This window comes from Blennius ocellaris (assembly GCF_963422515.1).
Source record: "Blennius ocellaris genome assembly, chromosome: 3".
NCBI lineage: Eukaryota > Metazoa > Chordata > Actinopteri > Blenniiformes > Blenniidae > Blennius > Blennius ocellaris.
This window is the reverse complement of record NC_137652.1, coordinates 24,186,360-24,474,717: the sequence shown is the minus strand read 5'-3', so window position 1 is coordinate 24,474,717 and position 288,358 is coordinate 24,186,360.

Here is a 288,358-nt window from a genome sequence, read left to right as displayed (position 1 = left end):
CGTTGCATAAAAGAAAACTAAATAGTTGGATTTAACCACTTCCTTGATGTGACTGCCATGCTTAATGTCCGTATCAAATTACTTGATGTACTGAGACAGAGGACCAAGATCTACAGGGGTAGCAGTTTGATTAGTCTTAACTACAACAAGCCCCCTTTACACAACAACGCTCTAAATGACAATGCCTTATTTGTTTCAGAAATGTTCCGCGTTGTTGGCTTTCATAATGAATGCACATATACTTGGACATTATTGGTTCAAACATCTCAAAGCAGATAAATCAAGTCAGCATGTATTTTTTTTTTTTTTTTTTACATATTTTAGTAGATGCTTTGCCCATGCTCAAAGTGGGGTCATCAATCCATTCTGCTTGCCTTGACAACGCAAAGCTAGTCTGAATGAGTCGAAGTTACAAATGAAAATTCGTAGTCGTGTAGTGTACGTTCAGTTATGGAGTTGACTGACTACACCCCCCCAGTACAAGCTCTAAAACACATGAAGAAGGCATGAAATATGTAAGTAAGATATCTACTCTGCTTAATGTAAATAGTAAAAGATGTTCTGCTCTGTTAGACACTACTACATAATGATATATGTTTGCTTTCATAGCTTAATTTTTTTTTTTTTTTATCAAAGTACTGATGATATATTCATAGTATCAATCATTTTGAAGCCGAGAGAGCATTATCTCGCTAAGTTTACTTTGCTGTTGCTGAATAAATGCATCGATGAGCTAAAAGGAAAATTAACATTTATTTTCCCTCAGTTTAAAATGCCACGACTGCAGGATTTGATTCAGGAATCTTATCTCAAGCCAACATAGGCGGCTATTTCCAGCAAAAGAAACCTATTTAGATGTGAAGATCAAAACCAAAGCTTAAAAACAAGAGTGAATAATAGGATTGTGATGTTGACACAAGCACGTCTCAAAATGAATACTGATGTTGCTCGACTTTGGTAAACAAACAAGTGCTCGCTATTAAGTTTTCAATATCAGCTAAAATGGTGACGATAGGTCAGTGTTATTTCCTCGTCTTCTTTTTACTGACCCCACTTGGCTGAAAAAAACTTTACTGCCCCACTTGTCTCACCAAACTCCATTGCACTCCTTTTGCAAATATCATGCATCTTGTTGCATTAAAAAAACAAAAAGATCAACTATCAGACTTTTTCTATTAGATGTTACATGGCTGCAGTTTCTTATTAAAGTGAGTAGACTCGTTTAACAGGACTAAAGAAAAATGTTACCTTGTAGTGTTTATTAGCTGTCGGACTAATGACCGATTCACTCATTAAATTCAGCTTATTTTTGAGTGATTGAGTGATCCTCTAAAACAGGGGGGAGGTGAAAAAGTGATCAGTTCTTAGCTGCGAGTTGCGCTACATTACTGTATTGCCACACACTTTCTTTGTCTCACAGTGTTTTTATGGTGGAGTTGTGTGCAAATATGTATGCGGTTTAGTGCCTGCATTGTGACAGTATGCTTTTATTAACAGAGGGGCAAGGCTCCCTGGTTCCTTCTAAACAAGATCATATCCTGTTTGGCGATGAATAAATAAATATAGACATAAACAAAGGAGGAAACAAAGGATGAAGCCTGTTCATCCTTCCTCTCTTTCGCACTCATGCCAGCACACATGCATGAATGCATAACACAAACCCAGTCGAGATCTAACTCTGTGCCGTTTCTTCTCGCTGTATCTGATAAATCCGAGTTGCGGTTTTTGTGCGTCTGCTTTTGCATGCGGCGCCCACGGCAACTGTCAATCACGGGTGTCGTTTTTGAATGAGCGTCACTGGGAGATGAGGGCCTATTTGATATAATCGCTGAGGGGGAGCATACGGCCTGGATCACCGTATCACACACTCAAGGGGGGAAAGCGAAAGTTGCTATTCCTGCAAAACGTCAGATCTCCCTGAATGCACATACGCGCACACTCACACGCACGCATGCACGGACGCACGCACGCACACACCTACAAAGACACAGGCAGACACAAAGAGAGACACATGTGCAGGAACATCGGGAATGTTACTGGATGCGTTCGACTGCAGGAACACAACAGCACTTTAACCGCTTTCCCTGAGAGGACCCAGCACCTGGAGGGGCGGAGGGATGGAAGGAGAAGAAAAGCTGAGCATGTGAGCAGGAAAGAGAAGGAGGGGAAATAAGGGAGCAACTGTGCTATAAAGGCAAGAGCGACAGCGACTGTGTGTCTGTGTGTGTGTGTGTGTGTGTGTGTGTGTGTGTGTGTGTGTGTGTGTGTGTGTGTGTGTGTGTGTGTGTGTGTGTGTGTGTGTGTGTGTGTGTGTGTGTGTGTGTGTGTGTGTGTGTCAGAGGGCTGCAGGGTTGTCTCTCACTGGAGAGAAAGTGCAGAGTGTGGACTAGCTTGCCCTGCTAACCTTGGAGTGCCAGTAATTGGCACTTAGCATTAAACAGGCCCTCTGTCTCTAGGATGAGAGAAAAAGAAAGTGCTGGAGGCTCCGAGAGGCTGAACACACTTCATCGCACATGCAAACATCGAAAAAACAAACTGTTGACATTATAGAAGTAGAGGAATCTTATTTTTCTAGAAGTGCTGCATGTGATTCGTAATATATTTTGTAGTTACTTACAGGGTGTGAACTATTTGTTTTCAGTTTTGTCATGATCAAATGTAGAATTAGGCCCATTTTAATTAATTTTTTATTTGAGCATGAGGGTGAATCTTCACTCTTTCACTTTAATAAAGTTGCCGGCCTGCATGCAATTCTTATCCTTACCAATGAAGTGTGGGGTTGCTAGTCTTAAATGTCACTTTAAATCATACAGCTGCTCAATTTCAAACAGGGAAACCTCGTAAATTTTGGATTTCCTAAGAAAAATGATCTGAGGGACTCTGAGGAGCAGCAACAGGAAGCTGTTCCAGGTCTGTGGAGGCTTCTATCTGAAGGTAATGTCGATAAACTGTATTATTAATATTCAGCACTGTGTTGTATATGATGGCGCTGAGGACCGGATCTTTTGTAGTCTGGATATTTTTTTTTTCTAATTCTGCTGGTCATGATTGTTGAGATTAACCAGTTATTGGTTTGTTGGTGTGTGTTGACATAGTTCAGATTATTTCAGATTATTTTCTGCATGTTTATGTGGATTTGATTCCTGGTAGAGCTCACTCAGAACGCTATGGAAGTTATTTTTCACTTGAAAACATCATGTAAACAGGCCCTGGGTCATCTGTATTCTATAGCGTGAGGCAAATATGTATCCGCTCAAGACAAGCGCTGTTACGATTTCTGTCATGTGTTGTTGATTGAGGAAATAGACTCTTATTAACAGTGAATTCAGTCCATGTGATGGCAACATGAATCTTTCTCTTGCTACTTAATAATATGATATATTAAAGCAACATTTCATAATATTTGTTTTGCAGGCTTATTATTTGTATTGATATTTCATCTATCAACTTGTAAGAAAAGCAGCCAGCTCATTAATGTGAGGCTTTTATTCAACGCCGTAGCGAGCAGACTGAAAAAAGCAAATGAACACAAAAATGATTAAAAAGACTAATTTATAAATTAATAAACAAAATATAAAATATTCAAATTGTATTAAAAAAATCCCAAACACTTGCCTTATTCCCTCCTTTTAAACACCATCAGCCGCTAAGACTTGAGGAAAATACCTGAATCTTAAGCAGCAGCTACACTGTGTTCACAGGCGCGTTGCCAGGTTCGTCCTTCTGTTGTAGATTTATCAGCAGGGTGTAATTTACTGAGGGGGATGCATGCACCCCCTCTTCTGTTGGATCGGGGAGATAAAATCTACCCCGCTCTCATTGTGATTAACCAACAGATCAGAAAATACACACCAAATGTATGGTATGAGGGAGGAAGAGGCCCTCTTAAACAGAGAGTGAGAGTTTTGTATTTGAAAGGTGGGATATAATTCTTTGCCATCGAAAGTGCTTTTTTAATAGAATAAATATTAGTTTTAGACTTCATATGTTCTTACTCTAATCATGATCCTTTACCCCTTCATTTAAATTTTTCTGTTTTTTTTTTTGACAATGTCAAATAAGAATAGCAGCAAATTGAACTACAGAGAAAGATAAAGAACCAAACATTAATTCAGAAATGTTAAAATATGGGAAAAAGTAGTGCATTTTATATTTAAAACCAGCTAATTAACACTGACTCATTAAGAAAACTAAATCAAATATCATATTACACCTCATTTGGGGTGAGACTTTAAGGGTTTGCATTTATTTGCACAGCTTATTTTTGTTGTGTTGTGAAATATGTGAAAGAGAATTCACCTTTTTTCAAAACATAATTCAATAGATTTTCTCACCTTTTTTTCTCGGTTCATTTGCAGTATTTTAAACTCACTGAAACACAACATTAACGGGTTTTAAAACAGAGATTAAGAAAACACTGAACGAAATGCCCATGACTGTATTTTAAACATCTGTCTAAAAATTCTTGAAAATGTGGAAATGTCACAATATCTAAGTGTTTTTAATAAATGACACTGAACATATAAATGAAACTTTGAAATATGAACGGATGCATTCGCAAAGAAAATACAGCACAGCAATTTCAAAGCACAGATTAAACCAACAAACTGGTCTTTGATTTACAATGACAAGTCAATGTCCTCCATGGTGACTGGTTCAGGCGGGAACTCTTTTGGTGTGGACTTTTAATGTACTCCGGGTATTCCAGACTTCTCCCACAGTCTATGAATATCAAGGGTAATTGCCTACTCTAATAAACTTCCATGTGAATCTGAGGGAACAAAACTAAACTACTCCTCAAACAGCTGGAAGAGTTGGTCTTGTGGCGGCTGTGTGGCCTGAAAGTAGCATCAGAGTTTCAGCGAAGAAGGCTCCAGTAGTCCAACGGGAAGTAGCAAGAACTAGTATTCAGTAAACAAAACATTGAGGGAGGCTTTAATCGCTCCATAGAACCCCATGTAAAGGTAAAACATGTCTGGTCTGTAACCATGTGATACTCAATGTGTCGTTATATCTTGTGTTCAGAGAAACTCTGGCATACTCTCTCTGTGTGAAAGTGCTACATTTTGTAGTTGTCTTTGTGCATTGGCTTTACCAACAGCTATAGGAAAGGTTTTTTTGATGTTGTTTTTTTTGGCATTCCACTGCATTTTGTGCCAGGAGGTTTCATTAAAATGTGCTTGATCTCTATTGGGAATACTGAGTGTGATGGCCAGAAAAGCAAGAACAAGAAAATGTCTTAAATCAAGACAGCCCTGCTATTGGAGAATGGCAAATATCACCTCCGAAATCTTTGTATTGGAGAGGCCTTCTCATTTCTCTCTAAAGCTTCAAAAAGCAAATTTTGGCAAAATATTGTAGAACTGGAAAATGGAATTTTTTTCCAAAACATCTTTTGTTTAACTTTTTTTTGCTGTTGTATGTCCTACTTTTATTGCTCATCTTTTGTAATAGCTTTATTTGTCAAGTATGCATAATACAACCCACCTCATGTTTTCTTTCTCATATAGTGTGAAGCACTTAGTGTTCTGTGGTTCATGTTCTGCCTTTGCTTTATTCAGTTTATTCTATTAAAAAAAAGAGAATGATCACTTCTAATGTGTGTTTCTTTAGATGAAAATTCTGAATTTGTTGTTCAGTGGTTCCAAATAAAAACAAAAAAAAGAATAAAAAGAAAAGAAAAGACATACAATTGGTGATATGCTGAGATGGGAGTTATCTTCATATTTGGTTTTGCCTAAAAAGAGACATTTTCTGTGCATCAAATCAAAGAAAAACTATAAAGTTTACATTTAAAAGTTATTATGGCACACGCTCTTTGTCTCCAGAGAGCAGTTCCTGCATCCTGTGATCGGATGATTTGGTTTCAAAGATGGATCAGTAAATGAAAGACATGCATGGAGATATAATACACCAAAAAGCTATCAGGTATTTATGCATCAGAAGCTTTGCTCCTCTCATCAAGGCAAACATGTATTTGAGATAAAGCATGTGAAAGTTTAAGGCAAATGTTTTTTCCTTTGTCTTTGTTGCCTTTTATCTGATAATAAAGATGACTTTATTCATCATTGCGAAATCACAATGAAGCTATTGTTGCCAAAGTATGACTATTTCATTGACTTTGTTCAATACTTCCCATATTTTTTTTATCACTGGCAGGAGCGACCACTTGTTTGTTCAGCAGTGAAGAACAATCTGCCGTTTTCTTTCCCTTTTTTCTCTTCTCATGTATTTCTTGATTACTAACCCTATTTCTTGATGACTAACCCTGTGTCATTGCTATTTTAAGTTTATTACAACATCCTTTGAACTATAAATGCTTTCATATCCAGTCAGTTGTTGCATCTTTTTTTTCTATTTAATCAAAATTATTTTGGGGGAAAGAAGCAGCGCTTGCTAAGTGGATCCATCTTCAGGGAGCGTGATTAAGATGTTGTGCCTCAGCAGTGGTGAAATTGTCATCGAGCAGCTCTCAGCAGATTAACCGGAATGTATCTTCATGTCTCTCCTGTTTTCTGACGCCATTCTTCTCATTAAACAGTTATTAAACAGTTATTATTGTTGTGACCTTTCTAGGCCACTGTACAACAGAGCATGGGAGCCCCACTTTCAGATTTCCCCTTTCATACAAAAAAACTGTTCGCAGCTATTTTAGCAGCAAACATTGACAATTGTTGAATACAGTGTATATATGTGTGTGTGTGTGTGTGTGTGTGTGTGTGTGTGTGTGTGTGTGTGTGTGTGTGTGTGTAGATCTCTTTAGGTAGGCACAAACAACCCAAAGCTCTTTTTTCCTCCGTTCATTCATTAAGTTTTGTTTAGAATGTAATTTATTTTTTCTGCCAAATGCGCAGCTTTTAGCATCCACAGCAAAACAATTGTCACATCATGAAGGCGTATTGTTCATAAAACTGTGTGTGTGTGTGTGTGTGTGTGTGTGTGTGTGTGTGTGTGTAACCCGGCTGTATAATCAAGCCCACAGATCATTACCATGTGTGCCACATTACATTTCTGCCAAACCCAATTAAGGTAGGATTACCTATGCATGGCCAGTTTCATCCTCACTTTGGAAGTGTGCAGCATATCCATAAGCAGCTCACAGTTAATTCGGGGCTGGGATCTGACGTGTATCTGTACTGCCGGATTCATATTTACAGCTAAAAAACATTTGTGGAAACTTTCTGTTAGTGAGACAGCAATTAACCTAAAACTTTCTTCTTTTTCCCTCATTACAGTCTCACTCTGGGTGCCACATTGATTCCCATTAATTGCAGGTGCCGCTGCACATAAAATTATCCTTGCACACATACATGCACACGTGTCCCTATCAGGAAAACGTCTCTCTCTGATAGACAGTGTGGGCCGAATTAGGATTTTGAAAAAGATGAAGAGCTCTGCGCGAGAAAACTCATTAAAAATAGTTAACAACTGACATTGCTTTATTAAACATGTGCTTACGGCTGGCACACACACACACACACACACACACACACACACACACACACACACACACACACACACACACACACACACACACACACACACACACACACACACACACGCACACTCTGAGACACACACATGCCCAGCACTACTCTGGGGACTTAATTATTGCCACATATGAGCAGAAGGAAGCTTCCTTATATTATTAACATAGTTTCATTTTTCTTTTAATATTCAAGAAAAATCTTATTAAAGGAGAGATCTCTCCTCTGCTTAAAACAGAGAGGAGATCTTGATTAAATAAAAAATATCTTTGTTCCTCTCCTGCCAGAGTGAGAGTTGGAGAGATGTGGTGTTATGATGAGGCTAGCAGGTGGAGCCTTTGAAGAAAAGGGGTATATCAATATTAACAAGCCTCACCTCACCCACCGCGCTGACCTCCTATTCAACACCTTCCGCATTCAAAGTCCTCCTTTCACACTTTAGCTTTTCTGTATTTCTTCTCTTTCCCGGGTCATTGGATCATAACTCCCTCCCTTTTCCTCATGAGAGAAGTACACTTCTTTTGAGTATTTTGCCCGTACCCTATTTGTCATGATTCTGAGGACGTTTGAATGAAAATAATCTGGTGAGTTTTCTGATAGGGGCCCAGCACCAGCGGGCTCACTCAAAGCACCTTTCATTGGGCTGTGTTGTCACTACTCCCTGTGAACTTCCACCACCCACACCATTTAGTTGGGTGAGGCTGGTTGACTCCTGCAGACCTCGGACACTCGGGTAAAGGCTGATCTTTTATTCTGTTGCAGCAAAACAGAGATTTCTGAGAAGATCCATTAAACTTCCTGAGTAAACCACCCCGACAGGCCGGGAGACAGCAGAGATGGATGCTTTTTTGTGACGTTAAGGCAACTGAATACATAATGAAATCAGATCCATCTTGATGTATATCTGATATCTTGTGATTTCATATTCTGCATGTTATTTCACTCCATTTCATTCAACGTTTCACTTTTAAGGAACATGAAACAACTACACTGTCTAGTGCATGAAACCCCACAGGAAACAATGTCCTATACATTATTTATAATGTGAATTGTTCATGAAATGACATCTATTTTTATGTAAGGCTTGTTACTCACATCATAAAGCATACCAAATCAGGGCCTTTGTACTCGCAACGCTAATTCCTCGTGATTTCTTTTTCATGACATTTCTACATTAAATATACAGCTGAAATGTATTGTACTATTTATTGTGTACGCACACAAAGAAACACCTCACTGTGTTTTCTGGAAGAAAAAAAAGTTTCTTTACAGGAGGTTCAGGAGGTCAACACATCCAGCGCACTGAAGGCAATGCAGTTCAGCACTTTGAAATGACATAATCAGGCCAACGAAAATCACTCTGTACATCAAATAAAGAGATAAAAGAAAATACTTTATGCAGAAACCAATCCTGCTCCACTTTAAATAACATGAATACATTAAAACATAGTGGTTGTAGTTTAGCGTGGTTGTAGTAGACTCAACCCTAAAACACATTTTTAAATGAAAACAGAAAACTTTCTTGGTGTTTTGGGTGTCTGTCTAAATGACAACGGTGCTCGGAGTCACTGGAAAGAAAAATGCTCCAAATCTATCTTTGTGCAGATTGCAAATGTTCTGAAATGCTGCGACCGCACATGTGCATCACAACCTTAGGAAATAGCTTCTTCTAGTGATGTTTGGGTTTGAACAAATTGTTCAAAACTCATGAGCCACGAGTCATCACGTTCATTAACTCATTCACTGAGTGCTGAGTCTGGTTCACAGAAGCCTCAAAAACAACACAAATAACATAGACGAAAGAGACCAGTGCCACTAAAAATGTGTGTGTGTGTGTACTTATTGTTTATTTCCCTCAGAAGTGCTTCAGCATCTTCCTATTGATACATGATGCTCCCTGTGCATCGTGACTCAGTTCAGCTGAGCGTCCAAGTCCTGGAGAAAATCCTCAGAAATAACTCAGAAAATCCGGTTCATTTAGATCAGGGGTGCCAAACTCATTTCAGTTGAGGGGCCACATCCACCCTAATCTGACCTCTGTAGGGCCGGACAAGTCAAACATAACATATTAAACTGCAGATCTGGACAAATGTCAAAGTCTTTCATCCTTTTGATCCTTTTGTAACTGCAAGAATTTGCCAGTCTATTCTGAAATATATATATTAAAGGAAATCAGATATTATTATATTTGGAAAAAAAAAAGAACCCACAGTATCTGTATCTGGATATCATATTTTTATTCAGGATTAAAACAATTTGTCATCATCTGGACATTTTTTAGTGTAGAGTTTACGTGTCTCAAGTATCACTTCACATAAATTGGACTCATTGTTTATTGTGAAAGGTGTTGCGTTATGTGACCTCCACAGATGCATTAATAAATTCTGACCAAGGACGGTTTTGAATGTTGTTTTTGCCAATCTAGTGTTTTTAGATCAGCCCCTGTCAGTTTTCATATTTATACTTTTCAAAAAAATCACATGGCGGGCCGGATTGGATCCTCTGGCGGGCCGGTTCTGGCCCCCGGGCCGCATGTTTGACACCCCTGACATAGATGAACGACTCTCGAGTCCGTTTCAAGAGTCGGGTTTCCTATCAATAGTTCCTTCTGCACATGCACAGTACATGGACAATAACAAGGATGTTTGCTTCCAGAGTGTCATGACTCCCAGTCCATATCCTTCTAGTACTTTTATAGTTAGGCATCTCACCAACAACACCCACTAATGGCCCAACATAAAAACTGCAGTGTTTTCAGTATCACTGCCATTACTCTGTAAATGGACACAGTTTTCAAAATTTTGCCATGTCAATGTAAAACTTCTCTGCAATGAAAACGCAAATATTATGCATTTTAGGCCTCAATTAAACATTGTTCAAATGGGTCCTCGTATGAGCCTGAACTATTGTCCACAGTAGTGAGTCATTAGAATTTCTTTAAAAGACGTAAAATCCAGCACCATCATAAGACATGTTGTTAGATTCCCTTTCCAAGACCTGTTGTGAGCTTTTTGTTGCAGGCCTGAGAGACCTAATTAAACTTATTTAAACTTACTAGCTGGAATAGCATTCCGACTAACTAATTTATATAAATAACTCCAGAACATTTTGACTGTAACCAGGTACTCATTTCTATTAACTTGCACAACACTGTCTACACCCTATTTGCATGGAAATAACACATTAACTGATAATGTGAAAATTATATTTAATGAAATATGGGGGTCTCACAGGGGCAAACCTACAGAGAATCACCAGCAAAATCTGATTTTCAGCTCCACGTCATGGAGCTTACAGGGATTCTTTGATCATTGTTTCGCTTTCAGTTCCCTCACTGCATCATTTTCGTTTTCTTTTTTTTTTAGTATTACACAAAGAAAGTAAAAAAAATAAAACAGAGGACCATACCTTCCCAGCTCAGCAGACAGACACAGTGGAAACAAGAAAGTGGAGCGTTTAGCAGCCAAAAAGCCAGATATTTGCCTCAGGACGTAGCAAAAACTGCAGTCAAGACCAAGTGGAGACAGACCACTCCATGCGTCTTTTGGGATAGCTATCTGATCTCAGAAAACCTACAAATAAATACATCCAAGAGGCTTTCAAGGCTCAGATACTGAAGAAAATGGATTCTGTCCAGATGTTGAAAAGGCACGCAACATATGAGAAACTTCAAAACCTACGCAGATACAATTCAGAGAACTGGAGGTAAAGTCACACTTACATCACACTGACTTAAGATATTGTATTATTAATCAGCTTCTATATGATCAAAGGCAATGGTACATGGAGCCTTGTGGAAATGAAACGCAGAGAACCGAAGCAACAATAACGGGTTCACCACAGATCAGCCACAGTAATTGGAAAGTCAGTTATATTTGAGAAAAGTTACTGAATTGTACAAGTGAATGTGTAGTCCAAAGCATAATGAAATACATCAAATGTAAAATTTACAAAAACGTAATTTATAGATCCAAAGAAACATGCCCCATGTTTCTTCATCAACATATCTATATTCATCTGTACAAAATAATTGATCATCAAAGTAGATTCACACCAAATAGTCACTTCTATGCAAGTAACATGTTGTCAAATGTCTGGAAATATATATTTGTTTGATTTGGGATATGTGTTTAGAATTTGAGGAAGTGTAGAACTAGATGTGGCCAAGCATTTTGTAACTGTCTTGTGTTATTTGTGAGTCCTTTTTCCACCTGAAGTAAGCCCCGTCTTTTATGTTGAGCCACAAGTAGGTGATGCTATTGGTTTGCTCAGAGAACAATATACTATAAACATTAAGAATGGCGAGTAAACAAACATTATTGTGGACAAACCACCAAGTTGTTGTTCTTATTCTCAATCTACTGAGCTTGTGCAGAACTATTTACTGTGGTTGTGGTGTGCATTTCCAGTAGCGGGGTTCCAGTAAAGTTTTATGTGACCCCTGCTTCCATGAAGACGGAGTTGGAGGCTTTTCAAAAATATGTTTTCCCCAGTTTCTACTGAGACAGAGTAGAAGCATTTACAAATAGTTCCACCTTGGGAAACGCTTTCAAAAAGTTGCATGTTCAGGATTGTAGGATAACTCATCCACAGAAAACTCGAAACTGCATCCCCAGACAGCTCGCCCATGATCTAGATTTCAGAATTAAAAAAAAAAAAAAAATCTTGTACAATGAAGTTTTACATATTATTGCTAATTGATATATTAGATATGTTTCATACATCTAGTACATGGCCACACACACACACACACACACACACACACACACACACACACACACACACACACACACACACACACACACACACACACACACACACACACACACACACACACACACACATACACACACACACAAACACACACGCATTGGCACTGCTGTATGCGGTGCAGCACATTCCAGCTCTCTAATGACTGTATCAGTCATATTTTAATCATGTTTATCATGCAGCATCTCTACTGTATCAGCCCCGCAACTCGTTAACATCTCGGAAGGCGCACTTACGTGATGCAATGAATGCATCATTCAAAGCTGTCAGCTACAAGGCAGCATTATCCCGTTCCAACAGTACAGTGTCTTTACACTGTTAATACCACTGTATGTGCACCTGAACGCATCACTTAAAGCCGTCATCTATGAAGCGGCATTTTAACTTCACGGCTTATTTGTTTTCAGAAATACATTTTTGAAAACCGCATTTCTGAAGACTGCATCTGAGCCGGTGCACGATGCGCCCCTGTTGAGTTTGGCTCTGGGCCGCTGCCAATGTTTATGTTTTTGTGTCAAATACACATAATGATCCTTCCAAATGTGCCAAACATACTTTGGAATCTAATCCTTTAAAGGACCCATATTTCGCTATATTTCATGTTTCACAGTCCATCCTATGCTCATGTGGGATAATAATTTGGGTGATACAGTATACAACACTCAAAACTTGTGAAATTATAGCTATTTCCTGTATTGAGCCGACGTCACCTCTCATGAAACGGGTGGTTCTCAGCTCCTCTGCCTCCCCCGCCCGCACAGAGACTGCAGCCCAGCTCACAGCCCGCCTCCTCCCACCCCCTCGGTGACGTAGCCGGCAGCTCACGCTCGCTTGGGAGTAATGTACTTACAGATCCCGGGGCCTCGTTAGCGTCTTTTATTGTGGGAATAGCACCAGGTTTCAAGATGAGCTTCTGAGTAAGTCCAGTTTCAAAGTACCCGTAGTTCTGGAAGCAGTCTTTGGTGAAGTGTTGCTCGCAGACAAACTATTTTCTTTGCGGAAAAGGAAAAAAAAGTCCAGCCACATTCGCCGCTGTGGACACATACTTGCACCCGAAAACACATTTTCTCCAAGTGGACATGATGGCGAAAACAGTTATCGACAGGAACAAAAACAGCAGCGTTCAATGTGAAGCGAGCATAGACTGAGATAGCGCGCAGAGAAGAGGCTGCGCGTGCTCCTTGGCACATTCGTGGCCGTGTCTTGTTTTGGTTTCTCCACATGTTAATCTTCCTGGAGGCGGGGCTTCTCCAGCTTTGTGCCGCGTCAGCAAGGTGGTGCCGCGTCATCAAATTGAATCAAAGTGTTGAGCTCCCCCACCAGTTAGAACAGAGAAAGATCACTGTGAACTCAAGCTTGAGGGAATCAATGAAAAAAAAAACACTTTGGGGATGTATATGAATCCCAAATAGCACTTTGATGATGTTTAAAGCAGAGAAAAATCAATTTAGTATAATATGGGACCTTTAAATCAATAATGCCGAAAAAAAAATTGTTGTGGACCCGTTGTCCGGAATCGCGTGGACCAGTTGTTCGGGTTTGCAGTTTTGTGAACAAGTTGTCTGTTCACCCATTTTCAGTGGCTCCAATCACAGTTGTCATATAAACAAACCCCCACAATGAAGCAAACGGTTTTCATTGAAAACGTTGTGTAAATGGGGCCTTCGAATAAACACATTTTTCGTCCATTGAATTGGTGATTGTGTGAGATAATTACAAATTCATAATAACCATCAATAAGAAACATTTGATTTGGATTCAGATCCCTACTTATTACACAGCAATTGCAGTTTTTAAGAAGCTACATAAAATAACAATATAGCCTGTCACAAAATCAGAACATTTCTTAGGTACTCTTGAGCGCATGCAGTACGACTCGGGCCACATCTATTCTGTGCAGGGTGTTGAATTGCACACTGTCATTGTGAATTTTCAGGCTTTTCTAAATTGGCATTTCTCACCAATTCACCAGCTCCTGGTGGGCGGTGGGTGCTTATTTAGCAGCGTGCTTACACCAAATTACAGTTGGTACTTGTCCAGTGGCATCTGTACATGTAAATTGCTCGGTGGTGGCGCGGTGCCGTGTCTATCATGCAGCTGTACGCAAGTTCAGATAAAGTTCAGGGAGCCGATGATAGCACAGCCACTCTTTTTACATGCAAATGAAAGAAGGGGCGTCATACATAACATGCAAATTACCTTGGAGTGGTTAAAAAAAAAAACACATCAGGCTGTACTGGTTGCAGGGCAACAGAGACTGGGGCAAAGACAAGTTGTGTGATGTGCACAGCAGGTCTGCACATTATTTGAGCCAGATTGCTTCAGTATGTTTGTTTTGTATTGCGGCTGCTCCTTTCTTGTGTCCCGAAAGCGACCACACATATATTCTAATTCACTGCATGGAGATTGTTTGTTTTTTTGTGAAATAGTGTCATTTTCTTTTTTTGAATTTATGATATGATGTGTACTATATTGTAATGGAAAACGACCACGGCTGACCCGAGTAGAGGTGAGGCGAGTGGAGTCAAGTCGAGTGCGGCTGACTAGGAACTAGTGTAAAAGCACAATTAGAGTCCAAATCAAAATTGGTGAATTCCAGGGGCTAAACTTTGAGACTCAGACATGAGAGGTAACGTTGTAAATGAGAAGAGTGGTATGGAAGAGAAAGATAGTGAGACTGTGAAAGACAAAGAAAAAAAAACAAGAGACAGAAAATGAGCAAAAAAAGACAGGTGAGAGATAAAGATGAGGAATCCGGGACCAGATGACGCTCTCCAAAGAAAGAAAAATCAACAGTGAAAATAAAACATTTAATCCGGAATGGACAGAGTAATTTCTGTGCATACTACCCACTGGCAGCACGAAACCTGTGAGTGACATTTGCTCAGAAACCATTGCGCGTATTAAAAGTCCCAATGTAAAATGGTATTCTGAGACTAAATCAGAAGTGAGATCACAGAAAATCAATATAGTCTCTAGCCCAATATTTACAGTCCACCAGTATCCTAGGACACACATTCACATTCATTCAGATGTGTCTTCTTTTGTTGACTTCATCTATAAGCTGATTGTCAACATCAACACCCATTTTCATTTCATTTAATTTATTTTCCACAATTTCACACATACAACCAGGGATTTTGACTTGTGCATGAATTATGTGAATATCACAAAAAGTGCTTCAGCTTTGGACTCCAGCTCTTCACGTTCATTCAAATAAATGTCCAATCATAGATGTCAGGGAGTTCTCAAGGCGAAACAGACTTTACATGGGGAAATGATGGACCTCCCCTGGTGCAAATGGATGATGTCCAAGCAGATGTCTCCTGAAAGAGCAGTTTCTATGAACTGACCCTTCCACTTGTCCTGAGACACTTTCCCACATCTGAGGAAAGTAGGTATGTACATCTTGACCAGGACAAACAATAGCTGAGTTTCCTTAGAGGAAAGTGGGGGAAGAAAGAAAGCCCCTTTCCAGAAGTTAACATTTGTTTAGATTTATTATCTGTATAATGTATTTTATTGTTCTGAAGTCAAGCACTGTATTTAAACATGGACAATTTTCACATTTGATTTATTTTCTCTCATTTTGAAAATGAGCCCGATTTTTATCTAGCAAATGAGAGAATGGTGGTGGTTAGCACAGCCCGAGGTCTTGCATGTTCTCTCTGTGCAAGTTTTTTTGAAATAATTCAGGCTTGAAGTTAAGTCTTAATATTTCCAATATGTGTGAATGTCAGTATGTTTCTGTCTCTCTGTTGGGACTAGAGATGAGCAGGGTGTGACCCGCCTTCACCCCCATCAAGACCATAAACTGGATGAAGATGCATGGCTGCATCCAGCATCTAATTCTGAAGCTGGTGAACTTTGTCACGCAGCGGAGCTGTGTTCACTGGACGGCTGGACACTATAACAAAGTTATATTTACCTTAAAAAGTCTTTGACAGGCTTTTATAATCGGCAGCCTCTAAAAAATGATTTGTGGATACTCACTGGGGAGTTCGATATCTTGGGATGTTTGCAGAGTTTCTTTCCACCTTGAGGATCTGTCCACTTGAGTGAAGGAAATCCGGAGTCGAGGTGTAGTGGAGGAAAAAGCCAGAAAGAGAGAGGGAGAGATATGACATAATCCAAACTGAGATTGGTTGCTGTGTGATATCTTGTTTCTCAGCTCCACAGACTCAATCAATAGCTGCCAGAGATGGAGAAGGAAGCTCTCTCTGCTGCTCGCGCACACATACCTGTCAGTGAGGACTCGTGTTGAAGCTAATGAGAGAAGATTTAACACTTCTTTGTAGCCATTCTGTTTCTGGGCCTGCTGATTGACTCGTCTACTTTTTACTCCAATGTACAGGGCAGCAAAACAACCAACTGGGTGGGTGTGTGTGTGTGTGTGTGTGTGTGTGTGTGTGTGTGTGTGTGTGTGTGTGTGTGTGTGTGTGTGTGTGTGTGTGTGTGTGTGTATATACATATATATATATATATATATATATATACACACACACACACACACCACAGCTCTAATCCTGTTTTATCACCAGGCTGCAAGAAATTGAAAACACATTAAGTTTCTTTGATTGTGCTGCAAAATTCTGCCGTGAAGAGAAAAGCTCGAGCCAAAAGACAAAAAGACGCAATCAGATTTTGGCATTACGTATTTGCTAACTTGTTGGAGAACATCTTTGTCGCAGCACAATGGAAACACTTTTTAGCGAAAGGCATTTTTCTTTTGGGTTGAAATAAAATCAAAAGTAATCTTGTGGCTCTGAATGGGTGAGCTAATTGAGCGTGCAGCCATCTGGGAATTGAGAAGGCTTGGGTATCAAGATGAGAGTTGTTCATATAACAACAGAAAGTCAGTGTGGTCACCGTCTCAAGAATCTGCAGGGAAGTTACAGGAAAAAATCTAATCCAGGGATGAAAAACAGAGTTTTTCGACAATACATTTCCACATATGGTGTCCACCAGTCCATGTCTCAAAGATGCTGTTTTTACTGGACGAATAGCTTGAATGGAAAACATCGCCGCTGTGGTAAAGCAGCGGTTTGAACCAGCTTCAGGACCCAGCGTCACTCCTCAACAACAAGCTGTGACCCAAACCAAGAAAAATATCCAGTTTGTGAAGCCGTTTCATCGAATTTCAATAGAGTGCAGATTGAACCTGCAATAGTGCATTATTACAGGTCGCCAACTCAATTACCTGCATTTTAATTAAAAACAACCCTCCTCACTTGAGTAAGTTCAGCCTTTTTCCACAGATATAGCTCTATTCTCAAATATGAAATAATATTGATCTCTACTGAGACACTTCACTCTTGATTTCTTCAATTAACACCTCGCTGTAAACAGAACATGTTTGTCCTCCAGTTGTGATTAAATGCCATATGTGAACAAACTGACTTAATAATCTTACCATAGTTAACCAGTCTGGCTGAAAAACTTTATCAAAACATTTATATGTTAGGAAAAAGGGTTATGACCCAAGAAGAAAACAGGCCAGTGACCCTCTGTTTGGACACAACAGAATGACAGTATTGGTCCTGTCAACGCAACATTTTCAAGGGGAAAATGGAAAGGTTTCGCTGTGTTCTTGGTTTACACAACATTGGTGGTCGGGAGCCACGAACAATGCAACTTCTTGAAAACAGCTCCCGGCTTTTCAATAAGGCTTCTAACTCTGTCGCCACGGTAACTGGGGAAAATGCAACTTTTCTGAAATGTTGCTACTGCACATTCGTACCATGGCTGTAATAAATAGTTGTTCTGCACATGCTCAGTAGATGGACAATAACAACCTTTGCCTCCAGAGTGTCATCACTCCCAGTTCATATTCTCCTGGGACTTGGTGGTTTTATAGTTGACAGTCCCCGTAGTAACGATCTAACCTGGTTGTCTGTCCATACAAATGTCTGTGTACTTGTTTGTTAGCATTTAAAGCGTATTGTTTTCTGCGTGCCTGTGTGGCATGGTATGCTCACTACACACTTTTCAGCATTTCTGTTGCTTCTCATTAAAAGGACACCATCTTCACAACATTGCCATATAAACGCAAACGTTTTCCTCAAACAAAAATGCCAAAATTATGTGTTTTCACTTGAAACTTTGTAAACGTGGCCCAAGACAGAGATTCATTTGTTTTAAGTAGGCAAACAAATACGGGATGCTATTCAAATCTATTAGTAGACAGTGAAATAACTTCATGTTGTGGGGGGTAAAATAAACTAGAAAAAAGATTTGTCTATCTCACTATTTTTTAGGAGGTTCACCAATGGTGCTCTTCGAAAGTGTATTTGTTCTAGATCGTTTATAATAATAACTAATATAATAACCACTTTGGGTTGGACCAGAATGGTCACATGATTTAAATATACATACTATTAATGTCTATATTGACAAAAGTGTTGGTTATAAAGACTTCATTATACGATCAGGGGCTGATTGTGGGGTTTGAGCCTTTCTGTGTTGGGTTTGAGGTATTTTTCTATCCCCCCACAAAATATACACTTGATGTTCATTTGGTGTGTGAACAGGGTGTAAATGCGAAAGTGAGACTGAGTGTGATGGCTTCTACGGTGCGTTTCCTGCCTTCTTCTACAGTCGGGATTAATAAGAAGCTGGGCCTCTTTTTATAGTCATTGCCTCCACACAGGAAATTAAACCGCAAAGCAATAAAAGGAAGATAATTCAGTGTAGTTACATGTGTTAATGGGTTTTCATATTTTAATCAAGGACATCTGACTAACTTATTCCATGCCATTTTAAATCTCTGTTCCTTTTTAAGATCACAATATTATATCTTCATCTAATGTTTTGTCTCAACTGTTTTAATTAATTAATTTTTGTGATTGCACTTGAGCTGTTTGATGTCAATCATGTTGTGTCTTAGTTTTAAAGTGTTATACAAGTAAAACATATTCTCTTGAAAAGTAGAAACAAATCCGAAAAGTTCAGGAAGTGTCTTTGTTTGGTATAGAGGTTCAAACTCAAGCCACACATTTCATTACAAAAATAACAATAGCACCAACTCATGACCCAACATGAAACCATCGTTTTCAAACTTTTCTGAAAAGAAAACACAAAGGCAATGCATTTTCACTTATAATGTTGACTAAACGGGATAAAATGTTTGTTTGCAAGTTTAACTGATCATCATAAAGTTAGCGGCTTATTCCAAGTCAATTAAAGTCAACAGTTTGTAAAGAAAACCAATTAATTATATGACCCCCCCGATGCGCAGCACATTTTCACAGATTCTGCAGGCTCAACACCTTTTGCACACTCGCACATCCGCAGACCAACGCCGACAGCTGCCATGCAAAGTGTCCAAGTCCACTTCCACACACGGACTGAGAAAGATGGGGCTTGAACCATGAACCCTGTGATTACCAACTGAGTCCCAGCTGCCTCACTATGAGCAATCTATTAAAAATCAACAGCAGTGATGTGTTGCAGGATTACACAATTAGCAGAGATTTCCCTGCTGGTATTCGGATTGTAGCAGAAAATATGAAAAGTTAATGACACAACTTTTATGGACCCAGGTGAAATTTATGATTTGCTCCCTTGTTATCATTTTGGAAGGCTGAGGACAATCAGTCGACGTAAAAAGGCTCAATGTAAGCCAAGTGAAGTCCATGCCATGTATGTAGCTTCAGCATCACCACAGCGTGAGCTTTCAACTCAATATTTGATTTAGTGCATGACCTCCAAAATATTACAAACTGATATTTTCTACAAGTTGGACAGATTTGAGCGAATACAGCTCCCACGAGAGTGACTACAAACAGACTGGTGATGTAAAAGAAGGCATGCTTGTGCTTGGCATGATAATGTAACATTCCCAATAGACTGAAGTCAGTTAGCCACTTTTTCAGAAAATCACTTGCGCAGTATTAACTGGGAACAGGAAAATATACCGAGCCTGAAGAGTCCACTCAGCAGTTCTGACAATTGCAGAACAACAGGATCTTATTTCCAGGTGTAAACTGATTCTTACAGCTCTCTGAACTTGACAGAAAAAGTTTGTTTTTTTGTTTGTTTGGATCACAAGCTGCTGAAATGGAGCATACAAAGAAGGTAATGTGTGATTTCCCAGGCACCACTGTTTCACAGAGAAACAAAAACCAAGGCCTCAGGCCAGGACACATTTAAATGACAAGCTGACAGATGGCTGTCGCAAATTTGTATGCGCGTGCTATAGAATATAGGCACCTGGAGAGAGGAAGCAGCTCGCGGACGGTGGACCGTGTCGTAGTCCAGGGAATGTTCTGCCAGAGCATGACGACACCAGCAGGGAGCCGCGCGCCAGCTTCATTGCAGAAGTAATTAATAGACATTAACGCTGATGACCCAATTACCTGCAGCTGTGAGAGCCACGCCATGCCAGACACAGCGACATGCCAATGTGGATAGATGCATCACACACGGACCCCAGATGCATCACAGTCGTGGGCGTGGGGCAAAATGACGGGTCACTGTTTTAAAGAATAAAAAAACTCTGACGTTATACTGTAGACTTCAGAGTAAAACTCCTTCAATCCATATTTTCCGGACAAAATGTAAAACGTCTTATCACGTCGTCCTCTGAAGGTCTCACGATAGTTCCATTAGATTTCCTACCTGTGGATCAGTGGAGGTGTGTCAAAGTGAAGGGAGCTGATACAAAGAAACCCTTCTTAAACAGAAGACACACAGTCAGACACTTTACATCAACTTTTTATTATTATTGTTATTATTATTATAAGGATACAACAAAATAGCACTTGCAACCAAAGTGCATCATGTTACTTTTATCACGTCGAATGATCTGTGTGAAGTTTTGTATACGTTCAAATATCAGAAGTGAATTTAAAGAACGAGCTACTTTGTCCCCATGTTAAAATGAAACAAAACAAAGGAAAATAAAAGCATATTGGGTAATGGATAAATGAAACAATTCCTTCATGAACTGAGGTTTTGCTCAGAGACTCCCAATCTCCCGACGCACACACACAGGGAGAACATGCAAACTCCAAGCATTTGAACCCACAACCTGCCCACTGTGAGGCGAGAGAGTTAACTACTGCTCCAACGTGCAGCTTCAAGATGTTTTGAATACAAAGTACTATCCGTGGCAGTACTAATAATTCGTAGATTTGTTTGCAGCGAGTGGATGTATGTCTGTTTGCCTGTTACTTTCTCACCGTCTATCCCTTAACCCCAACAGGAGCAACAGTAAGTCTCCACTGTGAGCATGGTTCTGTAGGTTAGATCCTATATAAAGGGATTTTTTCCTTTCCACCATCGCTTATCTTGCTCTTGTGGAATTGTTGGGGATTTCATCTGTAAGTGTCTTGAAATGAGTGTGTTGTATCATAAATCGAGAATCCTTCGGGATTATCAAGGTTTAAGTCACAATTCAGCTTACAGGAAGTTTCAAAAGTATTGATTATTATTGAGATATTTGAAAATTGACTTGTGCTCGGATAAAAGAGTCCTTTTTTAAATATATATGTGTGTATTACTTTTTTTTTTTTTCCTTTTGTTTTCTTTTTTTTTCTCACTTCCTGCACAGACAAAAGGCAGGTGTTGGTGACAGTTCTAGCTTCGCCACTTAAACAAGGTAAACACTTCAGGAAGTTGAAGGAATATTTCTAGCAAAGACAAAACCAAAAGGACACAAAACAAAGAACAAAACAAACAAACAAACAAAAACCAAAAAAACAACAACATGATTTTGATAATTGACAGAACAATAGCAGATAATAAGAAAAATCAGCAGTAAATCTCATCAATGAGGAGTGGAAGTGTGTGTGTGTGTGTGTGGTTTGTCCTCTGGATGTGAATGGAACTGTTGTGGGGGGGCCCTGCAGTACCACCCCGGGGGCCGAGGCCACCAGGGCCGGACGCCGCCACTCCGGTACCCAGCAGCCCACCGGACCCGGGTAGGCCCCCGACAAACCCCCCCGGAGAGCCACGCCCCAAACCAGAAGGCACCAGACGGAGCGCGCAGAGAGGACCCCCCCCCAGGCCAGAGGAGCCCACAGGAGAAGGACAAAGGGCGCAGAGCCCCGGGCCCCGACCCGTGCCGCCAAGCCGGGACCGGCCAGTGCAGCGCCCCCAGGCCACGCGGGCAGGGAGCCCCCCCGACCCCGGCAGTGGAGCCCGCCGCACCCCCGGGGGCCATCCCCCCACCACCTCCCCAAGCCCAGCGGGACAGAGAGGGCCCCAGCCGCCGAGCCCCAGACCGGCCCCTCCCCCCCAGACCAGGAGGAGAGAAGGCCCAGCCAGGCCCGGCTGGAGGACAGCCACCCTCCAACCCCCAGGAGCCCCAATGCCCCCCCCCCCTCCCCATCCCCATCACCTAATCCCAACCCACACACACACCCACACCAAAGCATACGCATACAAACACAGACACACACACACACACACACACACAGACACACACACACCAAGCATACGCATACACATACAGACACACATATACACAGACACACGCACAGACATTTATTTGGTTGGGAGGGGGGGGGTGCCCCCCACTCCCCAGGCCGCCAGCCAGGCCCCCACCAGGCCACTGCAGGATCTCATTCCCCACCAATCCAACGGTGAATAGGGAGGGAGAACCACTACCCAGCCCCCCCCGGAGGCGCCACGCCCGAGCTAGCGTGCCCCCCGTACTCCAGCCGCACTCACCCCGGAACACGGCGGGACCACAGCGGGAGGTGCTGGGGGGAGCCCCCCCCACCTCCACCCTGTGGGGTGTTGGATGCATGTAGAGGTGTGTATTTGAGTTTTGAAGAGGTGGGTGCAATGTGTGTGTCTAGGGTGCAGTTTAAAATTGAGGGGTAGCGGGGGCCCGGGCGTTCTACCGCTGCCCAGCGGCAGAACCCAGAAAGCCAGCTGATCCCCTCAAGACCCTGCATGACTATGTGTGTATAACTTGTTGTAAAGTTTTTACATGCATGTTCATTTAAGCCGGCTGTACGATATTCAGCCAAATCAAGTGCTTACCAAGCAACTTAAAAAAACTCCGGCTTGATTATCAAGTAAAATGCATAATTTTTGTATTTAAAAAAAAGGTTTTGCATTCACACGGCAGCGTTTTGAACATGATGTCTGTTTACACAAAAATGACAAATGCAAAAGAAAAAAAAATAGACACTTATCTGTTTGTTTTTGTAGTAAAATCAAAAATAGAAATATCTAAATCTCTGCAGAAGTTCACTTGAAGTTAAAATGCAGTTGCATTTTTCTTTTCAGAGTAATATCTTGATCACACAGAGAGGGAAAAAAAAAAAAAACAACTAAACAAAAAACCATAGTCTTATTACCAGCACTGCCTTGATTTGGCACGTCAGACAGAACACAGACATATTTTGGATTTACGGCCCACAACTCCACTGTTTTGGTTCACTTTCATCGCCCACATGAACATCATTTTCAGGCACAGCATTCTGGGAAAAAAAAGCTCTCTGTGAAGACTCTAAAGATGCAATTTCCCAGTGTGAAGTAAGAAACTGTGAACATCAGCAAGTCACTGGCAGAAACATTTTTTTTTCTCCCAAGTGTTGGTGTTGTTAAAAAAATACAAAAAATAAAACAACTGTAAAAGTTGCATTTTAATGGACATTATTGGGGATACAAATGTGTCATCTATTTAGCTCGTGACTGTCGGGAAAAACACATTGTTTAACGACCATGACAAAGTCTTCACCTTGGTTTTTATCGATTGCAAATAAAGTTTTGTCAAGTCAAGACCTTTATTTATCACACACAACAATTATACATAATATTTTACAGTGAATTGCTTTGCGTACATGTTCTGCACTGAAACAACAGTTTTTAACCACAGTGCTTGAAGCCTCTGAAAATGCGACTTTCTGAAAACGCCTACCAAGGCAGAGCTTTTCTAAACTGCGTTGATTTAGTCTCCGTCGCTCTGCAAAAATTCAACTGCGTACTGCACATGCACACCACAGCCTAAGAAACTAGTTCTTCTGCGAATACCTGAGTAGATGGACAATAACCAGCTTTCTCTTTTGCTTCCAGTTCAAATATCTTTTCACCTTTCTTTAAACGTAACATAGCACAGTGAGAGTAGGGATGTGGTTTTGCTGTCAATGATAATAATAAAAAAAGACATGAATAAATATGAGAAGTGTAAAAACAATACCACAACTTTTATCACCTCCTTTCACTGACTTCATGCTGCACCTACACACTTGGAGACGCTCATCCATGCACTGTCACCTTGAAGTTTAATAGTTTAGCATTTACAGCTGTATTCCAACCACATTTGCCATCTCCTTCAATCAAATTCTCTTCTCGCAACAATGTTAAGTGCAGCCTTTCTCCGCACAGACTTCACATATGAACTTTGCATGAGTCATGACTCGTATGTGTCGGCGAGTGAAAGCATCGACTCTGATTGGGGAGCCAAATGTCATGGTTTCCACTTTCAGTCTGATTATTCCAGCTTTCATTAATTCAGCCCAGTTATATTGCTCGTACAGAATGAAACTATGAAAAACTTCTTGAATGACTTTTAGAAAACCAAAGTCAGGCCATCTTCAAACTACTGAAGGGGATTTCTTCCTGCCATGCTTCTGTAGGGAGGCAAGAAAAAAACAGAGGTTTGTTTAAAAAAACAAAAAACAAAAAAACAAAACAAACACACATCTTCAAGAAACACAACTACAAGGGAATAATGCGCTCCCTCCAAGTAAATCTTCTTACTCTGATAACCACAACCTGACCGTGGTATATATATATTCTATTCATTAAATGATCATCATATCCCAAAGATGGAAAAAATTGCTGCTATTAAGCGAAGAGCCATGTCTTGGGATTGAGAAACGAAGCCAAACTTTCTTAACAAACTTACACAGAGACAATGCGAACCACCACGGTACCGTGTAAAACCTCAAAGCAAATCCTCGTGTTTTTGTAAAGAGCTCACAAAAAACATGACAAGACATGGTGTTAAACTGCCATTTAGCTCATTTAGGCCCCATTTACATTAAGTTTCAGGTGAAAATGCATCCATTTTGCATTTTTGTTTCAGAAAAGTTTTGCATTTTCAAAACAATATTCGTTTACACAGAATCTGCAAAATGCTGAAAACAATGTATTGTTGCAAATTTGCAACAATCGGCATCAAGGGGTTAAAATAACGTATGGACGCAGCTTTCATCCAACTTATACTAAATATTGATTTGACCAGTGTCAGGGCCGCAACAATAAAGAAACTGTTTTCCGCGTTGTCGATATTAAAAAAAGAAATAAATGAAGCAGGACCAACGCGGGATGTGTTTACTTATTATTTCCCTGCTTTGGTCGGGACTACAGGAGCCATAGTACACATGTAAACACAATCTGAATGAATCCTGTGGCAGCAGATTACATGGCCCCTCGCCTTGAGTACAGATGACACTTTTTTTTTTTCTATTTCATATTTTCAAAGACAGTTTGTGGTCATTTACTACATAAACTGCTGGTTTCTTCCACCCCCTGCTTTCTCTCCCTTCATGTCAACTTGTTATTACTGTTGCTTTCCTTTAAAACACAATTTCTCTCACCCATGTTGCTCTCGATCTCTCTGAACCCACCCCCCCCCCCCCCCCCCCCCCATACACACACACACACACACACACACACACACAGTTTTGTTTCGTTGGATCGCTGCTGCTGTGCTTTTGAAACATTTTCCACATCCAAAACCTCTGTCTTATTATCACGGTTGGCCACTCAGTACAAACAGTTCCGCCCCGGCTTTGCCTGTGTGTGAATGAACACGACTTGCGCTGTTTAATAGGAGGGAATGACTCTGAATCTGCAGGCTTTCCTTCAAATAAATCTTGTTTGCTTGATTGCAAACTTGTCATCCATTTCAGCTCGAGTGGTTACTCTACATGAAACAACAAATTAGTAGTGTACGATACGATGCTAATATAGCCATTCCTTCCTTGTATTTTCTTTTTCTGACAGCATAGTTGTAAAGCTGAGCAGGGAGTGTTACTTTGAGAGCAAATCAGCCCCCCCCCCCCCCCCCCCCCCCCCCCCACCCCCCCTCAGTTTCTTTATACTCAAGAGTTTTCTCTTATTTTTGAGCCACCTCTCCTCGTGCTCGGCAGCCATCGACTGGCTTTTAAAAGCTCTTGTTACTCCACTCTGATCCTCTGCTCTCCACTTCTTTACATTTCTCTTATCTCAAAGTAAGAGTCCCTGAACTTCATGAAATAGCAACAGCTGTTGAAGAAAAGAAAAGAAAAGAAAAAGAACGGAAGAAGGAAAAAGAAATCCTTCATTCTGCACACCGAGTACAAAGGAGGCATCTTTTTGTTTCTGAGTAGTTCGCCTCTTTCTACTCTCGGCCAAAACATGCTTCTTTTTTTTTTTCTCATTCCCACATCTTTTTCGTTTTCACTTTTATCTTTGAGGCTATAACCACAAGAGTTTGCTCGCACTGCTTGTTCAACTTTTAAAAACAAACTTTTTTTCATGTTTGGGTTTAATGAATATTTAAAAAAAGATCATTTTGACCAAACGTGCAGCAGCAGGGCCTCAAACACTTTCACCTCATGGAGAGAATGTCCTTGTTTGAGCCCAGGTTGGGCTTACATGGTCTCCCTATACATGTAAGGGCTATCTCCAGGTACTTCCATCAAAAACAAAAAACATGCTTTTGAAGCCAATGTGTTTGTGTTTGTCTCTGTGATGGACCAGTGACAGTTTGTGTACCACGACATTGCCCAGAGCCAGCGGGATTGATTCCAGCGCCTGGCGAGGAGCTCAGTTATGCTAAATACACAGAGGATACATCTTCTGCGTTTGATATGTGCGTTATTTGGTGCGTTTCCTGGGAGCTTAGGGGGATGCTTATCAAACACAGTAACATCATCGATGACCTGTCTTGGCAATGTTGAGCATGACGTTGATCTTCGTGATTGTTGATCAAGCCTGTTTTTAGTCATACTGGTCAGACTCTTTGATACTGTTTGCATGTTTCACTCCATTTAAAATGTGTTTTACATTGACGTGTGGCTGATCTTTTTATACTGAAATATAAGTAAAAATCTAACACAGATCACTGTGTTAGATGATCTGTGTTAGATCTTATGGGGACCACACACAGTTTCAGCAAAATATTTTAAATGACCGAATTTACTGAACCTTTAAAAGTTGAAGAAAAAGCGATAAGTGCTCTGTCAATTATAGTAAGTCCTGTTATGTCCAGCATGGTATTGAAAGGTCTGTCTACCACGGGACTGAGATCTTCTATCTGAATTTGGAACACACTTCCTCAGGACATTCCAACAGTAAAATATATACATGCCTTCAAATCAAATCTTAAAACATCCCGGTTCAGATTGTCCTTCCCATCTTAACAAGCTTTGATTTTACCCTGTTACCCTGACTGTTTTCATTGTATTTATTTTCTTGTATAAATCCTGTTATGTACTGTTAAACTGTTTAATGTAAGGTAACCTTGAGAGCCTTGAAATGCACCTATAAATACAATTTAATATTACTATTATTATCATTACAGAAGTGGAGATGGACAAAAGTGCACACGGAGGTGGCGTGCCAATCATTGCATGAAGGTCAATAGTTGGATGGACAAACACATACATATATAACATGCATGTGTACACATATAAAAAAAATAAACAAGTATACCGTTAAAATCTACTATGTTAGGAAAAAAAAAACCACTCCAAAAGCTAAGATACATTATAGAAAGTGGATTTCTATGACAACAGATCGTCCATATTTGCCCTCACAGACGTGCGACAAAAGCAAGCAAATACTGCTTTTTTTCTACATACACACCCATGACAATGCAAATAAAAATTGTTGTTGCTGGCGCTGCCATTGTTGTTGTTGTGCTATTGGTATCTTGAATGGTTTCGCACAGTTTGAATTGTGATGTTTGGTGCTTTCAAAGGTTTGATTCAGAAAAGGTTACTGCCATTCCACATACGTCAAACAAACATGCAATTTTTCACTCCGCCACATCCGTGTGGGAGTGGAACGTGTGTGTGTGTGTGTGTGTGTTTCCTTCCTAAAACATGCACCGTCTGTCCCTGAGCAGGACTGTCGGTCCACACCAGAACACCACCAGAACACTGCCTTGTGGCTGCTCCCGATGGATCATTCGGTCAAAATTACCCCAAGGAATTAAAACAATTGTTAAATTGAAATTGGAATAAATAAATAAATAAATAAATACATACATGTTTATATAGCCATATAATGCAATGGATGTTAAATGTATTGGCTCAAATAAATGTATTCTACCTCACTCTTTAATTATGAGATATTACAACATCGTAGAATGACAAAATATACATTTGAACTATATCCAGAATACCGGTTGGTCATGTGATATATGGTAGGGTATATGCATTTTGTACTTTCAATACACATGGCCCTGTGTTCACTTTGAATATGTACAGCAGAAGGATGCAAAGAGAGAATAAGATATAAAGAAAAACATCTGGTGCATCACATGTGCCCCAGGCCTGCTCACTATGGGAAATCATTAGAAAAATTGTCCGTGCACACACACACACCCCCACACACGTGCACGCACACCCCCCCCCCCCCCCCCACACACACACACACACACACACACCAATATCACGCCAGCTTGCTTTGCTGAGAGTGATGTCTTGCACATTTTAATGCAGCCACGAGCTACGATCACTATCAACCCAGCCGGCTTTGATGTAAAAGCTCTCATCCCCTCCGACTCTCCCTCCGCTTTGTCTCACAATAATGTAGATGACTTCCATTCCAGAGACTAATACAAAATGGTTGTGTGCATGCAGTGTTTTCCATTGGGCCGTGTGCGTGTGTGTGTGTGTGTGTGTGTGTGTGTGTGTGTGTGAGTGTTTCTGTGAAGCTGTTTGTACTCTGAGTGGAGATAGTGGCTCGTTTGTGGTGTCGCTCGCTGATTGCACAGTGAAGCCGGAGTTTGGCGACATCAAAGGCTTCAGACAAAGCCTGGTGGCTGGAAGAGTCTTTTCATCAGCGCTAATCATTGTTTTACATAACTGCTTCATCATGGTGTGGTTGATGAATGTTTAGCTTGTTATATGAGTTGAGACCAATATATTTCCCCTGCAACATGTTTCTTTGCATCTCTGTATCACATGAAGCACTACTGGGATACATGTTTACTGATGGTGGCCCGTTTTTTTTTTTTTGTGTGTGTGCAGATGATTACAAACGAGTCAGACTTCGATAGTCTATCTAGTCCTGCTTTAAATTCGCTCACAGCAATTATACAGCGGCGGAGAGATTAAACAGCGTAATAACCAAGGCCACAACAATAACACACAAACACATTAGGCAGTTTTAGCTCAATTAACCTATGATGTATGCATCATTGTAGAGATAATTCAAGTTGTACACCTTGTGACACACACGCACACACAGAATGAGGCACTTTTGAAACTCAAAGACAATAATTAAATATCTGAGCGATAGCAGGTCCACCTTATCTCACCAGAAGTGCCGATACAAAGTTTTTGGACGAGGTTGATTTCGTTTTAAACACCAACAGAAGTGTTTCTGTCTCAATGTTGGACTAGTGACCAGGTCCTGGATGAAGACAGCTGGGATCAGTTCTAGCCCCCCAATGACCGTAGATGGGGTGTAGTCAATGGCCCTGGAATCCAAGTCCCTCTTTTTTGGCAAGTACCAGGGATCAGGTGTTGTCTGATGCTTTTCTGCCTACAAAGTTATCAGAACTTACATTTACACGACATCAAAACACAAGAAAAGATAGATTTTGGATCATTATTACTTCAATAAAAGCAGAATTTATGGGAAAACTGTTGTACTAAATTGAATAAAGATGACAAATACCCAATAAAGTGGTTGACTGACGAGTGTCAATTTCACTAGACTATCTAAATGTCTTGCATCGGCGCCAACTACAGTTAGATACATTTCAAACGACTCACAGCAAAACGTTTTGTACGAAATTGTGTATTTTTGTGTTTGCACCCACATCACCCACATTATATTTCAGAAAGCATTGATCCAACAATGTTTTTATAAATGTCCGTTCCCATGGCAACCAAATACACATTTAAAATAATATAGTTACCATGCCATAAGTGGGTGCTGTTGGTTGTTTTTATAATGAAACTATGTACACGTTATCAGACAACAATTAGTTACAAACATTAACAATGGGTGTACGCAGATATTCGTATGGACAGACGTCCCAGCTAGAATATTGACTGGAAGTCATAACACTCTGGAGGCAAACATTATCGTGTATGCACGAGGCGCGCATGCTATGTCGCAGCATTTCAGAAATGTAGCATTTACATGGAGTTTGAACACTTTTCGCAAAGTTCCACCCTGAGAGACGATTTCAAAAGTTTGCGTCTTCAGTGGCTTGGCGCACCGTTGTCGTGTAAACAGGCGGCCCCCCCAAAATGATTAAAAGGTCTGCAGTTTTCACATGTAAACAGGGCCTTGTTTTGATGCTTCTGCCGTTGTATGTTCTTTAGAGTGGACGCTGGCCACTGTTGTTGAGATTCACTGCTATTTTTCAGCAAAGCAGAGAGGAGAAAAGTCTTTTTCTGGGTCATCCATTAACTTATTGGTGGGTTTAAATAGCCTGTTGGAGTGAGTGTGTCTGAATGTCTTGTCTTGAACTGCTGACCTGTTCAGGTTGAATCCTACTATAATTCTTTTCAGCTGTATCAGCCTATGAAAATACAACAGAACACAGGAAAAGAAGGATTGATTTGGTACATGATGGAGGATGATTTGAAGTTTGCCAGGTTTTTGCTTTCGCACGGTCACAATAAGAGTGACTAAGTCAAGGTTTTTATTTTTTTTAAGAGTACAAGTATCTCTACCAAAGAGAGGTCGGGTTTTTTTCTGTGTTGATAGATGTCTTCCATGAATGTCTCACTAGTGACCACTGATGCTATTCTGTCATCTTGAAATAACACTGGAGTGGCACTCTGCCCCCACCTCCTGTGGCACTGATGTCTCTATTGTGCGCTACAATCTATTTTTTTCGGTCATCACTTTCTGACGGAGCCATTTTTCGTTCACCTTTTCCACTGTTACGGTTGTGGGAAAGAGCCTTTGCAGCATTTGTCACCTGCTGTGGATATTTTTGTTTGCTTGGACAAGACGAGCGAGTGAGAAAAAGACAAATAAATATATTTTCATTATGGATTGTGTTGAGCAGTACTGGTACTTTTCTGTTCCCAAGAAATTGTCAGTAATTTCTCACTTTCAATTCCTTATTAAATCATTTAATTTTCACTGCAGTGAACACTGTGATGTTTTTGTTGTTGTTGTTGTTTTTGTTTAACATTTCTACAAAATACATGTCACATTTATAATTTGTAGTTTTTATTTTTTGCAAAATTTGTAGAGATATACAAGCATAAACATGTGAGTTCTGTTTGTTTATGGGCTCTGGAAGTTCAACTGGCAGTATTTTTAGCCACTTTAGCAGCAGGAGACATCAACCCAGCGGGTAGAAAACTGTGGCCTGTGGTGGTTACGTTTGTGCCAGCAAAGAAACAGACTCCTGAAATCCACATTTCAATTGTCAGCTTGCACACTTTGTGCTATTAGTTGATTTTATATCTCATCTTTGAGTTCTCTATATAAGTAATCGCTAAACATGTTGATGAATGAAGATGTGTAAATATGTTTGGCTCAGAATAACAAGACACGTCCTTTACCGTAGATTCAGAGATATTAAATAGATTGTTGCTTAAGCTCTTAATGTTGATTTAAGCTTTTGTATATTTTTTTAAAGGAGTATATTTATACATTATTGCACTGTGCACACAAAATGATGTGAATACATGCTCCTACCTCTACTTCCATGTCAAACTGGTGACACTTAATCTCAATATGTCTATCAATAGGTAAATTGGAACATCGATTAATGATATCTCCAAACATGATATTGGTTGCTCAGTTTGTGAATGATTGTGAAATCTGCTGGAAATTGGGAATCAGAACTCGAAACGGCCTCATTTTGTGTGTCTTATCAATCTGGCAATTTGGAAGTTTCTCAACAGAAATGATTGAAATCCCATTTGGAGCATGAATGAGCATATAACTACAAGGATTTTTTTTTTTTCCTCAGTTACTCTGAGAACCTATTAGGCAGAATAGAACAGAAATATTTGATCAATCTCAGCAGAAATGCTAATAATATACTAAGTTCTTCATGGTCACTTTGATCACAACATATTATCCCCGTATAAAGCCTCTCGACCTCACAGACCCATTCAGCCTCAGCACACCATTTGTACCACAAGTGAGTCCAATCCGATCAAATAATTAGAAACGGCCATTAAAACCGTCAATATCACTTTATCCATGATCTGTATGGAGAGCAGATCACAGCTAACAATTGGTAAATCAGCATGAAACACACGGACAGATCACCAGTTAACCAACAGGCAAACAAAAGACAAATACACAAATATTCTAAATCACAGCCCTGTAGTAAGAAACAACAGTACCGGACCTCATTTATCCCACACACCGTAAAACTCACAGCTCACCTCTGTGAGATGGATCGGACTGCTCTGTCTCTTGAGTGGGAATCAATTCCTTCCTCTAAACCTTGGTTTCAGTTCACAGTTGAAATAACCCTCTAAACATTCTCCATTTGTCCATAATTTGGCTTTTTTTTGGGGTGATTTCACCGTGATGTTCGACAGAACCTTGTGAGGAAACCAGACACTAAAGAAAACTGTTACCATTTACAGCTGTTTATCGGTTTGATGAGCATTTGTTTTCCACTCCGACTTTTGATGGAGGCAGCAGACTGATGACTTCCGGTGGAAAATACATCACGCTGTTGCACCTCATAAACTCTCCTTTCATGACCGCGTGTCAATCAATCAATCCGACTTCATTTCAGGCAGGTTAGCGCAATTTCAAAGGCTGACCAAGTGATTGATGATACATGAAAATGAGAGTGACAAGACAAGTATGGAAAGGCATTAAAAAGGTTTATTGAGAGTAATTAGTTGGATAAAACTGGATTTAAAATAACTTTATGGAGAAAAATATTAAAATGAGAAAGGCGAGCCAACTCTCATGCTGACAAGCAAATAAAGTTTAATGAAGCAGAATCAAATATCATAAATATATGAATGCTGCAGAGATGAATGAGACATTGAAAATGCTGAAAACATTAAAATGGCTACAACACTGAATTGCTTGTCAACTTTACTCTGGAGGTATACCTGAAACTGCTGCACGTCTGCATGGGACATTTCACCCAATCAATGTATGTGTATACGGAAAAACATGTAATAAAAACATGAAGTCAAAACTGTGTGTATGATTTTGAGGCCTCTTTCACAGAAAATGGGCACAGGTGATGTTTTTATGCCTATATGATTGCCTGAAGCTACAAGTTGGGATTATTATTGATCGCAACCGAGCCAACTGGATCTCACTGATCAGATTTGCTCTTGTTCAAACAATCTTGGGTTTTTTTGTTTGTTTTTTTTTCTTGTCAGAATGGGCACCATAGGTTCCTTTACATTCGTAGAGTGACAAATAATCAAACAATTGTTTTTTTTGTCTACACAAGTTTCATGCCCACTCTGTTCTCTCACACACTTGTGAGGTAAGGAAGACAATTTTTTCCCCGCTTGTTTGCTCGTTTTACAATTTGATGGCCACTGTAGGTTCTCTCTCACACTTTTAAGATAAAGATCTATTTACAAATATTTGATCAAAAAATAACTAGGAATTTACACAAGTTTCACGGGCATTGCTGGTTTTCTCACACACACAAAGTTGAGGAATAAAATAATGGCCTTTGATTGCATTTCCACAAGTTTAAATAGCAACCACAGAATATTACCAATCACATACTGGTTTGTCTTGCATTTACACAAGTTGTGTGGCCACCGTAGTTTCTCACACACAAAATTTTAAATTGTATTTAATTTATTTTTTGTATGTTTTTCTCCACACATGTCAGGGTTTGTGAACTCAATTGCACGGCAGACAAGAAGCTCAGTTCGAAAGCGTTTTAATTTTCAAAAACCCAGCAGAAGCAAAGTCAGGCAGTCCAAGATCAAAACCAGAGCAGGCAATGGAGGAGGAAATCCAGGAGGCGAGGTCGGGCAGGCTGACGGTCAAAACCAGTGCAGGTGATTGAGGAGAAAATCCAGGAGGCAAAGTCGGGCGGGCGGGCAGGCAGGCAGAAGGTCAAAAACACACGAAGGCAACACGAAGGGAAAAAGGCGGGTACGAATGGTGTAAGAACTCAGACGAACTGGCAACAGAAGCTGGAAGAGAGGGAACTAAATACACACTAATGACAACGACAGACAGCTGTGATCAGGGAGGTGGAAGCAGGAGTGCACAGGGGCGGAGCAAAGGGGAACACAGGAGGGGAGGAGATCATGACACATGTAGAGTGACGAGGAATATCAAATGTTTCCTTTTTGTATTGACATGGCCACCATATGTTCTCTCGCACATATTTTGCTCTTTTTTCATTTGCTTACAGGCTGCTGCATCACTACTTGTCACTGCATCTTTACAGCAACCTCAAAGCGTCTGCAACCTCTCTGTATGAGGAAGCGGCTGGTGAACAGACACTTGAAGCCTTTTTGTTTTTATTTTACCAACTGTAATGAATTCTCAGGAATAAAATCAATTAAAGGAAATTCAATAATCAGCAGAAATCCAAGACCCAGCTGGTAATGTAACTACTTTTGATAATATAAAAAAAAACAAACAAAAAAACAAAGTTTGAATAAATTAATTGTATCTGCTCTCTCTTGAAGCATGTGCCATCTTTTTTTTTTTTTCAGACAGAGCATTTTTCTTTTTGGAATAAAACTCAGTAGGATTTGCACCATGTGTCTCCCAATGGGGGGATGCTACAGGCTTTTTTTTTTTTCAGGATTCAGTCTTCAAAATACAATTTTATTAAGATCAATACACCAACTGCTGTTGCTGGGGTACCTGTTTATCGCTGAAGTGTCAATCATGTCTAATTTATCTCCATTAATAGCATCCTTGAAACAGATAAGGGGGTGTTGCCCAGTGCAATTATGATGAGAGTACAACACATCCCGCTTGATGGTTATTTCATAGAAAAGTGTAATGGCGTCCTATTTGAGCATTCTCTAATGTAAACTATAACCCTGCAGGAAAATAAACAGAGATTGCACTTCAAACAGACAGCAGCAGAAGGAAGTGTCTGTGTATTCTCATATTCCTTTAGAAACAATAAACGCCGTCTTTTAACTTTCAAACTCTCCACGGTGGCATGGCAGCCACTCACTCGACTTGGGCGAGGCAAGGATCTTTGAAGGAGAGCGAGAGGAACCGAAAGAGACAGCTTCTGAAAATAAACATTCCTCCTGAGATATCCAGTGTTTTTGTGTCTATGTATCATTTTGATGACAACAATTCCTTTGACTGTGGGGGTGTGTGTGTTCTTGCTTTCCTTTGTTTGTGGGGCTTGAAATCAAGAGGACCACCACAATAGTGGGGACCAAAATCTAAGAGCTCACAATGTTTTACAGTCATTTGAAGATTAAAATTATTCTTTGAGTCGAGTCAAGGTTGTGATTCGGTCGAGGAAGTTTGCTTTCATGGTCAATGTCAGGGTGGTCGGAAATGCATTGTCTCAAACAGTGAGGCTTTATGTTTGTATGTGGTTGTATGTGTGTCTGGCTGTGTTTTATCCGCAATTTGGGATTATTAATCTCTCAACACACATTATGGGGACTTGTATGGAATATGTGGCGCTTAATTTATTCTAATGTTAGTAACTAAATGAGATTAAGCCATTAGATTAACTGTAGTTATTTTCTGATTATGCAAGTCCCTCAAGACTCAAATGTATGTGTATGATTTAAGAACTGTTGTGGGGCCTTGAACTTGCTTACACGCTCACATTAAACAATCATGTTTAGAAAATATGTTTAAAATCAGACAATGACAATATGTTAGAGTTAATGGGCAAGTTGACAAATGGGCAAGTTGACATATTCAGAAACACCCAGATGTCTTCCTGTAACCTTAGGAACTAAAAATAATAAACAAATTAAACTGAGAAAGCTGCAACTTGTGCAAGATCTCTCCTACACAAAACATATGACACGAGAAGAAGAAAAAAACTAAAAAAATAACACAGGCTGGGAGTCATGACACTTTGGAGGCAAATATTATTGTTATTGTACATCCTGAGCATGTGCCGAACTAATTACTATGGCTGTGGTGTGCATGTGCAGTAGCAAGGTTTTTGTCGCCTACATGTGAGTAGTCATCGTGTAAATGGACACCCAAAATGCATTTGAATTTATTTTTTTTTGAGGAAACAGGGCTTAAGTTGTATAATTTCTTTCTTTCTCTCTTTTTTTTTTAACTTGAAAAAGCTTCTAAAGTTACAAAACATTTTTAAAATCACACCAAATGAATTCAATTGTCCAATTTCCAAGTATTTATATGAGTACACCATAAAAAGTTAAGGGCAGGAGAGTAAAACTTGTTAGATTGGAGTAAATAAATGCAATGTGATGAGAATGTGTCTATGTTTTGTAATTTTTAACTGTCGTGAGGACATCTTTTGACAAATTGTCAATTGTCAGGTTTGATGAGTTCCACTTTCTCCCAAGCTAACTTGGATAAAGCTGTTAGAGAAGATGGATGGACAGAGTTATTGCTGAGTTTTGAATTGGTATGCAAAAACTGATTATAAATCAATGCAATGCCACGAAACATCAAGGTGTGTGCATATTTGAGACATATTGTGGAATTAAATATGTGTAATTGCATTATGAGGATTTTAGTTTGGATACATGTTGCGGCTGAACTAAAAGGGGTTAAGCTTGTGATGAAGGTTAGATTAGGAAAGTACTAATTATGTATAGAATAAAATCAAGACGGCTGGAGATTGATCTAAGTCAGTGCAATGGCGCCTTGAGTGATATAAACAAAGCTGAATATTGCACACTGCAGTGCAATATTCAGTGGCTATGTGATCAAATTGTACATCTCTATTAATAAATCCTTTTTGAAGTACACATCTCGATTTGTACTTTATGTAGAGAAACCAATTCTCTTCAACTTGAATTAATCTATACTGTTATTGGTGCATTATTAAACTTTAATGGTTTGCTTGGAAAAAAAAGAAAAAAGGCTGAGTTCCCTTTGTCTCAGCGGTGTGAATAGTTAGCACGGCTCTTCAAGGACGAGCCGGGTGTATAAAACTTGCCCCTGGGCTCTTTTTCATTCAAAATGGTGCGCACACTCATTGGTGCGCCATCATTCAATCACGCCATGGCACACGCTATGTAAACACGCTATGTAAACAACTCCTTCAAGTATTGCAGGCGATTGCATTGAAGCAGGCTCAACACTTGCCGTTATCAGTTTTAAGTGTACATCAACATTCAAGAGATTTTTTTCCAAAGCAGTTCATGATAGATGTTCTCAGTTGCAGTAACATCTGCTTCAATAGTGTGAATAATTCAAGACCTCATCGACTGAGAGCAAGTGAGTAAGGCAATTACTTTTTTGACAGATGTCACCTGATACAAACAGAAAAGCACTTAAAAACTGACATTAAGTGCTGACAGCTTTTAAGGGTGAATAGCGGAATGGACATTTTAAGTTATTCTGATGGACTGCTTCATATTTCAAATAACTTTTGTGTGTGTGTGTGTGGGGTGGGGGGGGGGATTCAGACAACGACAAACACCATGTGCACTGTAGCAGAAATTATGATCTTGGACGCTTTGCTGAGAAAAATAGGGGATCTTTCAAAGACGACGAATATGGATTTAGTCATTTCCACTCCCACCTGTTTAATATCACGTTCTTATGAAATACTCTTCATGATTATCTTGTTACGCTTTTTTTTTTTTTTTCGGAGATTGACTCATTCATTCATTGGTTTTGCTGCCCATCCAATAATCTTTCCCCTACTGACTGCTTGGCCTTTAAATCATGTCCATGAAGATCACAGGATCGTAACGAGGGACCTCGGTGATGGAGGCCAATACCAACTGGAAACATGCTTTTTTTCCTGCCAAGAACATGGACAGAGCTCCCACTATCACCAAATAACAAAGTCCCAATGCTTTGTCCTAGCCATGACACATATGCAGACGAGCTGGGCGAAATCCCAGTGCCTCCCGAGTGACCCTGCAAAGATGTAAAGCCTTGTCCACCAATAAAAAATTGACAAGAAGGAATATAGAGCTGTGTTTCTGGATCTGAGGAGGCTTCCGGGATGCTGGCAAAAGCTTTCCAAGCATTTTGATATTCTAATAACTGGTGCAAGCCCTCTGGCCCCACTTTATTGAGAATGGGAGCCAATGCCTCTTTACAGACGCGGCTCCTAACCTCCGTGCATGATTGAAGAGGTGCGTTATTTCAGACGCTTTAACAATGTGGAGGAAACTTTAGCATTGCACGGAAAATCTCATGCACATTAGGTGCCGCGCCACTGAGGAGCCACTCACTAAACGACTGTCAGAGATAACGCTGAGGCTTCAAATCCCTGACTCCTACACTGACGACATGTTGATTTGGCTCAAAGTGCTCGAACCAAAAACTCAAAATCCCGATCAGCACTTCTTGTCCCCCGCTGAACACAGGCACTGCTTTCCCCTCCTGACAGATCTGACAGTTTGTAAGAACTTCCTCCTGGCAAAATCAGAAATCTGTGTCCACGGTCTTCCTAGAACCCCATTAAAACACCTGTGTTTCTGCAACTGTGACCACCAAACCTATAGCCCTTTTAGCGTAACTATATCTGTCCATTGCTTCACTGCTGAAGCCCAACAGCCAGTTGTTAGGATGCGTCTACAACTCGTGCATCAGACAATTTTTATAAGCCTAAAGACTCCACAACTTTGAAAGCCACAAAGGATCGTGTAGTGGCCACCTATGATCTGGACTAAATTTGGCAAAATCTATTAGCTAGGAAAGAAGCTCCAAATATAATGGTCATTTCTGTTAACTAAAGGAACTGAGAAAGCTAAATTTAATCCATTTTTACCTCAAGCTAAGTACTGATGAATGAATATCCACACCTCCTGCCTCTCAGGCCAAAATAATATGAAATACAGAACATAGTGCTGATTTGCTAAAATAAACGTCTTTTAGCAGCATGCTACAAGTTCACCATCACTGCATGTTGTCGGATTGTACAGTCAATCTGAAGTATATGAAAGTTGATCATTATTACTTTGCTCAAGGTTTTCCTGTGTCAGCTGCACTTATGAAACAGTATTGTGTTCTTTACAATGGCAAGAGGAGAAGTGGCAGTGAAGATGAAAACTCTTATGAATATGAATCTGCCAAAAGTAGATTGCTAAGAGATTAATTAGTTGAGAAAATACATTGGGAAAAAAAGAAATTGAAAAAAATTGGAAAAAAAAAAAAAAAGTCCCCCATAGCACCATGTAACACATTAAGAAATACTTAATACATAGGTGGTGGACGGCGCTAATGTTTAGGATTGACAATAAAGCTTCAGAAATGAGAATAGAATAAAAATTGCCACGCTTAATAATGATTCTAATAACAATAGACTGGTTTTTATTCTTTACTGCCACAGGGTGTGATTAGTAAGAAAATGGTAGCTAACAAAATGCCATATCACGGGGGAGGGGGGGGGGGGGGGTGGATCCTTTACACCGAAAATGCCAAGGACGCCAAAGCATCAATTTGCCTCGTCTAATAAACCAACATCCCACCATTTAACAATACAATACATTGCTTCACATCAGAGCTGAGATCTGCATGGCATTCATTAAAAAGAACCTTGAAGGATTTGGAAGATATCTACTTGCATTGAGGAGCGAGACAGAGGATGGTGGAGGGTTAGAGTAGCAGAAAGTTTCCTGATCTCGGATGAGTGGCTCACCCTACTATACTTTGAAAATCCCTGCCTAAGAAAAGAACTGAAGTTGGTTAAAAAAAAAAAAAATAAAAAAAAAAGTGAGTTGTACTTGCAGAAAGGTCTTGACTGTCTCCATCAACATTACTGCCACTTCCCAAACTCCACATGGCTTTGATGTGCAAGGTCCGCCAAACATTTTGAAGTCTGTGTGACACAGCATCAAAGCATGTTTTGTGTCTGAGCCAAGCTGCCAATGGCTGTGTTGTGTTCACCTGTCCTTGACAGCATGCAGGTGTCAAAACAGGGGGAGAGGCTCACTTAAAGATAAGCCCGAGCATCATACGGAAATGTTGGCTCGAATGGAAGCGAGAGAGAGAGAGAAATGAAGACAAACAGAGGGAGATAGATTCAGTCGAGATGAAACGAGGATAACATGCAGGTGACAGCGACGCCAGAAGCTACTGCTGAGGTCTGCTGCAGAGCTGAATGACAGGAAGAGGGAGTAACTCAGGATGACCACCTTTTTAAAGAGACTCAACATAACAGATGATGTTCCCGAAAATTTCAGGATATTTTACGAGGTCACAGTAAATGGAAAGTTATTCCAGGATTTATTTATCTAGTTTCTCTGAGTAAAAAAAATTGTGATGTTTGTATCCAATTCTCTTTATATATGACTGTCTTAGTATATACAAAGGAGTATTATTGTTGTTTGGTGTAATTGTAGACTGAGCTTATCTGTTTGGCACTGTTTACACTTTATCAAGTGCAATTGTGCAACTTTGCATTTTGGATGTACATTTAGGCAACTTGCATGCACACCACACAGTATATAGTTCATCAGCATGTGCATGAGTAGATGGACAATAACAATGTTTCCCTCAAGAATGTCATGACTCCCAATCCATATTCTCCTGGTACTTGTTAGTTTTATAGTCCTCGAATAGCAATCCAACACTGTTGTCTGTCCATACGAATGTATGTGTTCTAATAATGTTAATGTTCATAGAGTATTGCTCTGTACATATGTGTATGTGATTTCATCACAAAAACAAACACTCAGTGTTCAAGTCATCACCACAGTCCATCACATAAAGAGAAACCACCACCACACACACTCCTATTCAGACCTAAGGACAATATCCTATTTAACATTGGAGGAGGAAACCAAAGCAGTCATGTTGAAACAAACACATGCACAGGGAGAACATGCAGACACTCACCTAAGGCCACACTTTCACTGGGTTATTCTCTATGAGGAGAGAGTACAAACAGCACCACTTCGGTACATCAGTAATGTTGCTCTCTGATGTGGCATAACGTTCTAACATGATATTCTCATATCAGGATGACGCAAATCTTTCAACATAAATACATTTTTAATGGACCTCACTGGTGTTTAACCTGCACTGGTGTCTAACCTGCCCCTCAGTGACACGCTGCACCTCCGTTTCCCCCACAACCTCATGCACCTTGGGTTTGCTTTTCATCATCTCCTCAAGCAGAGCTGTGTGCGTGTCATATGAAAAGGTGAAAAGGGGGGGGACGGACTGAATGCATGCTGGTTGAGAGGAAATTTATTTCTCAGTATACTACCTATCTGATAGTCCCTGTAACCATAGCAACAGGTGGCAGACTAAGAACTCTCCTTTTGTAACAGGTTGCACTGGCTCGGTTGAGGATATGTCAGAATACTTTTCCGTATAGTGTGATGCTGAAGGGTTTATGCTGCAAGACTTCGTAAGCACCAAACCCTCTCAAAGTAATACATCACATTCTTGAGAGTGGAAGTTATTTATATACTATCAATTGAGCTGTAAGTAAGTTCTTGGTTCCTTCCAAATAAGAAAAAAAAAAAATTTCAACTTATTTTTCATTCATATTCATTTCATCACATTATATTTTCATTTACTCCACAGAAAGTCCATTGATAGGCTGAACTATTTTTTATCGGAGGTTTGATTATAAATTACATGGTTCTTGTAATGAAATGGAAATAATAATGAAACATGTCCCTATAATCACATCTAACTCACGAAGATTCCCAGGCACCAACTTGCTAATAAAGTTTGTGTTTAGGGCTTATTATCAAATGTCTGCTTTCTAACACAGTAAACAAAGATGGAAAACATTTATGCAGACAATATATCTGATTGACAACAGGTTACTTTGAGTATCTGTTTATGATGAAGACAGAAGCGGTTTTGAAGTAGTGGGTCCGAACAGTTTTACCCACAGATGGCTTCTGAGGCAACATTTACATGACAATATTTCAAGTGAAACTGCATCATCTTTGCATTTTTGTTTCAGAAAATGGCAGAAATGCTGCAGATGATGTAGTTTTCGTATTAGACCACCAACTCGTTTCTAAATTCTGCTTCAAGTTTCTCTGAGCAAATCTACTTTTAATAACTGCTGGGCTGTCCCGAGCCCCATATTGAGAACTACTTCTTTCAATCATTTAAGAGCAAAGCATTTCCACAAACCTCCTAAAAAGTCACTTTCACCTCAGAATTCCAGATGAGAACATCGATAAAATGGAAAAAGTGTGATTGTAACATCATTATGATAAAAATTGAAATTAACCTACAACAGAGGTATGACCTCTTATGAGAACATGCTTTTCTCGATAGCTTGCTTCTGTCCATCCTGAATCCAAATCTTTTAAAACATGTGTTGCATTCCAGATACAAATCCGACCATCACAGTCAAAAATGCTTTTTAAAGTGTTGGTGGACAATTTGTTCTTTTTCTACAATTTCAAAAGAAACAATTAGTATACTCCATGCCACAATACAATATTGGTTTTCAGAAAGAAATCAGCTAAATATAATGTACGGGACACTCAGTAATTGCTGCTTTGGACATCATGGATGATTGGGTACCACTCAAGCTGGACTCTTTGGATTTGTCATGTCACATAATAACCATGTTCAGCAGATTTCAGAGGACCTTCTAACCATTCTAATTGTGTCTTCCACTGAAATTGCACTTGATTAAAAATCAAATATGACTTGTTTGAAGCTACTAAAGGAACATACTTTTATCTTATCATGTGTGTCTCTCTATAGTCTTAAAATTATTATTTGTTTTCCCTGATGAAGTAGACGTTCAATAAATATTCTAGATCTGGACCAGGAGTGGTGTGACAGCCGGCTTGACATAAGTCAACCAGAAATCCCAACTATCAAGAAGTACACTAAAATGTAGGGACGTTCAAGTAGTTGTCTGGAGCCTGTTTGGGATTCAGTGTGTTGCTCAAAGATATTTTGATTTATTGGGGATCGAACCTTCAATCTCCCTCTTCATTTACAACAACATTTTCTCATTTGTACATTATAGATGATTCTAATACAGGAAGAATGTTAATTATAATCAATTATTTATTTTTTTTTACCCTAAATTCAATGGCATTAACTGTCCACATGCTTCGATTTCATCATTGGCTGATATTGGTTGACCCTTTCCTTACTTTTCCTTTCTACAAACAACTTCCATACAACATTTTACAAACATTTTCAAATGCAGCTTTTCCAAAATGTGGCCTACTGCACATGGGCGCTGCGATTGCAGTCAATAGTAATTTTTTTCTCTACATGTGTGAGTGTTTCTACAATCAAAATTGGTTCCAGTATGTTTGTGCAGAATATAACAAGACCTTTGAACAAAAAAAGTGTAAATTGACTGTACCATGTACTGGATCACGTACAGAGATCTCTTTTTTCCCTTTTTCTTGTGTACACCAGATACTGAGTGGGTCTATATTATTAAGAAAAGCTGTTTAAAGGAGCTTGGATGTTTGAATGCACATTTCCATCGATTCTGGCATTTACGTCGTTATCAAAACTTTGCCATTTCAAGTCGATCGTCGTTGTGTAAACAGATCCTCAGAGTTTAAGCATCAAAAAGTTAAAAGAAAGACCGAGGCGCTCTTGGTTTAGGATTCAACACCGGGTTCACCCCACTTCCCCTTTTCTGCTCAGAAATGTCTGGTACAAATCTATATGTAAGGTCTGACCTTCATTTGACATTTAAAAACTAACTTCAAGCGTTTTGAGAATATTACACACCTCTGTTCCACTCTTTCTGATGTAAAGAACCAGGCCTGTGCTTTTATCTTTTTTGAGGCTGGATCTCTAAAGTGGCCCATTCTGTCTGATGCTAACAGGCGTCTTATGATAAAAAAAAAAAAAAAAAATACAGCTTCTTCAATTCACACTACTGAAGAAGAGTTTCAAGCAGTTATTTCTCCAGAGCAAAAATTAAAAAGTGAACCAAAAATACTGCGTCACAAATGTAAAATATGATTACAAATGGTAAATTGAGGTTATTCAATGTTCCTGAAAAATAAGTCATAAATCAAAGCAAAAAAATAAAAAGTTTAAAGCTGAAACAATGCCAGTATTGATCAGACAAAGAGAAAGTTTTGTCTGAGAGTATGTTCTGATTGTTACAAAGTGGACGATGCAGTGGTCCGCAGCGGGATCCATAAACACGAGCGAGCGAATACTCAGCAGGCAGATATACACTGAGTACACACACACACACACACACACACACACACACACACACACACACACACACACACACACACACACACACACACACACACACACACACACACACACACACACGCAGGCACTCTGAGATCTGTCCGCAGCACATGAAAAGGGGTCCTTTCTGCTGAGTAACAGGGGAGGTGGTGGCCACCCCACTGCCTCATTGATTTATCCAACAGCCTGCTCCTGTTTAAAGCCCAGCTGTCTCTATCAACACACACAGACACCCGTAGAATGTGGCCATGCTCACGCACACACACACACACACACACACACACACACACACACACACACACACACACACACACACACACACACACACACACACACACACACACACACACACACACACACACACACTAATGTTCTGCCATACACATGCTGTCACTCGTTGATATCCTGCCAACTGCTACTTCTGCCACTCTACCCGATCGCTACCGAGTCTGGCCATGCGCCAGAGGTGCGTGTGTTGGTGGGGACGGGGAGAGGGAATCTGGAGCCCATTTGCTGTTAATATCTGCCGGGCATTATCTGGACTTCCCGCTGACTCTGTTTATTATGGTTCCACAAACACACATGGGCGCTGCTGACCCATCACTGCTGCCGACGGTCAATCTGATGGCTGAAATCTGAGGCGACTCTGACTCGTTTCATGTGCACGCTGCCGATATTAAATTCCGGCGAGGTTTTTTTTTCCTTTTCCTTTTATCCCTCGCTCATGTTTTAAGATTCTTTATTTTTCAAGTAGACATGGCTTCATTTTCATACTTAAAGATGTTTATTGAGGCCTGAGCTGTGGCAGAAACACCCTGCTTGCATCCACCCACAGGGAATAAGCAATCAACAAATATTATGAAATATTATCATGTTAAATATGAAGCCCTGTGGCAATGGTAACCTACAGGAACATATTCCTTTTCCATATTTAGATGCCAGGTTAGCGCTAATCGTGTTATGAGGATGCAAGATCGCCAAGGTTGCTCAATTATACATTCTCCCCTGCCTTTCATTCGTTCTGCCACCTCTTTCTCTCTTTCTTCACCTCTACCCCGTCACACAGATTATGCTCTCTCCGTCTATCCTCGGTGGAGAGGCAGAAATCACACGCTAAGCTTTGAACATGAAAGGCGAAGCAGAAAAACAACAACAAGGACAACAGATCTCTGCATGCGTCTAAGTGAGTTTGTGTATTTCTGCGGTGCATGTAGGCTTTTTACTCACCGTGGAGTCTCCCTAGTCTAACATGTACGCATATGTAAGATGTCGTTTGGATGTGTGTGTGTGTGTGTGTGTGTGTTTGGGGGGGGGGGGGGGGGTTAGCTTTCATGCTTTGCATTTACCTGTGGGTTTCTCCATGTCTCATGCAGATACGAGAGCTTTCATGTGTGTTTCTGTAGGAAAACATTTTTAGACATTTTCACAGACAAACTATCATCTGTCTTTTAAGGCGCGTTAAGTGTTGCTGTCAAGTCATTAAAACTTTGGTTCTGCTCAGCACGAGTCTCAATCCCCATCACAATAAAACTTTTTTTAGAATGGCACCCCAGTCGCGTCCCTTAAAAGTTCACATTTGCAAGTTCAAAGTGAGCCCAAAGAGTGTGAGTCGCTCTCTGTGTACAGTGAAAACATGCAGCTCTGTCTTTGAACCCATTTTTAGGCTTGAAATATTGACTCCTTTATATGTGTAAATAAATACTTTTAACCCTGAGGTGTTTTTGAACTTAATTTTATAGTTAAAGTCACTTTGAAGGTCTTAATAAGGACATACATGAAGCCTTCTGTCAAATTTTTTTTTTTCGTTTGGGTCTCTGGGAAGCTTACAAATGGAGAGAAATGGCGCAGAACCACTAGCAGCCATTAGGGATGCACCGATCAACATGTTTTCACTTCCGATCTGATCCCGATACCTGAATTTGGATATCTGCCGATACTGATACTATTCCAATACCAGTACAAACTATTTTTGTTCAGTTTGAACAATGTGGGGGTCTGTATCAGGTCATCATCTCTTAATAAACTTGTTCGATCTTTAAAACCTCATAATCACATTATTACCGTAATCCCAAGTGACATTCTTTAGCAATGCAGCACAAACAGCAATTTGTCCAGCTATAATGTAGCGCAAACAATTGGAACTATTTTCACTGAGCTTTGCGTGTGGTAGGGGGAGGCTGCACATAGGTGTGAATCACCTGCAATAGTGTGGAGGAGCTGTTTTTCATTGTTTTGATGCCGCGGTCAGTGATGTTCTCCTCTGAGCCATTTTTAAAATGGCGATGTCTGGCAGCAGAGAGGCCGCCTTGCTTTACCTCATTGATGTGTTACTTTGTGGTGTTTTGAGCGAAAAATACATCCAAACAGTGACATGTTGAATGTTCATGAAAAGTTGGATAGCCAGGCTGCTCTGTTCACTCGCTGCAAACTGTGGAATGGATTTCCTGACTCATTACTCGGCGTCTCATTGAAACCCGCCTCCGTTCAGGAAATCCATCCCACATTTTGCAGCCAGCGAGCAGAGCAGACGGCAGAGTAAACTTGTGGAGTCATTGCAGCAGACCATAAAGCACAGACATGGCTCATGGATTGGAAATTTCCACAGGTTGGATTGGGAATTTCCAATCCGTGAATTACGTTGGTATGGAACCCGATACAGATACTGGATCGGATTGGCCCCATCCCTAGAAGCCATCATGTCAGGATTGGTGGAGGGCAGGATTCAAACGCCAACGAGGTCGGGATGTAAAGTTGGAAATGAAGTTTATTTAAGTCTCCCCAACGGATCGGCAATCCGGAGCGAGGGGTCGTAGGAGCAGAGACGGGCGTCACGGAGACGGGATCTTCCGAGCAGGACGGAGCGGTGCACACCGGGACTGCAGGGGGGAACAAACGAAGGTCAGAACACTTGGAAGCTTCCAAACACGAAGCGATCAGACTCATAACAAAGGTACGAGGGGCAGAGTCAAGGTACCGCAGAGTAAACGTACCGATCTTGCGATGAGAGCCTGGGATCCCAGTCCTTAAATACTGGCTTCCCTCATTCGCTTCAGGTGTGCATCCTACTCCGTCTGCTCCGCATACACTCACACACGCCCACACACACACAAAAACCAAAACACAGCCGGAGACATCTGCGAACTGTGACACATCAGGGGCAGTGTTGAGAATTGAAGTCACAATTCTTTCTCAGTATCAACATAAAGTGACCTCCTGCAGTGATTTTCCACAACATTTATATCTGGTTTTGTGCATATATGAGCCTTTTACACCATTTAAATACCTATTATACATTAAAATCAAGCAAAGACTGACCAAAAACACAATTTTTGGGGGATAGGAGACACTATAATATACATCTATTCTTTTTCACTTTCCACTTCATTGTTTGGAAGAAAAACAAAGCTAAAGCCAATTATGGTCACTTGTCCGATAAAGTTAATATATTCTGCTTCTGGACCATGGATACTCAAGCCGATCTCACCAAAGATAGAGCACCGTCTGAATGAGATTTGATGACATGCTGAATGTAAAAAGCTCACAATGTAATTTTGACAGTAACAGTGGAGAAAATCATAACCCAGCTAAATGTTGGACAGAATAACACTTGCCATCAAATGACACTCAGTGGGCTGTCAGTTAAAATGAGCCACAAGATGAAGGACCGAGGCAGATAAAGAGCACTGTGCACACAGCCAGAGCAGGTGAAACTGTGTTCTTTTCTTCTACTGACACAATCAGATTGGAAAAAAGCCACAAGACTTCAGTGTGAAGTCCAAGTCTGTATTTAGACGCAAGAATAGGTCATGAAGTTGCATGGCCCCAGCTGACATACAATCGGCTCCGTTTGAAATTACATACCTGAGCTCACTCCATTTCAGCTTTCCCAAGTAAGACTGGAATAGTATTATCTGCTGGGTAGCCGAGTTTGAGCCATGGCTGTTAAAATAAAATGGCAGTACTGTCTATGTGTTTTTTCCTGCCTATGTACTGACCCCTCTTCAGAAGGAACTGACGCTGTATTCCCTTTGTAAATTACACTGACAGCTGAAGTAAAAAATCAACAGCAACCATGACTTTCAATGGGCCGGCGTTGGTGATATATCATCAGCTCTTTCACAGTCTCTCTCCTTTCCTTTTATTTTTCGACTATGATTTTCCTTCTTCGCTTTTTCTTCTCAGAATTTGCTCTCTTCCTCAGTAAAGCAGGATAAAAGCTACTCTTGTGTGACTTGGCCGAGGCACCGCAGCAGGAAGAAAAGAGAGCAAATGAACAGAGTACAAGGGAAAATATGGATTTATTGGTATTGGGGCGCGTCCCGCTGTCATCTCTGGACACGTCAGTGTCGTCAAGTTTAATTTATTATACTGTTCAAGTGGGGCCAGTTTTGGTTTTACATCTAGTATCAATCATTTGCGAGGTGGTTGTCATTTGGGGTTCATGCGGGCACTCCCACATGTACACATGTCATAAACACATACCTTTACACACAAAGGCTGCTTTGAGAGTGAAAGTCTGGGCTGCGAACAACCATCCATCAAACCTGTAAAATAGCAATAGAAGCAACACTGAACTGATATGTACAACATCTTGCAATATCTGCAATCCCTCAGAGTATACAGACAATCAGCAGTCACTGGCAACAAAGTAGCCTCTCCAAATGCAACGGGGCTGCCTGGAAAGCCTCTCCCGCTGTTGAATCGAGCTGATTCGTCCCACACTAGCAGTCAAAGGCAAATTTAGAAGAAACGTTACTTACATTTTGGCATTTGGCACTGAAAGAAATCAAATGATCTATTTGGTGACGTTGATGAAGCCGTTGGTTTCTGGATTAAATACGTTACGTTTTGTATTATATTTAGGAGGGAAAAAAATGCACAAAAAGATAGGGATGGGAATATCAAGAAGAGGCAAAATGTATTACGTAAAACACCAGCAACTTAATCAGTCCAGGTATTTGAACCAGCAGAGTTAGCCCAATGGTGCTCTATAGTTTATCTGCTCACTGGGTCCAGGAGGAGTTTACTCCGAGCCGTGTTACATGCCAAGGAGTTTTGGGGCTCACACACCAGCGATACTACATGCTAAACATGATTCAAGTATGACTGATACTCATTAGCAGTGAGCTGGAACATGTGGTGGCACTGAGCGAGCTCGGCCCCCAGGTCTACAGTCTGAAGTATGCATAGGGCACTGCATAGATAAACACTGCACACGGCACTATCTGTACTGTAGACACAGTAGTACATTAACACAGCGGCTGTGCTGAGGTGATTTGAGGGAAAGCAAAGCCTTTGTGTATTGCGTGGGTATGGAGTATACATTAGGCTTATTGGCATTTAATAAGTACTCATATCTATCATAGCTCATAGCTATGAATGAGTACTCGTTCTTTAAAAAACTGGTATCTGTGCCTCCCGACAAAAAAAAAAAAAAAAGTATTTTAACTTATCAACCACTGCAAACCTGAGGATGGCCTGGTGGAAAGCTCGTCTCCGTTCAGTCCGTTCAGGCTCACTTGGGAGAAAAACTGCTGCAAGATTTGATCAAATACATGGACAATATCAAACTGCCCAAGAAGAGAGGAACCTTCACTGAGTGTTGTATTGGGATGTTGAATGTCTCTCTGCTTACTGGAGGAAAGGAAATGGTCCTACCAACTGGATCAGAAGGAGAAGATCTGTCAAGATTTTGGTCATGTGGGCAGATCGCCAACATGCTTTCTTCATTGTTATTTAGAATTTTATGAGAACTCACAGATAAATGAAGGATCGATTGAAGGATAAAAACATTTTTTTTCAATTAAAACATATTTATTGAACTTGATACAATTCACAGTGTTAAGTTTAATTAGTATGCGGAAAGTTTGACATCTCGCAAGCTACATGTAAAAAACATTCATATTAAATGAACAGTGTCTATTGAGCACATTTGGACAAAATATCCCAAAACACGTGTGTCTACTCTTCAAATATTTTAATAAATCCAGCATCCAATGTAAAATTACTATTTGTGCATTAAAAAGCAGTGAATTCTCCTAGCGGCACTGTCTTTACTGTCAGGAAATATCTTTTACATATCCATAGGTAAGGATTAATTTCCTTTTTGACTGGTAGTAAGCTGTATCTGGTTATACTATTCACATTCTACAAAGCTGAGATCAACAGACAACACCACAATTGCAATGTCCAATCTGTCAGTCAGTCTGCCCCCTGCCAGTCACTGGTACGTCTGACTGCTGCCAGCTCTGTAAATCATATATGTATATTTATCAGAGCTGCCCAAACGTCAAGCTGCTCTAGGACATGGTGTTTGATATCGCCTAACAGGGACATGTGGATTAAACACTTTGGAGATGTACAGTGGTTTATATTGTAGTAATAATGCATGTCATGATGAAATCTTCAAAATGAAAATCAGAAATTGGTAAAGGGGAAAATTGTACAGATGAATTTGTCCACACAACAGTTGGACATCAGGGGAGAAAAAATATGAAGACACAAAGGAGCCCAATATGCAAAAGACAGGTAAAGGTACTATAAATTCCACAGTGAGACGGCCATTAACACTTGATAAGTGATAACACAGGAGATGTGTGAATTATGACTGATATTTCTTTTGTTATTATGACGATCTGGTTAAGAAGAGAACAATCAAAAACATGCCAAAGGAACTGTTGCCAGCTGTGCTTTGGATAAGTGGTGATGGGATGAAGGACAGCAACATAAGCTGACCCCAGTATAAAGGCATTGTTTTACTTTGGGTGGTTTTTTTTAAACACATTAACCCCCCAGACTGCTCCCGAGAAGCTGCCAGATTTGAAGCTGTGCACAATGTTCCCTCTCCAGTAGCTCTTGGATGAAACCCATGCAGCCTGACAGTGTCAAGACTCCCCTTTCTAAGGCTGAGTATCAATTTTGTCACGTTGGCATCCGGGCCTTGAGTCATGCCATATGCTTACAGTGGAGCTTGTTTTGACATTTGAGGTGTCACAGCATGAAGGATAAGCCGTGCCGCATGAAAGCTTGTGATAAGCGTCATTTGTCTTGGTCTTTTAAGCCCAACGACTAAGAGGCGGAAGTTTCTAATTAACTCACGGCAACAGGTAGCGATGTAACCGCGCCGCTTCTTTATATAACTGGAGTAACACGCTCGACGCACAGATGGTGCTAACAATATCAGCGTCCCAGCTGGTTGACATCTGTTGGGCTGCTGTGGAAGTGAAGTGATGGAGCAAACTACTCTTATGGCCTGCCAACACAGTTACTGCACCCATCAAAAGTACAGTGCCACCAGACAACACATCTACTGACAACAGAACTGCTATATCGTTGCCATTGTGGTCCTTTAGATTTACTTCATATTCTACATCTGTCCTAGTCCTTCTAAGAAGATGTTAGTTATTAATGAACCTGACAAGCTAGTATTTAGCTTGTGGGAAGAAGCAGAACATACAAACAATACACAGAAAATCTTATAGAAATATTAACCTATCTTTTAAGAAGAGTGCGCCATTTGTCCACAATACAAACATTTGGCTATAACCTTTAACCTTCCCAATTTCTTTGCATTCCTTCCGACAACACATGGATAAATAATTGCACCACACGATGTGTGTGTTGCTTGAGTTCATGCGTTTTTTTAAACAGTGCAACAAAGCATGCCACTTCTGCTTAGAATGTGTTGTTTTGCAGATAACACATGATTGTGTAGGAATGTAGTGGTCGGTAATTGAATACTTCAGATAAATCAAGAAATTATTGAATTGTGAAATATGTGATTTTGATTCATTTTGAATATTTTAACTGAATTTATTAAATATGAAATAAATGAAACTGTGTTTTGTTTTACTAATTAAAAAATAGAGAAAAATGTACTGAAAATATATCAAACCCACCCTATTGTTAAAGGTTTCCACTTGATTAAATATGTGTCTTCCAACTGTTATATTCTTAATTTAATCAATAGAAAATCATAAAGGCAAGTAGTCAGGCTGAATAGGGGATTTGTTGAAACTTACTGTGATATTTTTTTAAATGTTTAAATGTATCGCAACAATAAATACATGCAGTACACTAGAATCCGAGAAGTTCAGTTTTTCATTCAGCTGGGCACAATGCGTGGCTGCACAAGCAATGACAATAAAATTCCATGAGGGTCACAGAGTGATTTTACAAGAGGACAAAAAAACAACAACCTTGGAACAGGCGAGTTAAAAGTTAAAAGCAACTGCAAAAAAGCAAAAAAGCAAAATAAAAAAAAAAAATCAGAGGAAAAAGGTCCCACTTTGTTTGGATTCCACTTGTGAGACAAGGGAAATCACAACCCTCCATCCTCCGCGGTGGCGTTCATTGTCAAAGAGTAAAAAAGCTCCAGAAAATAAAAACACTGTGCAAGGCAAACAGGCACATGCAGAAAAGACGTCAGCTTGAGGAGGAACAATGCAGATCTGCCCTGGCCGTGAAACAACGGACCAGCTTGTCACCCTTCCACAGATGATTGAGGGGATATGAGGGTTTGACAGCGCTCTACAGGAGTTTGAGCATTTGGAGAAAGCTTACGCCCCCGTGTTTCCTAGGAGACAATATGGGTTTATGGGGTACCAGAGACAAACTCAGTATATCAAGAACTACGGGCGAGCGCATGCATTCGGGACGTTCCGTTCGACGGTCACCACAATGGCTCCTTGTGAGACCTGTTTGATTTTGCCCAAGTTTTACACCATATATGCCCTTTTTTGGCTCGACCTGAGCAAGTATGGCTTCGGGACCTCACTCAGTGGTGGTCCACGTGTGATGAGATTCAAACCAGCAAGCGAGACGTGATCAAATATAGCATTTCCTACAGATTTCCACACAACCATGTGCAATATTAAACAAAAAAAACAAAAAAAATCATGACTGGAGGGCAATGGCATAAGTATAAGAGTAGATAAGAAATACAAATAATATGAAATGGGGAATAAAAACATTGTATATTGAAATATACATCAATTAGTTAAAAGCTATAAGATCTTGTTTAAAATGAGATAAATGTTTCAGGGTGTGGCTCAGTTAGTGGTCGTCTCTCAATAGATTTGATGTGTCCTTGAGCAAGACATTGAACTTCTATTTGCTCCAAATGGATGGATTGAACATCTTGCATGAAAGCTGCCTCCATTAATGCATGAATGAATAAGTGTGATTAACTTTATTAAGCACTTTTTTAGGACTGTTAAATCAGTGGAAAATTGCAATATATGTGCAATCTGGCCAGCAATTATTTGGTCGATGTCGTCTTGATGTTGTGCTATGCCGGCATATTCCAAATTAAATCGACTTGTTCAGTACAAGGTGGATGTAGGACACCGCCAAGTGAATTTCTCCACTTATGTTGATGATTTTGTGTCAAGATGCCACCTTGGTCAGGGGTGTACCTCTTGGGGAAATGTTTGTCTTTTTAATTGCTTTTGTCGCAGAGTTTTCTTTTGGGCTCAGCAGTGACTTCAAGCGTGGGGGGAAAAGGATTCAAATACCAGTAGTAAGTGTGTCCAGTGTAAAAACTGTCAAAGTATAAAGTGCAAGTTTACATGACGATCAAACAACCTCTAATCATCACTGCATGAAGTCATTAAGACATATTGATGTGAAAAGGTCTCAGATGCAGAATTATTTGAAATTCTCTTTTATAATAGAAAAGTACAAGTCTTTTATTTTAGAAACTCATTCTTCACCAGAAGCCAAATGAGTGACACGGTCCTTACGTCAGTGTGAGGATGACTGACAGTTAGTAGCCCAGCTGTAGCCCAATTACTCCACAGTGTACATAGACTGCTTCATCATCACTCCAGGGAGCCAGGAAACAGCCGGAATGTGAAGTCCAGCTCTGTCTGCGGTGATTCACAAGCTCCATACAGGCAGGGTTTGACTCTCAGCAAATGGGGATAAGTCTATTTTCTGTGGGTCAAGTTGTGATGAAAGTGAAATGAAAGAAAAACAAATGCTTAACGAGAAGAAAAAACTGATAAATGTGTTGAGAGGTATGTCAATAGGCAGAAATCCCCAAAATTGGTAACACTTTTTTAGCTGCTCCGTTCCAGACCACAGCAGATCATGTGATTGCATATTTTATGATCTGAAAATGAAATTTAAACACACACAAACACAATTGTAGAGGAAAAGTACAGTCTAGGGAAAATACAAAAGACAGAAAATAGTAACCACCAATAATGTGATAAACACAAACAATCCAATACCTCCCAATAACTAGCCAAGCCTGTACGAAGACATTCCATCTATTATTGTAATGGTATTTTGTCAGTAATGTAATACGTTATTACATGAGTGAAGTGGCATTAAAAAAAATCACAAACTGTAATGTAACTGTACAAAATGTAACTGCAGCTAGTAATGCAATAGTACATTAAGAGGACTGGATTTCTTTGCATGTTTTGTGCTAAAAACAGAAACGGCTAGTTAGCCGCTATATTCAACACACTCTTTCTCCATCATGCGTTTCGGGCTTTTATTACATCGAGAATGGTGAAAAGCATTCCATTATTGGCTGTGACATACAACTACATGGTAAAGAAGAAATATGTATGATAATTATAAAGTGATTAATTATAACAGTTGTAGTATATTTGTATTGGTTACAGATCTTTATTTGAGACATGGGATTTGAAGCTGACAATTCCTGGTTAGAAGTTGCCTCCGAACCACAGGAAGGCACAGGCTTTCATTTCCCCCCAGGAATAACTATATAATCTGACTTTTTAGTATTTGCTATCATACAAAGTTCTTCATATACATGAATATATTTTCCCCCTTTCCTTCACAATGATTTGGTCCATTGTCTTAAGGCATGTCAAAGCAGAAGATTATGCACAAGTTATTTTACTTTTCTAAACACAATAACCCAGGAGTGTCACATTCACTTCAGTTCAGGGGCCACATACAACCCACATTCATCTTGAGAGGCCCTGCCCAGTAAAAGAGTGCCATAATAACTTTTAGATTTAAACTTTATATGTTCTTGAGATAGAATTGAATAATCTTAATTTTAAATAGTCCTATAAAAGTACATTTCAGTGAGCCAATTAATTTTTGAGAGTCACTCTGTAATAAATAGCATCATGAAATAGAATTTCATTAATTTGATAAACTGGGAGAAATAATTGAGAGCTCTTTTGACTTATCAAACACCTGCAACTTCACAAGCACAGGCAATTATTTTTTCATAGTTGTATTAAAAAGTCTAGCCAAGTATTCCAAAACAGCTGTCTTTCACTTCCATGCTGGCTGCAGTACAAGATCTTAATGGAAATGTGCCTGGATTTTATTTATCTATTTATTGTAACACATAAATAAATATGCTTTCCAGTGTCATGTAATTTATATCGAGCTATGTTTTCAACAGCAGACAACAGGCAGAGGAGGTGAAAACTACTCTTCCACTTATTAAGAAATGGAAGTAGACAAAAATAAAGAGCTGATTAAAAAAAAAGACAGAAGGCTGAGGCACACTTCACTTGTCAAAATGTTTGCTTCTTGAAAGCTTTTTCTTATTCATTGTTTGGTCTCAATGTCAGTCCCCCCCATTTTCTGGTGAGAAATTTATTTTAATTTATTTTAATGTATACTTTATTGTTTAACACATTTACTGTTGTTTATTATTATTATTATTATTATTATTATTATTATTATTATTATTATCATTATTATTATTATCATTTCATCAGATAACTCCAGTTCTGTGTGTTTAAATGTTCTGCACAACTTTTTTCCAAATAAAGCATAGTTTATTATATTTGAACAGATAAGATAATTGGCTTTGGATGGCATATAGGCATAAAGCAGATAAAACTTTACAAAACATGGATGGACTTCACTCAGTTTACACTGATTCAGCTCACTCAAAGTACTTTGCAATGTGATTTTGGCCGCCGCAAACAGAAGATGATCAATCATGATGATATCTGTTGACATCAGGCCCGTTTACACAATGCTTTCAAGTGAAAACGGACAACTTCCGTAGTCACACAAGTCAACTGGTGGCCTGGTAGGCTACCTGCATGGTTTTCATATTCTCTGCCGTTTCAGCGTAAACAGACATAATCTTCAAAATGTTGGCGTGTGAATGTGAATCTTTTCTGAAACGAAAATGATACGTTTTCACTTAGAAAGTTGCCACGTAAGCGGTGCCTAAAAATATGTTCCTTTGTCACAGACAGTCTGCAATCGAGTCCTAACAGTTGCAAAAAAAAAGTTCCACAACAAGCTACAGCCTCTCACTGAATGAGAACGTCGTTCAACAAGACTCTGGTGGCACCAAACTAACATATTGTAGTGGAGGTGAAACACAAAATAAACAGTTTGTCAGATTTGGGGGGGAAAGGCGACCTTGTAGAGGTGAGCCAGCAGGAGCTAATCAATTTAAACGGTGCATTTCATGTTTAAAAGTGAGGACAAACTTGGTATTTGCACACACTCATGAGGAGGCTGATTGGTTACCAAAGCTTTCAGGAATGTGGAATAATGAGTGTGTGTCCGTCCTGTGATTTACTGTATTTGGGAATTTTTGTGACTTTATGATCTTTTAATGCATTTAATGCAACTTGGCCTTCAGCAAACATGCCGCTGTTATTGCACAATTAATTATCCCCGTGCATATAATATAGCACATTTATACAGGATCTAAGGAAATAAGAATGGATGTATTATTCACCTCCTTTGCAGTGTGCTTTGTCATTCTCAGCCAAAATCGCCTCAAGAGCATGGACATGGCCTTGGATTCAGTGCAAAATGCGGAAATGTAATTTTTTATTATTTTCATTAATTTAATCCACATCTCTGTCTCTACTAAAAGAGATAATACGTACAGCACATTGAAACTAAATATAATAGCACGTAGATAAGATTTGTCTTTCTTTTATTTTTTTTCACATGGGCCACCGACACTGTCGTGAGTTATCTTTTTACACCTGAACCAACACAACAGGGACTCTCCAAGAAGAAGAAAAAAAGCATACCCGATGATAAATTCTTATAATTTCACACATACCGTTTGTCTAAGAAAAAAAGCTGAATGGTTATTATTTTGCTATTATTTGGAGGATTTTAGCGTGAGATGTGAAACCTGTTTAAAATTACTTCAGCTGCTGGGTTTTTTTTGTTTTTTTTTTTACAATTCAGGCTGTATTCGCTAAATGTGTCCTGGTGAAATGTTAACATATAACTTAGATTTCTTTACTGCATTATTTTAATATTTTTTGGAGGGTTTAAGGCTGTCATCAGGCCAGGGGAAAAATGAAATGCGTGTTTAAAATGACTACAGCTGCTGTCTTTTTACAATTCAGGCTGTATTCACATTGGGATGATCTGCTGTAAATGATATTGCTGCAATTGGAATATTGCAATTGGAACCAGGGAAGTGCTTGGTGTCTGTGAGGGGAGGAGCAGCCACAAAATGAGAGCATTACATTGCAGAAAATGGCCTTTCAGATCCATAAAATGTTGTGTGTGGTTAATACAAAACTGATATAGCCGTGGGATGGACTGTTGGGGAATATTTACATACCATTAAAAATCAACTGTCATAAATGGAACAAGCAACTCTAACAAGATCGATGCAATTTATTCCTCATTAAAAACAAAACTGTACCCGACTTTGTCTTTAAATGTCTTGTAGCCTGTGTTTGGATGCAGTCTGAATATGCTGCTGCTCAAACATATCTTGGAAATGTTAATGTGGATGTTTCATATATAAAACATGTTTTCTGACCCACTGATTAGAATAATTCATAATGATTGAAAAGAAATGGTGAATAATTGGAATATATAGGCCACATTGGTTATGGTGTCAGCCTAAAATTGACCTTTAACATATGGCTGTTTAAATATTTGATACACTGCAGCCCCCCCCCCCCCCCCCCCCCCCCCCCCCCACACACACACACACACACACACACACACACACACACATACACACATTTTCTTTTAACTCTTTTTCCAGTGTGATGTATTTTAAACAAGTGACTCAAAGCAGCGTTTTAAAATGATGAGCCACCATAATGAATGACTGGAAAAAAAAAGTCTGTAAAACATGCTCGTAAAATCCAAGGTGAGTTGGGAAATATTTTGTGTAACAATCTCTTTGACCTTGTTTTTATTGTTTCTGCTGCTCTTATCTCACATCACATCTGTGTATCATAGTAAGAACTATAGAGGAGGTGCAAGAAAATTCACTGTGGTGCTACTTCCCTTTTTCATTTCTATAATTTTTGATTTAGGTTTTCTTCTCACTGAAAAAGAAAAGCATCAACAGTAAGTCAGACATGTTTGACATCTAGAGATGATTTCTCATGCAAAGTTCTGGGTCACTTAAAATCCTGAACAATGTGTTGGTTTACAAATAGATATTGCCGGTGGTTTGATTTTTGTCCAATAACGGAATCAAATCAAGTAATCTGCAGACCATTTTCTTCTTTTTTAAGAAAACATTTCACTGCCTTTGTAAATTCACTGTCTTCTGTGTAGGTTCTGAAATTTAATGTCTAGATGCCGATTTAGTTTTTGTCATCAGATATCGGGACCCTTCAATCCATAACTGGGTCTCTTGTTTTGGTTTGACCTTTGTTGACAAACCCATTTATTTAACCCATTGATTTAAAGATTATACTTTATATAGCCTGCAACAGTTAGACCATTTGCATCTGGACCCTGTATTGTTACTGAGCTTGTTAGGGATGACATTGTCTTCATTCACTGATCAAAAACTGAAAATTGTGGGCTGTGGCCTCCTGGTTAAAAATCATAAGACTTCAAGGGGGGATCTTCGAAGATAAACACCTCGAATTACATTGATGTTCACCATTAGCAAGTTGTGGTTTCAATTATTTCACTCAACCATGTGTTGCACTTATTCTTGTAAGTTCAATCTTTATTTATTTGCTGCACCATTAACCTTTTAAACGGACTCTTTGTTGTGATGTTGCACTGACATACCTTTTGTCCCCATTGATCCATCTGCCGTCATCCAGCTCAGAGTTGAACTGAAGCCGATCCCAGTAGAAGCTCATGCACACTCACGGAGAACATGCACATTGCTGATGACTAAAACACCATGTTCTATCACCATACACATAAAGTCTCACAGATTTTAAGCCACTGTGACAAACACATATTGAATATCCGTGTTATGTCTGAAAGACTTCTTTTTTGCATCGCATCTTATTCACTACTTCGATTCACCCAGCGGAGCCAAAAGACTCTTTATGTGCGCATGAAGCATCTTTAGCTTAGACTAAAGGACCACATTTGACCCCTTAACAATGTAACCAGGCTGTTTTGATAGTGGATACATTTTTTTTTTTTTATTGGATAATGCAGTTTATTGTGTCGGTCTAATCTGACTGGTACATTTTTCAATGGTTTCAACCTTTGAATGGTTTGAACCTGTATTAAACATAATCGAGAATACATTCAATGAGATAGGCATTGGGCGCAGGTCATTGTGAAAAACAAAAGATATTTTCTGAGACGTTTGGGAGCAGTGACTTGATTGGAACAAGGACACGAGATCCATTTTTCTGATCAAACCTGGACAAAAATGGACTTCCATCTCTGCTGCAGGCTTTTTTTTTTTTTTAATGATCTGAGATATGTATGAAATAAATATTTCTTGAATTTTCTTTAACTCGTCAACCAGTGTGGAAAAAATGGTCATTGTACTTAAGTGTTAGTGTTAAACATATTGGATATTTCTTTTAAGATTTTTGTTTTAACCATATCTATTTCTTGCTTTCATCAACTTTGTAATGGCGTTTATAAACTGTAAGCTGTGATAATTGCACATAAGATCTTAAAAAAAAAAAAAAAAAAAGACTTGTGGGTTAAAGTTATAGGCCTTCTCACAATTCTGAAAGCCGTTGTTGGAAAGCTCAGCTCATCGATGACTGGACCAAACTTCAACAAAAGCACAACACAACCACTACATCGCGACACTAAAAATGCTCTCTGCAATCACCAAAGATCTATGATAAAGCAATCCTGGTGGACCTGGTGACCACATGGAATGGAACTTTGGTTTTTCAAAGGATGAACGGCGCTCAGAACGGGAAACAACGGAGAGTCAATGAGCAAGTCCCTCAGAAGCAGCGCACGGGAACGGTGGTTGATCGCTGCTCCTTATATATCCTTCTATCGAGAATATTACAGAGTGAGCAGCCTCAGCATGCTTTACATAAACAGTCACATTCGTTCACACAGTCATTCACACACCGCCGGTGACAGCTGCCGCGCACGACACGACACTATTGACTTGGTGCTGACATTGAAAACTGGAGAGACGACGCATTCCTCAAACTCAGACGCAGCTGCTTCTCAGGGAAGCAATAAAGGTGTGGCAATTTGAGGTTAGAGGAACCCGTTTGTGATTGAAAGGTCACAAGTTCAAATCCCTGGACCGGGAATGCGACAGTCTCCTTGAGCAACGAGCCTTCAACTTCTGTCAAGACGCTGCTTGGTGGCAGTACACTGCCAACAGAGAGTACAGCTGAAGTGAAATATAAAATGGATGAGCCAGATGTAGAGCAATAATCTCCCCGCTTGGTGGGCTGGATTGGAGTCTCTTGCGGGCCGGTTTTGGCACCCCTGATCAATAATCCAGATGTTTTACAAAGAAACACACCTATGATCTAATGATGAGAAGAAGCAGCACGAGAACAGACGGGAAAAACTACAAACAAACAAACAACTGTGCCAGTGCATGCACAGGCTAATACCAATATTACTCACAACGAGATGGGAGGACAAATATCCCTTCCTCCTTAAATAGGAGTTCAGCATGGAAGAAAAAAAAAAAAAAAGGTGGTCAAGCAAATATTGTCCATGTTGTTTCCATCTATTTCTGACATTTTAGTATCACTTTCTGTAGTGAGAGCTGAACGAGATACAGAGGTCCATCGCTTCAGCTTTTTAACTCGGAGGAAGTGACTGACAGCAGCAGCAATCACAGCGTCACTACAGGTTGAAGCTCACTGCCTGGGATGACCATCTGTCGGTGGCCATTAGTGTAAAACACAGTCTGTCTCTGGAGTGTTTGGGACAATGGTGGTGAAAAAAAAAAAGTGAGAGAAAGGTTTAATTTAATGGCGGCTTGATCTGTATTTTAAGCGATCTAATCAATTATCGGGTGTCACACGCTGCCCTTTTAGTTCACCTGAAAAAGGTGTAAGATGTCGTGGAGGTGGACTGTTTATTGGCAATTTCCTCTTCTGGCATTAGTCCTAGAACTAATTGGGCTAAATAAATACACTGTGGACTAATTCGATTCAATTGTGTTCTGTGTCTGTCAATATGTCCGCCCTTCAGTTGCTTCCCTGGCTAAATTCATCTTGTTAGCTCGGTGTGTGTGTGTGTGTGTGTGTGTGTGTGTGTGTGTGTGTGTGTCTCCCCTTAGGTTAGCCACCTGATGAAGACAGGCTGAGAGGGAGTTTGTAAAATGCAGTAAAATGAGCTGGAATCAGGCATTTCTCGCACACGGCGGCTGAAACGGAATCATATTCCGCCTCCCTTTTCTCTCGTTCTGTCTTACAAACACGCCAGTAGTTTTGTGCGCACACCTCAGTACACGTAGACACACAGTGCGGCTCTCTTGCAGAAATTGACTCCAATTAGCCGGCCACTGGTCTCTCTCCTTCGCTCATCAGTGCAGGAGTGAGAGCCTCATCATTAAGAGAGCACGCTTAATGACGGCAGCCCTAACCCTTTATGGAGCCACTCTTTGATATTCTGGAGGTAGTCCTGCACGCCTTCACCGTGCCGGCCCCTTTATCTCGCTTTCCCATCATACTGGTTTTGGAATGCATGTTGGCTTCACTTATCACGTGATAAATAATGTTGATGTTCTTTCCTTTGTTGCACTTTTAAATTTGTTCTCGGAGCGGCGAGTGGATCACTTTGAAGTTCTTCCAAGGGATTACCACAGACAGAAGACAGACCACAACTCGACTGAAGAGTGATGGACCATGACTTGAAGGAATCCGGTTCACACTTTTTACCACTGAAGAAATCATTTTAAATTCATAGTGTAATCAACATCAAAGGTGTCCAAGTTTTCAGAGACATTTACATAAGATTTCCAGGGAAGATTAATCGTTTTTTTGCGTTTTTTGTTTGAAAATGTTTCTAACTTTTTAAAGGAACAGTTTACTGCAATTAAGTATGAATTTACTTTGCACAATACTGCTAAAAGGTTTTAGATTGACCTTCCTTCAAATTAACATCAGCTGTGACTGCATTATGTATCTCTATCTCTTTCGAATAACGTGCAATTGTTGATGCTCTGTATTTCTATTTTAGGTTTGCTTTTTTACTATTCTTGTATGCTTAAAATCCTGTCTTGTTGAATTTTCGTGAATTTATCTGAGGATATAGGAGGAGTTGATTCTCTGTGGTAAAATATAGGGAAAAAAATGAAGGATTTCTGTATTATTCCCCCCTGAACCATGTAAATAATTGGACCAAAAAAAGTGCATCGGTTCTTTCTTAATGCAATTCAGTTGAAAACGAGCAAAAGCTGAGTTGTGTAAAATCACACGCTTGAGCAAAAGGAATCAATATCCAATCTATACTGTTTGGTAGGGCTTGTATTCAGGTATTAGATTGATTCCTTCCACTTATGGAACAACTAAAATAATTCAATTCCAAACAAATAAGGATCAGTCCCATCTGTGACTTGCTGCATTAAAAAAAAAGATTACGTTACCTCTGACGTGCGCACATTGAACACATGCACGTATCCAATAGATGCTGGTTCTACTTGACCTCTTATTGTGCTATTTTCTAGTCTTTGTAATGACTGTTCAATTGAACACTCCTCTGCAATTTCCTCTTTTTATACATCATATAATTAGGTCCAATTATTGTTAATAACTTTGGACAGAATGCCTTTGTTACCAAGGTCAGTATGGTCTGACAAAGCTTTAAAGCCGCCCTGCCCTCCTCTTTCTCTCAGCAGTATTCAGTTAATTATGTCCAACATGTGCAGATACACAGCTCTCCCACTCCCTCCCTCCCATTGTCTCTTTGTCTCTCTGCCTCTCCCGTCCCTTTCTCTCTCTCTCACACACACACACACACACACACACACACACACACACACACACACACACACACACACACACACACACACACACACACACACACACACACACACACACACACACACACACACACACACACACACACACACACACAGACACAACTGGGCATTTTAAAGGTCCCTTTCCTACACACTCGTGTGGCTGATAAGTTTGAAAGAAAAAAGCTTTTTGGTCCCTGGAAGCATGGTAATGAATTATCAACAGGAGAAGTGCTCTCTCCGTGTGCTTAAAGGAGGTCACACTGAGGGTGGACAAAAAAAAAAAAAAAAAGAAGAAGAAAAAAGAAGCTCAAAACACGCGAGCGTGGCGGTTTTTACATTTCAAATCTTCATTTTAGACTCACTTCTAGTAAAATCCTCTCCCCCCCCCCCCCCCCCCCCATTGATGTCCCTGATGAATGTGCTGTGAAATTGACTTTCTCCCATGTTTCACTCAGGTCATTCTTCAAACACAGTCCCCAAAAATGTGTTTACCAGCTGTGAAGTTGAAAACTTAAGAACTCACGATAATGGAAATGTTTTCTTTTCTATACCACAGACCTAAATATTAAGATAAGAAATCAAGGCTCCTCCTTTCTCCGGGCGGCGATTAAAACAGATGAGATGACTTGCTCGTCGAGCCAAAAGCTACATTAACGCCGCCTTATCTGCTCTGTGAAGTTTGGTGCAGCAGATAACTGCTATTTCTAAAGGAAACTTGAAAAAATGTTTGCATTGTTCTATCTAGTCGTGTTTAAAAAAAATACACAAGTTTGAAACAGTTCTACTCACTCTTCCCAAGGTCTCAAATTGTTGTTTTTTTTTGTTCTTCGATAATTCATGAATTCATTTCTTTTTTTGTTTTTTTAACCATTGTTAAAGACTTAAAGTTACCATATATATCTTAAAAAAGATACATATGGTAACTGCAGATAGATGGTACATACAAGCTTTAAATGTGTCTGTATAACATGTCAAGGATGTACAATGGTGTGATGTAACAAAGTTTACATGTTGTCCTTGTGCATGTTTTCGCCAACATCTTTACTGACTCAGTTTAAAAATATGCATATGAAGTTAAACTGATGTCTCCAAAATTGCTCATGGGTTTAAGTTTGAGAGCATGCAAGCGTGATATGGGAAAATAGTGGCCTCTGTATCCTTTTTGTTTCCTTAAAGACACCCATGATGATCACTGATTCTCTGAGATCTCAGCAAGAAATGTAAAACTGAGGTGTCTTAAAAAAAAGAAAAGAAAATGGTGGCCTCTGTCATCGCATTCAGTTTAAAAAAAACAAACAAATTACTGGATTCACAGATGATAGCAGCAGAATACAAAAATAGATTTTGCATTTATGCAGCAATTCAATAAAAACAATTTTTTTTTAAATATATATATATATACAAGCACCAAATACAACACAGTGCTTATTACAGAGAAACACCCAACAGAGCCACGTGGACTGCAGAAAGGAAAAACTCCAGGAAGAAACCTTTGCAGAAACCAGACTCAGGTGGCGGCTTTCTGCTTGCCGGTTGGGGTGAGAGGATAGAGGAGAGAAAAGGATAAGATAGACAGACAGATTGGGGGAGAGACTGAAAACACTGGTTCAGCTGCGTTGGGATAAAGATTCAAATCCTGGTTCGGGTAAGGATGCAGAGGGGATCTCAACTCCGCAGGACGTTTCAGATCACCAACGTCCAACTCCAACGTCAGAAATTCCACAAGGAGGGGTAAGAGAGCAATATGCCATTAAAAGTTAAGTTTTTAGTTGAAATTCAGTTGCAGAACTTTTTTTTTTTTCCTTCAATTTAATAAAATATTAAAAGCATGTGTTAAGAATTTTCCAAGTTCTACGGTGTTGTGACTTCCTACTTTTATTCTGAAGCAAGTGCTTTTATTGTTAAGGGCCAACTCGGCACGTCTTTCCTCCTATGCACATTCTGAAGCTAACATGTTTACAGTGGTGAAGCAGTCACTCTCCTACCATTTGTAGTAGTGTTGTTGAGTTCTTGGAGTGATTTGTATTCTCTAAAATTTTTGTTTTGAGCAATTATCATTAGGCTAACCAGGTTGGCTTTATGGCAGTTTGTGTTAATGCTTTGTAACATGAAGTTAAACAATGTTTATAGACCTTATGTGTTTGGATGATGATTGGATGGTACAGTGAATGTTTATTTACTGCATTTGATTTACAGTCTACATAATGGTAATTTAGTTCTCCAATTATTGTATATTTTCAGAAACTGCTAAACCAAGGTAAACTCAACATGCTAAACTTTTCGTGTCTGTCTTCATTTAACTTGTGCTTCGTTATCTGCATTGTATGCAGAACCGCTGTTCATAGGATTTCCTCACTAAAGGACTGAAATTCAACTGATGTCTTGTGTGCTCTCTGACCAGAGCCCTGTAGTGGTCAGTTAGGCAACATAATCAGCAAAATAGGTTATATTCCTCAACAGCATGCATCTTGCTTTGCCATTTTCATAATGATCAAAGTTGCCCATCCTTGGTCTGGGTGTAACCTGCATTGTATCGATGCACATCATCACATTTATTACAAAACCTTTTAATCAAAAGTTCAAAATCTTGTGGAGAAAATCAATGGTATTTTCAAAAATATTTTTAATCTTATTTTCTTTCCCTAATATCTGAAAAAAATTTTTTTAATGAAATAAAAATCAATCCAACTGATGTTTTCATCACCCTGTCCATACCCCAAGCTGAGTTTTTATGCCAATTCTGGTGGTTGTGTTATTTTTTGAGTTTTTCACTTATCAGCAGCCAAGGCCGGAGTTCAAAGTGTGCTGCAGCGCCCCCTGTCAGATGGTGAAGGGCTTCAATCTCTAAAACACGTCTAAAAATATGTCTTCATCACTGAGTAACCTGCTTTTCTAACAAACAAAGGAATGTTAAATATATTACCTCGCCTGCAGCATGAGTTTGCTGAAGTTTGTAAATTAGCTAGAGTTTATTCCCAGTAACTTTTCTGCAGTGGTTTCATCATCACACCTGTTTCTAGAGACTGGATCTAGTATATCCACAGCTTAATGAACAACTGCCTTCCAGCTTTGTCTTAGCTTTAATCCTTGGTCTTATCTCTTCCCTCTCTTAATGTAAATGTAAAAAGTGAAGCTCCCGCGGCTGGAATATTAATTTTAACCTATAAACTAATTTTCAGTGGGATTAGTGAAGTAATGACCTGCCCCTCTGAAATCAGGGGGCCCTGTTTCAGACTGTGACCAATGATTCAGCTGAGCTGCTTAAGAATGGCCGGGACGCCTTCTTTAAGAATTGTGGATGTCGGCGGCGTTCAACAGAGGGCCACTAAAACCTTGAGAGTGAGTGACAGTGAGGATGATTAACACAGCTATGGGGATGGTGAAGGAGACTTACACATGAGTACACACAGGCTTCCCGCCATGGATCAGCACCGGATATGCTCAAATGTTCTTAAGGGATTTACATCACATAATTGTAACTGCAGCAGTGAGTTAGCAGTGTACACGAGAGTTATGTACCTTTTGTTACCCAGAGGGTGACAAATAGTGAAGAAAGACCGTCCCCACTCTGTTTAAACTTCTTGGTATTATCAAGTAAATCCTCAACGACAGTGAATTTGTAACGTAAGCTGTGTTGTTTAAAATTTTTTACAAAAGACATTAAACACCATAATGTCACATAGTGGCTAACTACTACTTCATTTAAATGAAAACACACCCAGTGCAGTTCAGTTTTAATTAAAACACTGTAAGGAATTCATTACAGCCTCTCAGTCCATTATGATAAATAATGGTAGTGGCCATATGTGCTGCTTTATGGATGATAATGGAGATGTCAGGCGCAGAGGCTTTAGCCACATTAGCCTTTAACTACTGAGATTATGTTTGTTAGTGAGGCTTTCAAACATTACAAAAACTGAAGCACTCGCCTAAAGCTTGTCTCCCTCATAAAGAAGCATGGCAAAGCTAATCCGAGCGCCCTGACAGAAGCATGTGTGTGGGAGTGCGAGGGCTCGCCACTGACAATAGCTCTCAGGGAAGACGGTTAATCCAACAATAGCACCATCAATTCTGAACTTTCAAGCTCGTTATTCTCTCGATGGTCTGCACGGTCAATGTAGTTTGAAGTGCTTGATAAACTTGTGTTCACACTAGCAGGGATTATTGCTGGGGGCTTTTCTGAGCTGTAACGTTTCCAAACTGTTGGCTATATACTATCACTTCTCAGTCCACTCACGACAAAAAGGGTTAAGGTCTTAAACACAAATAACACATAACACATACCTTAAATATAATCTAAACAGGTGTATGTTATATTCATTCAGATAATCTAAATGCATCCATCAGAATTAAAAAATGAATGCAGATGACAGATATCAGCTTTTTTAGGTGTGTTTTCAGACTTGTTTGATTTCTGCTTTTACTCTAATCATTAATGCTTAGACTCTTGTCACCGATTGCTATGTTGACTTAATTATATTTTTATGCAGATCAAACGTTTCTCTTGAACTTCTTCAAGCCTGTAGTAAAGTGGAAACGTATCTTGTGAGGTCATTGTCATGACGAGTTGGGTTTTTTATCTTAACCAATGTTGGCTTACAGTGTCTCTGGGTAAATGATATCACACTGCACCACATGCATTACAGTTAATTGGCTCCACAAAACGACAATTGATTCATTCATGATTAGTCACATGTTTAATCAATCAGTGTATTTTTCACCACACCTGCCATTTCTGAGCCTGTTGGCTGATTATCGGTTACTGCAGATATTTATGCACATTTATTGCTCATTAGATGAAGCTTTTGTTGACCAGACAAGAATTAACTGAGGTTTGAAACATTGCAAATAAATACTGTTATTGTCCGTCTACTCCAGCATGTGCAGAAGAACTATTTACTACAGCTGCGGTGTGCATGCACAGCGGTGGCATTTCAGGATACTTGTCTCTCCCGTTTCCATGGAGATGGCGCATTTTCCAAAAGTTTCACCTTGGGAGCCACTTTAAAAATGTTGCATTTTCAATAGCCCCAAATACCATTGTTGTGTAAATAGACACCCTGAATGCAACAAAAGTTTTCAGTTTTCACTTGAAGACGTTGCTGTGTAAACAAGGTCAGAGACACAATACAAGATGAGGATCAAATTGCCAGCCTCCAGATTAGAAGACACCCAACTTTGCTGAGCTGAATGGAACCCCAGGAAGAAGAATTTTTTACACTAATGTTGCTGCAGGAGACAGTACAGATGTTGGTGTTGTCATTGTGTGTTTAGACAAATGTTTGCCGTCGTGGGGACTGAAATCTGTTCAAAGATTTACATCATGGAGCCTTTTCATCCTTGTGTGGATCAAAATGAGGTCAGTATTAATTCAGAGGAGTTATGGTTAGGTGATAATCATGGCTGCGTTTAGAGTAGGTGTAAGAAAGTTAAGGTATGAAAATGTGTATTTGATTTTGTTCTTGTATACAGGTAGGTATGTCAACCTTGACACTTAAGTACAAAAACTGGAATGAATTTACTTGGAGGTGAAGAAATCGAGGCAAGACGATACAAACTGTTATGGTGAGGATTAAGGGTGATGACTTTTGAGTAAGTCTGTAATAAAAGGAAATGCTTGAAAAAAAAAAAAGTAAGCGTGTTTCGTTCTGTTGGCGCAGTACATCTTGATATAAATCGAAAAGTGACAGGGAGAGCAGAAGTGCTGCTTCTCTTGACAACAGGTGTGACACTGCACTGGCAGTAGCTGGGCTATGGAGCGGGCACGAGTGCTTTTCAATTGACATGATTGTTGTTTGATCCTTACCCTATGCTTGAGTGGTATTTTTTTTACTTTTTAAAAAAATATAATTTTATTTTTTTTTACTTCTGTCTTGAATAACTGACTGTGACCTTTAAAAAGTCTTATAAATGTATTCACCGCTACATGCTGTGTGACGTGGGTTCCAGTCAATTGGGTACGACAGTAAGTTTAACTGTCTCCACTGACTCTGAGGTGACAACTACTGTGTAAGTACTTCAGTGGAAAAGGACAAAGTAATCTTGCGTGTTGCATATTTCTTATGTATAGCTGTCTTTACTAGTCTATGATTCTAAAGCTTTGCTCAGCATGACACATGTTGTACGTTGTGTCCTTTTCAGGGACCAAAGTCTCACTTTTTACGGTTCTGAGGAGCTGGTCATGGTACAAACAAGTAGAAATGACTGTGCTGTATTTGGTATAACACAAAAACAACTGAATTAAATTAGTATCCTTTCCAGTTGGTATTTGAATGAAAAATACGTAATGTGTTATCAGCACTGCAACCACTTATGCTCTGCACAAGTGACAGTGTCAAACACTTTCAGACTGTCAAAAGCAGTGAAAATCAATATAACCAAATCCATTTCTCATTGAAAAATGTTTGACGTTTTGTGGTAAACTGGTGTTTGTCCATTCGATGATCTGGCATTATTGAAATCTTAAAGATCATTAAAAATGAAACAAAAAGATATAAGTACTGGTATGACTTTGCCACAGGATGGATGTTTGTGACACATACAGTATGTAGGTCAGATGGTAAACAAACTGTTTTCTTTCAATAACACAACTATGTTGATCTTTGCTGCTCCCATTATGTTCATAATCGTCCTTATTAAAGCTTCCATCCCTGAGTTGCTCAATGAAGGACAAGGAGCGAGAGGAGTGAAAAGGTGAATTCACACCTGTACTTTGAGACTTCTGAGGTCAAAGTGTGCCTTATCGATGCAGTCAGGTGTCATATGCACACAGCTTGTGGCTATCTCCTAACTTCTGCATGTTTTTACCCCAAAGACTACAAGCCTCAAGGACCCTGGAGATGGAAATCACAGATCGGAAAAATGGGGATATGGAAGTCCCCATTTTACGGAGAAACATAACATTCTCCTATTCAATATCCTATATATATAATGCCATACACATATTGGAAAATTAAACACAATGATACTCTGTAAAGCTATTAAACTATTCCAATCAAGTACAATGATGATGGATCAAATCTCCAGCCATTCCAACAATGGCAGTCGATTTCCATTCTTGTGTCCATGCAATCACGGTCTCCCACACTGGAGTAAACGTGACAATGATCAAGAATGTCAGGGACAACAAACAGCAAGCGATGTTCCTCCTGCAACACTTGCCGACTAACCTGAACAAAAGCCAAACAGAGCCTCTTATACAATTCGCAACAGCTTTGCAATGTTTCGTATGTTTCGTGATTTGTATGCACAACCCAATGCCAGTACTTGTGAGTGTGTGTTTTTCTTTCTGAAGTTGAGGCCTTCCCAAATGTTGATGTTAATAGTTGTTTTCAGAGGCTGAATGTCCCCCTCGGTGAATGTTATCTGTTTCTCTGGCTCGTTCTCTCTCCACTGGCGCAGTGCAGATTAGTTAGCTTCTACCAGTTGGTACAGTCTGGGGCTCCAAACGTTCACTTAATGAATTGGCAGTCATCTGCGGGTGCGTCTCTGCGTGTGTGTGTGTGTGTGTGTGTGTGTGTGTGTGTGTGTGTGTGTGTGTGTGTGTGTGTGTGTGTGTGTGTGTGTATGTGTGTGTGTGCGTGTGTGTGTCTGTGCAAGAGGGAGCAGGAGCGAGGGAGGCCAGTGAGATGCTAAATTAATAGCAGTCATCTTTACATGCTTCCCTCTGCTAGCTAAGCCTGCTAATGAACAGACTTGGATGCCTGTGGTTAGTATCACACACACACACACACACACACACACACACACACACACACACACACACACACACACACACACACACACACACACACACACACACACACACACACACACACACAGAGTAATAAAACAAATATATAGAAAGGTTTCAGAACGAACGCCTGTGGTTTTCATGAGAATGGCAAACAGACAAGAACACACGAGCCGGGATACAAATATACATTTTTGACACGTGCCTGTATTTTTTGGCATGGAGGGCAGTATTGTGGTCAACACACACGACACGCCTGCAAGCCTGCAGACACATACGAAAGCTTGTCTTCACAAAACACAGTGCAAACATGACAGGTAGCGCGGTGGTGATTGAGAGGGGGGACAACATCGCACATCCCCATCCTGACGCAAATTAGGCAGAAAACACTCAGTGCATCACACACACACACACACACACACACACACACACACACACACACACACACACACACACACACACACACACACACACACACACACACACACACACACACACGCGCGCGCGCACGCGTACAGTGTTAAGACGGGGTGAGGGGATGCCTCTGGGGTGCTACAGTTTCTGTCGAGGAGCGAAGGGACCCCCCCAGCTGCTGCTTGCCATTTCCTCGCTGTCATCCCAATGGGGCCGAGCGTGTGTGTCTGCGAGTGTCTGTCAGTGTGTAGAAGCAAGATTGCAGAGCTTTCACCGCGGCGTGAAGCGAGCCAAGTTTGTGTGCCTGCATGTGTGTGTCGTCCCATTGGGTGAGGCTGAAGCCAACTCCAGGAAATGGATTGGCATGGAGGACCTCGCCGGGGATTCTGGGGTGAAGATGAAAGAGTTCCTTCACACACTCACAAACTCTCTCTCTCTCTCCATCTTCCCCCTCATTCTGCTTCTGGATACATTCTTTATCTCCGCCACTTGGGTGCCACCAGCACTGGTTCACATGTAAACACAAACCTGCACAAACTGCTCAAAACATTCACGCAGATGAACACAAGTTAAACAGTCATAATCTCCAGTAATCGGGACTGAAAAGTTTTTCTTCTTAGGTATTTCCACAGTACATTTAGCAAAGTGTGAGCACAGGAAATGGCTTTAATTCTGTGAGCCGTCTTCACACTATCACTCAGTTTTCAGTCATTTTGGTTTGTTCAAAGCTCTTGTTGGATTGAAGTAAATTAACAATGTTTTTGTTATACCAATGCATTGAGTTCCGTTTGCTTGTATAATACAAACATCCTGAAAATGTTGAATATAATGGACGGATGGACAGATGTCATTGCAGTGACTAACCTTCAGTAGTGGTAAATAAAATAAATTGTAGGCTTTTCTTCAATGTGTTTTGCCATTTTTGTCAAAATTAACTCAAATGTACTTATGTTTCTTTTATTTTATTTATGTTTTCACAGGGCATATTCATATTTTTCTCTATGGAACACATTTTTATATGGCTTCATTCTCATCCTATCTTCCCCATCATCAAAAATACACCCGGTTCTGCTTTTTTTTTTTTTCCCACTATCATACCCTGGAGAAAAAAAAGAAAAAAATCCAAAGATATTTGTTTGTTGAACATACTTTTGAATAATACAACCAACATCTAAATAAATACTTGTTGCACTATATACTGTATTGTGAAATGAAAAAAGACAAACTTAATATATAAAATTACCCAAAAAAAAACAATAATATCAGTGAATAAAGGGAATGTCATAATTTTCTGTGAATTTTGTAAGCATATCATCCATGACTGACGAAATCTCAATTTCTTAACCAAATGTGTTGCCATTGAACATTTTCATAAAGATGCTCATTGTACTATTTTTCTTTTATGGACAATTTACATTAACCTCTTGTGTGCAACAATAAATAAAAAGCATTTGGCAGGGAAAAAAAACTTTTTGTATTTTGATGTATTCATGTTTTTGTTTGAGTCCAGGAAGTCCTTACTAATCATTTGCTATATGGAGACAACAACAATGCTTTGTTTTTTCATCTGAAGGTAAAAACTCCACACTGTAATAATCCATACGTGACCATGTTGCTGTTCAGCATTTTACTGCTAATAAATATGTTTTCTATTAATTTACCAGCTCGGTGTAACAGCATCACACCTTATTACAGAGTAATTGTTATCAACAACTTCAATTTGACACATACGTTTGAAGCAACAATCAAGTATTTCCCATCATAAAACTAACAAATGAGTTATGTATCTCATGTGAATTCTCTGAAAATATATATTTTTTTCAATTACAATCACACCGTGGTTTACAAATGGAGCGTATAAAGTCGACATTATAGTATCTGAGAGGACATAGGGAAAAAAATAGACATGAATGCATTTTTCAAACATCACATAAAATCAAGAGAAAGACACTGCATATCTATCTATCTATCTATCTATCTATCTATCTATCTATCTATCTATCTATCTATCTATCTATATATACACACACACACACACACAATAATAAATACATACAAATACTATATAATTGAATTCTGTTGTAATTCTCTAGACATGTGACATACTGTGTACTTCATTTTAGTTCAGGGGCCTTATACAGTCCAATTTCATCTCGAGTGACCCTGACCTCCATTGGTGTATGAAGGGGTAAATATGATTCGCAGTGTAAAGCGCTTTGGGGGCTACTCACATAGTGGAACTGCATTATGTCACTGAAATCCACTTACCATAAAACCAACCAAAACACAAACCATTATCCATCTATTGTTGTCAAAATATAGACAATATTCCTCTTATTTTACAGAAGAAAATACACTATTGGTATGTTAGGGGACACAACATGCTATCCCAACGTTACCAAAAACACAAGATTTGGATGATTTAATTCAGGGATTATTTTTCTCCAAATGGGTTAAGGAGCCTTCAGCCAATATAATGCAATGTGACTTGACCAACAAAAGGAGAAATGTATCATCCTTATTGTTTAGCATATTGAATGTATGCTATGCTCGCCACACCATTGAGTGAATAACTCACCATCTTTAGCTAAAGTCAGGATAAATTACCTGGAGCATTTGTGCCGCCATTTGGCATTGAACACGTCACTGGCAACTAGTGGAGCAGTGACCATGTGGTGGACAAATGATGTCAATGTCCTGCTCCTGGTACCAACTGGCAAACTTTGGATGATTGGAAAATTACAGGAAATTACATTACCAGTGCAAAATGCCAGCTCCCAATACTTTCATCATGTCTGTTTTTCCATGTGTAGTTTAAGGTTCTCAAGGGGAGACACTTACGATTTCAATAGGTTGTTAAAAGGAGGAATACTGAATCCAAAGATGAGTACCTATCTCTTGTGCATTGGAGCCCAAACAGCATGAGCACAGCGAGAGAAAGACGTCCACTGTTACACAGCTGCTGCTGGTACAATTATTGCTTAGGGGGGAAAAAAAATGCATTTTTGGCTAGCGGGCCTCACTTGATGAACACACGACTTCAATTAACCAGTTCGGTTGCTATGACAAAATCCCTTCACAGGCCAGCGCCTGTTTTCAGCCTACAGAGAGGAAATAATACAAACACTTTTCAGAGTGTAATACACCGCACGGTACTTTAAAATAGAAGAAATACAATATGTTGCCCGAACCTGACAAAAATGTGTTTTAATGTTATAATATTGTATAATAGTAAAAATAAAAAGATGTATTTTTATAATTACTGAAAAACACAAGGTTACCAGCTTTCTTCTAATAGTCTTCAATCTAAATCCAGTATGTCCTCACTCCGACTCCGAGACTGAAAAACAACAACAACAACAACAACAACAACAACAACAACAACAACAACAACAACAAAAAACATGACTTCACAGCTCAGCATCTTTTCAGGCCCCGTTTACACGACGTTGTCAAGTGAAAATGCAAAATCTCTGTTGGGGGGGGGCGCTTTTGGTGCCCATTTACACAACAACAGTACTCGGACCCACTGAAAACTTAACTTTTTATATACCTTATTGGAAATGAAGAATCACAAAACTGTATGAAAATGCTTGGCTCCATTTCATTGTAGACAGCGGAACAGCTGCTATTGGACATGAGCAATATTGCCATACTACATAGTTCTTCTGTACATCCGCTAGTAGATGGACCTTAACAACATTTGCCTCCAGAGTGCCATGACTCCCTGTCCATATTCTCCAAGGACTTGGTAGTTTTATAGTTGATAAATTGGATTACCATTACGGGTTTGAAGTTGTGTTTTTCCTGTTCATACCGAGAGGCATTGGGAGAATTTTCAAAAAGTCTTCATCTTGGAGCTGTTTTCAAAAAGACGACTCAGTCATTTGCATAGACTGTGATCTGTTTAACTGTTTGTCAACAAACAGGTCTGCGGCTTGTTCAGAGATGCCAATCTTAGTTGGCGCTTTCACCAGGAGACATTGATCCACAGTTTCAAAATCCTATGACAAATCAATAAAAAAAAGGTGCAATACAATATTAGCATTCAGTGCATAAATCAAACCATTTAAAACTTTCAAGGTGGCCGCAACCATGCTATACCAGTTTCTAAAACCAGACAGTAAATTATTCAGAACACAATTCCTTTCTAAAAACAACTCGATTTGGTCACTGACCAGTTTCTCAGACATTTTAGCCAGAATGAACAAGTAAGATGTAGGTCTGTCATTGTTTACTTCACTGAAGAAGTGGAAGTACAAAGGCCATTTTTCCAGACTTTGACAATTTGGTCACGATAAAGATTTAAGTTAGAAATGTGCAATAAAGGTCCAGCAATAAAATCAGCAGCAAGCTTCAAAAACAAAGGATCTAACTTGTCTGGACCAGCTGCTTTCCTTTCGTTATACAGATTGTTGAGCGCTCTGAATCTCAAGAACTGTAATTGGGCTCAAATTAAATTCAGGCATAAATGTCTCGAAGTTTCAAGGAAATCAGGAGTTTTATCTGCTAAAGTGTGATTGTTCATTTCAAAAAAGAGAACTTGCTGAAATGCTAGTTAAAGTAAGTCAATATAGATGCTTTATCTGTGACATAATTTCCATCTCTGGTTAAAAGGTTTGGAAGTTGACATGTCATCTTGGTCATTTCAGAACGATAGAAGATTTGACGAGAACCATTGATTGTTTTACCTCTTTACCCTATAAGACACACTGGTGCATGTTTGTTTATGAGCCTAAAGAACTCATCGTAAAAGTACTGCGACGCTAATTCAACATTGTCAAAAACTCTGGACTCTGAATCAATCAAAATCATGGATAAATTTATGATTGTCCAGATTTTATAAAATATCTTCGCACCAGGCAAAACCACAAAGAAAGACATTGCCATAGAAACATGGGGTCAAATGAGTGCAAGCATGTTGCCTAGTATAATAATAACTCAACAAATATCCACAAGTTGGCAAGTTGTAATTGCTTGTGTGCAGTTGACTTTTTTTTTTTTAGATGAAGAATCATTTAACAGAGAATCCGTTTCATGCCCAAGTCAGAACCTTAAGAACATATCTTTATAAATTGTTTCTGAAAATGCATATATATATATATATATATATATATATATATAGTGAGAGAATATGAAAAAGTAAATTCATGCAGAGTAGAAACTTTTTAATACAGACATCACAGTTGGTAACGACATCTGTTTGATTCTTGTACCACACCAGAAACTGCAATTACGTAAATTTAGCTGCAATAGAACATGAAATTATAATTTCTGCATGGAACTGGTGCAGTCTTTCTGGAGGGGGGCTCTTCTAAATGACATGTTTTGATATAACTCGACACTGGGACACATGCTGGGAACGACGCTCAGTCATGAGATTTCTGTGAGGTGTGTAGTTATGTGCCTGTTTGTGTGTTTATGTGTGTGTGTAGATGCCAATGTGTTTGTGTTTTCTCCATGATTGACATGTAAAAAGACACTGATTATCTTTTAGATAATTACTGCTGTGGAGTGGGAAATGTTCAGTTCTTTGATTGGGCGACAGCAATGAAGAAGCACTGAACTGTAGTGTGCTTCTGTTTCTCTTCATTTTGCCTCATTCATTTACATTTACAGTTCATTTGGAGGAGCATGATTATCCTCAATGCCTGATGATAATCTTCTGCAAGTTTCATCTCTATCAGTAAATGCTCTTCATGCAATTTAAAGCAATTGCAATACATAAACCTTCACTTTTTAAGTATAAAAACTTGATTTAATGTTAGATTTCATTTGAAAAACAAATGCACTGGTGAACGTTATATAGTATATGGAGTACGATGACTTTTCAAGTTTTGCAAGAATTGTGCTTTTGAAAACCTATTTGCTGTTAGGAATGGAGCTTGGTCAAGCACTCACACACTTCAGTCAAGATTTAAACATTTGTCAAGGACATTATTTTGGGCTTTTGGAAAATTTCAGGATTTAATCATGTGAGTATCCTAAATCTCATCATGTATACTTGATTGATTGATTCTTCATCTACAGACAGTCAAGTTGTCAATTGTTTTTTGTTTTGTTTTTTACCACACGTATTAAAAAGTTAAAGCATAAATCTATGTTCCGAATTTGTCACAGAAATGTAGCTTATATATATATATATATATATATATATATATATATGGATGACATCAAGCTGTACGCCAAGAGCGACCGGGACATAGACTCCCTGATCCACACCACCAGGATCTACAGCAATGACATTGGGATGTCATTCGGGCTCGAGAAATGTAGTAGGATGGTGAGAAAGCGAGGCAAGGTAGTCCACACTGAAGGGGTCTCACTCCCAGAAGGAACAATAGCAGACATTGAGGACAGTTACAAGTACCTGGGAATACCACAGGCAAATGGCAACCTTGAACAGGCAACAAGGAAAGCGGCAACGGCCAAATACCTCCAGCAAGTGAGGCAAGTCCTAAGAAGCCAGCTCAATGGCAAGAATAAGTCCAGGGCAATAAACAGCTATGCCCTGCCAGTGATCAGGTACCCTGCGGGTATAATAAGGTGGCCAAAGGAAGAGATACAGACCACATATGTTAAAACACGAAAGCTCCTCACCATGCATGGTGGGTTCCATCCCAAATCCAGCGCCTTGAGACTGTATGCTAGCCGTAAGGAAGGAGGCCGAGGACTAGTGAGCGTGAGAGCCACTATCCAGGATGAAACATCCAAGCTCCATACATACATCAAGGACAGGGCTCCAACGGATGACATACTCAACGAAAGTCTCAGACACTGGCAAGATGAGGAGGTGCTGGAAGAGGGACCATCATGGGAGGACAAGCCCCTACATGGGATGTACCACCGGAACTTAACTGAAGTGGCTGATCTCAAGAAGTCCTACCAATAGCTAGAGAGGGCTGGCCTACAGGACAGCACAGAGGCCCTCATCCTGACGGCACAGGAGCAGGCTCTGAGCACCAGAGCCATAGAAGCCCAGATCTACCACACCAGACAAGACCCAAGGTGTAGACTGTGCTAAGAGGCACCTGAGACAATCCAGCACATAACTGCAGGGTGCAAGATGCTGGCTGGGAAAGCATACATGGAACGCCATAACCAAGTGGCTGGCATAGTGTACCGAAACATCTGTGCAGAGTATGGTCTGGAAACCCCAAGGTCACAGTGGGAGACACCCCCAAAGGTGGTGGAGAATGACCGAGCGAAGATCCTGTGGGACTTCCAGATACAGACAGACAGGATGGTAATGGCGAACCAACCAGACATTGTGGTGGTTGATAAAGGGCAGAGGAAAGCCGTGGTGGTGGATGTAGCAATACCAAGTGATGGTAACATCAGAAAGAAGGAACATGAGAAACTTGAGAAATACCAAGGGCTCAGAGAGGAGCTGGAGAGGGCTTGGAAGGTGAAGGTGACAGTAGTGCCCGTGGTAATCGGAGCACTCGGGGCAGTAACCCCCAAACTGGAGGAGTGGCTACAGCAGATCCCTGGAACAACCTCGGACATCTCAGTCCAGAAAAGTGCAGTACTTGGAACAGCAAAGATACTGCGCAGGACCCTCAAGCTCCCAGGCCTCTGGTAGAGGACCCGAGCTTGGAATAGAAAAACAGGTGCGAGAGGGGAATTAAATTATATATACATATATATATATATATATATGTATGCATGTATACACACACACACACACACACACACACACACACACACACACACACACACACACACACACACACACACACACACACACACACACACACACACACTATTCATTAGATTATTCATCTCAAAGCAGTTTTCCTGGTTAATAAAGACTAAAAACAAAAGACAATCACATCACAGCTAACCAATGTCCATCTCCACCTCCACCATGTCACCAGCCTTTCTGATGAGTTCTTTAAGCCTGTAGGTGTTGGGTACCCTCAGCCTGCCACCCCAGCACACAACAGCATGGAGGATAGTGCTCGCCAGGATGGACTCAAACAACACCTTCAGCATTGTGAGACAAATGTTGGCGATAGAACTGGGAGAAAGCTAAAACGTGAAGGACACTGACCCTTGAGGCCCGGAATTGAGGACCCCTGGTCTAGAACATATACACTTTGTCCAGATGGTCCCTGCAGGCTGTTCTGATAATTTCAGAATCTGCTGATCTTTTCATGCAAAAGCATTTCCAGAATATATAAAGAATGTTACAATGGATAGAACCAGTGAGCAGCAGCTCTCTGGGCCAAAATGCCTTGTTGAGGGCACAAGTCATATGAAATGGTAACAGTAACTGTAATAAATATGAGCTACAACCGATGTGTAGAGAAGACATGTTCAAGCTTTGACAATTCTGACCTCATTCACTGGCACAATTTTAGTACCTTAGTATTGATTGAACATAATTCAATCACTAAAACTGACCGATGTGTTGTTTCTTTGTCCACTGTCGATCATCTTCTGACTGATACCTCCAGTTTAACCCTTCTCCAGAAAAAAAAATCCAATCAGCTCAACCTTGAACATGGCAACGTGTACTTCACTAGCTTCCACAGTGACCAGATCTCAATGCAATAGAGAACCTTTGAGACACGATGGAACAGGAATTTCACATCACTAATGTGCAGGAAATATGAAGAAACATATGTAACCCCAGTGTGTCAAGGTGTAACTGTGCTGACCTGAAGTCTGTTTCGAGGATTGGCCTTGGCCCACATGGTGGAGAAGTGGTTAGCACTCTCACCTCATACCATTTGACTCTCTGATCTTCACAGACCTCAGAGAGATTCAGACTTATTTTTACTAAGACATCAATTTGTAAGAATCACTAATATGTTTGGAGTTTTATTTTTAAATCAATTTATCAATATTAGTTGGGATTGAGCCTCACTATACTCTTGATTTTAATTTATTTGAAGATAGAGTGTGTTCACCATAGCAATTTGTTTCTAATTGAAAACAAACACTCCAATGTATCATATAATTCCAAGATGTTCTTCCACAAAATTGAAACCCTATAAAGACTGTAATTTCCTGCACTGATATAAACACTGTGTCAATATTAGGCCTCTAGGTTTATAACAAGCTCCTCAAAACATGAATAATGACAATTTAGAGATGTTGGCAGGTTTGATTTTGTAACTGAATGAGAAATAAATATAGAGGGTGCTGGTTCCACAATAATCATAACACAGAGGTGTATTTCTCTGATACAAGTGTAGCAAAAATTAAGTTTGAACTGTTCTGGAGGGTGTTTATTTGTTATTTCTTTGATGAAAGTCAACATTTCTTCAGTGTGACAACATGAGGCTTGTCAAAACACCAAATTGAGTTGTTGTTGCAATCAGAAAGGGGAAAGAGTAGACATGATGGTCAAATGGTAGGTGATATACTGTATCATAGTGTTCATAATAACATTACAATTTACAAGGTTACAAATCTGCGGCCTTGGTGTCTGAGGCAGATTGTATACAAGTAGTGCATTTACAGCTCAGACTGAACATTCTGGTATGGCAGGTGCGTTGGGAATTCAACATGCTACCATTATGATATTGGTTGAGTATTTGCTTGCAGAAAATACTATGCACACACACACACACACACACACCACACACACACACACACACACACACACACACACACACACACACACACACACACACACACACACACACACACACACACACACACACACACACACACACACACACACACACGTGGTAGATGATCTACTAATAGGACTCACAAAAGATGGACAAAATAATTCTAAACTTTTGGTTTAGCAGGTTTAACTTAAGGGATGTGGAATATGGGGTGTGTATCCCAGGCCATACAGAAAACTTTGTGATGGAAAGTTTGGTGGAAAGGTGCAGTGAGTTGTCTCAAGTCCAGAAATCACCAGAGGCCTGTACTACAATGCTGGGTTTTCTCTTATCGCGATAACTTCAAGGATTAACCCTGGGTTGTCCGTACTACAACGCTCACTCACTTCTCACTGGGATAAACCACCCGGGCAACTTATGCTAAATATCTAACCTGCTCTGCACCCTGGTTACGATCTCAATAAGTGGTCAAAGCTCCGCCCCCTGACCAATCGGATCTCTTTGAAAATGACATGCCCATTCTTAAATGATTGTGATTCTGGTGCACTGTTTCAATTATATTTAACACACACACACACACACACACACACACACACACACACACACACACACACACACACACACACACACACACACACACACACACACACACACACACACACACACATTAAATACATTCTTGTCACTGAGGCTATAAAAGATGTTCTTGTTCTTGTTCCAAGTCTGTTTTGCTCCACGAGGGTTGATCTGTAATAATGAACTTAATTATAATGGTCACGCTGACAGTACTTCAGAAACATGAATTTATGGAATGCAGAACTCCTCATGCCATTGCGGTGATTAAACAATATTCCAACACAAAACACACTCGCCAAAGAGAAAGTGAGTCTCAAATCAACTGAATGTAAAATGTAAACTAAAAGTAGAGCAGTGGAGAAGTTCTGTTTCATACATTTCCGCTGTAATAAAGGGAAATTGAGTGATCACAGTGCGGTCCGTTTACACCGCCGATTAATTCATATCGTATAATCGCACAAGGTCACACATTAACAAGTCAGGATTGGTCTGGCTTTGAACGTGGCGACAGTGTTGCTTGTAGCCTGGTGGATGTGTTTAAATTATTCACATTCTCAGAGAATAATTGATCCTTCCGTATTCTGTAAATTGCGCAAGAGAGTTTCTTCGTGTGCGTGACTTCCCAGATGCTGCAAGGTCTGCCCCTTTCATGTGAGCGCACACACATAGTTCTGGGTTGATATAGTCATTTGATTACTTCATAGTTACTTGCTTCACGGTTATCAGGATTGCACGTGTCTGGATCAATCAACCGAGGAAATAGAGATAGAGATCCTGGATCTGTTGATCATGGTTTTGTAAGGTTTTAGTCTGCAGTTTCCCCCACTTGAAAGTACAGCTTGCTTCTGAAGACACTGACTGAAATTCACTCTATGACCACTTTGTTTATTTTGTTTTATTTATTTTATTATTTTTTTAAGTTGTCCTGGATAAAAAGGTGAAAAACCTTTAAATACAAACAAATACGGCGTTCAATGTAACTCAATAATCAAATACTTAATTTTTTAGACTAATAAAAATGTACCTTTAAATTATTTGGAAATGGGTAATAAGTAGACATTTTTCATACATAAAATACCCCAAATATATGAAATACATATTAAATCACTGCTCAATATTGATTTTAACTTTCAGCAGATTTTAACTCCTATAAACCCATGTTAAAGTACTATTAACTTTCCTCTTTAAAGATAGACATTTGTTTAAATGTCCTTCCCACCAACATGTTAACAGATAGCATTTTAATGGCCGAGCTGGGCTATCATGGCTTCATGCTACACTACCCCCTATATGTTTGGCATGCTCATAGCAGCACTGAACCAGCTGTATATGTGGGTCAGTGTAAATGAAGATTACTTTTCTTTAAAAATGTGGGAAGCCGTGATGATTATTTACCATCTTTTTGGCACGTTTCATTAGCTTCGCCTTCACTACCTAATGACAACTTTTAGTCAGCAAAATGTCAAATGATTAACAAAAGATAATGGGTAAATCTACAAGATAAGGTAAAACATATCAGTAATTCATTTGTGTTCAACTAAACGCAGGACTGAGCTTGACTCTTGGTCTCTGATTGTCCGTCGGTGAGAGAAGAGGTGCACTCGTTTTATACTCCAGCCGCTCCTGTCATCAACACCACCACAATGCACTATTTACCCAATCACACCACCCCCATAATGCTGTAACTCCCAGCTCGTGCTCCTCTGAGGGAAAACTAATTACCTAATGACAAGAACTTTATTTCACCGGCCCGGTGGCCCCTCCCCTCCCTTCACCACTGTGGGTACAGTGCAGTGCATTTAGAGCTCTTGGATTTTTCCAACTTTATGCAAATGAAGCCTGGTGCGCTGTGTTACCATATTGTTTTAAGCTATTATGCGAGCCACCAATTAAAGCTTGGCGAGCCGCATGTGGCTCACGAGCCACGCAATAAGTGTCTCGGATATAGAGCAACCGACTTACCTTCGAGAAATTGATGGTTACATTCCTTGATTTTTCTTGGCTCGGTCAATGCTTAGCATCAGTGGAAGAGGTAGCGCTTAGTTAGTATACAACAAAAAGGGATTTCCTACCTCTGAAAAAGCGTATGCTATTAATCATTTCATCTGTTATTACCACATTTGAAAATGTGTTGTGTTTTCAGCAGATATGCTGCTGTTATTTTGGCATTTCCTCAGCATTTCCAGCTCATTGTTGGGTACACAAGGTTTAAAAGCACACAAAACCCTCATTTGAATGCTCCTGTTTGTGTGTAATGTCACTCACAATATGATGACACCGGGTGCAAAACACTCCCGCAAATTGGAAAAGCAATTTATTTGGTTGAGCGTGCAATTTAGCACGTTCTATGCAGGTTCTTAGTGAATCAGGCCCTTAGTGCCTAAACAGTATGACCTTGTGGGTTGCACGAGCAGCTGGTAGTTCTAAAAGCAACTCAGTCGCACTAAATTAGCCAAATTCCTCCATTCGAAGATTTTTTTGAGTATTTTTTTTTTTTTTGTCGTTTGGTGAATGTGACTTGTTTACAGCAGCAGAAAACATTTAAAAGGTTATCAAGGACACATCAGAGAGACGCAAATCAGAAGTTTAAGCAATTTTTGGGAAATGTTCAAAGACATGACTGACTTACAGTGGGTGCAGCCAGCCCTCACCCACAGTCAGTCAGTCGGGATTCCCTCCAGTGCCCCCCCCACGCCAAGTTTGATGAAGAAACACTCCTAATATAAGGAGCACTCATACGTCTTAAATTGCTTTGTAACAGAAAAAGAAAAGACTACAACTTTCCAAGTATGCTTCATTTTGTACGGGAAAAAAAATCCAACAACAATTAGGGAATACATTAATTGCTAACTTTGACAGTAGAGCTTAACCTAACAAACTCCTCGATATCAATCCAAGTTTTCTCATCAAATTTCTAAATTTGATCGCCTGAACTAAACAGAAGGCACTGTTTCCAATAAGAGAAATAACAACAGATGAAACATGGACTAAATATGTCCAAATCACAATGCAACATGCTGGAACCCATCTGCCTCCATTCCTGAATCAACACATAACTGTCTTCATAACATTGTTCATTTAAAATGGGAAATTGTAATGTGTCACTGACACCTTGTGGGGCTTTTTTCACTTTCAGTGACAACCAACAACAGATTACCTAATGACCTTCCACAAATGCAGGTGAGGCTAAAGTGAGAATTATGTTTATGTACACAGATTGTGTGTGGAGGCCATTCTACGACCATGTCAGTCGGGAAGATCCAAACCAAAAAAAGAGTGGTGCTGTAGCTCTGCCACAGAAATACACCAGGACCAGAGAAAAATACCTCCATGTAGCTCTCGCTCTCAAAACACAAGATCTCTGAGCAAGAGGTGTAGGATCTTCACATTTTACTAATCATTACTTATATATTAATATTGCTTACTTGGATGCTTTTTTTTTTTGCTTGTTTCTTTCTTCTGTTTTTTTTTTTTTTTACTTTGAAATGAAAATTATTTAATTTATTCAATCATTCATTCAATTTAATCCCATTACTTATATTGATGGCAAAGGAGAAAATGGTTTAGCTTTAACAAGCTCTGTAGCTTCTATAGCATCTCTGTAATTTGCCCATTGCCGTGTTGACGATCGGCAGGGTTATGAAAGGTTGGTTAAAGTTATATGACGCTAGCGTCATATAACTGAGCTGAGCTGGTTCACAGAAGTCACGGAAAACCTCCTTCTTTGTGGAGGCAGAATGCTTATCTGATGGGGGGAAAAAACAACTTGAGTGCAGCTCAACCCATCTCTAAAGCAGTCTCTATAACTGCATGAACTCATACCAAAGACGTTTTGGTTATCAAACATCTTCCGGGATGTATTATGACACGACAAAGTATGGTTCAACTCATTCAGTCATTCATCCAGTAAGAAGACAGAAGAGTTATGTAGATTATCACTGGTTGAATTGGTTTTTTTTTCAAACTGACTCAATAGAAGGTTTCACTCATTGTGATTATGAGATAAAACTCATGACCTTCAAGAAATGAATAACACATTCAGAGAATTTTATAAAAAAAAAAAAAAAATCTGTTCTCTTCACAGATAAACCCATCAAGATCTGAAGTACAGACATTTCTGAGTACGGTTGACCTCCTAAAATTAAAAGATGAAGAGATCGAGGCCTTATAAGCATCCATCTTAATAGAAGAATTACATGGATCTGTCAACGCCTGATGACAAAAACCCGATAAATTTTACAAAGAGTCCTGGACTTTACTGTCGCCAACATTTTTTGGGATGATTGAAAAGATTAAGGAGTTTTCTACTCCCAAAAAAAAGAGAAAGAAAAGAAATGAAAAGACAAAGTGTGACATGTCAACATCAATGCATCAACAATCGTGGCCAGCAATACTCAGCCATAGAGTCTGATAAACTACAAGCACTTCAAACCGCAGCACATAAAATAGACAATTTGCTTTTTCTTGTTTTTTTTTTCCTTTTGAAAAATCCCAGCAATTGTATTCTGTGTACTTTGTACACTTTGACGACCTTCAACACTGCTAATCAAGTCAATCCCACACCTGGATTGTGATAACAGACAATGAGGTGACGTGAAAAATACTGACCGCTAACTTTAGCCTTGCGAAAAAGCACACTTAAGCAAAAGTTATGCTATGAAATGAAGCGAGAATATAAATGAAGTGAAGGAAATGGGAGCGAAAACCTTTGATTTAGAATCATTTGCAGTCTCTCATGGAAAAGCCCGACGGACCCTTTCAAGTCATGTCTAAAAAATGTGATTTTCCTCTTTCTTCTTCGTCGGGCTTCTATTACTTTGCTCTAATAACAATGAGTTGTTGCCAATCGAAGCCCAGGCAGCTATTTATTCCTGCATGCCGTTTCTTTTGCTGTTTGTTCACAAACTTTCTCACGAGGGCCTCTCCGGGCCATGATCTCTGACCTGTGAGCGCATGTTGGAAGGATGGAGTGCGAGCACGGAGTACAAAGCAGTGATTGACAGCCCGTCGAAGCGGCTGCTTCTGTTGCAGAAGGAAAGGACAAGTCTTATCAAATGGCAAGAGAAACAGGGAAGAGAGCCAAAGGAGCCTGGTTATTATTGTCTCTGTTAAATACACTGAAGAAGACAGGATGGCAATTTAATCAGATGCAACATAAAGAGATTCTTATCTGACTTTCCAACTGAATCTCTCCCAACTGAGTCTGTCCAGCAAATTTTGAGATTTGATTTGGAATACAGGACAATTTTCTTGTAGGACATGAAAGCAAAGGAGGCAATTTTTTTAATAGCTGAGGCACCAACAGAAGTGAGGGCTGAATAATATTAGCGAAACGAGGGATGATGTTGAGCACTGCGATGACGATATGCTTTTGATGCAAACAATTAAATCGAGGATATTTACGTCTTTGTGCTTGAAGGTTTGTTCTTTTGAATAACTTTTCTTTTTCTTGCTCAGAATTCACACCAGCTGTGTTTGTCTTTCTTTTTCACCCCCTTTTTTTCCATCATATGTGCATCTACAGTTCTCATTAGGCCTTAAAAAAAAAGCCATTTTTAAAAAGGTTTACTGATTCTTATTTGATTTTCACACTTCTGCCCCGTAGCCACCAGCTGTGTAATGATTAGGACTGGCAATCAATTAATTATTATTATTTACACAATTCCAGTGTATCAATGGTGTTCAATTGCAGTTTCACATTCACAATTCTGTGATTTAGAATTTGCAGAGCATGGACGTTCAGCAAAGTGTTAAATTAGGTTCATGAAAACCTATTTAACACATTTCAGCCACCCCGTTGTGGCAAATGCATGTCAGGCGTGTTAACAATAAATGTATAATGTGCAGAACAGACAGCGAACCAACGACATTCCAATAATTGATATGAATACCCACAGAGATAGCACGTGCAACAGAAATATGACGACAGTGACAAGAAGAATAGAAATCTAAAAAGCGATCTCAATTTGACAGTAGTATACAGTGTGAAAACAACAAATACGTACATAATTAATTTACAAGTATTCTAGGTATCTGTATGTGAAGAACGCAGTTGGTCGCTTGGGGCACAGACCCCCTTCGTTCACAGCGTGGCCCTCAAACAGTTAACATCAGCCCATTTTGACATGACATGAACATATTTTACATAAAGGAAATTCACATTATTTTCTGAACATTATGGTGGAAATTATATTAGAAGAAAGGGGGTGGGTCTGAACTGAGTGATGACAGAAACAATGTGGCTCAGCAGGACTTTTCATGTCATAAAAGAAAGCCGACGTTATGTAAAAATGATGTTCCTAATGTTACTGAGAGCAAAACTTGTCGACTCCTCCCAGGAACTTGGCTGGATGGATGGCTGGATGGATGGATGGATGGATGGATGGATGGATGGATGGATGGATGGATGGATGGATGGATGGATGGATGGATGGATGGATGGCTGGCTGGATGGATGGCTGGATGGGTGGATGGATGGACAGACGGAATTGGAAAGATTGAAAAGCAAACCATTGGTACTAAAAACGTGTTGCAGCAATTCTCCTTCTCTTTTCCCACCGATATCTGGTTCCGTTATATTTACAACCCGTGGCCGACTAAATTCCCATTCCAGGTTTCAGCAAACATGCTAACAGAGTGTCGGATCAGGAGACAGTGCTTAATCGTCCAAGATCTTGAGGTCTAACTTCATCCTTTTGCCAATATTTTTAATTATTGTGATTAGAGTAGAGCTAAGTAGTCAACATCATTTCCTGCAGTGTGATGAATAAAGAATACAGACTTATTACTGCACATCAGAGTGTTTTATTTTCCCAGGCTCAACATATTTTTGGGGGGTTTCTGCCGTCAGCACTTTCAAACAAATTGTGAACAAACTCTGTGAAAAACAATGTCCTCAAACTCAGATAATGGTAGATTTCTCCGAGTTTCAGAGCGGTGAAAACCATGGTTTTCCAGCAGATGGTGTGTTTACATGTACCATGTGCCAAGGACAGTCTCAAACTCACCGATCACCAATCTATCCACAAAGTCATAGCAATGAGCTAGTAGTTTAACCCAAATGGTGATTTGATTGTACATTAGTGACCAATTGGATAAATAACAGTTGGGGTTTTGTTGTTGGTTTTTTGTTTGTAAATGGCAATGCTAAAACAGGATGTTCAGCAACACATTTGCATTGGTTGGCCACAAAGCTGTGGTGAACCAGTATTTCTACCAAATGTGGCTGTACTGCTCAGTTCAGTCTCAATGGGAAACTTTGAGAATTTGCGCACAGGAGATAGAGCAAGTGCTCACATGAAAGGCTTTGTACATCCAGTCATTTTAATAATAATAAAAAAAAATGGAAAGAAAAACTTGGCAATGGATGTGAATTTCACTTCATCCATTAAACATTATAGCGAATCTGATGGCAACAGGCCAGAAATCAGAGGCAGAAAAGCACCATTTGACAGTGTGGTCATAGTTCATTACATGGAAACAAATATTTTATTAACTACCTTTATTAAATACTCAGTTAGGTATCAGTAAGTCCCTGTAAATGTCTGTTTTCCACAAAACTTTTTTTTTTGAACACTATTGGTACAGCTTTAGACAAAAACACTGTAATAGAAAACTATGTGTTTACATTTTTATCTTTTTCTAAGTACATCCTTCTTATCACCCTCTTACCCAGCCAAGCATCCTCACTACTCCCTGTCCTAGAACAGCCACAATACACTTTAATCTATCCCTCCCCAGATTATTTCCTTAAATCACTGTGGCACCTGGCAACCTCTGGTCCCTGTTACACTGCCTCACAAAGAACAAAAATATTCACGCACGAACCCGCGCACGCACATACACACGGTCCATCTCATGGGGCAAAGCTGGCAGAGGCAGAAACGAGTGCAGATGGCTTGTTTGGGGCCTGTGGCATAAAGTGGTGAGAGATGCAACTGTTAGCAAGCAAGCCAAGGGCGTGCCTGTGTGTGTGCATGTGTCTGTGAGAGAGAGAGAGGGGGAGAGAGAGGGAGAGAGAGAGAGAGAGAGAGAGAGAGAGAGAGAGAGAGAGAGAGAGCAAGCGAACAATAGAAGATGTACAACAGTGAAATGTTTACACCAGATGCATGTCAAATGAAGATATGAAGGAATACAGTGTAAACACAGTTTTCCAGATGATTTGTGTAATTTTATCATGAAGTAACTATATTAACGCATGATATTAATGAGGATTATCCATGAAAAGCAATCTCACTGTATGTCATAAGACTTTTTTTTTATGTAGTTCAACGCGAGTACTGTGTGCTTCTTGTGTCCAACATCTTATTAATGAACTGCTTATGTGTTAGAACAACACAGCTTCACAGAGTATTCCTGGTTTGATTCTGGATTTAGGTGCCTTTCTTTGCAGAGTTTGTAAGTTCTGCCTGGTAATACTGTATGTTTCTCATGTCTCCTCCACTTCCCAGATATTTCAACAAATTCCAAAACTTTGATGATAGGGCACCATGTTGGGATCTGCAGGACCACAGAAAGTTTGTTCATTTCTGGGGAGAGACAATATTCATTTGTCATGAGACGCAGTCATGACATGAATTCTGACCCAGGAATGTGATGGCCTTTCACACCTAGAGTGGGGAAGGGGGGACATTCTCCAGGACCTTCCTCCCCCCCCTTTCTGCTCAAGACTCTTCCCCCATGCATTCAGCCAGTCAGTGATTGGTTGAAGCTCTCAGGCTTTGACACCTCTCAATCCACACGTGGAACAAAGAGCCTGCGAAGCCAGGCTTCTCTCTCTCTTGCACAACTACACTCTGAGTAGGTGAGTTGCTAGAGGAGCAGCTCATCCAGTGTTTGCACACAGCTAACACCAGAGGCCGGCAACCAGAGGCCTCCACTCCTCAACTCATCTGCTGACCCGACCACGAGGGAAAGCCATCACAGACCTGAGTGACCAGCTCCTCACTCTGAACAAAGGGACAACCAGGCGCTGCAAAGAAGGACAGCTCCTGAAACACCAACTCCATCTTCTCCTCCTCAGCCTGCAGAACCAGCAACCACAGTTAGCAGGAGGTGCTAACTACAGGAGAAGACACCAGCTTCCCTCCAGCACGACAACTGAACTCTTCCAAGGAAGTGGTAACAACTGGGCATTACTTGAGATTAGTTAAACTTGATGCTATGATAGAACTGTTTAACTTTCATGAAGATGTGTTGATTCTGTTACCGTGATCGCGTTCTTTTGATTATGATATTAGGAGCCGTTATCAACTTGTAAACCACTGTTAGCTCTGCCACAGACACAGGGTCTGCATGCTAATCTTTGCTTTACTAACTTGTTAACTCACAATCCTACACATATCACATCAAAGACAACATTACACCGTAACTGAACACCATCTGACGACTCCTGACGTTTTACAATACAAATCGCATTCACATAAACTCATTCTAGAAATGGTCCTTTAGCAGAGACACACCGGAAGCAGATGCTGCGGCTAGCTTCTATTGTTCCATTGCTATCAGCACATGGTGGAGACCCAGGACAGTCCTCCTGTTCTCTGACAACTTCCATTTGGAATGTAGTTTCTTGTGATCCGCCATCTTGTTTTGTAGTTCCATCACACGTCACACACACACACTCCCTCCAACTCTCTCTCTCTCTTTCTCTCTCCACACACACACACACACACACACCTACACACACCCAGCTGTATATAGGTAGTTAGAATCTGTGTTGTATTTGTTTTCATTGTTAATAAATATAATTTTTGGAATCATACTTGCTGTTTTATTAATGTGCACAGAGGTGAATGAAATGTCGACCTCTTCTGTGTTAAGAACTCCAAAATCCTTCAACCTTGACTGTTAATTCTGGTAATTGTAATTAATTTAACTATTAATTCAAATTCCTGATTAACTGTTTAGTATATCTTATGAGACTGATATAACTGAATTGGCTATCATTTCCTGTTACGACAGGTGGTGCTCCGAGGTATCTGATACAGATCAGATTTAATTTCAACAACATTATTAATAACTATCTTTGATAATTATTAATCATTATCGATAGCCAACCAAAACATAAATAGTGATCCATATGAGGACATAATGGTCCCAACAACCACATACAACACAGTCATTTCCAGGTGATGTTAACAGAGAAACCCAACAAGTCCACATGAGCAAGCATAACTGATGGTGGAAAGGTAACACTCCTTTTAACAGGAAGAAACCTAGCACAGACATACAACATTGGGGGAAGGATTCAGACCCCGGTTTGGGTAAGGGGCACAGACATATGGCTGTGACATATGAAATTGAAAGTTCAACGAAATCCATCAACATGGAGATGGGCAGCGAACATTTCCAGAAAGTCCCCTGTTGACAAGGTGACGGAGTCAGGGCTTTTCTGAACACAACAACAAATGAAAACAAAAATGGTGCTTTCAATGGCTCTGAGTACTGTTGCCGTATAAAAGGACACCCAAAACACAACAAAAGTTCTGTGTTTTCACTTGAAGTCGTTGCCATGCAAACAGGCCCTGAAGCAGCTGAATAGACAACAGTCGTTATCTTTAATGACTTGTGTTCATTTTGTGGGTCTATGTTTGAAAATTCCCATACAAACAGTAGACAATGTGAAGTGTGTATTAAAGTAAACCTCTTGATAACATGTGATGACTTAAAAGGAAAACAACAACATTGTGCGTGAGTGTGGTGCTAAGCGATGAAGTGCCTCTCGAACAAATTTAGTGCACCTCTGCTTGAGTCTACCTCCCTCGGAATCTTTGCTGGAAGGACACCGATTTTCCCTGAAAATATCAATTTCATGATTTGACCCTGTTTTACTGATTCCCACAGATGTGAATGCAGCAGTCATCTGATTGAAACATGAGCCAGATGAGCAGTCCATGATATGGAAGCCCCTGCCATCTGCACCCCAACAATGAAGCCTCTTTCAAAGTCACTTTAATCTTTTCCCCCAGCCGAATAAACCCGGGCTGCTCGGGGTTTTCAGACATGCCACAGACCATGACTGAGCTCAGCCCAACCATGCAGAGCACCTGATTTCATCCCTGTTTTTGTCCCCTGCCTGTCCACATGGTTTATCAACATATATATGCAAGCAGAAGCTTAAACATTTTAAAAGAGGGGAAGAGGTGACATAGAAAATAACTTGGCTAATGAGGTCGGTATTGATTGAAAAAGTACATTCATGTCGTGGATACGCATGCATAACATTTATGTGTGCTTGAAACTGTTTAACTGTCACTGCAGGTTTCTCTATGTTCTGTTTATCTAACCCCATTACTTTTAATATACTTAATACGTTTGATGCTAATGGGACAAGCCTATAGTTAATTATACCTCAATTAAGCAGGAATCTTAGACGTAATAAAATGTTACATTCACAGGTTTACAGTGACTGCACCAATGGTGGAGCACAAACCTCTTGAAATAGATTTTTTGCACATGAAGAACACGTAAACCCAAAACAGAAAGGGCTGGACCTATGCTTTTGTGTGTTCTGTTGTCTGCGACTGTAGTTTGCTGCTTGTGCCAATAGTGGCAGTTACAGTATAATCTGACTTCAAAACCACTTTTCACACCGTCAGACTTGGACCCATGTCTTCTTGGTAAGAGCACTAATTTCTCCACGTTACAATAGGAAGAGTGAACTGGTTGCAGTTGGACAGAAATACAAATCCAGTTTTAATGAGAGCCTTTTGTCTCCTGCATCTAGTGTGTTCCACAGTCTACAGGCGTGAAACACAGCTCTTCTGACCAAACTGGTGATTTGCTGACTGCCACTGTGATTCCTGGTTGTACTAATAGTCCTCGGGGTGTGTGCCATTAAAACGGCTCTCTGCTACCGACACCCATGAGAGTGTTCTCTGCTGCTGACACTCATATTTTTGCCTGCTTGACCTTGTTCAGCAACATCAACAATGAGTTTTATGATTACAGCAGTCTTGCGTCTTGTTCAATAGCTGAGGAAGACTCTTTATGACCCACTACAGGGAGAAAGTACGGCAGAGTGCGGAGTGCATCAACGAGCTCGGTCCTTGTAGAAAAATTACAGCACTCCTCCCAGCAACTTTAATGGGAGTTGGTAGGAAACTGCGTATCTCAGATCAACAATGTCAGAACCTATTGCTGTGATAAACCTAAGGCCTTTTGTTTTGGCTTTATTCACTGGAATACAACTGTAGGTTCTGTATAGGAAAAAAGCCTCAGGTATTATTTTGTCCAAACAATGCCTTTTGGAGGAAAAGGAAACAGTAATCTGCTTAAAACCAATGTTTGTGTAGGCAGAATATTTTGCATAAATCCAACATGCACTTGTCAGGCCGTATGGTAATTACACTAATATTAATGAATATTAATGATGAACATTTTAGAGGAGGCTTCACTAAAGCTGCCTTTAAATCTGTTCCCGCTTCCTGTGGTTCTGCATGGGTGTGTTGGAAAACAGATGGCCACAAGACAAAAACTGCAGACAGATGTGGGTGGTGGTCCAGACATGCACTGGAGTGACAGCTCTATCATCTGCTGTATCGTAAACCCACATTAAGTAAGTTACCCACAATAATGTGAGAATAATACATCTTTATACACATCTTCATTGCCTTACAGTGAACGTATTGACATTATCTGATGCACAACACATTTCTGAGCTGCTGTTTGCATTTGGTAAGATCTTAATTAATGTGACAGAGGTGGATCCGGGCTCCTCTGGGTTGTTAATGTAGACAACCTGCAGGGTGACGACAAAAAGATTGGCTCACACTGTTGGCTAGAAGAGGTTTACCATCCACCACGCTGGTTGCCATGTATACTGGAAACAATACAAGCAAGGATTTAAATTCTATGCCCATTGTTGATGAAAAGCATTAAGTGTGATGAATTATATGTATATCTGTGTGTGTGTGTGTGTGTGTGTGTGTGTGTGTGTGTGTGTGTGTGTGTGTGTGTGTGTGTGTGTGTGTGTGTGTGTGTGTGTGTGTGTGTGCGTGTGTGTGCGCAAATATGTACTTTTTCCTCTTTTGAAACATTCCCAGTGTGTCATTTACATGTCTGCTTGATAATGTATTTTGTAAATACTGATGTATGGTTTTGCAAGTTCTATTATAGTCTATATTATTTTCAAATATTCCTAATGTTTTAACATGTATCATCCCTTAAAAATCATATTTTCATGTCTTATGTGCTATGTAGCGCTGCAGTGATAAACAGATTTCCCTTTGTGGGAAACTCTCAAGCACGCACACACAGTTAAACTTAAACACAAGCACATGGAAAAGGCTTACAGCACATATTATACCCAACACAATATCATCTCATAATGTGATAAATATTAGAAAGTTGAGCATTCCACCAGAAATGATTTGAATGTATTGTCATTATATTGATGATGTACAGCAGCAAAGCAGAAACACTCCCATCAAGGCCTATCATAATACAAACACAATGAAGTGCAGAGTGGAACAGACAATGAATGAAAAAGGCTAGGTATGAGACAAACGCTTCTCTGATATATTTGACTTATGTTGAAATAACAGCATTCTGAATTATGCTGACCTGCTGACGACTGGTTCTAGCCAGCGACGTTATATTATCAGTCGCCCAATGCTTTTTAAAATAGGCAACTCCTCACAAAAGATCACCATGCTGACAGATTACCACCTTCTTCAATCTTACAACGTTCAGCTCATAGGTCAATCCTGTCAAGACCGCCTTCAGCTCATTCAAAGCTGAACTCTTTATGACAACATACCACGGTCACTTTATCGCTTCGTTTTTTTCCATAATCACTTCTCTTTTCACACGTCTTCTCCTATCAGAGATGAATGGCTCTTTTCTGTTTCTATGAATCACGTTCACGTTCGTATAACCTGTGGTGGGATCGTTTTAACAGAATTCCCATACATTCTGCTCAATAGTCCAACCAACAAAAACAAAATGTGACCTAAGTTCATATGAAATATTTCAACCCTTTTTTATGACACTTGGATTGTGTTAATTTTGTCGTTCTGGCGACAGATAAATGCAGGGAAAACGTTTTTACTTTGCCAACATATTTCGGCTGCAACTGTAGCCTTCCTCAGAGCGTCAGCTGATGTGTGATGACGTGGTTGTCTTCATCAGGTGACCACGCCCCCCGCCGTCCACTGGTTTCCGTCGTCAGGACAGTCTATGAATGGGCCGCCATCAAAACTGATGACATAGACAAAAAAGAGGACAAACACATCAAGTACACACTCACACAATGTCAATACCCCAAATGGGTCATAAACAAAGGAAAACATAAAGTCTATAATAAAGAAAAACAAAGGAAAGAAAGGAAAACAAAACACGGCAGAACAAGAAAATGTGAAATCAGCCATCACGGACCACTGCAGAAGGCATCACACGTCAGATGATGCTCTGAGGAAGGCAGAAACATGTCAGCAAGGCAAAAACGTTATTCCCTGCATTTATCTGTTGTTTAAAAAAAGAATTCAAACTATACCTTTTTTCTGACACCTACTGACCAGTGTCTTTCTCACTGGCATGATGTGTCAAGCAGAGAAAATGCACCAAAGAAAGGAGACGTGTAATTGGTAAATGGACTTCACTTATGTGGCACAATTTTCCTGCTTCAGCGCTCTCATAGCACTTCACACCATCTGTCACATTCACCCGTTCACACCCCACTTGCCTCGGAGCTGCAGTACATGGTGCTCCCTCACCACTGGGGGATCTCTGGGGTTCAATGGCTTGCTCTGGGACATTTTGGCAGGTGTAGATTGAGCTACCAACCTTCGGATTGAAAGACACCCACTTGACCACCCAAATCTGAATCTGCTGCTTTATATCCTTACATACAGAAAATATCGAGTAAAATGGTGCTACAGGCTTGCATGCATATATATATATATATATATTAAAAAAAATTCCCCTCTCGCCCTCCGCGGGCGGTCACCTGTTTTTCTATTCCAAGCTCGGGTCCTCTACCAGAGGCCTGGGAGCTTGAGGGTCCTGCGCAGTATCTTTGCTGTTCCAAGTACTGCACTTTTCTGGACTGAGATGTCCGAGGTTGTTCCAGGGATCTGCTGTAGCCACTCCTCCAGTTTGGGGGTTACTGCCCCGAGTGCTCCGATTACCACGGGCACTACTGTCACCTTCACCTTCCAAGCCCTCTCCAGCTCCTCTCTGAGCCCTTGGTATTTCTCAAGTTTCTCATGTTCCTTCTTTCTGATGTTACCATCACTTGGTATTGCTACATCCACCACGATTGCTTTCCTCTGCCCTTTATCAACCACCACGATGTCTGGTTGGTTCGCCATTACCATCCTGTCTGTCTGTATCTGGAAGTCCCACAGGATCTTCGCTCGGTCATTCTCCACCACCTTTGGGGGTGTCTCCCACTGTGACCTTGGGGTTTCCAGACCATACTCCGCACAGATGTTTCGGTACACTATGCCAGCCACTTGGTTATGGCGTTCCATGTAAGCTTTCCCAGCCAGCATCTTGCACCCTGCAGTTATGTGCTGGATTGTCTCAGGTGCCTCTTTGCACAGTCTACACCTTGGGTCTTGTCTGGTGTGGTAGATCTGGGCTTCTATGGCTCTGGTGCTCAGAGCCTGCTCCTGTGCAGCCAGGATGAGGGCCTCTGTGCTGTCCTGTAGGCCAGCCCTCTCTAGCCATTGGTAGGACTTCTTTAGGTCAGCCACTTCAGTTATGTTCCGGTGGTACATCCCATGTAGGGGCTTGTCCTCCCATGATGGTCCCTCTTCCAGCACCTCTTCATCTCGCCATTGTCTGAGACTGTCTGATATATATATATATATATATATATATATATATATATATATATATATATATATATATATATATATATATATTTAGTTGCATAACCACGGTTTCTGATAACTGCTTCACATCTGTGGTACATGGAGTCGACCAGCTTCTGGCACCGGTCAACAGGTATTGCAGCCCAGGACAATTGTACTATATTCCACAATTCCTCTGCATTTCTTGGTTTGGCCTCATGAACAGCATTATTTTATGTCAGCCTACTAGTTTTCTATGGGATTAAGGTCCGGGGATTGCGCTGGCCACTCCATGACTTGAATTCTGTTTGTCTGGAACCACAATTTTGCTCGCTTGTTGGTGTGTTTGGGGTCATTGTCTTGTTGAAACACCCCTTTCCTCTTCAGCATACGGCAACATGACTTCTTCCAGTATCCTGATGTATTCAAACTGATCCATGATCCCTGGTATGCGATGAATAGGACCAACACCATAGTACGAGGAACATCCCCATATCATGATGCTTGCACCACCATGCTTCACCGTCTTCACTGTGTACTGTGGCTTGAATTCAGTGTTTGGAGGACGTCTGACAAACTGTCTGCAGCCCTTAGATCCCAAAAAAACAATCTTGCTCTCATCAGTCCACAAAATATTACGCCATTTCTTTTTAGGCCAGTCAATGTGTTCTTTTGCAAATTGTAGCCGCTTCAGCACATGTGCTTTTTTTAACAATGGGACTTTGCTTCTTGCTGGTAGCTTGGCTTCACATAGACGTCGTCTGATTGTTACAGTACTCACAGTACTCTTAGATCGTCTTTGATCCACCTGGAGCTGATCATTGGCTGAGCCTTTGCCATTTTGGTTATTCTCTGATCCATTCGAATAGTCGTTTTTCTTTTTCTTCCTCCCCTTTCTGGTTTTGGCTGCCATTTTAAAGCGTTTGATATAATTTTAGCTGAACAGCCTATCATTGTCTGCACTTCTTTATAGGTTTTCCCCTCTTTTATTAATTTCTTAATCAAAGAACGCTCTTCTTCTGAACAGTGTCTTGAACGACCCATTTTACTCAAGGACAAATACACAGCCAGCATATGTAGTGTCAGTTGCCTTGATCTTAAATAAGGGCCACCTGTTTAACACTTTTTCCCCCCCACATAATCAGTGACCACACTAATTGAACTCGGCACTACTATTTTTTTGAACACACCCCTTTCAGGAAATGATTCAGTTTCACAGAATCAGCAGCATGCATGTCATGCCTGTTGGGTTTATTGGTTTTCTATACCTTAACTAAACCTTATAGAAACTTCCTTGCAGTGTAAAACTTGAAATTAAAAAAATACAGTGATTTATCTTGGTAGTGATGTGGGACTGCTATTATATTGAACACAACTATATCTATCTATCTATCTATCTATCTATCTATCTATCTATCTATCTATATCTATATATATATATATATATATATATATATATATATATATATATATATATATATATATATAGAGAGAGAGAGAGAGAGAGAGAGAGAATATAATGGAATGAAGAGAACACTGTTTTAATTTTGAAGCGAGCTTGTGGCTGGTTGGTCGGGGTCCGGCTCCCACTGAAGATTGCTTCAGGAAGAGCATCTGGCCAAGTGTTTGTGCCAAGTCAAAACATGGGGCTCAAGACAATCTGTGGTAACCTCGAAGGACAATTTTGGTATTCATCAGATTGGTAAATTGGTACTAGCATGTCGATCACATGATGAGTGTCACCTGGTTGTTACCTGATCATGGCTGGAGTACATTTCAGCTCCTCTGTCGTGATGAAACAAGTCCAGGAGATGGACTGATGACACACTTACAGAGGGCAGAAGAGTTTTTCTTCATCAGAGTACCAAGTCAACACAGCAGGCAGTTTCATTTTCAAGGTATACATGTCATTTAAGTAAAAACACAAAACGTTTGTTGCGTTTTTGGGTGTCTGTATATGCGACAACGGTGCTCGGAGCAAGTGAAAATGCAACCTTTTGAAAACACCCCCTGCAGGTGGAACTATTAGAAAATGCTAGGGCTCCATTGCCTAGTCGACAGCTGCTACTGTGCATGCACAATAAGACTGTAGTAAATGGATCTTCTGCACATGCTCAGTAGATGGACAATGACAACAATGTTTGCCTCCAGACTGTCATGACTCTCAGTCCTTATCCTCCTGCTACTTGGTAGTATGATAGTTGACGGTCAACTGTAATAACAATCCAACTTGGTGGTGTGTTCGCATGAATGTCCGTGGACCCACATTGTTAAAGTTTATAGCGTATTGTTTTCTGTGTGTGTGTTTGTTTGTTTTTTATTCCACTGTGAAACCCCAATATTGTGAGGTAACAGGTGCCAGCTATATAAGTTGTTAGATACTACAAATAATGTAATGATGGCCAGTAACGTGATTATAAATACTCCTGTTTTGTTTTGTTATAAATAAAAATGTGGAATTTAGTATCTTCTGTCAGTTTAGTTGTTCTGGTAGTTTCCATATTTGCACTATACAAGTGAATTTTATATTCTACTGTGTGATTTTACTGGCGTGGCCATATGATGTTTATTTATCGGTCTTTGGATACATGGTGCTCTCACAGCAGTGTGACTGCTTCTCTCGTCTGGGCTTTTGTTTGTATTTTGCTTTTATTCCTCAGTTGATCTCTCCCTGCCTTCGGTTTCTGTTTTTCTGTGTTTTCTACGACTCATATTAGATATTGGGATTGTGTGAGAAGCTTCTTTATTTGCGTGCCCCCGTCAGTCTGTTATGATGCTGGCACAGACATATGAGGCTATGAATACTGACGGTTTCTGATGTTCACAGTAGTCGACTGTGACTATCGGTTCTCTCTTTAAGGTTCTTTACAATGCTATTTGAATCTTCGTGTCTGAAAACATCCATTCATCATTCGTCCAAGTTACTGGAGCTGACCGCAATCAATTACAGAGAGAGAAATGATCAAATCCACAGTAATGGGAAAATCCGCATTCATTCTTAGTGTTTACAAATCTATCTACAAACATTGTGAATTGTATGTGTGAAAGCATTATAAAACAGAAAACCAACAATTTCAAATATTCTAGTGTGACGTTGGTGAGCTCTCTCAAGTGTGACCTTGGTTTTCCATTAATTTGTATTATTAGGTAAGGGATATCAATTTTTTAGAGCACCATTCAAATACAGGGCAATTCACAGTGCTTTACAAAGTACTATGTTTTTTTGATATATATATAGTGTTATATATTTATAGTGCATTATTATTATTATTATTATTATTATTATTATTATTATTATTATTATTATTATTATTATTATTATTATTATTATTATTATTATTATTATTATTATTATCTTGAATACGAATGTCCAGCCTAAGGTCCATTGCCAAAACCAGCCCACAATAGAATCCAATCCAGACCAGAAAACAATTAAGCAAATTGTATAATTTTCCAGAAGCCATCATATTTTTGTCATAGTTATGGTCATCAACATTTTCTGATATAATTTGTCCAGCTTGTCCGGCACCTACAATCATACCATATTGACTAACTTTAATCACATTTTTTCCATGTCATGTGCCTCAGTTTGGATGCATTGTGATTGGTTAAATAGCTACTTGTATATGTGAGGTTTGTCATGAAAGTAAAATGGATGAACTCAGCTGTGATGGACTTCAAGACTGAAAACAAACAAAGTGTGACCATGAGACAGTTCAATTGTATGAGGTGAGGAAGATTAGACAATCATCTGCTATTCGATCCTGCCTCCTCATAACTTCAATAAGGGATTAAATTATTCTTGTTAAGCATCACTTTTGAAAGTGAGCAGGAACTTATTAAGATTTGGGATCAGATACAACACCTTCAGTTTCAAAAGGTGACGTATGTAAGATGCAAAGTGTTATTATTGAAATATTGATCCACTCGTCATTTTTCAACATGCTTCTTTCCCAACAACAACTCAATGCGCACACAGATTCACCTACACTCCTCAGACACTTCCAAAAAACAGAAAAAAATACACATTTGCATCACCTGTGAATACAGTTGGGTTGCATCTGGCTTCAACAGACAAAAAGGCTTCAGTAGATGAATGGTTTTCAAGAAATTATGCTCTGTTTAAGTTTCATTTGGAAAGGCACTAACTGCCTCTCATGATTGACTTTTTTTCCTCCAAAGCAGCACTGCTCAAGACACAAGGGTACTCTTGTATTGAGGCTTATTTTCCATGCCAAAACAATGTACAAAAATCATGTAGGGTCGTCACATTAACAAGAAGAGTCTCTGTTAGGTAAAGCCGAGTCTATTGCTTTAGATAATTAAATGGGATAACAAAACCAGAGGGGAAAGCATTCCGTGAACTTGTGAATCGCCTCACTCCTCGAATCCATTAATTTTAGTGCATGAGTCAGGAGAGAGTGTCGCCACAATTATGTCTACTTGTTGGTTTCTGGTGCCAAAATTAAACAGGAAAAAAAAAATTAAAAGAAGCAACTGTATTCAACATAATTCAAACAGGTGCATGAACTTTCCCTCACATAGAAGCAGTGTCACACAGAGGAGTTTGAAGTTGCGCACACACACACACACACACACACACACACACACACACACACACACACACACACACACACACACACACACACACACACACACACACACACTACTGCCGGTGCCAGCTCATGACATTTCTGAGCATGCCATAGGGACGAGTGGTTGAGGGTTGGCGGAGGGCTAAGTGTCTGTCTGTAGGGCTGAGATAACGGCTGTCACCTCCCCAAGTCCTCTCGCTCCTGCGTGCACACACATAAAAACACACACAAATACGCTCTCTTTCTCTCTCTGCCTCTCTCTCTCTCACTCTCCTTTCTTTTTTCTTTCTCACACCAGTCTACAATTAAACCATCCATCCGCTGTGACAGTGAATGCTCGGCAGCCGACCATTCAGTAGCGCTCAATATCAATGGAGTCCCTCAGTCTCTCTCTCCAGCACTCTATTGTTGCTGTGTTGCGATGGGAATGGCTTTAACAGTCGGTAGACCTACGTGGCCTGTGAATAGAACTGGCTTATGGCTGTGTTTATGCATTGTGCTGCTCTCCTGTCTTTCAGTCCGAGATCTTTAAAAGTGCTGTGATTACGACGAGCGCCGTGATGATGCATTGTTTTCGGGCTATCAACTTTGGCACATGTAGTGTGCGGATTGTCTCTTCTGTGAGCACTTGCAGGGTTTCCATTGTGTCAATGGCTCATTGTGTGTAGTCAGAAACAAGAGGGGGAGTGATAAGGCGGCGGAGATGTTCAGAGGTGCGACGGCAATACGCAGACACACAGCTGCCACCTTTCGCTAATGCACTAACCCCCTTTTCTTTCTCAGGTAATCACTTTTTTCCATTCAAGCATGAGCAATGGCAGATACAGAGCGAGAGAGGAAAAGGGGGGAGGGAATGGAGAGTAGGGGGGAGGTGGAGAATGAACCATTGCAAGAATAATACCAATTTTTGGGCTCCATTGATTTCAACAAATGGCTACATATTACGGCGAGAATGGTACAATGGGGACAATTTCCAACAGAATATATGCAGAGCAGTTTGTTTTAGATCTGCTGGGGAAATAGAGTGTCTGTGGTAGAGGCGTGGGCTGTTTGCATTTGTGAGTCTAAATACAGGGTTTGAGACCAAAATGCTCAGTGAGACACTTCATCAGCAAACCAGTGCATCTTCTGCTCTTGTGTGCCCTCGTGCGTGTGCTTACTTTTTCTATAATGGTGTGGGAGTCAACCCGTTATATAGAAAATAGAAAATCCCATCCCCAGGATCAGAGATTAGGTGCAGTGATTGATTTAGGTGAAGGTGAAGAGGTAAGGAAATGCATGCTACCATAAGAGCACCCCACAAGTGCCTACAACAAAATTGTAGCTGAAATCAGAAAGACAATTGTGGCAGTGATGCATGCAACCATCGGGTTCTCCGACAAAGGCACAGAGTCAGAGGTTCCAATTACAATTATTTAATCAAATTAAATCTAATCCAAGCAGAACTTCAGACACACTGCTCTTCTTTCAGGCTCTGTCCAGTGTCTGTCTGGGCAGCTCCTCTTTTATGGGCAGAAAGATGATGAAGCACCTGATGTGTAATCACTTCTTTCCCACAACAATATAAATAAAAGACAGTATAAGTAAGCAGATCTCACTACTAACTACAGCTACAGAGAATTCTTCAGCATGCGCAGTGGACTTTACACTTATTCACACCATTCACATACTGCATATTTGGAGCAATTTGAGCGGGAGAATAAATGAAAGGCTGCTTTTCAAATTGAAAGATGACCCACTCTATCAACTGCGCCAGAGACGCTCCAAAGCAGTTACTCAAGATTTAAGTAACGCCCTGTTCACAAGATCATTTTTTTCAAGTGGAAACTGAAAACGTCTATTGCATTTTGGATGTCGTCCTACACAACAATGGTGCTCAGAGCCGCTGAAATTGCAACTTTTTAAGAATGCTGCCAAAGGTTGGACTTTTGGAAATTGCTCCGTTTCTGTCATCTTGTGGACAGCAGAAACACTGCTACTGCACACAGAGCTTCTGCACCAGCGTGAGTAAAACAATAACAATGTTTGCCTTCAGAGTGTCAAGACTCCCAGTCCATATTCTCCTGGAACTTGGTAGTTTTATAATTGACAGTCACCATAACAAATCCAACTTGGTTGTCTGTCCATACAAATGTCTGCGTGCTAACATTGTTAATGTTTATAGTGTATTGTTTTCTGTACCAGTGCGTGTTTGGTTTTATGACATAAACAAACTGCACCCACTAGCCACTCATTAACTACATAATATTCAGCATTTCTGTGCAAACATAAATTGTTTGCAAAACGTTTGCGTGTGAACGCATAACATTTCCGAAATAAAAATGCAAAAACAATGCGTTTTCACTTTGAAACGTTTTGTAAACGGGGCCTAAATAGTGAGCTTGAACTTAAAAACCACAGCGACACATTGCATCAGTGAAAACCGTTCATCAATTGACCCCTGTGGAGAGTTTGGAGTAAGTCTGCTGGACATGAATGTAAAGCAAGGCCATGTGCTCATAAGGCATACTTGACTTGTGTTTGGTGTGCGTGTGTGTATGTGCGTGCATCTGCATTACTAAGCAGGCCCATTTGTCAGTGCAAATTGTAATTAAGCGGGGGGGGGGGGGGGGGGTGGATAGATCAGGAGCAAAGCAACCCAGAAACAATCAGCCTCTCATTTAGGGTGTGTTTGAGTTTGTGTGTGTTTGTGTATGTGGGAGATGGCATGCTCGCTATCATGTGTTGACATCCAGTAGGAATCCATTCTGGAACCAAGGCCACTCTCTATGCCTCTCTTTCGCTCTCAATTTGTTCTCTTTCTTACACCCAAACCGGCAATCAGCGATCCCTCCGCAGACATCCTTTCCCGTTTCCCTCTGTCTCTCTCTTTATTCATCCACATCCCGTCCATCCTTATCATCCATCTCTCCACTCCTCCCCATTTCTTTCTGACTTCCTCCTGAGCTCAACGAATACATGGCTGTCTAAGAACTCTCAGGTGGTTCAAGTCCATTACTTTGGGAGATAGAAAAACAGTGCTGAGGTGTTCTGATTGAGGCCTATTAAAATTCATAAGCTGTGGAATAAGGCCAGAGATAAAAAATGAAAGAAAAAAAAAAAAGAAAAATTGCAGCTGCACCCAAGAAGGGTGGAGCGGTGTATATGGATGTTCATGTGTATGTGTGTGAATTTATCAAGTGCTTATGAAGAAAGGGGGGAAGGCGGGTGAAGAGAGGAAGAGTGATAAATGCTTGGTGTTCCCATGAGACTTTTACCTCTTTAAATTATCGCCATACTTTTCTATTCTTCTCATGTTCTGGTGGTTTTTCATTCTTCTCACTCGGTTGGTCAATACTTCTTATGTATACTCACACCTTGCTATGGTCTATTGTCCATATTCTGTCTGTATTTTTGAAGTGAAGTGAAGTACTTTCAATAGGCAGCTATTTTCCCTTTCAAAGCACCTGATAAAAATAATATTCCCCACTGTTTTTTCAAGATTATCAGATGCGTGCAGACACACACATACGCACGCCTGCGTGCTTGCAAAAAAAGAAACCTTCTCCTTTCTGGTGTCTTTGTGTAAAACATACACACATGCTCATGCAGTACATTAAGAGCGGGTGGATCGATGAAGGCCAGAGGTCAATGGAGAATGCGCTCTGACTGGTAAAATTCCCGATATCACCGAGACCAGAACTCGGTCTTAGCCATTGCCTTCACCCGGCTCCATTCTTCAACGTCTTCCTTTTTGTCCTCCTCCCTCCACACAATAGACTCATCTCTCAGCGCAGTCGCCAGGGATAGATTATCACGAAAGGCTATAAAGAACTGAAAGAATGAAAGGAGAAAATGCCTTAGATACGCTGGCAAAAGCAAAAACTAAGTGGTGACAGCGGTGTAACAGAGCAGCGCCAGCTGCTCCTTTTTAAAGATAGCACCAGCGCAGTAAGAACAGACACACCTGTTATTTTTCTACTCAGTGTGACAAATATGATTGAGTGGTTCCAATCTGTAATCCTAGATCGGTGAGCACACTCGTTTCTTTGACAGGTCTGTTAAGGCAGAGTCGCTTTTCTTTGTGGATTGATGATATAAACTCATTATTTTTGTATCGACTCATTTTAGATTCAGATGTAACCAGATTCAGTGTTTTATCACTGTTATTGCTGCATATCACAGCACTTGTCAGCAGTCATATGTCCTCTTGTACATGCTTTCCCATTATTAGCCATGGATCTATTTCAACAAACCTCTTGTTTTTGACTTGGTGTTCCTTGTGATTTCCCCATGGCTCTTTCACTTCACTACATGGCATAAGACAGCAAAAGCCTACAAACACCTCAGACACTAAATGTCATCATTTCAGCCCAATTTAAAAGGAGTCTGATTTTTTTTTTTTAAACGTTCAAAATTAGTGAATATTAGGCTTTATGTTTCCTCCACTTAGGCATGTTTCAAGAAAAACTTGAAAGTTTAAATTTCAAGGTTATTATAGGACTATTTTACCGGTCCGGCCTACACAAGATGAAATTGGGCTGTATGTGCGCCCTCAACTTTATTGAGTTTGTCACGCCTGTGCTATAGACTCAGTCCATCCATTGGAAGAAATTTGGGGTGCATTGTCCTTCTCAAGGACACTTTGAAGTATGGACAAAGGAAGACGCAGGGATCGAACCTAGAATATCATAAATTGACGGACTCCTTGGCTCTCGCAGGCTCCACCTCCATATCACTTAACTTGGCTAATGGATGTCGAGGTGGACGTGGATGGATATGCTGAATAGAAAGACATTCTGGCACCTTGTGGGATGTGGCACCTTTTATAACACAGTCAATACAGACCTATAGATCAACACGTGGGTGCCAGCCTGTAGCTGAAAAGATGCACAGGGGGAACAACATGCACTTCCTCCAGCTGCTGATGATCAGTTATTGTTGTTGCTGAATGTGGGAATATGTTAATGTGGAGACAGTGTGCTATGCATGTGTTTTCTGATAAATTTGCATTAAGTGTAGTATTACTAAGCGAGGGGAGTATTGATCATTAACCTTGTGAAGGTCTCCTCTGAGGTGCTGAATAATCCTGCCATGCAGGATGTGCAGTCTCACTCAGGTCCAGGCTGGATTCTTAATGCCACGGTTGCTTTGCTCTTGGCAAATTTGTACCCAGGCAAAGATGATCAGAATGAAATAAAAATTGCTCATACAGGCCCCAAACTAGTTTAGGTGGTCTTGGATAGCACATGTCTGAAATAAACACCATTTACATCTGACAGTACAACGTTCTTGTCTATTCATCAATGTAATAACTATAACTTACCAGAAGCAAAGTTTCAGGCCGCGACACAGTTATGTTTGTGACACTATAGAAAATATTTCTGTGCTCAGCCTCTATCCATCTTTGATATACACTTTTTCCAATCCCAGGCAGTGGTAGATAGTTTGCAGGACATCACAGTGCAAGCAAACAAATACACTTCCAGGTACAGTCTTATTAATATGTTTTCACAATGACCCAACGAACCACTAATTATAACCACCTTGAAAGAATGCAGAATTTGCTTGATGGTTTGTTTGGCCGGACTGAAGCCCCTGTGTTCGACTCATTCAGAAAATACGGAGCTAAATGATTCAGTAATAAGTACAAAAACCCCAATTGGTTGTTGTCATGATAACCACAGTCATGATGCCTAAACACAGTTGATGTGATACAAATATACACTGAAGTAATGAAATGACTAAACAAGATAGCATCAATAAGTAACAGTCAGTTCTGCAGCATTGTATTTTCTCCATGTAGATCTTTTCATCGTGTTAAGATTTTCAAGCACATGAATCACGAGCTGTCATCTTTACGGCTCTCCTGCAGCTTTAGCATACTACAAGTAAAGCCTTCTTTTTTAATTGAACGCCAAACCTCAGCAATCCTTTCCTTTATTTATTATCCTCTTTTTTTCTGGCTTTTAACCACCCCTCCTTCCCAAGGCTCAGTCCCCCTTTCATACATCCCTCTACTGCACCAGGATCATGCCATCTGAGGCTGACACGCACATTTGTTTAGTCCCCATTGTGCTAAGTGGATTCATGTGGAATAGAGATTGCCTGTAATATATCGAAAGGGAGCGGGGCACATTGGGGGGGAGGTGATCGCAGCAAATGGGAGGGGAAGAGGAAGTGAGGACGAGCGGCGAGATTGATGATTGATCCAAATAAGCCGCACTAAAACAGTGACAATAAGAGAGTGAAATAGAGAGGGTATGGAGAGAGAGATGAGAAAACATATGCTGCTCTGTCTACACCATCAATCTAAAGTTGTGAGCTCACCTGGAAATTGTCGAGCATTTGCATGTGTGTGTGTGTGTGGGTTTATGTGCATGCGTGTGTGAGTGTGTGAGTGACTGGCAGTGACTATGATGAGTTTCCACAAAACCAATATACATATTCAGAGAAAGCACACCGCTCCATCATCCCTGTCTTTGCTGTGTTCTTCAGATCAGAGAGTGTGATGGCGCTGATGTGTGACGCCTGTGTGTGTGTCACTGTTTTCTGCATACAATCCTCATAATGACCCATCTGGGACTGAAAGTTGAAACCTGAACATACGATTATAACCGCTGTCAGGTATTTCACCGAACAATGTAGCATGATTTACTGGAGCACGCCCATTGCCAAAGATTATAAATATTCCTAAACAAGTACTGAAGAATGAAAATGTTCAGTCAGAGCGGCACACTGGTAACTGATTACGATTTCGAATTTAGTTCCTTCCGTGAATTAGAGCCATATGCTGCTGTCTACTTTGCTGTTCAGGTGGCAACATTTTGAAAACAATGTCTGTTTATATGGAAAATGCAGAAACAGAAATTGTGTAGTTCTCATCGAGAGCCACTCGAGGGTGCTGTTGATCATTTTCGTAATGAAGCCAAGCGTGCACAGATGGCATAAACAATAACAATTGAAAGTATGCTGATATTTGTATGAACAGACGATGACGTTGGGTTGCTATTCCAGTGACTCAACTATAAAATTGCAAAAAGTCTCATTTTCACAGTAAGTGTAATCATACACCCAAAATGAAACCAGATTTTTGTATTTTGACTTGAATACAGTGCTGTAAATATAAATGTTGTAAATGGGGTTTACATATTAGTCTACCTTTTCTATCTTAGATTTGATAGAGCAGAAAAAAGACAAGCTGTTAAAATGTTAACAAAACATGTTGGAATAAACATAAGAATAAAATGTGCTTTCTTATTTTTTCAGCTAACATGTTGCCGTCAGTTCAAAAACAAAACCATAAACTACATCTTGCCTCCCACCGAATGCTGAAATCTCAACACTGTTCCTAAATGAGCAGAACATTTCATTTGCAGATATCATACCCCATTGACTCCGTGCAGCCATGTCAAAGGGAAAAAAAATTGCACGAAAAAAATACATTTTCCATCATTTGTCTCTGTGTCTTCATGTAGAAGCCAATGAGCCTTAATAAGTTAAACCGATAATGATGAAGAAGGAAAAGAAAATAGTCTTAAATCAAGCTGCTGTAGTCAGCTGAATCTCTGCTCTTGATCAAAATCCGTAATAACATGGCCGATTAAAAATGACTCAGCTAGTTATGTTTTCATTATGGAAGAGAGAAAAACGGCGGGGAAAGTGAGGGGTAAACGAAGGAGAATGAGAAGAAAATCTATCATAATTAGGTGACAGCTTAAAAAATGGAAGTGTGTGTCTTTTTATAGTTGACTACTAATTGAGGCGAGAGCCGATTCTGCCGCATATTAGCTTTTAATTACCCTAAACGAAAGCAAAATACACACGCAGAAGTGTGCACATGCTTGTGCGCGCGCGCACACACACACACACACACACACACACACACACACACACACACACACACACACACACACACACACACACACACACACACACACACACACACATAAATACTTGTTCACACATACTTTGTTCAAGGTTCTCAGTCTCAGACGGCCTCACAGTGTTTAGTGTGTGCCCATCCCAGGCGGGATCATTACTTTACTTTGGAGGCTCGCATGCTCTGAATTTTTCTCAGCTCATTATTGAATATACCAATGTTTAATAGCATAATTATTACATATTTCACACCACTCGCTGATGGAAAAATCCTGCTTAAGTATGCTGCAGCGTAATGCTTGAGGGTCCCACTCTGGATGCAAGCTGAAGTTTGTCAGCTTCTATTATTTATTTGGGCCTAACAAGTCAAACTGCATCTGCTGAGGAGAACATCATCAACACTAGATAGACATTCATTAATTCATGTGACAAGCTGCTCCGGCAGCATCTGCGAGGGAGACGGTGATCGGCGGGATTCCTATGATTCGAATGAAGTAAGTGGACGAACTGTGATGATATAATTGAATGCAAAGATGTAGAAATTCAATCAGACAGCTGGAACAAAAATGCACACAACAGTGAATGGGAAGAAAAAGATGTGGTCAGCAGTGCAGAAGTGCATTTTTCTTGGGTTATTAAGAGGGGAGATGTCAAGATGTATGAATCCCAGTGTTAAGTTGACCCACGTCTTGGCTGGTTTCTACAGGGGGTGCTCATCACTACTTAATCTGCATACAAACTACTGTATTTTCTTATCTAGAGGACGGCAGGCAGTGAACCGCGACCTGCCCCGAGGTGTGGAATGTACACACCAGCACAGCCACCGTCTCCCCGCCTGCTCAATCTCCTTCATTCTCGCTCTCCAGAGTTATTGTCAACCATCAGACGCCCCTCTGCCTGGATTAGCAGCCTGTTATAAGGACCCAGACGGCTATAATGGGTGATGATACGATATGCAGCCCGCCAGTCACCGGCTCTATAGGAAGCCAATTAACCTCCGTGTCCTCTGCCATTCATTTACAGCAGATTTAACTCAAAGGATAATGCATCCAGAAGACTTTGAGCCAGTCGGGTCACGTGACCACGTGATGCAACGCTTTCAAAAAAGTCTTTTACACCAGCTGCACACTAAAAGTTAATTAAACCTGGAAAAGCACGCGTGCACACGTGCACGCACGCACGCACGCACGCAGGCACACACACACACACACACAGACATGTAGGTGTGAAACATAAGGCCAGAGGGCCAAAGCCGGCGCACAAAACGCACCATTCCAGTCCACCGAATCAACAAGCAAATTCAAAAACCCTTTAAAAAAACAGATTTTTTTTTAACAAATTTGTTAAGCGGAGCAGACACAACTCCCGAGCTGAGAAACTGGTGACGTTGCCATGAAAGCTAGCTATGTCACTACTTTCAAACTATCCCCAAAGCCGTGCTGTCAGGAGCAGTTTGTAAAAACAGGCATAATGCAACAGCTACAGGATTAGTTTTTGGGACATTTCACATCATTAAAATTGGCTTTACTGTGATTGTAGTCATTTTCAATAGTAATTGTTTTTATACATTTGTATCATGTATATGCTGAGCCACTACACAGAAAACCTTTAAAGTTTAGATTTAAAGGTCATCATGGCACTATTTTCACTCAAGATGAAATTGGGCAGTGTGGCCCCTGAAATGAAATGAGTTTCACGCCAGATGGATTACAATTATTACCCTAACCACATTGAGTTCAAGAAAGTCACGCAATCAAGTCAATGATTTTAGGATTCACTTGTTCTTTATTCTCCACTTCTGACAGTGACTAATCATACAGATTCGTCACCTCAAAACAAACCAGCTGACAATGGCAAAATTTTGCATTTCTTTGCTAGAAAATAGCATCGACTTGAACTCAAATCCACATAAATCCACAAATCACATTGTAGGATATAAAATTAACGGCTGTGGAGAATCGTAAACATTCAAAAGAACCCTTGCTGGGGCCGCATTCATGTACAGACTGTGACAGGCTTTACACTTTTACAGCGATCATATTATTTACAGACCACTACATATAGGCGAACCGACATTAAATACAAAATTTAAATATTACAATCATCTATAGCGTTTGCTCGTTTAGATATCTAGTTATAATCATTGCATTGATTTCATTAAACCCTTCAATCAGGAACTTAACTGATTATTCAATAATTTGTTTAATAATTATACTTTGAGAGTGTACAGCTTCAAATTGTCATTATGTTGTAAGTGAATAATTGGTAGATTATTATCCTTGATGAAATTATTGGGTGTATAATCTTTAAGATACATGAGGATGGTTAAAAAAAGACTAGTCTGAGTTCATGTTACAACAAAATATACAGCATTGTGTGGACCTCGGGTGGTGGTTCCCATTTTCAAAAATGGAAACCAGAGAGTTTGTGTCAATCGGAATATCACACTTCTCAACGCAGTGGTACTGGAAAGTCGACTCCGATCGATAGTTGAATGTCAGATACAAAAGGAAACTTGAAATGCATCTCTGCTTTTTGCAGCATTCACCAGCAGTTCACCGAGTGTGACGTGGTTGGGATGTGGATCAGCACCTCCAAGTCTGAGTCTGTCGGATCTCTCACATGATAGGATGGCGGCATGCCCTATCCAGATTGAGGGGAGCACCTTCCCCAGGTGGAGGACTTCAAGTATCTCAGGGTCTTCTTTGCTCTTTATACAGCCACCGTGGCCTATATATGGAATATGAGGAATAAAGAGGATGGGTAGATGGATGGATGGATGGATGGATGGATGGATGGATGGATGGATGGATAATAAAACAGATAATTATTTGGGCACATTAAATTTGCTCTGAAGAGAACATAACACATAAAGCTGATTCCATTCACTGGGACCCAAGGCCACTCTGATGAGGTGCTTTAATAAAGCCCTGAATAAAATTGTTTAACTTTGTCTGTGAGAAGCCTTGGCATGCAGCAAACTGTTAGTATTAAGTGCTTCTCAAAGAGTGGCAGCTATACTTTCAGTGCTGAATAACACGATGGCACTCTCTGCCTCCACTCTAGTGTTCCAAGGCCGTATCCACTGTTGCAAACACATCGCTTGCATGGTGCTAAATCATTGCTGCGGGTGTGTCATGTTTTCAATTTAACAATGCATGTGCTCCACCCACATGCTAAAAGACGAGCAGAAAGGCTCTTGGACACATGAATTGTACACACACAACCCATAGCTATTACAGATGCTTAGAGTGGGAGCATCCTTTTCAATAATACCCTTGCATATCACAGAGAGGCCGTAATTTACAGCCTGTACATAAAGAATTGTCAGAAACACAAATGAATCCTTGGTGCTCCCTGCTTTTATTCAGGTTGGTCCATTAATCATGCCTCTGATAAACGTGGGCATAATCTGATTGTTTAATAAGGTGCAAGTTTGCACTGGAGAGCACATGTACGTTTGAAAGCACACACCTGGAATTGCACACGTACGCATGTCCACGTCTTACAACCTTTGTGCAGATGTAATGAACTACAGTTGATCTTTTCATGCTCACAGCTTGTTTCAAGAACACCGGACAAAAGCTAATTTCAAAAATGTTACTGTGGCTGTATTTAACTGTATGAAAACAAAATATATAATATTACCTCACAGATCAGGACTTTAATAAGACATATGATGTTAAATAGATTGTAAAGGTTTGTCTACTGAATCCAAGATGTTCTTGCAGCTTCATTTACAAGTATATATTTGAGAGAAAATGGTGACTGGGTAATTGTGACATCATCACAGAGGCATCGCTTTTTGGTCCATCTATGTCGGCTCTTCCGGTCATTGTAAAGCAGAATTAACCAAGCATTGGATTGTTCACCCACTAATAGGGAACGTGAGCTGGGGTTAGACCGTTGTGAAACAGGTTAGTCTTACCCTACTGATGATGTGTTGTTTGCAATAGTCTGTGGAAGTCAAGACGTCTCTGCTTTCTGCAGATGGCGTCTTTTTTGGGTCCATCACATGAGTGCGTTCAGCCTGCTCTGGAACACGACAGAATAATGTGAAGAGGTTTGTATGTGGATCAAGCACCTCCATGTCTGACTCTTTTCCATTGTGAATGCGATCCATCAAGAATTGTCATTCTTAACGAACTTGGAAAAAGGCACTTCCATAGAGCGATTACGAGCACAAAAGAACTTGAAAGCTGAAGAAGACGGTCACTTTGAAGGCGGATACAAACAAACTTCAGTTTTCATTGACTGGAGAAGTCCAGGAACATTTAGATCGCACCTTCTATCTGAGAAAACACAAAATGCAGCTGCTACAGGTCCACAGAGAGACAAAACAATTGAGGGGTTTCTGTTCTTTCATCAGTAGCCACCAATAAGAGAGGTATGAAGTCGCAATGACACGGTTGGCAAATGAAATGTTCGACTGGTAAAATCCTTCAGTTTGTAAAATGTGTTCAGCTATCTGCTGAAAACATTTGCACAGTGGCGGCTGATGGTAAATTTCTTATGTGGGGCTTTTCATTATTAATCAATTTCAGCCAATGTCAACTGAGTTTAAATACAGTGCGTTTATAACCGCCATGACAACAGCCTTGCCTTTTTTAGATTGATGCATTTTAGAATGCTTTGAAAGAAACCTCTAAAAATGAAATGCAAAAAAAACCTGAGCTTTTGTGTCTTTAAAAAATATGAGCATATCTCAACATTTGTAAACGTTAACAAACCTGGACACATTTGCAGAATTTTCAACACATTTCAGTTGGTGTGCATTTAAAAATAACTATAATGGAGAAAATTGAACATGAAATGCAGCTTTTCAGCAAAATTTCTCCTCTTCAACCGGAAATTTAGAAGAAATGTGACGAGTTAATAATCAGAGACTCACTGCTTGTTGTCTTAATCTCAGCATCTCATAGAAACACGCGAGAACCAACCAGAACCGACTTTAAGTCAATTACAGAGCCAGGGGCGATATAAAAGTCGCCCCATGTCTCTCACATGAAATGATGCCGATTGGTTTAATTTGATGTCAGTTATCGCTGGTGTTAATCAGTAATTGGTGAGATCGCGATTAATCCCCATCTCCTCGGGGTGGCTTTCATGTTGCCCCAAGCTGCTCGCACACGCGCACACACACACACACACACACACACACACACACACACACACACACACACACACACACACACACACACACACACTCGCACACACACACACACACACACAATTAGGAACAGTTGAGGGCCAAGTTTTTTGGCATAAACATATTTCAAAAGTATTACGGTTTCTCAATATATTTTATATATATATATATATATATATATATATATATATATATATATATATATATATATATACATATACATACAATCTTACTCTCAGGGATGGGGGCACCCTTACACCCTCCACTGCATACACACATATACTTTTAAGCTCTTTATTTATTAACTCTCAAAACTTTTTTCTTTGTTGAGGCTTTTAGAAATAGATAATGATTTTTTGATTGCACTGTGAGCCGCTTACTTTTTATAGTCTTACTTTTTACTGTCTTTACTTCTGATTGTCTCATTCATTTTATTATCTATTTCTGATTCACTTTATTGTCTTATTATCTGTGTGTTCATACCCTTTGGCCTTTCCTTATTTTATCTTCTGTGTCTGCTTGACTTTTCATTTCATAAAGCACATTGTGACACTACAAATGAAGTGTATCACGAGAATCATATTGTGTTTGTTTGAAATACAAATAGTGGAGTGTAATAATTATATTTCTAATCATAGGATACAACTGTTCTTTACATTACATTATCTGCATTCATATTACAGATAGATGAAGGAAAACAAATTGAAAATGTGTTTGATCCAAGTCAACACACGTGTGTTACAATTCATCTACTCTTATTGCATGAGTTGGGCAAGTATTCATTAGAAAACCCATTCATGAAACATGGAGGTTTGGACTTTACACCATTATTACCCATTTACACAGTCTCTGTGTAAACGGGTAAAATGTAAAATTTTTTAAATGCTGCGACTGTGTATGCGCACCATATCTGTAGTTCTTCTGCGCATGCATGATTAGATGGACACAAACAATAATGTTCACCTCCAGTGTCATGACTCCCAGTCTATATTCTCTGAGAACTTGGCAATTTTATAGTTGACAGTCACTGTAATAACAATCCAACTTGGTTGTCTGGCTATAAGGATGTCCGTGTACTCCCATTGTTAATGTTTATAGCATGTTGTTCTCTGTGTGCTTGTGCGTGTCGTTTCATTACAAAAACAAAAAAACAGCACCTACCTGTGGCCTTGCAGGCTAACGACATCAGTTTCAGCACTTCTACTATTTCTGTGTAAACAGACACCATTTCCAAAATGTTGTCATGTAAATGTAAAAAGTTTCTCAAACAAAAACGCAATACTGATGTGTTTTCTCCTGAAATGTTGTCGTCTTCCTATTGAAATCAACCTTCACATTACCATACTGACTATCCATAGAACAAACAGAGCTTATTGTCATCTTAACAACCGGAAAACCCTTTCCAAGACGAACAATTGTATAGCCCCCAAGGGAACAGTACAATCCTAGTTGAAAGCATTTTAATGGTTAAATTGATGGTTGCCAATTTGGCAGCTTGAGATCAGAATTTGAATACATTAAAGTACATTTGTGCATGTTGTACACCTCTCTATCCCCAAAATACTGCACATCATAATAGTTTGACAAGCTCTCTGTTAAAGTAACTGGCAACAGCAGTAACAACTAGCCTTCAAAAGTAGCTGCACTCTGAAGGGGTGCTGATTAATTTTGCAGAGCTACTTTCTGATGTGACCAGGGCTTAAATGGGATTTTCAAGGCTTTTGGTCCCATAGGGGAGTTCAGGCTATATTTGAAAGAAAATTGCATAAATGCATTAAAGTGAACTGGTTTCAAATATAAGCTGGGCATCATTAGATAAATATAACTCCAAAAAAAAGGGGGGGGAAGAGTTAAAGACAAAGGGTATAATCCTCCTAAAATGGATAGTACAAAATGTCAGATATAGAAAAATACCAGTAGCACAGATTTACCCAGACTTATGATTCACCTGATTAAAATGCCAAGCCGTCTTTTAATTAGAAAGTTGTCTTTTTTTAGAATTGATCTTTAAAGGGTTCATTTTCATGGAGAGCAACTTCAGTGTGATGTTACATGTCAGGAAATGAAACTGTTTTATCACAAGATTTTTGGAAAGATGTAAAGGCAACAAAGGTGGCCATGACACACTTGAAACTGCAATTTCTCTGTAAGATTAAAGAGACGTTTGTTGGATGGTACATTGTCCGTGAGGTTTTATGATGCCAGACGTGGGAAGCCACGAGACGTCACACTGTAAAATAAATGTACAGGGGATTCATGTGCATATGTGTGAAATTAATTGATACTGCTATGATGTACATATTTATATAGATGAAGTGAAAGCCAACACTTTGTTGCTAAAAAATGTTTCTGCCACTACAGAATGAGAGGACTCTTAGGGATGGTACCCAGACACGAAGGTCACGTTTTCATGACAATGTTTCAAGTGGCTCAGCCTTTAAGATAAGATAAGATAAGATAAGATACGCCTTTATTGATCTCACAGTGGAGAAATGTACTCGTACATTCAGCTCTTAAGGACACTCATGAGGAAAGGAAAGACAAGGAATGTGCAAACAGGTAGTAGAATAGACAAGGAATGTGCAAACAGTTAGTAGAATAGAGGTATCTTATATACAATGACTATCAAATAGGACTAAAAATAAGATAAAAATCGCAACCTATAATAAAGTAAAATAAGTTCTAAAGTAAAATATACAATAGGATGAGATACAAGGAGAATAAACTATGATGGGGGGGCGGAAAAGTGTAGAATAAGTACAATAGACATACTATAGTAAGAAAAAATAATAATAATACCAGTGTTGGCAGTGTTGGGTCAGTCCTAAGTGGTCTATTAAGTGACGAATAGATAAGGTGACTTTATTAGAGGCAATCTGATAGGCCTCCAAGAAAAAACAAACCTGGAAAGCTAATTCATGCTGAATTAAATTTTAAGCTTATCAAGAAAAATGTTTTATAGAAATGTGTTAATAAATCATATTCTTCCCATGTGAAGCTTAACATTCCAGGCAGCATTATAACAGCATTCAAAAGCTTCTCTGTATTGGCTTTTTGGTGCATGTCACAAAATAATATGAATGAATAGCTAATTCAACTGAAAAAAAAAAAAATTAAGTATTTCACAGCAAATAAAATCTGTATTAGATATTTAGATTTTTCTGTTAACTAAAATATGTGTTTCACCCCATCACGCAACTTTTGGGATGCCTTTCAAAATGTTGCTAGCTATATGGAAAACTTTGAGACCAACAATGCAAAATGATCCATTTTCCTGAAATGTTGATCGTGGCCTCAGTCTTGTAGAAAAGTAAAATATGCTTTTTAGATCGAGATCATTTGTATTTAGTGAAAGGAGGAAAAAAAAATACATCTCTTGTTGATCGAGAAGGTTGCAGTCCTCTTGTTCAAACAATACATTCTGAGCTGTGGAGAACAAGGTGAGTGGAAGACTGTGTTGACATTATTGAAGAACTTGATCCACAAAAAAAACAAGATTCATTAAAGAGTCCACTTTGTAGTGTTTTGGCGTACCAGGTTAAAATTTCATACCCAAGCTTTAGGTAGCAATAATTGCCTTTCAGAGTAAATAATTCATCTTGATGTCGAAGAAACATGGAAAGTAAACAGAGGATAAAAGGAGGGAGAAATTGTGAAATTAGTTTAAAAAAAAAAGTCATAGAGGAGGAGGACAAGAGAAGAAGGCAGTGAAAGGGTGGGGTATTTTAAAGGGATTAGATATAAAACCTGTGATAAGAATATCAATGGGGACGAAGGATGGGAGTGGAGTTAAGGAAAGATACGATGCAACCACCTGGAAAAGGTCTGACAAGTGGATGAAAGAATCAGGCAGAAAATAATGAGAAGGTGTACTATAAGTAGAGAGGGGGGAAAAGCAAGAGTGGCTTCGGAAAGAGGTACTTTGGATATTTCTGGCTCACCCCGGAAAGGGATTTTTTTTTTTACCTGAACCACTGAGACCAGTCCAGTGGAGCACCTATTTCACATGATGGGATTTCACATGGCGACGATCCTCAGTGGAGCAGATGCACTCTTCATGCGTTTGATTTTGGTTTTGATAGAAAAAAGGCGAATTTTCTTTTTTCCCCTTAGGTGGGGGAGTTAAGTGGATGATTAGAATGGAGTTCTGGAGCGAATAGGGAAATAGGAAAGGCCAAGGTAATATGAGACTATATCTGATGATTCCTTTATCAACTCTTCTGGTGTTCTCTTCGTGAGTGTGTGTGCATGAGGAAGACGGGAACAGCTACACAGAACTCTGGACTGGGTGGGTATGGCACATCGGCAAAGAATGCATGACATTATGAGTGTCAAGAGAGCGCATTTCCATGCAAACTGATTTATCAAAGCCAAGCATCTAAATAGGAAGTGATTTTGAGAGTTGCTGTCACAGGTTACGAAAACACATTTCCTAAACAAATTTGACATTGCTGCTCAATATTCAGTACCAACAGACACACCTTCCCCCTTTGGATCCTCACACAGACACAAGACGCCGACACACCAGACTTCTCAGCAATAGCCATACCCCCATTCTGTTTTCTTAGTGTCTCAGCCAAATATCTTTAGTTGCCATTATGTGAAATTATAGCAGTATTTTATGTCTAACCAAATTGCTTTGTCGCCATGAACTGTTGCCACTCCAGTGTAACAATGTGTTGTCTCCTGTAAGTATGCTGTATATGAAATATGGACATATGCATATATACTACGTATACCAATCTGCAGGGTGCAATTTGTTAGAAAAGGATGAGGGATCTGACTAAAGAGCAATGAATACATCTAAAGTACAAATATTAAACCTGTTAATTAAATTACAACATAAAGCTTCACATACATTTTGTAAAAATAAATAAATACAAAAATAAAATACAAAAGGCATTATATATGGTATCGGTAAATACTTATACCGTCATCTTTTCAGACTATCATCTATCAAATTTTCACTTTGACTGATGATATTTTACTTCACTGTTAATCAGTTTCTCTATCAATGTGTAAGAGGCCACGTCTCTGCATTAGTTTATATTTTGGAAAGAGCTGCAGGTTCATTATAATCCTGCCGTCACCAGCTTCATCACGATACGATACGTCAACATGTTTGGATGACGATATGATTTTTGCCGATATCACAAAGTTTATCACGATACAATTTTGATTCGATTTGATTCACAAGCCTGCGATCAATATGGTGTGATATCTCATATGCCCATCTCACGCAATTAGTTACTTTTAGATCAACTCACAAAAGGCCTTTCAGGTATCGGGTATTAAATAAACAGTATTAATTCCAGTCAACTAAAACTCTCAAATCTGGTCGAATTGAAAAAATATTGAAATGGGGCAGGATTAGATCAATTTTACTTCCTCCTACCCCTTTACAGGCATGTCAATTAGATATAGGGTCTGTGTGTGCACGTGCGTGCGTGCGTGCGTGTGTGCGTGTGTGTGTGTGTGTGTGTGTGTGTGATCACATACTGAACTGTTGCATGCCTGAAATAAATTAATAAAATGAAAAATGAAGAAAGGAGTTTTAATCATGATGCAGGAGGGGTCAATCTTAATCCCCCGCCGGGAGAATAATTCAGCACGTGAGATACGTAAGCTGAAGGGAGGAAGGACTGTGTGGCTGAAAAATCCAAGATACTCGAAAGGAATTTCTTAGTTTGTATAATTTTCATTTTAAAATATTTGAAAATGTAAAAAGGCAAACGTTCCTCTCCTATACCTGGCTGTACTTATCAGGTAATCAGAATAATGTCAATCTGAAACACTTCATGTTGTGATTGAAAGCTTTTAAGTGAATAGCTTACATGAATTTAACCTTTTACTTTTGCTCACAGCACAGTAGGAAGGGTTTGAATAAAATGATAAACTGCACTTCATGTCTTTTCCTCCTGATTACAACGTTACATAAAGCGTTTTGTTTTGGGTTTTTTTTGTTCCAAGATCAGCATCTTCATAACTCACTGAAATATCACGACGGCTCTGTTTAGATCATAGCTGCATCATTTAATGGAAAGCAAAACTCAGATGCAAAGTGAAGGCTCAACAGGAAGAGAAGTCCACAGTCTCCAACCAGGTTCAAATAGCTGCTATGTGTTGAAGCAACATCAACAGGTATGTCATGACTCGGATCATTTACCTGAAGATCACACAGACTTTACCGACCCGTCGTCTTCCGGCGGTGCCACATTGAGATGAAGGATGAACACAGCGTGCTTGATTATATCATGCCAAGTTCTTCCACTGCTCAGTGGTCCAGTTTTGAGAGTTCTGCAGGTGTTGTTTGAAGTGCACAGCTCTCAACGCGAGCTCTCCGACCTCTCTTTAGCTACACAACAGCTTGTTATCTGTTTGTTTTGATGCCCCTCCATCCGAGCTGTTTGAACCACAAAGAAAGGCCTCCCTGCCTCACACACACGACTGAGCCTTGGCTGTCCATGACCTGATCTGTTGCAGGTTCACTGGCTTACCTTCAATTAATTCTTTCCATTCCACGAAGACCCCACAGAGTTATTTCAGAGACGATCTGACCTATTCATCAAGCCATTACAAATTAGCCCTTGACAGGGATGTTTAAATGATTCTGCTCGTCTATATTTAAAGCTTTCAACACTCTAGTGCTAAGACCAAATTGCTCATTTTGTGCCGAATATATTCCATCCTTTGACAGGGGCCACTGCATCAATGTTTTTACTTTCCCCTTTCAGTGGTTTTAATATTTAGTTTGAATGTTTTCCTTGTAGGAAAAACAAGGTTTCGATCCAGTGATGGCTTTGAAATTATGATAACGACAACATATAACAAAAGCAATGGAGAATGCAGAGTTAGGCATCTATGTGATATACATGCTGGAATGTCGTATCTGCAGCTTGACTGCACTTGTGTTGAAAAGCCCAGCCCCACCTTCACATGAGTGAGATGCCAACTACATGCGCCACTGGGGGATCAATTAAACCTTTTTTTCCAGTTCTCCGTGAATCCTCCCAACGATCACCAGCCCCCACCCAATTAAGACCATCTTCAAACGAGTGTGTTAACACCTTTATGGGGGGTAAAGATATAGCTCCTGCCACAGGAGGGGGAAACCTGCTCCAGGGAAATGAAGAAAACAACTAAGACCATAGTTCAGAGTACAGCTGTCAGGCTCGTAATGCTGCAGAACGAAGCTGAAAACATTTGTGTTGTTAGTGTTTCAGTAATGTCACGGAGAGAAAAAAAGAAACTACTTCTGTTCACCTATGCAGCTTGTGTCAGAGAGCGTGTCAATGTAATAAAGCATGGAAAGTAATGAGGATTACCATAATTACAATCTGCAGACCACGAGACAGATGGTGAGACAGCACACATTATAATAATGAATAAACTTACAATTGTACACAATATCTGTACAACATCGCTTCACAAATATTTTCTTATACATGCCCTGAGGTATACACCCACAGCAAAACTATGTGTCCCAATGTTTTTGGCTTAATGACGCAATTCAATTGATTTGAAAATGCAATTCTACTCATGAAGGCCCTGGAGAGTTTCGCAGTTATCTTAATGTCAACAACAATTGTCTCAAAAATGGCTTCAAAATCTACAAACATGCAAATTGTAAAAATGTCAAAGAAAATTTTGATTTTAAAACCAATTTCTTAAGAGTAGCGGACACAACACAACACACAGTCGCAAGCTGAGGTATCAACATTAAAGCCATGCAGTCAGAATGAGTTTGTAAAAACATGCATAATAGAACAGCTATAGCTATATATACTTTTTTATGGGCATTTTACTCTATTTTGTACAAGAAGGTTTCATTAAAATTGGCTTCAAGTTGAGATTGTCATAATTTTCAGTTGTAATTGTTTGGTTTTGTAAGAATATATACATCTTCAACATGTATACTCTGCGCCACCACACAGAAAAACTGAAGTTTAGATTTAACTGTCATTATGGCACTAGTTTACCAGTCTGGCTCAATCAAGATGAAGTTGGGTTGTATGTGGTCCCTGAACTAAAATGTGTTTTGTGTTGTTGTGACTATGCTATAATTCACCGGGTATATTTTATGACAGAAGCGTTTAAAGACAGCAGTCACAATTTGATGACACTACACCACTTCCATAGGGGAGCACAACACAAAACTCTCTGGTAATACATTCAAACTATGATGTACGTTTTTGAGCAATACTATATAAGGTTGTATTGAACTATGCTGTTAGAAACAATAAAATGACAGTAAAAACAAGGAAAAGGGAAAAAGAATGTGCCCCAATGACAAGGTTGATATGTCATCGATTGGTTATTTCATATCTGATTGTCACATGAGACAATCAGAAACACTAAAATTTGAGGAATATAGACCAAAAACTGACCCTGCTGGCAGAACTGCCATTGAACATAATCTAATGTGTTTGTTTTTATAGTCAATCATACTGTTATTCCAATACTTGCCAACGTTACCGTGCGTTCACCTGACATGCAGCATTTTGTTTTTTTAAATAGTACAATCCGTATTAACTTTCTCCCAGTATCTTGGTTTTCGCCCACTTTTAAAAATTGGCAAGTACAAAACTTGCACTCAAGTGTGAATCTGAGTGCGTATAACATCTATTTGTTTGGCCTGTTATGGACTGGTCACTCATAATAGGCTGGGTCTGGCTTCAAACTCTTTCAGCTTACTCCAGAGAACGAATCAATGGTTGGGGTACCCATTTCTTTCAGGAATGCAACATGTGCCCTAGAGTTATCTGCAATTGCTAAAGTGGATAATTTTTCATCATAAACAGCATCATAAACCTCAAAAAAAAAAAAAATCAATTCATCTGTCACTAGTTTTACAGTGGCCATTGAGAAAGCATTAACCTTGCAACATGTCTATCAATCCATACAAAGACTAAGAACAACAGTCATTGTTTGAGCCTCCATATGAAAACTTTGAAGGTCTCTGTCTCACATGTTCTCTGGCAGCCGCTCAAAGCAATACGCTCGCCAAGTCTCCTGTTCAGCAGCGTTTGCAGGAGGCTAAGCACCACTGGGCAGGGTTTGCTCCACGCTGGTATTGTATATGTATGGAAGAATTATTTTTGGGTTCATGTCAAAGGGACGGTATGAGAGAAATGAGAGCAGTGGGAGAAGACGAAGAGAATCAACCATAAATGACACACTGTCCTTGGTCATGAAGCCATAGAAAATGCTCACTTATTGGGTCAATTGTTTTTCTCGAGTGGCTCTAATGTGTGAGCTGAGTTTTGCTGTTGTTGTTGTTGTTAAACCAGTGCAGAAGATGTGTTTTGAAACAGTGTCAGTCAAATCTCAAATGGTGTCGAACAATATGAAGACACGGGCTCGTACTGTCAGTAAGTACTGCAATACTGTAGTAATGTACCGCCATCATTTGAGGAGTGTTGTGTTCTTATCTTAAATCTTCAGCTCAGTGTAAATGTGTTGGCCATTTGAAAGAAAAATATTGTGAGATAGTGTTAGAGTAGATTCTTTTTAACACACATTTTAAATGTTTTCATTTTACAGATTTTTGCAAATGAGCTTCTTTCAAATGTGTTTTCTCACAAAAAAAAATCCACACAAATCTACAGGCTCTCCCACTACTCTACCCTGAGAAACTAAACAACCTCACCACTGTGTAGTTCGATGTAGTTTATTATGCCGTAAGTATTCGCTTTTCAGTTAATAGAAAGACAGAAAGACAGGAGAACACAGTTAAAACACGTAAAAAAGGAATGTTGGCAAAAATCTATCTACCATATTCTATGATTTTTAGCGTGATGTTTTACACTTTTAACAGAATGTTATGGCCCGTCTAATTTCACCCATCATTTTTCTATATTGATTGTCTTTTCCATAATGTAGCAAATACACCGACGTTTTGATATCAGCAGTGGATTACAAAGACAAACTTAGTTTAACGTTTACATGTTTAAGTGAAAGCGCAAAACTGTTTTGGGTTTTGTGGGTCCATTTACATGACAACGGTGCTCCGAGCCATTGAAAACTCAGTATTTTTGAAAACTATTCCCAAGATGGAACTTTTTGATAATGCTTCAACTCCGTTATGTTTATAGTGTATTGTTCTGTGTGTAAATGTGTGTGGTTTCATAAAAAAACTAAAAATAAAACAACAACCAATGGATAGACAGATGGACAAATGGATCAACCACTAATGTTATAAAATACATAGAGACCATTAAAAACAATAAAACATTACTCTTCAGTTCCACTTTTCTCTGGGTTTTCTTTTGAAAAACTGCATTGAGAGGTAAAAACCTTCATGTAACCTTGAGAATAAATGATGGCAGTGTTCATTAAAAACATGCATGGTTTCTGGTATTTGGCTTTGAAATGCATCCTCCAAAGTGCAGTTTCTTTTTTTGGCATCTAACCGAGTCCTCCCTCACCACTACCTCTGCGAGTGTCAGAGAAAACTCTGAGGTGAATTCTCAGAGGGCCATGTAAATTACTTGCACGGTCGATGTGTGCAATGGGCCATTCACATACAAGATTTATACCTTTGGTAGTCTTAATTATGTCTGCCTTTTATTTGCTCTGTAAAGCAAGAAGCACAGGAGCCTGTAACAAGCCTGCCTTTCCTATAATAAATCTACAGGATGGAATTGGTGAGTTTAGACCTACTTGCCAATAGCCTTTTCATGTCTTTGCCTTTCTTCTGTTAGAACTTCCGTCTTTCAGTTTATTTTGTGTTGTTGTTTTTTTTTTTTTTTTTATAAATATATTCTTCAAATGTATTCACAACACTTGTTTGTTGCTGTGCAGAATCTTTTTCATCACATTTACATGTAGTTCCTTTTGATCACACTCTAGTTCCTCGAAACTGCTGCATTGATCCAATCATAAAACATGTTTACTTGAAAATATGTAAGTTGATTGGTTGTATTTCACTGAAGCTAACATGATTGTTTGATCCTTGTTTAGCTGCTGCCTGTACCAGTTTCATGAAATGTTAAAAAAAAAAAAAAAACGTGGTGCATTTTATGTAATTATAATTCTTTTGAACCATTTTTGGTGTGACTTATGGTGAATGAACCTTTAAATGGCAAATTTATTGAGCAGTTGTGCCACTATTAGTTCATGCTGGCAACTGTAATGCTGCGGTATTTAATTATCCTTTATGACACCATAAATATCCCATCCTTTTGCTACGTCTTCCTATCATCAGGAAGAATAATGGTGTGATGCGCTGAGACACATCATCAGTTAGGTTTCCAGAGATTATAGTCTTCCAGGACTCAAGACATCACACACTCTCCTCCAGGCGACCCAGCCTGGATTCATCAAGCCCCGACTTGTCTCAGCAGATGTAGCCCACTTTTCGACCCTTTTGATCAGTATCCACCCAGAGGCTCAGTCTGCAGTATAAAAACACTGGATATTATGGATTAATTACATCCTTTGCATCAAGCCCAATAGTATGTGTTAATCTCAAATGGGTCATAACAAGACTTCTATAATACAGCAGTGTGGTGAAATATCATAAAACAAGAGTTCTAGGGCTTGATGCTAAACTGTCACACCAAAAAAAAAGCTTTGTTTGAATGCCTGCTTTGACAAAACTATGATTATTAAAAACAGAACTCTGTCTCTGCTTGTTGGAAGCGTTTGACTAAAGAAATGTAGATCATTAAAGATAGACTGTCATAATGGTTAACCTTGTAGTTTTGCAACAGTGCTTGTGTCAAATTCTATACTAAAAATGTTTACTCATCGAATCAATTAGCTGACTGTTTTTATCAGGTGCTTTGTTAGCTTCCTTGTTTTTTTTATTGATGGGGAGGATTTCATGCAAGCCCCTTGGACTTATTTCTTCTTTCTTCTTCTGCACAGTCAGTCAGTCATTGGTGCTATCAATTGAAATAAATAAATAAATAAAAATATCCAAACTGTGGATGTTGCTCGAGCGCTCTTGTCTACCTGCTGCTGACAGATGATGTCATGGAATACCCTCGGTTTGTATCGCAAAGCTTTTTTCAGTACGCTGTGCAGTATTGGACCCGATACCTGATACTGGTGTCAGTATAGGTGCATCCCTAATATTAAGTATAAGACATTTTAATTACTTTGAATAAATGATAATGCAATGCATGAAAAAACATACAAAGTGGTAATAACGCCTCTTTTATCTTTACTTTTGTAAAAAAACTGTAAACCTGTAAACCTGTAAAAATACAAATTTTGTGAATGCGTATGTGAAATAATGTAGAGTATTTTCTCAATTGCTGTGGCTTTTTTTCTTGCTTCAATTCTGCTATTTACATGTTCAAAAGATTAAAATAAACACAAAAAAAATCCCAATCCCAGGAGGAAGCAAATTAAGCTGAAGTTGTGCTTCAAGAGAAAAAGTCAATGAAAGTAACTTAAGTCATCATTCATGTTATTTGAGCTCTGACTTTTACATTTCAACAGTAAAACCTTCGCCAGGGCTGAGAGAGTTTTGTGATTTAGAAGATTCTTCTTGCAGGAATAGCTTTATTTGTCCAAGGTCTCATTTTGATTTGCTGCCACCAAAACAAAGTAACACACTTCTCCTTTAAATAAGAAAAACTGTGCTGCAGTTATAGTCTATTTATTAATTTAAAGGCCACAAAAAGAGCTGTCAACATCTGTCTATCAGACATTTAGTCAAAATGGGATGACAGCCGTGCGGTTGTTTGCTCTGTTTCTAGGCAGCTGTCACTCAAACTTAAACGGCTCTGAAGACACACGTCATTAAAAGGGAAATACTTCGGCTTGAAACCAAGTTGTCAGGTTGAGTTCTTTCTTGATGCCAAAAATCAGTTAAGTGGAAAAGAAAACCTGACCTCCAGGTCTGCTTCGTTGGTTTTCTGCAGCCTTTGATCATATCACATAATCTAAGAATAAACATGCTTGGTTTGTGTCCGAGTTTGGTTTTACATGCCAAAGAGATCAGATTCTGTAATCAAAAGCTTCCAAAGGGGATGCTGAAGGTTTTCAGGTGTTTTAATTATTTATAATCCTGAAATGTTTGCCCAAAGCGCCTCGCTTTTTTTTTCTTCCATTGAATACTCATGGTTTATACACATTTTGTTACAAATACAAGCAGTTTTCAAGGATAAATTGTATGAAAGACTTATAGCATCTGAGTATTTTGCCTCAGTCGTTGGAAAAGACAATAAGAAGCTATAATGTGTTTGAATGACAGTGTGACTAATGTCACACAATGAGACAGTCTATAAAGTTTGACAACACCACAGCAATGGAAATAAAACAAGACTTCTGAAGATCCAAGAACAATGAACACCATCTGGGGAAGACGGGAAGCTCGACATTTTCTCATGTCTGCAGGTCAGCTGACCTCAGTGAACAGGAAGCTGGAGAAAAGCTCACCTTCTTCACCTCCTTACTAATTCATTTCAGAGTGAGCTTTGTGGCCAGCTGCACTGTGTGGTTCTCAAGCTGCACGGGACAGGAAGGGCCTGCACAGCAGGTGGTCAGGGAAGCAAAACATCTCGGAAAATGACCGATACCCCAGCACCTGAATGCCCTGCCCTGCATACTTGGTTTCTCTACCGACAATCGAATGACCCATCAACAAAAATATATTTTAAGAAACAGAATAAATAGCTATAAGTTTCTTCCTATACAAACCCAGTTTACGTAAATATTCTGAGTTATAAGAATCCTATTTGTTTTACTGCTGATGAACCCAAATTCATAAGGTGAATTTTCATAACAAAGGAATTGATACATATCACTGTGGTTCTGCAGAGCAGGAGCACAGTTGCACATCCTGGGAAGGTTGCGGTGGCAAACACTGAAGAAACTTATCTTGGGGGTCGCAACTCAAAAAGATTGAGAATCACATCTTTTAAAGAAATCAATAAATATGCAAAAACATGTCCTGCCCCTGTGCTCCTAACTCAAGATCACTGTAAAAAGTAGTGGCACTACAGGGTCATAGTTCACAGCTACTTAATAGAATTTAACTGTAAGAATATTTTTTGCATGAGATGGTAATTTAGTCAAAGAAAACAAGTTGATGTCCTCTAACTCCTCACTTTAAAAGATAGACATGTATTTGTTTAAGAGGCCAACCAAGTGAAGACACTTTCTTGCACCACAACAGTCCAGGCTTGTTTTCTTATATTTGTGGGGCAGTTTGACTCTTCTGGGATCTGAGGAGTCATAAAACCAACCCGACAATGAGGCGGCGGTATAACCTTGGTTCCACACAACTTAATTGGAGCAAAAATAGCTGGAATATTGTTTCCAAAAATGTGTTTTCTTTTAAACATTTGTTCTGTGTGAAAGTTCTCATGATAAAAAAACAATTGTTCTCTTAATGGGCTGTGGACAGACTTTCACTGACTATGAGGCTGTCGCAGTGACAATTTTGACAAGTTTAGCCCATTTCCCAAACATTATTTGCTGTTTTATGAGTTAATGCAAGAATATCCGCAATTGTGATGAATATCATTTGACCCATCCACTCTGGGATATATTAAATAGCTTATTTGTGACAAACAGGGGCAATAATTATTCATAATGTGTCCGTATCTATCCCTTTCTAATGCTATAATAGCTGCTGACACAAGCCATTCACCTCTATGCATACGTTAAAGCTTTTAAATGTATCTTATTAAGTTTGAAAACCTAATTTGGAAGTTATAAATGGCACAATATTTGCCTCAGCATAAATGATGACAGTTTACCTATTGCCGCTCTGAAAGTCTGTTCAAGCAAATTGGCTGCTAATAGGGTAAACTCACTACTGATATGTTAATATTGCCTCCCCTTTGTGGAGTGACCATGCATTCAGTCCTGCCTTCACAGTTCAAGATCCCCCTTTTCTCCCCTTTTTCTGCCCGGGGAAAAAAAAAAAGAAGTGTGCTCATTACCAGAGTTTACACCAACAATGGCTGCAAGAGAAATGTTGTCATCTGTGTTTGCCTGAGTAATTATCAACACACAAACGCTGCAATTTCCAAGGAAATGGATTCAGAGAGCTCTCCACATGAATGAGCACATGAATAACAATGAAGTTGTCTTCATGAGTGACCTCTGCCAGGAGAGAGAGGAGAGGAAGAGGAAGGTGGAGGTTGGAGGGAATGTGGATAATGGAGAAATGAAACAAGATGGAATAAAAGCAAAGGTTTAAACATAGTTCACGAGGGGTCAGGTCGTAATTACTTACAGAAATGCCTGCTCGACGGGTGGGCACAGAAATGCATTTAGCGGCGATTAAAATTTTAATTTAGCTATAAAAGCACACTTTTCTTTTCTTTTTTCCCCCCCTCTCTCATCTTGTATTGCTCCACATTAACAACCTTCATTTTGATCAAATACAAAAGCACTGAAATTCCCATTAGGCCTTTTTTTTAATGATTATTTTAGGTTGGGTTTTTTTTCCCTCTCAAGGAGAAGAGCACATCAAAAGAGAGCTCTGGTCTTTGTTTTATCTTTATGTTAATCAAACTGTCTCGCTGTGTATTTCATTCATTGCTTACACTTTGATTGAACATTGTCCCCTATCAAATTCACTAAGCTGTTTATGGCAGCTTGTGATTTCTGCTCCTTAACAGCTCCAACACAAAAGGGCTGAGTTGGGGTTTTTTTTGTTTTTTTTTCCCCAACAGCTGCCACGTGGAATACCTGTTAAGCAGTACAGCAGTAGGAGAAAGTGTTTAAGGAGAAAGGAAAAAAGTAGACCATTAAGGCACCAATATATATTTTTTTTTTTTGGGGTCCATTGAATTAATATGATTTTAATTTCTTTAGCTCCCCAACCAAAAAAAAATAAAAAATACACTGCTCTTAATGGAGCATGAGCTCTCATTGGTATGGTGAGCCAGTGTCTAGTATCGGGATGGAACGTTTCTCGTGTCGATATTGCACGCTCTATTTATGTCTACATATTTTTTTTGTCCTGATGGTTTTGGTTCCCCAACTCCCCAAAGTCAGCATCAGAAGTGCCAAGACTGATGAAGCAGTGAAAATGAGGTATTATGTAAACTCTCCTGGATCGAGACCCAAACTAGGTGACGGTCCGATCTTGAGCAGATGCCATGAAAAGTGAAATCAATACAAATGTATTTCCCAAATGAACATAATTCAAGAGCCTGGTTTGTAATGATACAATATTTGTCTGTCTTTCTTACCCTACCCTCATTACCTCTTAAAATCACAACCCTGGTCAAGTCAAGTCAGTCAAGTCAAGTCAGCTTTATTTGTCAAATGTGCTGATATGTGTGACATACAGCCCAGATGAAATTTTGGTCCTCTCAGACCCACAGTGCAAATAATGGTGATAGTTTGGTTCATATGTGTGTGGCTTCATAGGATCTCTGCTGGTTTGCGAGCAGAAGCAGTACTGACATGCCTGTGTTTTTTGCAGGCCCTTGAATATAAATGCAAGAAAGATTTCAGAAAAGTTGTCTTTGCCAAATCTGATCAAAATAGCAAAGTGAGACTTGTGTGTATTTTATGTGGTGAGAAAGTGTAACTCTGATGGAAGGGCGAGATAGGTCATTTCTTGGTCTGTCTTCATTAAGCTAATGATTTATATTGGTCTCTGTCAAAACTGTTTATTGCAAAGCAACCTAGCTTGACACCTAAGTTGCTATGGACAGATTCCATATGTATATATATTTTTAAATACATGTTTTTTGTTTGTGTGTTGAGCTCTACGTCAACTAAGGCGACTGTGTATGGCTCACAATTGTTCAGTAAGGCATCGGGACATCTGACAACAACAAGATTTAAACACGTTGTTTAACAAGATTCTTTGTCATGTTTGCATGTTCTCCCTGTGCAGGGTTTTTGGGAGCTTTTTTTCCACTCTTGTTGGAGTTTGAATTGTTCATTGTGGAGGTCTGACCTACCCTGGCTTAGCTTTCTTTTTTTTTTTAATTCATGTGACCCTCACTTTGTAAAGTGTGTATAGGTGGACGTAAGCTCACAGCATGATGGACTGGTTATCATGTGTCATGAATTCAAACAAGGATTTCAACTATAATGTTTGCCCAATGATCTCGAATGAGTGTGAGGTTAACGGGTGACACTGCTTCGGGATTTTCCCTCTGTGTTGACTCTAATGGGCTGGCGAACTGTCCCAGGTATATCCTGCCCTTTGCCTGATGTCAGCTGTGATGTGTTCCACTTCGCTGTGAATTTACTCTTAGACATAGTTGACACAGCATGTGTTTGGGTGAAAAGATTGTGACATTTTAATTCAAAGACAGGCGGTAATGTTTTGATAGGTTTGGTGGTACAGCTTTGACTGATAGGCATGCCACGCTGACATTTTATTTCAGTTTAGATTTGTTTATATCACCATTAGAGATGTACGATACCAAGACCAATATCGGGTCCGATTATCCAAGGAGACCCCGGGAAAGATCCCTGACACAATCAAGCGAGTCCTTTAAAAAAAGTGGTATCTGTGTGTCCCTAATCGCGATAATGACACACAAATGCTGTCATGACTTTTTCCCATAATGACGAATCAAACACAGACCAACCACAGGTATCTTTTGAGAAAAGAAAAAAAAAAAACTGTATAAAAACATGTTTAATAGAGGTTCACAAGAGCCCGTGAAAATGTAACTGGTGACAGGAAAGACATATTCCTGTCAACTAAACAGAACTCTTATAAACAGAAAGTAGGTTATATTCACAACAGTACAGACTACTTCTTCTCAGCGATTTTAAAAGCTGGCATTTGTATGAGGCAGACTGGCTCCAAAGAGACCCTCAAATAACAAAGTTACATTTTTGGACCACTCCTGGGCTCAGGTAATGTTACTTTCACCAAGATAAACATTGCTCGGATTTTCATTATGATGCTGCGAGAAATGATAACATCTTTTTCACTTTAGAAAACACATTTTAGTTCTTGTTTGGACATGACTTTGTCATCATCCCTGCATATTCTCTTTTTTTCTATGAAAAACTAAATGCATTATCATTATGTAGCAAAATGTTCTAATTATGATGTAAAAAAAGTTCTTATAAAAACATTTCTCCTAGCTCCTAAATCAGTTTTATGAAGTACAGCTAATGTCAAGATTCTAGAGCATCTTTGTACAACCATCTGATGCACTTTGGCAGAACTTAATTTGTATCATTCATTAGACAAACCCACACAGGACTGACAGCTCAGCTAATGTGTCACTTCACAATAACATACTAATTGAAGGAATATTAAAAGTACATTTCCCAGATTAGTTCCTTTTTAAAAGTAGATAATCAGCTGGGGGAAAGATATTCACTGCATCTACAAAGTAATTTTTAATGGCAATATAGCGTTGATGTTCTTGCACTGGTAATGTATTGTCTTTCACACAAGCAACTTGCACTTGAAATGTTTTACCAGTCCGAATAAAACAAACAGAAACATTTAAAGAAGTAAGCTGGTGATATATCTTGACCTTGAAGATTTACTGATATCTGCAGGAGATAGTCCATATAATGATATTCCCTGTTTTCCCTTCAAATGGGAAACTAAAACAGCATGTTCACATCGTGTGAATTCCGAAAATCGGCCTTCCTGCAGTTTAAGCCTCAGCAGCATCTCGTCAAGAAAAGCAGCTTCCCAGTTGCAGCAGCCATCTTGTACAGCACAGAGAAACATCTGCAGTCGGGTTCCGAGCAACAGTCACGAGCGACTAAACGCACTTCACACGCTACGCAAATGTAGCATGTGAGTGACATCAAAGACGGAAGTCTGGTTTGAGCACTGCTGGAGACGGAGGGAATTAGGATGACTTTTTTTATGATAGGGTGTCTCACTGTGAGCATGAGAGAAATGGGGTTTTATGTAATGAGTGTGGATGTTCCCCAATAGCTTCTCAAATTCGAAGCAAAAGGTTTTTGATTTCAACAGGAGAAACACCCAAATCCTCAATTAACACCCGAGTCAGAATCTTGAGTTCATAGTAAAAAGCCAAATTTTGCAAAAGAGCAATGAACATTTTATAAATATCATCTCAATATTTCATGGTTAAGTTTCTCAAATTCACCTCAGTTCTTTGTGCTGTGCATTCATCAATTACTAAGAACTATTCCTTTGAGATTTTTGTCCAGGTTGCAGTGATTATATCATCTTCATAAGATCCAACATGCTTTGGAAGGGAAATATTTTACTTGACACATCCAAGCCCAAATCACAAGCAAGTATGAGTAAAAAGAGTGAAGATAAAAAGCTATTGAAACCTTCAACCATTAGTCAGATTTAACTCCTACTACTTATATTAAATAGAAGCAACTAGTACAACATGGGATGGCAGAGTTTTTGTTGGAAAATCAAATGTTAAAGTTGGACTCTGAGTCTACCTCCTGGAGGTTTTGGGAAAACAGTCAGAGGCTAAAGCTCTGACAATAGATGATACTCTTTTGATATTGAACATGTAGAAGAGGTTGCTAACAGGTTGCTATCCTATTTTTGTGGAAAGATCTATGATATTTTGCCAGCACTTTGCAAACAAAAAAAAAAAGCACCCAAAAATGTATGCATGTATGTAGAGAAGTGGGTGTTATTTCATAAAGACAGTGTCTCAATACAGTAAAAACGTAAAGAAAACCAACCAGGTTGTGAAAAAACCGAAAATCTGTCACAGGAGACATATGAAATGCCAGCCCTCCTAAAAGATTCATGCACACAGGTATATGAATTTCATGGATTTCATTCCATCTAACAAAATCTGATGGTAAAAGGGCACGTATTGTTAATTGTTTGATTTTTGAACGAGTCCATGCTTTTCTATGTGGAGTTTACATGTGCTCTTTTTCAATGTGTTGGTTTTCTACAGGTTTTCTTGCGTTTCCCACAGGCTGATTGGTGAATCTGAATCACCTTTCGAGGACAGTGTGAGTCTGTGGAGTTGTTTCTCTGTGCGTTTACCTCGTGATTGTCTGACGATCTCTCCAGGGAGTAATGTGCCTTCATCTACAGTATAGTCAGCTGGGGGTTGAATTTAATCACCAATATCCTGATTTTGATAAAGAAGTGCAAGAGATTGACGGATGGAGTCTTGACTTATGCAAACTTGAGATTTACTTTGTTATGAACAAAAGTGGAAACTGATGTGGTGCGATTGCCTTGAAGTTGGAGGAGTTGTGCATACTGAGATGCCATTTTGCTGGAGGAGTGAGTGCCTTTGTTTTCAGTGGCCTCTTTGACAGCTCCAACTACTGCAGTCGTTCTCATCTGACCTCTCTCAATTTGTTTTTGTTCACTGGATGCTTTTTGCGCCATTCCGAGTAAACATTCGATTGGCACCAGCCATCAAGTCGCTGTCAAAGTCTCTGCCATCACATTTGTTTTTCTTTTCCACTAAAGCTCCTAACCTGTATGTAGTTGATTTCACGCTCTGCACTGCTGCCACATGATTGACTGACTGTATAATTGCATGAATAAGCAGCTGCAGAGGCATTTCTGACTGAGTGTAGCCCTTTAGGAACACAGGTTTAACAACTGAGCTGTGTAATCATTACTTGCATAGTTCACAATGATAGGTTTTATTTAATTTGACATAAAAAAAATCCCGTTATTAAATTTCTGTAGCTTTTTTTGAAAATGAAAATATATCACAATTTAATGTCACTTCCTGTGCTGGTTCATTTCAACCATGTTTATATTTCAGATGAAGATTCCACTTGCCATCATTGTAATTACTTTAATTAAGTCTTCAGCATCTTGGCTGAGAATGAGCACAGTGATTTAAAGCCGATTTCAAGGCCAGTAGTGTTTTAATTTTATTTTTCAGACTGAACTTATATATATATATACATACATACAAACTTGTTCCTCGTGCCAGAATTTGATCAGAGCAATCTGCTTCCTAATGAGGATCTGCAAGAAAAAAAAGTGTGTGTTGCTGCTCTGAACATTACCTTGAGGATTAAAAATATATATTGACCTGTCTCTGGTAGACTATTAATTAAATGCACTTACACATCAGTGAATATGCAGACAAACACCCTGTATTACTTCATTTTGCCAATGAACATTATATTCTAAGGTGGCATCTTCAAACAAATAAACAACACATTATACTGTGAACCTACAGCACAGTCACTGGTACACCTCAACAGTTGATCAGTTTTTTTGGGTTGTGGCTGATGTGGAAGAGTGGGTTGTCCACCTGTCCTGAGGTAGACGGTTCACTCTTGAATAGTACATGTCGTCAAATGTTCTGAGGAAAGAGAGTATATCTAAAATTGCTCTAAACAAGTGACAGGAACCTATGTTACCTTCGGCCTATAGGAGACAGTTGCCATGACGATGCTTCAAGTGAAAGCGCATCATTTTTGAGGTTTTGTTGAAGAAAAATGTCACCTTTTTGAAAGCTGCTAGAAACGCTGAAAACAATGTCGTTTTTCAGGTACTGGTGGGTGCTGTTGTTTGTTTTTGAAATGAAACCATACACGTACAGAGAACAATACGCTATAAACATTAACAATGAGAGTAGACCAGTGCTTCTCAAATGGTGGGGCGCGCCCCCCTGGGGGGGCGTGGTGGGGTGTCAGGGGGGGCGCGAGGCGGGCGCGACTTTCAGTATTAGTGTCTTTATTCATGCTTGAACAATAAAAAAAGGGCCTCCAGCCACTAGGTGGCAGCAGTGCTCAAACTAATCAACAGGCTGCCTGTTCAACCCAGTAGAGAAGAAGAAGTACTACACATGAACACCGGTGTACAGAGCTGGCGGAGGAGGAGGAGAGGTGGAGAAGTTTCTGACAGGAGTGAAAATAAAAAAGGATGAGGCATCAGAGGAAAAGAAAACAGGTGACAGTAACCGGTATAAACCTAGTAAGAGCAGGGGATATGACGATGCCTACATAGCCCTTGGGTTTACCGTGAACACGGTCGGAAACCAGGAAACACCCGTTTGTGTTTTATGCCTAAAAACTCTGGCAGCGGACAGCATGAAACCAAATAAATTAAGACGGCACCTGGAGACCATACACCCGTTATGTCAGTAAGCCACTGGAGTTTTTTCATCGTAAACTCCATGAGTATCGCCAACAAGCCGGTCATTTTGTCAGCGCGGCATCAGTAAACAAAAAAGCACTGTTAGCCTCTTACAAAGTTGCCCACCACATCGCAAGGTGCAAAAAACCTCACACCATAGCAGATTTATTTTGATAATCAGGCGATTGTATGCAGAATGCTGGTGCCAGCAACTGATACAGTGGTTTATACAGATAAATAAATAAATATTATCAAGTTCTCAATGGTAGTACAATTCGGGGGGGGGGGCCCTGAAAAAAATTCTGTCCTCTAGGGGGGGGCGTGACAGAAAATAATTGAGAACCACTGGAGTAGACGGACATTCGTATGGACAGACAACAAAATTGGATTGTTATTATAGCGAGTCTCAACTAAGAAATTACACTCTGGCTCTCAAGCTGCCATTGTTCATCTATTCACGCCTGTGCTAATTATAACGTGGTGCTCAGGTGCAGTTTTTCCGCAGTCATCACGAACAGTGTTTTCTAAAAGTTTCACCTTGGGAGCCATTTTTAGAAAGTTGTGCTTTCAGTCGCTATGAGCACCATTGCCATGTAAACAGACATCTAACATTCTACAAACGTTTTGCTTGTAAACGGGACCTAAGTGTGGGATGCAAATATTTTAAGCATTTTATTTAAATTGTATAAAACTGACTAATATCTTACCAATTAGGGCTTAAAAATGTCAAATTTCCAAACATTTATCCCGATTTTATCATTGTCCATTTACAACAGTGAGGTTGCCAAAAAGAGGAAATTACAGTTGTTACCAAACTTGTCCAATAAAGGCTGAAAACCTACCTGATCCCCAAAATAAACTTTTAGAACTATTGTGGATCATTGTTCTGCTCTTAATCCAACTTCATTGTGATGGTGAATCCTGGACTGGTTGGTAATTTATTATCAACACCTCACCATTTATGATCATAACCACTTGCAGGAAAAATTGGACTATTTCAAATAGTTTGGAAAACTTTTTTTTTAATCTCCTCACCAGAAAGGCATCCACTTCCATCTGAAGGGCTCAAGGAGCTCTTCAGATCTTAGCAGGGTGAGAACACTTCACACGTCAGACCGGTTTCATTAGTTAATCCACAACTACGCTCTAACTATTTGCATGGCACTTTGGATCTTATCGAAAATGTAAGATAAGATTAGTGTTCACTAACAACCTGCAAAAGTCATGTCTACTACAGCAATGGCAGTGCAGCACCGAGAAACTTTGGTCCGGACGGTTGGCACTGCCAAACAAAATGTCTTCGACCATGGTTTGCGCGTCAAAGAAAATGACGCCATTTTGTTCAACAAGACCCTGAAGTGTCAAACGTTCTTCTTGTTCTTATGGAGTATGACAAATACTTAAAGGTATAGTAGAGGATTTTCTTCTTCCGGGTGGATCATCAAAATAACTGGTCCTCCCAATTGTCAATCATTCTGGTGATATATGACGTAAGCCCGTCGTACGTGCTCGTCCCTGCGCGCAGCTCACTCCACACGGTTCTCATCATGCCGGTGGCCGACCCGACGCATTATTCTCGGACATTTTTACACAGTTTCACCCCCTCTGGTGCAAATCTTCTTGTAAAGTGAGCTTATGTGAGCGATGCCGACTTGTGACTTGTAAACAGAGCGTGCACGAGGAGAACTGGGCTCGTGCATGTCTCTCGCACGCGTTTTAGTAGGCGTTCCGTCTCGGGAGCAGGTACAGCGTTGCGCATGCGCATTTTTTTCAAAAGGTGGAGAGGGCGGTTCTTTCCTAAAATTCCTGAAAATCCTCCTGTATACCTTTAAGGGAGTTGAAGGCGTGTTTCCCATAATGTTGACAAAATAGAACTGCACATTTCAAAGGAAACCATAATAAAAGGCTTATGAATGTATATCGGTGGAAAGAAGCCTTGTGTGTGAACCAGTGCTATAAATGATCACTGCTGCACGCAGTTATCGATGCTGCCTGCTCTTTTCTACTCCCCATAGTCACTTGTTTTGCAGACCTGCATCCTCCTCTTGTCCTCCTCCCACCTGGTTGACCTTTTTGATTGGTGCAGTGATTCAAGGCAAGGACCAATCCCGGCCAAGCACTCATGAGCAGACGTACGGAAACAGGGTGGAGCCGATCATGCCTCAGCGGGCTGTCTGGAGGAAACAGCTCGTCTCGCTTTATGCTTCTGGCTTCGTGGTTGTTTGTGTCAAGATGACCCTGTGATAACTGCTAGTGAGTAGTGGATACCTTCGGAGAGTTGGCACAGGGATCCAGTCATGGCTGGCAGAAGTGCTGACCCTTGTTTCCGCTTCTTATTTCTGTGAACACTTGTGGTTAATTGAAAATAGGCCTTGTGGTGTTGCTTGTGTTTCCCCAAAGTCTTCATTGGTCAACTTTTGTTTTTTTGTGGTTTGTTCTATAGTTTTCATCTTTCTTGTTTGTCCAGCAATTTAATAAATAACTTCTGGTCTCGTGTCCACTTCGTTCCCTTTATAGAACCATACATCTCAAGTTGGTACCTCATACTGTAAACATACCTTGATATCCACACAAAACACACACATGCGTATGCAAGAAAATGCATGGAATAAAACCAGTTGTCACCATTGTGTGTGTGTGTGTTACATCAGGCTGTAATGAGAGAGCTTTTCATTGGCCTATATCCACACTCACAGCATGCACACACACAAGAACATGCACTCGCACACGCACGCACGCACGCACACACACACACACACACACACACACACACACACACACACACACACACACACACACAGAAACACGTGCACACACACAGGGTTCTCCGGGGCTGCAATGTCTGGCGGGTGTCCAGTGCTGAAGTGGTTCTGCTCTAGAAAACGGCAGGCCCTGTCTACAGCCCATCAATCAAACCCTCCCGGCTCTACTCTCCTCTCCTCCCACCCTCCACCATCCCTCTCTCCCACTGCTCTATGTCTCCCTCTTTCTGCTTTCATCCCTCTCAATTTCTCTGATAAATCCAGCACTCTGCGAAGCATTTCTCATGCACCACCTCACCTTTGTTAATCTCCCTCCCCTTTTCTCTTCACTCTCTTTGAATCTTAAACTCCCATCTCTCCACCGATCCGTCCATCCCCTCTGCATATTTAAACGCTTCTGTACTTGCATGCAGGCAGCTCCGCCGCTACACCTTTAGTTCCTGTTCCCATCTCACCCCACAGGCTCACACATGCCTTCACCGGCTCTCTCTTTCTCCTTTTTCTCTGCGCCGCCGTGCCTCTTTGCCTTCTGCCTCTCTCCTTGCTCTCCTGATTGATGCAAGCAGACGGCCTCTATCAGTGTTTTATACATAATCCAAATAAGATATGCTTGTGCCTGCATTTCTGAAAGTCCTAGCCAGCCCCTGACACGATGTGCTGACAGAGGATTCAAAATATGCGAAAACACACACACACACACACGCGCGCGCGCGCAAGCACTGGTGCATTCACTCCGTCTCTCCCACACACAGCCATTGTCAAAAGATTATTTCTAAAAGTTATGGCAGACAAGACAAAACGCTGTATGTGGTTATGCGAGGGACTATAATAATGTGGATGTGTGCATGTGCCTGGGTTTCTTATGTGTGTATTTATGAGAGACTGGGACAGAATGTGCATTTAAATGGCTGTGTTAAGTAATGCTGACCCATCTCTTTCTTTTTCTTGATGCCACATCCATACCAAAGCAGCTGAGCAGGACTCCTGCATAGCTTTAAAAGGGAAACATAAATAACGGCATGATCTAATGTATTCTACCCTGCCAGGTAAACGCATCAATGGAAAGAATAAAGGGCATTCAATCACCAGAATTGGTGCAAACTAATCAAGTGTTTCTGTTTCTTGGTTATTGAGCAATGAGGCCATTTGAATTTTTGCCACTACATCAGTCGTTGTACCCTTTATTGCCTAATTTGTCATCATTATTTTGCCATCACTAATTACTGAATTGATGTAACCGCAACAATTTTGGAGGTACATTTACTCAGTTCCTTCCCCTGCAGGCTTTGAACAAGCGTAACCATCAGTATGGTCAGTTTTGATCGGTACTGTATTATTTGGGAATAAACTGTACCTGTATAACTGAGTTTTTTATCCTTTTCAACAGCTTGAAATAAAAACTACACTGTGAAAATGCTGAAGTTGAATGTTATCCAATTGTCTACTTCTAGTGGACACATGAGGATTGTTAAGGATGGCTACAAATCATTTAACTCGATGTGAATTAGGAGGCACCTCCACATTTTCCAACTTCTGCTACAAAAAAAAAAAAAGAAAAAAGAAAATTCTAATTCCTTGGAACTGTGTAAGGTGCCATTATGACCATGTTTTCATGTGAAAATGGAAAGCTTTTGTTGCATTTTTAGAGTCAGTTTACACATGTAGGGATTTCTTACCTCATAAGGAGCCATTTGTGTTGTGGTTGGCTATCGATAATGATGAATAATTATCAAAGATAGTTATTAATTATGTTATTGAAAATGTTATTTGATCTGTATCAGATTACCTCGGAGCACCACCTGTCTTAACAGGAAATGATAGCCAATTCAGTTATATCAGTCTCATAAGATATACTAAACAGTTAATCAGGAATTTTAATTAATAGTGAAATTAATTACAATTACCATAATTAACAGTGAAGCTTGAAGGATTTTGGAGTTCTTGACACAGAAGAGGTCGACATTTCATTCACCTTTGTGCACATTAATAAAACAGCAAGTATGATTCTAAAAACTATATTTATTTACAATAAAAACAAATAAAACACAGATTCTAACTACCTATATACAGCTTGGTGTGTGTGTGTGTGTGTGTGTGTGTGTGTGTGTGTGTGTGTGTGTGTGTGTGTGTGTGTGTGTGTGTGTGTGTGGAGAGAGAAAGAGAGAGAGAGAGAGGTGGAGGGAGTGTGTGTGTGAGAGACGTGTGATGGAACTACAAAACAAGATGGCGGACAACAAGAAACTACATTCAAATGGAGGTTATCAGAGAGCAGGAAGTCTGTCCTGGGTCTCGACCATGTGCTGGAGAACAATGGAACATGGAAGCTAGTCTTTAGCTTCTGCTTCCTGTGTGTCTCTGCTAAAGGACCATTTCTAGAATGAGTTTATGTGAATGCGACTTGCTTTGTAAAACGTCAGAAGTCATCAGATGGTGTTTGGTTACGGTGTGATGTCATCTTTGATGTGATATGTGTAGGATTGTGAGTTAACAAGTTAGTAAAGCAAAGATTAGCATGCAGACCCTGTGCCTGTGGCGGAGCTAACAGTGGTTTACAGGTTGATAACTGCTCCTAGTATCCTTATCAAAAGAACTCCATCACTGTAATACAATCAACACATCTTCATAAAAGTTAAACAGTTCTATGCATAGCATCAGGTTTAACTAATCTCAGGTAATGCCCAGTTGTTACCACTTCCTTGAAGGAGTTCAGTTGTTGTCCTGCTGGATGGAAGCTGGTGTCTTCTCCTGTAGATAGCACCTCCTGCTAACTGTGGTTTGCTGGTTCTGCAGGCCGAGGAGAAGAAAATGAAGTTGATGTTTTAGGAGCTGTCCTTCTTTGCAGCTCCTGGTTGTCCCTTTGTCCAGACTGAGGAGCTGGTCGCTCAGGTCTGTGATGGTTTTCCTGCTTGTTGAGGAAAACACATTCTGTGAGGCGTCGTTTCTCTGGTCCCGTCCTGGAGAAACCGGTTGGTTTTCCCTAGTTGATGGGAGAGCAGACTCGGGGCGCTGATCTCTGGGCCCGGGGAAGGTCTGACCCTCGTGGTCGGGTCAGCAGAGGAGTTGAGGAGTGAAGGCCCCTGGTTGCAGGCCTCTGATGTTAGCTGTATGCTAACACTGGGTGAGCTGCCTCCAGCAACCCACCTACTCAGGGAAGACTCGCTGCAAGATACTCTGCAAGACTGCTTTTTCAGGCTTTTGTTGAAAGTTTGTGGATTCGAAGGTGTCGAATCCTGAGAGCTTCAACCAATCAGTGACTGGCTGAGTGCATGGGGGAAGCGTCTTTTGAGCAGAAAGTGGGGGAGGATCTGCTGTGGCAAAAGCCCCCCCCCCAGTGGGTGTGATGGTCAATCACATTCCTGGGTCCAAATTCATATGTCCTGACTGTGTATCATGACAAATGAAAATTGTCTTTCCCTAGAAATGAACAAACTTTCTGTGGTTTTGTGAGATCCCAACACACAACAGAGGTGCTAAGAGCCCCTGAAAACACAACTTTTTGAAAATGCGCCAACTCTGTCAGATGGTCAAGAAAATGTCAAAAAGGAATACACACGGAACAAGGAGTACATGGTGATGTGTTACACTGAACTAATTTACAATTTACTCTATTTTTAATAATAATTAAGCCAAGCAGGTTTATGTTGAACCCAGAGGAGAACAGGTAGAAATTTTGACAATTTGGAATACACTATATTTAAGTAAAATTATATTTTTAATGCACACAATCTTCAGGTCTATTAAATTAAGTATTTTGGCTTATTACTACTATTTTATCACATCAAAAGTGCCATTAATACTTGAGCATTAGCCCAACAACTTCACATTACAGCTTGGGTTCCAGTCTCTTTTCAGATTAATGACATCAGTGATGGCCATCTTAAACAGTCATAAACATGCACACTGTTAAATGGAGTAGATTCATCACATGCAATAGGATTTTTTTTTCTTTAACTTGAAAAACGTTCTGAAATATGATGTACTTCTAGTATAAAACTTATTAGCATTAATTCAGCAGCCTCTCTGGCTGCTCTTTGACTGCTCAGTGTCAGCACGGATCTCTGATGTACTGACCTCAGACTGGCTTTCTGCACTCTGTGCAGTAGTTTGTTAATATTAACAGCTCGACTGTGCGAAAGCCAAAACCACACTCTCAGACAGTGATGCTGCAATTATCTCGGCTCGTCCTAATGTACTTCTCCGGCTTCACCTTTTACTTTGCTTTGAATGGAGTCTTTAAGGGGCATGGTTACAGCAACAGAAGACCAATGATGACATAGGTGATGGGTGCCCGTTCATTTTAATAACCTTTTCTCCCTGAAGGTGCTTGTATTGGATGGAAACAGTTGAGCTTGATTATTTACTGTCCAACTGAATGGGAAGATTTGACATTTTTAGAACACGTTCGATAACATCAGTGTTTTGCACCTCAGTGGTTTGCACCTCAGTGGTTACCAACCTGCCGTCTAGAACCCTCTGCAAAGGACACCAGGTATTAAACAGGTGGGGGCTTGAGGTATTTTGCTCTCTGAGACCCCGTTTACTTGACGCATCGAGAAACACATTGTTTTTGGATTTTCAGAAAAGTTTTGTGCAGAAACAATGAAAACGATGTAGTTGGCCTGCCAGGCCACTAGTAGGCACATGCGCACATGGATAGCGCGCTATAAACAACAATGGGAGAACACGGACATTTGCATCGACAGACGACCAAGTTGGATTCTTATTCTGGTGACTGTCAATAGAAATACCAAGTTCCAGGAGAAGATAGACAGAGTCATGACACTCAGGAAGCAAACATTATCCTTATTGTCCATCTACTTGTTTGTGTGTTTTTCCCGGTTTCCATAGAGACAGAGTTGTAGCTTTTCAAAAAAGCATGAAAGTTTTGTGTTTTTACTTGAATACGTTGTGTAATCGGGGCCCTTTCTAAACTCAGGAGCAGACGTGAAATTGACATTACTCTCATTTTCTATAGTGGGTGCATCGGCCAGCATTTCCATTTGCTGCGTTAAAAAAATGAATCTCTCTAAGGACACAATGTTGAGAGGTCTGCTGGGAGAAATAATTAGCAGGAGTGTTTTAAATCTCTTATAAAGCTCATGTAACATTCTGATTATGTGCTCAGTTTTTCATTTTGCTGCAACAGTTCAAGGTTTTGTTAAATTGGCCTCATTTGTGAAGGTGCTCCAGTTCAAAATGAGCAGTGTTATTTTCTTAATGAGTTAATCTTCAAGCATCAGTGTACAAGCTGAATTTAACCGATTCGAGTAAATTTTACCAATTGTAAATACAGTGAAACACTTTCATCTTGTTTTTCCATCTCATTTAAAAGGTCATCGAAAAAGATACTGCTCCTGTTTGTTTTTTTCATGATTTTCTATGATTTCATCACTTTGAACCTCAAAGACTAATTTAATAATGTGGAGGGTTTATTGTTCATTAAGTAAATGTCATATCTGAATTAGAAACGAGGTAACACTAACATGAGGTGCACCTTTGTCTGAATAACAATAAAATTAAGCCATTGAGCAGATAGCTTGAGCAGGCTACTGGGTATATTTTGGGAGTCAGAGGGAATTAGGACCAAACATTTGCTTGAAAAGGTCTTGCTTATTGATTTGCAACTTTGCCAACAGATGTATTCAACACGAAGCACTGGGAAAAACAGAGTTCAAGCTGCAGATGTGTGAATGATTTGCTCCAATGGTAGATTCATGGGTCTATGAGAAGTGCAAAAGTGATAACTTATAAGTTAGGAAACATCACTAATATCTAATATCTCCACCTTCATTAGATTTCTTGGTAGAACCTCAGTTTCTATGGAAAGGTAAGACATAATATAATTTATTTCCAGTGTCAGTAATCATTATGTCAGATCTGATTTTTTTTAACCATGCGTAAACTAAATCCTGACTTTTAACATTGTATAAAGTCATGATGAAAATGTTTTACATGCAAGGGAATACCACTTATATCACCCATTGCTTTCTTGACCACAACTGTGCCAAAGTTTATAGGAAATATCTGAAACATTTACATTTTACATACGTTTTAAATTGGATTAGGTGGAATTTTGGACAGTTGGATAGCCAAAATATACCAAAAGTGTGCCAAATATGTGTTTTTTGCACATGGAAAGAGACCTTAAATATAAAAAAAAGATGTAATTTCCATTAAAGATACCTATATGCTCACAGTATTTACCTGGGTTCAGGTAACATAACGACAAGCTGGTGATCTCTGTGATTAACCAGAATTAACCATACTTAATTAGCGTAGCACACATAGCTTGGTCGCAGTGTTTTTGCTTTATTCAGAGTGAAATGTTTTCAATATTATTGATGACTCTGCGTTTTATTTGAGCATTCCTGTAAACATGTCTTGTCTCCTGTGTGTGTGTGTGTGTGTGTGTGTGTGTGTGTGTGTGTGTATGTGACTTCCGGTGTCAAGTAGTTTCATAAGCCATGAAATCCATTTACAATCAGTCCAATAAACACAATTCTGTCAATTTTAAGATGTTAACCAATTACTGTTTTTTTGAAAGGTTTCTTCATCAACTTCTCACTTTGTTTCATGTTGTTGCTATTAAGCCCTCAAAGCTAGAGAGAAAACATATTACAGTGTCCAACTGAAATTGTATCTGCAACACAATATTGAAGTTAAAGACAAAAGAACTCAAACTGAGAGAGTTTTCAGGGTAATACTCCTGAGAATGACTACTGTAACCCAAGCTTGGGACTGGGTACGAGTGGGAGAACTAAAGCTTTTATAGTCTTGTATTGAAATGAGGGGAAAGAAATAATCAGAGGGGTTAGCATTTACTGATGATTAGTTGGTACCTGAATATTTGTGCCGTGGAAAGTGATAGGGGGATGGCGATATGAAAAGAAAAACACCAGAGAGGGGTGGGGGATTATACGCAGACATGCTGCTTACGCTAATGGATGACTGAGTATTAATGTATAAACTCAGACATGAGGGATTCACGCTGAGTAATTGAGCAGTCTGGTTTGCTTGCCACCAAAGCCATGTGGGCTCAACATCCCAGCACTACACCAGCACTGGACAGGGTCCACTTTATTAACACATGTTTACAGCGCGCACACAGGCCCCCTGAGTGTGCACACAATGTTAATCAATCCGGCTGCCTCCACGGACCCTACGGTGGCTCATGTTTTACTCATGCTGCAAACCTGTCAACGTGCCCCGAAGTGTGTTTTTGAGCTTAAGACAGATTTCTCAATGTTCTACATGTTTAACTGAATCAGGTGGGGGTTAGGCTCTGAGCTCTCCTAAAGCGCTGATAACCTACAGTGCTCCTCGTGCAGACACACAGCTCATTGCTCTCATTAGATTCATTATTCTTTTACCTGTGACTACGACTTGGAAACTTAGGCCGTATTTTCATGTGAAAACAGAACATTTTGTTGTGTTTTGGGGTCCTTTAACATGACAATGGTGGTTAGAGCCACAAAAAAAATGCTACTATACATGCACACTTCAGCTGTAGTAAATAGTTCTTCTGCACATGCTCAGTAGATGGACAAGAACAATAATGTTTTCCTCAAGAGTGTTATGACTCCCAGTCCATATTCTATTGGCGGTCGTTTGTCCAAACGAATGTCCATTTACTCCCATTGTTAATGTTGACAGTGCACTGTTCTCTGCACGCATGTATGTTTAGCTTCACGACAACACATACAACAGCAGACGACAAGCCAACTCTGCATAAAAAGGAGAGACTAGGATTTGAACCCACAATACTCAATGAGTGTACCCCTGTGGGTCATTACACCATAGGTGAAGAAACAGTATCACTGTCACATTAACATTTCATTGAGTTATTTTTTTTTAAGTTACAAATAGAATGTTTATATTTTGTGTAGGTTCAAAAGTTTTCAACTTTATTCCTTTAGAACTTTACACAGTGTGTTATTGACATATTTTCTTTCATTTTGAATGGGGTTGTTTATAAAATACAGTCAATCACCAGAGGGATGACTTGGGGCTGTGTACTTGTATAATAAAGTATAACAGTGCAAATTGAGGTCTAATCTCTAAGCGTACGTATATTCGAAAAAATAAACATGGCAGTTTTATTTTTCCTGTGCGCTGGTTTACGCCTGTCATACAGATGCATGCTTAGCGAAGCCTAAAGACAGCCCAGAGCTACAGATACACTTCAGCATTTACATTTTTACTGTCACAACATTCTATTTTACCAGCCCTTAAGCATTTCTGTTACATTTCAGGACAACCTTAAACAATGAGCCAAACAAGAGACTTACACACGTTTTAGAGGGATAAAGCGTCACTTTAAACTGGAGTGGCGACGATACATCCAGCTCAACATCTTCACAACAGAAGGTGTTTAAAAAAAATATGTTTTATTGTATTTCTTTGATTACAATATCCAACAGCCCTCCAGTAGTAGAGTCACATCTCACAAGCAGAAGCTGGGAATGTGTCTTAACTTAATGTGATGTTGCATTCACTGAGATCTCCAAATAAGCCAACGTCTGACGTCAAACATTAAGGCTACTACCATCACTATTTGAACAACTGTATTGGAGGAAATAAACATAGTGAAAACAGAGAAAAACTGTGGTGGAAGTGCAGAACAGACAGTCCAAAAACAAGGACAAAAGTTTAAAACTGGAAGATTTTGGATGAGCAGTTTGGGTCAAAATGACGTTATTCTCCCCATCACATGAAAAACTGTTGATTCATGTTTGCAAATTGTCTTTCAGACCTCAAAGAAGGAGACTGGTCCCTGTGTGTTCTCTAGTCTCAGAGTGAGAAGGTTATGGGTTTAAATTCAGACCAATTTGAACATTCTAACAATGCATCTCTGACCTTTCTCCTCTTCATTTTCCCACAGGCTAAAAACATCCTATCGAGAGGAATCAGTGACTCTGAGTTGAGCAGTGTAAGCGTAAGTGCATCTGTTTCTGCGGAGATGATGAATCGAGAACAAGCTATGAGAAAAGGTCTAGAGAAGGAAAGTTGGTGCAAAAGCAGCTGCACCAAATTGGCTGCTTAATTCAAATTTGGTCACGAGCAAATGGTCCGATCTACTCTTCAGTTCTCTAAATGTTGAGGTTCTGATTCTTCCCTCAGTGGGAAGAATACAAGCATGTCCATGTGTTCCCTTAATATGAAGAACCAGTCATTCTTTTCTGGGAGAGAAATTAAGTTTATCTGTTTTTGCACAAGTACAGATGTCATTTGGCAGCAGATTGACACTTGTTTTTAAAGTTCATGTTAAGCTATGTTAAGTTGTGTGTCTGCACGAGGAGCACTGTATGTTAACAGTCAAGTGGGAAACATTGGAAAATGTACGGTTTTTGTTTGCAGGTGGGCCAAATTGCGATTGTTTGACAATTGTTTCAGAGCATCTACATTCCATGTGTGGGGTGCTAAAGGGAGGAAAAACATGAAGTAGTTCGACAAGACACATTGATGACGGAGGTCCCAATGAGGCCCAACCTCAAAATTAAAGGACTTCAGGAATCTAGAGCTAACGTGACTTTGAGAGGTCAAGATGCATCCATGCCTTGATGGGTCAGGCTATTGTGGAGACAAAAGAAGGACTACTGATATGAGTTAGGTGGTCATAATGTTATATCGAGCTGATTGGAACATGCAGTTTACAGTTATTTTCATGTTCAGCTATGGTTTTATTAGGTGTTTCTGTAATAAATGTTCAGTACAGTGGAAAGTAGTTTAAAACTAAAAAAAACTGTAGTTTAAAAGGCTACAGAAACATTTCCAGTCAGTGTTCGATACCTAAGTGTTGTTTGCAGGAAAGAGGATGATCAATTAAAGCAATCTTTTAACAGTGACTCCCTCTCTCTATTATTACTCGCTCACACACTCGAGACACAGCACACAGCCTCTTATCGTTCATCAGTGTTTACAGAAGCTGCTGCAGAATTTGATTTAGAAAAACACCTCAAGTGGATTTTTCGCATCACAACTTCTCAACTCGCCAGGAGGAAAATTAACCCGCTCCAACGAACCCTAAAACATAGCAGAAGGACCATTACAATACCAGCAGACAATTCCTATTGGCTGGATGACGAGAGAGAACGCCTAAAAAAAACAAACAAAACACACACACACACACACACACACACACACACACACACACACACACACGCACACACACACACACACACACACACACACGCACACACACACACACACACACACACACACACACACACACACGCACACACACACACACACACACACACACACGCGCACACACACACACACACACACACACACACACACACACACACACACACACACACACACACACAATCTGTGAGACAGACATGTCCGGAAAAAAAAAAAAAAACAGTTTGATATGATGGAAGTAAAACACAGGGACAGTATTCTGCTGGACGTATTGATCAAAAGATGGTACACTGTAATTGTAAGAAGTTTGACATGGTCAGGTCAATACAGAGAGACGACGTATTGTTTAAACGACTTTCAGTAAACATTATAAGGCCCAAAGTTTGGTGAGTGATATCCTTGATCTTACACTACAGCCAGCAGCCTGAACTGCTGACAGAAGGCGTGATAGACTCATCTTGTCTTACGATGCCCAACTCTCACCCTGCCAGCTGAAGGTTGCCGCAGAAATTGAGATAAGGAAAAAAAAAAAACCCAACCAAGAAGTTCCCAACTTTAGCTTCTTAGTGTGAATTGTAACCTGATCGTAGCTGACAAGAATGGCACCAACTACAGTATTGTGCATACTTTGACTGTTACATTTTTTTTTTTTGAAGTGTTTCTGTCATACTGTCATCTTCAACCTGCCTCTTCTGATTTGTGGGTAGACATCTTTGGCCAGAGAATTGCTGCTCACTGAATGTCATTTCAAACAATTCTGTCTAAACCCAAGAGACGGATGTGTATGAAATTCCCAGCAGACCAGCAGTTTTTTTGTGAAAAACTCAGACCAGCGTGTCGCAGCAGCAACCCTTGTCACATTCAGAGTCATTTCAATCAAATCCCTAACCCTGAGACTGAACTGGATAAAGCAGGATAGAAGATGGATGGATTGAAGATGAGAAGAATAACAATGTATGTTGTTTTAGGTGGGGGTGTTTGCAGTTCCGAGGTGGTAAAACTAAAATCTGCAAATAAAAAAACAAAAAACAATAAAACCTATCGCCGATTTGGGGAGACTGCCAAATGGCCGTCCTTGTCATGCTGGGTGAAAAATTGAGTGTGTGTCTCAGCATTTGGGATTATGATGTTTTGAATTATCGGAGAACATAGAGACTCTACAGTCTACTTCGAGGTAATCTGAGGGGTTTCAGTAAGGGTATAATATCTTGGACTAGAGTAATCTACCTAGTGATCTTCCTTGAAATGCAAACGTTCACCCAGTTTCCTTTAATTCAGCAAATCAAGAAGACTTCAGTAGTAGAAACGGAGTAATCTTCAGAGACAGTTTAAAAACAAAAGGATCAAATGCGATATATGAAGTGTATGTTTATTTTTTTTGATCATTTTAGGATAATTTGTATCAATAACACACTAAATGTTGCCCTGATTATCTTTCCAATGACAATCAACAAAACTGCACTGACTGTTCCCCTTCCTTTGAGTATGAAAGAGTTTATTTGATCTGCTTTGGGTGGGATCAGTGAGGTAGCTGAGCTCCTAACCCAGCAGGACTCCTGTCATTCTCACTGTCTGATCAACTAGCAGACAATCTATCCAAACATAAGGGGCCATGTCACACACGACAAGAAGCCTTTAACTTGAACAAATATTGACTGGGGCATCTCCGATGCCGGGTTTGACCCAGCGTATTTGTGAGAGACTGCTAACCACATCATTACACCCAGATTATCTGGAACAGAACCTATTAAGAGCCATTAGGAGGAGGAAATGACCCTGACCCTCTCATTGTAGTTTCACTGCTTTACCCGTGAGAAGAGGCAAAAAGGAAATTGATTAAGATCAGCTTGAATTACAGCAAGAAGGCCTGGCACACAGTGGACTTAAGATAAGTACTCTCATACACACAGAGAGATGCACAAACCAACACACAACACGCAGATATATATTTAAACACAGCTCCCTCTGGGAGGAGTTGGATGCAATAAATTGAGCTTCTAAATAGATAGTGCTGCAACATGTGCGGCTTTTAAGATCAGCACTGATATGATTATGTGGGTTCAGGACCATAGATATAGAGGAGATAGATTGTGCCACTTGTAAATACAACGGAGTCAGAACTGTGTGCTGCAGCGCTCCTGCACTCGGCTGACATCAGCGCTTTCCTCTCCCTCCTGCTTATCAAGTCAGGACTGCGTCCCTAGATGACCCGGCTCATAACAAGGTCCCCAAAAAGAGACACACACACATATTCATCCTCACAGTGTCGAATAATACCCCATTCATATACATTAATTCACTGCCGTGTCATTGAGAAATGACGCCTGCATAAAACTGAAGTAAAGGTAATGAACATAGACGACGGCGTGCAACCCTTCCCTCTGTGATGTCATCTCTCAAAAGTAATCAATAGCTCTACAACATTTTCAACCCTATTTCCTTCCAGGAGCAAGCGTCTCGTTGGCTAGACGATGTAATCAATACCACTGGAGGGACAGAGAAGGATCTGAGTATATACAAAAAGTGCGATTGTTTGATTGTAGATTTTAATATACAGTAGGTCAGAGAGCGAGTGATTCAAACACACACGTCATTTGAAACCAAACTAAAGAGTTATGTTTCTGTTCGCGATCCAAGAAAGTGACGCCACGTCCGATCAGATCAGATCAGATGGTTCAATCAAAATGTACAGTGCGCACAAGAGTTGTTTTTTTTATGCAATTACTGTGAGAGGAGAAATCGGCTTAAAAACAAAATAAAGCGAAAAGAAAAAGAAACAAAAAACCCATCTATGATATCGCTTGATCAACAGTGGACCCCATTCCCAGTTGAGGAGACATAAATGATTATAGGTTACAACTTGAACCCATCAACAGTCCATCTTCAGGAAAATCCAATTTACATTAAATTCAATTTTATTTCTCTGACGCCATATACAACAGTCACTGTTACACGGAGCACTGTTACAGAGAAAAAGGCAACAATTCCACACGAGCAACCAAAGGAGACTGTGGAAAGAAAAAAACCCAAAAAACAACTCTCTTTTAACAGGAACAAACTGGCAGAACCAGCTTCAGAGGTGGTAACTTTCTGCAGAACAGTGAGCCTCGAGTGTGAAGCAAAACACCTCCATTTAGCTGCTTATAAAAAAAGTATTCTTTATTGAGTCTATTAAGAATAACAGAATCGGTCTATTTCTGCTTTCTCTCTAATTCTGTTCAAAAATTATTTGACAACAAAGTGTTGCAGGTGCTGAGGAGACAGCAGTGGAAACCTACCGCTTGCTATCATTAAGGAAAAAAAAAAGTCCGCTGAGCAAACAGCACTTGTGAACGAACACAACTGAGTGAATAATCAGGGTACTCAGTGGATGACATTAATTGTTCTCGGAATTTAGAGTGGAGGAAGAAAGGGAACCGCCTTCGAGTTTGAACTTGGAGTAAGAGCTTCATTATCTATCAACTCTGAGAACCGATGGCATCTTTGAATTAACTTCATCAGAGTTTAAAGCGTGGGAATGACCAAGAATGAGACACTGATTAAATACAATGTTCGTTTTGCTGAGTACATGACCATCACACATTGTCATCCGCTGCCAGGCTGAGTTTGTTTGAGATGCTGGCACGCTCCCATTTTTTATGTTCCAAGCATCTGTCATTGTTTTCTTTCAGTTCACAGCAAGTGCAGCTGAAAGCTGCTCAAGTAGAAGCCTTTCGGGGCTCACAATGCCACCGACACTACAGAGATACAACACGAATAACCCAAATCCAGCTCGTCAGAATGGTTTGAATTCAGAAGGAACAGAGCAGATTTGATTGCAGATATTCAATAGTTTCTGGGAAAAAGAAACTTTTAACACATAGGATTCAGAACTGATTAATGTTTCTTGTAGCATCTCATACAATCAGCTGTACACCCCCCCCCCCCTCCAAAAAAAAAAAACGAACCATAATCTGAGACTTCTGTTGGTGCAGAGGAGACGACGGCCAAGAAACAGTTCCATTTCTACGCTTTCGAGTGCAGCATGAGTCAGTTTTGACATTCATCAGCATCTTACATCAGGAGAAACACAATTCAATTGAATGTATAAAACATCTCATTCATGATTTATGGCTGTTATATGGCAGAGATGAAGAAAAAAATAAAGTTGGTGAAATGTCCCTTTCTTTTGATGAAAGGAAGTTAAAGCCTATTTTGGACTCAATACGTAAATGATACGCAGATGCTCTGCATTACCATGAACAACCTCCAACCTATTCTAACTACACAGAACACAAGGGGAAGGCAGACCACGAAGGCTGCGATGAGTCCATCCTACTATGTTATAGGGCACGTTAAGAAACTCCACATGATCAAAATGGTGGTGTAAATGTGCTCTTTATTGGAGAAGCTGTTAAATTGAGCGAATAAAATTCCACTTTGCACACCTCCAATAATATAAGCCACACTGCGCGAGACAAGGTTGTACAGTACGTTGGCTTGCATTCAGAGCTAAATTTCCCAGCATCACGCATAATGGTTGTGAACTACTTCATGGAACATACAACCTTAATACAGAACTCCCAGGAGGAAGGGACTGCGTAGATGTATATTATTTAGATTAGCCTTAATATTCCAGCCTGATAGTAAAGTGTATATGTTCTCCATGTTGGTTTTCTGTACATTTCCAGTTTCCCACAACACTTCTGACCACAAAAACGAATGATTATAATTACTTTTTTTTATTAAATGTCCAAATATATTTCCAAATATTCATCTCACTCAAATAAATACATGAATTGGTTCTGGATTAGTAACAATAGTCAGCAACTCAAAACTGTATTATTTGTGCAATTCAATCCCCAAAGATGCAACAGAATAACTCATGATGCATTTTACCAACATTAAGACTAAGCTACAACATCCTTTCCAAACATTAAGAAGAAAATCTACCTTTCCGCTCGTCGTTGATCACATGCCAAGATACAGCAAAATAATTTATAAAAGCATGAAACAGCAATAGAGGCTACAACTCTGGAACAATATCAAGGTGACGCTTCTTTTCTTTTTTTTATCTCGCACTGAATGAATCACAAGGTGAATGGTAGAAACATCTGAGTCATGTGGCCGAAGATCGATGTGCATGTTTTTGATTTGTACTGCAACACTGAGGACAAAGTTCTGTGAATCCACAACTGAAGCAAACCCCAGTCTGATGCCACATTTAAATGAATGAAAGAGATCAATTGAAATAGAGTAAATGTATTTTCTTCAATGCACAGCTTGGGCAGCACGATCGCTGCCAAAATTAAATTCAATTATTTTGATCAACATTGAAATCACAGTTACTTAGGAATTTCAGGAAAAACATGTTTTTTTTCTTAATTGCACCTTGGGGTGTGCAATATGGGCAAACACATTTGTTTTTTAATTAAATAAAAAAAAAAAATGCAAATATATATATATATATATAGTTGCACACACGAATGATGAGTTCCGTGTGTGAGGGTTGAAGTTGTTAACATGCGAAAGTTCAGCCTTGCGCTACTGTCCCACTCATCAATCAGCACCCGAAGTCCACTTGTTCTTGCCCCTTGTGGCAAGAAAAAGCCCTTACGCTTTGTATCATAAGAAAAACTGTACATGCAGGCCAAGACAAAAAGTAATAGTTTGAGCAATTAAACTAACTACACACCACTAAAGACTTGAATCTGAACCTTATTACACTTTTAACTCTGCATTTTCTTATCCTAATATAACATTACAATGAAATTATACAAAAACAAATACAAAATATGAGGTGGCTTTTCTTTATCCTACAAAATTGTCAGGCAGAAAAGGAAATATATAATTGGTAAGAAGCCAAATCTAATCACATGTCACAAGTCAAGAATGCATTAGAATGCACAATTTAAGTTCTGTTCAATTTAATTTAATTAAATTTTTTAATATATTTTAGACACTCAGATTTATGGGATAGACCACCAAAACACCAATGCCTGCCTAACAACATGCTCCTGGCACAATATGGTTCTGGAAGTCATGATGGAAACCGGTTCTCAAGAACTTCGTATATTATGAGGAGTTTTGCATCCTCTCTTCTCTTCTAGAGTTCCAAATATGAGATAAATCCACCCTCTGGTACTAGTTCCAGTCACTATAACATTCTGAATCCACTTCAGACATTTTCAAAAATCATTGGGACAGTCTGATTAAAAGAAATTACAGAAGTATAATGTATAAGTGATCAATGCCTGGACAGATTTTGCAGCATCTCTAACAGCAACACATTGATGCTGCTGTTACAGCTGTTCAGTCTTGCTGAATGTGATTAATTACATAATAATGTGAAGGAAATGTTTCTTCAAGTCGTTCATTTGTAAATGTTGATGAGTATAAAGTCATCAGCGCTGAAGCGAAAGTGCGCTGCCGGTTTATGGCCGGATGTGCTGCGCATATATACAAGACTTGGAACAGATATGTTTATTTTAAAGCCTTCACTTTGATTTCTGTAGGTGACTCTCAACTCAACAACAACAAGCAATATTTTTAAAACCTAATGAAAAATGACAGATGACTGACAGAGTTGTAAGATGCTTGAAGGAACATACTATGTGACCGATGGCCAAACTGCAAAGCCCTCGGATTTGAGATCAAGGAAACCATTGTACCACCCACCCACCCACCCCCACACCCACACACACACACACACACACACACACACCGATGTGGAAATACTCAAGGGGATACCACCCCCATTAGATATAGACAAACATTCAATTAGTCAGTGTAATAAGGAACATAAAGCATGTCTGTGATAGCGATGCTTGTGTTCCTCCTCCCTGGTCTGTGGCACTAAAAACTACTGGCTGAGGATTTATAATGCAACTGGTGAATGATAATACCTCTCTCTCCGTCTACTCCATGTCACCTAAAGTGTGTTTGTCTTGTCCGAGCATTTGAAATTAGTGTTCATTTCCAGAACAAATGGCTCTCTGTGGTTAGAGCCACATGAGACTACAGAATGATTTCACTTCCCTTAACAAATGTTTGTCCGGGGGAGACAGCGAGGCTGTGCACTAAAAAAAAAAAAAAAAAAAAAAACTGCTGTTAAACCAAATTGAGGCTGCATTTTCACAGACGAGCAAAGGTAAACCCAATTACAGCTTCATATGGATGGAACAATATCGCTTATGAAAACAAACGATCCACTTTGACTGTTTACTAACTAGACTAATAATACTTCGAGAATATTTTGGAGCACTTGTGTTGGTATTTCCCTGAGATTTCCTTGACTGTTTGATTATAAAAACAAGACCATCTGTTGGGTGGGAAAAATACAACAGCAATATAAATGAAAAATCCATTTAAAAAGGCACAAAACTGAAAGTAACACAAAGAGACCTGGGCTATATATTGCACCGTTTCCACACCAAGATTCACTTTATAACTAAAAACATGCTTGATTAGTCAACTAAACAATTACATGTCCGCCAAGTTGCGAGTTGGCAGAAGAAATGTTACTTCGATAAAACCAATAACTGGTTTATTCATGTTCAATCTGCTGGACTGTGATGCAGATGCCTGCCACTCGTCGGTGCTACCGAGTTATCAAAGATTTACCCGAAGAGACTGCGGTTTCAAAACTGACTAAATAAAGAGGTCAAACCTCTGCGGTTTATCATTAGTTCATCAGAAAAATAAAAAAGTTGATGTGGAAGATGAGTCTGGAAAATAATCTGACATCTAACCATTCGATTATAACAATTTACAAACACACTCAACTCAAGTTTTTGAATAGTAAATATGTTTGTGGCCCTTGGGCTTTATGCGTAACAGATTTTATTAAATCATTTACCTTTGCAAATTCATTAAGTGTAGCACCATTCAGATCCTGAAAACGCTTAAAGTAAAAAAAAAAAAAAAGATTATGAAAGTCAACAGGTCAGCAACTTCAATTTCAAATTTAACTACTGACTAAAAATAATACAAAGTAATAACACTGATATAAAATAATGGCTCAGCTCTCAAAAGCCAAAACAAGATTTGTTGTAAGCTTTCCAATTGACAAATACATTACTGGCAAATCCAGAGTGAATTTTGAAATGTCTGATTTCACAGAGAATAAACAATCACGACTCCCACATTCACAAAAAAAAACAAAAAAAAACAATCAAGAAAAACAATCCAAATCAAGCATATTAGGATGAGGAAATGACATTTGTGGAATATAATGGAATGGTAATATTGGATCCGATCAGTGAGCATCACAAAGGAACTGTGAGTCACAAATGTTCTAATGTCATAAATAGAAAACAGAAATTGAAAGGAGATGCTGGAAAAACTTTGATATCTTCACAAAGATGTGTACCCCTTTAAATAATGACACATAATATAATAATGATAAAAATTACAGCACCCTTTTTTTAGCTATAATGTAATGAAGGTAGTGATTATAGCTCAGGAAGTCTCAAGGTACACATTAATTCACTTCATCGCGGTTGTTGCAGAGATTGGTAACCATGGAATAGACTGCGAAGACCTTGATATTTGGCTGATTAAAATTATATTTGTGGGCGAGCATGTGGGTGTCTTGAAGCAATCATCTTTTATGCATAGTCTGTTTGCACAAGACTTTAATCTAGCTCGGATTTCAGGTGTCTTTATCTTCACTGATTTCCCTTGTAAATAAACTTGACCTCAACATCAAAACCGCAATGAGTAATCCCTTCTCACAGTCCTCTTTCAGCGTCTCCTGTCTGTCACTCTCCATTTTCAAAGATTCTCCGGCAACTGGCGATGGGATAAAACTTCAGATAGCAAGTATGCTAATATTTCCTCTCGGTCTCACCTTACGTTACTCCTCGCGGAAAACAAACACTGGATAACTCGCACATGCGGAAGCATGCACGGGAAGAGGCACGCCAAACAGACCTTCTTGACAGAGAATTGGCTCTCATTTTCAGTGATGTGTGCAAGCCCTCCATACAAGCAGGGGGAGAATAGGAACGGCAGTGTGAGAAAATGAACAAGAGGAAATGGGAAAATGATGAAGGACCAAAACAAATCAGGTCAGAGAAGGGCAAGTAGACTGAGGCAGATGTGATGCATGGACGGATCTGAAGTAGGGTAAATAAAAGTGTTTGTTCTTCTGAAAGTCAGATGGTGGAAGAAGTGCCAAGAGTTTTGTCTTTTTCCAAGGATTTCCACTGAAGAAACTTTTGAAGTGGGTACTAAAACATGGTAATCAAATCCTCACCATCCTAAAGAAAAAACAAAGCTCTATTGGAGGATAATTATAATAAAACAATGTGCCATTGTGTGATAATAAATATGTAGATTTCACATTATCCGGGACGCCGATAATCAGTTGGATATCACAGCTTAGAGTGAGAAGCAAACGGAGAGCGCAAACGATGTGAGGGGCAGCTTTATGAATAAGTCAAAACAGTGTATTCGTGTTTTTAATGCTGCGCACAGTCCATCTATTGTTGTCTTGACTCTGAGTTTCATTAAGTTTCATTACATCTGTTCTTTGGAGAAATCACAGAAGAAGAGACTCGTTTTCGTACATCGGGAAATGAAAATGTATCAAAAAATTTAACTTATCAATATAAAAGTTAGTCAAACTTTGTAATTCAGCAAAGGTTTTAATCACTGTTGGGTAAGCATCTCTTCATCTCTTTAACATTAATATCATTTTATCAGAAGACAAAATGAATAAAATCATAATTGCCCTCAGATAGGTCGTGTTTTTAGCCATCATTTGCTTTTGCGGATTTATGTTGGTTGGTTGTATGTTACATTTTGGATGTACGTTTACCCGGCAACAGTTCTCTGAGCCACTAAAAATGCAAGTTTTTGATAACAGCTCCCAAGGTGGAACTTTTTGAAAACGCTCCAACTCTGTCTCCATGCAGATGGCTGAAACACTTCTAATGTGCATGCTCACCATGGCCCCAGTATATAGTTCTTCTGTTCATGTTCATGCAAAAATATGTTTGTCTTTAAAGTGTCATGACTCCCAGTCCATATTCTCCTGGAACTTTTCAGTTTTATAGCTGAGAATGACCCAGAATAGCAATCCAACTTTGCCGTCTGTTCATACGAATGCCTATGTACTCCCGTTGTTAATGTTTATAGTGCATTGCTCTGTGTGTGTGTGTGCGTGTGTGTGTGTGTGTGTGTGTGTGTGTGTGTGTGTGTGTGTGTGTGTGTGTGTGTGTGTGTGTGTGTGTGCGTGTGTGTGTGTGTGTGTGTGTGTGTGTGTGTGTGTGTGTGTGTGTGTGTGTGTGGATACATTGCAAAAACAAACAACAGCATCCACTAGTGGACAAACATATAAAAACGACATGTTTCCAAAACACTGCAATGAAAACATGAACCTTTTTCTGAATTCAAAACAGAAAAATTATGTTTCACTTTAAATGTCATGTAAACAGTGTGAGAAGCTAACACACACGTTACGTAAACTGACTTCATACTAAACTCGGTATGACAATAAGTTAAGATCTAAATGAAGATGATGCAGGTTTCAATGTTGAAGTTTTGTAGTTGTGAAATTCATTATTTTCCTTTTGTCCCTCACACCCTGCCCAGCAACGAGCATTAACGCCTGCTGTGCAGCTGTTGTTGCTCGCATCGCTTCGTGCCTCCCCTCACTTGGCTGGCCTTTTGTTTCCAGAACAGATGTGTTGGGTTTTTGGAGAACTCCTGGGCTAGAACATTTTCCTCGACCTGGAAGCCCCGTCAGTGCATCAGTAATTGGGAGCCGACCCCAAGAGACACAAGCAATGAATAAACATCCAAGTCGAAACTGTAACTCTGTGGATAATTCCTTGAAGCAGATTTTAATACCGAGTCAAAAAGCACTTTAATGGATATAATCTTATTCAGGATAGTCTCTTATTATCAATAGGGAGACAAGAAAATGCCAAGAAAAGCAATCCTGGAAAATTACCCGTCGTTTTGGAAGTTCTCTGCTGACCTCAGGCGTCAACGGGACATTTTGGCACAGAAAACAGCACTCAAGAGACGCTTCCAGACTCTGCTTGGCGAGAGTGGGTGTGTCTGCAAGCTTGACACTAATGTTCTGGCAAATTTGAATTTTTCTTTGACTGAATACGAGGTTGGTTCAAGTGTAAAAATTTGGAAATGATTGCCTTCAGCAGTAAATGTGAATGAACCAGAATGTTGTACCATATGTTATATCCGGGGTGTCAAACATAAGGCCTGTGGGCAGAAACTGGCCCGGAAGAGGCTCCAGTCCAGCCTGCCAAACCAAATCAAGGAAAACATTCATTTTTAACAAAGTTCCTAAAAAGTAGAGGAAACAACACAACACTGAGCCCCTGTCCACATGAGCTAAAGGTTTGCCACAGAAATACACCAGAAATGGAGAAGAGGACACACGCAGATGAAAAAGGAGAAGACAAGGTGATGACGCCATCGTATTTTCAAATCTCTCTACTTTGGAACCCGCTCTCCAAATAATTTCATTTCCACGCTCCTAAAACACTGCGCCATGTGGGCGATCAGCCAGAAACGATGCAACTCCATGAAGCGGCGTGTGGCGAGAGTCTGAGACCTGAGCTGAGATGTCGGTGACACTGCCATGCTAGTTACCTCGTTGCTATCAAACTAGCATCAAAGCCATGCTGTCAGGGTGAGTTTATAATAACATCCATAGTTTTTGAAGACTTTCAACTGTCAATAAAACTGGCTTTATGTTGAGATTATAACCATGTTCATTAGTAAATCTCATTTGTATCGCCAATACTATGTGCAACGACAAAGAAAAACCTTAAAGTGTAAATATGGCACTATTTTACTGATCCAATACACTCAAGATGAAATTGGGCAGTTTGTCGCCCCTGAACTGAAATGTGGCACAAATGAGAAAAACTACTTCAAACTGAGTGAGTCAAGCATCTTCACTTGTTATTGAACATTTTATTCAACCTGTTGTGAACCTAAACTATCCTTCATGTTTCCCCCCATGAAGTTAGATTCAAACTTATCACAGCCACCTTTCAGGCAGGCACATTACAATGGAAACCCGGCTCTCAGGTGAGTATTCCTTTTAACTATATTTTACATAATTGGGCGAGTGTGTCAGTGAAAGAGAAGCAACAAAAGAATCAGGTTTAACAAGGTTCACTTTAGTTTTTGAAAAGCTGAGAGAATGTGCACAAATTCCTTCTTTTAATCATTTGATGGAGTTTCAAATGGGTCAATGCTGAAGCATTGTTTTTTTTTTTTCTTTTTTTCTTTTCAAATATTTTTCTTGCTGGATTCAGGAGAGAAAGGACAGACGGACACCAGCCGCGAGAGATGAAAAAACACAGGGTGAGAAAAGGCGGGATGACAGGAGAGAGAAAGAGACACAACAGGAGAGAGGGGGAGGAGGGCTGAAAATGGCAAATGGGCAAAACACTGCACACTCAAACAATTCTCAACTGTAATTACGTCACAGTTTAGGTCTCACGGACACATTGCACACACACAGGAAAGACTAAGTTTAATGTTTACATGATATTATCGTCATACATCATGATGATAGTGAAGAGTTAATGGATGGAAAGCTTTACTTAATCACCTTTTAACTAGAATGTCTTAATTGCTCAAACATTCAGGTTAAGACACTTTAGAGAGGAACTAGCAAGTAAGATCACATCACGTCAATAAGCTTCATCAGTCACTTCCAGTTAAAATTTGAAATATATTTTTCAAAATCCTTCTTTTAACCAATAATGTTCCATCATATCTCAAAGAGCTATTGGTTCTGTATTAGACCAGCACAACACTTGGCACTTACTTGAGGTTCATAGCTTTTGTAAAGTCAAATGGGAGGCAGCGCTGTCAGCCATCAGGCTCCACTCATGTAGAACCAGTTTCAGTTAGAGAGGCTGACACAGTCTTTGCTTTTAAGGTTAGGCTTAAGACTTTTCTATTTAATAAAGCTTATGGTTAGAGCTGGTTCCAGACACCCTGGACCATTTTCGAGTGAAACTTTTATAGGTTGAGATTGCTGGGGGACCGACACTGAGTTTCTTACCTCTCTCATGCTCCAGTGATGCTTCATCATTACATTAGTGGTCACTGACACTCTGTCCCCACTGGCTGCAGGGGTTGGACACAAAACCACCTGACTATCAAGGTTGCAGCCTGGGCAGTTTAAAATTCATCACAGATGTGAATGGCATAGTTTTCATGCTCGTTCGTTGAGGATACAAATTCAACATCATCATCATCATTGTAATTTATCAATTTATTGATTTTACTATTTCATTTGGTAGAATATTCCAATATTGGCTTTATTGACAGTTAGCGCGCTATTGGCCATTGTTACCTTTGCCAACTAAGGTTGGCGGGCGTGCGAGCGTGCCTGTGTGGTTATTTTACCAGCTCTGATGAAAAAAAGTATTCACCCAAATTGCATAAACTGTTCAGGGATGCTATGTCATCATCCAAGGACCAATCCATTAGATTTTGGGAGTGAACAATTCCCGGGGAGGTAAGTTAACTCCACTCCCAAATCCCCTTCTCCACGTTTAGCCAATCACATGCCAACTCACTCTCAAGATGCATTCAAGCAGAACAAAGAAACAGGAACCGCCGCTCCCTTTTCCCATCTTCTCCACCTTAACTTTAATATGAAGCAATTTAAACGACCATGAAAAATGATGGAATGGCGTTGTGGATCAAATAACCTTGTAATCCACTGATTTCCATGGCAACAAATGTGTTGATGGGCTCTACTGAGTACCTGATCTCGTTGTATTATTGGTTGTTACAAATGGTATGAAATTATGTGATTTAGAATAAGGCCAGGGTGTAGTTTGTAAAGAAACCAGCAGGGCAAAATGTTTCAGATCTATCTATTCCCTTTTTATAAACCATGAGAATAAATCATAATTAAAAACAGAATAATACAACATATAATTGTTAAATATGAAAAAGAAATGATTAGAACTAAATGTTTCAGTCAAACTATTGAATAACAAATGAAACTGTCTAGTGGCGAAGCCGTTAGTATTGGTTTTACTTAGCTTTCCTCCCACGTCAAGATCATGCAAATACGTTTTTGTTGTTAGTTAGTGACTCTACACCATCTGTAGGCGTGATTGTGTGTGATTGCGTTGTGCCAAGGATTCACACTGCCCTGTCAGATTCAACTGGGATCGGCGAGAGCTCTCCACGGCCTGAGTTCTGGGAATTTACAATGTGATTCATGGAAATGGAATTTAGATTAATTAAAATGTTCAAATAAGCTTCAATGTAGAACCATCAAAGAAACAGCTGTGACCTCAGTTAAAATTGTTTCAGGTTCATTCACTCTTCCTGAATCTTTTTTTTTCTTTGATGATTTCTTGTTAAAACATACAGGAAACATTCCATTTATTAAGATTAAACATATACACATTCTCCTAAATCAGAGGTATTCAACTAAAATGTTGAGAGATCCAGTTCAACAACATTTCTTGATGCAAAAGTCTGGAAGTTCAGAATGTCTAACTAATTAGTGTGACATATATTTAAGTATACTCTGGTTTCCTCGCACAGTCCAAAAACATGCGTGTGAGGGTAATTGGTGACACTATAAAAGCTGTGCTGACTTAGAGAGAAGAGCCTGGACAGTTTGCTAATACCGTACAGCCTGTAATTGCTGCGCTAGTTGAAAAAGAAGGTCCGCAAGAGGCTTCAATCTGGTGCCCCAAACCACCAAGCAAATTGTAAACGTTTCAAAGAAAATTCTTTTTAAAACAAATTTCTTAGGAATAACAGACATAACACAACAACAATACCTCAGGTGATGTATCGCCATTGTATTGCCATAGGGAGAGTTTAAAAATATCATACATAATGACACATATGAAGACATTTTTGGGAGCTGATTTCACCAGTATTTGCACCAGAAGGTTTCATTAAAATTGGCGTTATGTGGATTTTAATTGTCAGATTTTGTGAAAATAGACATTGTCAATGTGAATACTCTGCACCACAACAAAGGAATACTTTAAAGTTTAAATTGAAAAGTTAGCATAGCACGATTTTACCAGTCCAGCCAACCCAAGATGAAATTGGGCTGTATGGGGACCCTGAACTAAAATTAGTTTGTAACCCTTGGTTCAGTTTTAAATACAGGTTTGAGCTCAACAATGAATCTGGAGTTGAATCAAACCTAAGTGCCAACTGCTGGAGGTTGTATGAAAAGCCAAACTGTGGCTTATAATTTTGAAGCTTCCTCCGAGCTCAAGCAAACAAAAGCCACTTTATGGTTTGCGGATCCAAACAGCCATCAACATGAATATCACTGAGTGTCCTGAACCAATATTGCAGACAATTAATGCTCATGATTTTTATGTGACTTGAAACGTAAAAAAAAAAAGCAAACAGTTGAATTATTTCCATTATGGTGCTATATTTGGTATTGAATAGGAGTAAAGGAAAAAAAAAACATTGTAGCTGCGACAAAGTCATTGTATAGGAAACACAAGTGCTCTTGTCACAAAGTGAAATAAAAACAAAAATAAACGATTTGGTAGATTTATCCAACAGCAAGAAGTCCCACCGTCACTTCGAAAACCCACAACACGCAGGTAACCAGAGACGCAGTGAGATCGATAAAAGACATATCACTCATGAAATTCTCATAAAAATGGAACAGCTAGACTTTGCATCTATAAGGGAGAGAAGAAAAAGTAACACAGAGAAAATGGGATTTGCATTTTTGCCAGACTGTTCAGCCAGACGAACAATAATTATAGATGTCTGTTACTGACTTCTCATTGTTCAAATGCACGTTAGAGGGCACGGAGGGAGTGAATATGAAGAATAATAGCATTTACTTACAGGTTCTTTCATGGTTTGGGTTTTTATTTTTTTGACAACCCTAAGGGAATGATTGTTTTATTTTGTTTACTTTGTATTGTCTTTTCTTGTCTTAACTGATATTACTTGCCAAATACATTATAGCATCATTATTGTAGTGTATGCTAGCTACCAGTGTGTGAGCACCCAAACTGTACAACAGGTCTAAAACCTCCAGCTGTCAGGTGCTCAGGTTTGCTGCCTCGAATGCACTGAGCTCTGAATTGCTGCTTGATTTAAATGCTTGTGTACAAAGTGCCGCCCTGACATGAACTGGAAGCTTTTGTGGTTTTAGTCGAAGCACGAGGACTTCAGACCACCTACACAGGAAGTATGGAGGGGATGTGTGAAGAGATTATGTAGTGTACTGAGCTCGGTTGTCTTGGAGGTGGAGAGACTTTCTTCCACTTACACAAGTTAAAACGTAAAACTGGTTGTATTTTGGGAGTCTATTTACACAACGATGCTCGTAGCCAGTGAGGAACGTTTGGAGAACAACCTGCCTCCACCTCAGTGGAAATAGTGGAGATGCTGCTACTGTGTATGCACTCCACAACGACAACAAATGCCTGTGTACTCACATCGTTAATGCTTATAGTGTGTGCGGTTTCATAACAAAAACAATCAACAGCAACCACTAGCGTTCCAACATGGAAACTATACCATTTTTAGCGTTTCTGCCATTTCTGTAAACTGACATTGTTTTCAAAACATTGCGGTGTAAATGTGAAACTTTTCTGTAACTAAAAGACAAAAACGATTGGGACAATGGTGCACCATGGCTTGAGGCTCATCACCCAAGACGTCATATAGAGATGAAGTCCAGAGGCTGGTAAGGTGGTGTGCAAACAACAACTTGGTCCTCAGCAACTCTAAGACAAAAGAACTGCTTCAGGATTTCAAAAGGAGACCAAGTCAATTAAGCTCTAACTTCTTGCGAAGACCTCCAAAGTGCCTCTACTTGGGGATCAAGGATCAAGTTGAAGAATGAACTGATCATGTTTTACTGCTGCTGATTGAGAGTGTGCTGATGGACTGCAGCGCTGCACATTGGCACATCAGGAGGGAATGACCTAGGCTCATTTTGTAGAGATAATTTTCTCAAAATCAAAACATGCAGGTTCAAGCCCTCACATTGCCCTGTTCATAAGCTGATGCAGTCGAGATGAACCCCAATTTCAAGCAGCTTGTGTTTATACATGAAAGAATGACAGTGACTGATCATATGAAGCACTTTTAAGACTGAAAGTGAAATCCATTTAACATAAAACGGTCATTAACACTGTCCAAAAGATAATTGGCTATGACGGACTTCAGAACAATGTTGAGGATCACTTTGATGGTCATGAGGGCTGTAAAAAAACGCCCTCCTCCCTGTGCGACTCCACACACATCGACGTGGATACATTTCAGAGACGCTTTTACAGAAAGTTTAAGTGATTAGAATTGATACATGTTTCAAATGCTCTCGAAGCATCCTGGGAGACGGCATACACCCTGAGCATCGGGGCATGAAGGGCACGAACAAACAGACTGAGGGGCAACAATTACAGGAGCTTTAATCAATGTAAAGGCAATCTGACAACATCATTGATGAATCTGCGGTGTCACATGTGCAATGACCAATGTTGTTTTTTTTTTAAATAATATTCATTTGGTCATTTTGACTTCTTTTTTTTTTATTTACCTAATAAATTCAGCAACAAGAAAGAATATAACCACTTTCGTTGAGCGATTGTGCAATGCACGGCTGTAGGGAATGGATGACACCGCGTGTGGTTTAACGCGGCAAAGCTTGGTTTATGTTTGTATTTGAAATGTACTGCTGATGTGTGAAGCCCCCTGAGGCCATCATGTCAATGAGAGAACAGTGCATGTGAAGCATATGCAATGCATATGTACAAAGCCAATAATGAAGCCTTCCATTTTGATGTAATATTCTTCATTTCCTTTATTGATAGAAAAGAAGACCAAAACACAATGAATTATTCGATCATCGGGATTACTATTGCAACAACACATCAACAGTAGGGTAAAACTAGCCTGTCTCACAACGGTCTAACACCAGCACATGTTCCCTATTGAAGAATCCAACGCTTGGTGAATTCTGCTTCACAATGATAGGAAGAGCCGACCTCGAAAGATCAAAAAGCGACGTCGCTATGAATGCTTGGCCGCCACAAGCCAGTTCTCCCTGTGGTAACTTTTTCTGACATCTCCTGCTTAAAACCCAAAAAGTCAGAAGGATCATGAGGCCTCGCTTTCACGGTCTGTATTCATACTGAACATCAAGATCAAGCGAGCTTTTGCCCTTCTGCTCTGTGGAAGGTTTCTGTCCTTCCTGAGCTGACCTTAGGGAGGACAGAAGGTGTAATGTCATAATATATCATTTGTAAGCTGTGCCAGTTTGTACAGAGTTTTTGTTGTCCGTGCTTAGAATACTCAGACGGACAACAAAAACACTGTACAAACTGGCACAGTGGCATATTATGACATTATACCTTCTCACAAAAATGGCCATTGTAGCTGCACATTAAAAATGGTAAATTCCGTATATCCTGTTTTTATCACATATAGTCAATTTACTGTTATTATTCAATCATTTGAACTATAGAGATGTGTCGTGGCTATTGAGCTTCCTGAGTGCTGGTAGAGAAAAGCACATGTCACTTTGTGTATGGTGTGCCTACAGTCTCCTCCCTCGACTGCCTTTCTCACTAACCAGATTAAATCACATGTATTCTTTAGCCAAATGTGTTCACATTACAAATTTGTGCAAAACCAAATAAAACTTGATAAATTGTAAGGTGTTAACTCCTTTCATACATCGATAATGGGAGCTTATTAAATACAAATTTGTATTGAAATTATGTTTTTCTATTATTTATGTTTATGTTTTTCCTTCTTTTTCTGTTCATAGGTGTTTAGTGATTCACATGACTGAATGGATGAATAAATAAAGCTTTGGATTTACTATGGTGATTGCTGTTTGGTCTCCTGGATGAAATGGACTGTAAACATTACAAATCAGAGACCAGTGGATGTCTGCAGACTTCTTAGAGGAAACCACAAAAAAAAAAAGATTATGGAGCACTAGGTTAATATATGTTGATGAATTGCTGATCCCATGTTTATGCATGTCATTTAGGATTATCGTTATCAGATTCCATTAAATGTCATTGTTAGATTGACTTCAGAACATATTAATCAATTTTTATTTCACGTGACCAGAGCTTTAATGTATATCCAGTTCTGACTTCAATTCTCAATAGCCTTCATCACTTGTATTTGTTAAGCAGATTAATCAGCCTGTCATATTTATATCACAACTCATTACAAAAATAGGAGTGAATATGGGACTACAGGTAGAGCATCTCGGCTTTCTCCAGAGACTTTGTCCAACACGGTTGTCGTCCCATGTAACAGCACTTGATCAGATAAGCTACTGTTCTTGTGGAACCCTGACCTTAAATATCCTTGTGTATCCTTGATGTGGTAAAGATCTCAGCAGTCATTTCCACTGATAAACTCCATTATCAAATCGTCCAGTCAGATAAGATACACATCTCTGACAGATGTCGTTGTTGGTAATTACAGCAGAATTGATTGCCAAAGCAGTGGGAGGAATTGCTGCCCCAAACTTTTTGTCCTTCATCCGTCCTACATCCCCTCAGAACAACAGGATGAATATATCAATGGGCAGGAGGCGCATGACTGAAACTGCTTACAGTCATCAGTATTTGCATTTTATATGCTGAAGTAATGAAACCTCAAACAGCTTGTGGCAGGTGCTGATATCAACCAGCAAATACAAGCCGACATTAGTCTCTTTTTCAATTTATTTTGCATATAACTCAGATATTGAATGATTTATTCCAGGATTTTCAGAAGTATGGGGGCACACCGAGCTTTAGGTCATACCACACTTTCTTTCACTGATGACAAGCTGTCATTTTTGGGTTGAACGGTATAATTGTTTTTTGTTTTTAACATTATGTTGTTTTCACACTGACCCAGAAACCATAAAAGTATGTAACTGGTATAAGCAGCACCATCACTTGTCAGGATTAAGTCCAACCCGGTAAAGTTCACTAGTGTTGTTGACCAGTGTAATCTTTATCATGTTGAGCACTTCTTGTTAAATTTGTTATTCCCCGTGTCTCGTCTCTGTTCTAGGTCTCTTGTCTCCTTTTTGCTGTATGCCTTCAGTCAGTGTGTGATTATCTGACTCCTCCACAATGTGTCTCACCTATGCCTACTCCTCTCTAGTGTATTTAAATTCACTCTCCCCATGATCCTGTTGCCAGACTGTCTTTGAACCATGTGTGAAGTCATGCAGTGGTTTTGTAGCGTCTTCTCGGGTAGCGGCTATGATTTTCACAATGACTTCACAATGACAATAATTCTTCCTCGAGGCGGATCCAACGGGTGTTCTTGTGAAAAAAGACTTCTTGAGACGTCATCAAAACAATGACATGACAATTTTGCATTGGGGACAAGATGCGGCGTCTCCTTATTGGTTTCAACATGTTTTGTTGGATGGATTTAAGGAATCCGTTTCACTGGTAATATGGTTTGACTATTAATACATGCAGGCTTCCAAAGGAAATAAAAAGTTATTTGTACACTCTTCTCATGCTAAATAGCTAATTAGTATATCTTTCTTTATACTTTATACGTAACTGTTGTCAGTATTACAATAATAGATGTGCATTAACGTTTTGTCCATAATATTTCCTTCTTTATTTCACTTCATTACGGATCAGTATTCCTTTGTACTGCATTCCTCCCATATAACACATTTCTGTTAAGATACTTCTTATCTTGTGTAATACAATTATACATTTACAATATGAATATACATCCTTGTTCTTTTTCATTTGTTTCTGCTACAAAGCTAAGTCCTTTTCCACTTTGACCTAATTCTACACCTCTCCTGGTTTTTACTCATTTACCTTCAAAGGAAAGCATCTGTTTAACCCATTTATCATTGACGTACTCGTCACCACTACAGATAAATCCCCTCTTACTTTTCTAACTGTGCCGCTTATTGCCTTCCCATGCAGCAGTCACAGCAGATACATCACAAAGACAAATCTACATGTCGGGAGAGGTCACTGCTCCAGATATGCATGAATTTTAAACCTGTCTCGTTTTATTAATAATTAGCGCACAGCGTACTAGATAGGGCGTTCTTTGATGTGGTTGGTGCTCGTGTAGGTGAAGGAGGGGAGTATTCCTTTGAGTTAAATTCTGGTCTTTAGGAGCTGTGGAAAATTTTTTACTGTATCGCATGTCTGTAATTAGCTCAGCGAGAAAGAAGCGGTATAATGGTGCAATGAAAGATGATTAATTACACTATATCTTTTCCTTACAAGGAAGGTAATGGAAAGCCAAGAGATAAAGGCACATTCCACTGTGTATGACTTTCATGACTGAATAATTTGGAGAGAAGACAATCTGTTCTCAGTCAGTGCACTGATAGGAATAAAAGAAAAAGTGGAATGCCTATGTTACTGGAAAGAGTTTTCTTGAAAAGGATATTGATATTGTTTTTTCGTTTTTCTATTCTTTTGTAAAGGGTTAGAGTAAAAGAAACATTTTATTTCAAAATATGTGTATTTTAGTTTATGGTAGGAAGCCAAAGTATTGAGACAAAAAGGAATATCATGCAAACAATAACCACAAAGGCCACGACAAAGACCAGTGAGCAACAATGCCTCCAAAAGTGAATGTGTACATCCACTCGTTCATTTTCTACACTAAAATCAAGTTATGATGGTTTGTAAACGCTTCAGTAGAACTCCATCCTAGCTCCACCCTGGACAGGTCTTCAGTCCATGGCAGTGGTAACACACACACACACACACACACACACACACACACACACACACACACACACACACACACACACACTCACACTCTTCCCTCTGAGCAATTTTGACATCAATATCGTCTTTGATTTTCTTTCACAATTTTCTTGATAGTTTGGCTAGATTTTGGCTGACGGGCCTTATGTTTAACAACCCCGCCTCAGACAGTAACCATCTGATTTCTGCAATGGTTACAGGGGAGGAAATTGGAAAATATCTTTTGAAAAAAACTACCTTAATTTAATGAGCAGCTGTTCCTCAATTTTGCTGCACCATCTTTCATCAACGACATATAAACAGATGCATTCTTACAAATGTCAAAATAAGGCAGTATTCAGATATTGTCACTCAAGAATTCCGGTTAAAATGAATTTATTTTCCTGCGTGTGATCTGCATGTGCATGTTGTAGCTAAGAGCCTCCGTCACTCTGCCTCATTTCCATTTCTGTGAGAATCTGCTGCTAAAAGACTCCAGGCTGCAGCTGCTCCGTGAGCTGACCCCTTGTTTACAACATTGTTTACATTAGTCAACAACACAAACTTGTCAAACAACAACAACCATCACAAGCTTCAGTGGAAATTAACATTAAAGTACCCAGAGATCACACTACCAAGCACAAAAATGAGAAATGACTTCACAAACATTTAAGTTTAATCGAGGTCATGTTGGTGTACATCTGAATATGTCTTGGAAGAGTTGTAACAAGCAGAACAGAGAGTGCTCTCCCTCCTACCAGCTCCTCTGTGTTCCCTGGAGAGGTCTAATCAGACAAACACGGCTTTTCTCATTCCTGCTTCGTACGCTTCGATTCCTCACTGATCAACACTAACACACATGTAAACACACACACACACACACACACACACACACACACACACACACACACACACACACACACACACACCACACACACACACACACACACACACACACACACACACAGTAATATTGCAGTAATATTTCCACACACATGCAAGCGTTCAGAGCTGTGACTGTGCATACATTCTGAGGCCTTTCTCTAGACCCCCCCCCCCCTTTTTAAATGTCAGGAACATTAAAGAAGAATAAAATATAGATTAAAAAGTAAATCCACTGCACTGGTCAGATGAAGAGTGCAGCTCTGTGATGCTGCATGGGATCCTGCAGCCTTCAGCTACAACTCAATATCAGCAAGAACCAACACGCAACCCTATCGATGGTTCACGTGTTGAAAACCTCAAAAGCAAAGTATATAAACAAACTTAAAAATGTACAGGAGAACATTTCAGTCAGTTCATCCAGTGGGGACCATGAATTTGCTGCTCCAATTCAGATGGATTTTGTTCAAAGCTCTCAAAATATCCAAACAAAATGTCCTTTTTAAATAGAAATATGTTCATTTTCTGAAATACTATTCTGCTAATTCCTTGTTGAAACAAAAAGGAGATTTGTCCCAACAGGGTCACTCGTGGCATTCCTTGAAAGACTCACGAACAAACCAAGAAACATGGAAAAATGAAGGCGGTAGAAAAACAAAAATGAACCTGGACTCATTCAAATTTGTGATATGAAAGTGATATGAAATGTATATAAACTATAATCTCTCTCTCTTTCTCTCCCGCTCTCTCTCTCTCTCTCTCTCTCTCTCTCTCTCTCTCTCTCTCTCTCTCTCTCTCTCTCTGATGATATGAATGAGGAGGATGACAGAAAGTAAATTATTCAATCAGATAAATATTTTTTTAATTTTCATTTTGACTTCAATAAAAATGTGTCCCCCCCCCAACATTTTTTCCCACACGAGGCAAGAGGAGCCATCCATAAATATATACTCATTGTTGTTGCATTCTTCTCAGGTGATTGTAGCTCCAGTCCTTTGGTGTGTCAAGAACTTGAAACAGAAACTCTTGGGGGTTAAATTCCTGTCGCGGAAAAACATTTATGCCTCTACTCATAAAACTACAAAAGCTGAAAAGTAAATTTCAGTTCAGTGGGACACAGATTGATATAGGTCCGAGGCTTTGCTCTCGCTGTTCTTCTTCCTCCCTTCATCTTTTGTGCTCTCAACAGCAAATTCTCTTTAGCTTCTTCCTCCTTGTGGCCCCTCACCCTCTCCTTATCTTGCTGTTGTCCATCTGCCCTTCTGCCTCGCCTCTCTACTCTACTCCAGATTTCACCCCCCCTTTCATCCATCTCCCTCTTCACCCTTTCCTGTTCTCCACCATCCCTCACACATCCTCGTCCTTGTTTGGTCTGGCCACTTGTCTCCCTCCGTACTCCTCTCGTGTACCCCCCCCCCCCCCCCCCCGTCTCACAACACATCTCTCCCTTCCTCTTTTTTTCCTTTCAGACAGAAAGCCAATTTGAGCTGTCGAAACAAATGAGAGGTGTCTGAGATCATTTAAACAGCCATAAATAACATCAAGAGAGGAGGCAGGCGATGAGTGGACCTCACTCCTGTATAAACACACACACACACACACACACACACACACACACACACACACACACACACACACACACACACACACACACACACACACACACACACACACACACACACACACACACACGCACACTCCTAAGTGGACCCCATTGCTAATTTGTCTGATAGCGTGTGAGGTGAAGATAAGAGTGGAAGCAGGAATCTGGCCTGCCCGAGACGCTGCTTTCACCAGTCAGCCAGTGAGAGCAGCCACATTGTTTGCTAATTTGCCTTCTGCAGCTTTTGTTTGGGGGAACTGGTGAATTTATAAATGGAGGTAATAGCCCATGTGTGAGTGTAGTTGAATGTGCACATACGTGTGTGTATGTGTGTCCTTAAATAATGACAGTTTGCTGTCTTAATAGAGAGCTCACTTCAGGTAATGAGGCTCTAAATTATTGTTTTGAAAGTGTGGGGCGGGCCACCATCGGGGGCAGCGGAGAGCAGCAGGAAAAATCTGTCTGTCGGAGTGATCCAACTGTTATTGTTCCTTTTAATTTTTCACAATAAATCGAAAGTCTAATTTAAAACGCAAAAGCGTTGTGACAGTTATACACTATAAAGACTGACTAGATGTTTAATTCTTGAAGCACCTATCTTATTATGTTTTTTTTTTTTTTGGGGGGGTGGGGTTTCTGTGCAAGCGTGCAGCTTTAGAATGGCGTTAGATTGTGGTTGAATCATGATTTAAAGCCATGACACTTGCTTTCACGGTCACTGCTCATTGGTATAAAGTAGGAGTAATTAGATTTCAGAGCCCTGATAGAGTGGAGATTGATCTCAGTTCAAATAATAATAAAAAAAAGGTTGTAAAACAATCATAATCAAGAAATGAAGACTACAACCTATTGTTGCCTTTGTTTTAGTGATAAGAAGTCTTGAAAATATCTACTCTTAAACAAAATCAGCAGTTTTTTACTTTAGCCTTTAACTGCATCTTCAACACATTTTCGGAAAATTCTGTTTTGTTTTTTGTTTTTTTTCTTTCAGAAATGAACTCTATTGATTCATTAGAATTTACTATCATAGTGTAATATATAATCTATAATTATTGTGAAGCAGTTGTTAGTGCTCTTGCCTAACAGCATTATAATCATGGTTGGGTCCAGCCCACTGTGAGCATGAGGACACGTTCATACGTACCCGGGTATTTGAATACACAGTGATATTTCTCTACACATAAATGCAGCTACGACTCACAACATATGATGATTCCTGAAAATTCACGGTGGAGATCGAGATAAACTCTGTCTCCGGCTGCATCTAAAAGGGGAGTAGGCAGATATTTACGTCCCAATTTGTGACGAGGTGTTTTTTTTTTTTTTTTTTTGGGGGGGGGGGGGGGAATTCTGATTGGCTGTCATGGCTTCACACTTCTTGCAACACGGATCTCTGCCGATCAGCTCTGGGTTTCACTTTTAAGCATACGCCTCCTAATCTGATTTAAACAGGCATTGACCCCCACCAGAATAATTATCAGCTTATAAATTGCAGTTAGTGTGTTCTTTGTAATTACGACACTTTGCAAACGTCCAGGCTGTACGTTAGACAGCTAGAGTCTTAAACCTACAAATGTGAAGCCTCACACATCACATGCTGCTGAAATAATAGAAGAGCTGGATCTTAATTCATTAAGTTTGTCCGTGTCTTGAAGAAAAGAAGACGAATGGTGATTTTGTTCTGTCAGTCCCTGGCAAGCCTCCACTCTCCTGGTTTTGACAGCTCTCTGCCAAGTAGGACATTAAATAATAAGCTCCCTCCTTCTTCTGTCTCTCACTTTCTCTCCCCCACATCTATCTCCAAATGTGTGTGTTTTGTCTGACTTGCTAAGTGTCTTTCTCTGTTATAAATATTTAGCCAGGAATGAAACACTGGCAGCTTTGTGTGGAGTAAAACATACACTGACACACCGACACACACACACCGACACACACACACCGACACACACACACACACACACACACACACACACACACACACACACACACACACACACACACACACACACACACACACAGACACACACACACACACACACACAGTTTCTTCGCCAGTACCCTCTTAAATACTACAGAGCTGGCACTTGTTATAAGCTTCTGCACATCAGGCCAAATCCATTTTAGGAGTGCCAATTTCATTCTTGGGATGTTAAGCATCTACACCGCAAGGTCAAAACATTCCAATCTCGCTCGGTTGCAGAACCAGATGAAAATTAATGTTATTTTTTCTGTTGAAATAGCCATCATGTTTCACTGGTTCCCACACAGTGGGCTGGCATGCCCTAATACACTAAGTAAATATTCATACAGCATGACAGTAGTGGTGCAGAAAGTGGGAATTTTCATACAATCTCAGCGTTCTCTGTCATGTTATCCGAGAAATGATATTTGCATTGGCATATAGCACAAATGTATGCTTCTGCTGCCTCGTATGTGTGATGTTTTAGTTGGCAGCATTTTAGTTTGCACATAGATGTCACACATCAACAGTGCCAGAAGGTGCAGTGGGTGTGGGGTGGTGGGTGTTTTGTCTTATGTACACAGCTTTGAACTCTCTGATTATGCTTATGATGTTGTGTGTGACAGTTTGCCTCTGGAGGTGCTAGAGAGCACAAAGGGACCCTGGAGACACGGCACATGTATTGACGGGCAGGAGGGGAGGTTGTGGGTGTAAGTTCATTTTTTTCATACATTTCTCTGTTGTTAATATTTTTTTTTTTTTTTGCTTCTGCCTACTTTTTGTGACATCTCACAGAGACATATGAAATTGGAGATAAGACTGGGAAAGGCTTTTTCCTGTGTGGACATGGAGCAAAAAAATGTTGGAAACCACTGAATGGACCACTGAATGGTGCAATGCTTTCCTGTCTCCCACAATAATGTATGGAATCGGTATAAAGAAGTGTGACGTATCGTAGCCATGATATATTCACCAGTTCAATGTCTAATACGATGACAGGACATTGGTTTCATGTAGTCAACTGAAAATATCCATATTGTCCATGTAAGGTTTCATCAATAAACAGCTTGCACAGTTCACATTCAGAACTATCCAAAGTTGCTGCCTTCTCTCGACTTTTAGCAAATACAGAAAGGTTTATGCAACTGTCAGTCACAGGAACTGACAGGAGAAGAACAAACGGGACTAAAAACATCTGGGGGCAATGCCAAAACGCAAAAAAGCACTAGAAAATCATTGAACACATTTAAAAAGGGGATGTTTTGAAAGGAATTCATGCAAAGCAAATATTTTGTCAAATAGAAATTCAGAAAGAAGTGAAAGGATTTGGATAAAACGCAATTTTCCAAGTTCGCCTTTCACCAGCAGGCTCTCTGTCTTGTAATGGTAAAAGCTACTTTCTTTATAAATGCAGCATCACCAGCAGAAAACTTTTCGGTTCCCCTTTTTGTGAAAAGACTAAAGAAGAAAGATAATAAAATAAAAAAGAAATCGAAAAACAAAACTGCGAGTATTGATTTGGTTTGGTGACGGCTGGAGAAAGAATCCTTGAGGGCAGTGGCTTCGGAGATTTGCATTCAGACAACTCTTTGGCTGCCATCCATCCTTCTTTCTGTACTCCCCGCTAGAACCCGAAGAGATTTAGTGGCTACTCTTTGAATTTGAATCCACGAATGGAGGAGATTGAAGGAAGTGGACAAGTAGTTGGGTCTTATCTGAAAACTCGACACAAAAAGAGAGAGGACAAAAAAGTCTAGTATGACAAAGTAACACATTTTCTCTACTTTAAAATCCCTGCTGATGGAAAGCAGATTCACACAAACAGAAATAGACAGCCACATAGATCGAGTATCAGTCGATCAGATTGCTTTTGTTCTTTAATTCCTCAGAAATGGCACAGTTGATAATATGATTTTGGCTGTACTGACAATCTTCTTGGGATTACCTGATCGCAGTAGGAAAATTAAGCCCTGGTGATATATATGCTTCCATTTCTAGAGCGTAATGACTTGGTTTTTTGATGATGAATCAAACAAATAGAGAAGATGAAAGGTCTCGCCGAACCACTGGTGAGGAACAATAGCTGGATGTGTTGTCCGGGACTAAGGAGGAGTGAGAAAAGAGATGGATAGACAACGGAGGGAGGATTAAAACATCCCAGAACCCTTTGAAGCCTCTGGTCTTCAGCTACCTCTCCTGCTTGGCCCACTTCTCCTCCGTCTCCCCCACGGTCATCCAGCTCCACTCTTGGTTGAACGGTGGAACAGGGGAGAAAGATGAGGGGCGATGCCATAGTTGCAATCATTTCTGCAGCTTCTAAGGAGCTTTTGGCCCCGAGGTTCTTAGTTCTCCATTCGTTTTCACTCTAATGGTGCCTTCCTCTTCCTTCCCTCAACCCTCTTATGCTCTTCATCTCTTTCTCACTCAGCCCCATTTTTTTCCTCCTCCAGTTTCTCATCTCTCTCTCCGGCGTGCTCCCTTCCTTTCAGCCATGTTTAGCCATTCTACTTTCAGTTTCCCCTTCTTCCGCCTCCTCCCTTTGCCGGCCCCTTCATTTCTGCATAGCCCTTGTCTGTTGCTTCCTCTCTTTCGCTTCGATCTCACCCCCTTTCTTCTCTCTAGACTGTCCTCTTAATTCTCTCTCCCTGCACATCATGGGGACAGTAAATCCCTTGGTGGTTAGAGCGCGGAGTTCTTTGATCGTTTGCGGGGAGCCGACACTGTGACTGCCATACTGGACGGAGCTCTGTCTGCTCCGGTGGATGCCGACGGAGGAGCGCTCCACTCCCTTTAACACACACACGCACACACACACACACACACACACACATAGACACAATCCAGTTCTCGCTTTCCAAAAATCACACATTCTGCGTGTGATGACATTTTCAGTCGGCCACAAGAATGAGCTCCCGATGCAACTCAAACCAAGCATCTTCATGAGTTTCTCCCCCCAACAAGATCGCATCTGTCTGTTATTCTCCGCCATTCACTGGGAGTGCTGTACGCAACCCTTTTATCCTAAATATACTGTTTAATCTGGCAAAATGAGAAATTATCATCGAACAAGAAATACGGACTTATGAATACTGATTTAGGATGTACTATTCCCTCGCAATGACTTGAAATGTAATGGAATGAATCAGTTGTTTATAATGCATGAGTGCACAGCTTGTAATCAAACGAAATTGTGTTGTTCACTTGCCGGGAAAATGAAATAATGATGATGTTCTTTAAAATGAATGCTTTGTGGGATTCGGATTCAGCCAGCGTGAGTTAGGTGAACTAATCTCATTGCATGTTGTGTATGTTTTAAATTGTAGATGGTGGGGAAATCTATACATTTTGTATGTGATATAAGTGATTCAAAAGCAAACAGAGGCTTAAAAGGTAATTCCAACATATCGGTCTGAAAGGGTTTGACATTTTGTTGTTTTACTTCTTCTGCAAAGTATTCACAGGCAGCGTTTCCCTTTGTAAGTCATTAAAAGGGCTTTTGAAAAAATCTGAAAACAAACAGAAGCCTCTTCAAATGTCACTTCATTTTTCCTCCTAATGTGAATTGCAGGCTTTAAATATTAATAGCATATCCCTCATGTTCTGCTTACTCTAATGGCAAAGGAGAAATGTACAAAAGAGTAAACCATCGCTCATCTTTGAGGAGCTTAAACTATCTTTTAATAACACCTGTCAGAGGATTCATCTGAAGAGATGAAATGCAACTACGTTCAATCTGATATCATTATCACTTTAATTCCTGACTGTGATGTTTATTGGAGGATATGACGAACCATTTGTATTTAACACTTTGTCTCAGTTGTCAGATGTGGGGAAACAATATGAGCGTTTAATAAAGGCCTGAGTCCCCCAAATCCCTCCGCTTTTATCTGACATTTGGTTCAATACGCTCATTATGACACCATTTAACATGTGACAGATGCCCCCCAAACACACAGACGTGCACACACCTCATTTCAGTGCAGCTCAGTGTCTAGAAAGCAGGGAAATGCATGTGAAGAAAAACACTACACAAACACACGAACGCGCACGCACACACCACCCGTCGTTCAGTTAAGCCTGTGGAATTGATGTGCCCCTAAGCTTGTTTTTTCCATGCATTATGCCCCGAGGAGAGAGCCCCTGAATGGTAGTGGCTGCCACTCACTCGAATATAAGCTTGGGATCAGACTGCAGAGGTAAACACAGACAGAGACTCACACTCAAACACACAAATGCACCAATATAGGGTGAATGAGAACAAATCTGAGGGCACAAATGCACAATTTCAGAGAGGAAACATACATTTTTGAGACCAATGCATTCTTTTACACACACACACACACACACACACACACACACACACACACACACACACACACACACACACACACACACACACACACACACACACAGACACACACACACACACACACACACACACACACACACACACACACACACACACACACACACACACACACACACACACACACCTACTCTGTCTCTTTCTTCCACACACACATAAACACTCACCTCTAAACTACAGGATGAAACCTGCACAGTGTGTCTCTGCCTCATGCTGGCTTAGCCACAGAGCTGGAGAACAGTGAGGGGATATAAAGTAGAGATGAAGACATATGACAGAGAAGCTCTGTAAACAAGATACACACACAGACACACACAGGGCCTCTGCTCCCGCCTGTCTCTACCTTTTGCTCTGCTACAGTAAGGTGTGGCGCTTTGTGACAGAGCGGGTGTCCCTTGCCATGTTCACGTCTTTCTCCTGTCCTGTGTTCAGCACTACAGGAGCTGCCTGATGTCAGTTTGCTGTGGAGCAGAAGAGGCTGGGTGAAGGGCTGACTAGGCCTCACTGTGGGAGGTGCTGGGTTGTCTTTTAAGATGCTGTTAAACCTTTCAGACCTACAGTACCTATGCCGCACCGCTCACTGTGCTGGAGGAGGCAGCTAAGTGCCGACTTGGAGGTGTGGCACGTCTCCCTGTTGATCAGTGGATTTTTTGTGTGCTGCTGTCGCCACGCTGACTACACAGACATCTCAAAGCAAAGTTCAAAACACAGGAAGACAAACTAAAAATGTGATTCTATCACCCTGAATGGGAATCGATAATAGCAATGACCTTGCACGCTCATGAGAATCCAAATAAACCACAATTCAGGTTAGAGAAGGGTTCCAGTCATCCATCCTCTCCACTGTTTATCCAACTTAAAGGGATCATATTATGCAATATTAACTTTCTAATGATTGTCCAACAGTAATATGCATTCCCATACCTGGGAATGACACTCCAGAAGTGAAAAAGGTCTGTCACCTCTGTTCCTGGCTTGTTTCAGTTATTAAAGAGTGTGTGCTCCAAAGAGCAAATCAGAAATCAAACCCTGTAAAGTGTCATCGGGGGTTTAGCCAATCCAATCCAGGTAGGCCCTCCCTTTGACCCTCTCACAATTAGGCAGCTCTGCTCTGGCACATGGCACCGTGAGAGGAAGTACTTCCTCCTGTTCCTAAGATGGACGTGTGTGGGCGGAGACGATCCAGCTCACACAGACACAGCAGGTTGTGAATGCAGCTCATATGAGTAATTATTTAAAGAGCTGAAAATCAAGGACAAGCTGGAGTTTGCGCAGTCAACTTTGAATACAATGTTTTTGGACCAATGAAACCCATGTGATAGCGTTGAAAAGGTGGACAATATGACCCCTTTCAGGTCTCGAGACGTTTGAACCAAACCAAGGTCATCAGTCCATCACAGCAACACGAAAAGCCAGACGACAGCATATATTCTAATTCATGGACCATTTTCAGTCACCAACGCACCTCAATGACATGTTTTGAGACTTGGAGAAAACCCATAAAAGTCAACACAAAGTCACCAAAGTTTCAAACCAGGCTGTGAAGACATTCGAGCTGCTAATCCTGACCATTTTCGTCTGGAGGAGCATATTGTGAAATTTCAGTAACATGGCTGGGTATAGAATGTGCATTTTAGAGAAATAGAGCAAAAAAACCCCCAAAAAACTGAACTTAGAAACTGTAGAACAATATCAGAAAAAATCTGATCAAATTACTGATTCAGAGAACCAAGAGGAACCCAGGCTTAAAGTTAATATTGCATGCTTGTGATCTTCAGGCCCTGAGGCAGATGACAATGAAGAACAGGAACAAACCTCAGCATGGACTCACTTCCACAAATCATTGTCTGTGAACACAATTCTCTGTGCAAATCCACTCATGCAACTTTAAGAGCAACATACAGACAGAATCCATGCATAGTCATTGAAATGGATTTAAATGTGCATCACTATCAGCATACATGCGAACTTCAGAAGCCATACCTGGTGTAAAACACAAAAACCCCAATAGAAAGACTCAGATGTTATACGTTAAAGCAGATTACAAACACATGTGTTTATATGGATAAATGACAAATCATTGGCCTCCCTACTCGTCTGCACTAGAAATATTAGCTGGACATACAAATGTGTGTTTCATTCATGTAGAAGGCTGCTTAATGGTCATGCAAACTGCAATAAGTCCTCTCACAAAACCATAAGGTTTGTTGGTACTTTTACCTTGAAGATGAGAACAAGATAGCATGTAAGCTGCATCAGGGAAAACAAATAATCACGTAATTATCACATCTTTGGACCGACTGCTGCTGCTCGTCATGGTAAGTGCAAACCAGATGAAAGTGAAGAATACGCCACTGCCACTCATGTCGGTCCCATCCCACCTGTTTCATACAAACGTTCCCTTTCCAGGCCTTTGACAGACCCAGCTCATGACGGTGAAAGCTGAAACATTGCCAGGAGTCGAGCTGTTTAAAGGCCGCTCAAATCTGCTGGCATAGTAACGCCTAATCTTTTAAAAGTTCTGTTTTAACCTCTTCATTAATACGTTCAGTGAAGGTCGACTCCTCCGAGCTGCAGTATAGTCCTCTGTGGAGCACTCCTTGGAACTCTGTAAGATATATCTTGACTTCATCTGGTGTAAACTCTCTGCAGCAACCTTGAGTGGAGAAAATCCATTACAGCTCCTTTATAATTTCTTCAACAATAGCTGAAGCCAGGGTGAACTGGTTTTAATGCCAAAGACTGCACTTTAGTGGCCAATGTGTTGTTTATTCATCGTGTTTGAAATAAGATCAAATGAATGAACGAGTGAATGCAAAAGTATCCAGTTCATCTGGTTTTTGGACCCAATCCCACCAGGTCTGAAAAGAGGGATCTTGTTTCACACATTGTGTTGACAGAAAAATCATTTTCTTGAAAAAGAGTGTCATATATTTAAAACCTGGATGTTTTGGTGGGCTGGTTTGGAGCCTCTTGTGCATCGTTTTTAGCCCACGGTTGGTTCTGTTTGACAGTCCTGCATTAACGTTTCCTGTGTGGCCTCTCAGTTGCAATGAACCTATGCTACCTATCCAGCACAGACTAAATGAAAGACAAGTTAGAAACCATTGTGTAGTACGACTCCTCTGGCTTCTGTAGTTCCTGCTTCTTAACTTGCTGAGGAATGGGTCAGAGTCGCGTTGCAGGGGGAGCGCAGAAATGAATAAACGTGAAATGGAAGCATGAAGAGAACACCAAACAAATTTAAAAAAAAAAACTCAGGGGAAAGAAAAAATACTGAACAAGTAAACCAAAAACAAAAAATACAAAATACAAAAAACAAATGCTAATTACATGTAACAGCTGAGGCTAACACAGGTCGTTGTCACAGCGGGTATTTGGCATGCAATAGCAGGAACAGCAGGTGTAATTAAAAACATCAGAAATGGCTGCATTCTATCGAGACGCACGAGTTACAGGGTCGAATTACCCTGTGCCGTGCCTCACTCTTATGGCTCACTGGGAAAAATTACAAAACTCATCATTAACATTATTACATCAATTAGCTATATTAGAGGGAATTTGTTTAATCAGAATTTCTTTCGGAGGGTCACGTTCCCCAAAAGGTTAAAACTGCTGGTTTCGTGTAAAGAATGCCCATTACAACCTCCAAAAAACAACCATGTCTGAACATTTTCAAGAATGTTGCCATCACTAAAAGAAAAAAATAAGAAAAAGAAAGAAAAGAAGCCAATACCTCATAATGAATGTTTTCTATTGTGTAGTGAATTGCTATATTATCATTATGGGAAAAGATCTAATTACTTTCAGACTCAAACAAGTAGAGGGACAAAATCTTGAAAAGGCAATATGTTCCTGTTCTGCTTGGTGCCAAAACGGATATTCTGATTATTAAATCAAGGTGGTGTAAAGTAAAGGTTTGCTTCAGTTTTGACTTTCCTGTGCAATTTGACTGTCTCTATAGTATTAGAATGTAATCATCAACATTGGCAGTGTATCATATCATATGGCGAAGTTCAGTGATTCCCAACAAGCCTTGTCAATGTGGATGTGAATGGCATATGTACTTTAAAGCTGAAAGAGGAATGTCATAATATATGCATTTGTTTTACAAGAAGGTCAAAAAAAAAATTATATTTGTGGCAGCTTCTATAAAGATTTGCAGTCAACAATGTATTACATAGGTTTAAAATAGATTTGTGCTGGCTTTTTCCCCCGAAATATATACTATCGATGAAACAACTCCCAGTGATTATGAGCTTGTTCAGCTCATCATGATCAATAGAAAGGTTTTATATAGTTCATTTAAGAAGGAAAAGAAGAAAAAGGGAGTTCCTCACAGAGGAGCTGAGGAGCCACAGCAATAACTGTTATTCTGAGGTACTTACTGCCGGTACAGAGAATCGCTTTCCTCCGGTTCAGCAAACATTTCAGGGTTTTCTTCAAGCCCCTTCTGAGGGAAACCAGCACTGCATCTGAAGAAGGAACATCAAAACAAGCCAGTTTGTTACTGTTGAGAGATAATAATAATAATAATAATAATAATAATAATAATAATAATAATAATAATAATAATAATAATAATAATAATAATAGAAGATGAGCAATCAAACAGATGGATAAGGGGTATCAAACCGATGGAAAATTATACACAAATTATCATTATTGGAATTTTATTTAAAATGGAAGGCTCTCAATCACATAATATTGTCTGCCCAAGCTGCCGAACAGGTAGTGAATAGTGCAACAATAAGATTTAAGTTTAAACTTTAAAGTTTGTTGTAGCACAGAGAGCCAGAGTTTAAAAATATTTTTGTATAACCAAACAATTAGTACTGGAGATTTCTACACTTTAGAAAATATTTTAATGATACTTAAGGCGAAAAAAAAAAACACTGTACAACATCCAAAAAAACCATTGCATTTGGTTGCTATAGTAACTTTCGCCTCAACGATATCTTAGCTCATTTTCGCCGTCCACGGCTCTTAAGAAAACTGTTATAAAGTTTATTTACAATTGTTAAAATGTGCTTGGTGGTTTGGTGGGCCAGATTGGAGCTTCTTGCGAGATGATATTGGCCCGCTGACCTTATGTTTGACATGTTTCATACCATAAAAGCAGATACAAATACTACTCTTACTGGCAAACACAAATGTCATGATACCGCATTATTCAATGAACCATCCCATTGATGCATTTCCGAGCAACTTACCCTCGCCATACCCAAATCTTGACCATAACCCAATTCATTTCTATTTTTGCCCCAAATGATTAAAACCTTTATGGGGATGTGCATTTCAGGACTGAGAAGTAGAATAAGCACCAGCAGACACAAAGGCAAATGATATAGAAAAAGCCTTTCAGCTATATTATGGTAAAATACATTGTCTCACTGAAATCCTAAAGACTCATGTGCCCAACAGAGGTAATGGATCTTCATGCCTAACTTCAGAAAATATATTTTGATTTACATCACAAAACTCTGGGACATTATCATGCTGTGCGTGTAGTGTTGCTATGAATTTGGAAGGACACTGTTCTCTAAATTATCATTGTTTCCTGTAGCTCTGAGTCCTATTAATTGGACGGAGCCCAAAACATAATAGGTCTGTGGGCGATGGTTATGCATGCTAATCATAGTTCTGTGACACAGATGGGTCGAACCAGACTCTGCCAGCTTCAGGCAACCAGTCACTCAAGATTTGGTGGATGATGAGGGAGTGTAGGTTTTACCTTGGGCTTGCTGCCAGACGGTGGTGAGGCAAAAGCTTTTATACAGAGCACATGCATGAAAATGTCGCTGTGATGAGAGTGTAAATGTAAAAAAAGCAGGCACACACGCATAAACACACAGAGGAGCAGCGGGGCACTTCACTGACCATTAGTCTTGGCAATGAGCGCTGAACACAAAGTGCTTAGTAGAGAACAACGGGATACTTCCACCACAACTCAAACAGCCATGAGCCGTACCGTGTGTGTGTGTGTGTGTGTGTGTGTGTGTGTGTGTGTGTGTGTGTGTGTGTGTGTGTGTGTGTGTGTGTGTGTGTGTGTGTGTCTTGATTTTTGTCGGGATTCCTCAATGCGCAGTGAGTAAAACAAAGAGGGACAGAAAGACAAAAAAGGTAGGAAGGAAAGAAAGAAAGAAAGAAAGAACCAACGAAAAGAATTCACTCAGCATCTCTGACCTTCATGCTCAGTTTCAGCACACTTACATCACCCATTTTTAACCGAAGCCTTTATCGTGTGTGTGCGTTCGTGTGTGTGTGTGTGTGTGTGTGTGAGACGGAGATGAGAATCGAATGTGAGAAACACTCAAGCTTCTTGCATAACTGTCAGCGCCCATGTTTACATCTGCAGGTTTTATTGATCTCTGAGGTCTTTCCGGCTGTCAGCTGTTTTCCTTTATCTTTCCACTGCCATTTCTTCTTTTTGTTATTTCATCTTTCAGTATTTCCACCTGCGTCAGTAAGCACCCCGATTGTATTCATGTTTTTTTTTTTTTTTTTTTTTTTTTAATCTCAGAGTTTTGCAAAGTTATGCCAACCGCCAGTTTGGAGTTGGTCTTGGGCAGGCATCTGCACCATTTACAATCTTTGTAGTCATTTTCATCAAATAAAAAGTGCCTGGATTCACAGAACATATTTAACCTTCAGAATACAGACGACACATAAAATAAGAACTAAACTCTCCCATTTGAGAAACATTCATTTGTTGCTCACCAAGGGCTCGGTTTGGAAATGCAAAAATTATCATCTGCAGCATGAAGCTCGACTCCGGTGATGCACTGAGATAACTCGCATATTTCAGGTGATGAAATATTGAAAAGTTTTCAGTTCCACATTTGTCACCTCAATATTCAGGGAAAGAGATTCTTTGAAAGACTGTTGAGGAGAAATTAAAGACTGAATAGGAATAACTGTTTAGGTGTGAAAGGTAGAGGGAGCGACTGGGAGGCTTGAGAAGCGCTGCGAGACCCCTGGTGGAGGGTTATTGGCTCGAGTTTAACATATAAGCAATAACTGGGGAAGATTTCAGTACTCGGCCGTTGCCCTTTCCCGATACGAAACGCCTGTTGGGGGGGTGTGGTTGATACAGATGGCTTGTGGACACTCCCTGTAGAGATTTTCTCAGCAGGAGTGACTGGGAAGAGATCCTGGTGAAGACCTGCTGGGGGATTAAATGTCCCAGTGGGGCTCGCTGTACTGTAAGTTGAGAAGAAATAAGATATTTAAGGTTGCTTGGCTGCCTCGCTGCTGTTGCAACATCTTAGACGGACAGCAGGATACATGTATGGAAGCAGGAATCTGATTTGGTAAAAAGCTTCCGGTAAGAAATGGAGACGAGCTATAAAAGCACAGGAGAATAAATGACTTACTATCTCAAACACATGGATTATTAGGGCCATATTGTATACGAATTACATTAATGCCTGGAAATTTACTCCTACTAGTAAAGTTCAACAGCTCAACACCAGATGGGTGAAATCGGAACCATGTCCATGTTATTGAGCAGTTGAGCGTTTTCCCCTTTGTCCGTCACCGGGCGGGGACATGCACATAGGTAGAGGCGCGATCTGTGCATATACTGTAGGTACGAGCGGAGCCATGAGTGCAGCTCGCTCAGATTGAGCGAGGGTTCCGCGAGTGTGAGGCAGGCAGATGAGAAATAGTCGCAACTCTTAAAACGAATACTTTATCGATACAAATATTATTTTCAAGATCAAATTCAACAAAAATCTTGATGTATTGAAAGCATCGATATATTGTTCAGTTCAACATGCATTTTTATGAAACGTTCTGGTGCAAAATACAGTGAAATATATAAAAAAAAAAACATTCTATAGAAATATACATTCACAAACTCACTTCGACATCATAGCTATGAGACTAATTTGGTACTGCCGAGGTAGCAAGCTTTCATTGCAGCATCGCTGATATCTCAGCTTGGGTCTCAGTGATGTGTGGCATCTGCTACCATTAAGAAATGTGTTAAAATATCAATGTTTTCTTTGAAAATGTTACCATTCGCCTGGTGGTTCTGCTGGCCAGACCGATGCCTCTTTTGACCCACGGGCCTTATTTTTGACACCTACGGGTTAATGGAACAGAGCAAGCAGTGACTTCCCATGAATCACATGAAAGGAGCTGAGATATTTGAATATGACCCATTTAAAAACCACAAACCACAGTACGATGGATCAGTGTTGCCAAATTAATGACTATGTGGTGAGCTTTCAACCCTCTTTTCAGACTTTTTATTTTTCAAACACGCTCACGACAAACCTTTTTTTCTTATTAGGTTAGACTTTTGAGATGACAGCATGTATCATTTCTTACTATACTTTTCTTAAACAGTGGGCCCTGCTGTGAGACCCTCCCCATCTTGAAGCACTCACTTCATCAAAATAATCGTGCAGAATGAGTTTGAAGCAGAAATATTCTTGCTGTGAGGCAACAGTGCTGACCACAAGAAGCATACGGTATACACCATACTCCATTGAATTGTTTCCAGGCTATTTAATGTAATTAACTTGATTGATATATACAGCAGGGGATGTTCTTTTTTTTTTTTTCACTTCTGCACTTGATGTTTTTAAATATCTGCTGAGACTATATGCAAAGAGTCCATAGGAAATTTGATGTTGGGAAATAAGAAGCCATAGACAAGCATCAACTGTTTGACTGTGTTGAGGTAAGACTAATGCATAAAGAGCAGGATACAAAGTTGTCAACTGTGCCACGATAAATCCCCTCATTACAGCCCACAAAGAGATGAGAGATATGGTAAAAGGAGCCCAGGAGAAAGGGGCAGAGATAAAGAACACCAGGATGAAACTCCAACATGATTAACATGAGCTAAGTGATTATCATTACATCTAAATGCACAAGCTTCCCTCTAGAAATGTAGAACTCTCCCTGAGAGCAGAATAGCTAAATTTCTCATAATGTATAATGTTGAAATGTTCCTGCTCGAGATGCTTTTAGAAAAATTGGTGTCTGTCAGCTTCAATGAGCTTTAACTTACAGAGCTGTGACGGTTAATTCTTTCAGGTTTTGTATTGTACTTCATATTTTAAGTACTCAGTCATCTTTTTTTTTGGACTGGAAGAAATTGAGTAGGTGCGCATAAGAGTACAGCAGCTCAGTCACAAGGTGCTTTGCACATTCACGTCACAACAAGAAGGCCAACGCTTGTATTAGATTAGTTATTCCCTGTGTACAAGTGTGTGTAGGTTATCTTGGGGACACGAAGTGCCCATCAATTATAAATCAGTGTGATTATCTCCTTGTGTTGCCCCCTGGCAGACTGGTGACCTGTACAGGGTGTATGCTGCCTTCACCCATAGTCTGCTGGGATTCACACCGGCAACCCATGACCCTAAAGCCGCGTTTACACAACGTATTAAATTGAAAACGCAAAACATTGGTTGCATTTGGGGAGTCCATTTACATAACATGCCAATGGTAGATGGACAACAGCAACAGTTCATATTCTCATTGGACTTAGTAGTTTTATAGGTATAGTGCACGTTTTCACATCTCACATACCAGTTACACTTTCCATGCTAAGGCTTCCCACTATTCCAAACAACTTAACGTCCTGTACTGTAAGTTGAGAAGAAATAAGATATTTAAGGTTGCTTGGCTGCCTCGCTGCTGTTGCAACATCTTAGACGGACAGCAGGATACATGTATGAAAGCAGGAATCTGATTTGGTAAAAAGCTTCCGGTAAGAAATGGAGACGAGCTATAAAAGCAGAGGAGAAGAAATGACTTACTATCTCAAACACATGGATTATTAGGGCCATATTGCATACGAATTACATTAATGCCTGGAAATTTACTCCTATTAGTAAAGTTCAACAGCTCAACACCAGATGGGTGAAATCGGAACCATGTCCATGTTATTGAGCAGTTGAGCGTTTTCCCCTTTGTCCGTCACCGGGCGGGGACATGCACATAGGTAGAGGCGCGATCTGTGCATATACTGTAGGTACGAGCGGAGCCATGAGTGCAGCTCGCTCAGATTGAGCGAGTGTGAGGCAGGCAGATGAGAAATAGTCGCAACTCTTAAAACGAATACTTTTGCCCAAGGAGACTGTGACACATCAACTGAGACTGCCAAGAATTGAAACACTAAAGACACAACTGAAGGACAATCCATTCACTACTATTTGAGCCACAGCTTCTCTCATATATTAATCAATACAAAAATATATTTAAGGATTTAGACAGCCTCTAATATACCAGTAACACAACCGTCCTAGCCTTTTTGCCCAGTGTTGGATTAGATATGCTCCAGTTCCCCAGCAAGGATAAAGCCTGAACAAGAAGATGGCTGGTGGGTAACTATAATCCATGCATAAATAATATAACAATAGTTAGTCATTCAGTTTGTCCCTGTAAACTTTATGGGAAAGGTAATAACTTGCACTATATAAAATCAATCTTTTGGCAGCCATATTGCAGTGGATGATGTACCTTTAATAAAGTACAATAACTCAAAGGATTTAGCCAGAGTTCTACAGGTATTTGAATTCTCCATAAAATGTACCGCGAGCTGTATTGCCTGGATGTTTCTGTTGTGGATGTTGGCAGACTTGAGCCATAAAGTAGTTTTTTTGAAGTTCAAACATTGTTGCGATTTCGATGACAACTTTTGAGTTACGAGGGTCTGCGGATGTTTGAATGTGGAGGCTGTTATAATGAAACATCACAGTGCACATGGAGGCTCAAAGTGACAAAATGTATCCCCTCAATGTTGTAGCATTAGTTCATGCTCCTTATTCATAGGAAATGAGGGTGGAGATGAGTGCACACTGGCTTGTATTAAAGCCTTTCATAGTGGCAGGTTTGTTCTACCCGTGACAGTTTCATCATGACAGATCCTGAGTTTAATTGAATATGTCGCTGAGTCAGTATTGCTCAAAGAATATTTAGGCAATTTAATTGGGACTTTCACCTCACAGCAAAAAGAGGATTTTATGTGTGAAGTTTGCATGTTGTCCTTGTGTGTGTATGGGTTATTTCTGGCTTTTTCCCATAGTGAAAAGACATGTGTTACATTTATTGGTCAGGTTAAAATGTGAATGTCCATCTCCCATGCACACATCTGATATATATATATATGGAATAGGCGCCCGCAACCCTCTCATGAAGAGTCCGCTTAGAAGATGGATGGATGGATGGTGAGATAGAGGACAGATTTATAGGAGCTGGTTATGTTCGTGGTTATAATAACTGATTTATTAACAAAAAAGACATTTTATTGGTGATGCTATGCTACAAAAAAGTATAAATGTGATTTATTAGGGTACAAGGTCAGCTTTACCATGATACATGGTTTGTCAGTCTCTCTGACTATGTCTTATCAGGTGCCTTCAGCCAGTCATCCGTGGTCACTCCAGCCACCCTGAACTGGTTACTGAAGTATAGAAGCATTTATATGACATTTTCAAGTGATAACACAAAACTTCCGTTGCGTTTTGGAGGTCTATTTACACTCACCTTTGGAAAATGGCTCTCAAGGTGGACCTTTTTGAAAACACTCCGACTATGTATCCCTTGAAACAGGGGAAAACTAAACTTTTTTGTAAACGCCCAGGTGTGTCTCAATGATGTGTTATTGCACATCATGGCACATGGCGACTGCAGTAAATACTTCTTCTGCACAGATGAAAACTTGAAAAAAAACAAAACAATGCAATTTCACTTAAAACGAATTAAACGCATGGATTGTTGTACTTGATGAACTACATGAGTAACCCTGTGGAATAATAAAACTTTGTTCAGTGCAGTGGTGGTTTACATGAAAGATTTTGTGAATTAATTTAATAGCATCAAGTTTAATTTCTGTTGTGTTTCGCTCTGAATTATTTGCACTAGTGTCTCACCACCACAAATCATCACGGCACAGTAAAAGCACATCGAAAAAGACGACATTAGGATGCATATGCTTACATACGATATTTGCACGAGACTGCTGGATATGTGCAGCTCTGCAGGAGTAACTAAGGTATGGAGGACATTCTGCTGATTAAGTGGGTATGTCTCACTGTGAAGTCAGTGATAATTAGGATGATAGATCAGTGGGTGGCGAGTGTGCGCGTGCACCACATTTGGTATTTGTGTGTGTGTCTGTTGCAGCTGACTAACCGTCTGGACTGTTTATTTGAATCCAAACATTACGGCCTGTTGTTATTGGATTATTCAAGGTTTTATAAGATATTGTGAACAATTCCCCCCCATACATTTACATTACGTTAAACACAGGGCTCCGAATGTATACGCTTCCTCTACCAAGTCTTTGTACTCAATTATCACTTGTGTACACCTTGAATCCAGCGAGATGATAATGAGGCACTGCTGCCAGCATGACATGATGTACGCATGTTTTATGAAGGGTGGAGACTAAACAGAAACTAAGATAGGCAGCAAAAGAGCAAATACTCCCGTCTGTCCCTCGCTGTCTGTCTGCAGGTCCCCCTTGTTAAGAGATTAAATGTCACACTCATTGTTTAATAGGATTGCTTGGCACGGACCTGTGTGTGTGTGTGTGTGTGTGTGTGTGTGTGTGTGTGTGTGTGTGTGTGTGTGTGTGTGTGTGTGTGTGTGTGTGTGTGTGTGTGTGCGTGCGTGTGTGTTTATTTGGGTAGTGGGTGGGGCTACAGTTGGAGTAACAAGATTACTGGCACAATATTAATTCTATTTTCTCCTGGCACCACAACACGCCGTCGACTGGACATCATGCGTTTCTGTCTTTCTGGAGAAGAAGGGAAAAGTATTGAGCTTTTCAGCTGAGATGAAACGAGGAGGCTGCAGCGAGTGTACCATGACCCTATATGTGGTTGTCAATTCAGATTGAACTAAACTCATGACAAAGACTAAACAAAAGAAGTAATTAAGTACGAAGGAAAGTTGGCCAGAATAACTCTTTTCTACAAACGAGGCTTTGGCTCATCAAAGACACATTATCTGTAATGAACAGTCATTTTGCAAAAACAGTAGGAGTTTCCAAGTATGTTATACTTTTATGACCAAAGATATAGAAATATAGAGGATGTGTATAGACGGGAACAACTCTCTGGATTGTTTTTTTTTTTGACCAGTGAAAACTTTATAAACTTTTAATTGCATAATCCATACTCTGTGTTTTCCCATGAGATATTTTACATTTTAATGCTTTTGAATTAGAGGTCATCTTCCATGTTCATTTTATCCAGTTATGCTCGCAGTGGGTGAGTTTATCTCCATGAAGTGTTTAAACAGATATAAACCGGTCTGTATTTTTTAATGCACTGCTTGTCTGGCTATATCTTATTGTTGTATTCCAAACAAAGGTCAAGTTCGATCCCCCTTCTCAACTTGTCCCTTTGTCCAAGTATCCTGCAAAGTTTCTTCCAATGGAGGTCGAGCACTTTGTATGGTGGCCATTTCTTTTTTTTTATTAATACAATGTACAAAAGTTGACATTATGGTGATATCTCTTTGTAATCAAGGTATTTTATTCACACTCACATTATTTATGAATCGGAACATATAAAATCACTTGTGGGGTTCCTCAAGGGTCTGTCCTTGGACCTCTTTTATTTCACGTCTACCTTTGGCTCAGACCATGGAACATTAGAACATCTATCATAATTATGCAAACACACATCTCTAAATACAGTGTCAGTGAATGACCTCACAGCCTTATAAGGAGATAAATTAAATTAATGAGTGGGTGTGTCAGAATTGCAATTTAACTAAGAAAAAAACAGATGTAGTTGTTTTTGAGCCAAAAGAGGAAAGGTTCAAGGTCAGCGTTCATTTCAACTCCATGTCACTCAGGATATCAAATCAAGGCAGAAATCTTAGAACGATTATGGACTCAGACCTGAAATTCAACAATCACATTATGGTAAATGGATTTCACTTATTCAGCACTTTTCAACTGCTTGAGCAGTCCCAGAGCACTTTACATCGTTGGCGGGATTCACCCATTCACACAGACATTCAAAAACCAAGGGGGCAGTCGCCATGCAAGGAGCCTAATCCATCAATTGGAAGCAATTTGGAATTCAGTGTCTTGCTCAAGGACAGTTTGAGACGTGGACAGGTAGAGATGGGAATCGAACCAGAAATATTCCGATTGGGAGACGACCACTTTAAAATACGACTGAAACATATGTTTCCTTTATTTTCTTTAATAGCACTGTGAAATGCCTTGTTTCTGAATGGTGTAATATGTATACATTTGCTATGTCTTGGCTTCAGTGAACAACCATGACTATAAAATATATGTCAACTTTATTCTGTATATAGACCTACAGACAGTACAACCGTCTAACCTCATTAATCCTTTCTCCTGGGGATCCAAACACCTGTGAACAAAAAAACTGAAATCTCACAGGAAGTCTCACAATAATTTGCCACTTGGTGTGGCATTTTAATGAATTAAATGTGTGACTATCACTTTTAGTACTTGAGAGTTAACAGCTCTACTAATTTGATGTGTGTTGTTCTCTCTGTTGTTGAAGCAGACCTGATAACTGTGAAAGAATAAGTAGTAGCAAAAAAATTAGCAAGGGAGCGAATTCATCTTTCCTTCAAAAGTTACTCCGTGGCCTAATGGGCAGAGTAAGAACAGTGTTGGGTTTGTCTTCAAATATGGACTCTCATACTCGACCCTCCCACTCCAAATGTGACAAAACAGACAACAAACAATGTGCATTTTGATGACATCAAGACTTTCATCTCCATTGAGATTAAATGGGTAACTGAAGTCTTAATACACTGCTGGAGGTTCGGAATGACAGAATGAGCTTTCAAACAAAAACAGTTGTCCAGCTTAGTTCAAAACTTTCATCTGGTTTCAGGTCCACTGCTCTGGGTGCTTTCAGCATACTGATCCTGCTCTATTGTTTCAGGAGTTGAATTCCTCATGTGTATGAACTCTTTCTAATCGCCTCCAGCTGCATCTCAAGCTCCTGTACCTCGGTTTCATTAATTTGCTGTCTTTTGTCTCACCCGTTTCCAATTTGTCTCACTATGTGATATATGATCCTTATCGGATTTATTATCGCATTTATATTGGTTCTAATTTATAACAGTCATCAAAGTTTGCATTACATTGGTGACGGAATGGTAATAATATCTGTCACAGTGCCACAGCCATCCACAAACCTGTCTCACTTTCCAACATTAGACACCAATCTATGAACAAAGGTCTCATCAAAACTGTGTTTCTTCAATCTGAGAAGGCAAGAGTCACACAGAGTGAAGCCACCTTTACTGGAGCAGGTTACACCGAGCCTAAGGTTAAAGGTTGCCACACTTTCACTAATCTTAGTAACACAGATAAGTTAAATCTACAATGAACCAAACATCCCTTTGAATTTTCAGAAAAGCCTGCAAAGAAAACAAATGCAGGCACAACTTCATCAATGTCCTGTGCTAGCTGCTAACTGTGTGAGCTTGGAAGAGCTACTTTACTTGAATACGATGATCCATCCCCCTTACATACAGACAAACAAAATCAATACTACTACAAACTACCAGCAGACAAAGCATCTTTGGAGCTGAGAGTTAGTTCTCATTTGAGCGAAGATGAGACAAGCTATTAATATTGATGGGTGTTTAAAGCTCAATGCTCTCTTTGGCAGCTATTGTCTTGTATTGTTCAGATCTGTTTGTGTGCTTCCAGATTGTGTAATAAACCCCCTGAGTGACCTTGGCTTTTATTTGAAATCACTTCGGGAAACGCTTCATTGTAGTGCCATTCTATTGTAAATAGTATATTGCATATGTTGTATAATACAAAAGAGCCACTTTTGCTCATAGCATCTGATGATATCATTTAGTTGTTTTAGTTTTTTTTTTAATGCAGTCTCTCCTTTCGCACCGGAACATTTCAAAATGTTTGCAACTGACTCCTTAATACATGTTATGAGGACACAGTACAGTATTCATTTTTTAAGTTTTAAAAAAAGTACTTCAGTTCACCGTAAGCTGTGCTCAGAAAAATGTCACTTAAATTGCACCTTTGAAAAGCTACTTTATCCCTAATTGCTTCTCGGTGTTCTCGCAGGTTGGGTCTCTCCTCAGGTATTGTAGCGAGTTCAGCTTGACTTTAACCTCCCAGCGTGAGCAGCTCCGGTTAAAAAGTTTTTATTTTCTTTTTTTTCTTCTGTTGAGGTGGAATGCTGTGATCTCATTTCTGTCAACAGCCATCATCTTTTCAGTGTTGAGAGATTATTTATGGTTACTGGAGGAGCAACAAGAGAGAGTCGTGAACTCAAAGCAACTAAAGCTGTGGCCGATTTCACCCGTTTCATTTGGTTTGTGAAAACATCATCTATCAGGCGCACTGTGTGTTGCACTGTGTGTGTGGGCGAGCGCACATTTGATGGTTTGTGAAGCTGAAAAAGAAGATGAGTGACTTCTCTTTAGGTGGGCACGCTTACTTTGCACCTGGCGGCTGGAAAAATATTAGTCAATTCGACACGTTTGTTAACGATGCAAATGTATGCAGAAAGTATGATGTACTGTTACTTCCTTCACCCCTGATGTGCTGGGTTGAATTCCTCAAAGAAATGACTTCACTGCTTGTAGTGTGCACACTCTGATGCAAAGTAACATTTTCAACCAATTATATCAGAGCGTTATCAAATAATGAAGCGTTTATGGGGTGTTTGCATCTCCTAACATTTAGCATTTCCACCTGCAACTGTCCCCCTTCATAAGTGCTTTGTGCCGAGTCTGAACACATTTTGAAAACAATGCTGTTGTAGTTCTTTTCTGAGACGGCACAAAAAGGTCTGACAGCACAGACCTCGTCTTATGGATAGATAGAGAGTGGGTGTGTGAGCATCGCAGTTTGGTTTTCATGTTGGAAAATAAAGCAAGGGATAAAAATAAGTGCACAGCACAATGGAAGAGGTTTGCACAGAGTTAGTTCTGCTGTCAAGTGAGCAATGTGTCATTATAGTTGAGCGAGTTACCGCAGCGCTTAGCAACCTTCATCTACGACTGAACGTAGCGTGACAAAACCATTCGGGTCTCTGAAATTCTGTGAAATTCACAGCAGATTAATTTCCCCTGGGACATCTGACCGCTTCCTGGAGCAAGCCAAGCAAAGTGACATCTGTCAAAGATGTGACAGTGGAGCCATCCTCCTCTGAACCTCCTCTCGACACTCATAACTATGCTCAATTTAGCTGCTGTTAACACAATGTTTTCAAGTGAGGACACAATATCTTCACTGCGTTTTGGGAGTCTGTATATTTCACAATGGTGATCAGAGCCAGCGAAAACACAACCTTTTGAAAACAGGTATATTACCCAACATGAAAGCTGCATCATTTTCATGTAAACTCAAACCTTTTCTGAAGGAAAAACTGTGTGTTTTCATCTGAGACATTGTTGAGTAAACAGGGTCTTAAGAGTCACCAATTAACTTTTCACAGTAGTGGAGTACCAATAGAAAACCCCCACAGAGCGTGTGTCCACTATTGTAATGTTTAGCTCCAAATATAAGTAATAGCTCAAAATAAATTAAGTTTATCTCAGTATAAACCGAATTAATATTTATAGCTGGAATGGTCATTTCTGAACCATTTCAAATAGCTGCTAGCTGAGAGTGAGACTACTGGACTTTGAGCTTCGAAAAGAAAAGTGACTCTAAAATGATAATCAACCTTCAAATTCAAACTACAGTACATGAATAAAGAGCAGCAAATAACTTTTCACTATGTTAGCTTGGAAAAGATCAGAAATGAAACTGATGCTGAGGTGTGATCAAAGTTAAACAATTTTTTTTTTTCAGTAACTAATGTTTGTGACTTTTTTAAAATGTCCATCACTGTTCCCTTGTGTGGAATATATATTGTTAATTTAATTTTTTTTGTGCAATAATAATCTCTAGTATATTTCCAATCACTACCAGCATTATGATGCAATAATTTAAAAAATATTGTTTCGAATCTATATTTTTTGTCATCTTTTGCTACTCTTTTATTACTGTTCCCTTGTTGCTACAACCATGCACATTTCAAAATTATGGGACAAATAAAGGATTATTTTATTTTATCTTATTGATCGAAGCAGATGAACAGTCACCAAAATCCATTTGTTAATAAATACGTCTGGAAAATGTGTAAAATGTGAAATATTGCATAACAATCTTGATGCCAGATATCACATAATGGAAAATGATATATGCTGTTCTTAATTGGTGTGAATTTGATATGAGTCTATTCTTCCAATGTGTGCAATATATTTTCAGTATTTATCAACGCACATGAGGCTGCATGTATAATGTAATGTTGTGGTTTTGAGTGGTTCTGTGTGGAGTTTGCATGTTGTCACTGTACATCTGTAGTTTCTCTGGTTACTGGGAATTAAAAAAACAACAACATGCAAAATAAGGAGCTGTAGGAGTGAATGTATGTGGTTGTCATTTCCATGTGAAGGACTAGTAACCAGTCCAAAGTGTAAAATGTCATCCATTCATTCATTCATTTGTTCGTTCATATATCTGGGATCATCTCAGCATCCTGTGACCTCGAAATTTGCATGTAATTGATGGAGTGATAGATGTGCAGCTGTTAGTTGGGCATCTATGTGATATTTTGGTTTGTTTTAACAGTAATTGATTACAAAGGAAAGTAGATTAAAGAGTAAGAGTAAAAGTAAAGGAAAGGAAATTTGCAAGCAATAACTGTGGGCAAGTACAATATCAAGTTTGATCCGAATATGACACTGCTATGTTACCATTTGTTCATTACTGTTTTCTGAAAAGAAAAATGTTTTTAGCTATCAAGACATTATGGAGCTTAACATTATACTTTGTTTGAGAGTCTGGTTCTATAGCACCACATTAAGAAGTGACACCAATCTGGTATTATAGTACTGGACCTGGACACACCTCCCTCATCTTTTGAGGAAAATTCAGTTGTGAAGAGAATGTCATAATTATGGATGATTTAATGTCTTCATGTCTAATGTCCCCATATTTAATATAGGTGATCAAACGGCCTTCCACCCAGACTCGATGTTTCTGTTTGGCCTCTATGCTGTGAAATCCGCAGGTGAAGTTACTGCACAGTTAGGCATCATTACCACAGTGTGTGTTGTCATCTAAAACCATGACCTTCCTGCATTTTCTGTGGTATGATATGCAGCTTTGATGTGTCTCGGCGGCACAGCAAAACCACAAACACCCGAAATAATCCCCGCTTTGATGATTTTGTCAATAAAACCCGACATATTGCCTGTAAAACATCAGCCACTTTGGTGCAATGTGTGCACGTGTGTTTTGCATGCATATAGCTATTTCAGGGTTAAGAGGGGGGCCCATAAACAGCCTCTCTCTGTGGCCGGCCATAAAAAGCAGCTGTCACTGGCTCGCCACGCTGGTAACACTTACATTTTCTGTACATTTTATAGCATTTGGCACACTCCCCTCACAGTGGGAGCTACAATTCAGCATTTCAGAGTAGGTTCAAGTGAGAGTAGATTTTTGGCAGTAATTTGATCGTCTCCGTCATAATATGACCAGAAGGCACAAAAAGAACCATGCACTGAACTAACAAACTCTAACTCACTCTCCGGACTGAGCTTATTGCTTTCCATTTGTGTCCACATGCTTTTATTGATTGATGGTTTGGCTTATTTACTTCTACAGCTATTCATATCCAACTATACCCACTTTAGTTAGAGTCCAGTCAAACTTTGGTTTCCCCATTTTTTTTTTTTAACAAATCAGTTGAAACTGACTTAGATTGCTGAAGAATAACTTGGTTAGCAAACAGGTCACTCAGCATTGCCAGGCACAATGTCATCGCCGTAGCCAAGAGTGAACACATGAAGCCCTTAGCAAATACGTGCTCAAACTACTCCAATATTTTTTCTGGTACTGTCTTCAGTAAGCCACCCCGGGACCTAAAAAAGCTTGTGAATACAGAAAGACCAAAGAAGAAAATGTTGAGAATAACCGAGGCGAAGAAAAAGACAACAGTGAACGATGGAAATGGCCTCCAAGCGTCTTGGATCAGGCTTTGCGATTTGACTTCCAAACAATAACATCCATTCCTCCTCCTCTCCACTCTCCAGTCACATCGTTGAAACTCCTTAGCACAGTTTAGAAGCAGAAGAATAATTCGTATCTGTCAGGTTTCTGGAAAGTAATTAATGCTTTTGTCTCTGATGAAACCAACTTTTAATTTAGATTAGTGCAAAATAAACACCAGTATCTGAAACGTTGTCCTTTAAATACGCTATATTGTGTATTCTTTTGATGCCTTTGATCCAAACCTTGAAAAGCGGTTCAGCCTTTGGCAGAGATGTTCCTGTTATTGTGCTGAAAGGCATTTCCTGAGTTGGCTCCCAGGAACATTTGTTTGTAGACTAAATTCTAAGACGTTTTCCCCGTTTCAAGTGTTTTTTTATGGTCAGATTTATTAGCTGAAACACAAAATTTATCACCAGCATGTCCAGGGTATCAAATTTCTTTCTGTGAACACAAAGAATAAATGGTTTAAATACTGCTATTTGCTCATGATGCCACTCACCATGTTATTCTTGAAAACTCATTGATTTTGGTTTTTGTTTCGGAAACAATCTTACATTTACATGGCAACATTTTGAAAATGATGTCATTATAGTATATATACTATTATTATCTCAGATTACCGTGATCGGGAAATGAAAAAAAATTATATTGATATTTTTTTTTTTTTGGGCATATATCGTACACCCCTTCTCAGTTCACAAGGACTACGGCAGAGATGCGCGTACACAGTTGCAACATAAAAAAAAAAAAAAAGTGTTTTCAGTGGCTCCAAGCATCGTTGCCATGTAAATGGGGCCTCAGTTGATCACCAGGAAAATAAACAGCTGTGTGTGCCTGAACATGTTTTGTTGGAGTAGGAATAAAAAGGCAGATGACCATTGTTGGGTTATCAGCTCAAACTTTCATGCACATTTCCCACATTGTGACAGGGGCTCTCATTCGAGTTGCACTGGTATTGCGGCATGAATGATGAAATCGCAAATGTTGATTGGTAATCATCCGACCAGTCTGGAGCACCGGACTCCTCCGAAGTCCAACAACAGCAACTCATCTGTGCTGGTGTTTCTGCACAGCCGACACTGTGATATCAAAATTAGACTCGCAAAGCACCAGAGTTGACATTAAATCTGCGTAAACATGCAACGAGATAAATGAGGGAAAGGAGAGATATAACTCTGCGGAAGAGAATGTTTGCAACTCATGATCAGTTTTTCAGCTAATTTCTCAAGTTGCTTCAGGCGAGAGAGTCGGGTGTGCTTGAAATATCAAGTTTAATTGAGCTTGACTAATAAGATGACCTATTACTAGTATACTAACTGAGAAAGATTTTGAATTATGCTTTGTTAAGTAAACTTTTTAGTGTGTTTAATCCATTTTGTTTGTTTTGACAGTGATTCTATATTGATTCTATTTGGGATGTTTATAAGATGGCGTTAAAATAATTATATTTATGAGTTTAAAAATATATGAAAGTTATGGGGGATAATTAGCCACAAAGTGGACAGTCATTGATATGTTGCTAATGATTGTATACCTTTTCATTTAATATGAAAGAGAATTTTTAAAGAGAGTCAACAAAGAGAGAGAATTAACTTAGAAAGATAACAAATTAAATGGACTAACTGAACTATTAATTATAGGGATGCGCTCATACCAGTACCGCGTATCTTTGCAGAGTGCTCGTACTTGTAAAAAGATCCCTCATACAACCCAACAACTATTATGTGACACAATCCATCAGCAACAGGTAGACGAGAGGACAAACGATGGCCGAGGTTTGGATATTCTTTAATATTAATGACATTAACAAAAGTAAGACCGACTGTATATCATGTTCTGCCAAAACAACAAAAGGCGGCGAAAGATTGATCGTACGACACCAGCAACAATCAGCAGAGATATTTGAACCCACAGCGAGTCCAATGTCGCTCATTCATTTAACTGCTCATTGGATCCAGGAGGATTTTACTTCAAGCTGCACTACATGCCACATATTCCATGCTATACAGAATCAAGAGTTCCAAAACCAGCAATGCTAAACATGATAAAAGTTTGACTGATACAGTCATTAACAGCGAGTTGGAGTGTGTGGCTGCACACAGCGAGTCCGCCCCTCAGTCTAATCGACGAAGAAGCTGTGTAGACGTGGTTAATGGCAACGCATAGCCCTTGCATATCATTTGTGTATGGAGTATAAAATAGGCTTGATAGTAATACTCATATTGGTGCTCCAATACAACGTACTAATCAGTAAGCACCTGTTACAGTAAATGCATTATAGACAGTGGTGCATGTGTTCATAGACTTTGGATGGTTGAGCATCTAAATGTGTGTGTTTTCCTTGTTATATATATATTTATACATTTATTTTTTTTTAGTTAAATGTGTGCCTATATGCCTCTCGGTTTCCCCCCTTCTCTTTGTTTTCTTGGAAGTAAAAAACAGCTTGAACCCAATAAAGCATTGCCTGCCCGTCCCTCGTGGGCACCTCCATGCTACTCTCTCATTTCTGTATGAAATGACACATTAACTACTGGCTAGACTAAATTACATTTTTTTTCACAAGTATGACTTTACACATAGAATTTTATTTTCTAAATATTCCACGGCCTGACGGCCAAGAGAGTATGCAAAACCACTTTCAAAGAAAGAAATGGAAATAATCCACTCTGTGCTCTGTCTTGCCTTTTTTTCCTGCCAGTTTGCTGTACTTTTATGTTTCCTTGGGGATCTGAATATACCAGTTTAAACCCATAAAAGTCATGTAAATCCATTATGCAACATGCTATAAATCTCTCAAAACCCACACTCATAATCCTAATCCTTGGTTGCGGATTAATTTAATCCAGTGTTTTGATCTAATCCACTAGTCTCCGGGGCGGAGAAAGAGACGGAGCTGTGAGATGTGGAATGATTGAGATGGAACTTTAGTTACGTTAACTGGCTGTAGGTTGTTAGAATGCTTTTTCTCACATTTCTTTTTCTCTACCTCCCTTTACTTCAGCCCCATAGAGAGTTTCCCACAGGGAAATATTCAGAGATGTAATTATGCAGTCTGCTTTTCATAATTTGAACGTTTACGCTCCGCGGCTGCATCTCTCATCTCAATCAACAAACACAAACAAATCAATTAAGACAGGATATCAGTCATGTTTACTTTGCCACTTGATAGCAAACTTTGCAGTTGTGGTTAAACCGCCTGGATCTGGATTCCACACTGTGCAGAAAGCAGACGGAGCTTTTAAAACACACAAGATAGAGCTGGAAAACGCACGCAAATGCATATTGCGGGGAAAATAAATAAAAAAAAATCAGTAACCTGCTAGCACACACAGGCAAGGCCGCGCAGAGAAACAAAAACACAATTGTGTTACCACTAATTGCATCAGTTCCATCAAACCATTCTCAGAGAGCCGCAAACACAAATCAAATTAGCACTTCACATTGCTGTGTCCCCGGCTTCAGATACTTCAATTAGGCCATGACTGAGGGGCTGGAAACATGCACACACCCTCACATGTGCTGGCACACAGTCAGTTTTAAAATAGTCTGGGGGTATCTTCAACTTTCAGAAGTTTCAGTTGATTTTTGGTTCTAGTGATTAGATAAACTATGTGTGTATGTGAGCAGTTGGAGATATGGGAGCGGAGTGAAAGATAGTTGGGGAGACAGGAGGAACGAGTGAGATGGGCCTTGAAAATGCACTGATGGAGTTTGTTGTCAGATTCACACATTTCAGATTTGGCTCATTATTGGACTCCATCCCTCAAGGCTTGTGCATGCCTTTGTTTCGCTGCGTCTTCTCTCCGAACCCTCCTCACAGTGCCTTTGTGGGGCCAATTGTGTGCACTGTCGATGTGTAATTGTGCATGATGATACTCGGGGTTGGACTGATGAATACATAAGCCCATTACTGTTTGATTACCAGACGTTTGTGTTATGAGTCAAAAAATTCCTAACAGTAACAATGTGGCAGTTTTCCACAAGTCGCTACGTTGTTGATTTGCTGCGGATCGACGATGGTATCGTAACTACTTCAGGACCAATCCATGTCTCTGTATCAAGGCTTGAGAGCAGGACCAGGCACTGTATTTTTATGGGATTGCTGTGGAAGCTCACGCGCCACAAGTTATACTCAAACCTGCAATGTATTACCATATTTCTTAAGTTCCCACTCTTTGAACACAACAATTTGCTCTTCACAACCTAATCACACAGCATAACCTTCAACTTTAGTTGATAACGTTGATGTCAAGCAAACATTTTTTTTTTTTTTTTTTTAATCCTAGACTCTGGATTAATTGAAATGTGCAAAAAAAAAAACAGCTACCAGGTACATCCAAAAGCATGACCTTTGTACATAAAATAAACCAGAGGAAAAAATAAAGCTAAGCAGTTATATTGCATGCATCACATATATACCATGTTTTTATTCCCGATTTCTCACTGAACTCACTAGTTCCCACCAAGGACACCTAATGCTTGTGCAGCATTGGGAATAACCCGTGAAAGGGTCAAATTTACTGCAATACCTTTGATTTCCTAAATAACAATGCTGTTACTGCTACTGAAGTTGCTGTGTACTTATTCCATTATTTATTGTACAGGAAAGTTGGACAGTTGTCTCTTTCTTGTGCGCTGAACCAGCTGCTAGCTTTGGCGAATCCAATACATTTGCTTTACCCATTACCAATAAATCCCACTGCTTACTAAAAAATGTGTCATTACTGTAGTAACACAGAAGAACTCACTGCAACTCATTTTAACATAAGGACCTGTGATGCATTCAGCGTAAAGTAACCATTAGCTTTCCCCTTTCCCTGAGCCATCTGCTGCTGTATCATGATTTCGCTTCAGAAATGTACATATAGTATTTAAAATTCACTGAGAAGGAAAGCATTTTTCTCTGAAGAGCCCATGTAGTTTGAAAATGCCAGACTTAAACAAAAGGTCATTAATCTAATCAGACCAAATAAGATGGATCCCTCAGCAGGCCACTTCAAACTGACTGGTGGAAGTTCAGTTGAATTTAATGAGTGATTGATAAGAAAAATGACAGCGTCACTACAATATATGGATGCACTTCCATTCAAACATCTTAACTGAGGCCCAGTGACACCTCGTCCACATTCTCCTGGGTCTTGGTAGTTTTATAAACGACAGTAAATGAAAAAACAATCCGATCGAACTTATGGCCCAACATGATAACATGGCGTTACTGTCAACACGACAATGTTTAAGACTGGAACATCTAGCTAACAATGTCCACAACAGAGCAACATGTCTGTATCTGAGTCTGCTGACTCCTTACATTCTAAGAGCGGGCTAAAAAAAAGTATATGACTTACATTAATGAAGTAGTTCATCATCAATAGGGTCTTTGACAACTTGCCACAATGCAACGAGCTCGGCCTTGGCAGCCACCACTATTTTCCTGATCTTCTATGCATATTCTCATTAAGAGGCTTCTCGAAGCAACTGAATCAAGTCAATTGGACTTGGTCATTTGTCTTGGAAGACGCCAACTGGCTTCATTATCATACTGATGAAGCATGACAAGCAACTAAAAGATCCTCCAAATAGCCCTCATGCAGTCGAGTTGAGATTTTCTTGGTTGTAACGTATGATTCAGTCTTCCGCATTAAGTTGAATAAAAGCTTATGTGTATTCTACTTACAAAGGCAAGCAGATAGGTGTACTTTGAATAGAGTTAACGTTGCTGCCTGAATTCTTCCACGCACTGGAACAAGTGTTCAGTATTCAGGTATTCACTTATACGACTCTGAATCAAAGCACCAAATAGCAACAAGAGTTCTGTTTTTTAGAAGAGAGAAGAAGACAGAAGTCAATGATAACCACGATTGGAACTGCAAGGGGTTGAGAAGGACGCATAATCGAGTCAGCATTTGCAATTAGCACTGGTCGGTGATAAACACCTCTCAACGTCAAACATCCACTTTTCAATTACTTTGGACAGAAGGTTTCATGCGTATCAGTGTCCAAAGACGAGCATCAAATGAGCCTGAACCCGTAACCTCACATCTGATGCCACGCTTGCATAAAATTGTAAATATGAGCGTTGACTTCAAGGTCAAACAGTCTGTGTTGTTTGTTCTAAATAAATCCACAAGGAAGCTATTCAACTTAAACAACCTACTCCGTGTTTGAACATAGATTGAACGTGTTTGTCAATAGATTTTGTTTTAATAATTGCTAACCTGCCATAATGATGAAAAGCTTTATGAAAGGAGTACGACAAAACCAACATGATAAATGCGACTACTGCCTCTTTTCACTTCCAATGGAAAAATCTGATTCCATGTTAAAATAAGAATTTTTTGTTTTTTTTAAACAACAATTTGTCACTAAAAATGTCTCAAGGATAAAGGTACAATTGATTGAGCTTGAGTTGTATGTTAATGAGATCATTGTGTTGAGGACTGGAGCAACACTCAGCACAGTGATCAATACATTTGGGTTTGCTTCAGCTGCAGGGCCTAAACAAATCTTGAGCATGCATAAAGACTTTAAATGCCACAAGATATATGGATTCAACCCGTTTGTTGAATGAGAAAGAGCCCTACTTATAGTCTGGACCAATTGGATCTCACCTTTTAAAATGATGAGGGGCAAATACTCTCACAGCACACCAGAGATTAACATAACAAGGAAGTCAACTGAGTGATTTCACTTACGACATCAAAGGCCACATTGCTTTAAACTAGTCACTAATTACACTAACTACGCTAATCTGTGATTATTCAGTGGCTGCATGTGAAAGGGAAGCAGAGACAAAGTTTAAGTCTTTGTAACACCGACTGTCATGTGATGCAAGCTGTTCGATTTTCTCTTGTCTGAGAATCATTACGGATGGACTGCATGGGAAGCAGTGTATATACACACAGTGTGTGTATCTGAGAGCCTGTGTTCAAATAAACATCTCAGAGTCTACCTGAGATCACCGAGATCTGACATGAAAGGCTTGCTGTAAAGCCCAGATTTTATATATATATATATATACCTCATTCATAAAGCCTGGCTTAAATTAAATAAATAAATAAATAAAATAAATAAACTTCTGAGATCAAGCCCGGTGACAGCGTTATTTTCTTATCTTATACCTGCAAGAGCAAAAGTGATCTTTATTCATGAATGTTAATGCTTACCAACACTTTTTTTCTGTTTTAATCAATGTGTAATTGTCCTTCTCAGGGAAATCATGACCCAGCAGCACCTGTGCAGATGGAATAGATGAGTTTTCGTCTTTTTGCAATATTGTAGAAGAACTCGAACAATAGAGTCTTTAATAGAAGTTGGAGCAAAGCAAAAGGAGAGGGGCTTAGGTTACATTAACCAAATATCTTCTGTCATTAACCAGAAATTTTGAAATAATAGTCAAAAAAAATAGAGGGCCATCTTTCATTTTGACAGATGGGAATTATAAAGGCAGATTTTTTTGTAACCAGTGTGGTTTTAAACATTTATTCTATCAGGAAAAGAAACACAATTTGAATTTCACAATCATGTATATACTGTATACTGATGAATACCAGCTGACTACATTGTAACATGTTTGATCAATGAAGTTGGGAACTATAACTGTTACCAGTTGAGAAATTCCCACTTATGACCGGGGAATGTCCGGTACATCACAGGGCAAATATCCGTCAACCTCAAATAGCTCGTACCCTACAGCAATGTTTCAAGTGAAAATGCATTGCTTTTATCTTTTCATTTCAACGTTTTGAAAACAATATCAGTTCACATGGAAACGTCAGAAATGCTCAAAACGATGTAGGGACACTTGTAGATGTTGTTGGTTAATTTCGTAACGAAACCATATGTCATACAAATAACAATATGCAATAAACCTGAACAATGGGAGTACACAGACATTCGTATGGACAGAGGATCAAGTTGGATTGTTATTACGTTGACTTTAGACTATAAAATTATCAAGTCCCAGGAAAATATGCACGAGGAGTCATGACACTCTGGAGATAAACATTCTTGTTATTGTCCAGCTAAAGCGACGGTGCGCATGTGCGGTAGCAGCATTTCAGAAAGGTTGCAGTTTCACCCCAGAACATTCTCGAAAAGTTCCACCTTGGAAGTCGTGTTCAAAGGGTTGTTGTGGAAATGGAGCCCCAAAATGCAACAAAACGTTTGCCATTTTAACTTGAAAACCTTCAGTTTCAATCTGAAGTCTCCGTATTTCTACACTTTCTTAGAGGGAACTTCCTTGTCTGATATACATTTCCCACTTGGAAGTTGAACTCTTCTTCCTAATCGTCACATTACGGTCAAGTTAAATCATAACATTTTTTGATATAACATGAAAAGTGTCACATTGTTCTATAACATTCCTACATTATGATCCGCTAATATTTCATGATACAAAGTAAAAACAACTTCTTGCACCAGTTAGCGTTAATAAAAATGTGCTAAATTCCACACATATTTTTCTTTCAAATGTTAAACCTGTTCAGGTGTTCTCAATGTCTTTGCATTAAAACACTGGGAAAATGTGTTTCAGATGCCACTGGTTTTTAAGTTATGGCATTTTAACTTGTCAGCACAAACAGTCTGAGGATTGATAAGATATGGATAAAAAACTACAGAAACAAGCATTATAGAGTAGTTTACATTAATGTGTGCATCAAAGCAAGGAGGGATTTATATTGCGTCTCAAAGCTATGGAAACCTTAAACTTTTCCTTTTTTTCCTGCATCAAACTGCTGCTCTAAATTCATTACACATAAATATATCACTCCATGTATCTCCATGTGTCATACTGACGTGTGAAGTTCAATAGATTAGCAATGTGATTTCATGCTCAGGTGCAGACAAATATGAGAAGTGAAAGAAAAGGGAGAGGGACTGAGAGAAACAAATATATTCTGTCATTTCTGCGGCTGTAATCTCAACTGAATTTACCCCGAAAGCCCACGATTCTCTACATTTAGAGCAAGATGGATGGCAAGCAAGAGGGGATAGGAACAAATTCATGTGAATAGAAAGAAAGGGAAAGGCATGGAGGAGCCAAGAAGAGTGAAGCAGGCAGATGGACACAGAGAACTCCACGGCTGATTTACAGACGCAAAAAATGAATCCCCTTGATGACTCTGAAGTGAGAGGCAAGGAGTGGAGAAGGAGGGAGGAAGAGAAGGAGGGAGGGAGGGAGAGAAGGAGAGCGGGAGGGAGGGAGGTTGCAAGGTTGCCTGAGCCCTGACAAGTCTGGGGTGCGAATAAGAATCCCAAGCGGACAAGTGTGTACAAGCAAGTGTGTGTCTTGTGGAGATGTTGTCTTGTATGCATAACCATGCATGTGTCCCTGCGTGTGTGTTGGTGAGGGCCAGACTCTCCAGCTCAAGGTTTGCCTTCAGAGTATAAAACACAGTCATCCACAGAGAGCACCGACCCATGGATCCTCAGACTTCTTGACACCTGACGTACATTATCACGGCCAACAGACTCCCACTCTGAATGGTGTTGGAATTATCATCAATTCCGCGCGTCCGTTTGGTTATGAAGAAGAGTCAAACCGTTGTCTGGATGAATTGCAGGAGTCTTTATTGTACTGAATGCATTCAGGGCAACCATACATGCACTACAAGAGTACAGAATAGAAGCCTCGTACTTTGACGGAGCATAAGATTTATACAGTTGAACATGACCTCTTGACCTCGGCGGACCCCTTATTTGGTCTCAGAAGGTATTTCATGCTTGTGATTGGTCACAGTCAGATAGTGGTCTCTACATGAGTCAATGCATACGTCATGGCAAAGGTAAAGTTTTTGGGGTAAACAAGAGCTGGTTTGAGCCGGTTCTTCAAACCGAAAGTACCTGAGGTGAATGTGAGGACAGAGGTTAATAAGAGGACAGGGCTCTGATTATAAGAGGTAATACTGTGTTATAACCCTTTCAATCCCCCTTTTGAGCTTATCAAAGCTCAACACAAGGAAATGTGCCTAAAAAATAAAGATACTAAAAAAATATATATATTTATCCCTTTTTGGGCTTTGTCCAAAAATGTAACAATCACAACTGTCAAAACATCATTTTGAGACCTTATATTCAAGTAACTACTTCAAACATGATTATGATACTTCAATAAAATCAGAAACGAGAGAGAGAGAGAGAGAGAGAGAGAGAGAGAGAGAGAGAGAGAGAGAACTATGGAGGTGGTTTGGCACACCACTTGTTGGAGAGGAGCACTCCTTCTCGCTCTCTTGGTGAAGGGAGGTCTTGCACCTTTTCCTTTCTGGGGCGTCTTCCGATCTCTCGTCCCGCCGAGGATCAGGGTGGACTACCTGATCCTTGATGGGCCACCAGAGGATTATTCTGCCTCTTTTGTTGAGGTGGTCTTTGGTTCCTCAGCCGAGGAGGTCCGGTCCTGCTGGTCAGCAGGTGTTTCACGGCGTCCGGTCTCTTCAGCCGAAGAGGGAAGCGCCGTTGTCGTGTGGGATAGATGGTACCAGGTGTCCCCCTTTCCTTGGAGTCGGACTGCATGGGAGGTTCTTTCGGTGACAGCGAATGGTCCGGTCCAGCGAGGTTCAGACCACTTTCGTTTCAGGGATTTCAGGTACACCTGTCCTTTGGGCAGGGCTGGTTGTCCTGTAACGTCAGCGACTGCAGCCTCGTCTGGTTTCGGGTCACCTGGAAGATCAGAGAGTCTGCAGCATTGATTAGCAACTTCTCTCGCTTGTGCATTGATTTTTTCATTTGTGTACGTTACCAGTCGAGTCTGGGGACCTGGAAAAGGTCTACCCGTGCATGCCTCAAAAGGCGTCTGTGTCCTTGTCCCACTTAGGGACATTCTGACTGACATAAGTGCCAGTGGTAAAGCCTGCAGCCAGTTCATAGAGGTGGAGTGAACAATCTTTCCCAGTTTGTCCTTCAGAGTGCGGTTCATCCGTTCCACCAGTCCCTGAGACTGGGGATGATAAACCGATCCGAACCTATGTTTGAGTCCCAACATTTTCTCCACTAATTGAAGATGTTTGTTTTTGAAATGAGTTCCATTGTCTGATTGTATCACTCTGGGGAACCCGTGTTGCGGGATGTAATGGTTCACCAAACACTTAACCACTGTGTTGGCGTCTTCACGCCGAGCCGGATATGCCTCTGGCCACCCTGACCAGGCATCTGTTAGTACCAGAAGGTACCTTTGTCCATTAACTGGAATGAGCATGTCGGTGTAATCCATTACAACAAGTTGTCCTGGTTCTGTTACCTGGGTCTGAGCTCTTTTACCGGGCTCTGGTTTAGTCGTTGGTTTGGAATTGTACAGTGCACACGTCACACATTCAGACAACACATTTTGACATACTTGCAACATGTAGGGATGCCACCAACATTTTTCCAACCTCCTCCGAACTTCCTTCAGGTTTGAATGTGATGGACTGTGTGCTTCATGTATCAGTGTTATCAATGTGGATTGTGGGACTGCAATCTTTCCGTCTTTTCTCCATATGCCCTTCTCATCCTTTTTTGCACCTTTTGATATCCAGCCGGATAGTTCCTCCGGGGAAACCTGGTGCTGTTCCTGTTCAGGTTCTAATTCAGAAAGTGTTTCTGAGGTTCTTAGAACCATCTGGGTGTCAGCTGGTTGGTACCCGGCGGCCATTTTGGCTGCCTCATCAGCTGCACGGTTTCCTCGGGTAATGGGATCTATTCCATTTGTGTGTGCTTTACATTTAACAGCAGCCACTTCTTTTGGTAGGTTTATCGCTCGTAGAAGTCGGTGTATGTCTGGGAGATGTCTCACCTGTTCACCTCCAGCTGTAACAAAATCATTTCTGATCCATTCTGTCAGGGTTACATGTATTATTGTACAAACGTAAGCTGAGTCTGTGAAAATATTTACAGTGCAACCTTCAGCTAGCTCCAATGCTTCGCACATTGCAACTACTTCTGCTCTTTGAGCCGATTGTTTCCCTTCAATCTTTTTGCTTACTTTTATGTACAAATAGCCAGTGTCTTGTTCCTGTTCTACCACTGCACATGCTGAAACTAGTTCGTTTACTGTAAGATCTCTGTGACAGCACCCGTCGGTGTAGAGTGTGAGGTCAGGGTTTGGGATGGGTGTCGTGTGCAGTCCGTCTCTGAGTTTGTTTTCTCGTAGAGTCAGTTCTGTACAGTTATGTGGTTTTCCTTCCAACACAGCGTCGGCCATATTGATTCCTTCATGTGTCCATGTGATGTGTGGTTGTGTCAGCGCTTTGTCAATGTCTGTTTGTCGTTTTGATGTCATTGTGAAAGCTTTGCTGTCCACTAACTGAACTAGCTCATGTGAGCAGTGTATAGTCAGTGGATGTTGCATAACAACATGAGCTGTTTTTTGTAGTAATCGAGTTGTTGCTGATGCCAGAGCTTCACACAGGGCGTGTCGTGCCTCATATTGTTCATATGGTGTGGAGATGTACATTAGGACCTTTCTCTCTCCCCCTTGCTTCTGGTGCAACACACCAGAAGCACTGTTTGTTTTTGCTGAAACATCAAGGTGAAAAGGAAGTGTATAGTCAGGGAGAGCAGCATCAGCAGCAGAAGAAAGAAGTTGTTTAAGCGAGACAAACGCTCGTTCAGTATGTATGTCCCAGTCCAGCTTAGCAGTGAGGTTTCTCATGCCTTTTTCGTTTACCAGGCGCCGCAAGATATGTGTGCGTTCCGCATAGTCTGGGACATGGAATCTGGAGAAGTTGCACAAACCCAAGAAAGAAAGCATTTGTTTGACATTTTCAGGTTTAGGATGGGAAAGAACAGCACAGCGGTGAGATGACAACATGCCAGAGCCGTTACAGGAGACTTCTCGTCCTAGAAAAGTCACGCGTGTGCGAGCACATTGCAGTTTGTCACGGGAACATTTCAGACCTGAAGCGTTAAGATGAAGTAGGAGATTGTGAGTTGCAGTTAGAGCAGAGTCTTCAGTTGGTGCAGCCAGGAGGATGTCGTCCACATACTGGATGAGGAGGACACCCTCCGAGAGTGACAAAGGAGACAGAACCTTACGGAGAACCGCATTGAAAATGCCAGGAGACAGAACAAACCCTTGGGGCAGACGCGTGTAGGTGTACTGAACTCCCTCCCACGTGAATGCCACCATGGGCTGAACCTGCGAGGAGATAGGGACCGAAAAGAAAGCATTAGCAAGGTCAATGACAGTGAAAAATCTGTGTTCAGGGGTCAGTTGAGACAAGGCAGTAAATGGGTTAGGGGTTGGGAGAACAGGCGTGGTTACGTGCGCATTCACAGCTCGAAGGTCATGGACCATCCTGTACTTTCCTGGGCCTTTCTTTACTGGAAGCAATGGCGTGTTCCATGGAGAAGGCTCCGTCGTTGGTTGGAGTACGCCAGCCATCAAAAGGTTATCGATGGTACCTTGAATTGCTAACCTGGCTTCATTTGGGATCGGATACTGACGTTCCCACACCGGGGTGGGGTCGTGTTTCCAGGTCACCGGAGTAGTCTGGACATGTCCGACATCGTCTTTTCCTGTGGACCAAACAGATTCGGGCACGGAAGACAACAACGTTGCAGTGTGTTCCGAGTCAGTGGTTTCACGGCCATGTGATCGTGGGAGAAGATGATGTTCATAAATTACAGAGAATGTTGTGAGATGTGGGGGAACGGGGATGCGATAAGCCTGCAAGGATTTAGAATACATAAGGTCCAATCTGGTGGTTGTACACCAGTCTGTGGCCTTTTCACAGTCTGCTGCAAAAGGCCCTAGATCTTTGGCGGTGTGTTTGGGGCTAATTAGCAGTGTGACGTGTGGTGCACAGGGTACCATGGGTGGGGGTGGTGTCCGCATCATATACCACTCCCGTTGTTCTGTTGTGAGCGAGATGGATAAACATGCACCCGGCGGACCTACTACCAGGTAGGTCGGGGTCATGGAGTCCATCGAGTCTGCAAGAGATTTGTCAAATGCATCCAAATAACAAGTGTCATCACATCTGTCATAGTACATAGTGCAATGCAGAGGGTCAGGAGGAGGTCTCAGGGGAGAGAGAGTCATCATCCATGGCGTCCAGCTGTTGACAAAATCAGTGACAGACCTCCAGTTTGGTGCGGTGATCTGCACAGCAGCCCAGTAGATGTCAGCAACTTGAGTCGAGTTGCTGGTTTCCCACAACGGGAGCATAAGGGCAGCCACATCATCTGAGCAGTTCAATACAGTTCCATCAGGCAATGTCATTTGAATGCCAGCAGAATGGCATTTCAGCAAAGGTGTGAACACGGCCAGCAGGTCTCTTCCCAGGAGGTTTACTGGACACTGAGGAGCATATACAAAAGAACAGGAGTGTGTCTGTGCACCCAACTTTGTGAGGAGGGGTTTTGTGAACTTGCAGGAAGTTGATTGACCCTCAAAACCAGTGAGTTCAATAGATCTTTTGGAGAGAGCAGCCTGGCGTGGCAGTTCGTTCAGAGTGGATGTTCCAGCACCTGTGTCTACCATAAAAGAAAATTGTTGTTCACCGACTGTCATAAGAACTCTGGGTTCCTGCAACCCAGGTTCCAAAACTGGTTCCGGGCCCCGTCATTGTGGATAACTGCCTCCTCGCGGCGGTTGCTGTTGCTGCGGGGGCATGTGTTGTTGGGCAGGAGCCTCCCATGTGCCTGTCGGCCATGACGGTTGTGGTGGCATGAAATGAGGTTGCATCACCTGATTCTGACCAGCAGGTGGCGGCATCCGTGGAGGACCTCTCCAGCCAGATGCACGGCCTCTCCCCCTTTGCTGGTTGTTTTGCGGGCAGTTCCGGGAGATGTGGCCAACCTGACCACATACCCAGCAGACGGCGGTGCTGTAGTCAACACCTCCAGGTGTCATCTGTCGTTGTGGCGCCGGATAACGACCTCCTCCCCGTCCACCAAAACCTCCGCGACCCTGAAACATCACACTAGACATCACAGGTATTATTGAAGCACTTGAATCGTCAATTTGGGTCGGAGGGGATTCTTTAGGCCTAACTGGAGCCTGTACTTTCTGTTCCTTTTTTAGCTGCATGTGAAGCAATTTTTTCTGAAGGATTTCAGTTTCCTTGCCTTCCTTGCGGTTTTGATCTACATATCTTTTTAAGTGATGTGTGACGTGCAGCTTCCATGTTTTCAACGGACGGGCGTTGTGTTCGGGGTCGTCTTGTAGCTTAGTAAGAACCTGTAACGGGAGTCCCTTCTCTACTCCTAGTTATACATGAGTCCGGTGGTTGCATCCTTTGAGGGGTGTGAACCTGTTTTACTAATAAATTCACTCTCCGTTCGTTGTATGAACTCATCAGCGGACTCATTGTTTTTTAGTTCAAAAGTGAGATCCTCCACTGAACAGGGAGGAACAGGGAAGACGTCCTCGAGGGCTGCTGTAAGGGAAGTGAAGAATGTTGTGGTCAACTGAGTATCGAGAGACAGACTTCCTAAGCCTGAGCGGCTAACCACTGCTTCAAACTGTGTCTGAGTGCAAGCTCTGCCTATGGCTCCTTTCATGTCCCCCCATGCAAGTATCATGCCGGTGCAATGTTTCAGTACCCCATTCAACCAGCGGAGGCCCCCCTCCGCGATGGGAGGCAGGGCATCCACTATGCCCTGTACTTCTAAGAAAGTCCAGGCCTTGTACGTGCTCACCTGACCATTGGGTCCCATTTTTGTGAACAGCGGAAATTGACTACCTTTGTCGCCTGCAGGTTGTTTTTTTCTGAGACTCATGTCATGTCGCCGTGGTGTGCGTGATGTAGATTGGGAATCGTCTCCCCATTCTGTGCTTTGTTCGTCGTTGTCGCTATCTGCGTCAGTCTCCGGCTGCTTCATCCTAACCCGTCGTTGCCGCAATGACTGCTGTAATGAAGCAAGGAGTCCCTGTGAGTCTGGTCGATTACGTGGAGTCTCAGTCTGGGATTGTGATGGTGTGAGCGCTGGGGTCAGAGGTGGTTGTAGACGGCGGGGGTTGTCAGAGGGAGTCAGGGGACGGGAGGAATGCGCGGGGAGGGGGCACGGGGGGAGGTCAGGAATGCTGTCAAAAGACGCTGTCGGGGCCAAAAAGTGGTCAAGAGGATAGGAGGTCTGGGGAGAAGTCAGGGTTGATGGTTTTCTGTCTCGTGTTTTGGGTTTGGCATCTGGGGTCGGTGCCAGTAGGTATGGGTAAATTGGATCGGCTGAAAGCTTTGATCTTGGCTGAACTGGTGGCTTTTCAATCACGTATCTACCCGTGGGAGCCCCTTTGTCATGAAGTTCTCCTTTTAACACTCCACTCGTAATTTCAAATGTGGGCATGCAGGTGGTTCGGAATGGATTGAACGGATTGGGTGGAATGTCTGACTGTGGTAGTTCGTACTGAGGTGGAGGATCTATGTTGACGTGTGGTGCAGGTAATGTGGGGTACAGTCCAGAGGAGGAAGGCATTGCATCAACATTAAAAGCAGGAATCTCACTGAGACAGACAGCTGGCGCGCTGAGGGGGCCCCCCCCTCCTTTCTCACTCCGTCTCTTTTCCTCTCCCCCTGAGTCTTCAATTTTTTTCACTTCTGCATCTGACTTTCTCTTATAATTTTTTTCACACACCAGTGCAGTCATGTATAAATTCCTCACAATGCCCTTCCACTCATTGATCTTACTATGCGATACTCTCCTTTTTCTCGCACCCCGAGAGAATCCGACCAGTCCCTTTTCTTCCAAAGATTTCAGCTTTTTCAAGTAACATTGTTCAGCTTTACCGCATATTCCCATCAAACATTTACTTGAACTCTTCCGAGATATCCAACCTCCTTTACCCATCTCCTCAAACCAATCTTCTGCATTTTTTCTAACCTTATCTCGTTCTCTCTTGGTATAATTACCCACATATATATTCACCGCATTCTTGAATTGTGTTTCAAGATTCTGTCCATTTTCGTTTTCTGCAACATCATATATGTCGAACCAGTCCTCTTCCCTGTCAAATTCACCTTCCATCTTATCTCTCTTTTTTTTTTTTTTTTTTTTTTTTTTTTTTTACTTCACGAGACCCAGCCGTCACGTAACTTCAAGCCCAAATTTCTACACGAATACAATTATTTTGAGTCTGACCGTGACTCGCAACACGGATATCTTTTCCTGCCCTCCGCGTACGGGCCGGTCATACAATAATCTGGTCAAGATCTGCAGTTATTATTCCGCCCACTGCTGGGCGACCCATAATACAAATTATTTCACACAATAATCTGGTCAAGATCTACAGTAATTATTTCCTGCCCACTGCTGGGCGACCCATAATACAAATTATTTCCCAATTTCCCATTCAAACAGACAACAGTATTTTATCAAAATTACAGATTACTTATCTCAACACACTGGAAGAGGACCTTGAATTTTTGAAGGATAATACCTTCTTACCTTTTATTCAGGTGGCCGGCCCAAGATCGTCTATCAGTGTGAAGAAGATTTTCATCCGAAGTATTTACCTCTTCATCACGTCGGGGTCACCAAATTGTTGGAATTATCATCAATTCCGCGCGTCCGTTTGGTTATGAAGAAGAGTCAAACCGTTGTCTGGATGAATTGCAGGAGTCTTTATTGTACTGAATGCATTCAGGGCAACCATACATGCACTACAAGAGTACAGAATAGAAGCCTCGTACTTTGACGGAGCATAAGATTTATACAGTTGAACATGACCTCTTGACCTCGGCGGACCCCTTATTTGGTCTCAGAAGGTATTTCATGCTTGTGATTGGTCACAGTCAGATAGTGGTCTCTACATGAGTCAATGCATACGTCATGGCAAAGGTAAAGTTTTTGGGGTAAACAAGAGCTGGTTTGAGCCGGTTCTTCAAACCGAAAGTACCTGAGGTGAATGTGAGGACAGAGGTTAATAAGAGGACAGGGCTCTGATTATAAGAGGTAATACTGTGTTATAACCCTTTCAATGGTAATAACTTACAGGGTGAATGAGATTTGTGTGTATACCCCAGTGTGAGCGATCTCCTGTAGAGATTTGACACAAAGGTCATTTTTGATGCTTTCATATTCATTTTTCAACCAGCCTTAATTTACCCATTAAGTTTCATTTTTGTTTGGATTGCAGCTCAGATCATTTTCCAATTCAACATTTTTTTTTTTAATTAGTGGCTGCATCAGCGTCTCATAGTAGTGAGGACTCATGTCTGACAGTGAGAAGACCATGGTCCTGTCGGGATCAGACAACCCACAGAACATGCATGGTAGAGAAATTCAGAAGCGTGGTGGAACTGTTGTGTGCTCTGCCTCCTTGATCCATTCATTGTGAGCTAGAAGAAGAAGCTAGAAGCTCTGATAGGCACAGATTGTAGGACATGGATTATGTTCTGCCATCATAGCAAATGCAGGGGTGTCCGCAATTCATGTGGTGAGATTCATGGCAGCATCAATGATATCTCAGCTCAGGTCTCAGTGTAGTGTCTGCTACTCTCAAAAAATGTGTATAAAAAAAAAAAAATCAATGTTGTCTTTGAAGTTTTTATAATATGCTTGGTGGTATGGTGAACAAGATTGGAGTGCCTTGCAGGATGATTAAAGTTAGAGTTTGACACTACTGATCTAGTCTAAAAAAGGATCCACCATTCAGATAAATGCCATCTGATTTATCCAAATTTAAATTGTAGCTTTGCAACCTTATAAGCCAAAATAAAGGTTTTTGCAGCCGATAAACTTTGCATATAAGTTTATGAGCTCAATTTAGAGGTTATATATGTTTTTTGTGATCGGTAGAAATGAACGGAAAAGGCTTCCTTGGTCAGCGCGAGAATAGATTAATATGTTGTTGAAGCAAATATTCATTATACCTGTCCAAGCTGGTTACATTTATTAGTGAATGACATCACTACAGCCCTGCTCTTTGTTAAAAATAACAATATATTGTAAATACTGAGAATGAGAGTCTGGCTAGACCTTTTTATCGGATATTACACAAAATATTACAGGAAACCATTAAAGAAAAGCTGTGATGAACAGCTATTGAGCCATAAAACATACCCATAATGCAACCATCATAATGCCAGCCTTTTTTTTTTTTTTTTTTTTTTTTTTTTAAGGCTAAATGGATTATTTAAGTTGTGTAATGTAATAAAAAAAAATCAAACAGAAATGAAAGGATTATAAAAGCTCTCCAGGGCACCCATAAGTAATAGCAGTAATAGGTCAGCACAGTAATAAATGATGAAAATGAAATGAGGCCGTGGTGAATGAAGCTTGATAATCCTGTAAACATGAGCAGAAATGTTGATATGGCTGAAATTAAGATTTTCATTTTATCATAATTTAATATTCTTTAATTTAACAATTATTAGACAGCATGTTGAATATGATAAAAGATTGCCGGTTTTCATTATATTCCATTTCTTGATATATATTTCAGAAGAACATATTTTTGTGTGTTCAAGTAAATGAAACTAAACCGTGTACTACCAGGTAGTTTGGAGTGTCTTTAAAAGGCAATGGCAAAGTTATTTCCTACCCATATCACACTAACATTTTCATAAATGGAAGGACCCATCTTTCCCAGAAAAACACTTACCGAAGCTTCAGATGTCCCCAGGCTCCGTTTACACTAAGTGATTGTTCTTGCATATTCAGAAAAGTTTCGCTTTTATTCAAACATTAACAATGGGAGTACACAGACCCTTATGGAGAGACGGCCAAGATGGATCTTGGTCGTCTTAATCTTACGGGTGACTCAGAAGACAGAGGCTTCGCTTCACACGTGCATCAAAGAGCCTCGGTTGCCCAGGACCTTGTCACTGGTTAACCCCCAGCTTCCTCAGTCCACTTCCAAGACCACAGATCAGGAACATTCCACAAAAAAGCATGGCTCAACATTCACCCGCAACAGATTGGCCTTTACCAAACATGCTCACTTCTTCCCAGTCATCTATTTTTCTAATTTTCGAATGAAATCTAACTCATAAGGTGAAACCACAAACAGACAAGTCAGATCAGTCATGACCGATCGGTGTATTTCATAACCAAGATGTCGGACTGAAATAATATGGACTCCATCTTTCTCCAACTTCACCTAATTTTTTTTTCTCCATTGTTTTGTGTTATTGAGAACACAAAAGGAGGTTTAGTGTTAATAATTAATGTAACAGACGGGAAATAGCTCTCACATAAACAGTGGGATTGGCTCTGTCAACCTGTGCCATCTAACTATTGTTGTTTTGTTTTGTTTTTTTTATTTCCTACAACCCTCTCCCTCTGCTCCCATATGCAGACTTGGAGATCTTGAGCCTTAAGGCACTCCAAATGCTCGAGCAACATCTGTACACAGGAGACCAATTAAAGCACCATCAGGATGTGTGACCCTTAAAGAATTACTATAACCAGGCATGCAGAGAGACTTAGTTTTAGCCAGTGATGTCGAACGGCAACAAAAATAGTTGTTGGTTTCTTAATGTGTGGGATTCACAACTGTGCATGGATGTAATATGTCACCAAGACTGTCTGCATGTGTGCTTCTTTTCTACCTTCCCTCTTTAGCCGTTATTCCTTGTCTTATCTCTCCCCACTCCCTCCTCTCCCTGGAGGCCATGGTAGGAGTAGTTAAATAATGCACCCGACCATCCACAGTTTCAGGGTCAGTTATTTTTATGTTCCATTAACAATCCCTCAACTAGGGGAAGTGTAATCAGAGAGCAGAATCTTACTTAAAAACCGAGAGGGACCAATCTATGAGTGCCACGGATGAAAGTGGAGGCAGGCCTTCAGCAGCAGCAGTGAGACAGGACAGCACTTTGAAGTGGAGCATTGAAAAAAAGGTGTCTGGGATTGATTTCATGCAAACAGGTCTGGGAACTTCAAAAGCCTAAAGAAGGTTTTCCCAGGCTTTGAAACCCCTCCCCCCAACCACCACCACCACCACAAAAAAGCGATAAAACCAGGTTCAAGGAAGGACATTATGTTGTCGAGCAGAATGTCGGTCTTCAGATGGTTAGGTCACTTTTTACTACGACTTGGAAATTGAACAGAACCATAATGGGACAATTCCAAGTTTGGAAACACTTGAAATCTTGGATTGGAAAACAAAAAGCAATAATCCTTCAGTGTCAGCCAGGCAACCTCAGATGCACTTCACAACCAAAGTAAATCACAAAAATACACACAACACACACACACACACACCTCGCTCACACCTCACACACAGTCACAGGGTTTTATTTCTGGCACCAATCTTGGCCGTGCTGTAGCCCATCTAGTTAGAGATATTCTGTGTTAGGTCCCGACTTTGCTGCTGCCCCAAACAGCTTTCACTCCTGTGACAAGTCTGTCAATTAATCCCCCTAAAATGCAGTCAAAGAAAAAAAAATATGGGCCCTATCACCGAGGCTCCTGAAAGCTTGGATTATAACATAAACCTGGGGATTGTATCCTGCCTCGTGATGGATTCTCAGCCAGCTCCACAGCCTGCCTTTTGACAGCTAATTATTTCATTAAACATCTTTGGATGGCTCTTTTCATTCATCTTTCAATGACTGGAGCAGGTTTAAATCCCTCTGTCAAAAGGAAATCTGTTTTCTGGCATTTTGAATGTAGAGTGGTGTCAGTATGTATTTGATTTGTTTCGTGGGGCTTTAGCTAAAGTTTAATCATTCATTCAACGGTGACTTTTTTGGTAGGGCGTCATCTGTTAGTGTTTGTGTGGGCAATGGATGGTTTGCAAGTTTCACAAGAGCAAAAACAAAGCTTTTCTCTCTGTCTCTTTGTGATAAATTATTTGATGGTCTAAACACAGCTAAGGCCTGGGGCACTCCCACACATGCTGTGTGCATTTGACTTTAAATGTTACTATAAAATTCTTCTAATCTTCGCTTTGACGCAGGCTTCCATAACCATTATTGCCCATCACTGCTCGTCTGTCAGAGCTCTTCACTGGACTGAAATATGAAAAAGTTTAAAATATTGTGTACGATTCCAAAGACCACCTTATTAGTACATCTGCTTAAATTCAAGTGTTATCAGAACATTTACGGAAGAGAAAGGTAAATATCAATTGTCACGGAAATTAGATAGAGTTCATTATAGCGCTCAGTTTGAAAGCATTGTATTGATTTTTCTTATGAAAGATTAATTTACCCTTGGAATGATGATAAGCTGTATCAAGTAAACTTTTTTCTCATAATTATTAAAAGTAAGATTAAAAAAGAGGCAGCTGAAGGCCATTTAAGATTGTTAAACTGCCAGCTGCCCACTAATTAGACCATTTCAAGCTTAAGTTATGCAGTTTAAGCATAACAATTAATGTGGATTATCTTTGTGAGTATACTTCTATAGAGTCCAGACCAAAGAAGGCAAGCGGCCATTACAAATATCGAGTGTGTGTAGGATCCCAATCATTAACACAGCCTCTCCACACTGAACTGGCAAAATCAATAAATAATAATGCATTTTGTTCCACAGCTCAGCTGGGATGCACAATGCATTACTTTCTGGTTTCAAAGAATAACACAAGCCAATGTTTTATCTTTTTCTACCAACCTGAGTCATGGCAAACTTATTTTAAACCCGTTTTTACGCAGCAGTTTTGGAGCCGCAGTATAAATCATTTGGAGTTGTGTGGCAGAAGTAAGTTGTAGCTTTCAGTTACGTAGAGATCCGGAAAACTCTACTACTTTTTTTTCCCATTTTTCAGAAGAAAAAACAACATGTAAAAGGCAACTATGTGCCATTTGGTGGGAAGCAAATCCTTGAAAACAACAGTTTGTTGTTTGTTGTTTGCTGAAGAGCAGTTATCATAAACCGAGACAAAAGATGCTTCAGGATAAACAGATAAACAGTTGAAACACCGGAAAGTTCGGTGTAAACTCAATAAGCTGTAGATTGTAACGTGAAACCAAAGACTTTAAATTAGATCTGATCAATTATGGGTCAAAGTATTACCATGCATCGTTCTTGATGCTTTATTCAAGCTGTTATAATTGGAGTTCATCCTAACTGACAGGAGCGGAGTGGCAAGCTAGACAATGAACAGGCAACTGATGTTTCATTTAAGTGTTGTTAGCAGTGGGGAGTTACTCATCAGTATCCTTATCACCTCACCTGCCCAAGAAAGAGACTGCTGTGTACTACAAGTCTACTGATGATAAGCATCACTTACACTCGATGAGTTCTGGGAAAAACACACAAAACGACAATCATCCAAAAACAAAAGACAGGTGTAGAGTAATTAACATAAAGTGTATGTCTTGTCGTGAGATTGTGGGAGTAAACCAGAGAACACACTCCTCATAGAAAGATGTGAGCTCAGACTGAAAACCCAACCTTTTTCTAACATTCAGAAAGACTTTGTTACTGCGCTGCGCTCAACCTGTGTGATGTGATACATAGTGGATGAGCTTGAGGGGCAAATCATAGTTTATATATTGATGTGAATTTGAGGCGTTGTATAGATGACCCACACAGCATGCTCCCACTTGTTCTATAGCTTGAAAAGCAGAAACATTTAGACCACGTTTCAATTAAAAATGCATAGTTTTTGCATTTAAGAAGCACTCAAATAAATGCAGTTTGCATGTCAGGCCACAAGTTGGCACCGTTGGTTGTTTTTGTGATGAAACCAGAGAAAATTACGCTATGAACTTTAACCATAGGAGAACACGGACATGAGTTGGAAAGATCCAGGAGAAAATGGACTGGAAGTCAACACCCTGGAAGCCATTGTTGTTATCGTCCATCTACACGCTCACGGTGTGCATGCTGAGTAGCAGTATCAACATGGAGATGGAGCCTGAGCATTATAAAAAACATTCCAGCTTGAAGTGGCTCCAAGCACGATAGTTATGTAAACTGACCCTCAAAATTAAGGCCCAACAGATATGTATTTTTTTTTAAGGACGATACCAATTCAGAGAACACATATATATATCGATTTAGCAGGGCCAAAAACTCAGATTTTGTCAAGTTGAAAATGCTTTAAATACACTTCAAAAGTAAAGACGGACTGACTACATCTCAGAGCAACTGAAAAAAGAAAGGTGGTGAATCTCACTGGGAACCAGGGTGGCTGTATCTTTGGACCTGGTAGTGTAATGGCTGTATCTTTGAAGGGAATATGACGCCAGATTGATTAATTGTCCTTTAATTACTTAGGAAATAAGCATATGTTTAATGAACGTCCGTGGAACAGTTCAAGAGCCTCCAAATTATGGTAGTACAGCTTTGGGTGAAGTTTAAAAACAATCTACAAATAAGCCAGTGTAGTTGTGAAGCTACTTTTAATAGAAAATGTAAAACAAAACATTTGGTGGAGGCGGAGAATGAGGAGACGGACGAAGGAGTCGAGTTGCTTTTTCTTTATTTTCTCCAACCGTCTGACAGTTCACCTGTCAGATAACCAACCCCCAGTGTCACCGCACTACCCCTTATAAACACCGCCCACTAACAACACCACACCACGTGACCGACACACCCACTCCATTCTGCTTGGGAGAACCTCCCCCTCAGGTGCACACCACACAGGCCCCCCCCGAACAATCAGAATGGTACTACAAGAATTTGTATTTTTTTTTTTTTAGTCCCACTTGGGTGGTCTGCACAGCCGACCATATCGGCTGCGTTGCACCACCACAGGAGGAGGTGCAGGTACCGGCACCGGGGTCACTGCAGGTGCAGGCGCTGTGGCAGCTGACGACTTGGGGGGGCGCCCACGTCTTGGGGGTTGTGCCACCTCCACCGGCTGCTCCGGCATGGTGTGGGCCGGCTTCAGGCGGTCCAGTGAAACCCGGACCCGTTTACCCCCCATGTCCACCACAAAGTTCTTTGTCCCTGCCTCCAGGACATGAAAGGGGCCGTCATACGGCGGCTGAAGTGGGGAACGGTGAGCGTCATGCCTGATAAAGACATATTTTGCTGCCATCAGGTTTTTTGGGACGTATGACCGGGGAAGGCAGTGATGAACTGGGACCGGGTCGAAGGTGTGGACTGCCCCGTTGAACCTTGGTCGTCCTGCTGTGACCCCCCAGGGTTCCGATGGCTGTGGCAGGAACTCCCCGGGGACCCGTAGTGGCTGCCCCAACACCAGCTCCGCAGATGATGACTGGAGATCTTCCTTCGGAGCCGAACGCAGGCCCAACATGACCCATGGCAGTCGGTCAACCCAGTTGCTGTCTGTGAGAGTGGCTCGGAGCGCGGCCTTCATTGTGCGATGGAAACGCTCACACAGTCCATTGGCCTGTGGGTTGAATGCCGTTGTCCGATGCAGCTGCACTCCCAGGCCTTTAGCCACCTCTGTCCACAGCTCGGAGGTGAACTGGGAGCCTCTGTCCGAAGTGACGTCCAAGGGCGTGCCGAACCGTGCCACCCAGGTGGCTATGAAAGCACGAGCCACTTCTGCCGACGTCGTTGAAGCCAGCGGGACCACCTCTGGCCACCTGGTGGTCCTGTCCACCATGGTGAGGAGGTGCGTAAAGCCTTGGGAGGGAGGCAGCGGACCCACCAAGTCCAGATGCACATGGTCAAACCTCCGTTCCGGGACCAGGAACGGCTCTAGGGGGGCTTTGGTGTGACACTGTACCTTGGCCCGCTGACACGCCACACAGGAGGCTGCCCAGCTCCTGACGTCCTTCTTGAGGCCCGGCCAGACAAACTTTGCCCCCACCAGCTTCACCGATGCTCTCACGCCTGGATGCGATAGGGCATGAACAGCATCAAAAACCTGCCGTCTCCAGCCAGCAGGGACCATGGGGCGGGGCTGACCTGTAGACACATCGCAGAGGAGTGTGGCACCATCGTCGTGGAACAGCAAATCCTGCAGCTGTAGACCTGTGGCGGCTGTCCTGAAGGCCTGGATGTCAGAGTCTGCCTGCTGGTCGCTGGCCATGGCAGTGTAGTCCACCCCAAGGTGCACAGAGTCCACGTGTGCCCGGGAGAGGCAGTCGGCCACAGCATTGCTTTTTCCAGCCACGTGCTGAATGTCTGTGGTGAACTCTGAAATGGCAGAAAGGTGGCGCTGCTGCCGCCCAGACCATGGCTCCGAGGTCTTGGACATGGCGAAGATGAGGGGCTTGTGGTCCACAAAGGCAGTAAACCGCCGACCTTCCAACAGGAACCTAAAATGGTGGACGGCGAGAAAAAGAGCCAAAAGTTCTCTGTCAAATGTGCTGTACTTCCTCTCGTTATCGCGCAGTTGTTTGCTGAAAAACGCCAGAGGCTGCCAGGCTCCAGCCACCCATTGTTCACATACCGCCCCCACTGCGTAGTCCGAGGCATCGGTGGTGAGCGCTACCGGTGCCGTGGGAGATGGGTGGGCCAGCATGGCGGTGTTGGAGAGCGCAGCCTTGGCCTTTTCGAAAGCAAGGATCCTTTCTGCAGACCAGTTCACGTCCTGCTTGGCCTTTCCGCCCCTCAGTGCTTCATAAAGAGGCCGCATCAGCTGAGCTGCATGTCTGATGAAGCGGTTGTAAAAGTTCACCATGCCCAGGAACTCTTGCAGTGCCCTGATAGTCTTTGGGCGCGGAAAAGCAGTGATTGCTCTCACCTTAGCCGGTAAGGGCACCACTCCCAGTGCTGACACATGGTGGCCCAGAAAGTCAATCTCTGAGAGTCCAAAACAACACTTAGCTGGGTTCACGATCAGTCCATGCTCCTGCAGTCTTTCCAAAAGCTGATGCAGGTGCAGCAGGTGCTCCGCGGGCGAGGCGCTGGCCACCAGGATGTCATCCAGGTAGATGAAGAGGAAAGGTAGGCCCCTTAAGACGGAGTCCATCAAGCGCTGGAACGTTTGTGCTGCACCTTTCAGACCAAATGGCATCCGCAGAAACTCAAACAGTCCAAAAGGTGTGATCACTGCAGTTTTGGCTACATCCTGCGGGTGGACTGGTACCTGGTGGTAGCCTCTCACCAGATCCACCTTGGAAAATATTACCTTTCCTGCCAGGTGGACAGAAAAGTCTTGGATGTGCGGAACAGGGTACCGATCATGTGCCGTGATCGTATTAAGGCGTCGAAAATCCCCACAAGGCCTCCAACTCCCATCAGATTTTGGGACCATATGCAAGGGGGATGCCCACGGGCTGTCAGAGCGTCGCACGATACCCAGTCTCTCCATAGTGGCAAACTCCTCCTTAGCAATCGCCAGCTTTGCCGCATCCAGTCGGCGAGGGCGAGCAAACACCGGCGGCCCAGCCGTGGGGATATAATGTTCCACTCCGTGTTTGACTATGGCGGCTGAAAACGTGGGGACTGCCAGTTCAGGAAACTCTGCCAGGAGCCGCTGGTACACATCCCCCGAAGCCAAGATATTAGCGAGGGACACCACCTCTCCTTTCCCCAAAGTGCAGGAGAAGGAGGAGAATGAGACGGCGTCCACCAGGCGGCGATTCACCATGTCCACTAAGAGTCCATGCGCACACAAAAAATCTGCTCCCAGGATGGGCACGGACACAGCAGCCATCACAAAATCCCATCCGAACTGACGGCCATTAAAACACACATTCACGAACCTGGTGCCAAATGTGCGGATGGAAGTCCCGTTAGCAGCATCCAGAGGCGGCCCTTTACCGCCGCTCTTGACGTCGGTGGGGGAGGCGGGGATGATGCTCCGCTGGGCCCCGGTATCCACGAGGAAGCGCCTCCCGGAGACAACGTCAGGGTCACCAATGTGGAGTCGGAGAATGAGGAGACGGACGAAGGAGTCGAGTTGCTTTTTCTTTATTTTCTCCAACCGTCTGACAGTTCACCTGTCAGATAACCAACCCCCAGTGTCACCGCACTACCCCTTATAAACACCGCCCACTAACAACACCACACCACGTGACCGACACACCCACTCCATTCTGCTTGGGAGAACCTCCCCCTCAGGTGCACACCACAATGTATAGTTGGTTGTAAAGCATAAATGAGCTCAATTCGGTTGGTTTATTGCTGTGTGTTTTTCATATTTTATATTAAAAAAGTCTCAGCGTGTTCTGACACCCCATTTAGTTGGCAAAAAGACGACAGTGCAGAGGTTAAAGAGGATTACTGTTCTTGTCTTCCAAAGTCTCATTTTTAATTTGTTACACAACTACTTGTGGGACCTTCACCGTGAACAACTGAGCTGTCTAAAAATTTGCAGCTATCACAGTGTTTAAACAATATTGAGCCTCGTGCCCCTTGAGCCCTTCTGCCTTTTCATTCTGCCAGCCGTTCATAAAGCCTTTTGATTTTCAGCGTTGTGGTGGAATGCGACTTATAAAGAAGATCAGAAAGATCAAAACTTGGCCCTAGCCACATGAAAGAAATCATGCCACGCGATGAAGGATTATGTTGTGTCATCTTTCAGACTCAATTCTTAGTGGGACTTCAGCAAAACAGCTCCGTCCAGTATGGGTAGCGAGCAGTGATTGAAACAGCTACTTTTGAAGTCGATGGCATTGGTGCTACAAAAGTAGCTAAAAACATGCAGTTGATTCAAGTTACTTCTTTAAAAAATAAGCAACTTCACGACTTATCGAATACAAAAAAGTAACTCACTGGTTACTCATACAGTATTTGTGTCTCAATTAGGATGTCTTAAGCCCTGTTTAAACCTTTCAGCATTGGCTTTTGCATTTTAGTTTTCGGAAATGTTTTGCGTTCGCACAGCAACGTCTTAAAAATTATGTATTCTTCATGTTGGGCCATTAACGGGTGCTGCTGTTTGGTTTTGTAATGAAACCACACACACGCGTAAAGAATACATTACGGGAATACACAGACATCCGTATGGACAGACTACCAAGTTGGACTGTTGTTGCAGTGACTGTCAACTATAAAACTACCAAGTCCCAGGAGAATGTGGACTGAGAGTGATGACTGAGTGTCGATATTTGCATCCACTTGCACATTAGAAGAACTATTGACACCAACCGAGGTTCGCATTTCCCATGTCCACGGAGAAGTAAGTTCCGTTTTCAGTGGCTCCATTCGCCGTTGCCCTGAGCTGAGCATTTTTCTCATGTTGATTTTATTTTTTTCTATTTGTATTAAATGTTGATTGTTTTATTTTATGGATCTGTACAGCACTTTGGGGCAGTGGCTGCTGTTTGTAAATGTGCTCTATAAATAAATTTGACCTTGACCTTGACCTTGACCTGTAAGCGGACCTGAAAATGCAACTAAAGTTTTCCGTTTTTATTTGAAAACCTTGCCTGAATGGGGTCTTATTCTTCGCAGTGGAAGGAAACCCCTCATTCAGTTCAGCACAAATTACGTCAGTTAGCTGGAGGAATCAACTATAAAACCTGGCGAACGCTAACCTTACTGAGAGGGGTTTTATGTTGCTGTTAGGAGTAATTTAGTTCAGAAAAACTTGTGTTTCGTCAAATGGTAACTGTGAAGAACACTGATAACTGTTTAAAATTGTGGGCTTAATTAAATTTGCAGCCACAGTATAGAGTATTGGAAGCATGTATGTATTCTATGTTTTTATGAAATGGTTTTTAAGGAGAAAGCATCCTGCATTGTCCGTCTTTGACAAATCTGACATTGGAGGATGAGCTTCTCTTATGTGTTCCAGAAGGAGAAGGAACACATCACTCAATCACTATGTACCTCAAACTTTTTGGATGTGGATACTCAGTTCAAAGCGGTATCCAATGTCGAGCTCAAAGTCAGGATGAAAATATTCTTCTGGGGTGATTGCAATAGGATATGTGGCAGTGGCATCCTCAAGAGTGAGACCCCCTTGAGCGCATATGTGCTGCTTCAAAGTCCCCAGCCGAGACTTCAAGATGAGTTTCACTTCCAGGAGATAAGCTAAAATTTTTATCAGCGAGAAATCAAGACCCTGGATTCACATCACCACATGCTAAAGCTAGCACTTAGCTCACGAGGAGGAGAAAGAGAGACGGCAACCCCGCAAGTGTTTCGATATACGACAAACACAAACTCACTGAAACTTTAGTAATCGGAACTCTCCCATGTGTTACCGTGAAAAGTACTGTCATTTCACTCACAAAATATTGGACAACTCCCAAGACTGATGATAATCCATCTGTGTATATTCAACCTGAAGCAATACCCTCGCTCAAAACACACAGCCAGATGGCCTCTTTGACAAGTCTGCCACTTTAACAGGATTTTAAAAAAGGAAAATATCAACAGTAATTCAAAAGGCAGCAAAAATAAAGATGTATACTGAGCAGTAGTTGATCAAGAGTTATTAAAGCTCACAGGTATCGTTGTATTTCACGCTAACTAGGCAAACTAGCATATGCCATTAAAAACAAATCTGAGACGAGGATGACTGATGGCCTCCACTGGGACGTTCTTCACTTCAGCAGGCCAACATTTTGGCTCCAAACAACATATCACCCACTTGCAGTCTCTTTCTTGCACACGCGTACCACGCACACACATCACGCGTTCAATCTGCTTTGATTGCTTCTCTCCCACTTGTCTATTTGACTGGCCATCACTGTCTTAGCTTCTCTGTATTGCGTGTTTCTTTACAGAAGTGAGTGTCTCTTTTGCTTCATGTCTGGCTTCCCACTGGACCCTCTCTGCACTCCAATTAGGTTTGTCACTCAACTAGTGTGAATGGGATTAAGGGAAAGACAGACTCGGGAGGGAGGGAAAAAGGCAGGGGAGGAGAGTGAGGAACAGAGAGGGATTGGTTAGAGCAGCTTTTAAAAATATAGGGGAAATGCCTCCCCCCCCAAAAAAAAGTGAGGCGGGCCAAAAGAGGAGGACAATGAGAGAAAAGGGAAAAGAGAGATGGAAAATAATAGTGAGAGCAGACAAGGGGCTACAAGTGAACAGCTGGATTTGGCCTGGAGGACTTCTGAATAATGTGGTGTCATTAAAGCAGGATTCATAAACTCACTGTCCTCGCCTCTCCTCCCGTCACCTCACTACCGATTTTCCTCTTTTTATCCCTTTACTTTAATATTCCCATAACATGCATAGTGGATTTTCTTGCATATTCTCCGCAGCAGATTTACTGCTAGTCTAACCACATAAGGACAATAAGCTGCAATGCTGCCTTACAGTCAAGCTACTGCAGCTTATAGTAAAAATGACAAAGCGGTAAACGTTGCTTATGAAGATGTACGGTTTTGTTGGCTTTAGGCGAGCATACTTACAGTAATATTGTATAAATAATTGATAGTTCAGATGCTGTGTGTATATTATGTTGATTATGATGATGTTGCTGAGGCAAGGGAAGCAGGAGGATGGGGAACACCAGGAGCTTGTTAATCACCGTCTCGGCTGCTGACCTGATGCTGAACTTTAACCTGGTCAAAATGCTTAACTGCTCCTCTTAGGAGGGGAGATGCCATGCGTCAAATCCGAATGCATTAAACAAAAATACTCTGTAAATGTACCGCAGCAGCTGCATGAGCCAGCAGGCTGTCATTGAAGATATTACCTCAAGGAGAACCCATTTATTGGATGTTTATCCTGCATCTTTTTTTTTAAAGTACATTAAAGAAATCAGAGCTGAGTGAATACGTGTTTCGACATCATCTTGTATTATGTACCATGAATCGTTACTCCACGCTGATGAAAAACAAGCCTTAACAACAGTGCTGAACATTGTGAGGTTGTACTTTTGGCTGTAGAGAAAAGATGGCCGAAGTAAGAGCTTAATGTCGGTCAAAGGACACCAAACAGCAGTCTCTGACCCAATCGGTGCGAGTCCTGAAGAAATAACCATGAGCTCCTGAGGCTCACCTTCTATGAGGCTGTCGAAATTCCATTTGCCCGTGTCAATGAAAACCAGAAGATACATTGCCAAACGTAGAGTAGCGTGGGAAAACTATGCATTGGTCATATTTTTACTAATTGTGTTTGGCTTCATCGCAATGGTTTTTAAATCAGAGATCTCGTTGCAGTTTGGCGGCCGGATTTCAAAGGGGAAACATGGTTGGCAACCACCTTTAAGTGTTACATCTTCATGGTAATGGAAGGAGCTGTTACGGTAAATGTCAAACTTATTTTCGTTGTCTGATTGATTGTGAGATTACTTTTCTACACCAATAAGAGCAATGGGTTGCATGATTGACAGCCATTCTGAGTGATGTGGTAATCCGTGACTGGGCCGGTTAGTTTTTGGATAGGATCTTCAGATGAATGAAGTCTGACATGTTCAAATGCAAGCACTCTTTCAGCAGTCGTACAGAACATCTGTTCTTGAAGGAAACCGATTTATGAAATACTGAAAACGAGGAGAAGCAACAACATATCAGTTGCAATGACAAAAGCTGACAGCTGACAGCTCTGGATATTGAATGATGTTGTAGAAGTTGTGTGTGGCCGTGAGTCCTGAGTAAGTTATTGATTGATAAGACATTTCCCAAACAGGAGTTTGGCAAAACAGTAACTGTCCAAAAACAAAACAGCCAATTTATTTAGTTGTTACCAAGATATTTTATGCCTCGTCTACACAACAACGTTTCAAGTGAAAAAGCATTATTTTGTATTTTTTGTTTTAGAAAAGTTCCGCGATTATGCGGCAAATCATATCTGGTAGCACAGACACAGCAGAAACACTGAAAACGATTTAGTTAGTATACTGGATCACTAGTGGGTGCTGTCAGTTGCTTGTGTAATGAAACTACAATGCATGCAGAAAACAATACACTATAAACATTTACAATGGTGAGTACAAGGACAGTGAACTCAACACACGATCAAGTTGGATTTGTATTACAATGACTCGACGATAAAACTACCTGGGACTGGGAGTCATGTCACTCTGGAGGCTGCCATTTTTGCGATTGTCCATCCACTTGTGTATGTGCAGAAGAACTATTTACTATGGCCATGGTGTGCAAACGTGGCTTTAGTCTGGAGAAGTGAAGGACTGAGCATCATAGCATTGACATCACTGAGGAGGAAAAAAACAAAATGTAGTGTGGAGGACTCACTGCGGACAAGGAGGGGTTAGTCTTACGCAGAACAACATGAGCCCCAAAGAGTCTTTTCTTTTCCTTCATGTACTTCTTATTTCCACTCACCCAGGCTGCTCCACCTTAATTTAAGGGAAAGTTCAACAAGGCAAGTCTGTGCAATAATTTGAAACTTTAAGAAATATTGAGGCATGACCCATTTACTGCTAGGAGGCAGTCTACCACAGTGACTTCAAACAATGTTGTATTTTTATTTGAGTTTGCTCTGTGGTCTGCTTCATTGCCTGCAACCTGTTTCTGGGACAACGATTTATAAGTCTCCCCTGAGAGACGGCGCAGAACAAGGACTAAATAGACTTTTGTCAGATTTGATCTGAGGATGTTTGATATAGAGGTGAAGAGGCCACCGTTTGTTTGAGAATGGAGTGTTTCAATCACTGGTCTGTAATTTTAAAGAGAAGCATCCGATAAACAATGTGAGAATATCAAGCATCATCTTGTAAACCTTGAGGTCACGATGGGTCGCTGAAAAGAATCCCGTGAAAGATTTAGTATTAAATGCAGGTTTCTCGGGAAGTGATAAAGAAAATGCTGTCAGATCGTCGATGGAGTTCCTCAGAAGTGGAGAGGAAAAGCAAATATCAAAAAAGTGACTAGCAGCATTTGTGCGCCATGCACAAATACACTGTAATTCCTATTTAAACAAAGCACAGGTGACTCTTTGCTGCTTTGTTGTGCGACTTGCTGAAAACTGACAAAACAGGACCGAGCCGTTAGTCCAAGCAGGTTCCGCAATATCTCCAGTGCTTTATGTGGCTTTAATAGAAAACCGTGAGTACACAGTGTACTCACGGTTTTCACATGGCCTTTGAATTTCAAGGGATTTCAATGGCCCTGGAAGGGAAATCGAAATGAATGAAGTATTCTATGGCATGCTTTTAACAGTTTTTTTGTGTTTTCAAATAAAAGATCGACATTATGACATCTTGTAGTGTTGGTTTGAAGTTGGCGAGGTTCGAAAAAAACACATAATGTTACGGTCTATAATGTCCCAATTAGGACGGGTAGCCTCAGTCTCAAGAACGAAATGAGGTTGTTTGATCCACTTAAATCTCATATGAACACAGTTGCACATTTAAAAGTTCAAATGATTTTTTGAAACACTGATTAAACCATTCCTGACTGTGTAAGCCTTTGTTGGACGAGAGCTAATACTTGGTCATTTGTGAATTACTAGCAATGTCAAAGTGAAAATAATATAATTAAAGAGATTCATGCAATTTTCGTGGTATTGTTTATACTGGGATCACCGCCATGTTTGGTTATTCCCAGTGAACACAACACAGTAATTGATTGATTATGGTGAATATGTAAAACTGTGTTTGGAAATGTGCACAAATTATTACAGAATCTTTTAATATCAACACAATAAGCCCAAGAACACAAATAGTGTGGACTTTTTTTTATGAATTCACAATGTAATCTATGGCAGTTGTGCTCAAAATTGTTTTTAACTTCAATTTTAGCGGGTAGGGGTGGGGGCTAAACACAATTTATATTTTATAGCAAAAAATGCAAAAAAATGTCTGATTTAAGCTCAAGTTTGTGTCACTTTCATGAGCTTTGATTGTATAATTTTATAAGTGTTGTGGTGGTTATTGACTAAAAACATATTCGGTACAATTTGAAAGGAGTTACACACTAATTACACATTCGGCTGAAATGATTGCAAAGCACTCATGTTGCTTCTTATTAATCCAATTTTTACGATTTGTATAACAACATTTCTTTACCTAATTTTGTATTTACATATTACACAGCTTCTACCAATCTTGCACTGTTTCTTTTACATGCTCTTTTATGTGCCATGTTGCTGTTGGTGTTCTCTGTGGGTAGTGGAGGAAACAAATGGCACTTTACAGGAAAACATGTCTTCGATGTGCATAGAACAATAAACATGAAACTACATTTCTCTACATTTCAGTAACTTTACAGAAAATGGTAGGTATAGAGAAAACAAAGAAAGCATTAGCTTAGCTTTGTTCCACCTACTAAGAGAAGAAACTGGTCTTTTTGGCTCCATGAGAAATTTCTTACAGTTATGATTCCAGTCAAGAAGAGGCTGCATGTGGACTGCTCTCTGCCTTGGTCAAAGAGAATCATGTGATCTATATGTGTTTTTGAATATTTTATTTATCCCGCCATTGGGCTGCTTGTTCAGGGAGGTTCTTGCACAACGGCTTTTCATTTTTCTTTCTCTGTGATGAAGAATAAATAAAAGTAACACCTGCATGCAAAGCCCGTAAAGAAGCTATGACTGCCATATTTATTCAGGAATCATAAGTCTGCTCCCATGAGTCATGTATCACAACTATTCTTCATGCGATTTCTGATTGAAATTGTTTGGACCAAACCAATAGTTGGCCTACATTGTAAAGGAAGCTCAAGCCTATTTAACAAATGAAAGGAGGATAAAGTCACATTCCTAAGCTTTCCTCAACCAATCTTCAAAAGCCTCACCCATCCACTCCACTGGAGGGTTTAGTTGCATTTGAGAGCATATGTTCAGGTTCAGTAAATATTTCTTTATCCCAGTTCTAATGCTGTAACCAGAGCGATTGCCTTCTCCAGAGATAGGCAGCGCCACTTTGAAGTATGGAAGGTACTCAGTATGCGAGGGTGAAACTGTAAATGTGCTTATCTTGTGTCAGAGTGCCAACGCGTGCGTGGCTGTCTCTGTGTGTGTATGCGTGCATGTGCGCACGTGTTTGTTTTATTTGTATTTTTAGGTGCAGTTCAATAGATAAGTGGATCCTGAATAGCTTGAGTAATAGCATGAGGCTGTGGGCAAATTCAGGTGTGAGCGGTCCAGATTTATAAATGTGCGTACAACGGTATGTCGCTGGTACAAAGAAGTTTTCAAGTCGAAGTTCACCGTGAGGAAAAAAGAAATACAGAACTATGCGCAAGTCTGTTTGTGTGCATGAAGGAGAGAGAAAGAGTGAAAGAAAGCAAGAAGGGGACGAATCGGTGTGAAAACCACCTTGACTGAAACCTTGGCTGAAACAGCATGAAGCTTTTAAACCACTCAGAATTCTGTATCACACTAAAGTATTCAAGGACAATGATGAATAGGTCGTACACACACGCTCAAAAATACACACACTCTTTTTTTTTTTTGCTTGGAAAACTCCCTCACAAACAACACTAATCACTCCATTTGACATGTGGCCTTTTCACCTCGTTTAACGCCACGGCCCGATGACAACCTTCACACAAACCAAAATCTGAAGGCAGCAGCTCAAACATCGAGCCTCACTAATGTGATAATCAATGGAGAGAGGGAGGTAGGGAGAGAGAGAGAGAGAGAGAGAGAGAGAGAGCTGATGAACTGAGAGAGCCCACAAAAACCAGAGCCTTGAACCAGTGTGAGGAATGAGGAGTGAAGAAGGAAACAAACAGAAAAACAGATACATGTGTGGGGAGGTGAAGTAGGCGTAGGGGAGGTACAGAGGAGGGGGAGACATAAGGCTAGAGATGAGAAGGGAAGAGGGAGCGGATAACCCAGTGGTTATTCTCATTCAAAGAATATTATATGATTTATGGAGGCCATTGCAACTGAAGGACAAAGAAATGGGGGATATTAATGGCATATCAACAGATGTGTTGCGTGTGCGCGCGCACACACACACACACACACACACACACACACACACACACACAGCACAATGTCTCCATGTGTGTACTTGTCAGGCTGTACGTTGGATGCAAGTTGTGTAATCACTCTGTCATTACAAATATATGCATTTTGACACAATCACACTTTTCAGTCCCCATGAAGGAACTCGTTATTAAATCATCAAATCATTTTTCCCAAGAAAAACTATCTGAAAGGTTATCGTGCCAAGAGAAAACCTTATATTAGGTGGCGTAGTGGTTAGCGCTGTTGTGAGTACGGTATGGAGAGGTGGCGGAGTGGGAGCTTTCCTTGCTTTCTCTGAAACAGGTACTCATGTTTTTCTAATGCCGACATGTTTTTTGCTCCATGTTCGCCATCTGTACCCGGGTTGTACCCCCCCTTTGCTTCAGCCCGAACTGAATGAAGTGATATGAAACATGCCTGGACGTATTGAGATAGGAGGGGTTAAGCTTTAAAGGTTTTTTTTGTTACTTTTGTAAGGGTTATAACATCGGTGAGTCAGCATTTAATCAATTTACCTCACAAAAGCACTCAGTTGAAGTGTTTACATTTAAAGTGTATTATGTATATATATATATATATATATTTTTTTTTTTTTCTAAGTGTTTGCTTTACACACAAAATTTAGCTTGCAAAGTCAGCAGCAGACTCAAGATGAAGACAAATCTGTCAAAAAGAAAAAGACTGTACGAAGACGATTACATAGAATAGGACTATTGAAGAAATGGACAAAATTAGAGCTTAATTCATTGTTTGTGGTGAAAACCTGGCAAGTGAAAGTTTTAAACTGCAAGCTGAAGCTGTTCTTTGGGTTTACACCCCGAGAGGGAGCTGATCCTGAGAGAAAAGGAACATTTTTATAGGAGGTCACTTCAAGGTTTTTTTTTTTGTGGCGGACCCATCCTGTGGGTCCACCACTACACCCTGTGGGTCCACCACAGGGTGTAGTGGTGGACCCACACTCCGTACAAGTGTGGGTCCCTCAGGTCAAATGTTGGGAGCCACTGGCTTGAAAGATAACAAATAAATAAAGCATGCACACATACTGGTGCAAAAAGGAATGAGCACCCTTTAAACCTTACAAAACCTGAACACGGCTGAATTTGTTCATAGAATATTAAATGATACGATCATAATGTGTGAATTTTAACCATATCTGCAGATGAAAGAAAACACATGTAATGCATGCATTTAGTTGCATTTGAAAATGCAACAAACGACAGTGAGCTGGAACAGAACTCCCTCAGTGAAATGATGTATGAGTCATACCCTGTCATTTAAAAAGTAATGACAAATCTCACCTTGAATAGTTTCAGATGAAACTTTGAATGGTGCCACCACCAACTACATATATTCACATGGCGTATTCAAATCATCAATGGGGAGTGAAAATAACATGCAAGCACTAAAAACCCTCGGCTTTTAGCACATCCATGCTATGTTTCCTGTTATTAGACATTTCTGTCTGATTTGTGAATAGCTCCGATGCCTGGTATTGTATTTCAGACTATGTGTGGGCAACAAGTGGGCACGCAGCAACTGTGTTTTTGTGCGATTCTCAGCCGAGGGTGCAGGCGAGGCGTCACACAAGTAGTACAATTTGACAGTAAGGATATGCGAGTGTGTGAACGGGCATGTGTTAGCAATGAAAAGCTAATAGTGTCGTAGCTTTCAGTACAGAGGTGCATCATGGCGGAAAAACTGACAGCGACTGACAGTGACGAGAAAAACAGACAAGAGGAGAGGAGGAAGGGGAAAAAAAAGCGACGTGGGAGGACAGAATAGAGGCATACATACAAAATAGGAGGAAAACAGAGGCGGACATACAAAGCAAAGGAAGGGGAAGTGAGAGAGAAAGTGAGTGAGAGAGGGTGAGGGAGAACAAGAGGTGCCAGTTTGCAGATGAGAGGCTTGGAAGCCAGAAGGCAATTTAAACAGGCTTGGCTCCCTCTCAGGCATGACAGACTGCTCATTCCTCATACACACACACACACACACACACACACACACACACACACACACACACGCACACACGCACACACGCACACACACACACACACACACACACGTTGGCATACAAAACTACTAACAAAAGTTAAACAACCAGAAACACTCAAGAAGCACAAGTGTGAAGGCAGTTGTCACAAAAAATACAAAATTGTGCAGATGCATATGCAAAATGCTCAAGCCTTACAGGAGTGTGAACTATACAGCCACACAAATCCCTTCAATCCCCCCAAACTCCACATCTATAACCAAATGTGTGGAGCCAAGCGAACACGCACACAGATTTCGTCACCACGCACACACACACACACACACACACACACACACACACACACACACACACACACACACACACACACACACACACACACACACACACACACACACACACACACACACGCACCACCTAATCATTATCATTTCACAGCTTGAAACTGGGAATAGATTGAATCAGCCATTGTGTGATGGCAGACATACTAATGGTTATTAAAAAATCTACATTCAATACACTCTCGCTGGCTGGGTTTAGGCAGCTTGCCACTTACCGCAGCCCCCTCAGATAATAACAGGAATTTGAGGCTGACTCAACAGCTGCATTTTCTTCTGTGGCAGAGAGAAATGAAAGAGATGGGATCTAACCTGTGCCTGTAGCGGACCGGTTACCGCAGTCAACTTTTGACTCTGATTGACCAACGACTCTTTTATTTGCGTCAGTCGTATTCTGAGCGCAGCACACCTCGTGCCTTTTTTGTTCTCTGCTCACACCTGACTTCAGCGTTATCAAGTGAGATTCATTTTCTCTGAAATTCAATTTCATCTCGTCTGTCTGACGTCGTTGGTCTGTCTGTCCGTCCGCTGCTTGTCCTGTTTCGGCTCAGATACAATCGAAGTGGCCACTTACTTTATTTTTCGCTATTGCCGGGAACATTTGTGAAATTCTTTTGTGTAGTCAATTTCAACTCGATTGAAAAAAACACAGTTTGAATTTGATTGGATGGGCCTGTAAAAATGGCATTACAAGCAGATACAACAACAAAAAGGTAAACTATTTCTCTCTGAATTTGTTATCAAATGTGATCTGAACGGCATCTAAATCACAAGTTTTAAGCACAGAACGTAATGCACCTGATGAGTGACGTGTGCCCCTCATACTCTGTTAAAACAAGGAGTGTTTTATGCATGTAAAAGATTTAACGCTCACACAGCAGCCTTCTAGTGATGCTCATCACATTCCGGGCAGTTTGACATCATTTACCCAGAGTCACTTTGATCTCAGTAAAAGGTGATGCAGACCTTCATAACAAAGTCTTCGAAAGGCCTTGTAAACACAACGGTCTTCAGTGAAAATGAAAAGCTGTTGATGCGTTGTGTTGTTCACACGACAACGATGCTCAGAGCCACTGCAAACACAACTTTCCGAAAAAGCTTCGACTCTGTCTCCAAGTAGATGACAGAAACGCCGCTACTGCACATGCACGCCACAGGCACAGTAAATAGTTCTTCTGCAATGCGTGAGTAGATGGGCAATAACAACAATGTTTTTACGACTCCCAGTTCATATTCTCCTTGGACAAGTTTTATAGTTGACAGTCACCACAATACCAATCCAAATTGGTTGTTTGTCCAAACAGATGTCTGTGTTCTTCCATTGTCACTGTTTAGAGCATATTGTTGTCTGCGTGCTTATGTGTGTGTGGATTCATTAAAAAAAACAAACAGCACCGACTAGTGGACCAAATGACGTGGTTTTTATTGTTACTGCAGTTGGCATGCAGACGGACATTGGTTCACAAACATTGCCATATAAATGAGAGACTGTTGTGAAACGTTGTATAATATGTTCCTACTCACATTTTTTTTTTAAGGTAAAGGTGAAAAAAATTGAAATTGAAAGTGAAATTAATACATTGTGCTAAAATTTGGCGGTCTTTAAATCAAGACTTGAAATCTTTTCCACCAGGTTAGTCAGGCTGTGGACCTACTATGACGTATAAAAACTACAATTTGCAACCCAATCTCCTGCCTCAAATAACATCCCCAAAGATATTCAGTTGAGGTTTCATTGACAAGAAGGGGTTTAGAAGTTATACCTTAAAGACTCGGCTCAGGTATTCCATTGTCCAGATGAGGCGAAGTGTCCAAAATCAGAGCTAATTGAGTCCCCTCTTCCAGCCAGCCATATCGATCCAAAAGGCACAACACAGACTGCTAAAAGAAGTCAAAAACACACTTGGTGTAATAGTCAACTGCTTGGAAGAATCAATACAGCTCTGTTCATCTTTATACAAATCATTGAGCATGCAAGGGTTCCATGGGAGAATGTAATGTACAGAGAATCCCTGCACATCTGAGGTTTGTCAAAGAGCACAACAGCACTGAACAAGAACAGCAACTTGTAGCACCCGGTGGGGCTTAAAGAGGGACATATAGTACCGACTGAACACAATTTTCTTAGTAACGTAAAAAAAAAAGTTTGAGTATCATGATAAGATTTGTCAGCTTTTCACCGAAGCACGTTGTCAAGTGGCCCATTTAAACCGAAATGAAAAGATGACAAATAGATAACGTGAATGATCGTTCGATTTTACTGGAAAATAAGTTTGAGTGATGGCATTTTTCAAATGAGACTACCAAAACAACAGCCATACTTTTGTCTTGAGGTAGCTGCTTTGCTGTCTCCGATTTGCACACATTCTGGCGGGAAAGGAAATGACATCATCAGCTTTATGGCTACAACACAATGTCACAGAAGCCGAATGGAGTTCAACAAGGGATTTCACCAACTTGAAATTAAATTAAAATAGCAAACTATTGTTCGTTGTTTCATATTGCATTCATTAATCATTAAAGAAACCGCAGGAAAAAGTATTGGCTCGATACAATTTCACTTCTGTTACAAGGACACAAAAGAACATAATTGCTGTAAAACAGCTAAATAGCCGTAATGAAGACAGACATAAAAAATAATGTCTGAGTAATGAGTCTGACAAAAGGTTAATAAGAGCTGAAGTTTTTGTTGTTGCCAACAGCAGTTAAGTCTTTCTTACAACTTCATTCATTACCTGAAGCTTTCCTGAGGCAATGGAATCCATAAGTGTATCTTCAAACTGGAGTAAGTACAAAATACTGTGCTCAGTCACCATATTAAACAAAATCAACAGCATAAATAGGGTACTGCATGCTAAATGAAGAGCTATCCATCAGTGAACATAAAGGTTTTACTATTACAGTGCTTTGGACAGAATTAGGAAGTACCCTGTGTCTAAAGGTGGCAAATACTCTGATACTGATGAAATGGAATTCAGGTGGGTTGAAAGCAATTGAGCTGTTTAGAAGGAAGGAGAAGGTCAATCGCAGTTTTCTGGTACTTGGTGTGAGATGCTGGCAAACTATAGAACTTACACTGAAAAGAGATATAGAGAATAACAATGTACCCATACAATTTCATTTTGAAATACTTGTGAAATACTCAATTTCTTGGATTGGTTCATTTATAATGCTACGTAAAAGTGCCTAAGTGTTTTTATCAGTGAAGATAAAAATTGAATTTCAATTTCATTATACGAGTATCAATACAAGCATTAGCTTATCTTTGCCTTTACTACATTCAGCTCTGAAAACTTCAAATTGATAGTTATTTCTTAAATGGAGTCTTTTTATATACTATCAGAGGGTTTGAAGTCAAAACTGAAGTAAAACCATGTTCTGCTTCACTGTTAAAATTAAAGACGTTCACTGTCGACTGAACAAAAATATGACCAGCTGAAAGAAATCATGTATTCAGGCTCAACACGATCCATTGACTCACGGAAGATTTACCTTCAACAAATTGGAAGCGTTTACAAAAAATATCGTCACAATGAGCAGCGTTATCTTCCCAGACTGGATTGCATCACAGCGTCTCCAGATAAACAATATTGAATTAGTGTGAATGTCGCCAGCAGCAGCTGTTCATCTATGCAGGATAACATACAAATGCTGCATATCCAAATTGTTCCAGCTGAGTGATATATTACACACCAATTTTGATGGCATATAATTGTATTGCCTACCTTGACTCATTTTTCCAAGGGGCCACGAATTAAGACTATGGAAGGCCAAGACATTAGTTTACTTCAGTATTTTTCAATAAGAAAATTAACTCTTGACAAAAAGCTGCTTGTGTCACAATTTTTATAAGTAAATGAGTAAAAAAAAAAAAATTCGCTATGAACCAGCAAGTTTGCGAGATAGCAGTTGTTTATTTTGCGAGTTCAGGTGTGAAACACCATGTGGCAACAAATACTGCTTTAATGGCCAATGGCGTTAAAAAAAATATCATTTAAAAAAAATGCTACATGCATCATGGACAATCATTTTCATTTGATTTACAACGTCCCAGTGACACCCTGAGGGCCACTCAAGCCCATCCAAAGAGCCACATATGGCCCCCGGGCATCTGCTCGACATGCTACTGTGTTGAAATTGATCCCAGTAATAAAAATCATAAGAAGCCATAATGAGTCATAAAACCCTCCAGAAACACAGTCTCTCAAACCATTCAATTTTATTTCATGTTTTAATTTCTGTAATGAGTATGAAAACAGCTGTCAAAATCAGATTTTTAATGGTACATTGACGTTTTGAAATGCTCCTGTATATTGTGCGTCTTCTATCTCAGTAGAGTTATTACAAGAGGGCATTCCACCTTCATCCAGTGCTCAATGAAGGTCTAAAACAGTGTGATGGAATTAATGTTGCAAAGCCTCATTGTGAAAGCTTGACAATGTAATTACAATATGTTCAGTAAAGGGAGTTAAATATGCCAAAACTTTAGCTTGTGCAGACTTTGATAAATGTGTTTTGGAACACTCCGATGACTCTCGGTGGAAAAAACAACAGATACTTTCTACTTTGGCCCTTTTTGAGTGTCATTAACATTCCTCTGTGTGCACAACAAATGCAACTGTCCCTGTCACCAGGTCTGGCACTAACAAGTGCGGCCTCGTGGAAAATGATGGCTGGTCAACCATTCTGCAAGGTGCACGCTCCATGCACAAATAAACTCCAGTCATTAGGCTTACACGGTGCGAGTGAATTTTAAGATCTGAACGTGTGAATGAATCTGCTAATGCTGCATATTTTCAGTGAACTGCCATGAGAGTCTACAAGGTTAATGAATACAGGTTCCAGATACCTTCACAGGGATAGCGAGAGAATGAAATTATGGTTTATAAGAGCCTGGCGGGCTGACAGCCACCTATTAACATGTCTGACACGTTTCTGGATTGTCTATCTGCCTGGTTGCTTCTCCGCACACTATTTTTCAGTCTCTGCCATTTACTGCCTTATATCGTCTTGCCGAGTCATTTTTACTCAGTGTTTCCTTATATGAAGGACTGGTAACTCAGCCTGGCGCTCATTATCATCACTTTGTGCCTCTCCCATTACCTGCAACAGTCTTCTTTCTTTTATCTCCAACTTGTGTTTCTCATCTTCTACATTCCTTGCCCAACCGGCCCATTGTAATCTAACGTCTCTTCATAGGAAGCTCAGCTGTTTAGCGAGATTAAAGCCCACAGGTGGGAAAAGAAAAGTAAAATAAATAAAAATAAAAAGAGGAGATGAGGTTTGAAGCATATTGGTAAATAAAACAATGGCAGAGTTTTACGTCAGGTACAGGTAATTGGCACTTTCCACGCTCTTTAGTTTCCTCCAGCAAAGGCGACTCACTTTCACTTCTCAGCGCAATTTAAGTTTGTGAAATTACATGTCGCATTTTATTCTCCACCTAAGCCAATTTTACATTAGTTCACTCTCTTTGTATGGGAAATCCACAGGTAGTTTATAAACCCCATTTCCAATGGTAAGCCTCTCAACTCTAATGCTCTTGTGCTGAGAGCTTCTTTGTGCCCGGTAAGAGTGCGAGAGAGAGAGAGAGAGAGAGAAAGAGAGAGAGAGAGAGAGAGAGAGAGAGAGAGAGATAGAGAGAGAGAGAGAGAGAGAGAGAGGGGGAGAGGGAGAGAGAGAGCAGGTTTATAGATTATATACATTTCATATCACGGCATGTAGTGTGTGGGTGTGTGTGTGTGTGTGTGTGTGTGTGTGTGTGTGTGTGTGTGTGTGTGTGTGTGTGTGTGTGTGTAAGGTTTCAGCTTTTTGATTTCATGCGACCTCACCATGTCATCGCCGAACCCTTTCAACATACACTGTGTCTCTCTTTACCTCCGCCACCCCGACCGCCCCCAAAAGCAGCCCCATGTGCCACCCTGCATTCGCCTGACAGTTGCCATGGTGACCACCGCTATGCCACAGAGAAAGCAGTGGGAGGCTCACTGGGAGGGTGGAGAGGGAAAAGCGGCACTTAGGGATGAGAGAAGGATGAGGGCAAGGTAGGGGAGCGAATGGTTAGTAGAAAGAAAAGAAGTGGAGGAAACTTAAGGAGAAGTCACGGAGGCTGCGAAGGGGCAGGTGATGGAGGTGAGAGAAACTCCGCTGCAGGAGAACTGCAGAATGAGACAAATATCAGAGAGGCTGTCAGAGCGCGAGTGTCTCTACAACCTGACGGAAATACAAATTTAATTTGTTCTTAAGTTGTGTATATTTTTCACACCAGAAGGCTTCAGATGTGAGAGTGTGTCCTTTTCATCCAATGCTAACCTTGAAAACTATTTCAGAAAAGCCATTATTCATCGAACCAGCCCCCAAGTTCAATCTAAAAAACGTAGTTCTCCCGCAAGCCAAACACGGCACTACATCACAAGATGAACTCGGGAGAAAAATATTGCATTAACTTTATTTACTGTGTGTGCTCTTTCAGGAGGCAATTACAATCTGGGGCAGGAGGGGCGAGGATGAGGAAGGAGTAAGAGCAGAGAAGAGGAAGATGCTGGTCGCTTTGGCACTTACTAAAAAGCTGCATTTAGCACAGGTAAATTATAGGGCCTATTTCTGTTGTGAGCCTGTTATGAATGCTCCAGCATCTCTGTGCCTCTTTTTCCGCCTGTGGCTGTGTACGAGTGTATGTGCTTGTGTCACAGCGGAAAAGCCAGTGGAAATGTGCGTTTGCTAACCGTGTGTATAAGTGTGCATCTCCACACCGCCCACAAATAAGCCTGGCACGCCAGCGGGCCAAACATCAAGGCACTGTTGTTCCTTATTAGGAGTCCCAGTGGCTTAACAGAATTAGCGGGAAGCAGCAAGCGCTGCCGCGCCCTGAGATGAGCTGATCTCGACACTGATACCTGTCGCATTTAAAAGCCTCAGTCTGCGCACCGGAGAGAATCAGCTTTATATATGCAAGGGGCAAATACATTAGCGGGAATCTAACGCTGTCAGTCGCATTTCCACAGCATGCCCTGACAACAGGCGAGACACAGAGCGGGAGGATGGGAAAACGCATCCACAGAAAAACCACATTTTTGTGTTTTTGGGTGAGTAATAGGTAATAGTATGAACATTTGTAAACAAAACAAGACTTTTTTTGTTTTATTGTTCTGGTACAAATTTGAACATCCTGATATTAAGACACTAAGGGCGAGCGGTAATGGAAAGAATAAATCTCAACTTGGTGAGTCACAACATGCTGCTTGTGGAGTTGAAGTACAGCACACATTTGTCAGAAACTGGAGGGGGGGGGGGGGCACAAAAAGAGAGGGAGGGATGGCCACTAGAGTGAGAGCACAATGAAAAATATTTCAATCTGTATGGAATGTGCTTTGCCGTTTCTTCTACCAACGCATAAACCAAATCATCTGTGTTGCACGGCAGAGGGAATGAGTTTCAGATCTGGGTTAAATGGTGTTTGCAAAATAATCTTTGCATTTCTTGTATTTTCCTCAAAGTTACAGATGGGTGGAGTTTGCGAGTCGGGAAAGAAAAAAGAATAGTGGGCCAGAAAATAAAAATGGTAAATAACGGCTGAAGTTTGAGGGTGATGCTTGAATGCATAATAATACATTTTAGTTGGCAGGTAGAGATTTACATGTCAAATCATATTAAGGCTCTCTACAACAGTTTGGTTTTACACAAAGACGGACTATTTTACAATAACTATAGATATGGTATAATTTGCATATTATTTGCCAAGGAGAAAAGCCTGTAGCATGGAGACAGTGTCAGAAAAAAACAAAACATACCCAACATATAATCACTTCATGAGCGGAATTTGCAACCATATGAACTCAAGCATTTGAATATTAACCTGCACAAAATAATTTCTGCTGCTGCCAACAGAGTGAGTGCGAGAGGAATGCGATCCTTCGACGTCTGAGACAGTAAGAGCTCATCGTGACAATGACCTCAAAGCCATGTATCCATATAACTTTTTAGTTAAAAGCTTGAGGATTTATCTGAATAGACAGTGCTGAGATGTAAAACTATAGCATTTAGAATACGGTACTGTGCAAAGGGCTCACAGTTCAGCAACATTCAATATATCATACTGCAACTGCACTCTGAGCCATTCAATCTTTTAGACCAGCAGAATATCAAGTAAACAAAGTTTCGAGTCAAAGAAATTATTGCCACGACATCATTAATATAAAACAGTTTAGGATTGGATAGTGTGGGTAGTGGGCAGTGTAACAACTGCATGGGTTCCTATACTAAGGTACGTACTGGAAGTGGTTAGTACAATCAGATGGGGCCTTATCAACTTAAATGTACCTTTACTCAAAAAGGACACACCAGCTGAACTTAAATGCCAAACTGCATACAACAGCGTTTCATAAAGTTGAAAGAAGCCAGTTTTTTGTTTTCACTTGAAAACGTGTTGTAAATAGGACCCAAGTTTGGCGACCTTAGAACACACATACGATTATCCCCTGACCCTCTGGCATCCTCCCCAAAACATGTCTGGACCACAGATTGGGAGCAAAAATCTTTTGGCCATATAAATTGAACATATTTCAGTAAAACACATTAAATGCTGGAAATTATAGTGCAATAATATGATTTCAAAGAAATGTTGGATTTTCGCTCATTAACAAAGAATAAGCTGATCACACATTTTGCTGTGGCCTGCAGATACTTCCAAGTGCAAAAGGAGGTTGAATGTGGGGGGAATCCTGTAGCAGGAAGTGTTTTCTGCTCTTCTAATGACAATTAAAAGTAGGACATGAGTTTGCAGAGGCTACTGGTGACATGGGAGAAGACGAGGGAACTTGCGTTACAGCTGTGCCCATTGTCACGCGCAGTTACGTTGACGGTTGGAGGTATGTGCATATTGTCACGTCGACGGTGATGTTATTGCCACACAAAGGAAATAATTTGACAGGTGGGAAATGTTGGTTTAGACCCCATGTGTTTTCAAGCAAGGAAGGATGTGTCAATGACAAGCTGCACTGATGCAACCTGCAGAAATCGTAGATGAAAAGCACACTTCCTGTGTGGCCTAATCAGGCCTGTCTGCCACTGTTGCAAGTCGTGCAGCTGACTCAAACCCTGTCACTCCGGCACACACACAACAAATATAGAGGCAAACAAATTGTTGTCTCCATTCCTTTTTCGTCAACAGTTAAAAATAATCCTCATAATTCAACAGAGCTGGGGTTTTTTTTTCCCAAATAGAATAAAATAAAGCAGTGACAGTGCAATCAATATGAAAAGCAGAGCTAATACAGCAATCAGCATTGGATTATTTGTCAATAGCAAGCAATTCATGTTTGTGCTATAGTGTGATGCCCTTCAGGTAAACAAGAGAAACAAATGAGAAACATTCAACTGCACCCTTCTTCTACCACACACACACACACACACACACACACACACACACACACACACACACACACACACACACACACACACACACACTCTCTCTCAGCTGTTGTTGTCAGCATGTTAATCAGCCTTTGGTATGGTTGTAGCCCTGGGGCGCAATCTGATATAAACACAGTTAGAATAAATATCTCATTTTAGTACCTTTAAATGACTAACTTTGTTGTCTTCCTCCCTGATGACTCTGGGAAGAAAGTTTGTAATTAAGTATTTATGAAGTTTAGCGTTCAACAAGGCCACTTGCTCTCATATGCTGCCGTGTTAAATCTTTAGAAGACATAAAAAAAAAGAATGATACTGCACAATGTGCCACTGCTGTGAGTGCCAGTGACCTTTCTGTGGGAGGCCATCACTGGAACAAGGCTGGCATTTGAGACGAGATCATTACAGCTCTGACTTTAATTGAAGCCTTTATCCCAGGTGTAATCAGGGCTAAATAAACAACACTGGAATCATCCAAGACCCAATTAGGCCTGTGGGGAGAGTTGTGTGCAGGGATGCAATGTGCTGCTTCTCCATAATCAGCTGAAACTAATACTTGATGAAAGAGTGTGATATCTCTACCTGTCTTCATGACTAATTGTTTGCAATTAGCACTTGGCAGGGGTAATTGTGAAGGTTGATGTTATTATGAGAAATATCATTGGGTACAATATTCACATTTTCTATTGTATGGGATATGAACACACACCACTGGAATACCTTTAATTGCTGCCATAATAGGCTCTTTCATGTGGGAATATTATATGATACAAGAAGACATTACGTGAATGTTTTAAAACTAAGACTTCATTAGGAGGATTGTGCCATCAACTAAACACTGCTGAAATGGAAGATTCCATAGAAGTCAACGGGCGTTAATCATCACATAGTGCCCGAGACCTCTGAATGACTCCACACCTCTGTGGCTCAGAGATAAACAAAAAATGGAAGTGAAAAGAAAAGACATACCAGTTATTCTCCTCTCCAGTTAATTAAGTGATGAAATAAGCCTGGAAATCCCCTGAATCAAATTACACAACAGGGTGACACACGTACAATACACACACCACTGGCACTGTGTAACAAATGGGCTTAATGCAATCACACATCTTTAATGAAATCATGTGAATTAATGTCTTAGATCTTTGCTTTTATGAATTTGCCTCCGGTGGCCAATGCACCAGGAAGTCAATGGAAATTATTCAGCTGTTGCTCTGTGGAACAAAGTCTGTGTGTCAGCACATGCCTAGGGAGGAAATGGGGAAGTAATAGGACAATGAGGAATGATGCACTTATTCCTTGATATTGCACTATCGTGCATGCGTGTGCGTGCGTGTGTGTGTGTGTGTGTGTGTGTACATAGGTGTAATTTTCATATGTTAATCCATCTATTTCTGAAACGATTTTCATGCAAATGAGGCAATTACTGGTTCAATTACAACTTAACATGTGGAGTTTTTTTCCTCGCACGTTTACCATTTATATACCTTCTTCATATCCAGTCTGGCATGACGCAAAAGAAGGGTCACAGGTCTGCTGAGTGGATTGCATGTACGATACCGAAAAACTAAAATATTAGGGGAAGAAATTTTATCAGAACTACTTTAATTTAACAGCCTGTTCTTGTTCAGTTTTCCCTTTTGTCCTCATATAATTAGAAGTCAACCTTGATGATGAGCTACAAAGGCTTCTGGCACACATATTAGGCCTTAAAATGAAAATGTGCATTTTTATGTCTGTTTTATAAAATCAAGAAGAAACTATGTAAACAAAAACAAAATGCACTTTTCCTCCAGTCCAAAAGCTCAAAATTAGTGTCTGTGTCTCTGTGTTGAACTGGCGACCAGTCCGGAGTGTGCATTGCCTGGTTTCATTACAAGAACAAACAATACCTACGAGTGACCCAACATGCTAACGACATAGTTTTCAGTGTTTCTTCAATTTCCATTGAAACAGCCATTGTTTTCATAACCTTACTATGTAAATGTGAACTCTTTCTGAAACCAAAATGCTAAAATTTGATGTTTTTACTTGAAAAGTTATGTAAACGAGGCCTAATTTTAACATTTCTCTACACAGAGAGAAAAAAAAATATAGACTGAAATATGGCAAAAATGTTACGTTTTAAAGTAAAAATTAGACATTTGAGCTGAAACGGCAAAAATATTTTGTAGAGTTTCTTCAGTCAGTCATGCCTTTGGCACTACTAGTAATTACAATCTCTTCCAGTGGCTTTAAAACAAGTTTCATTCATTTCAGTTATGATCTTGCTTTCCAAAATCTTTGGGACAATCTGAAAACAAAATTAAAAAAAAAACCTCTTAATTTCACTCTGCTCCAAATGTTTGACCCTGGTAAAAGCTCTGACCGGGACTTTTCTGCTGCAAGGCCGGGCTGCTGTGATGAATGCAGCATGTCATCCTCCCTGAAAAGAAATGTTTCCTGGATGCCAGCAAACGTTATTTAAAAGCTCAAATATACTTTTCAGCATTGCTGGTGAGTTCCAAAATGTGCAAGCTGCAGAGACTACCACGCAAAAACCATATACTATTTGATATTCTGACATTTGAAGTGTGGAGTGATGACAAACCAGGCGGGCTTTCCTTCTCTCTACATTGCAGAACACAACAGCCATAGTTTCTCATAGAATTTTGATCAAGCTGAACACAGAACAGTGTTTGCTTCTTCTTGAGTTCAATTTAATCAAGGGAAGAGTGGACTGTTCCTGGATTGCGTTCACATGTGGCCACGTTGGATTAAAAACACACCCGTTTCCAGACAGTGACTTCTGTAGGTGTTTCTCAGCTCAAGCTTATTTTCCAAGAACAGCTCAGCCTGAGGGCTTCATGATCACTTACATCCAATATTGATCTGTGATGTTATCCATTGCATTCTGGACTCTCCATGTTTGATTAGCACTTTATCATCTTTATAACATTTTTCACAGTTTCTGTATTTTAATGAATTTTTTGTTGCAGTCTAAAGACTGTTCTTGTGATCAAATTCACATGTTTATGATAGGAACAAAGTAACTAATCAAGAGATGTCATTGATTTGTTGTCATCTTTGCTAAACAATACTATAACTGTAGTTTTCTTATTTAGATCACTTTTTTGCCTTTTTTGATTGTTTTTTTTTTACCTAACAATGGCTTATTACTTTATTTTCATGGAGAACTCAAAGAAAAAATATAGATAAAAGAAATGCCTGGTTAAAATGGTAAAAGAACAGCAAAAATCCAGTGAAAGTGCAAGGGAAACTGAGTGTGGGGTCAAATGTCTCCCATCGTCAGCCCACAGTTCTCAGTTCTATCCTGTGGCGTATTTAAAATGCTGTGAGAATTAAGTGACTGTGGAGATGACTTTTCATAGTTCATGGTGAGAAAGCAGGTATGACAGTGGGAGTGATAACGTGAAAAAAAAAAAAATGTCAGCAGCTCATCTGATACACAGCAACATGGCATACGATCGACTCACCTACAACCCCATGGGGGTTATGTTACCATGCTCTTTGTTAGCTAAATGTCAGCGCCCCATCTGGTTCCTATCGTACACCGTCTGATGCCCCCAGGCGGCACTCAGTGATATCACTGAGGTCTAAAGGTTCAAACTCACTGCCTTGGTCAGTTTAGAGCCAAATGTACAGTGCTGCACACCTGTCTGGACACACTACAGATAAAAGTCAGTTACAGCAGACATGGAACCCTTACAACTATAAGGAATCATTTTTAAATGACAGTATCCTTTCAGGAAAAAGCCAAAGATTCTTTGAATAAAGAATCTCTCTTTTGCTGACACAGCTCTTGGAATTACTGTGTATGCAACAGAATGCCAATTATGTGGTTAAAACGGCAAATTATGGCATGGAAAAATGCATTACTTTATATTTTTTGGGAGGTTGTGAAACTCTTGTGATCGCAGGACTGTGAAAAAGTGCAGAGGTTGATAACTCATGATTAAGTAGATGGCATGCTGCATAACACCCTGAAGCACATTTATTTCAAAGAGAAACTCTGACAGGATGCTTGAGTTCATTTCAATGGTAATTATTTGATGAGAGCAGCATCGACCATGTTGGCGCTATAAGTAGGAGGGCTTCATACTTGGATTTGACTGGTGCTGGTTTCAATCAGTATTTTGGAAGCTCCTGACTGGCCTTAGGATATTTTCATCGCTCAGGTGATTAATGGCAGACATATGTGTTGCATAACTTGAATGCTTGTTTTCAAATATGAAAAACATAAAACCGGTACTTCTTCGCACTTCAATAAAATCACAAGTGTGGACAAAGTGTGTGAAAGGGTGATTGTGAGTTGAGTGCCACTTCACTCGACAGATGTGTTGGCCGACGTATTTGGTGTTGGAGGGAGATGAGAAGTGCTTTGCCCACATGAAATTACAACTGAGACATCAACTACCATTCTATTGAGTGTAGTCCTACTTAGAATGCACATAAAATACACTGCAAAAGTTATAGTGTGGTATATTGAAATATGTATATCAGGAGGAAGGCTTCTGGTTGGCTCACAAAACCCTGACCTGAACATTGCAGATTCTCTGGGTTTACATGAGAAAGATCTGAACCAGACAGAATATAGGTGTTCAGTTCTCCAAAATGTTGTAAAACGAAGTCTGTGCAAGGTTCTTCCAGATATTTTTAAGTGGAGAACTGGAACTGCATTGAAGGCAACGATTTCTGTTCTTCCACAGGAAATTTTGAGAATCATAGTACCGGTATGTGTCTGTGTGCATATCTTATACCAGCAGCATCATTTGACATTTATCTCCAGATAAGCTCGTCAGCTGGTCACTGCCTTCAATCTGCAGTGTCCTTAGTATTCAAACCCCCCCTCTAAATGCAGGACGTCTTGTAGTGGGTTGACCAAGTTAAATACCAACCATGAGGATATTTAAGGGGAATTTAGGTTGACAATAAAAGATTCCGACAACCTGCAGCAGGAATGACCTGGTATATTTGAACTTCAATCACCCAAAACAGACACAGGCATGTCTGAAGTTAGAGCACAGAGGTACATTTATACCAAGTCTATTACACCAAGGTTACTTTATTGAGTATAATTGAGGATAAAGTCAACAACAAAGCAAGTGGATTTAACATTAGATGAAATACACTAATGAATCCAATTTTTTTATGGCATGTGTTCATTATTTTCATAATGTTTACATGTATAGGTTAACAGCATCTGTCTGTATCCATGGTGATGGTTGCTTGCTCCTTTTATGTGAGTAGTTTTGGTGTTTATTAGTATTTCTCCACTGACTGCGGGCGTCATGTCACGCAGGCCGGGATGCAAAATGCGGAGGCTCTGATTTCAAAAGGTCACATTTGTCTTTGATGCATTTTGTTGCGATGCAGCATCACATTCACCACCTAAATGGAATCCAGGTGGCAAATGAGGACGCAGATATGAAGATGAATAGCTATCAGCCAATATTCAAAAAGAAGCGGTCATAGGGTCGAAGATGTGGCTAAGAAAACAATATGAAGCTGAAAGAACTAACGCATGTGATGGAAAATACAATTACAACTACCATTATAGCAACAGTTCTAACAAATCCTTTCAGATTTGGAAATATTTACACCATTTCATGACAAATATGTCATTTCAGTTCATAGTATTCTTTAAAACTACTACACGATACTTGCTTTTCATACCGTATGATTGTTTTTAGAAAGTTCCAGTGCATCTGTCCATGTTTAATAATGATCCGAATAAATTATACAAGAAATAAAAAACAGCAAAACATTTTTCTTTCGAAAGTAGTCTCTGAAGAGTCGCCCGTCTGTGTGGCTTGTATTCACACCTGCAGATGTTCCTTCTGAACGGGAATAATACCTGTGTGTGACTGCGGCATTATGGCCTGTTTGTAGTCTTTATGGCCTTGGGCTAGTGGGTCTCATTACTGTGCATCATCCAAAGCAAGTGAGCACTGACAGGTTTTATGAAGCCAACTTTAAACTACAGCAGTCTCATAACAGTTTAGATTTCATGGTTTTTTGGGGGTTTTTTTTCACTGAAGAGGAATAACTTACTTCTGAGGAAAAAAGAAAGCTGTAGAAAATGTCGGTCAGCATCTACATTACAGAAGCAGAAGGGCGGATCCTCGATCCAACATCAAAGCTTTTCATGCGTCACAGAACATCCTCAGAAGGATTTCAAAAAAAAAATGTATCTGAAAAATGCTAACAGTCAGAAAAAAGTCCTCAAGAGCCATTTCCACTGGGGATCACTGCGGTCCCACAAAACAAAAAAAAAACAAAAAACAACTGTTTAGTGATTTGATATGACTGAAACTTTTTACCTTCTTTCTCAGCTGCTATGTGGGGCCTATTTAATTTTGGAGTTCTGAAGAGTAGAACTCGCATCCAGTGTTTCATATGCTGTCAGGCAGACACCTCTTTTAGACCTCTTGTCCAGATTCTGCCCAACATCACATAATACATTCTTCTTCTGCAGCCTGTGTCAATAAATGAATGAATAAAGCAGCGAAAGTCTTCCGTCTGATTACTCCAAGCAGTGCTGCGGACCACCTTGTTCATGTCTGATTTACCAAAACATCACAGCGAAGCAAAATGCTACCAGATGCACCCATATTCCTGAACATGGTTTCCCCAACTCATCCTTAAGCTTTAGAAAGTTGGATTTGATGCTGAGTGACATGTTTTGCTCTAACAATGGCTGCCCAGAGAAACTCTGCACAAGTCATTAAGGGAGGTGTAAACGTCCTCCTCTACAACATCAAGTAGTCAGGTCTAATCTTCCTCTACAGCAGGGGCATCAAACATACAGCTCCTGTAGTGCCATGTTGTTACACGTTGTACCATGTTGAGTGCAAACGAACATTGGCCTCAAAGCCATGCTCCCAGGGTGAGTTGATGATGCAACAGCTATAGGAGAAGTTGTTCTTTTGTATTTTGCACCAGGAGGTGTCATTAAAATTTTAGTTTTCTGTAGTAATTGTTTGGTTTTGTGAAAATATAGACATTTTCATCATGTAAGAAAGATTTTAAGTGTAAAATTAAATGTTAATCTGGCAATTTGCTTAACAACCGTGCTCTACATCATCAGGCCACTTTGCTTCTGTCCCTCCTGCATTCCTTGACTTTCTACTCATTCTCGTAGACTCATTCTCAAGCGTGTGCGATGAACTTTCCCCAACACAAAGTTCTGTGCAGCCACAAAACTGTGTTCTTGAAAAGCAGAGTCAAGTACATTATATATTTCATCTGCATTTGTTCACAAAACTGCATGTCAAGAAAACTCTGATAGCAGTGTAGACAATGAGTTATTGAAAACATTCTTTTTGTGCATTGATGGATGTGTGAAACTGTAAATCAATGAGGCATTAAATACACATCAAGCTTATTTCTGCTGCCTAAAGTACAAGCATACACCAAGCTGTCACCATAGGAGAACTCAGATTCACTGTCAGCCAACTACAACTTGTTATGTGGACGCCCAGAGCAGCATGCACCCTTTCGTGAAAACTGTGGGGTCAGTTATTGCCATCACCTTACATCCTCTCACGTCAACATGGTTAAAAATGAATATGACCGTCCCAAGCACAACCAACCTGGATACTTGAACCGGCAACTTCTACAATGTGCCATTAACTAAACAGTCTCTGCAAGCCCTGAGGCCAGGTGTTTCACTAAGAGCCACTCAGCCTCTTGTTTCGCCCTGAGCAGTATGACAATTCTAACAGGAAAGCGCTTTAGACTGGCAATCTGTATCCAGCTACAGATGGCCCGTTCCTGAGGTACCACTGCTGAAGATGTGTAAAAAAGACCTGAGGATATCCCTGTGTCCAGCACAAACCCCCTTCTAGGAATATCAATAATTCAAAAGGACAAAGTCTTTGATACATGAGAGTAAAATGCAGCTTGCTTTCTCCCTCCTGTGTCAATATTTTGACAAGAAGTGCGAAGAGGAGAAGAAATCCGAGGGGACTGTGCCATGTAAAGTGTTCTTTCATGTTTTGCAAAGTGAGTGCAACCTCTCCTTCCACATCCATGAAATAGTGAGTTAAGAGGAAGACACTGTGAAGCTACAGTCTGCTCAGTCTGACTGACTGACTTAACGATTGACTGGCTCGGGGAAATGACTGAGCTTGATGCCACTGGTCTTCTCTGCAGCTGCCCCAACTCCCAGTCTCCCCCATTGTTCTAACTTCTTCTTTTGTCTCTCTGCATTCATTTGTTTCATTCTCATACATCCTCCCGCAGCCAAGAAAAGAGCAAACGGAAGGTCATTACAGTTATGAGGACAGAGACTTGCACACAGGGAGATGGACAGATGGGGAGATGAAGGGGCTGAGGATAAAACAAATGGAGAGGAGTCTACAAAAGGTAATGAGGCCAAAAGAAAGGGGGCGACTGAAAGAAGTGTGATAACAAGATAATGTGCCACTGCCTGCATAGTTCTGATTTTAAGCAAATGGCCTCTATTATCTTTCTTTTTCTGCTGTTGGAGCACTGTGAAGCGGACCAACTCAAGAAGTACATCCTCTTTCAACAACCAAGGACTGTTGCATCAACTAAAGCACCATTTCTAAAGCTTTGAGGATGGTAGTTGTTACAGGTAGTGAGCAGCCTGTCATCCTCATTTGCTGTGCACATTGCAGCTAATCACATTACTCTCCTCCCAAAAGTACCTCTGTGGAGCAATGTACAAACACGTACACATGCACCCATACGCGAATTGAGTTTCAGTGAGGTGTAAGCCACAAACACTCCTTTAATTATGCTGTGAAGTTTTCTCCCAGATGCCCTAGTTATTCTGGGGAGCAGGAGCACGGCGGAGTCTTTGGGGACGGCGACGCTCCCCGAAGTGGGCGACGGAGGATGGAAGATGTCCCTGGTGGCACGGAGGGAAGACCACGTCAGTGTTCTCCAGGGGGAGAGCTATTGAGGACCTTGTTTTCTCCTTTCTGTTCCTCTTACAGGATGAAAAGAAAACAAGACAGGATCTCACAAAAGCTTTTGTCTTTCTGGAAGCATAATGATCCTGTATATAAATAAATGAGAGTGGGAATAAACTCGTCAGATAGGCCATTAGTGTTCACAGGTTGTTCCTTCTTGTCTATTGTTTTAGTATGTTGAAATTCAAATACCTTTATCATGGATATTCTATATTTATGTGTTCTGTTTGCTGATCAATAAGTTGATCAAATCAAAGGATAATGACTAAGATCCACGAAAGCACTTCTCAAACAATTGAACCTCTTCTGTTGGCTATTTTTAAATTCTCCTGTTTAGGTCAATACTTAAAAAGCTTAACCTCCAAGTTGCAACCGGCACCATGAAAGGTCATTTTGTTGACTGTCGTAGCAATATAATTGACTGTCTGGGCGACCGTGGCTCAGGTGGTAGAGTGGTCGTCTTTTGGAGTGAGAGGTCGGAGGTTCGATCCCAGTCTACACCGGTCTATGTGTCGAAGTGTCCTTGGGCAAGACACTGAACCCTAAATTGCTCCCAGTGGTCAACTAGCGCCTTGCATGGCAGCTCTGTCCCATTGGTGTGTGTGAATGGGAGCGTGAATGGGTGAGTGAGCTGATATGTAAAGCGCTTTGGGACTGCACTCAGTGTGGTTAGAAGGCGCTATATAAATCTAGAACATTTTACCATTTACAAAGAAGTGCATATTTGTGAGGTAGGGTGTAACTGATAATGCATCAACAACAACAAAAGCGAAGCTAACCTTCCATCCTTAACATGAACTCCACTTATATGGTTCTTCCCTCGGGGACTCCTTGAGATTTATGAAACTGGGTCACGTGCAAGGTTCCAGCATCATCAACCTTCACCCAATCAGGTCAATGTTGAGAACCAGTGAACAACAACCATCCCGAAATTAGAAAAAAATATTCTCAACCCATTATGGAGATATCGGTTAACAAGAAAATGAAGACACGGTGACCTTGACCTTTTACCGATGGCTGCCCAGATCCTATCAACGCATATCTTAGTCAGAGTGTTGAAAATAAAGACATTCCAACACTGGATGGATGGATGGGCAACTGGAAAACATGTCTGTGGTTTTTGGCCACTGAGACATGACAATAGATCAAGACAACCTGTAATGACCATCTTGGTATGCTTCCATCTATACTATCGAAAGACCATGGGTAATCTTCAAGGAAAACAAACCAACTTCAGCTTCAATTCTTTCAATGTTCTCCAATAATAAATGTGGATTTTCAAGTATTTTTAAAAGGCGAAGAGGCAATCACACTTTTGGTGACATGTTATGGAAGTAGGATAACGATAGGAAAACTGTGAATGGTTTCAGTGAGCACATGTCAAAATACTTTTCCTTCATTGACAGATATATAGAGAAACCATACTGCAATGATTAAAAACTGAAAGTTCATTTCAGACTGGATAGCAATAGGCCTTCTTTCAGGACTTGTAAATGGTGGCTTGTTGAATGACCCCACAGATATTTTCACTTTTTAGCATGCAAATGTACATCAAACGTACAAATGTACTTCACACCTAATCACATTCACTCAATCACACATACATACACACAGTGGTAATGGCTACCATGCAAGCTGATCAATGCAATCAAGATCAAGAGTAATTTTAAGTTAAATTTCTTGCTCAAGGACACTTCAACATATGCAAAGTTTTGATTGAGAGACAATCCACTCCATCAACTGTCACCTTAATCCAATGTATTCCTTCTAGCTAATGCTAATGTTAACATTTGTTATCTTGACAACTTTTCCTTTGAATCTGAGATAAAATGCCAGATCAAGGAGGAAGAAGTGAGGCCGAATGGGGCCACAATAAATATAGAAGCTGTCAGGATTCATTCTAATTTTTACGACGACCATGTGGTGATCGTCCAGATACTGTTTTGTTTTTAAAATACTCAAATCTTGATGCACAACGGACACCGAAAGCACAAGCTTAGCATATACTCAGTGGAAATTTAAACGTAGCACTCCTGCAAATTGCAGAGCTTTAAAATGAGTACGGGGAACTTTACCCTCTTCAGCGGAGTAAAGTGAAAACTAACTTTGCACACGTCATTTGTAAATTGCAAACACCACCTGTTTCAAAAAACAGCTCATTAAAGAGCCGTTAACACAGCTCTCCTCCACCTTGTAATTCTGCAAGCCAATATCAAAGACACATAATCCACAGTCATGTTGTGAGAATTACCAACATGTATTTTCTCTTTGTCATCTTGGCGACAATAATACAGAATTAACACTCATTTTCATCATATTTAGGCACCAAAACCATCTTCAGGACAAAGAAAAGATTCTAGATTGACTCATCAAGACAGAAAAGTTCCATAACCTTTGTGAGGAATCCACTTTCACTTGTGTAAGTATGTTGGTAAAAGTTCTGATTTGCTTGCCAACAAAGGGAAAGTCCTTCCTTTGTGAGAAAACCTTTCCAGCCCCTTTGTGGAGACTTTCTCCTTGTTTCTGCTTCCTCTCCTGACTCGCTCCAGTCATAATTATAGAGGTCCCAGTAAACGTGACCTTCTGACCCAATACTGTGTGCACATTACCCTGTCTGAAGCGCAATTATAGGAGTGGTGACAACTAATAATGGTCATTAAACAGGATTTTGAATCAGGTGAATAACAGAAGAAGGAACTTTTGGCCACGGAGAGAAAGTGAGAGAAATTGCATATACAGGAAGGGCAAAGCGTGAAGTCGAAACTAAAGTTAGATATTATGCGAAATAATGTGTTACAGCATGAATGATAAGCATCACTGCAGCCTAATGACCAACCCAGCTAGGAAGTGAAGGAGGATTGGGGGATAATGAATGAGAAAGAGTCCCTTAGGCAGCAGCCCAGCATGAATACTCTTTTATCTTAGTTAAAATTGATCTAAAAGTTACTTGATACTTTAGGTGTCTATATTTCAAGTCAGTGTGTGTATCATGGCTCCCCTCAACAGAATAGCAGGAGTATTTTGGCCTGACAGCTTATACAGTTCAGTAATTGCAAAGAAAAGTCTCAGTCTCATTGCCAGGTGCTTTCTGCTTCAGGGTCTTTGCAAGTCTCTGCCTAGGTGAACATCTTGTGTTGCATCACACAGTGTAACATCTCCTATAATGGAAAGTATTCACTCGCCCGTCTCGGAGACTGCCACATCCTTTTGACTGCTTTCCTGCCGAGTTTAGCAAGGTATTTTCTGGGCATCTTCACATCAAGACTTTTCTTTTACTGCTGTGGTGAAATTTTACCTTTCACTTTCACGAGGGCGTAATTCAATAAATTGAAAGGAGTGATTCTGGTCCAGATTGTGAAGTCGAGTGGGATTTGAAGTATTTCACTCGGAACATTTCTTTGATAGGGAAAAGAAAGAAAGAAATGGTTGTTTTGCACCAATGTTTTTCACCTTGAATAGCTCTGTTTACTCCTAAGAACTAATCACGATTCCCCCTCCAAAAAAAATTATTAAAAAAAACATTTTTCCTATTAGCCAACAACATATGCTTAGTTTGACAAGCACCGTCACCAACTGTCACCGCAATTTAACTTGCCACTAAACATCTGACCTCGTTCCTGCTTCCACATCAGGTGACTGTAACCTTGTAATTTACAAAATGCTCTGCCTGCTGATGCCAGCCCTCCTTTATGACAGTGGATAATTTGCTTGGTATTATGACACACATTAAAATTAATTAACATGCTGGCCCGCACCACACTCATCGGTCAAGACTGTGGTTCTGCTAGCTAATAACTGTGTGTGTCACTTTTTCATTTCATTTATTTACTCTTTATTTCTTTCCTGTCTCGCCAGTTATTAAATGGGGTCTAATTAATATAGTCCCAGTGGACTGTGAGCTCCTCTGAGTAATGGCCCAAGTGATAACCAACAACTTTTCATATTAGGAAGCACAGTGCGTATGGATATACAGTGAAAGCAGTAGTAGTGCTTTTACTGGGCTTCCTGGACGAGCAAACTATTAAACATTTTATCATGGTTTCCATTCAGATTTCCATTGTCAATATATAGGCCAGGAGTGTTAAACACATTTTGGTTCAGGGGTCACATTCAGCCCAGTTTTATCTTGATTAGACCAGATCTGTAAAATAGTGCCACGATTACCTTTAGTTTAAAACATTAAAGTTTTTCTGTGTTGTGGTGCAGAGAATTCATAATCGAAATGTCTATATTTTAACAAAACCATTGTGCTACTGTGTTGATGCTGCTAGTGTTAAGAAATTTGCTTTAAAAAAGCCTTTTGCAGGCCAGTTTTGGCCCACTTTACTGATATAGACCTATATAAATACAATTGACTCACAATAATGCACCAATTGATCACAAAATACTAAAAAGGGTTTAAAAAATGAACAGAATAAAAAAATAATCACAACTTTTGTGGTGATGTAGCGTACCACACGTCAGGCGAAACAGATGGTATAATACTGCATTGTTGAGATTTCACACTGTGTATAATTTACAGCTCCAGCGATAGCTCGTGTCACACAGCTGAAGCCCTACAGTGTTGAAACTCAAGCACAGCCGCAAAAAAAATTCATATATAATAACTTAATTTTATTCCGACATGGTACCAGAGGATTTTTTTTTTTTTTTTTTTTTTGTCAACTGGATTAGAGTATGTTCCTATCACTCCTTGAAGTTTGACAGAAAATGAGCAACTAAATTTCATTACGGAGCTTTCTTGTCGTATTTGCTGCCAACACTGCCAAACATCCCTACTTCAAACACTTTTCTCTCTTGCTAATGAGCAAAAGGATGCATCCTGTTTTCAAACCCAAACGCCACCCTGTCTCAAAAGCATTTCCCTTCCTCTGTCTCACAAACCAACTCCACCCCTCCTCTCCCTTTATCCCTCCTCCCCTTTCAGAATTGAACTCTGAAGTGCCAGCACGCAAATCAAGCGCTAATCCATTTGAAGCTGACAGGGCATCCTGATTACGGTGGTGGCTTTCTTCTTCAAACGTCCCATCAACATCATCTATCCGGGAACACATGTCGAAACATGAAAGGGTTCCCAGGTTCAATTAGCCGATCAATTGTTTGTCGGATGTGCCAACAAAGTGGGGGCAAATTGTCATGCGCACACCTGAGCCCTGGGGTTTAAGCTGCAGAGTTTGAGCGCAGGCAAAGATTCAGAGAAAGTCTCAAAAAAGGCAAACGAGCAGTGCACGTTCGTTTGTCGAGAACGCCCGGAACACCACATGCACAGTTGTTTAACTCCGATCACTGTCACTTTCCTGCTGAATTTCTAATTTTCAAACATTAAAATTTAACGAACGGGAGTGTCTGGTGTCTCGATATGAAAGGGGGAAGATGGGGGTGGATGGATTCACTTTTATCATTACAGCGTCTTTCTTTATCTTCACTAACAAAGTCGTAGTCAAACTTCAAGAAATCTTCACTGCTCATACGTTTAATTGAATAACCTAAATGTAGCATAACCACAAAAAAAAAAAAAAAAACAGTCCTGAGAGCTTTTAATGATACCTTCAATATTCCACACTGGTCTCCTAGCGTAATTTGACATTCAGTTTTTAATATCCTCATCTTCATCAAAAATCAAATCTTTTCATTCAGTTTGGTGTGAAAGCCAAAAAGAAGAAGACGAGCCAGACAGAGCTGGAGCAGAATTGTATCAATCCCATAATATTTGATCTGGTATCAGACTGAACCGATAGCTTTACTTCACCTTCAGCGTTCCAGACATGGGGATGAGTGATGTGGTGTTTTTGCAACATCTCAGTCGTGATGTCTCATCTTAAAATTGCAATAACGAGGATGATTTTGAAACACTTGAGGGCAGAGTTCCTTAACAAGCCGAATATCTTTAACAGTTTTCCGCAATATGCAATATAATTTAAGAAGCTGTTATGACTTGCATTTTGGCACGCAGGCCTCAATTAGACACTCACTCCTGACATTTATCTTAAGTGTGTTAAAGTAAGTCTGATGTTGATTTTCAGGAACTCCATTGGAAAAAAAACAAAAACAACAACATCTTGCTCTGGAATTATCTGTTTCTCAATCTGAGAGTAACATATCAGAAAATACTTTGGCTTAACTTAAGGAGTATGTCTTGGAGCCTCTGTTTCCACAACAACATTTTCAAATGAAAACTGAAAATGTTTGTGTGTTTTGGGGGTCTGTTCCCATGACAACAGTGCTTGAAGTAATTGAAAATAAAAAATTTTGAAAACGCTCCATGTCTGTGTTCATTCTGCATATGCGCATGAACAGTTTTACGCAAGAAGGATTAATTGTGAACAATGAATGCAGTGTGTACTCATCACTTTTGAATTTAAAAGCACATCTGACAAAATGTACACTTACTACGACATCATCTGGATCAGATGTGGAGACGCATTTTATTTTCCTAACCAACAGCTGCAGGGTGCAATAAAACTACAAAAAAATACTGTTTAAAGTAGCTACGAGGTTTACGTACTACATTAAAACAGTGCCCACTGGAGGACCGACATGACAACTACATTGTTTCAGCATTTCTGCTATTTCCATATAAACAGACTTTGTTATAAAAATATTGTTAACCAATTGTGAAACGTTTCTGAAACAAAAACGCAAAGACAAGGCGTTTTCACTTGAAATGGGGTCCTGATAAGAGAAGGACATGAGAATGCAAGTTGAACAACATACTAAGGATACACACTACAAAGATTAACATTAAAAACCCAGAAATATGAATCAATCTGCTTAATTCGTGCACAGTACAAGGCACCATGCAACTATCACGAGTGAGCGGCAATTTTATAAGCGCGCAGGAGGAAATGAAGAGATTTTACTTGTTTAACCAGGGCAGTCATTATTAATTTCAGGAATTTCACCCAGGGATCAATAAAGTAATTATATCCTACTCTATTAATGTTTCTCTGGAATAGTGGTCTCGAAGGCTACGCTCACAAGTGATGCTCAATTCTGATTTTCTGCTAGGATCCCATTTTTTTCCTATACATTCACATGACAATTTAAACGTGACCTCGATCAGACTGCTGTGTGGACGTGATCGGACCCGATGGTTTCAGGTCCAATGGTGCATGTGCAGGAGACGCCGTTGACGGAAGTAAATATGGATAGCATACTGGTCAGCACCAGGGTTGCCAGATGTGGCTCACTGTTTCCAGCCCAAACAATGTAAAACCTACACACGTCAATTAAAAAAAAAAACAGCCCAAATCTGAGCTTGTGTAGAAATCATGTTACAACTGTAAAACTATGTGTAGTTAAAAAAAAAAAAAAAAAAAAAAACACTAAGAGAGGTAAGAGAATTTGGCTCCCCAATTTAGGGATACCTGCCATATCTGGCAACACAGGTCGGCATGTGTGTTTCAAGTGGCTGTTAATTATGAGCCGACAAAATGAGGAGGGAAAGAAGTAAGAGAATGATGATAAAAGAGCACAGCTTTTAACATTTTAACAGAGCAGCTTCCTCCAGCACTTATCGGTGACGTCAGTCACACGTTAATGACGAGGCAGTCGCATATAGAAAGATATCAGAATTGGTACCACAAATGATGGAGGCCTGGGTCTGGTGTGAAAAAAAATCCAAATTGGAATTTTCACATGACCACAAAGCAGGTTGGATATGGGTCACTTATGAGCAAATGAATCTGAATCGGGTTGCATTTCCCTGCAGTGTGAACGTGCCCAAACACCGCATGTTTTAGAAGTCTCAAACAAACCCTTCGTTGCTCTCAGACGCGTTGCTTCAAAGAGAAATCGAAAACATGCAGGACATGGGGCTCTACAGCACCTCGGTGAAAGCTTTTGCTCGAAAAATCAAACGCGACGCCATGTAGGCCGAGCCAGAAAAGATAACGCAGCTCATCACCGCAATGACCTTGCAAGATATGCTTTCAATTAACTTAGTTGAAGGTAAAGGCTCTGGGACGTTAATGGGATATGTTGAGCCTGAATACACAGTGCCAGGACACAAAATATTAATCTCCAAATTACTGCACGGTACAAAGTGCCTCGTACATCAGCAGCATTTAAAACCTGACGCAGTTGTCGAGGATCATGATTAACGTATGGCTCTTAATATACACAATATAATTCAGGTACTATTTTTAAAATACTTGATTATAAATGGTGCAAAATGTTAAGTGCCTTTTTTCCCCCCCACACTAGTTGAACAAATCTTGATTAAATCTTTCATTCGGGGATCAGAGAAATTCTTTGCATGGAAGATACCTTGCACATACTAAAGCATTTAACTGTAAGACTCACGTTGAAAATCGAGTTGGATGTGGCCAGTGTCCTGCACAGTGTAGCACCAGGCTGTGGCAGCCAAAGGGAGCGAAACAATTCCTGAAATACAGACAAGAGTGAAGAATTCAGTTGTTTGTTTTCATATGCGCGCACACACACACACACATACAGAGTGAGCACATAGAAACATGCATCATGCAACAGCGACAGGAGGTTTTTTTGGGAACATTTCGGTGTATTTTGCACCAGAGTGTTTCATTAAATCTCGCTTTATGTTGAGATTGTAGTTATTTTCTACCATAATTAATGTTAGGATTTCTTAAAATATCGGCAGTGTAAAGTGTACATTCTGCACCACAGCAAAGAAAATCTTTAAAAGCACTTTACAGGTTATTATGGCACTATTTTAAGCCACTTCGAGATGAAACTGGGCTGCATGTGGTCCCTTAATATGTGTTTGACACTTCTGCATTAAAGTCATATTCTAAATACAATTTGGTGATGCTAACTTCAGATTTGCATTCAGAGATCTTCATTCATAGGTTGCTAACATGTTTCACCATATTGCATGTGTGTTTGAGACAGTGAACTGTCAGTTCAATACTACAGTTAAGCATAAAATATTACATAAAATAACAAATGCATATTGGTGTAAACTCATTAACCCTCTAAAGTGAAGTTAATATTTTACAAACGAGTTCTTGAGACCTACACATCATCAGTGTGGCTATTTCCCCCATAAAAATTATGGTTTTGGCAGTATATTTATGATATTAGTGTGGGAAAGACATGTCCGTGTGGATAATAGTTTGAAGTGGTGGTTAACATGTTTTCAATATTATTAAAACAAACTGCCTGGTGCAATTGTGCATGCTTTTGTTTATTATATTTGGCAGACCAAAAAACAAACATTCCAATTAAATAAATTGTATTTTATTGATTTTTCTTTTCAGGCTTTACAGGGTTAATTTGGCTGTAGACAGAGGAAACAAAGTAAAATGAATGGAACTGTTGAATTGAATGTTAATTACCAGGTAACTATTGCAACCTTGTTTTTATCTATTTTGTCACTTAGCAGTAAAAACACACCTTGTATTGCTTATTTTGGAGTTAGGTTCCTTCTGCACGTGACTTTTGTCTGTTTTACACTCTAATTTGTTTTAGTCTATTTCAAAGTTTCTTCTCTTTTAATATTGTACTGGTAGTACTTCAAATTCATTTTTTAATATCTCCTTTAGAAATTAATTTGAAAGCACTTTCTACTCCATTTTATGCATGAAAGTTTGTTACTATTAAATATATTTAAAAATGTGCCCATTCATTGGATATAACTGTATTCACTGAAAAACAGTCTAAAAATGTATTAATTTCTATTTGTGATGGAATCATTCATTAAAGTACCAATTACCAATAATTCTTACATATTCTTCTAAATCTTATTCCGTTTGAAGGCACTGAATGCCTCTTAACCCCAATAAAAAGCCCTATTTTCCTGCTAGTAAGTCACCTGTATAATCTAGATTTGCGACTGGGTCATTTCTTCTCCTGAAATGTAAAGGCTTTAAACTCATTAGTTGGGACCCCATCCATCTGAGGGGTGGTCTAATTGTTACTACGAAAGCCACTTTCATATTTGCCAAAGTAACCATGTGAATCAGTTGACTCATAGATGGAATAGCCAAGCATGGCGAGTGAGTGACTCATCTGAGAGGGGAAAAACATAGCATTCTGCCCACCACCCATTTTCCATTGCCGGCCTATCCAGACCTATTACAGTCATTTGCTTCAACAAAGACATTGGCTCATCTGGCTCCTCAATAGGAGCTGTTTGCTGTTGGCAGACTCCTTTCACCATAAATAAACAGAAATGGACACCCAGAGGAGTCCTACGGCTCCACTGATCTCAGCAGTGCCAATGTCTCTGTTGCTACTTTATTGCCTTGATGACAAATATATGCAAACCATTGCCTCCCCTAATTATGTTGCTCTTAAAATCAGCAAAAGAGACAGCATGTTGTGGCTCAGAAATCATATTATTTACTTCATCTCCTGCTTTGATTGCACTGCTCTGAAACACAATCTACCATCCATTCATCCATCCATTCTTTATTCTGCTTTAACAGATCATAGGATCTGGAGCTGATCCCAGCTGATTGTGGGTAGAGGCAGGGCACACCCTGGACAGATTATTAGTCCATCACAGGGGGAAACCGCAGATATACCAACCTTTACAAGGAATTTAAAGCCAATAATTAACCTCAAATGCATGTTTTTGGTCTGTGGTTGGGAATTGAAGTACCCGAAAAAATTAGAGAAAATACAGTTTAAAAAAGAAAAGAAAAGTAAACCGAGCGAGGTGGACAGGAGGCGGTACAATAGAACCTATGAGGAGCGGACCCGGCAAGAGCGACACCCTGTATTGGGCGACACATCATGTGTGTCAGGTTGAGGGATGCCCACTGATGGCCCCACCCGCATTTAATAGCATGTTTAACAACAGTGCTGTAACTGTATCACGTGAGAAAAGGTGACATAAAGCTTTCTATTGATTGCTGGGGATTTAAGAATGGGAAACTTTACTTTTATGACTTGTGTGAAACTCGTTAACATAGCACCCCCATAAAAAAAGTACCTTATTGGTAGAACATCAAATGAGATCATATAAATGTGTACGAGCCATGAAATTGTTTTTCCCCTTATTATTTATCTCAGAAAAAAGCCAGGTCTCCTCCACAGTGATGTTAATATTATGAAAAGGTTGGTAAATAGACAGCACATAAGTTACAAGCGAAGAGTGAGAAGCACTGCGCATGCGCACACAGACATTGTTCCCACGCAAGGTGACTGTGCGAGGGATCCCCCCACACACATCTGAATTATAGCAAGACTGGCCCTGATTACAAGACAACGATTACGAGTCTATCCGCTAAACTTTCTTCACTTTTGGGGGGCACCAGTGTGCGATGCACCAGCGAAGTTTTTAATCCGGCTCCCAAGGGGGAAAGATTCTTTCACGGCCGCTAATCCCTCCTGCAGAGAGCGTTGGGTGCACAACTCTCCTGTTCCCTTCCCAGTCCATCCTTTGTAAACAAACATGGCAGTTGGAAAATATTTAGATCACTGTGGTTAATGTATTATCAAAAAGAAAAAAGAAAAAAAAAATGTATGGGGCACTAACAAGGCTATTGTATGTATCTCCCCACCAAGTCTTTCTCTGTCTTTCCTCTCCTCTCCTCTCCTCTCCTCTCCTCTCCTCTCTCCTTTCACCCCAACCGGTCCGCAGAATGCCGCCACCTCTGAGTCTGGTTTCTGCAAAGGTTTCTCCTTGTTGGGGGAGTTTTTCCTTTCCACAGTCACAAACACACCTGCTTGCTCATGTGGATATGTTGGGCTTTTCTATTTTCTCTATAAAAGCAAATTGGAATGACTGTAATGTATTTAAAAATGTCTTTCTTTTAATAAAAAATAAAAAAATAAAAAATAAAAATAAAAGTACCAATCTACATTTGTGTGGAAAACAAATTACATGTAATGTAAAGTGTCATTTTATATTTTACTGTGTTTGTCTGAGGACTCGTTTCAATGAAAATGTTTCCAAGTGAAAAAAAAAAAAAAAAAAGTAAACAAACATGGCGACACGCAGCGGTATGACTCGCAGTCAGTATTCTAGTTTTATCGTCCAGATCAGTAGCTTTATAGTTGAGACTCATCCCTGATTGGATCCGATGTGTCATCAGTCCATGCGGATGTCGGGTGCTCTCCATTTTCTTCATGTTAGAAGAACAAGTGTTTGAAGAACATTCATCTCTGCACACACGTCTGTGTGGTTTTAATACAAAATCAAGCAACAGTGCCCTCCCATGGCCCGGCATACTAACTACATCGTTGTCCCTGTGTTCGCTGCTGCAGTGTAAACACATTCCTTTTTTTAAGGGATGAGGTGTTGCCGTGTAAACAGGGCCGATGCAATCTCCCCTTTCCCCACTTGAACGCTCAAATTGCTCTCATAAGTTCCACAAACAAGCAAATATGTTTGAAATGAGTACAAAATGTGACAAGAAAAGACTCATATCCACCGTCCCCGGAGCTTTCCAGAAGCTGCAGTAATAATTTGAACTGACAAATGGTCATAGTGTGTTTGGTTACTGAGTGCTTCAAGGTGTCCCTTTGAGGAAATGACACCCAAACAGACACAAAGCAAACTATGACTAACTAATAATATATCTGCAACATGTTTTCAGGCCTAATATTAACTTCAACAACATCACAAGTGGCTTGCCAACATAACACTGCTCAATTCAGAACATATTCCAGAATTGTAAACTAATTAAGTAAACCAGCCAACTAAATAATATACACCAAAGGTTGTAAAGTATTTGCAAACTGAGTTCAACAGCCCCGGACAACTGAATGAGGGCAGAGGGAGAGACATGGCACAAGTGTGGTGGTACAAGCAGACAGTTTGCAGCACTGAAGCAGCACCTGAACTTGCGGGTCGTTAATGAGCATGCGCAAGTGGAGGCACGTAAATGAGCGTGCGCAGACAAGTACTGTACATGTTTTAAGCTACATTTAAATGAGTAAATTGAGCTTGTTCTAATTTTGGTCGTATATATTACAATTTTATTTGTAAAATGAAATAATGAACACATTTTTATTAAAATACACTTGATTAAAATATGTGAAATTTAAGAGGGATAAAAATCTGATTTTTCAGTGTACTGTCTAACTCAGCTTGTCACTCTCCCCATCTCTCCTTCTCTAATTGTTTCACATCTTTCTCCAAATCTGGATGAATTCCCACTTCTCTCACAGCATTTCTTCTTTTCCTCTTACACCCAAATTCTCATTTGCTCCTTTCCCTCTCATCTCTTTCTGTTCCTTTATGACTCGGCCTCTCATTCCTTCTCTTTACCTTTCTCGCTGACTTTTTTTTTTCTTCCTTTTTTGCTGGCAAGAAGTCACAGAGATCAAAGGGAGAAAGAGATGGAAAGAAGTGAACCTAAACCCCCACGCACATCTTCTCCGCACTTTTTTCTTTTTGCACTCCAGCTACTAAATCTCAGACAGTCTTCCAAACTCCAACATACTTATTCCATCTTTTTGTCCCTTCTCATCCTCTCCTGGCTTCCCTACCCATCTCACATTGACGCACCCCTTCCCTCCTTGCTTTGCGCTCTTCTGATCTGAATATATGTCGTTGCAGCCAACATCAGTCCACGGACGCATTTAAAAACATACACCGACACATGACAAACGCAGCGGATGAAGCGGCTCTCTGTGTAGGATTCGCTCGATGGCAAGATGAAACAAAGAAGAAAAGGGAACAGGGTGAGAAAAAAAAAATGAGACAAGCTCCCAGATACGAAGGGATTCTCAGCCCTCAGAGCTGCTGAGGGGGCCACGCATCTCTGTTCTCTTCATAATTCAACAGCCCTATTAGTGTCTGTGTCTTTGTTTTATTTTTTTCCCCCTTTTTGTTTAAAGCAGGGGGAGCGCGCTGCCCATACACACACATTCACACGCAAAACAAGCTTGAACAAACTGTAACACGCATGCATAGACGTGCCAGAAGAAACACACACACACACACACAGCTACACACCTCACACCTACATACAGTCAACGTCTTTATATGTTAATAAAGTCCCTCTAGAGTTTCTTTGTTCTCCGAGCTGTTTCATCCACCTCTTTCTATTTCCCCCAGAGTGCTGTATGGTCTCCAAACATACACACACAAAACACAATCAAGGGCTTGAAAAGTGTGTCTGTGTGTGTGTGTGTGTGTGTGTGTGTGTGTGTGTGTGTGTGTGTGTGTGTGTGTGTGTGTGTGTGTGTGTGTGTGCACACTTCTTGGACTGTCCACTTTTAATATGTTCGTGAGGCTTGCATTTGACCATTGTTTATACGATTTAAAAAAAAAAAATTAGATCTACGGCAATGTGATGAAATCCCAAACGCAACAATGCAAATCTCTCCAGTGCTCGTACATGACTCCGTCAAAGAAGGCCTCCTCCACACACACACACGCACGCACGCACGCACGCACGCACGCACGCACGCACGCAGTCCACCATGAGACACATCATCAGAGCTGCTGGACGGAGCTTTGTTAATTTATTTAGTCCTTTCTTTCCTCCCGGAGGCCCACCATGGGGATTTTCCAGTTTGTCGCTCAGAGAGGGAACCTGCGGGATATTGTTCATCTTGTTCTTCCTGTTTTGAAGTCTCAATGAAAAGCCCCAGCGAGAGAAAGTCTTGCAGGTGGACCGAGTGAGCTGCTCAACGTCAAGGTTGAGCAATCTCAAAATAGAGTTGTGCAGTCATAAGGACTTGTGATGTAAATTGGACCTGAAAGATTGAGGAGTGCGTGTTCTTAATGGGGCGGGGGGGGTTGACAGCATGCACACGGGAACACGCCAACACACACACACACACACACACACACACACACACACACACACACACACGCAGTGCACAACCAGTGTTTCAAAAGACACAGCTTGATTCGGTGCTGCTCTTCTTTACCTGCCGTTGTTGCCTGCCTACAGTCGTTAGCTGAGTCAAAGACAACAAAGGCTGAAAGAGGTAAAAGAATGAAAAAAGACAGAGAAAAATAATACTGGCCAACAGTTTTATTTACCAATCTTCTCCTGCCCCCTCTTTTCCTCCTCTCATTTTTTTCCTCTCCCTTTCCAATCAAAGTTTCAGTGCGCAACAATAAGACTGCTTACTCTCTCAAAAGCTGTTTAAGTGAATTTCACTGGCTCACCGGGGAATCGCCCCACTGAGGCTTTTGAAGGCATTGAGGCAGGGAGAGAAAGTAATTACTTTTTTCCCTAAACAGAAGTGGGGCGCGGCATGGTGTGTGTAGATGGGTTCGTGCCTGTGTGCAAGGATGAATTAGTTTGTGTGTGTTTATATTGGTGTGCACATGTGAATCTGTGTCAAGAGTTTGTAACCATGGAACCTTGTGTTTGTGTGTGAGACCGAGAGACACACTGTAATAGAACAACAAGGTTCTCACATTCAAATGAATAACAAAGCTTGGAGGGTGGGGCTTTTTTTGGGTGGTGGTGGTGGTAGGGGGGGGGGGTTGTTGTGGTCTTTATATGTATGAAGTTCACTGTGCATTTATTGCATCCATCTTCTGTACCGCTTCACTCAAATTAGGGTCACGAGGGGTGATAAAAGAGCCCAACTGACCAGAAATTATCTTAGATTCTCCTTTAGAGCAGTTGATCGTCTACGTTTAAAATGCAAAACTTATGTTACTGTTATTTTATAAAACTGAGGATTGGATTTTCTCTCAATTCCACAGACACCACCACAGTGTTTTTCAAAAAGTCCCACCGTATAAGCTGTTTTCAAAAAGTTGTGTTTCTGGTGTTAACAGACACCCAAAACTGTATGAAAGTTTTCCGTTTTCACTTGAAAATGTTGTGCAAACTGGACCTTTAATATTTTCTTACAACATTAGTTTGACTAGGATCTGAGTGCAATATTTTAATTTATCAATAGTGTAAATATTTGATTGACTTGACAAACATTCACTGTGGAGTCCCTCCGTGGAGTTTACATGTTCTCCCTGCGTATGCATGAGTTTGTTCTGGGTAACACTGGTTTATTCCCAATACCTAAAACATGTGTTTGAGGTTAATGTTCGGTTAATTACCTATCTGATTGATTTAGATCATGTAAATAAGGAACAAAAACTGAAAATGTATTTAAAAAAAAACAAAAATATAAATGAAAGCACAAATATAGAAGAAACAACAGAATCGGTGTTCGATAGGTGCTAATCTGGATTTCCATGTTGTAAAGGCAGTAGGAAGAATGGTAGAATACTAGAATAGGAAGAAGAGCGTAAACCTTCTCTGTATTTGCAATGTGATGAACTGGTGAGCTGTCCAGGGTGCACATAGTTTGTATATCTTTCACTCAAAACCATTTGAACTTTTAAGACGAAGCCCATCGCTGCAAAAATTCACAATTGTAAACACAGTGGGTGAATTTCTCATCAATAAATCCGACTGGTGGGATCTCTGTAGTCTCAGCTAGGTTAGCCAACTTGGATTTCTGATTGGTTCACATCTTGAGGAACTGAAGGGTTAAATTGATATCTGGGGTGTATTCTCAATCCAGGTTTTGCCACTTTGAACCACATCTGAATCTGTAACTCATAAATTAATGAACAATCGCTGTGTTTTTGTTACATATATATGCAGCTTGCCTGTGCTCAGATTTGTGTGAAGGCACTTAAAAAACATGTGTGCTAAATTCAGGTCTTGTGTCATGTCATGCTATGGCAGCACAAGCTGATCCCCTTCACTAAAGCCGCGTTCTGGCTGCTCTTAGATCACCATGTTTCTTATGTAAATCCATCTGACACCGCCGCCGTCTCTGACATGCAGCTCGTTTCTCTGCATCTCAAACCCACGGCTCTGCTGCTCAGCTCTCTGGTCCAACTTTTTCTTCTTTTTCTGTCTTTCCATGTAAGTGGACATTTGTTTAGCTTGTGTGCCATTTGTCTTTCATTCAATCTCATTTTATTTTGACATTTGCTGAGGTGGCCTCTCTCTGCATATCTCTGCATCGCCAATTTAATATCCCATCTTCTTTCAGAGGAAATATGGCACAAAAAAAAAACTATACAGCAACCTTTCAGAAGAGAATAATGCAGTATGTGAGTGATATCTAAAATAAACTCTGGTGGATGACCAAATTCATGGGTGTGTATGTGTGTGTGCGTGCACCTTGACATGCAGACTATTTCTAAAACATCAGTGAAAAAATGTGACGCTCCCAGAAGTTCAGTGAATTCCAGCATGGTACAGTGATAGGATGCCACCTGTGTCCAGCTGGGAACTTTCTCTCACAATCAGCTGTCGGCAGTGCTGCAACAATGTGGAAGCGCCTGGAAACAACAGCAACTCAGCCACAAAGTGGAAGGCCATGAAAAGTCGCAGAGCGGGTTCAGCGGATGCTGAGGTGCAAAGTGTGTCGTGGTGGCTACATGTCTGCAGTCAACAGCTGCAGACTGCCAAACTTCATGTGACCTTGAGAATAGCTCCACCACGGTGCGTAGAGAGCTTCATGGATGGTTTCCATGGCTGAGCACATGAGCCACACATCACCAAGCACAATGCAAAGCGTCAGATGCACTGGTTTAAAGAAGTCAGTCGAGCGAATTCATTTGGTAATATAGTGTATATAAATATCAAGCACAGATGCCACATCAGGGAACGTTTTTCAATGAAAACACTCAAAGTGCCATTCGCTGAGACTGAAGGCTGTTTCTGAATGTGAGAAAGTCTTTTGTGATTCAAGGCCTTCACACTATCTGTTTTTTTTTCTTTCAAAACCAACCTTCTGCACTATTTTAAAAGACCTTGTAAGTCAGACACTTGATTGTTTTCCAGGAACATTTTCCATTTGCTAGACTTTGTCCACAGCTGGTACCATTGTTGGTTTTCCACACAGAAGCACAATGCACTTTCAAGATCACAAAGAAACTTTTCTAATTATTTAGTTCATGCTAAAGCATGGAAACCATCCTATCACTTTATGTATTTAGTGAAAAACAATTTTATTCAAGGTTATTTTACACATCAAAGTCAGTATAAATGAACACAGTTGCCACATTTACAAACTTGCATATTAGCATTATTTAAATATAAATTATAAATTCTAAATTGTATGCATATCTCACTGTATTTTCTGAATGACTGCCTACAGACTATTATATCTTGACAATAAATTGTTTATGACTTACTAGATACATTCGCAGTATTGTGTAAAATTGGCTTTTGCACAGGTTTTAAATGAAGCATAAAGTATAGAGCTCCAGGTATTGTGTGTCATATTTTCACATTATTTCTATTCATTGTTGACACTCACTGGAAGCAAAAAGCCAAAATGTTTGTGTTTTTCATTTTTGGTGTATCTGCCATTTTCATATATTGTATTCAAAACATCGCCGTGGAAATAGGAAACATTTCTGAAATGAAAACACAAAAACAATGACTTTTCACTTGAAACGTCATATAAAAACATAGCCTCAATGATTGTAGCTACTTTGTTATGTCAAATATCTACTTAATTTCTGACCATGTATATTGTAGTTATCTTAATAGAAACAGGAAGCAATACAGAAATTACCAAGCACTACCACTTGCATAGACTAAATTATCTTTGGCCTTCCTTTTGTGCCTCTTTCTCATTACCAACATGAAGTATTAGTAATATGCATTGATCATTTTAGCTGTGAGAGATTTCTTTGACTTCCACTTTTGAATAACTAGGAAATATTTTCCATTGAATTTGTGTGAATGACTGAATAAGTTGTGGTATCCCGAGGTCTTTATCTGAAGATTCACATTGACGGAAATCAAATTACACTTTAGCTATTGATACTCGTGGCATCCAGAGGGCTACCTGCTGTGTCAGTGATATACTGTATCACTTGTGACAAGTATTTATGAGGTGCGCCTTAACCTTTAAATAACATCAAAGGAAGTTGCCTGATTACTATGGGGAAATGAAACTGTGAGAGTAGCAACATCTGGGGAAAAGAAAAAAGAAATAAGCACACACACACAGAATATAAATGTATCAATAAGCGGGCGAATTTGCACGTTTAAGCAGATTTTGATGCTCAAGTAAATTACACAAATGGAAGAGGAAAACAGGACTGCTTGAGTGGTGTGATTTATTCACCCACCTAATATTTGCAGACTATCCAGGGACTTTAGTAGAGCATTCAGACACCTGTGCCTCTTCCTGGCCATCTGCTTTAAGCCATTTCTTGCAGTGTTACTGAATGAATGAGGGCAGCAATTCACAAACACCTTCTTTAATCCTCATCTCTTCAACCTTTTAATTCTTCAAGTTCATTTCCTTCACCCATTGCACTTTGAATTCCATTCATGTTTCTTGTTTCACATTGCAAAAGCACACAATTCTGCAAACTTGAGTAATTCTCATGACACTTTTAAAAACCTTGACATTAGCAGACATTTGGTTGTAACATTAGCATATCAGGGCTGGATGCTTTGACAACAGTGTGAGCAAAAGCATCGTCTTATGTGTCTATATCGAGTTGTTTTCTCTGTGTGCCCTGAGGGAAAACTGAATCAGAGGTCACGGTTAAACTTTTTAAAAAGCCCCATTAAAATTTCATTTACTCACTGTGAGAGTGTACAAGGCTGCAGGAAGCTCAAAGCTCAGCCAATAATAGCTTGGTGGAAATGGCGAAGCTAAGAGACACCATTATATGTACAAGCCTTCACTCAGGGACTATCTTACATATTTGAACGAGTATCGAGTAAGTCAATAGAGGCCCTGACCAAAAGTTTGCCTTGCTGAATGATGGCTGAATAAAGTGATTCAAGAATTAAAGTCCCTGGACCTGTGTTCCCCTAACAACTGACACCTGTAAGAAGTGAAGTGTGATTCCCATCCTTCTGTTCAGACATTTTTTGAGCCCATTAGAGGGATGTGATCTGAAAATAGATCTGAACATGGATCACAAAAGATTAATTCAAATGGCGTATTCATATATTCTGACTGGAAAGTGCACCTCAAAAGAACGGAAAAAAAAATCCTCTTCAACATGACTGGTTCCTAAAACATCCCTCAAAAACACTACAGTGAAGGCAAACAGTGAACCCAAAAACTCCCACAAACAAACAAAAGCTGATGATTTGAAAACTAAGGCCCCATTTAAACAGTTTTAAGTGAAAAAAGCATTGTGTTTTCATTATTATTTCAGAAAAATTTTGCATTTCCACGACAATGTTCTGACAACATCAATTTACTCTGCAATGGCAGAAACACTGCAATCAATGCAGTTAGCATGCAAGGCCACAAGTTGGCGCTGTTGGTTGTTTTTGTAATTGCCTTTGCTCCCCTTTTCGTCTGTTACTTCCTTTTGTCTGCCCCCCCCCCCCCCCCCCAATGCCTCTCCCTGCTGCCCCTGTCTTTTTCCCACCTGCATTTCTTCCACCTTCCTCTTTTCAACTTCTTGCCTGCTGCACCTGTTGCTCTATGAATATTAAATGTCTGCCTGAGTTTGGTCAGTGTCTGTTGCCTTCAGGTGCAATGGGAAATTGCAATACTCCGTGTAAAAAGGAGCACTATCCAATAAAAGTAATTCCGAAAAACATCAAGTTCAATTCAAAACACAAATGATAGATGAAAAGATGCATAAAAAACATGTCAACATTAAACCTGTCAAACAAAGTGTAAAGCTCGTAACAAACTTATAGGAATTCTAAATTCAGTTGGAGCCTTTAGAGAAATGGCTGTGGCTTAAGGCCTTGTTTACAGTATTGTTGCGTTTTCATTTCGGAAAAGTTTTGCGTTCATACGGCAGTGTTTTGAAAACAATGTTCTTTGGTAGTAGATCACTTTATTTTATTCCATCAAAGCACATACTGTGCAAAAATACATACGATTGCCCTTTTAAACTTTGGTCTGGTCTTCCATTACTCCAACGCCTTTTCATCTGTCTAACTACTATTGCCTTTGTGTGGACTGAGCAAGTTTTTATCCTTAATCTCTGGAGTCCTGTGTTTGGGTCCCATCCTTCGTTGTGTCAGATTGGATCTCTCTTTGCATGAATTGCTGCATCAATGAGATGTGGCATGGAGGAGATCAGCCAGGGACACTGTTGCTAAATGATGAAAGCTAATTTTTGCTTTGTTAGGGGGGGCTCAGCTTGGGCTCACCTGTATCATGTCACTGGGGTCTCCCGTTTTCTTCTTGAGCACAGTGAACAGACTACCCCCAGGTTTCAGTGCAGGCCTGTAATACGAAAGCTAACAAACCAGTTCTGAGCGTTCCTGCTGGAAAAGGAAATTAACACCTCTGTGGAGCTTTTTGGAACACGAAGTGTTCTCAAATCTCCAGACAGATGGCTGTACTGACTTTGGACATGATGAAACACAGTGCACCAACAGACACCAGACTTCAAGCTTCTTGAATTTGGCGACTCTCGACTCTTCCTCCACACTCCTCCACCTTGATTTCTACATGGAGTACAAGAGGGGACTTTGAAATATTGAGCGACGCTCCAGTTCTTCTCCAGAGACAAAAGACACTTCTGATGCTGCTTCTGGTGCAGGTATAGCTCTACACGAAGAATGTGACACTTGTCGTCATGACCTGGAGCTTAATAGCTTGAGTTCACTTTATATATCGTCTCTTCAAGCTCTTGAATCATCTTCTCATGGTGGCAGACATCCAAGCATGAGCACCCTTTCCTGAGTGAACTTCATCCTTCATGCCAACAATTATGTTCTTCTATCTTCTATTGAGAACACTGTCAAATCAGTAGCCTTGTCCATGACTGTGGTCGTGTGCACTAAGTTGATATAAGAAATACAAATACTTATTTATGAAATATGAACCTGATATCAAGGTTACTTACAAGTGGAGTAATGGCAGTAGGTTGTTGTGGGAGAATGATATCACTGCAGAGGCACCAAAGAGGGATTTCCATCAAACTTACAAACTGGCAAGACACACCTGAAACACAGGATGATAAGAAACAGGTGGACACACTCATAAAAAATGTTTTTCTGCCATTGGATTTCTGTTCAAATTAATTGCAATAATTCTGACCAATAATACTAAACAGACATTAACTTGTTGCTGAATATTTTTTACTGAATTGACCCGTGGCAGCCCCAGCATGGCGCTGTGGGGAGTTGAGGGTCGTAGTACCCTGATAAAACCCATGCACACACAAGGAGATTTATCATTTCTCTCTCTTTTTTTTTTTTTAAATGATTTTGTTTTTCTTCGAAGCGATCCTAATAAATAAATCCTTGAATATCAGCTTTTTCTGCCCTGACAACATCTCACATCTTCAGAAATTTGACTTTGATGTACAGAACTATAACACTTCGTACAAGAAAGCTACATGTGATGAATTTTGGGTGGCAATGGACTTCATTTGTTACAGTGTGTTTCTTTCCATTACCTGAAATCACTCACATTCACACACTAGGGGCTACAGTACAAAATGCTTACTTTCCACTGGGAGAAAATTGGGGTTTGGCGGTTTTTGCAAGGACACTGTGATACATGGTGATTGAGCACGGCCAACCTTGGGACTCGAAGATGTCCTACTCCACCACCTGAGCCAGAGAGGTCATTTTATGTCCACACAACGTTCCCAAATCTGGACTGGACACCATCATTTTTCATCCTTCTTTTGGTGTAAACTAAAACATGATGAAACATTCATCCATCATCAACACCGACAAAGTGACACCTCATATATTAGGGTGAAAAGGATTAATGACAACAGTAATACAAATGCACATTAGAATAAGACACGATATACAGAGAAAGGGCAAAAGTAACGATAATTATACCCTTTTATCCAGTTTAGATTTGTGTCGGGGATGGAGCAGCATGAATGCATGCACACGCATGGCACATGCACCTTAGGACCGTGCAGTCACAATGACTGTTTGTACAACGTTTTCAAGTGAAAAGCGAAAAAAAACAACTTTGCTTTGAGTGTCTGCTTACATGACAACAGTGCTCAGAGCTACTGAAAATGCAACTTTATGACAACCGCTTCCAAGCTGGAACTTTTCAAAAATGCTTGCCTCCGTGTAAACAGAGGAAATACACAACTATTTGAAGACGCACCATGGCTGTAGTAAATAAATCTTCTGCACATGCTCAGTAGATCAACAATGACAACAATACTTGCTTCCAGTGTCTGAGTCACTGTAATAGCAAGCCAAATGTGCCATATATCCTTACGAATGTCAGTGTACTACTAATGGGAGTGCATTAATATCCTGCACTCATATTTTGGCAGTTTCATTACAAAAATAAACAACAGTGCCCACTCGTGGCCCTAATGAAAACTACATAGTTTTCTGCTGTTTCCATATAAAGTGGCATTGTTTTTGAAATGTTGCTCTAGTAATTGCGAAACTGTTCTGAAATAATAATGCAAAACCAATAGGTTTTCACTTGAACCTATTGTAAACAACGCCAGAAAAGCCTTCAAGCCCACACTCAAACTAGGGGTCATTTTGTTGTGAGAGCTCAACACTACTCAAGTGTGCATGTCGTGCGTTTAATTAAACTGAATTTAATTAACCAAAATCTATGACATATAGATGTCATAATTTTTCCAATGACAGTGTACCCTGGATGTGAACATTACATGCTACACTGGGTTTGACTAGTTAAACTCAGCCCTAACTGGGTGACACAGAGCCTTGCCCCCTCCACTTAGCCACGCTCTGGCGAGGACCTGCCACTCCCTCTTGCTCTCCCGACATGACAATCGCTTGCTTGGCTTCCCTCATACTCCCCTCCTTGTCCTTTCCGAGTGCCACTCCCATCAGCTCTCTGCATGACAATATTCACACCCTCACCCCCCCTCTGACAACAATGACCTCTTTCCCCCTCATTTATCCCATCCCTCATTTCCTCCCCGGCGAAGATCCATCCTGTCCCCGCAGCATACGGAGAGGCTAATGCTAATACGGCTGGTGGATCCGGAGGGTGAGGAGCAGGAGTCGGCAGGCACCGAGACAAAGACGGTGACAGACACCAGCACATGCATATGTATGAATATACACATATGCATAATCTCAGAGAGGAAATAGCAGAAAATTCACACGCAAACACTGAGCCACTGCACTTCAGAGGTGCACACACATCTAAGAGAGGGGATTGAGGATGTCAACCCTGACATTTGTGTGCTCTGTCACTCACTATTTTAGCAGAATGAAGGAAATGTGTCCGTGTATGATTATGCTTCTGTGTTGTTCATCATGGGTGGCGTGTGCGTTAGTGTGTGTCAGTTGATATTTCTCAAGGCCATGCATGTGTGCATGGCAATGAGCCATCACATCAGCTGATAGAAGGGCAAGGGTGGCAGTAACAGCCTCCCCGTGTCCAATCTTCTTAAATAACTGTGATTCACAGCAGCTTAGGTTTCGGCAGAGCCGGTCAGATTAATCTCTCCGTTAACAAAGACAGAGGTATTTACACAGGGGAGCTCCACAGAGACGACTCCTCAGTATATTTACTGAAATGCAGCCTGATTGATTATTCTACTCTCCGTGAGTTGTGGGGGGACTTTACGTGATAATAGGAAGGCAAGAAAGAAAGAAGGAAAGAAATGAAAGAAAGATTGAATCAAATTGACCACTTGAAACCAGGCTTACTTAAAGGGATTAGATTAATAAAATATTTTTGGGGGGAGACTATGTAACAAAGCATAAAATATAAGTTGCATTTTAGTAATTAAGTGCCAAATGATAAAATTATCCACTTTAAACAGATTTCAACCGTTTGTAAAGAGATGACAACCTACTAGTATTGAAGATTACAGAGTGCTAAACTTTTCATGTGTCCGAGTTTGAATGTTCTCCCTGGGTTTTTTTCTCCACACACTCCTATAATCCCAAAATATGCATTTGAGGTTATTTGGTGGCCCTAATATTCCCCTTTAGTTTGGAATTAACATTTTAATATTTATGAACAGTAAAATAACTCAGTTTGAATAATAACAGCTGAGTATTGATTCATGTTTTACAGTTGAACCTGCATGCAAGATGTTCTTAAAGTTATGTCAGTGTAACATAAACTTCCACAGATGTTGTTAGTTTTTCAGACAGAGAGAAGGCCTTATGGTAAAAGATACAGACTCAGAAAATGTGTATGGAAGTATATCGGAGCAAGCTGTATACAACAGAAATCATGAACTCCACTTGTTTTTGGCAATTTGAGAAATCGCTTCTCCACTGGACGCTGCAACTTTTCTGGAGGAAACCCTACAAATATTAACTTTCATGTGGAGTCAGTGTCTCAGTTGAGCCCTGAAGAAAATATTTGGCTTTGTCTGTTGGCTGGATGATAACTGGAAGATTGCTTACATTGGACTTTTGTAGGGCTTTTTTCCCCTACTATTTCTTTGGGCTGAAAACGGCTTCCTGCTGTAAAACCAACACTGAGGAGAACAGGGAGACAAAATCTTCATTCCAGGCCAGGTTCAGGAGGTTATTTATATGTGGAATCGACATTTACTTACACTGGAAAACAAAAATACACATAATATTGTTTTTGTTTTTTTTCTGCATCTGTCATTTCACCAGAGTGAGCATTTCCTTCTCCAGAAAGATCGAAACAAACGGGGACTTCAGATCTTCATACATCTAGTCCATGCTTACAGTTTCAATACAATCAAAAAAACCACTTTTGTTTCTGTTGTAACAATTATATTAATGTAGGAATTTGATACCATGGAAATGTCATCAAAACACTCAGAAAGGATAATGGTTCCCGACATTTTATCTCATTTGAAAGTTTCCAGTTGGATGAATATTAGATTTGTTTATTCTCTGAGCATATATCACTTTATGATTTTGGAAACGCAAAACTTTCATTGTGCTTTTGGAGGTTCGTTTACATGACAATGGTGCTGGAAGACACTGAAAACACAACTCTTTCAAAATGCTCCCACTCGCTCTCTGTGTAAATGGGACGAAACGCAACTTTCAGAAAATACTCGGGTTCCGCCTCCTTGTTGATGGTGGAAACGCTGTCGCAGCTCGTCACAGGCATAAGTTGATTACCAGTAATGACTGTTTACCTTCAGAGTGTCTTGACTCCCAGTCCATATCCTCCTGGGACTTGGTAGTTTCATAGTTGACAGTCACCGTAATAATAATCCAACGTGGTCGTCAGTCCATACGCATCTATAGCGCATTGTTAATGCTTATAGCGCATTGTTCTTTGCTTTGGTAGATCTCAAAGTCATAACAGGGAGGAGAAGATATGCAGTGTGTGTGTGTGTGTGTGTGTGTGTGTGTGTGTGTGTGTGTGTGTGTGTGTGTAGATACACACACATCAACCTGGTCTGAGGCCGCCCTGTGTTTTCTTAACAGATGGACGTGTCCTGATTGGCTCTGTAGGATGAACTCTATGTCCAGGTGTCACATCCTGGTCCGATGCCCAGAACATCTCAGCAGGCACTTTTCAGTATAATCCGTTGTCATTATGCTAATAATGATTAATGTTGCTTAAAATAAGCTGTTTCATATGATTGGTGTTGAGGTGCATCAGCTCATTTAAAAATCTGCAAATACAATCCACTGAAACAAGCTGTGACAAGGGTGCTAAATAGATTTGCCAGAAGTGCTTATCCAACACTGAACTTGATTTACAGCAGATCTCTTCGGATATTGGTCACTGCATGCTCCAATTAATTCTGCTTGCCTCAACACTGGGCGCACTTTCAGATGCCTACACCCCCATATTTCAACATCTCATGCAGTACATTTTACTCTTACTCAGTTTGATAGTGACTGATCTTCAGTGATGAGTATAACTCAGTGCAGTGATGTAGAACCAGACGCTCCTTCTGCAGCTTGCTCAGGCTTTTTGTTGCACAATCAGTCGGAAGCATTCAGTACAAGATGCTTTTATGATATTTGCACATTTTCCAATGTTGTGCTCTTGCGTCTGTTTGATGCTCATTGCTTAAGGGAACGCCGGCGACAGTCGTTACAAATGAATTTTACACTATATCATTACATATTTATGCAGTTAGAAGGGGAAAAAATGTGACTGAGCGTGATCAAAAGTAAAGTGACAAGTAAAGAGAATGTGACACATAATATTAAGCAGCACAGCCCCCCCCCCCGAAATAAATTAAATAAAACCCCACTATTTTTCCATCATTATTAACACGCCAGTACCAGGAACCATTTTTGATATAACAGTCAGGCTATTGTTATTGACTGAGAACTGTAATTTTCTAGTGAAATGATAAGCTTTAGAAGTAGGTGTATAATTTAGTAAAATGCCTTGCACTTCCAAGAGTCGTTACAAGTCTACAACTGTGTGAAGCTAAATTCCAACCTTGACTAAGATCCTCAGTAAAGCCCGCTCTCTTTCTTCCACAGTGCCTTCATCACCTCCAGTCTGCACCACTGCAACAGTGCTTTCGATGTCTCACCTCAATGAGCGACGAGACACTTTAACATTTTTGGCCACATTTTCATACTGAAATGCTGCAAGTTGGAGAACCTTCAAGCTCCTCTGAATCATCTTTCTTCATCATATAGGTTCCACGTATTATCTGCTGCTGGCATGCCAGTCTAATGTTTGTTTTTGTAATGAAACCACACGCACATGCACACAGACAACAATATGCTATAAACATTAACAATGGGAGTAGACGGATATTCGTATGGACTGACAACAAAGTCGTTTTGTTATTATGATGACTGGCAACTATAAAACTACCAAGTCCAGTCCAGGAGAATATGGACTGGGAGTCATGACACTCTGGTGGCAAACATTGTCCGTCTACTGTGAACTATTTACGACAGTTCTCATGTCCATGCGCAGTAGCAGCAGTTCAGAAACATGTGCGTTTCCATGGAGACAGACTCAGAGCATTTTTTTAAAGTTTCACAATGGGAACTGTCTTTCAAAAGTTGTGTTTTCAGTGGCTCTAAGACTTGTTGTGTAAGCGGACACTCAAAACGGTTTTCAGTTTTCACTTGAAAACACTGTCACGTAAACATGGCCTGTAACTCTTGTGTTTATTTAGTTTGTTACAATGTAAAACATCATTAAATACAATAAACTATATATGTATCAATGTCCATTTCACAGATGATGCACTAAGAATAACACATGCAAACAGGAGTATTTTACAGTACAGGAGTATATTATAACAGGAGGCGGCAAGAACATCAACAGCTAAAACCCTGATGACAAGACTTTTGACATATAAAGTAGCATGAACAAGATATAAACATGACTAGAAATAACTAAATCAGATAACAGGCTGAAGCCTTGAAGGATGACAAGACAACATGACATGACATGAAAAACTACAACTTAGTCATGAGGCAATCAGACATTAGGGAAACATCCTAAAACATTAAATCAAGTCATGGCTTGTAATCTCACTTTACTGGATTGATAATCTGTGTACTAAAATCTGCCTGTTTGTATGTTGTATGTATCTCCCCACCCAGTCTAACTCTCTGTCTTTCCTCTCCTCTCCTCTCCTCTATCCTCTCACCCCAACCGGTCTGCAGAATGCCGTCACCTCTGAGTCTGGTTTCTGCAAAGGTTTCGCCCTGTTGGAGGGAGTTTTTCCTTTCCACAGTCCCAAATAAACCTGCTTGCTCATGTGGATATGTTGGGCTTTTCTATTTTCTCAGTAAAAGCACGTAGGAATGATTGTATTGTATTTAAAAATGTTTTTTAAAATAAAAAAAAAAATAAAAAAATCTGCCTGTTTGTCTACATGAATACACAAACAGAACTTCAAATCCATCTATGAGTGAGGACACTAAGGCCCTGTTTTCCAGACACAATTTTCAAGTGAAAATAGAAAACTTCTGTTGTGTTTAGGGGTCCGTTTACCTGATAACCACTGAAAACACAACTTTTTTGGAAAACAGCCTGCAAGGTGGAACTTTTCAACACCTTGATGTATAAACATAAATATTTCTAAGATAAAAATGCAAAAATTATCCATATTGTGTTTACAATGTGTGTAAACGCAGGCCTCGGTCTTCATCTGAAGCCAATTCATAGATGTGTTGACAAGATTGTACAACATTTGATGTCAAATAGAAATCTTCCCCTAGTTAGAGACCATTCAGTGTGACACGCACGCATGCAAGCACAGACATTACCATTGATATAGCCCTTCACCCTCACAGTAAGAACATTCTCAGTTCAAGTCTGAGCTTGTGGATCTTTGTGTGCTTTTTTTTTTTTTTTCTCAACCACCACCAAAAGTCAAGCATTTGAAGCTAATTGGTCTGAGTGTGTCTCTCTCTAATTGTCCTGTGATGAACTTGTCATCACTTCAGTCTTCCCTTTGTCAGTTGGGATCTCCTCCAGCATTACGCGACTATAAGGCAGATAACGTGGAATAGAAAATGGATTGAAAGACAAGAGTTTATTTATCCTGACTTTAAAAAGTCACAATAGGAAATACAAGTCAAAGCCCTTTACAAACATCCTTTAATAACATTTTCAGTATGTCACCTTAAGCGTTGCTTCGTACAGTTACTCTCTATTACAATTTCAGCATCAGTCACTGGTTTAAAGCCCTCACACTGGTGCAAACTCTAACATTAATTACTGTGTAAAAACCAAAGTCCAATGTACATTGTCTCCCCTTTTTTTCATGGAGCCATTTCAATTGAACTATGTCACCCCTTGCATGGATGCAGCTCAACTGCTGTGACACGTGACCAAACCATCCATTCAAACTGAGAACAAAGAGTGAGAGAAACACACACGTATGCACCCAAAACTACCGTGCAGTTGTAGATGTGTGTGTGCACATGTTTTTTTTAGGTGTGCATGTTTGCTTGTGACTGAGGTAGAATCAAGCCTCTAATTACATCACTAGGCATTAGTGATCAAGTGCCAACCTGCTATTGGCAGAGGCGAACTCCATACAGGCAGCCAGGGTGACATGTTAATGGTGTAATTGTGCTGACCCATGGAACCCAATGGTTGATAATTACCTCCTCCATGTATTTATAATGTGAGGGATTAAAACAAGAAGGGCGACGGGGGAAGGGAGGAAAAAAAAGGTGGAGGTATGAAACACCCTGAGACCCCATGGAGACCCTCTGGGAGGAGTGCACGCTGTAGTTTAATGCCTGTGACCAAATCAAAGAAGAAAGAAAAGCCCCAGTGTGTGTGGCTCGGGTGGTGCAGGAAATGTCAGAGCTGGTTATTTCTTCAACAACGATCCAAGAGCCTCTGGGAGACTGTATTAATACTGGTATGCTATCTCTTTCTATAGACTTTGAGAGCAGGGGCAAAGAGGCAATTATGATTCGTTTCAGGTCCAAACTGTCTGAC